Source organism: Actinia tenebrosa, unplaced genomic scaffold (assembly GCF_029948245.1).
Source record: "Actinia tenebrosa isolate PJP-AT-01 unplaced genomic scaffold, QUT_ActTen_1.0 PGA_scaffold3__52_contigs__length_22856419, whole genome shotgun sequence".
Taxonomy (NCBI): domain Eukaryota; kingdom Metazoa; phylum Cnidaria; class Anthozoa; order Actiniaria; family Actiniidae; genus Actinia; species Actinia tenebrosa.
The window spans coordinates 6,641,030-6,897,390 of NW_028292580.1; the positions used below are offsets into that span (position 1 = coordinate 6,641,030).

The 256,361-nt window shown below is 36.7% G+C and overlaps 11 protein-coding genes and 4 long non-coding RNA genes across 27 annotated transcripts in view; 7 read left to right on the plus strand and 8 right to left on the minus strand.

The window, feature by feature from the left end:
- LOC148908338 (TNF receptor-associated factor 3-like) overlaps nt 1-13,291 on the minus strand; it is a 29,631-nt gene extending 16,340 nt beyond the window's left edge. Inside the window, exon 1 of one of the 4 annotated variants that reach the window (XM_089034968.1) lies at nt 12,870-13,291. In XM_089034968.1, the coding sequence (XP_088891094.1) occupies nt 12,870-13,051 (182 nt within the window). In that variant the 5' untranslated portion in view covers nt 13,052-13,291. Of the gene's footprint in view, nt 1-3,842; nt 4,110-9,941; nt 12,575-12,869 lie in introns of those variants that run through there. The other 3 variants (XM_089034967.1, XM_089034966.1, XM_089034969.1) reach the window with 3 other exon arrangements.
- On the plus strand, nt 10,009-13,147 carry LOC148908339 (uncharacterized). The gene is made up of 2 exons (XR_016120672.1): nt 10,009-10,114; nt 12,568-13,147. It is a non-coding gene; the product is annotated as an uncharacterized LOC148908339 (long non-coding RNA).
- An 848-nt stretch (nt 13,292-14,139) lies between the features above and the next one.
- On the minus strand, nt 14,140-18,099 carry LOC148908340 (uncharacterized). 2 transcript variants are annotated; one of them, XR_016120671.1, is made up of 3 exons: nt 17,738-18,099; nt 15,416-15,656; nt 14,140-14,448 (listed from the first exon to the last, which is right to left on the minus strand). It is a non-coding gene; the product is annotated as an uncharacterized LOC148908340 (long non-coding RNA). The 2 variants fall into 2 exon arrangements; XR_016120670.1 differs by lacking the exon at nt 14,140-14,448 and having other exon boundaries at nt 14,752-15,656.
- Nucleotides 18,100-71,970: 53,871 nt separating this feature from the next.
- Nucleotides 71,971-73,453, plus strand: LOC148908341 (uncharacterized). The gene has a single exon (XM_089035153.1). It carries the CDS (start codon nt 72,067-72,069, stop codon nt 73,342-73,344), a length of 1,278 nt encoding a protein of 425 aa, XP_088891279.1. The 5' UTR covers nt 71,971-72,066; the 3' UTR covers nt 73,345-73,453.
- Nucleotides 73,454-76,931: 3,478 nt separating this feature from the next.
- Nucleotides 76,932-91,568, minus strand: LOC148908342 (TNF receptor-associated factor 6-like). 4 transcript variants are annotated; one of them, XM_089035157.1, is made up of 3 exons: nt 91,170-91,286; nt 84,729-85,209; nt 76,932-77,463 (listed from the first exon to the last, which is right to left on the minus strand). In XM_089035157.1, exons 2-3 carry the CDS (start codon nt 84,875-84,877, stop codon nt 77,292-77,294), a joined length of 321 nt encoding a protein of 106 aa, XP_088891283.1. In that variant the 5' UTR covers nt 84,878-85,209; nt 91,170-91,286; the 3' UTR covers nt 76,932-77,291. The 4 variants fall into 4 exon arrangements, with proteins under 4 accessions (XP_088891283.1, XP_088891282.1, XP_088891280.1 ...); XM_089035156.1 differs by lacking the exon at nt 84,729-85,209 and having other exon boundaries at nt 91,170-91,568; XM_089035154.1 differs by lacking the exons at nt 84,729-85,209; nt 91,170-91,286 and adding an exon at nt 88,447-89,979.
- Nucleotides 91,569-105,790: 14,222 nt separating this feature from the next.
- LOC148908343 (uncharacterized) lies at nt 105,791-106,381 on the plus strand. The gene is made up of 2 exons (XR_016120796.1): nt 105,791-106,087; nt 106,220-106,381. It is a non-coding gene; the product is annotated as an uncharacterized LOC148908343 (long non-coding RNA).
- Nucleotides 106,382-108,372: 1,991 nt separating this feature from the next.
- On the plus strand, nt 108,373-111,447 carry LOC148908344 (uncharacterized). The gene is made up of 2 exons (XM_089035410.1): nt 108,373-108,900; nt 109,311-111,447. The coding sequence occupies exon 2, from the start codon at nt 109,365-109,367 to the stop codon at nt 110,493-110,495; it is 1,131 nt and encodes a 376-aa protein (XP_088891536.1). The 5' UTR covers nt 108,373-108,900; nt 109,311-109,364; the 3' UTR covers nt 110,496-111,447.
- On the minus strand, nt 111,225-113,663 carry LOC148908345 (uncharacterized). The gene is made up of 2 exons (XM_089035411.1): nt 113,214-113,663; nt 111,225-112,890 (listed from the first exon to the last, which is right to left on the minus strand). The coding sequence occupies exons 1-2, from the start codon at nt 113,426-113,428 to the stop codon at nt 112,473-112,475; spliced, it is 633 nt and encodes a 210-aa protein (XP_088891537.1). The 5' UTR covers nt 113,429-113,663; the 3' UTR covers nt 111,225-112,472.
- Nucleotides 113,664-114,583: 920 nt separating this feature from the next.
- LOC116300688 (TNF receptor-associated factor 3-like) lies at nt 114,584-142,660 on the plus strand. The gene is made up of 9 exons (XM_089034830.1): nt 114,584-114,832; nt 129,498-129,654; nt 131,235-131,393; nt 132,482-132,634; nt 132,884-133,171; nt 134,582-134,950; nt 135,553-135,921; nt 137,892-137,936; nt 142,030-142,660. Exons 1-9 carry the CDS (start codon nt 114,651-114,653, stop codon nt 142,285-142,287), a joined length of 1,980 nt encoding a protein of 659 aa, XP_088890956.1. The 5' UTR covers nt 114,584-114,650; the 3' UTR covers nt 142,288-142,660.
- Nucleotides 142,661-149,166: 6,506 nt separating this feature from the next.
- LOC116300686 (uncharacterized) lies at nt 149,167-166,079 on the minus strand. Its single transcript, XM_031709597.2, has 3 exons — nt 165,616-166,079; nt 150,593-150,721; nt 149,167-149,702 (listed from the first exon to the last, which is right to left on the minus strand). Exons 1-3 carry the CDS (start codon nt 165,863-165,865, stop codon nt 149,365-149,367), a joined length of 717 nt encoding a protein of 238 aa, XP_031565457.1. The 5' UTR covers nt 165,866-166,079; the 3' UTR covers nt 149,167-149,364.
- Nucleotides 166,080-169,715: 3,636 nt separating this feature from the next.
- On the minus strand, nt 169,716-221,765 carry LOC116300690 (neuromedin-K receptor). Of its 4 annotated transcripts, none has more exons than XM_031709602.2 (4): nt 221,669-221,765; nt 196,352-196,527; nt 185,761-185,864; nt 169,716-173,395 (listed from the first exon to the last, which is right to left on the minus strand). In XM_031709602.2, exon 4 carries the CDS (start codon nt 173,384-173,386, stop codon nt 172,295-172,297), a length of 1,092 nt encoding a protein of 363 aa, XP_031565462.2. In that variant the 5' UTR covers nt 173,387-173,395; nt 185,761-185,864; nt 196,352-196,527; nt 221,669-221,765; the 3' UTR covers nt 169,716-172,294. The 4 variants fall into 4 exon arrangements, with proteins under 4 accessions (XP_031565462.2, XP_031565463.2, XP_031565461.2 ...); XM_031709603.2 differs by lacking the exon at nt 221,669-221,765 and adding an exon at nt 211,949-212,035; XM_031709601.2 differs by lacking the exon at nt 221,669-221,765 and adding an exon at nt 204,416-204,489.
- Nucleotides 221,766-226,870: 5,105 nt separating this feature from the next.
- Nucleotides 226,871-233,696, plus strand: LOC116300685 (uncharacterized). The gene is made up of 6 exons (XM_031709596.1): nt 226,871-227,013; nt 228,183-228,284; nt 229,221-229,307; nt 229,727-229,967; nt 230,040-230,356; nt 231,490-233,696. The coding sequence occupies exons 2-6, from the start codon at nt 228,206-228,208 to the stop codon at nt 232,458-232,460; spliced, it is 1,695 nt and encodes a 564-aa protein (XP_031565456.1). The 5' UTR covers nt 226,871-227,013; nt 228,183-228,205; the 3' UTR covers nt 232,461-233,696.
- Nucleotides 233,697-236,160: 2,464 nt separating this feature from the next.
- On the minus strand, nt 236,161-243,000 carry LOC116300687 (uncharacterized). Its single transcript, XM_031709598.2, has 6 exons — nt 242,733-243,000; nt 241,053-241,212; nt 240,408-240,485; nt 239,578-239,815; nt 238,272-238,606; nt 236,161-237,649 (listed from the first exon to the last, which is right to left on the minus strand). The coding sequence occupies exons 2-6, from the start codon at nt 241,138-241,140 to the stop codon at nt 236,607-236,609; spliced, it is 1,782 nt and encodes a 593-aa protein (XP_031565458.2). The 5' UTR covers nt 241,141-241,212; nt 242,733-243,000; the 3' UTR covers nt 236,161-236,606.
- Nucleotides 243,001-247,014: 4,014 nt separating this feature from the next.
- Nucleotides 247,015-251,834, minus strand: LOC148908346 (uncharacterized). Of its 3 annotated transcripts, XR_016120726.1 has the most exons (6): nt 251,690-251,831; nt 251,055-251,114; nt 250,217-250,322; nt 249,084-249,257; nt 248,822-249,022; nt 247,015-247,862 (listed from the first exon to the last, which is right to left on the minus strand). XR_016120726.1 is itself a non-coding variant. In XM_089035353.1 (4 exons), the coding sequence occupies exons 2-4, from the start codon at nt 250,258-250,260 to the stop codon at nt 247,784-247,786; spliced, it is 297 nt and encodes a 98-aa protein (XP_088891479.1). In that variant the 5' UTR covers nt 250,261-250,322; nt 251,690-251,832; the 3' UTR covers nt 247,015-247,783. The 3 variants fall into 3 exon arrangements, 1 of the variants encoding a protein (XP_088891479.1); XR_016120725.1 differs by lacking the exon at nt 251,055-251,114 and having other exon boundaries at nt 251,690-251,834; XM_089035353.1 differs by lacking the exons at nt 248,822-249,022; nt 251,055-251,114 and having other exon boundaries at nt 251,690-251,832.
- LOC148908347 (uncharacterized) lies at nt 247,861-249,910 on the plus strand. The gene is made up of 2 exons (XR_016120727.1): nt 247,861-248,591; nt 248,769-249,910. It is a non-coding gene; the product is annotated as an uncharacterized LOC148908347 (long non-coding RNA).
- Nucleotides 251,835-256,361: the final 4,527 nt, after the last annotated feature.

Consider the following 256,361-nt stretch of genomic DNA (forward strand, 5'->3'; position numbering starts at 1 on the left):
TGTCCAAGGTGTTAAAAAAAGGTCTACCATTGCAAGTTCACCACTGTTCTCACTTCAATGCAAAGGTATATGGTTACCTTTCAAGATGGCACAGGGAAATGTGAGGGTGATTAGCTAACAGAAACAGGAAGGATTTTGTATATTTGTTGGTATTCCACTTTTTCTTGACCCATCAGTCATTGCAACTAGTAGCCTAAGTGGATTTTTAATGGTGCAGAATAAAATAGTTTTACAATGCTTTCTCATGGCACTGTATAAAATATCCCACTTGTCTCTTGTGTGTGTATACCAAAAAATACATTAGTGACTTTTATGCCACTCAAAACCATTGTGTATTTTACTGTAAAAGGTACAGATACATAAAGATAAAAGTTTAATAAAAAAGGCAAAAATACTAGTGCTGTTTAAACAATAAAAATAAATAATAAAAAGTGATACAAGACACAGATTTTCTTAAGCAGGAATATTTTATATATATATATATATATACTTAATACTTTATGCAAATCCAAGGTAAAAATATTTTATAGATAAAACGTACAAAGCAGTATCCACAAAAGAAGATTTTAGGTCTTTATTTATTTGAATAATTATTACATTACATGTATATTTTGTTACAAGTGCATTTACAAAAGAAAAAAATTCTAAACACGTACATGATGTTTACGTCTTTCTATTCACTTACATTTTGAATATTTGTGCATGTGGCTTGTGGGTGACTGTATGAACTAATTTGTTTTACATTCACTTTCTTTAACACACATGTGTACGTATATCAATATCCAGTGGAAAACATATATACAATGTATTACTACCACACCACCTCAGTAGATAAACCAATGCCAGGATATTTTGAATTTCCACCAATATAAATGTGAAGCTAGATATATTGTCATTTCATGAATATCTGGCAACCCAGACGAGGTTAAGGAAGGTCAACTTAACATATTCTAGATCTGTCTCTTTTTCGAGACTATTTAGACATTCACCAATATTAATCTTTAGCTTGAGAAGCGCATATAGTTTAGTTACTGTATTTGGCCAAAAAAAAATGCATGTTAACTGTTGAATGCAAATGGAGTGGGGGATATGCTGTTCAACTTTACAAACTTCTTTTAGCTGAAAATAAATTTCCACTATGCTTTTCCCAATTCTAATTTTCAATTTATTCTCTCAAAAATTTGATAAAAAAAAGACTGAAGTCAGGTAAAATATAAACTTTATGTATCTTGCTGACCATCAAAATACTCTTATTTATTATATAGTTAGGATAGAGCATGCACGATGATTGGTCTATGGAATGGAATATGTAATTTGCTCAATTATTAACATTATTAATTGTCTGATCAACCTGATTGAGAACCCTGGAAAAACAAAGTTCTTGTCTCAAAGAGTTTTAAATAAAACTTCTTATCTAATGTGAACTATATATTTATGATTTAAAAGTCTACTCACAACATTGGATTTAATTGATAACCATACTAGAGAGTAACAGAGCCTCATAGGAGGTTCTACTGTACTTGCAAGGTAAAATATTGGATAGATTATCTGAATCACATATACAGTGTGTTCATAAATTTGTTGATTGTAACTACCTACATGTATTTGTCAAATGTCAATCTAGTACTTTAATGAAACTAATGCAAGTTATTGATAAGAAGAGATAACTAGCTAAAAACTAGAGTGAGCTGTGTTGGTGTTTCTAATAAAACAGTAATGATAAACAGGTAAATTTTGCATTGTGAAAAGATGGAAAAACTTACTGACGTTATTAATAAAGCAGTTTTGATGTTTACACAATGTTGTTTATTTTCTACAACATTTCTTTACACAATGAAATCTCTTTTGAATCTTAAATGTCTAATGTAATCCCTGGTAGTAGAAGTGTCGCCTGATTCAACATCTGAAATCACATTTCAATATACACTGCAAAGTAGTTCTATTATTTTTGATTACCCCCCAATAAAATGGTTCATAGTTTACATTACTTGAACAGTTAGGAACTGATGTACTATGATAAAATGACTGTTTGAAACGGTATTTTCAATTGTATAAAGATGTTTTGTTGCATTTGTGTTAGAATGTTGCTTTGTCAGGCTTTTTTATAGAAAATATATGGGAAATAAGGCAAATGAAGGCCTAAACCTCATTTTTGAATAAACTTTTTGCTTTGGGTTAACACTTTGATTCTACTTTCATTGGTCATCCATCTCCACTTCAAACAAGTTTCTAAATAACAAGATTTTAGCCTTAATTGTACAACAGCCTTTCTTCAAGAAAATAGTTTTTGGCAATCACTACTTGAATACAAAAAGAATTCTCTCTGAATATAAAAGTGCAAATAATTTACTATAAATCAATCAACGTACATGTATTCCTCACTATTCTTAGAACAGCATTTGGGTGCCCTCTACTAGAGTAGACTAGATCTATACCAGATTACCCTCAGCTGGGTTATGAAGTATCACATATTAGTTCGTTGTTCCCCATTTTTCTCAGGGGATTTTAGGCTATTTAGAAGCACAATTATCCATGAACCATTCATGCTTTACCACAAAGAACGATTACAATAACTGAATAAAAAGTCCGCCTAAATTCGAACTGTTGAATCAGCCAATCAGAGCAAGCAAGGATATTCAAATATGGCAATCCGTATCCAAATATGGTCAAAACTCTACAACAGTCCGGCTCGGTTAGTCATGCCAGCATGGCGTCGAGTATCAATGTAAATCTCGTTCTTTCATCGATATGATTTATTGAAAGGTATAATTTAGGATGTTTAGAGAAGTATTAAAAACATGTTGGAGATGTAGTATAAATGTATTCATCAATTCCTCAAGGTTAGATGTGTAGTCTTTTAAAGTGTCTTATCAAATCAGCAGATGTATATTATCTTACCTTGAGGAATCGATGCATTTCTCAAGGTTAGATAATATACATTTGTTTTAAGAATATGGTAGTGCTAGATATTTTTACATACAATAACCCACTTTTGATAATGACAAAAAGGAAGAATAACATTCTATTTACCACTTTAAGGTAAGAATTTTGTAATAATTGTATGGAACAGCTAGTTATAAAATGTCAACATATATTAAAAGTTTCATACGGTTTTCATGATTACATGGCTTTGAAATTTTCTTTGTATTTCACATACATGTGAAAAAAAAAAGATTCAAAATTTCACATGTCAGATTTCACATTTTTCAAAATTTCACATGTTTCAAGTTTTCACTCATGAAATTTCACATGTTCTGTTTCACATGTTCCCAAATTTCACATGTCCCCAAATTTCACATGTCAGATTTCACATGCATTAAAAATTTCACATGTTTCAAGTTTTCACTCATGAAATTTCACATGTTCCGTTTCACATGTTCCCAAATTTCACAGGTGTTTCACGGCCATTTCACATGTTCTGCTCCAACAGTGATGGAAGCAAAATCAAAAGTCTAAATAAATCAAGTTCATTTAAAAACTTTACGCTGAAACTCAAAGGTCATTCAGGGTCCGGATACGAAAGCAGACACTGATGTCTAAACTGTCAATCAATTGAATAACTATGATTGGCTGAACTCAAAATGTCATGTCCAATCATTTGAATTCAGTTGAAAAAAGGCGGTAATTTCAAACCAACCGTTGGAGAAAGTGTAAAATTGGATTACAAAAACGCCATAATAAAGCCTTGAGTCAGTACCTTTTTTTGGCGGATCAAGCAACGGTTGCAAAAGTTCTTTTTCACAACTTATACCTTCAAATTCTTATACTTACAAGCAGTGCAATACTTTTTATTAACTTATCTATCAAAAATAACTGAATTCTTGTGATAGAAAGGCTCTTACCTTAGAACAGGATTTATGCAAGTACTGCAGAATCTATGGCCACATTGAGTTTGAACTGGTTCTCTTAAAGCCTTCTTACACGACGGGCAAACGTACTTCTTGTCTAAGGTTTTATCAAAAGCGACATCATAACCGCCTTTTATTGACATATTGCTTTAATTTCATATCTTATACGAGAATTCAGCCAAAAATCGTGTTCTTTTACACAATCTTATTCTTTACAAAATGGCGTCCTTCCTTGAGTTGGCGTCACTTAATCTGAGCATGCGTACCGATTACATTTAAGCAATAGAAAACTTTTTCCGTGTTTACATAGCCTGATAGCAACACGAGGGGAGGTTGGGAGAATTCGAGACGGTTATACAAACCCGAGACGTAGTCGAGGGTTTGCATAACTGTCGAGAATTCTCCCAACCCCCCGAGTGTTGCTATCAGGCTATGTAAACACAGAGAAAAAAGTTTTCTATTGCTTTTATAAAATAAATACTAACGGAAAACATTACCACTTGCAAGAAAATAAATCTTTATTTGAATTTGATTCTCATTTCAAAATACAAATTCTCCATACATCACGAACTTCGATCGTTAGCCAATCAAATTTTGTGTAATAAACGACGAGGAGGCAAATGTGAAGCGAGAAAGAATCGCTAGCTATTTTAAACATTTATCATTCTAAAACTTTAAAACAAATACAAAGAAATGTCCAAAGATCGAATAGAAATCTTAATAAAAGATTTCAGAATTGATTATCTTTACGAAAGTGATCAAAAGTGGATAACAAGTGTCACTGTGAATGGAATTCTCGGTTGAAAGAAACGTGGTTTTGCTCAATTTGACAGCGAGAAAACATGGCAGCGAAGTTGATTGTTTCGTCTTGCCTCGAGAAGATATTTTGTGGAGCTGAAGAGCTATCGCTGGAAAACGTTTGAAGCTGCTGACTGTTTCCTTGAAATACTTGTATTCTTTATCGGGCGGTGCATTTAAATCATGAGAAAGCACGTCGCTGAACAACCGAAGCTGTCCTGACGGAGGACGTGTGTTGTAGCTCCTGAGGGAATTCTCTTTGCGGTGACCAACGAGAGATTGTCATGATATTACGATCAGAAAGACCTGCATGAGACCATAGGGTTATGCCTGTGGCCCTGACACAAGTCAAAATTTGGAACTTCGTCTTCAAAATACATTTTTGGGGGCGTTTTTTTCCTCGAAAGAAACTGTAAATTTTTAATTTTTGAACTTGTACCGGGAAAACACGAAAGTTGTGACGTCACAACTGTGTTTACATACCCTCATGCAAACATGGCTATCAACCAATCACAGCGTGCGTACTATTTAATTTATTTTATAATAGCATATCTAATTGCTTATCTAATTGGGGGAATCCCCTAAAATGTCTTATTTTCAAAGTTCCTCACCTCAAATATATCTAAGAAATGCATCGATCAAAGTGGTTTAATCGTCCTAGATTATTTTCTAGATCTGGTTGAATAAGAATTTTGCCGTTCACGAACGATCAAATGTGCTGTGCATAGGAAAGAGAATACTCATATTCTCTTGGCATAGATAGGATAACTCGTCCGAATGGTTGACCGACTCATCCGTGAAAAAAAATTTTTTCACGTCCGACTTTTATTTATTATAAATATTTGAACTGGAGGGTCTACAGTTGGAATTTTTGGTTGGCAACAATCAATACAATAAAATTTCAAACGATATATGAACTAAAATTTTGCCTTTAACCCGTTCTGGTCATGATGTTGTGCTGTAAAGCAGCTGGTTAAAACTCAGATTCGTCTGTTAAGCAATACGGGTCAGATCCAGATCTTGCTGAAAAAATAATTCATATTAGTAACACACTGAAAATATAGGAACCCTGAAGCTGCTTAGAATCTTGATAAGTATTGCGTTACACTTGCATTTGTGTGGCCGCCCCTTTCTAAGTCTTTCTAGCCACTGGCAGCCCAATCTCGGTTTTTTGTCTGTATCATATTGCGAAAAAAGGCTTGATTTCAAGGTTTTTCTTTTTCGTACAATTAATAACTAAAATAGACACAAAAATTTTAATACAAGTCTATTGAACGATTTTATTATCGATAGAAAATGATTCAAAAATATTGAATTTACGCAATATACCGACAGACAATTACCGAGATTGGGATGCCTGTGTTTCTAGCAGGTTCTGGCTGGTTTGTCTGACATTCAATGCAACCCACTTTTGGACCTTGCTTGCAGAGCAAGTCGAACACCTGGTATATTTTGATAGTGAAAAAGATTAAAAAATATATATTTATAAATTATTCAACAGTTAAAGTTATAAGCAGCCGTAGACAACTTTGTAGCCTGTCTGAACTTGGCGTACGTAACGAATGCCGATGAGGAAGATTTAAATGTAGGACTATCTTGACCGGCTCTATTAGCGTATCGGCAAGCTACAGAGCTGTTTCGACGTCATTGTGTCTCATCAGTACGGCGTAGCTGATCAGAGATAGGTCATTCGCATCGCTAACGTAACTGAGTCATCCGACCTTCACTCGTCATGACCAGAAAGCAATTTGTTTCAAGGAGAAAATTAATACTCCGAAACAATTATTCTAAATTAAATGTAAAGGTAAAACGATGCAAACGGCCTATCATGAGAGTATTATCGATGATGCATTTATACTAAACCAGTATATTATGAAGAACTTATCTGAATATCCGTTCTAAAGCCTTTTGGTCTTGGACATCACCAGGTCTATGAAGAAAATAATCATTTAGTTGTTTTTTTTCCTCAATAATATACGAATAAAATTTGCAATGCAAATATTGAATTAAATATGATATAAAGTACAAAAAGCCATCCTGCCGGTTGAAATTATACCTGCAGTACTATTCGGATGTTCTTGCATCTTTTTCTAGCGACATCAGAGAGTCAACATTGTTTCATGTACTTTTTCAAACCCGAACAAGAGGATATTTCTGAGCTACTCCATCAGTATGAATCTGTACTTACGTCTACACTTGACCATCATACGCCTGTCAAAGAACGTGTAAAGAATCTATCTACACGGCCATCTATTGGCCATCTGCACCTTGGTATACTGAGAACATCAAGGCTGACAAAATACAACGCAGGCGTCTTGAAAGAATTGAAAGTGGAGAAAAACTCTGGTAAGAGTGGATAATGACATTTTGAGGGCTATTGATGAGCAACGATTTGTCATCCTTGTACTATTAGATCTCTCAGCGGCTTTTGACACGGTCAATCATGACATTTTGTTACATAGAATGAATACCAGATTTGGTGACAGGGGTGCAGCTCTTAACTGGTTCAAATCTTAGAGTATATAACAGACGTTTCAATGTGAGTGTTAATGGTGGTCTTTCATCTAGTAGAGTGTCACATTACGGTGTGCCTCAAGGCTCTGTATTAGGACCAATTCTGTTTCTAATGTATACTTCTCCTATCGGAGACATCCTTCGTAGCAGCGGCATAGATTTCCATCTTTATGCCGATGACGCTGAGCTGTATATTTCATTTGAAACTTCATCTTTGCCTGAAATGAACGCTGCCGACATATGATTGAGTCCTGTGTTGGTTAAAACTTAATGAAGATAAGACTGAAATTCTTCTACTGTCAAATCCTTATCAGCCTCGACCATCTATTTGCAGTCGCAATTTCTCTGGACATGATATTCATCCTTCCACAAATGTTCGTAATATTGGAGTTAGTCTTTGATAGAAATGTCTTTAAAGAACCAGATAACTTCTACCTGTAAAGCATGCTTTTTTCATATTAGAAACATATGGAAGATTCGAAACCATATTTCTCAGTCTTTCGTATCCTGTCAGACTCTGGTACATGCTTTAATAACTTCTAGACCTGACTTTTGTAATAGCGCAGCGCACTTATTCTAAAAATAGCTTTAAGATTCGGACAAATATTGCATTCTGTTTAACCGCTACGAGGATTATACGAACCGATTTTATTATTTTTACTTAAAGGTACAATAATAACCCATGTAAACTAAGATCAACTGCGATCGGCTGTGAAAATTATCTGCTGAAAGTAAACTTGTAAGTTTGTTTGTCCGAATTTCGCCTTTGTCTTCGTTTTTATGACGTCACGGTTGCGCTGCGTTATTCTTTGTGATATTGTTTGCCCAAGTCTTTGTCCTCTGCTGCCAGACTAGTTTCTGGAAGTCACAAGTATGATCATATCAGTCCGATACTCTATCGATTCTGCATTGGTTGCCAGTTGAACAGCATATCTTTTGAGTTTAAGGTTCTTCTGTTTACTTTCAAGGCTTTAAGCTATGCTGCTCCGTCTTACATTTCAGACATGACCACTTGCACCATACAAACCAGCCAGTTCTTTGCGATCGATCTGCTTCATTGAATCTACTGAATAAGAGATCATATCGACTAAAAAACTTGGGAAAGAGAGCTTTGAGCTGTAGCACCTGAACTATGGAACTGTCTACCTGATGATATTAAATCTGCTTTTTCCGTTCCCATTAAAAAAAAAAAAAACTTAAAGCGTGCCAGACATTATTATTATTATTATTATTATTATTATTATTATTATTATTATCATCATTATTATTATTATTATTATTATTACTATTTAGTAAAAATACTTCTACGTAAGACCTGGTTTCAATCACAGCATTTTAGTTTTTTTTATTGCGCATGCCAATTGTCTCATAAAGATCCAAACAAAACTATAGAAAAGAAATAAAGCCAGAAATTTACAAAAAAAAAAAAATCTAAATAAAAAAAAAAAAATAAATAAAAAAAAAATGAAAGCGTGGAAGGGTGGAAGGAAGGGCCACTACTAATACATTGTCAAAAACATGTTTTATTACCTGAAAAAATTATTTATTCATCCCTTCATCCCCGAAACTCTATTTCACTCACATACGGACACGCGAGTTTTATAATATTATAATATAATATTACAGGGCGTGGCCTAGTAATGGCATCATTATAGTGTGAATCAAAAAACAGTGGGCATTTAGAAATATTCCAGAAGTTTTCTGTTGTCCTTTGGCCAATTAGAATTGACTTCGTAACCACAAGATAACGGAAAGATAACAATAATGAGTATTGTGAGTGAGATCACACATCGTCGGTAGACCTTATACGGAGGTATCTACTTATCCGCATAAACATACTGTCAGTATTTGAGATAGAAATTATGTTTCGTAAGCTAACTTTCCTCGAAAAAAAATAATCCGAGTTTCATTGGGATTCGAACCTGTGACATTCAGTTGTCTTTTACTTTTTTTATTCGTGTTCTTGTTCTTTTTGACTGGTTCTTCATGCATGTTTTTGATTTTCTTTCTTCTTGTTCTGCTTATACTTCCAATGGATCTTGTTAGATTGTTCTTTTGTTTCCTGCACTCATTTTAGTCTGATTCAGTCTTTTCGGTTTTTCTTCTGTTTTTTTTTTTCCCTCGCTTCATTTATTTTCTTTCTTATCTATCCGAATTTCTTTTTTTTTTTATTCCACTTCCTTTTGTCACAGTTGTTTTTTTTCTAAATTTAAAATTCTGTTGTTAATTATATTTCAGTCATTATCTAAGTTATTTCGGGTACCCCCCTTCAACAGTTTAAAAAATCCTCCCATCCTCCCAATCCCTGTTCTTTTGACCTTTCAAGGCCCCTCATGTTCCACTAAAACAATTCCTCCCCCTCCCCCTCCCCCTCCCCCTCCCTCTCCCTCTCCCTCTCCCTCTCCCTCTCCCTCTCCCTCTCCCTCTCCCTCTCCCTCTCCCTCTCCCCCGACTTAAATAATGACTGGTCCCTAAGTCACAAACACAAATGACCTTGACATCAATAAATTGGAATGTGCAACTAAGCACTTCAAAAAAGTGCAACGAAGCACATTACAAACTGCTTGGGAAGCACATTCTTATAAGCTAATAACTCGTGGTCATCCGGTAGATTTATTTAAAAAAACCGAGTTAGGAGAATTGAAATTTGATCAGCTTTTTTCGCAGGCCCCAGTATTCTCTACTTTCACATCTCCATAATACTTTGCGTCTTTGGGGGGTAACCAGAGGGTAAAAACCCACTTATTTTGCTGAAGTCTGATCAGACAATGTTGACAATACCTTGAATACCTCAATATTTGTTGAAGACATTCACTACACATTCGATGCCCACATCCAGTCTGTACAGGTTCTTTCAGAGGGTTTCTACACACTGGACATCTGAATCTTGAATCAAGTTCTGTCTCAAAGTTTACTGATGCGAAGTCTAGTAATATGGTCGTGTTCCACGTCTTGTATCCTTTTGATAAAGCCATACTAGATACCAACCAAGATAAACGGTGAAGTAGTTGATTTCTATCTCTTTAGAATTCATGTTTTCCCATGTTTTCGGATTTAAAAAAACTTAAAGTTTTACTTAAAGTCCGGCAACCTCTACGCAGCAACGGTTCGCATATACTAAAAATATTTCATTACAGGTGTATGTTATTGTAGACCAAATTCAAAACTCGCACCGATGTGAGGCTTAAGTTGTGAACAAAGGGATCTGACGTGACTCAAAGTGATCTGGCGTGATTCAAAAGTCACGAATCATCGTTTGTCGGGGAATCCCCAGATGTTATTCCTAGGAATGTTTAAGATCATTGCGTTTTCTATATCTCTTTTCTTACGAAAGCGAATAATATTTAGTAATATCAAATTAAAGCTTATGATCACTCTCCCAGTTCGTGTTTTTCCCCTGTTAAAAATATGGCTTTGTAGGCTGATAGCATATTGCTTAAACTACAATTTGCATTTACACATGACAACCATGGCCATAACCCTACTTGTCTACTCACTCACATATAAAGGTCGAGCTATTAGTCTTGTTGCTCGGGGCTTCAAAGGAAAAGAGAGCCTGCTGCCACTGCAAAAATTAAGTGGTCATATCCATCTTGTTTGCGTCTGTTCTCGCCTTTACCAGGCTTAAAAACAATGCCAAGAACATGACCGAAGCACACATAACTGGTCTTGTAGTCATGAAGTCAATGATTGTTCGCTAAGCTTCGGAGGTTGCATTTTCTCCTACAGCATCTTAGAGGGATTTTCACTGAGGAAACCACGATATTCTTGCACCATGTTTATCAGGATATATTTTGCATTGAATATATATGTTTTCTCTTCTGTATATCCATGCATGATTATGTCACCAGACTTTCTCGTATATTATCGGCCCAGATCAGGCACGCAGCATAGCCATCATAACCATCAAATCCACGGATAGATCGTTGATACACTGAGTGATATATGTAGTTCTCAGGTAATCCAGCATGATTATTTTGCCATTACAATTGCTAATATTCTCATATACAGCTCAATTGTTTATTGAGGCATTTTAGCTGTTTAATCCCCAGGGCGCTCCTTGATAACAGCTGTTTGCTGACGAGCTTACCCTGGTAAAACATGTAATTATTATTATTATTATTATTATTATTATCAAACAAGGAGAGCATCGGATGCTTGTACTGCAAAATGTTGAATAGAATTAAAGGTTGTTTTCTTTTTTTGATGGCATCATATCGATCAAGGTTGGTTGAAGTCCAAAACCAGGAGAGCATCACATGATGATTGCATGTCTCATAGTAAAATGCAGCTTGTCCAATGTTTACATTTCTTATAGTAAAATGCTTTTTGTCCAATGACTGTTGCATGTCTCATAGTAAAATGCAGCTTCTCCTCTGATTGCATGTCTTATAGTAAACTGCAGCTTGTCCAATGACTGTTGCATGTCTTATAGTAAAATGCAACTTGTCCAGTGATTGCATGTCTCATAGTAAAAAAATACAACTTGTCCACTAATTGCATTAGTCTTCAGTAAAAATCTCTGAGTTTTTCCATTTCATGATTTTCGGCAAAACATCCAATCATCTTTTAGCAATCCATTTAATTTACTGACATTCGTGAATCGCGCCGGAACAACACGCTATGCATGTATGTTTATACTTGTATCCTTTCTTTGAGATTTGCGATTGATTTTTTCATTTCATTTTCAGTTTATATCCTTGATCATTTAACTGTACGTAGCTGCCACATTGACCGACTGTATTGGACCTCCAAACTAACTGATGATATGTGCCACATTTTTCTTATAGTCAGTAAAGTGGAGGTAATCAAATACAAATTATCTTCCACTGTGAATGATGATGGTAACGATTCAGTATCATGATATCCACTAGTCAAGGAATCTTTGACAATTTGTTTTTATGAATGGTTTTTCTTCTTAAGTCTTCTCTAGCAATACATTATGCCAGGTGACACCCTCGTGCATTTGATATGAATTGTTCAACGGTTCTCTTGAACCTCCGAATTTTTTCCAGAGCGATAATGGTACCACTGGCATATCGTGTCAGTTCCACTCAGTTCAAAGTTTTTGCCCAGTCATTCTATAGGATCATAGTCTCCTCAATTAACCATGATAGGATGTATGCATGGACGTATGTATCGCCACGTGCTGTTCTTTTAAATGCTTAGGTTTTATGCATTTCATCGATTAGCTTTTGATAGGGTCAAGACCTTGAAGACAGTACTGGTTCTGCATCACAACAAGCATTGGTTCTCTCACTTGATTTATTCTTCTAGTAGCAAAAGTCTCTTCATCAACTGTTAATGACTCTTTTATGCTATTTTTGATTTTGGTTTCTTTCCCTTCAGTTTGTATAAGCAATTTTACGTATACAGCTTTCTGTATAAACCCTTGACATTAGAAAAGAACAGGCTATCCGTCTAGACTGGTTTGAACGATCAAACATGAAACCCAAAGGAAAATAGCGTCGTTGCAGCTTTATTGGACTAAAATCACATTATGGCTCTAGTTACTTATGCAACGAGAGCGGAGTGCAACGCTGAAGAAGCAAAGCTAAGTCACACCAACTAAACACCAACTAACGCTAAAGCGCTAGTGCTTTTGTGCCAAATGAAAATTGCGCCTGTGATGTCACATTTGCCAACAACGTATCCCTTGCACTTGAAGGCCTATGGAAGAATTTCGCTATTAATCATTCACAAACCTACCTCAAGGTTTCTCGAAGACATTCATTACACATTCGATGCCCACATCCAGTCTGTACAGGTTCTTTCAGAGGGTTTTCACATACTGGACATCTGAATCTTGAATCGAGTTCTGACTCGAACCTTACTTCAGAGTAGTCGATCAAAGCGGCAGACGAAATCTGGTTTCGTTTTGGTACGTCCATGGGAAAAGTATCGAATTTGGAACTCGAATATTTAGAGCTTTAAAAGAGATTATATACATAACAAATAAAAACACCTAAAGTTTTGGTATTGATTAATGAGAGTAAGAGCACTTATTATTATGTCCATTTCAGTCCATCGATCAGAGAAAAAGAGAGAAACCTTTCCAAATAAGTCCGGCCGAGTGACTGACAGGCCAGAAGCCAAGACGTACCTTATAAAAAATCAATCTCGTACCCAGAGCCTTTATTTCTTACTGCGCATACTAAAATTGTCCTTGCCGCATATACTAATGTACCGTTTCGAAACGACGATTTTTCGCGATTTTTAATACATGTTACGGCATGTAGATGGCATGTTACACGGCATCTATTTTTCGCGCAACGGCGCTTCGCGAAAAATTGTCGTTCCGAATCGTCCAGTGTAACATCAGCTTTAGAAATTTTCTACTACAAAACCTTTTTGAAGAAGCAAAATATATTTTGATAAATTAAATGAACCTTGACCCTAGGTGGAATCGAATTCAAATGGTTTTACCTCTTTAATTAGTTGAAGCTCATAATTCAAGGCCGAAGCCACCACTTGGATAGTGGCCCAGTATTTAAAAAAGATCCTCGTACAGGACGGTCCTGTACTTTTATTCATTTGTGTAATAAATATTTTTTACTAGGGGGTAAATTGTTTCTGAAGGTAAAAAGTGGTTAGGGTACTAGTGGCTACGGCCCTGTAACTGAATGGCAGTAAACAGAATTGCGGAGAAAACATGAAATGCTAGCTAGTCGGCGAAGACATCGAGGCATCAAACTTCGCGGGACGCACTTCAACGATAATGGTAGTAAGAAGCAATATTCATCGGAATAATAATTACATCCTTTGGCACTATTCTTTACTCTAGCTTCGGTAATAAGCCATATAGCTTATTAGTTATTATAATTTTTTGCCTAGCTAGACTCTGGTCACTGACCGAACTTTAACTCTCACCGAAGCTTATTATAGGAGTAGGGGAAAAATGTTTCGTAAAACAAGTGGAATCTCTCGAAAAGCAGAAATAAGTTCAATAGTACAACTATACTATACTATATCACAATAGTCCATTTTCTCATACTTTTAATAATATTTAGCCTGAAAATGAGTCTGTGGTCTTCAAACAGCAGCATGCTTCGAATGCGGAACTGGTGTATTCATTCAACTCTCAGCAGGCGCTAATATTAATGTTCGGGGAATCCCCGGGAATAAAAGCAATCACACCTGTCATGATCAGTCTAACTGATGTTGGGAGAAACGAGACTTGGAGAGTCAGAACCGTTCAATAAGCTGCTTTCATTTGGATAATATTAGTTGGTTAAAATATTGGATTAAGTATTTTTATTATTCTTGAATTGGTTGTATTGTCAAAAACCTGCGATAAAGGACAAACAAATACGATAAACAAACAGAACAGCAGCAAGACGTCACGCAACACTCGCAACTTACACGCGGTCCTGCTATTAACTATGCTCTGGGTCAATAATTTTTCTTTCGACAGAAAATTATTAAGCTTCAGTATAATTTTAGACTTGAATATAGAGTTTTGCACGCTGTGATTAGTTGAGCGGTCAGTGATTACTATAGATGTTATTACGCTGCTGGTCGTGTATTACAGCCACAAAAATGAAAAAAATTTTTTTTTGCTAATACGTACTTGATTACAGTGAGACATTAATAAATTAATTTTCCATTTTTAATTCAATGGGGGCGGAAATTTTTTTTATTTTTTGGTGACAAAACTGACGCATAATATCACCATGATATACGCTGAAACCACTTTTACACATGAATAACCTACATATTTAAATCGTGGTGACACTACTGACGCATAATATCACCATGATACAAATGCGCTGAATAAGCACTTTTATATGTGAAGAACCTACATATTTAAATAGTGGTGACACCAGTAACGTATAATATCACAATGATAAAAAATACGCTGAATAAGCACTTTTACATGTGAAGAACCTACATATTTAAATCGTGGTGACAATACTGACGCATGATATCACCATGATAAAAATACGCTGAATAGCACTTTTACTTGTGCCTAACCTACATATTTAAATCGTGGTGACAATACTGACGCATGATATCACCATGATAAAAATACGCTGAATAGCACTTTTGGATGTGAATAACCACATATTTAAATCGTGGTGACACCAGTTACGTATAATATCTCAATGTAAAGCCTGTAACTGAAACATGCTTTTTTCATATTAGAAACATAGAAAATTCGAAAACATATTTCTTTTGAATCCTGTCAGACCCAGTTGTACATGTTTGTAATTCTTTGTGATATGGTTTGCCCAAGTCTTTGCTTCAAAACTTACAGAATGTCCAAAACTCTGCTGCCAGACTTGTTTCTAGAACTCACAAGTATGATCATATCAGTCCGATACTCTATCGATTCTGCATTGGTTGCCAGTTGAACAGCTTATCTTTTGAGTTTAAGGTTCTTCTGTTTACTTTCAAGGCTTTAAACAATGCTGCTCCGTCTTACATTTCAGACATTAGCACTTGCACCATACAAACCAGCCAGTTCTTTGCGATCGATCTGCTTCATTGAATCTACTGAATAAGAGATCATATCGACTTAAAAAACTTGGGAAAGAGAGCTTTGAGCCGTAGCACCTGAACTATGGAACTGTCTACCTAATGATATTAAACTGCTTCTTCCGTCCCCAATTAAAAGATAAATCAATCAATCAATCAATCAATCAATCAATCAATCAATCAATCAATCAATAAAACGTGGCTTTTTGAAAAAGTTTATAATTCACAATAACTTTCTTTATCCATTCTTAATTGATAGCTTTTAAAATAATCATAAGTTCTAAAACATTTTTAAGACCTTTTCTTAGATTTCACAATTTTATAGTGGAAATGGTTGTTGAAAGTTACTGATATCGACGCCATAAAAAACATGTTTTATTACCTGGAAAAATTATTTATTCATCCCTTTGGAACTCTATTTTACTCACATACGGACACGCGAGTTTTTAGAATATAATATTACAGGGCGTGGCCTAGTAATGGCATTATAGTAGTGTGAATCAAAAAAGCGTGGGCACTTGATCTTGCAATGCATAAGCTTTCTTTATCTATATGGGTATGAAATTCCAACGATTTTCCTTGTTCCTTGGAAATAATGTTGCTAATTTCCTCCAGGGCAGAGGGCGCACGTAATGTAATAAAAGTCAAAAACACTTCTCCCACTTCTTATCTTTGCCAATACCTGAATCAGGGGTTTAACAGTGACAGGCATCGATCGGCAGTAACACTCCGACACTCCCCTGCTCTTTCTACTTACTTTAATATGGAATTCGTAAAAATGATTCGTGTAACCCACTCTTTTCAGTTTCTTATAATTGATACATGACTAAATTGTTTCCGCGCGTTTAGGTTTCGCACCCAGCGTCCACGACAAGGCTAGCGATCGTGAAAAACAACAAAAAAAAAAAACAAAAAACAAAAAAACAACAAAAAAACAAACTGAAATGGAAAGATAATATTGATGACGGATTCGAAAAAGGGGTATTTTCCCCAAACAACAACTGAAAACCCTTAATTCTCATCATGCAAAAATATATATGCAAAAATGTCTATATTTCATTAAAGAATTGTATACGTATATGTTTCGTAAGCTAACTTTTCTAGAAAAAAACTGAATAATCCGAGTTTCATTGGGATTCGAACCTTTGACATTCAGTTGTCTTTTACTTTTTTTTATTCGTGTTCTTGTTCATTTTGACTGATTCTTCATGCATGTTCTTTTATTTGGATTTCTTTCTTCTTGTTCCGCTTACACTTCCAATGGATCTTGTTAGATTGTTCTTCTGTTTCCTGCACTCATCTTAGTCTGATTCAGTCTTCTCGGTTTTTCTTCTGCTTTTCCCCCCTCACTTCATTTATTTTCTTTCTTATCTTGTTTATCCGAAATTGATTTTCCTATTCCTCTTCTTTTAGAACAGTTATTTTTTTAAATTTAAAATTCTGTTGTTAATAATATATATATGCTCTATGTTTAATTAGATTTCTCACTTACATTATATATCTTTTTATATTTATACATTTTTTCTTTATTCACGTATTTTTGTTATTAATCATGATGTAAATTAGGTATGAAGATCCCATATTGGGAACCTAATAAAGTTTATCGTATTAGTGTATTGTATGCTCTACACAAATGAGTGAACTTGACATTATTCATGTCACGCTTTGGAATGTGCAACGAAGCACATTTGAAAACTGCAACGAAGCACATTTGAAAATTGCAACGAAGCAACTTTCGATCGGAAATAAAAACTGCTTGGGAAGCACATTCTTAGCTATAACCCTTGTCAACCGCTAGGTGATTTATTTTAAAATACAGGGTTAGGAGAATTGAATTTAGCTCTTTTCAATCTACTGGGCCCTGATATCTCCGGTTTTGTAGTTTCATTGGATGCTATCGGAGAAAGACTAAAGACTCATTTGTATTAATTAAAAGCAAATCATTTGCAAAAGTCAATTGTAATGTAAAGAATCAGAGAAAGTTCAGTAATACCTAAAACAGTGGTATACATTGAATGTAAGATTAGTGTATTATTTTTTTGCCTCAATATTCTTTGAGGACATTCACTACACATTCGATACCCACATCCAGTCTGTACCTGTAGGTTCTTTCAGAGGGTTTTTACACACTGGACATCTGAATCTTGAATCAAGTTCTGTCTCAAAGTTTACTGATGCAAAGTCTAGTAATGTGGAAGTGTTCCACGTCTTGCATCCTTTTGATATAGCCATACTAGGTACCAACCAAGATAAACGGTGAAGTAATTAATTTCTATCTTTTTAAAATTCATCGGTTTTCCCATGTTTTCGCATGCTTTTCGAATTAAAAAAAACTTGAAAATTTTACTTAAAGTCCAGCTAGCAACACTCACATAGCAACGGTTTGCATATACTAAAATATTTAATTAAAGGTGTTATTATTAGTTCAGTGTGCCCGCAACGCGAGTCTAGGCATGCCGCAAAAATGCATTATTTACCAGGGGATCCCCACCTGGTAGATGTTATTCAAATTCCTTGGAATGTTCAAGATCAAACTCTTTTTTCTTAGGAAAGCGAATAATATTTAGTCAATATCAAATTAAAGCTTATGATCACTGTCCCAGTTCGTGATTTTTCTCGGTTAAAAATATGGCTTTTTAGGCTGATAGCATATTGCTGAACTACAATTTGCATTTACATATGACAACCATGGCCATAACCCAACTCGTCTACTCACTCACATATAAAGGTCGAGCTATCCTTTGTGCTCGGCGGGGCTTCAAGGAAAAGAAAATGAGAGCCTGCTGCCACTGCAAAAATTAAGTGGTCATATCCATCTTGTTTGGCGTTGTCCTTTACCAGGTTTAAGAACAAGGCCAAGAACAAGACCAACAAAGTTAAGCACACATAACTGGTCTTGTAGTCATGAAGTCAATGATTGTTCGCTAAGCTTCGGAGGTTGCATTTTCTCCTACAGAATCTTAGAGGGATTTTCACTGAAGAAACCACGATATTCTTGCACCATGTTTATCATGATATATTTTGCATAAAATCATGATGGTTTGAAAAATTCCCTTGAATTTTTGGTCGATGGTATTGTGGCCCAAGGGACTTTTTTCGAACCATATTTCGTTACAGTACAGCTATGTGAGCCCATACAAATTATGTCTCAAAAACACGGTTTTTGGATCTTTTCTCAAAATAATGACTATCTAGGCAAAAAACAGAAGTGGATTCAGTTAATTCAACTATTCACGGACTGTATTATATGGTTTAGATCGAATTCTATTGAAAAAAACCACAGTACTTTTTGAGTTGAATGTACGCTATTGGATGTATTTTACAAGAGAAAATGCATGACTAGAAAATCGTCTCTCCTTGAAATAAAACAGAACCTGTCAAAAAAAAAAAAAGAAAAGAAAAAAATAAGAAAATAAAAATAAAACAGAAGTGGATTTGAAAACCCCGGGCTTTCCTAAACATTTTGGTATATAATTCATAGGAATTTGTTAAAATCTAGAACCGTATTTGTGCTGATTTTATAAGCTCATACTATCTGTTGGCTATTAGCCTGTTAACGAGGCTCTCCGGGGAGGGGGCCTCTTCCCTTCTCTCCCTCCCCCCCCCCCCCTCCCCGAGAGCCTTGTTCACAGGCTAGTTGGCTATACATTCGCCTCTTATGGTTTCTTAGGTTTCGTAGCCTCGAAAACACGCTCACTACGGTAGTTAATTAATTAATTAGCGAAAGAACAGATAATTTACGGGTCATTTAGGATGTTTTGTAACGCAGTTTACTTGTGCTATATAACTTAACTTTTAAGAACAACCTTTTGCTTTGGAAAGAGAGGAAAAAGACCGAAAACAGGAAATATTCCAAATGTATTGGCAATTTTTTCCAATGATTCTTTCTTGGTCGCAAATAGAAAGCAGGCACCGGAACAGTCGGTGGGCTGTAAACATGAACAGAAATTGTCAAGAAATCTTTTGCCCTTAAGTACGGCTTTATGTAACTATTAATCATCAAAAAACATGCTCACCATTTGCTGATGTAGAAGTTATAGATGAAAGTAAAGGACCTCTCATTTGTGGGTTCCTCTATGGCTTATGAACAAACTTGTGGAATTCAATAAGTCAAAAGTTCAAAAACTTTAAGCTTGAAAGAAAATTTAGCATTTACTGTTGGATTCAGTTGTTTACCAGTAAAAAGAAGAGGTTTTAAGATAGCTGAAAACAGTCAAGCTGCTCGGAATAGAAGAATTAAACGTAAAGACACAAAAACGCAGAACTGAGAGCATCTGGCGGAAAAAAATCGCAAGTAAAATGCCCCTCAATCAGGTAAAAATACTGATCTCTTTTATTAGTTTGAATCCTCAAATACTAAGTTTGTTTCGCTTTTTTTATTTGGCCGATATTGTGATAGTATGGATAGTAGGACTTTAGAAGTTGAAAAGTTATGAAAAAATACCTGAACATTGAGGCAGAGCGAAAATTCAAGGTGCAAAATATGAAAGAAATTTCTAGTTTTAATATCCCAACTTTTTAATTAATTCACCTTTTCTCAATGGACAATGTCTTGGAAAAAGTGACATACCGTATTTTGGCAAGCTAAACATATTAAATAATTGTGAAAAATCATTTCAATGCCCTTTGTAGTTTTTTCCTCTGTGATAACAGTAATTTTTCTTCAGTACATTTCATATAGTTTGTTCTGATGCGTGTGTGAAACAAAATACTCGTCTTGTTCATCATCTTCTTAATCACTTGAACTTAAACTCTATTTACTATCGAAAACGCTACGATAAATGCATTTTTCGCTGTCTTCACTGTAGCTTCTTTGCTATTTTTATCGCATTTTTTATCGCTGTTTCCTTCCCTGGCGTCTTCGCTGTTTTTAGCTTGTTCGTATACTGAAAACCATCCTGATTTGATCTTTTTCAATGTTCTTTTACATCAATTGTTAAGTTTAATGTTCAATTCGTCTATGAAGAATAATGATAGTTTAATTTCAATTTTTTACTGACTCTGAAGACATTTCTCTCGTCGGAAACTAAACATTTTTCTCAGCTCTCACATTGAAGTCACTACAACTCTGAGCGATCAGGAATCGCATGCTAAAAATAGCTCAGGCTTGCGCGCGGAGTTAAAAATAGATTTTCAAAAAACTTTCATGTTACAGACCCATGTTTGGGAGATTTGCTCTCTTACTTAATATTCTTTTGTCGATGTTATTTTTGTTAGTGCTGGAATTGAGGGAAATTCTTGATTTTCTGGCATAAAGTCTTTGAATTCTTTCTGTCTAGCTTCTACCCACTGTTCGTAAGCATTGCTACACCAAGTAGTATGACTCTTAGTGTTATCTGCAGGAACAGTATTATTCCTTGTATATTCGACTTCTGCGTCAGTTACAAAAGCGTATCTACTTTCCGCCATTGCTCATGAAAGTACAACTAACTTACTTACTCAGTAATCAATGTATACTCTTTCGTAACTTGAAAGCACTTTAATATATTCATTTGCGCTCTGTTGTCAATCAAACCTTTATTTTGGTGCTATAGCTCTAATAATAGAATTTTTCCCCGAGTCGTAATGCACCATTGACTTTCACCTTTTTGCTAATAGTATTCAAGGTTTACAGTTCTGTCTACAAACTTCGTTTATTTCCTCGGAGATCATGATATTTCAAACTGGCCATGGCATCTTCGGGATATTAGGGATTAAATGCCCTCTCAGCCTCGGGAGGTTTAGTAAAAGTCCCTCGGCCTCGGGACTTCTACTAAACTTCCCTCGGCTTCGGGGACATTTAATCCCTAATATCCCGAAGATGCCATGGTATTACTTATAATTATACTAATATTACTATTAATATCCTAAAAAAAATCTACAAAGCTTTTCGCTGTTGTATCACAGCGTGGGACAATCACAACAGAGCTAGGCTCCAAACTAAGTGAAAGCCCAGAGATCGAATTAGAATTTAGAAGTTGATTTTTGAGGAGGGAGGACAACCGCAGGACCCGGAGGAAAACCCTCGAAGCACAGGAGAGAACCAACAAACAACTCTACCCACATACGACACCGAGATCGGCAGGACTCGGACTCGGGCCGCATTGATGAGAGGCGGCGCATTAGCAGCGCACGCCACCAGTGCTTCCCAGCACTGGTTAACCCGAGAGGCTTAAGGCCTTATCATAGGGCAGTTCATAGCCGTAGATGATCTTTTCTTTTCTGTATCCCTTTCAAAGGAGTTACTTATATAGGTAGTGTGGTAAACTGTGATGAAACACTTGACATACGTGCACAAGGAAATTCTCTGTTCCTTGCATTTCTTTGGATGAATCAGAAATTTATTCTGAGTGGACCATGTGGAGATCTCATTCACAGAGGCCTGTACAGCACTTGGAGACTTTCTGTAGACAATCTCATAAATGGTTGTGTCATCTATGTATTTTACAACACCGCTGGCTGATGGTACTTGCAAGTCATCGATCATCACTATGAAAAGCCACGGTCCAAGTTTAGTACCCTGGGGAACTCCTGCTGGTACTGTTCCACTCTGATTGGCAATCATGTGCTAGTTTAACTCTCTGGTACCTATACCTATATGTTTGCAATAAATGTGCAGCTTACTTTCTTTAATGCAGTGATTTCTTTTTGTTCTTGTAGTTATTTTGATATATAGCATATTTTATCAGAAACAAAGTAGGATGTTCCGAGTTCTATTATGGTAAAAAATCAGTAAAATCTATTAAAATATGATAGGAAAGGTGAAGCACAAACTGCTATTACCGAATTTATAGAGAAAATTTTAAACGAAGCTGGAATTCGAGGGGTAATTATTAACTGTCGCGGTCAAAACCGCCAGAGGAGGACTAGGGCGGAGATCCACACACGCGTCCTATAGTTTTATGTTACAGAGCCGTGTAGCTTTAGCAGAAGAACAAAATTGTAAGTTTTTTGCATTTCATCTCTTCATATCACGGAATATCGCCAATTAATATGTTTCTTTTCTATTTCTAGTTGTGAACCGTCGCTAATCATCTCATTTTACGGTTTATTCATGCTAGAACTGCTAAAGAATAATTTCAATCGCTGCGCGTTAAGATCGGAGAGTTCAATCAGTTAAACGAAGTGTAATCAATGTGTATTTTGGGAAATAAAGGCGAGTGTCACAAGTTTCTGCAGCTACATTAACAGCGGTATAGTCAACTATAGAGAACTAAGAAAACAGTATGTTATTGATAAAACAAAAACATTTCCCAATGGATTCAATATGGAAAAGTTCAAACATATGGCTGCATATGAAAATTTTATTAAACAGCTAGGAATCTCTTTTGAATAGCGAGTAGAGCCACTAACTACCAAAAAGCTAGAGTACCGAGATGTAACTGGACCTGAAAAGCTACGTGTTTTCCAGCATATCAATTTCCACTCTCTACTACCAAACTACAACGATGCCGGTTGACAAAATATTGAAATCATTGGTGATTTAAAACTTGATTTCCTTACACATGAATCAATTAAGCAACTTCAAGAAAAAATACAATGGTTCAAATAACTCCTTTACCTTTACCAAGCAAAAGACGTAACACCATACATGCATGCATCTTATCATCATGTGGCAGAATTTTTAAAACTGTATCAAAACGTTGCATATTTCAATCAACATGGCATGGAAAAGTACAATGACATTGCTTCAAAGGACTAATTTCGCTCTTCAAACCACAGAGGACTTTCTGCTATAAAACAGCTATTTTTAAAGGAAAATAGAGTTCAATTCTTGGAGTCAGCTGGCTGTGAAAGAGCAAAAAATTCTGGAAGATGTTCCAACTGTCAAGATCATGTGCATAATATTAAGACCTGCACAAAGCAATGTAAACTATGTGTATGCTTTGGACACCTTGTGAAGGTAGACAATAAGTGGATACAGAAATGCACATTATAAACAAGTTCAGTTACAAACAATGTATATCAGCGTTTTGAGTTTGAGTGTTCCTCATAATAGAGCGATGGTACTTAATCCGTGAAATAAAAACAAAATAGTTATTAACTAATAGTCGCAATTTAGTGCCTATTTAGTCGATATCACTCAAGTGAATCAATCTATATATGAATACACAGGAGACATCAAATACACAAGAAACATGTTAGTCATTGATAGTCATAGCATTGATGAACAAATGACTAAGGCATGTTTGAACAAAGGTTTGAACAAAGGTCAATTGCCGTGAAGGACAAACCCCTGTTTGTCAGTGTTTGTTTGTACTTTTGTTTTATGTAGATTTTGCCTGTAAGGATTTCAGGAGACAAATTACAAATGATAAAGTCTTCAAAAGTGAGAAGCACTCCCGGGTGGGAGGGTTACTCCCCTATATTTGCTATACAGGTACGTGCCGCCAAACAGGTTATGGTTTTCAGCGATTCTACTCTGTAACAGGGTATATGAAATCGCGTTCTCTCTTCTCTGGAACAGGGTATCTATTTTCGCAATACCGGAACAGGGTATGGTTTTTCAGCGATCTTGCTCTGGAACAGGGTCAGAGTTCAGTGGGCTCAGCGGTACATCCCTACCCTAAACGGGCAAGAGTATCCCCTCCCCCCCAGGGAAGCACTTTGCTTCTGAAGATAATTAAAGTAATATTTCAAAAACGAGTGCGAGTGTTTCATTAGGGTTTCCAAACACGAGAAAACATTTATTGTTTTCAAGTTTTCGGAAACCCTAATGAAACACGAAGCACGAGTTTTTGGAATTACTTCTCTAATGAGTTAATAATTTATTGTGCAGGATAAGATGTTTGCTTGTTTTTATTGTATTATTAATTTAATATACGTAAAACAGTTGTATGGGAAAAACAATAACAAAATATAGATCCAACCCAATTTTGTCAGCAAATTCCTCGTTGGCGTAGTTGTTAGATCACTAGACTATCAGGTTCGAGACATGGTAAGTCCAAGGTAAAAAGAAAAAGAAAAAGGTAATTACGTAAGGAGATAGAAGTATAAAAAGCAAGTGATGAGGAGGAAGGGGAGAGAGGTTGAGAGAAATAAAGCAAATGGGTGGAAATTGGTTGAGAAATTCTTCCAGCTATTTTGAGACACCCACGACAAATATGAAGATTAAGAAATATTTTCATCACTAGTGCTGAAATAAACACTAGTGATGAAAATGGTTTTTCATTACGTTTCAAAACCCATCCACGTGGCCTGAAAAGTGCCCATCCATTGGTTACTGAGTTTATGAATTATTAATGAGTTTGAGAAATATGTTTATGCCGTGTTGTAGTGTTTAATAGAAACTTAAGTAATAATAAAAGTGGAATCCTTCTTTTTTCCCTTCTGATTGATATATTGATGCTGTATTTATTACAGTTCAATCAGCAAAAATAGGGAATGTCAGAAGTTCATAACTAGAAGTGTCCATCTTCCTATATATAAAACGTCAGGCGATGTGTTTTACGTCTGAGCTATTTTTAGTAAAATTGACGTCAGCACCAAGTGACCAAGCAAGCAGGCAAAACGAACAAAATGGCGGACTCGGGGTTCCCCGGGAGGGAAAAGCTTTTCCGCCACTTGAATGTGCTTGAAGCAATAACTAAAAAAGCCACAAATAAGATAGAAATCGACAGAAATAACCAAGACGAAAGAGAGAAGGTCGAAAGTATAAGGGAAAAATTGGAAAACAACTCTGAATGGTCGGATAAAGTTCACAGCCATCCAAACAACGAATCAGCGCAGCGCAAGTTATTTCGATGAAACTGATTGGTCGAGCGTCTCTGCATGGTCACTTCCGGTGCTGACGTCAATTTTACTAAAAATAGCTCAGACGTAAAACACTCGGACGCCACCCCAATACCTGATGGACACTTCTAGTTATGAACTTCTGGGAAAGTATGTTTTAGTAAAGAGAAAGGTACGGTTTGGCGCCATCCCAATGCCAAATAACTTACAGTCCTTTGACTGAACGTTGTCGTTGATCGGATCATCCCTGCGCGCCTAGACCGAAAAGGATAACGGGTAAATTAACATAAATAAATAATTGTTCTCTATCAGTCAGTGACAATCGCACAATGGAAAGCCAAATAATGCACATTTGCCTTCGCGTTTTACGCAGGGAAAACAAGAGCCGTTTCACATCATATTCCATCAAGGATGTCCCAAAAGATTTCCTAAAAGATTATCTGCTTGAACGCTGTTCAGACGAGTTATCGCCGGCTGCAGATGGTAGCTTCGAAATAGGTTACTTTTGGGATAAGAGCCAAAAATTTAGTATTTCCAGTCCAGTACAACTTGCTCAAGACGTGTTAGATAACATATGCGGCAGCTAGAAATTGTGAATTAGATATCCCCATGGTCCTTTTGGGTCTAGCGTAGGGATGAAGCCGATAAAAACGACAACGTTTGGTCAAATGACTGTATACATTTACAAAAAAACGTTTCCTAATCACTTCCCGATTTTTTTTGAAGTCCTTTGATGACGCAAAATTCTTCTGGTTCTTACACATATCTTTTTCATAAGCTTTTATGCATAGCTTCCAAGCTTATAGTTTCGTTATAGATCAAGTTATTTGAAAATTTAAATATCAGTGTAACTCGTATATCAGTGAACTCTTTTTAGTATCTACGAATAAGGGAAACAAACACACCCATATATAACCCAATACGTCTGTTTTAACGACCTTGAGCTGACACGCTGTATACGTGTAGAGCCGAGTAGACACATTTCTTTCAAAGAAACTCGCTACTTCAATCAGTGAGCGTCTTGTCTGTTATATCTATCTTCGGTGCGGACACTAAAGGCAGGGGCGGATGCAAGATTTTTTCAAAGGGGGTGGGGTTTGTAGGGTTTATTGAGGTACTTGTTTGGCGGTAAAGTAGCACAGGGTTCCCAAACGGAAGTAGGTCTTATGATAACGATAAAAAAGCGAGCGAAATGTGTTTAAAAATAAAAATAAAAATAAAAAATCACGATGGCTCTCATAGGGGGGTTACAACTCCCAAAACCCACCACTAGATCCGCCACTGTAAAAGACTTGCGTGCTGTCACACAATACCCCATTTTATGCGAATAGGCCATTTCACGGATCCCGTTTCTCAACATCAGCCTCGTCAGCGTGTAATTATTCTTTCTTTAATTGCTTCTCTTTTCTGTTCCTTTTACTTCTATAATGATAATAATATTAATAATAGTAATAATAATAATAATAATAATAATAATAATGATAATAATAATAATGATAATAATAATAATAGTAGTAATAATAATAATAATAATAACAATATTAATAATGATGATGATAATAATAATAATAATAGTAATAATAATAATAATAATAATGATAGTAATAATAATAATAGTAATAATAATAATAATAATAATAGTAATAATAATAATAATAATAATAATAGTAATAATAATAATAATAATAATAATAGTAATAATAATAATAATAATAATAATAGTAATAATAATAATAATAATAATGATAATAATAATAATAATAATAATGATGATGATGATGATGATGATAATAATAATAATAATAATAATAGTAATAATAATAATAATAATAACAATAACAATAATAATAGTAATAATAATAATAATAATAATAATTTTATGTTGTATTGCGCAAATTCTACATAAATACTCAAATACGTATCACAAACAACTGATAAACTAAATCATTATAAATTCAAATACATACATAATTAGAAAAAGAAATCAATAAAAATATACATGTGCTCACTCATATTTAGGCAAGAATCAAACAACACGCCAAGATTTCTAACACTGGAAGTTAGAGATATCTCAACACAACCAATGTTGATACCTCCAAGACATACCTTAGCCAACTGTTGCTTCGTACCAACTAAAAGCAATTCAGTCTTATCGTTGAGTTTAAGTTTATCCTCAGACATTCACGACCTAATTGCAGCTATGCAATTTTCAACAGCAGAAAGAGCATCCCTTTGTTCATCAACATCATTTGGAGAGAAAAGAGAGGTAAAGCTGAGTATCATCAGCATAGACATGGACATTAGAGAGATAACGATCAGTAATTTCAAAAAGTTTACTAGCATATAAAACCAAAAGCAGCGGACCTAAACAAGAACCTTGACGTACACCCCATTCCAGATCAAAAGTGTCAGACAAGACATCATTTACAAGTACTTTAAATGATCTTCCAGATAAATAAGATTTAAACCAAGAAAGTACAGATCCATCAAGTCCAAACTTATATTGCAGTCTTGATATCAAAATACTATGATAAATAATATCAAAAGCCGAGCTAAGGTCAAGAAGCACTAATAAAGTGACGTGACCCTTATCCATATTCATCAAAAGATCACTTTGCACCTTAAGAAGGGCTGTCTTAGTACTGTGATATACTCTGTAGGCAGACTGAAAAATGGGATACAGATTATTGGACCTCAAATACTCATGCAGTTGATTGAATACAGATCTTTCCACTAATTTCGAAACAAATTGAAGATTACTGACTGGACGACTTATTCAAAAGAGGAAGTACTAGAGCCATCTTCTATTCTTTAGGAAAATGACCAGAAGTAAGAGACGGATCAATCACCTTGGTAATAGCGGGAAGAAGAACATCAATAATGCCACTAACTAAAGACGCAGGTAATGGATCTAAACACAGGATTTCAAATTAGAGGAATTGATCATAGGAGACACTTCAGATTCATCAAGACTGACAAATTCAGAGAAACAGCTACCTAGGCATGCTTCACGTTCCATACAGCTAGTCTCTGGACAGTATAAATTAGGTAAATTAGACCTAATATGTACTATCTTCTGTCGAAAAAAGTTGCCGAAGTCATTAGGCAGCTTTAGATTATCAGAGTAAGGTGGAAACTAATTATCATCTTTAAGATTAAGGAGGTGCTTACTGGCACAACTTTCTCTCATCAGAACTATTATTCTCAATAAAAGTACTATAGTATTCAGAACGAGCCTTTTTCATGAGGTAAGCACTAATGGGTAGGGTCTTGGAAAGAGAAGGGGCCGAAAACTCAAACTCATTGTCAGATTATTAGCAATTTTTCGACTCGAAAAAGAAGAAAAAAGTAAGATTTAGTTTTAAGATAGAATTTTTACCTAGTTAAGAAAGAAAACTGTTCAAAACTGTGTTAGTTCCATGCTTTTACCCCTATACGCAGAAAAATGCGCAGTGCAAAATAAGGGAACTACAATAATACTTTGAGTTTTTCCCAATTTTACCGATATTTCCGTGGAAAAAAGACAATTCATACTTACTTTGGAAGATTCTTCGATTGAATAATGGATAAAGTTCTCTTGCTTCTGAAATGTAAAAACAGTTTTGAATTTACTAATAAACTTAAAGATATGGAAGGGTTGAGAAATGGGAGAAGTACGCAAGTCAGTATTTATCTATTTTTTTGATAATATTATACTTTTTTGGCTTGGGCGTAACATTTTCACATTTCAGGCCCTTGGGTATCATTTCTCCTTTTTTTATTTTTTGGCCAGGAGCACGAGTATAAAAAATGCAGCCCGTATTTTTTTGTTTTTTGTTGGTTCCACGACGGGTATTTGCAAATGAGAGGGACTAGGCCGAGGACTGGGACCTAGGATCGAAAGATCACGAGGTACAAGGCTCGAATCGGTCTGTAAACTAGAAGAACGTCAAGATGTATGGCGAAGGTATTGATTATGTAAACAGCTACCTAGGCATGCTTCACGTTCCATGCAACTAGTCTCTGGACAGTATAAATTAGGTAACTTAGACCTAATATTTACTATCTTCTGTCGAAAAAAGTTGCCGAAGTAATTAGGCAGCTTTAGATCATCACAGGAAGGTGGAAACTGATTCATTAAACAACTTTCTCTGATCAAAACTCTTATCTTCAATAAAAGTACTATAGTATTCAGGACGAGCCTTTTTCATAAGGAAAGTACAGTAAGCTCTCTTTCTTTTAAACCTGCAGCATCTATCTTATAAATAGTATGTGCAGACCTTTCATTTGTTTTCATTTCATCTTCTTTGCTTTCTGTTTTTTTGAATTTCTTGCAGGTTTAATTTTCCTCTTGATCCTTTTTTATTATTATTTTGTCTTTCTTTCCTTTCCTTATCATGAGATATTAGTCACAATTATTATATGCGTAACATTGATCGCTGCAATTCAAACCACGAAATAGAGTCAACTAGTTTACTGTTTTCTTGTAAATTATTGTAATAACTTTCTTACTGCGATTCCCAGTCACACGCGACCAAGTGAGACCAAAATCTCAAACGAAAAATTGAGTTTTGGTGGACGTCAATCAAAAGGGTTTCTTAAACATGTCTAAAGGATTCTGACTCCGAATTTCAAACGTTTAACTGCAAACTATCAGTATTGACTTATCCTATCTTAAAGAAACTCAAATCATAGCCATAGCGATAGCTTTGCAATCAAGCGTTAAGATTCGGAGCCGGAATCCTGTGACATTTTTGAGAAAATATATCCAGAGTGAGAAATTCACAGCGACAAGAAGCATGAGATAAGGACAACGATTTTTGCACATTTGCACGTGTTCACGTGAGTATTCACATCAGTCCTGGTGTAGAAACCAATAGAAACGATAGAAACCCTTTTGATTGACGGCCACCCAAATTCAATTTTTCATTTGTGATGAAGGTCTAGTTGGTCGCGTGTGACTGGGAATCGCAGTAATGGTTTTAAATATTATTAAATATAAGATTATAAGATTTTAGTAAAAATGCGCAGGTGATTATAGAAAATCTCGCGCGCTGATTGGTCAAGAAACTCACACTATCACACGATAATCACTCGAGCGAAAATCCAAAATGGCGGCCAGCCGCTTTGTTGATGTTACCGGAAAAAAATCTTTCATCTTCTTTTTTTTTCTTCTTCCGAAAGAATCACCTGTGTATTTATACTAAAAAAGTATTTGCCTCAGACTCAATGATTATTGGGGAATATTTACCTTGCCGCACGAACACTCGCTCTCGGTAAATATTCCCCGATAATCACTTAGTCGGCGAATAATTGTTAAATAATAAATTTTTATAATATTCAATACTGAATGTTATGAAGTTGACTAAAGCATAAGAAAATGTCATTGCCAAATTTTAAACTGCATTTTTTTTTCTCAAATTGATAAAATATTCCTTTTTATTAATAAAATATAAACGAAGTGCCTAGTTAATACTTGCATTGATAATAAGATAGCTGAGTGATTAGCAATACGAGTGGGTTGAAAGGCAAAAAAAAAAAAAAAAAAAAAGAAAAAAAAAAAACAAACAAAAAACAAAAAACAAAAAAAAAAAGAAAGAAAAAAAGGCATTAGAAAGATTATTGAGCCAGCATTTTATAGTCAGCGTTCCTGCAGATAGATCATGAGCTTTGACGACCTGGTCGCAAAATTTGTCTTCCCGTCAGTTTCAAAGAGCCTACAATTTGGCTAATGGGTAGGGTCATGGAAAGAGAAGGGGCCGAAAACTCAAAATTTTCATAAGAAAGACTGGATCGAGTTTAACAAAACATCAGAAAAAATCTGTTAACATTTGGCCAGCTACGATTTCAGGCTCACACCCCCTCATGTAAGCCCTCATTATGTCTCAAAAACACGGTTTTTGGATCTTTTCTCAAAATAATGACTATCTAGGCAAAATACGGAAGTGGATTCAGTTAATTCAACTATTCACGGACTGTATGATATGGTTTAGATTGAATTCTGTTGAAAAAAACCACCGTACTTTTTGAGTTGAATGTACGCTATTGGATGTATTTTACAAGAGAAAATGCATGACATAACCGGGGTCAAGCTAGAAAATCGTCTCTCCTTGAAATAAAACAGAACCTTTCAAAAAAAAAAAAAAAAAACAGAAGTGGATTTGAAAAACCCGGGCTTTCCTGAACATTTTGGTATATAATTCATAGGAATTTGTTAAAATTTAGAACCGTATTTTTGATGATTTTATAAGCTCGTACTATCTATGGGCCTATACATTCGCCTCTTATGGTTTCTTAGGTTTTGTAGCCTCGAAAACACGCAAAAGTACAGTAAGTACAGTAGTTCGCGAAAAACAGAAGATTTACAGGGTCATTTAGGATGTTTTGTCACGCAGTTTACTTGTGTTATATAACTTTACTTTTAAGAACAACCTTTTGCTTTGGAAACTAGAGAAGAACAAGAGCGAAAAGAGCAAATATTCCAAATGTATGGGCAATTTTTCCAATGTAGCAATTTTTCGACTCGAAAAAGAAAAAGAAAAAAAGTAAAATTTAGTTTTAAGAAAAAACTGTGTTAGTTTCATGCTTTTACCCCTATAGGCAGAAAAATGCGCAGTGCAAAATAAGGGAACTACATTAATACTTTGAGTCTTTCCCAATTTTATCGATATTTCCGTGGAAAAAAGACAATTCATACTTACTTTGGAAGATTCTTCGATGGAAAAATGGATAAAGTTCTCTTGCTTCTGTAATGTAAAAACATAGTTTTGAATTTACTAATAAACTTAAAGATATGGGAGGGGTAGGAAATGGGAGAAGTACGCAAGTCAGTATTTATTATTTTTTGATGATATACATATGTTATTTACCGGCCAGGAGGTCAGGATAGGGAAAAACTGTGCCCGAGGTCTTGAATATACGGACCGAGGGCACAGCTTTTTCCTATCCGGACCGACTATAGGACGGTAAGTAGCTTTTAGGGGAATAAACTTTTAGGGTAAATACATTCCCCCCCCCCCCCCCTATTTTTTTTGCTTATTTTTGAAATCGTTTTTATGTTGTCGTTTAGCGGCAAAGGATACCGGACCGCGCGCGCGGGCAGATATTGACAAAATACCGCCAGCTCAGACAGCCAATCAGAACACACGATTTTTTAGGATACCGGACCGGAAAAAAATAATATACCTTTTAAGCTTCGGCGTAACCTTTTCACATTTCAGGCCCTAGGGTATCATTTCTCTTTTTTTTTTATTTGAATTACTCATGCCCCAGGTTTTTGGCCGGGAGCACGAGTATAAAAAATGCATCCCGTATTTTCTAGTTTTTTGTTTGTTCCACGAAGGGTATTTGCAAATGAGAGGGACTGGGACGATGACTGGGACCTAATATCGAAATGCCCCGAGGTACAAGGCTCGAATCGGTCTGTAAACTATAAGAACGTCAAGATGGCGAAGGTATTGATTGTGTACAGTATTTGTGTCCTTTATACGCTACAAATGCTTACAAATGCACACACTTTTCGCGGTAGATTTACAGTAAAAGACGACGAGGGGTTTTCGGAATGGATCGTTCCGCGAAAGATACAAACAATCAATATGTTTATATTAATGAGAGCCTTAAAATACAAACATTAAGTCAAACTGTTGCATATACTGTATGTATTCTATCTACATGGACTACAAACCTGAAGACGATAATCCAAAAGTTCGTATACAAGTTTGTATCTTATATTCCAATGTATTGGACTTTACTTCAGTCAGTCTTATGCTTGGTCAATGGTCAAGCAATGGTCAATGCTTAGCGTGCGTAATCCTATTTATGGTGCACGCGGATATACTCTATTTTTAAAACTTTTTCCGAAAAATTCATGCAAGGGAAGCAGTTCCTAAATGTATTCTTAAACGTTTTCATTCACAAGAAAGTTTTTGAAAAAGTTAATTTGACTGATGAGAAGTGGATGTAGCGATCTTCGTTGGCACTTGGCTGCATCACAAATTATCTGAACATTTTGAACCGTAATTTTTTCGAAAACTGAGTCGAAAGAATGCATCAGTGCCTTTACTTGGAATCCAGTAACCATCCTGGTGTTTTGCTGGACTACTGTGGTGACCTGTACGGCGTATTGAGCAAGAATAACTGAACTAATATTGACTTCTCAACTGCAAGACTTCTTGATTTCGCTGTAATATTAAAGGTGGCCGGTAGTGCTTTTATCAAAATACCTTGCATGTAATCATTCTTGATGCATAGAAGAAACAGCACTACTTATATAACTGGGGTTTATCAAAAGTAGCGCCGAAGACCTTCGAATCCCTAGCAAGACTGTGACCTCGGAGACTGAAGTTGTGATAAATATATGCCACAAATACGGTATTTTACTCAATTGTCCTGAATTCTGCAGCCGGCTTTTTTACAATGTTTCTAATTTGAACTTACTGGTTTAGACAAGACTTATTCTTTAAAACTTTGCTATCTTTAGTGTTCTTTGGATTCCATTTTGGAACTCCTTAAAAATAGCGATTTACTGACTGGCCAACCATTCGTTGTCATTAAGGACCGACTGAAATCCTGCGAAACCACTTTAAGGATTTGGGGATCTCTCAAGGTTTCCAGCTCTAGTATTTTTCTCGAACTTCTTGGGAAAACCACATTCATGGCAAATTGTTCAACAAGAAAATTGACCACTTAGCTTAAACGTTTATTTAGATTGTCGTAAGGTTTATTTCAATTCTTTATTTCGAGTCTCCGAAGCCGACTGAAAACCATTGTTTTGACCTATAACGCATGCAGTCGCCTACCACATTAATGCTTACTGCATTGTTTATTATAACGGATAAAGACGGTGACAAACTTTGTTCCAAGACCTCAAGAATCAAATTTAGTCTGGTTTCCATATGAGCTTTTTGTGCTTTTTCTTGTTTTTAAGTCTGACTTAATCAAAAACTGAAAACATCATAGTAAAACTTGGCACTGTGAAATAAAATAAAGGCACAAATAGCTAGTGAAAAAATCGAATGGAAAAGTTTAAAAACATTTTGAAAACCAAGAAAAAGTAGCTTTGCCTCAAAAAAAAAAAAAAGAAAAAAAAGAAAAGAAAGAAAAAGAAAAAAAAGAAAAAAAAGAAAAAAAAAAGAAAACGTGGAAAGAAGAGTAGTGGATCCACAACAGTTTCAAGGGGAGTGATTGTTACCTAAAAAAGGGTCACAATGCATGCGTTCTTCTTGGGTCTTTCCTTATCTTTCATTCATATTATTTTTCAACTCCATGGGCGGTGACTAGTCAAGCAATTCACCCCCTGGACCCAGCATTGGCAGTAAAAGACTGTTAAAGCAATTGATAGGCAAAAAAGACTAAGAAAAACGAACGAACAGAAAGGTGTAGGAATTGAAGATGAAAAATATAAATGGAAAGAAAAACCTAAGACTCTACAATAAAAACACTGTAAAAGAAATCAAACGTAGAAAAAACAAACACTGCCAAAAAGAAAGTTAACGTGTACAAAGAAACAAGATAAGGAAGAAAAACTAGTTTTCGTTCAACACAAGAAAAACTAGTTTTCATTCAACATACGATATGCCAGAAAAGGTAGTTTTTCTCAACACGGAAAAGTAAGAAAAAGCTATAAGGAAACCAAACTTTATTTCAGGTCCATAGTGAGGAGTTTTCATCTTATTAATCAGACCTAGACTGTAGCGTACGAGACAATCTTTAGCGCTCCTTCTACTAGCCAATCTGATCGTATGACATCAGTATTCTCAACATGTCCCATGGTTCTAAGAATGAAGTCTATACGTACAGAGAAGCGGTTATCTACAAAACATTATCCAAAAAACAAGATTCCTGGATTAGCTTACCTCTGTGCGTTCTTTGATCTGTGCAATAGCAGATTTGTTATCTGCAACACCTTTCTCAGCTTTAATAAGTCTAGCCTGGTAAGATCTCAAGTTCTGTGCGTTTGCAGCCAACGATTCTCGGTGCTCAGATAATTCTTTTTCCAGTCTTTCAGCCTTCTCTTTAGCTTTATCCACTTTTTGACTCAATTCCTCTTGCTGTTTCTTTGACGAGTCCATGGATTGAACTGTCAGTTTGAGATGCTCGTCCTTCTGGGAATCGTAGTGCTCATTAAGGTCTTCTAATTTACCCTAAATGACGTTTAAACATCCATTTTGTTAACATGTATTACAAATGGGTAAAAAATCCTCCTCACGGGGTTTTCGTAGTTCTAAAACATCCCCATGCATGCCTCGTTCCAAATTCTACACGCCATGATTAAACGTATCGGGGAATTTCAAAAATTATGCTGTCGGTTGTAGCCCAGGCAATTGTCACGTTCTCAAAAGGGATAGATCTTCTACGATAGTTGGTGCATTTCATTCTTGTGTGGTCATACCTTGAAGAGACACCCAACATCTTTGAATTTGCAGGGTTTTTCTGCTGCTTCACAGTGCTTTTCGATATGATCGTTTTGAAGCTCACGCAAACCACTCATTCCACAATACTGACAGGGAATAGGGACCTTTTCACATTTAAGCAGATGAGCCTAAAAGATGGGAGAACACAGGGTTAGTGTATCATAGGGTATCCCTGCTTCCACGATTTCGATGTTCAGCTACAGTAGACTTATTTTTCGTCACTCATGCACTTGACTGTGCTCTGAAGATGACTACCCATCGTCTAACACTCAGGTTGTCGGGTCAGTGGTCGTTCAGTCAGCACCAAACACACGTCCTCATACTTGTTACGTACTGTTCACTCTTTATATGCATATAAATAAAACAAAAGTTCAAGTTGACAGTAACGTCGAACAAAGAGCGCAAACATTTCTCATCACATTCTGAATGCTAGCATTTCTCTCCATCTTACTCCTAATCGACATATTAATCATAGCCATCGCTTTGGGAGAATGATCTAGCTATCACTTTTTGTGATCAGTGTTCTCTCGTCTGAGAAAGTTACGTCTTGCAAGGATCATTTGGAAAGAAAACAAACTATAAGAAGAAGAAAAATGGCACTTCTGACCTCCATTTGGACTTCAGGTACACGTTCCCCACAGTGTTGACATGACGATGGTTTAAAAAGACAAGATTCTTTCACGTGATGATCAAGTTTTTTCATTGGAATCATTTCTTTGCATCCTTGATTCGGGCAAGGAACTTCTCGATATTCGCAATGACGTAAGTGATCCTGGAAATAAGATAATAAAACACAAGAAAACAGAATGATTTAGCAATCGGTATGTAATTGATCAAAAACTCGTGCTTCGTGTTTGATCAGGGCATCCAAACGAGGCCGTTAGGCCGAGTGCTTTTATTGTTTCTCGGTGTTTGGATGCCCTTATCAAACACGAAGCACGAGTTTTTGAACTTACTTATCAGTCTCATTCATTTGTTCTTGAATCTCGTGAAAATAAAAAAAGTGATCAGTGTTTTGATCAGTGTTTTGATCAGTGTTTTAATCAGTGTTTTGATCAGTGTTTAGATCCGTTTTAGATCAAGTATCAAGGTGCGTGCGGGAGACTACAGTGAAAATGCGCCATTGGTCACCGACCTCATGAATTATTAATAATAATAATAAATTATGATTTATATAGCGCTAATATCCCCATGGTTCAACGGCGCTTTACAAAAAGATCTGATAAAAAATATAACTATATGGTATTTAGTGTGGTTAAGAGGTGTACATTAAAATCTTTAAACAATAATAATTACAAACAACTTTATAAATACTACTTATTAAACTCATTAATAATTCATAAGCTTATGGTTCAATTGGAGCCACCATACACGTCACGTGCATGAACCTTTATACCCGATAAAGTCCTCTTCATTAGTATTCAAGTGATTTTATATAAAGACACATGTGTCTTTATATAAAGACTCATGTGATCTTTATATAAAGACCACTCGAATACTATGAGGATGACTTCATCAGGGATGAAGTATGCATTCAAGTTTAGATGAAGACATAGAGCTTCATCAAGGTCATAGTCAACCCTAAAGATCTTTGACTAACGTGCCTGTCTTTGCCTTGGCACGCAATATCCAACGTGTGGGAGCTTCTATTGAATCTGGTTGCGCATGCCCCAAATCTCTATCGAAGTAAAAAAAATCCATGTTCGTGACGTGTATGGTGGCTCCAGTTGAACCAAAATCTTATAAATTGTTCATGAGTGTTTTAAGCAGTTCAAAAAACTCGTAGATCGTGTTTTATCAGGTATAAAAACACTCCTACTCGTTTTTTAAACAATACATACACATTTGATAGACTTTTTTACATAAAATTATGAATCAATGATTGAAATAACTTTCAACATTAATTGGCTATTATACATAATAATAATCATTATTAAAGTTTGTTGAAAAGTAAAAACATAGATTTCTGAATAAAAATACTGATAAAATGCTTGCTGAAAAAGCCAGGTTTTTAAAAATCCTTTGCTTGAACTGTGATATTGAAACAGAGGATCTAATGTTCTGTGGTAGATTGTTCCATAATTCAGGAGCCTCATTAGAGAAGACTCTTCTACCATACTGTTTCAGGTTGTAAGATTGCCTTACTAAAAGATTCTGAGACATTGATCGTAAGGAACGTGATGGAACATCAACAAGTCACATAAGTAGGAAGGAGTCTGATTATGTAAGACCTTGAAAGTGAGTAGAAGAATCTTAAAGACAATACGCTGTTCTACAGGTAGGCAGTAGAGTTCGTCAAGAGATACAATGGGTGGTAGAGGACGACAAGGGTTTGATAAAACAAGAATTTCAGTTTTGTCCTTATTAAGTTTCAACTTGTTGCAAGTCATCCATCTATCAATTTCTGAAACACAGGTCTCAATTGCTCTTTCGCTGTATTGAGCTCAATTGAGGAAAATGTAGAAAATGCGAAATAGATTTGTGTCATTAAGAACTCTCAAAAGTGCTGTTTCAACACTGTGGAATTTCTTGTAAGCTGATTGAAATTTTTCATGAAGAGGGTTTTCCTCTAAATGCTCTACTAGTTGAGTGGCAACCACCTTTTCTACGACTTTAGAGAGAAATTTCAAGTTGGATATTGGTTTGAAGCTGGAAAATTCATCTGGAGGCATCTGATGTTTTTTAAGAACTGGTCTTACTAATGCTTCCTTTAGATGACTTGTCATTGTTGCAGTGCTTAAAGATAAGTTGACAATCTTTGTAATGGATGGAAAGAGTAATTCGATACTACCTTTGAGAATAACCCCACGGAGAGGATCTAGATCACAGGATTTGCTGAGAAGTGGAAGTATCAGCTTAGACAGATCATCGCATGAAATAGCAGAGAATGAATTCAGATGTCTAGACACTGGTAAAGGTAGATGGTTGTCTACGTAGGTTGGATGTAGAACAAAATCATCTTGAATAACATTTATTTTACCAACAAAAAAGTCAGAAAAAGAGTTAGCATTAGGTTTAGCAGTAGGAGCGGCAGGAAAAGATTGCTCAGGATTTTTGTTTAGCCATTTGTCAAAAGTAGAAAACAAAACTTTCTGATTGGACTTATTATCATTAATGATACTGGAAAAATATTCATTCTTAAATTTCTGAATAAGACGCTTTACAACCCAACATTGCTTAACATATAGATCACGATCAATTGTTAGACGTGAACTTCGCCAGGTTCTCTCAAGTTTACGGCGTTTAATCTTTCCAGATTTTATCACTGCCGTGTACCAAGGGGCTAATGGCCTCATAATTATAATACGCTCTTCGTGACGAGCATGCGAGTCAAGTATTGACAACAGTTCAGAGTGATATTGTAAAGTAAGCCTGTTGATATCATCTGCTGGTGAGGTTACTAAACAGGACCGAGCAATATCACTATTAAATGTGTCAATATCAATTGACTTGATCTTTCGGCATTTTGAAACAATTCTTTCAAAAGGTGGTTTTTTAGTAAGCAGTTCACAAGACACAGCCGGATGGTCTGATATAGCGGGATCAGAGATAGAAACTTTATCAATTAATTTGCTTTATGAGTTTGAGAAGAATCTATAGAAATGCAGCCTTTGTTTAAATCAGTGTGCCGAAGACTCTTGATTCTCTTAAGAGAGGAGCACCACACTTAAGAAAAAATGGTAAACCAACGAGTTGATTTTTCATGGCTTGGCTGACGTCACTTTTGTCCGTACGCCCGTACTTCTGTAAGTCCGTACGTCCGTACGTCCTTCCGCGTACACAACACAGGGATCCCGCTTGATGTGAAAGCAGAACTACTCACAAATGTGGCAATGATAGCACAGAAAAAATCGCTTTAGGACTATAAACCAAAAACAAATTATAAAAAACTTTCATGTTCACACCTTCAAGAATTAAGGTGTGTGTTTTTTTAGCAAACAATCGTATATATGTTTAGTAAAAATACGCAGACGATTATCGAAAATCTCGCGTGCGGATAGGTCAAGAAACTCACATTATCACACGATAATCACCTCGAGCGAAAATCCAAAATGGCGGCCAGCCGCTTTGTTGCTGTTACCGGAAAAAAATGCCTTTTATCTTCTTTTTTTTTTCATCTTTTTTTGAAAGAATCACCTGTGTATTTATACTAAAACAGAAGACTCGCGTCTCGGTAAATATTCCCTAACAAAGTTCGTATACAGTTCAGGACTTACTATATTCTATTTTATAAGCTTGTATCTTACATTCCAGTGTATTGGACTTTACTTCACTTTCTTATGCTTATGTTTATACTTCTGTTAAAGTATGAACCAACCTCTACTCACTTAAAATAAACACAGAAAACCTTCAAAATAAGGAATCCCTATTGTTATTATAATACATATAAATACACTGTTCTTATTAGTAACCTTGTACGAATGACTGCAATTCGACGATACGTTTTTAATTTACTTTCATTGATAGAGTACTGAAAACAAATAGTACTAAATACTGTGAAATTGTGCTAATTCTATAGTCGTTTTCTATTATGTAATTAGTGCTATTTAGTCCTAAATAGTGCAAAGTATTGCACGCTTTTTATGGTTGTACTCTATGCAGTATGCACGACTCTAATAATATGTTTACAAGGATGTTAATACATTTGCATGTTCTTTATAACAATAATGTTAAACAAGACGCTCTAAGAGCGTATACTGGGTTGCCTGGTTATGACGTCATTCCAATGTTTTGATAAGCAAAATGTCATAAAATTTAACGTCTGTAATCTCCGTGCATGTATAAACGAAGTCTTCCACCCTCATTTTTTATTTCATTTTTTGAAAATACTTCGCAACACCTGATTTTAGAGGAAAAAGTTTAAAAATCTGACTATGGGATCAAATGGAAACAAGACAAAATTGACTCAGCACTTACACTCAGAAAAATTTTATTTATTATAAGTAATTACATGACTTGAGGGATATTAGTCATTAAATGTCCCCGAAGCCGAGGGGACATTTAATGATTAATATCCCAAAAAGGTCATGTAATTACTTTGTAATAACATGATTTCCGAGGAATAAAACTAGAAATATAGAAAAATGTGTTAGATATAGTTAAATGCATAAATTACAGAGTATTACAAAGCTGCTGGTTTAACCAATGCCGCTTGGGAATTTGCCTCTTTTTAAATGACACAAAGCAATTGCACACACATTCATAATTCGAAATTCATTCAGTCGTTTGCATATGCACTGCATGATATTCATTCGAGTTTAAGCTCGCAAAGATGGCTCAAAGGCGTTTTTCTTTCGTATCCCAAGAAAAAGTGGAGGAAGCAAGGGAGAAGACAGTCCCCATAAGTACCAAAAGGCACACACTTTGGAGTACCAATGTCTATAAGCATTGGGCCAAAGAGAGAAACATAGCGTTCGAAGATTTTGAGCCAGAAAACGTAAGATTTCCGAGTGTGCCGATGCTAGAAAACATCACAATCGAGGAAATGGACTACTGGTTCAGTAGATTTGTGGTTGAAGTAAAAAAGAAGGACGGCAGTAATTATCGACACGAAGTTCTATACAGTTTATTTTGTGGTTTGAGTCGTGTAATCAAAGAAGTTCATCCAGTAATTTCAATTTTTCATTCAACTCAATTAAAGAAATTTCAGCAAACTCTCGACGGTCGCCTAAAAGAGCTACAGGCTTCACAACAACCATTTAAAAAGCAATCGGATGCCATCACAGTCAACGATGAAAATGAAATGTGGAGCAAAGGAGTGTTAGGAACACATTCTCCCGATGTTGTTATCAATACCCTTATGTTTCTTTCCGGGAAATTGTTCGTTCTTCGTGGAGGGAAAGAACTACGCGAGTTGAGCCATGAGCAGATTGAGTTTGAAGAAAAGCATGATGGTTCCATGCTTGTTACGTATAAAGAGAAAGTCTCCAAAACGAATCAAGGGGGGTTGAAGAGAAGAAAGATTGAGAGAAAGATAGTTCAGCACCATGAAGATCCTTCAGATGAGAAGTCTTTCACTTTTAATTACTTCTTCTACATCAACAAATGGTAAGCAGAATGTGTAAAACTTTGAAATCACCTACGCAAAATATTTTTCCAAACTCATACTACCATTTGACATTTATTTCGATAGTCCTGAAAATGTTCCTGTCCCAGCATTTTACCTCAGGCCCAGAAAAAAATGGAAGTATGGAGATAAAATATGGTTTGATAAAAGTCCTATTGGCCATAATATGCTACAAAACCGATTTAAACAGATGTGCAAAGATGCTGACCTAGATGGTAATTTCACGAACCACTCTGGCCGTTCTACTGCAATAACACGTATGTATGAAGCCGGAGTTCCTGAGAAAGCCATCATGAAGAGGAGTGGCCATCGGTCAATAGAGGGCGTAAGAGCATACCACAGAGAGAATCCCAAAGAGAAAACCGTTGTATCCAACGTTCTCTCAAGCTCAAGCAATGTAGTAGGCGGCTTAGATAGTTTGAAAACCTCTAATAGTACTAACTCGACCAGTACTACATCAAGTGTCAATTGCGGTGAAGATGATTTGTTGTTATGCAAAGCTTGTGAAGAGTATGAAGCAAGTGAAACAAATATAGATGTAGGAGGAATTCTACACGGGGCAACACTACACAATGTAACAGTCAATATCAATGTTATGAATAAATAAAGAAATAAAACAATGTTAAAACAACAACATTAAAAATACATGAGCTAATAAATGAAATTTCTGTGAATAAAATTCTGTGAGCAAAATTTAACACTCAAATCAGGAATACCGAAACCTCATTACATTAAAATAATAAAATAACCTTAAATGTTATTAAATAATATGTAAATTGCAGATTGATGTTTGTGTGCTGCTTCTTTTTCCTTTTCTTAAGTTAAGCTTTGCGCACATGCGCAATCAACATGAGAAATGTCTGCTTATGCTAAAATGGAAAAATATGTATATTGCACTCCTTTTTTAGTCAAATTTCTACTGTTTGCAATTATAGATCTTAGCAAATGTATACGCAAAAGTATTCCTAGCCTTTAGACTCTGACTCAAGTACCTCTTTCTCTATCCCACATTGCATATAGCACGTATCAGGATGGCATACATGGTCATCCACCATGCATCTGATTCGAACCGGGTCTTTTCAGAGTCGGTGTTCCGATGATTGCGTTATGAGGGACAACATCTCATGAATAACATGAGGGATATTTAGTTTCTAAATATCCCTCATTCATATGGATGAGGGACAATTAGTAAGTAATCGTCCCTCATTCATATGGATGAGGGATATTTAGTTTCTAAGTTTCCCTCGTGTCATTCATGAAGGAGGGATGTTAGTCCTTAAACATCCCTCCAAAGACAATGAACTCCGAGGTAATCATGTTATTACTCTCCGAAATAAGACTTTTCTACAAATTCCTTTACTTATTTTATTCTGGACGTCAAAGCTCCGAGTTTAGCTTCTGGTTTGACCGATTTGATATCGTGGAGTGCAAATAAACAGTGTTGCGTTATGCATGTCACACTACTTAATTTTACCCTTAGCTTGCCACGACCCGACAATATGAAATTGCCCAAACTTGCCCAAGGTAAATGAACCCGATGGAAGAATTTATGTCAGTATTTCGCTCATAAAACATTCATTTGCTCACTCAAATAAGCCAACCTTTTCTAGGAACGCACGCAACCGCGTGAAATTGAAGGTCGCCAACTTTACTTAACAATGGACTTTGTTCATGTCCCGATAAAAAGCTAAAGATATAAAATTTTGGCCACATATATCCTCAAAGAACATGCACGATTCGATTCCACAATAGTCCGCATGTCGACTGCATGTGAACTCGCACATGAAGTTATCGACACGTCACCCAATCCATATATGTTTTTCCCATTTTCCCAATTTTCCCATTTTGTCGAGGAAGAAAAAAAAAACCAGACGTATTTTAAGACTGGTTTGCCACAGGCAACCCGGTAATAAAGTTGTTCTTTTAGCTTTCTCTTTGAAGTAGAGTAAGCTATTTTCCAATGTTTAGTGATCTTCAAACATTTTATTTCCATTCCCTTCCACTCTCCTAAAATGTGAAACCCCTAATATTCAATCTGTAATAGTCAAGTAGACTCGAAGAAAAGAATACAATAGTGTTTATCTACTGCTTACACATGTTAGTGATCTAGTGCCTTCACTCTATATTCATTTCCTAAAACTTCAATTCCATGTTTCATCACTCGTTTCATATTTGAGTGATTTTTCTCTCAAACACGTCTACAGCCCCCAGCACAAACCACGCCCACAGGACACGAGTGTATCCTTGGAACATGGGTCTAGTTGTATATCAAAGACCTAGACTTTCACTTTAAGAAGCCAAAAAATATTCAAAAACTTTTAAATCAATGCAATTTCAAATATACTGACAAAGAAATTCGTCATTTTGTAATTTGCATTGCATTTTGCACATCGCACAGAATAGGCGAACATATCCGGGTCTTTTCTATTGTTTTGGCGCGAAGTTCAAACCATGTTCAATGGGCTGTGACTCGTTAAAAGAGCAAAATTACAAGAGAATTGGGTTAAATTAGCTCATGTTGGCTATGAAAAACAGTATTTTAGTAGGTTCTTCGTATTTTTAGCTCGTGGCCAGAGGGTGGAAATGAAAGTAGAGATATCATTTTAACGATAGGAGAAAACAAAAAATGTAAACGAAGAAATTTTTCTTCATCATTTTTGCCAAGAAAAGCAAGGATTTTTAAACCATTTTAGTATGGTACACATCGACGTCACACGTACTGATCTTAAAATATTTTGTTTTTAAATAAGCAAGTTGGTGGCCAGAAGATGGAAATCAATCTTCAAACATTAAAGAACATTTTCCACCCTTTAGATAGACATTCCGGAGAATTTTTTCTTCATCATTTGAAGTTGAAAAATATGTGGTCACTCGGGTTGTCTCTTGCGGGATACTCGAAGTTTTGAGAGTCGTCTGCGGGACATCTCGGTTACAACAAAGAAAAAGCTCTATTGTTTAATGGATCAAGTAATTTTCTATTTTGTCTCAGTCGGTTCTTGTCAAGTTTAACTAAATGTAAACTCCGTTTTTGGAACACTTTTGTAGTTTGTGATTTCCGTATCTTTCTCACACATGAAAACAGATGAAAACTGGTAAAATGGAATGTCAAAATCTAGTAAGCTAAAGTTTTCAAGCTTCTCGAAAAGCAGTTAATTTAGATGATGACTCATTTGGTTCAGGGCCTTATTTCTCAAGTTTAGTTAGTCAATGATCTACAGCTGGCAATTTTCTCTCGGTTGTTGCTACCAAAGCATTTATTTTTATATTTTCATAGCGGTAAAAATACATTTCATATAAAAACATAAAAATTCCTGTGGAAAACCAAACATCGTTCTGTAAAAGACGCAATTAAGTAAGCTTATTTTCGAATTCTGCTCACCTAAATAGTTTTCAAGTCTGTTTTTTAGTCTTGATTTGTCCTAAATCTCCAGATTTTCGATTTCAATGCAAGACATCCGAGGTAAATTTTACAAAACCTGATATTGCATTGGATTATCTGTAGTTATCTTTCGTTTTTTTTAGCAAAAGAGATTCAAAGCCTACTAAAATAGTTGAAGATTTTTTCCCGATCTAATTTTTACCTTTCAGTTTCATTCAAATTGGGCTCCCTGTGACTTCCGTATTGGGAGCTCCGCTTTTAGGCAGTGATTAAATATATTATTTTAAGAGTGAACCTGAGGGTTGGTCCAGAAAAGTATGTGATTCTGCAGACAGTCTAAGCAATGAAACTCAACATCTTAGACGCATGTTTCATAAGAACAATTACAATGATAAGTTTATTGATAGCAACCCTAATAAACCTAGTAGACCTAAAATAACCAAAAGCCTTCATTTCACTGCCATACATCAGAGGTACGTCAGAGATCATATCACGCATTTTACAACCACATAACATCCGCGTGGCTCATTGTATACTATACTCACCGGCCTTACCCCGCACCTATTAAGGAATGGGCGTCCTGCCAAACGCGCCCCTAGGATGCGACACGGAAACATAAAAAACAATATAGGGCAGGGGGGGAGGGGGGGAGGGGGGGGGAGGGGGGAGGAGGGAAAAAGCATCCTAGTTGTGAACGCGATGAAGGAAGACCGATAATGTATGTAAGGAGGAATAAAGCGGTATCCCATGAAGGGCTACGAAGCCCGCTGTCTTAACAAACTGAGGTCGAAGGCATTTCTGTCGAGTCCTATATAGGCGCATGGGTAAGACCGCTGAGTATAGTATACTATACTCACCGGTCTCACCCCGCACCTATTATATTGAGGAATGGGCGTCCTACCTACTCGCGGAGGACGACACACTGAGCCTAAAATTCCCAAATGGGTTAGCGGATAAAACCCCCAGAAATCACCTAAACCTAATATATATATATTTAGCCACTGCCCAATCTCGTACCCAGAGCCCCTATTTCTTACTGCGCATGCTCGACGAAATAATTGGGCTCTGGAAAACTCCAAACCGGAAGACCCAGATTCTGGATTTCTCGCACATGCGCATTATGACAACATTAGGTAAATTCAAAATGGTGGACGATGTTCAACGAGCAAGTGAATTTTCGCTTGGAAAATTAGGTTTTGAAGATGGTTTTCAGTTAACTTAACTCCGATAATATCTATTGGATGGACATCGATACAATTTTCATTTCAAAACCGGCAAAACTTTGAAAAATCCGGCCCTACAGGCTTTTTTTTAAAATTTTCCCTAGTACTGTAATTTATACTTCCGGTATATTCCTTTGTTCTCGAGAACCAATCACAGCACAGGAAATATTGGAGTTTTCCAGAGCCCAATTATTTCGTCGAGCATGCGCAGTAAGAGATAAGGGCTCTGGGTACGAGATTGCGCACTGCTTAAAAGCGAAACTCCCGATACGAAAGTCACAGTTAGCCCAATTTGAATGAATCAGATAGGTAAAAATAAGATCGGGAAAAATTGTCAATTATTTTATATTCGAGATGAAGATAGTATCTCCCATAATACAAATCATGCAGTGAAATCGAATCGAAATGCACAACGTTGTTTTCTTTGCGCGAGTATACTCTCCCACTAAGGAATTTTGTACACAACTCACCACCACCCCCAGGGGCTAGTTTCGTTCTTGGAAGATTCTTAGACAAAGTTTTCCATGGCCGACATTTTTAAGCTTTGAATTCCTGGTTTATTTTACTTTAAAATACGAAAGATAACTACAGACAATCTAACACAATATCAGGTTTACTGAAATTTACCTTGGATATCTTTCATCGAAATCGAAATTTCGGAGATTTCCTAACTTTTTTTATGGACAAATGAACAAGGCATATAAAGACAGACTAGAAAACTGCTTAAGAAAAGGTGAGCAAAACATAAGCTCAGTACTTTTTACTTCTTTTACATGAGAATGTTAGGTTATCCATATGAAGAGTTTAGGTTTTTATAAGAGCCTATTTTTACCGCAATGAAGCTAAAAGAAAATAAATGCTTTGGTAGCATCAGAGAGGAAATTTGCTGGAGATCATAACTGTCACCAAATGTGTCATCAGTTAAAAAATAGTTTTCTAATCCTAATTCTTCATTAAAATATTTTTATTCCTTTCGTATAAGCCTTACCGCTTTTCGATAAGCTTGAAAACTTAAGAGCGACTTTCTGTAAGAGTCGACCAAACATCGGCACAAGTCAAAAAATCGAATTCGCTCATATTTTGTTTTTAGATAGCCCTTAGTGTAAAATAAATCGAGGTGTTGTTAGTTTTGAAAAAAGGTCAAGGAATTTAGTACAAAAATAAGCGCATCCTACAGCTAAACTACTTAACAATTTTTTCGGTTGGTACTTTTTACCGAAGGAATAGGTATTCCTCTTGCTTTTCGTTGTATTTATTCTAGAATATTTGAAGATTTATAGATATTATGCGCATACATAAACATACGTATAAACTCGTAAAGTGCACGCACTAAAACCGTGAACATTAAATAGTACTAATTAGTACTATTTCATACAGAATCCTTTGTTTTCTATTGTTTAATTATCACAATTTAGTGCTAAAAATTAGTATCTGTTTCACGGATTTAGTGTGAGCACTCAAATTTATTTGGAACTAAGTTGATGTGCAACTATGCACAAAACGCCAAATAAAATATGTTTGTCTGCCTATAAAAAGTTTATGCACTTATTTCAAGAACGTTAGTCACCCGAAAAGCTATAAAGCTGAGGCCGAAAAGGATTATGGGTAGATTCATTTTACACGTTCAACCGCTTGATAACTGTTCATGGACTTGCGAATCTTTTACCGGTTATAGTCTCACCTCTTCTGAGCATCATCGAGCTGCAGTTTGTATTTAAAAAGCTTTGTATATATATGCTTCCTTGATATGAAAAGTTTCCCATGATGCTCATATCAGTGATCTCAGCTTTCTAGGTTTTTGGTGACTAACTTTATTGAAATAAGTGTATACATTTATATCTGAAACGATAATTAATATAGATCTTAGACTTGCTCCAGTACTTCTCGGTCGAAGTTACCGGAAAGTACTCCAGCGAGAGAGATGGATGCCTGTGGGTTCACTTGGTGTGAAAGATTACTTTAATTATTCAACACGATGACACAACAAGGAAAAAGATTTAAAAAATAATAATCAATGTCAAACCCTCCTTTGGGGTATTGGTATTTGCTATTGAATATAGGATACTTTTATCAAGTTAGCGTTATTTACCAAATGTCAAAAGTAGTACGTAGGAGGACTATTAGTCCTCCTACGTACTACTTTTGACATTTGGTAAACTACCACAATGTGCGTATTTTCGTCAGAATGCAATTTTCATATATCTTCTTCACTAGAAGCCGAGAAGCAATTTCATCTATACCAGCTTTATCTCAAGAGCAGGAACAGGACTTGCCTAGTTGTTCGAGCTTGTCTGATATAGCTTCTTGCGTTTGACGGGTAACGACTCGACTGACTTATTTCTGTGTCTTCGATCATAGCTACACGGACCTCCAACTATAGAACTATTAAAACGAACAAACCACTTCCATGTTTATACAGTGCTTGCTGAACTTTCCCATTGGAAAGATGGCACGTGATTTTAATCATTGCGGCAGTCAACTCAATGTTAGTTTCATGCATTATCAAAACAATGTTTATTGAAGGAAATTGCTATTATTAAATGCTACTGGATTAGTAAAACCATATTTTGAAAATCCAATGAAAGAGCTGCTAAATAAAATAAAGTTAGTTCACTGATATATTTAGTTGAAAGTTATTGTTGTTCGATTTTCATCTGCGTGTTCCGTTCACTGACAAAGCATGCTTTGTGGCACGCAATAGAATGAGTTAAAAAAGTATGTGATAAAATATGTCAATATATCGCAATTGAAATGTGTTAGATATTACTATGATGTCTTTTTCTTGGTTTGATCCCCTAGTTTTAGCAAAATTCAGCGATGGAATGATTGCAATTAAAATCATAGTCACGTCGGTGGAGGTAACGCAACAAGCTGTTTACGGTTGAAATATCGCGAAATAGAGGTCGTAAAAAGACCTCAACGGAAAGCTAAAAATGATTTGCCCAGAGATTTTTCTTTTGAATCTGATAGAAATACATTAGATAATTCTCTGGGTGTAGGTTTTGAATAATTTGGTATCTCCGCACATAGTTTTTATAAGCAGTATTTTAAGGCCTTAATTTGCGTTTTTAAACTTTGGAAAAAGTGTACACGGTAGAAAAATTATTTCGAATCTTAAATCTTCAAATATTCTAGAATAAATACAACGAAAAGCAAGAGGAATACCTATTCCTTTGGTAAAAAGTACCAACCGAAAAAATTGTTAAGTAGTTTAGCTGTAGGATGCGCTTATTTTTGTACTAAATTCCTTGACCTCGTCGGTCATTTTCCCCCTGCATTTGGGCGAAATCTATTTTCGTAAATTTCATGGGGAAAAATTTTTTTTTTCAAAACTAACAACACCTCGATTTATTTTACACTAAGGGCTATCTAAAAACAAAATATGAGCGAATTCGATCTTTTGACTTGTGCCATGAAAATTCGATTTTGGTCGATCCTTACAGACAGTCGCTCTTAAGCTTATAGATTTTGAGATTCGATTTGAATTCGATTTTTTTCCATCTGTTTTCAATGCGCGAGAAAAATACGGACACGAACGACCGAAATAGAGTTTTCGAGAAACAAAGCTTACATTCAGTTAAACTTGTTAAAAAACGACTGAGACAAAATAGAAAATAATGCAAAATGCAATGCAAAATACAAAATGACTAATTTCTTTGTCAGTAAATTGGCATTTGTAAATGTTTTTGAATATTTTTTATTTTATTTTTTATATAAGGTCTTTATATAATAACATCTCTCAACACTAACAACACAAATTTATTAGCTCATTTGTATAATCATACTAGCTCGAACAGCTTAATAAACAGTTGAATATCTGGTGTAATTTTATATTTCATTCAATTAAATAAATTATCTGTAGAAAGATATAAAGTTATTGAATGAAAGTTTTCTTCGTTTTGCCGATGGGACCCCCGATAGGAGGCAAACAAAGCTGCAATTTTCTTGAACGAAAAACATACGATAGTTGGTTAAAACAACCGAATTGTTAAAGATTTACTAAGTTAAATAAAGGACGAATATTTGTTGTAATATGCTGTTCCTGTTATATTTCATCCAGCATTAAAATAAATAAAGCTTATCTATAGAAATATTAAAAGTTTTGAGAGAAAGTCTCTGATTTTTTGATTCATCGAGAAAAATACAAAATGACGCCGAAATTCTTTGTCAGTAAATTGGTGTTTTTGAATATTTTTAGCACAAATCTAAAGCTCATTTGTATAATCATACTAGCTCGAACTGCTTAATAAATAGTTGAATATTTAGTGTAATTTTATATTTCATTCAATTAAATAAATTATCTGTAGAAAGATATGAAATTATTGAATGAAAGTCTTCTTTGGTTTGCCGATGGGACACCGCGATAGTAGGCGAACAAAGCTGCATTTTTCTTGAACGAAAAACATGCGATAGTTGTTAAAACAACCGAATTGTTTAAGATTTGCTAACTTAAATAAAGGAGGAGTATTTGTTATATTTCCTCCAGCATTAAACAAAATTAAGCTTCTCTATAGAATATTGAAAGTTTTGAGAGAAAGTCTTTGATTTGTCGAAAAAAATGCTTGTCAAAAACAATAATAATATGCGATTGTTTGCTTAAAAAACACTCACCTGAATTCTTGAAGAACACTTCTTGACCCATCTTTGACTACATGGAAGCTTTTTTGTTCGTTGTTGGTCTATACCTTGTCCTAAAGCGATTTTTTCTGTGCATTTGAGAGCCACATTTGCGATCTGTTTTGCTTTGATATCAAGCGGGATCCCTGGGCTGTGTACACGGACGTACGTACGTACGTAAGGACGGAAGTAGTATAGGGAATGGGGGTTCCAGCGCAATCTCAACACGGGCAAGACCCGTGTCAAAAATCCACCTACGGAAACAACCCCACTCAAGTGTGGTTGGGGGCAACAGCGCAAATATGTTAGTCTATATATGGAGTGCGAAGATTGTAAAGAGTTTGTTTATGATTTCTGTGTAAAGTGCTTGAAACCCAAGTTTGTACCTACTAAACCAAATAAGTATATTTGTTGTGACAAGAAAATGCAAATAGAAGACGACACGTCAGCACAGTGTTACGAGTGTGGTAAGAATATTCGTAATGCCGTACCAAATGCTACCAAAGAGCAATATTACGCCAATGGAGGTCGTAAGAAGACCCCATACAAGAGAATAAAATACTTTAGGGACTGGATGAGTCATATCCAAGGTTATCGGCCGATATATTTAAGCGATGAAGTAAGGAAGAAAATCATAGACCATTTAGAAGAGCCAACCCCACAAAGTCTACGGAAAACGTTGAAAAAATTAAAGCTAGGGAAATATTACAAAGCTATTCCCTATCTTTTGTCTGAAATTACCGGTAAGTCTATTCCCGAGGTTTCTGATATGAGCAGAGCCGAGTGGATGTTTTGTCGGCTGGATAAGGATATTCCTTATTACCCTGACGTAATTTACGAAATATTTTACGAAATAGACCCCAACCACCCCCTGTTAGGATGGATTCCGAGGCGACAATAACATATTACACGTAATTCATACGATGAATTTATATTACGCGTAATAATTTGCCAAATAAGGTCATGCAAATAATTTATATTACGCGTAATAATTCGCCAAATAATTCATATTACGCGTAATAATTCACTGAATTTATATTACGCGTAATAATTCACCAAATAATTTATATTACGCATAATTTCCAGACTGTCGTTCAATATGCAAATGAAATCCTGTCTCGCTTTTTTCAAAGCAGATGTTTACTGAGCAAGCTTTCTTTGAAGCTCTTCTTTTGCCTCCTGGTAGATCTTTTTGCGAGATTCCTCGGAAAGATCTTTTACGACTGTTTTTTTATTCCTTATGTCCGACTTTAATTTCTCGTACTTTTCCTCTTCAGCTAAGATAAGCGAGAATTCTACGTCGTCTATCTTTCTGTCACGCAAAGCCTTTGAGACAAGATCGGTAATTGTATTTACTTTAGCCCTTGATAGAGCTATTGTCGTGTCGTGTTTTGATATTTTGCTTGACAACTGTTTCATAATGCCCGTAGCAACAGCCGAAATAATACCACAGGCTGCCCCAACGCTGGCCAAAGGAACGCCAACGACTATTCCGGGTCCAGTAAGCGAAGTAGCAACGCCGGAGCCCGTTAACACAACAGATATGGACCCTGAAGTTATCGAAATCTTATGTAGCGTACTCCGGGCTCTGACGTACTTTTTTCTAACTTTTTCATAGTGTTTTGTCTGCCCTTCCAAGTAAGCCAGGATTAAGTTCGCTTTATTCAGACGAAAGTTTTCAGCGTTTAATTCGTTAGGTTCCTTAGGAAGTTCAGGATAAAGTGGAGGCGCTGATGGTATAACATCCATTATATATACTAATGTACGACGCTTTTGGGAATGATATTGAGGAGCAGCCACATCACGACAACCGGGATTACTGGAATTGGAGAGCATTTAGGAAGATGTTTCCACGTGCAGACCCCAGTAAGTTCGAAAGAAGACCCGATGGTATTTACTATAACGGCTCTAGGATGTACAGCAACGAGGATTTGAAGCCTACGCTGGTTAATCAAATAGACGATCAACTGAAGCATTCGCCAATGCATAAGCCAACGCCAGCGCCAACGCATGTTGAACCCAGTTGGTCAAAGGAATTATTGCTTGGTACCAGTACTTATCCGATACCCGCAGTTTCATTTGATAAACACCCAAGCTTGGACCTAACGCTGAACATGCGGATTTCTAACAAGCATTCCTTTCCGTTAAAGGTGCGGGATATCTTCAAAAACGTGCCCATTATTCATACCACGGCGAAAGAAGCCCACGAATGGTTAAGCGCTCCTAATATGCGTTATTGGCCGCAGCAGTTGAACTTTGCGGTTTGGTGTGCCACCGGCGGTTGTGGGGTAAGCGCAAACTTGATGAAGAATTCAATATTTATGTTTCATTTTCACTTCACGGTTAGGAGAATACTGCATGAGATGGGCGTTACTGCATTACCGGGAGATGCTGCGTTTTATCCTAGAGATAACAAATACGACGTTCCAGCCTATAACAGGCTTTGTAAGGAGTTTGACGTTGTAGGGAAGGATTTCCGATGCACTGCCGGCGCTAACAATGGTCTGGGGCATATTTGGGCTTATTGGGGGATTGGTGGACACGAGCTAAGTGATAAGGAAGTTCATGCGTTGAATCTACGATGGAACACTGGGTATCACAAAGAAACTCACGACAGTAGCACCTTCTTTGAACCAAACGCTAAGACCACTAAGGAAGTCAGAGACGGGCCTCTGTTTAAAGACGAGGGCGGTAAGTATGGTGGGGCTAACCCGCTGATCATCAAGATTACCAACGACGAGCAAACGAAGCAATACTTTAATTTCATACCCCCAGAAGGTAAAGGACTAACCAAAGCCGGCCTTGCCCGTTTGAACCGCAGCATAGAAGCTTACGTGTATTCCATTTTGGGAGCTCAGGTAAACACCCGATCCAGCATAGTGGGAAATACTGGCGCCGCAGAAGAAACGCGAGCCGAAGCCTTGATCTTATTTGAAAGTTCAATCTTGGAGGGCGACATTAGCAAGGGCGTACAGCGTTACCAACTAGCCATACAAAATTCTAAGGCGAGGTTGGACTATGCAGTAGCCCCGGGTTGTTGGTTAATGCCTAGTAATTTATCTATAAATACTGGTTCTGTAGTAGGATACAACAACAAACTTCAACGAGCTACTAAGGATATGAAGTTTGGGGTGAACGACGTGAACTCTGACACTCTTAGGAACATTCCTCACTTCGTAGAGAAGCCAAAAAAGGAACACGCAGAAAAACCCGAACCAAAGAAGAAGCCCCAAAAGAAGGTCCTGCCTACGATACCCGAGGAATATGACCATAACTTACTAAAGGCCGGCGTAGCAGCTGCAAGCGTTGGTCTAAGCTATTATATATGGCGATGAACAACCCCTACGTAACTGGAGTAGATTGTGTTTATACGACTTACACAGGCGAGAAAAAATACACCCAGGCATCTTGGGTTGATGTCACGGGCATGTCCGTGAATTTGAATTACTCAGGAAAGAAATTGATATTATGCAGCATTTCTTTGGGGGCCGTTAGCAGTGCGAATGTAGGATTTCGTTTCTGTGACGACAATGGAGTATTGCAACCCATGCGCGCGAAGACGAACAACAGAGAGCCCACGCATTTCTCAGTAGAGCCGCCAACGAATAGCGCCGAGAATCTTTCCGTTTGGACTTTCCACATGGTTGCTGATTGCCACGGAAAGGTAAAGCTGCAGATAAGAGTAGATGACACCGGGAGTGTTTGCATAAATAGCATAGAAAATCAAAGGAATACTGTCTATAACCACATGACCATCAGCACTTTGACGGTAATGAGCCTCTAGAAGGGAACTTGTTCCCTGTAATATATGAATCCATACGTGAGGGAAACGCGTTATACCCACCGCTTAGATGAAGAGGGATATGACAACGGCGCTTGGCATGACGTTGGACTGTGGGTTGAGGTTGGGGGCACTGCATTGGTCATTTGCACTATTAGCATTAATGCAAATACGCATGCGAATGTGGGGTTTAGGCTTATCGATGAGAATAATAAGCCCCTGCTTCCTTATCGAACTTCAACGAACACCAGGAAAGTTACCCATTTTTCGATGGAGCCCTACACTAGGTCCACTGAAGACCTAACGCCAGTAACTTTTCATATGCTAGCCAATTGTAAATATGCTAAGTTGCAAGTCACTTCTGATGACGGCAAGTTTGGGATAAATCGCATAGGTCGCAGGCCCGCTAATGCAGCCTGGAGTCATAAGCCCATTTCTACCATGAGTGTGTTGCCGTTGGTTCCAAATTACCAGGGCGGTGCTAATACCGTCTTTTATTATCCTCAAAGCAGGACACCGTCCGATGAGAAGGATAAGATCAAGCCTTCATCTTCTTCAGGAGGACCACCCCAATAGCTACGACTAATATCCAGATGTTATTCCCTACAAACTTCAACAGTTCGCCGCCGGCCCTAAGTGCCAAGGAAACAACTGAACCCAGCAGCCCAGGAAGACCGGCTGCCATCTTTTTTCCCAAGTCCGTTAGTCCATTGCCTAATTTCTTTACGCCTGCACCTGTAGCCTTAAGCGCGGATAGGATAACTCCTACTACGCTTGAAATAGCGACCGCAAACGCCAGCGGAACGCCATACTTCAAAAGGGCTCTTTTTACCTTTTCCTTGGTGGTAAGCCCCAATTCTCTTTCCAGGTTGTCCTTTTGCGCTTGTAATTCCGCGACTCTTTCCTGAAGGGCTTCTAATTCCCTTTGTGCTGCCTCCCTTTCCTCTTCGGGACGAGTTTGGTCATTAATTATTTCCTGCTGCCGCTCTATTTGCCCCTCCAGGTCTTCGATGGCCTGATCTCTTTGCCGGATTTGCTCCTCTTTAGTGTTGATTTCGGTAATCAACTGCCGCCGTTCCTCCAAAGAACCAGCTATGGTGGTTCGTAAGTTCTTAGCTTCCTCCTTGCTTATATCCAGGTCTTGCAGGGCGAGATTGAATGCCCTTTGGACGCTGTCTTTTTCGCGAAGAGAAATGTCTCTTTGTTCTCTAAGTTCTAATATGCGTTGATTCTTGTCGTCAAGTTCTCTCTTTTGAGCATCAAGGAGTAGTCGGTTTTGCCGCATGTAATCTGCTTCCCTTTCCTCCATCGCTTGCTTTAGCTCTTCTACTTCCCTTATCGCCTCAAGACCTTTTTGTTGCCGCTGCATTATGGTCTTGAACTTTTCAAAGGCTTCGCTGGTGTTTTCATCGTTTTCTCTTAGTCTTTCCACCAAATTAGGTCTTCCTAATGCGTCTTTGATTTCTTTTGGGAGATTACTGGTGAGCCTGTCGGAGTCTCTCCTTTGGTAGAGATTATACCACTTATCCCTTCCTTGATACTGGATTTGAATTTGCCCCTTATCTCCGGTTTGGAAATTAAGGCGGGTCAAGTCCACATTTGGAAATTTCTCCCTTACGTCGTCTAAAAGCCCCCTTAGCATTTCAGTTCTTAGGTCCGTGGAATCCAAGTTTTGCAATTCTAAATATTCTGGAATAGATCTCCCTGGGTTCCTTGATTGCCACTTATCCTCTAAGGAACGCCAGGCCTCGCGGGCCCTACTTCCGAACCTATTTCGAAGCCTATCCCAAATATACTCGCGGGACACGTTGTCATTTGGGATTAACGTATCGTATTCTTCGTCGTTAATATCGACTTGGCCTTCTTCGGTGGTGGGGTCAAAATCCGTTCCTTCTACTTCCATTATATATGATAAGCTCAAAGTTAAACCCCAACGTATTACCTAAGCAGGTTGGCGGACTGAAAGCAGAACGCACCTTTCACCGGGTCACCTTTACCCCCAGCAGCGCTAAGCCAGGGGAAACCCTGTACGTAGGCGTGCCCCGCCTAACGGATAACCTAGTGTTGGTTCCTGGCACCCTGGCGCTAAGGTTTGACCTAGCAATACAACCAAACACTGCGGACGTGCGTTACGTCGTCAATAACGTGGGTAGAAACCTCGTTTCCAAAATACGCGTAAAGTTCGCCGGGGAATCCTTGCTGGACTTGAACAGGTATGATTTGTATACCACGTACAAAGACTTATGGTTGACTGCATTTGACCGCGCGCAAAGGATAGAGCAGGGAATCGCCAGTGATGCCATACGCAAGGTAAGAAGCGCAACCTCTGGCGCCTCAGGAGAAGACGAAATAAAGACGGCTTATGGTACTAAGCATGTAGTTCCATTAGATTTCGAAGTTATCACGAACCACGGTGCATACTACCCAAGGCAGCTAAGCGAGCTGCAGTTCGAAGTAACCCTAGCAGACACTACGAACATCCTGCAGGGAAAGGACGTAAGTTCAGCAGCCGTCCACCCATACTCCGTTACTAACTTAGAGCTGCAGTATGAAACGGTATACAGCGAAGACTTAGCACGTAGCGCCGGTATGGAATACAGCTCCGGGAAGGCTTTCCTTTACGATCACGTCGTGATGTACAAGACGTTCAGCTTTACAAATAACGTCGAAGAGGTCATCAACCAAAGCATTAACCTTCCCAGGCGCAGCCTTACAGGGATAATGTTGCTGTTCGCAAAGACATACACGGCAGGATTGCGTGACTCCGAGGCATTCTTTAATCCTAACATCACTAACGTAGGCGTTAGCATTAACGGAGTGCCTAATAAGGTTTACTCACAAGGGATAAAGCCCGCGGATATGTACCGGGAAGTCGCACGTAAGTTTGGCGACCAAATTGACCCAAAGAAATTCTTTAAGGATAAGTACGCGCTGTGGATCGACATGCGCACGACGAACGACGAAGACCTACATGGACAGGGATTGCGGCTGGTAAATACCCAGGACGGCATTACGTTGGAGATCAAGCGCACCAAAGACGCCAGCGACGCTACTAAGATCAACGCATATATCTTCGTAGTCTCAGACGCGCAACTGAGTGTAGAAATGAATCAGCTAAAAAGCGTTGCCTACTAGGCTCGCGTTCCTTGAGCCAAGGATAAAAAATATTCCTTACGTATAATATGCTCCGCGTATTCGAAAACAACGAAACTAAACTGCAATGCATAGTGCAAGGCGATAAGCTGTACTTTAAAGCAAAGGAGGTAGCAAAGGCATTAGGTTATGCAGACACCAAAGATGCTATTAAAGCTCACGTGCGGAACAAGCATAAGAAGAGACTTAACGAATTGGAGGTGAATCGCCTCCCTTCTGGTTCGCACCCGCAATCCCTGTATGTGACGGAGGCTGGTTTGTATCAATTGATATTCAGCTCCAAACTGCCAACGGCAGAGTCGTTCCAAGATTGGGTCTTCGAAGACGTCCTACCTACGTTAAGGAAGAAGGGGAAATACTCGTTGGATGGCCCAAATAAGTTGGTCATCAAGATCGAGGATGAGTTCGGCTTACATAAGAAGGTCATCGATAAGATACGCAGGTTTTACCCTACGCTGATATTAGCACCTGGACTCGGGGAGTTGCAAGATACCAGCAGTAAAAGGATAAAGTGCTGGCAAAAGGGCTACCAGGCAGGTCAACCCGACATCCTAATCCTTAACTCCCATAAGAAATACAATGGGTTCTGTCTGGAACTGAAGACGCCAAAGGGTAACGGCGTATTGTCCGACAAACAAAAAGCGGTATTGGCGCAATATAAAATGAATGGATACTTAACGATGGTAAGCAACGATTACGATCTGATCTGCATGGAAATCGACCGTTACGTCGACGGCATTCGCATACCTTGCCCTTGGTGTGTTAAGGCTTTCAAATCGCATGAGACCTTACGAACGCACAAAAAGATATTTCATAGATATAATGATTCTTGAACAAACTCACTGGCGCGACTTGCTACATGGCATTTCATACGAAATAAAAAATTACGTCGTCTTCGAGGACATTAACCGTTTAAGGTTGGTCCTCTTAGACGGCAGCAAAGAGTACAGTCTTTGGGCACCTGACTGTGTAAGGTACGTACTGCAAGGTGAAGAATATACACACCTGCGTACCTATGGTAAGGTTAACGGCCGATGGAAGTTTGACATCGAACGTCGCCCGGAAGCTAATCCTCTGTGTGATTAGAAGTCATCCTCGTGGGCGGTTAAGTATTGGTCTGCTACGGCGGACCTCATTTTTTCTGTTATCTGGTAAGCGGATACGGTAATCAAGGCTCCCCCTATGAATGCTGCGATTTGAGAAATCATATATCTTTCTCATTTTTCCAAGCCTTTCGTACCGCCAGGTAATGGTCTAAAGGACGTGGTCCGTCGTACAGGCAGCACCAAATATGTTGACCGCTGCGTTGACAGCCACATTTATCGCAGATGCCGTCCCAGTGTTCTCGGTTCTCCCATTTTACTCCTTCGTAGTCGTCAAAGCATACGAAATCTTGGTCTATTTCCTTCTTACGTCGCGTGAGCGCCCGGCCGGTTTCAAGGGGGCAACATCGCTCTGCTAAATCGCCGTGGGTCTCGCAGACCACATCTGTGAGGTCATAGCGACGGCAGCGGTACTTATGCCAGTTTTCTTCGAAGAGGGGTTCATCGCATCGGCGGCAATGACCTTTAAGGCAGACTCTATGCTCGCGGTGATATCGTAGGGCCTGTACTGTGGACAGTTCCTTACCGCAGTCACCGCAAACAGTGCTGATGGTCTTCTGACAGACTTTCTTGGAAAGATGGTATTGCAGTCGCTGCTTGCTACTAAAAGCTCTATCACATTGCACGCACTTCATTATATATACCTTATTTTTTATTGTTAAATTGTTAAACCCTGTAAGAGGGTTTTAGGATAGGGTCTATTATTTCTTGTTATTTTGTTAAGCCCCCATTAAAAGATGAGGTATCATTCTTTCTCATTGTTGAAGCCAGCAAAAAGATAATCATGTTAACCATTCTTCGATTACGATGATTTAACAAAATAACAATAAAAAATAGGTCCTTACTTGAGACCTCTTTGCAGCATTTAACAAAATAACAATAAAAAAGAAAGACCTATGCTAATTCCTCTTGCTGGGGCTTAGTAAGATCTTCTTTGCGACCTCTTACTCTTCTCGAACGTCGTCTAAAGTCCTTTGTGTTTTAGTATCCGCGGGACACCAATGTCCAACGAAGTCTTCTTCAGAGAATACCTTATTACAGTGACAGCAGCTGTGTTTCTTACGAGGCGTCGGAGGGGTAACGATGATGCAGTCAGCAGGTAGTTCGCACGTAATGCAGTCCATATATCTATGGGGGATATCGAATGAAGTCCTTAATGGACTCCTTAGCCCAGCCCGCCATTGTCAAAAGCGCGCCAAACCGTTCTGCACGCTTCAGACCACACATTTCATCGTACAATTCCTGTACGCGCTCTTTTAACCGGCCTATCTCTTCCCTTTGCATTTCTATGGTGTCTCTTTTATCCTTTGCGTCGGCGGTAATCCTTCTTACTGCTTCCACTGGTTCCATCTATATATGAACCCAGATCACATGCCTTGTAACGCTCTGATAGTAGGACCCACCGGCTGCGGAAAGACCCAGTTCATCGTGGAGCAGCTATTAGGATCCTTTAGATACCGCTTTGACTACATCGTGCTATTATGCCCCACCTACGTGAACAACCGCACCTGGGAAGGCATAGGAGTGAAAGATGACGACTTCTTCGTAGATATCTTAGACCCTAACGAGTTATCCAGCCATTTGAAGTTCTGGCATAAGCAATTCCCTAAAGATACGCAGACTTTACTCATACTGGATGACATTGCCTGTGGGGACGACGTAAAAAAGCGCACCTCCGAATTAGTGAAGCTCGCTTTCAGCGGCAGACATGACAACATTAGCGTTTGGTTGCTTTCCCAGCAGCTTACCAGCGTCTCTAAGCCCTTTAGGGAAAACATAGGCTCTCTCGTAGTATTTTATACTCCGAGCAAGTCTGACCTGGAAACCATCTTAAGCGACTACGGCGGTGAGATATCCAAGGAACAGCTGCACGAATACATGCGGCATTTAAAGACGCACCAACATTCCAAGATGATCTTCTCTTTGAGGTTTCCCTACACGGTTGGAATCTATGATTCCTAATGTATATGGAGATTGAGCAGCTGATAGATGAAGTCCCCACACAGTTAGACGAAAGTAACCTTAAGGAACAACTTAACATCCTTGTTTCCTCGGGGAAGTGTAAGGAAATGATAGGCAAGGAACTTACCCATGAGCAGGTTAATAAGCTGTCGGAAGAGGAAGTCAAGAAGTTCCATAAGAGGTATGAGGCTGCCCTTGCAAGTAAGACCACGGACGCCGTAGCATACTCAGCCATTAAGTTCGCGACTAAATTGCTTGGACTTGCGCTGCCCATAGACGACGTGGAGCAACTACAGAAGGACATAAGAGATGACTATGTCATATCCCAAGAACTTAAGATAACCTGTGGGTGGTTGTCTTTGAAGTGCGGTAAGTTAATGGCAGTCGCCTCTGCGGCTTTGCACGTAGCTCAGCATGTCGACTTGAAGGAGGTACTAGGTTCCTTCGGAACATCTTGGAAGGACTTCAAGAAGGATAGAGAAGTCGAAAAGGTCTTCCAGGCGGCACTTGCTGAGGTACCTGATCAAGTCGCCTCAAGTACCTAGTCAAGTACTTAGTCAAGTCGTTGTCAAGTCACCTCAAGTACTTAGTCAAGTCGTTGTCAAGTCACCTCAAGTACTTAGTCAAGTCGTCCTTAAGTCATTCTCAAGTACTTAGTCAAGTCGTTGTCAAGTCATTGCCAAGTCATTGTCAAGTCGTCATCAAGTTACTTGTCAAGTCCTTCAAGTCCCTTAATATAAGATGAGTGACACCGAAGAACAACCACCCGTAGAAGATACCAAGATTACCAAGGCTAAATCTCCAGGCAGAGTCGCTGCCGGAAAGAAGCTCGCGGAGATGAATAAAAAGAACAAGGCAAAAAAGGAGGAAAAGGTGGAGGAAGAGGAATCCTTTATCAATCCTGGGTACGTCATTGGCGCGTTAGGAGTCGCTATAGCAGCAGGCAGCCTTTACTTACAATGGCGGGCTACGAAGCCAAAAGTAAAGTGGGAGGCCGCAACATATCACGCACCTGTAGAGACGAAAAAGAGTAAGATCCCTGAAATGGAATAATCTCATCACCACGTACCGTGGTGACCTAGATTTTCCTTCTCGCTTTGTAATATAATGTCGACCGCGTTGTTGAAAACTGTTGAAGAAGCAGCTATCATTACTTCCATCGTTGCGGGTATTGGTTGGGTAGGTAAGAAAGTGCTCAAAGAAGACTTTACTGAAGACCCAAGCAAGAGCTTCGCTAATTTTGCTAAGATGACCGCTGCCGTAGGCGGGGCTATCATGGTAAAGGATTACCTACGGAAGGAAAAGTACCTGCCTAATATATAATGGTTAGCTTAGTCGCAGGTGGAGTTATTGCAGCTTTAGCATTTACAGGGGCTAATTATGGTGGTAGATATCTGGATAAATTAGTTAGCGGTGATAAAAGCGGTGCCGCCGAAAGAAAGAGACACGACTTAGCGCTGGAGAAATATCAGCGGGACGTGGCAGCTTGGAATGAAAAAAGACAAGCTTACAGGGATTGGTTGGATAAGAACTACCAAGACAAAATGCAGGCAGACAAGAACTTCGAAAATACAGACTACGCCTTTAAGCTCTATGCGCAAGCACACCCCGACTTTAGAATGAGAAAGCCTCAGTTCAAGAATTACTACCAGCCTTCTAAGAAACAAAAAGACAATGAATTGGTCTTTGTAGGAGTCGCAGGGCTGGCGGGAGGCGTAGCTTTGGCGTATCTGCTCTGAGCTGCGCTCAGATCACTAGAAGGGGACTTGTCCCCTGTAATATATGATCGTCTTTTTGGAAAGCGACAAGAATGACTTTACCACGTATTTGAATCCTCCCATCAAAGCCTGTAAGGTTCGGTTGGTTAGTTGCTCTTTGTACAATTCTTGGTATAATTTAATTAATGGCTTTGTCGTCGTGACTTCCGGCACCAAACCAAAAATACCAGATTCCCATTACACCCCCATAACACTGGCTAAGGAGCTAGCAAAGCATGGATATACTCTTACCACAGGATTGCCCCATGAAATGACATTCAAGAAAAATAATGGGAGCGCCAATCTAAAGGACAGTTCATTGGTAGAACTCCTGGGCCTTACTAGTACCACGATAAATAGCGGCAGTACATATGATGTGAAATGGAAAGTCGCATCCTCTTACGAAGTCTATTGCGACTTGGTTCATAGTTACAACAATGGAGAAAAGTCTTCTCTTATGTCCAAGTTTCTGCCCCAAGGTAATCCATTTGACCCAGTAGAATACACTCCCATTTCTTTGAGCTATGACTTGTCTAATTTGGTAGAAAGCATAAACATCACCATTAAGGTGGACGGAGAGACGGTGGATTTCAACGGGCGAAAGATCAATCTTGTCTTATCCTTCGCTTGAATCAAGCGAAGCGCGATTCTATTCATATAATGGGTCGCGTAGAGGACAAACTCAAGAGGATTTACTATGGGCCTGAAGGCTATTGGAAAGGAGCGTCGGCCATCAAGAAACTCGCGACCGCGGCCAGGGTATCAGAAGAAACGGCTAAGAACTGGTTGAAAAAACAAACCCTCTGGCAGGTTTATCTTCCCGTGCCCAAGTACATTCCCAGGCCCAGCTTCACCGTAAATGCCCCCAACGAAGTTCATCAGGCGGATTTGCTTTTCTTACCGCACGACAAGGTGAGAAGAAAGACCTATAGGTACGCTTTGACCGTAGTTGATATCGCAAGCAGATACAAGGACGCCGAACCCATAACCAGCAAGGATTCTGGGGAAGTCGCAGAAGCCCTAGGTAGGATTTATAAGCGCGTCTTGAAATGGCCTAAGCTGCTGCAAGTGGATGCGGGGACGGAGTTTATGGGCGTGGTTACCAAGACCCTGAAAGACCACGACACTAAAATTAGAAGAGCTAAAGCAGAGTACCACAGGGGTCAAAGCATTGTCGAAAGATTCAATAAGACCCTGGCCGAGCGTCTCTTTGGATACCAGTATTGGAAAGAGCTGGAAGATCCCTCCAAACGCAACAGGGAATGGACTCAGAGGCTCCCCCAGGTCGTCGCGGCTTTGAACAACGAGGCGGCCAGGGCTACGGGAATGAAACCCAAGGATGCTATAAAAAAGAAACACGTGGAACATAAGTCCTTCGTCAGAAGTTCGAGGGCAGTCTTCCCCCAGGAAAAGAAATTAGGTAATGTCACGGTTCGATATCTCTATGAGCCGGGTGAATTAGAAGGAGGATCCAAAAGAGCTACGGATCCTAATTGGTCTTTGGAAACTTACCAGATCCGAAGTGCGATAGCTAAGAAGGGTCAGCCCATCTTGTATTATCTTCATGATGGTCCCACGCGTGGGTTCGTCAAAGAAGAACTGCTTATCGTGTGATGTCCGAATGCTATCGTATGCACTCCGTCATCACACATCCATCGCTTACCGTCAAATGCAGACAGTGACACCTTCTCCTGCGTGACGTTATGTATCTGATGACCATAGCTGCGCAGGCTGTTCATCTTATGCCGCTGTTCCTTGCGTGTTCGTAATACGTTGAGGTAGGACTCGTGCGTAATGTCCTTCTTAACCACGTACTTTTTTACGCCTTTAGCTTTCTTTTCTACGCCGTCTAACTTTAGCACGCTGTACATCTTTGGTTTCAGACCCACGTATTCCACGATGGGTTTTCCTAACATTTCGTCTTTCATCTTCCCAATTACCTTCTTATTCTTCGCAGAGTAAAGGAAGTGCTCCTTCGGGTAACCGCTGGTGTCGTACTCATCTATGTCGGGGAGGCAGTCTTTGTAAACGTCTTCCGTTTGCACTTCTAGAATTAGGGAGTCGGTGTCTGTGTACAGGAGGCGACAGCGGTCTCCGTACTTTGGCTTAAGCTTATCGTAGTAGAACTCGTACATAAGCAGCTTCGATAGATCCAGCACCGTAAAGCCTGTGTAAACGGGCTTGTTTAGTAAGAGGTTTGCCTTTTTCATGTGAATCACGTAGAAGTTCAGCATTTCTACGTATCTAACGAAGCCTGGCTGTGACACGTATGCTTCTGCTTCCTCTTTGGTGCTGACTATTTTTACGCTTACGCGCTTGCGGATGTTCTCCATTGTCTTTCCGAACACGCTGTTGTTCATCAGTTTGAAGAGATTTTTCTCGAAGTCATTTTTCGCTGCGGTACGCTTTTGCGTGTTAAAGTCAATGTAGGGGCGCATCCAGGGCTCCTGCGTGAATTTTAGGACTCTGTGGATCTTCTCTACGCGCATTCCGTGTCGCACGTAGAACTGCAGGTTGCGGTAATGTACCACATACTTCTTCTTATCCATCAGGTTCATAGTTAGTTTCCTGTACGGTTTGTAACCAGGGCACATTTGCTTTTGCAGCGGACTTAGCTGCTTAAATGGTATCTCTATCGCTTCTGGTGCTAAGGGGAACTCATTGTGTTCGTCGTGCAGGTGCTCTGGGTACTCCAGATCCACTTCTAAGACGTAACCCTTGTCTTCCTCCTTTCCTACCTGCATGTAGAAGTCTATCGGCTTCACTGGATCCCATTCGAAGTCTCTCACAGGTAGGTACTGTGACATTGCCCAACCATAAAGGTTATTCGCATCCAGGTAGTAAATGTATGTGGTTGGTTTCTCTGGGTCGTGCTCTACTAAGGGGTTGTTTGCGCGGGCGTAACGTCGGCTGGGTCCGCATACGCCGCCACGAATACCGTCTTCCATAAACCGATACATGTCGTACTCCGTTAGGAGATCCAACTGCGCATTTGTCTTCTTTAACAAAGCACTCCAGCTGAGCCCAGGAGCCGTGTAGAAATTAGCGGGATCCAATCCGTAATATTCCATAGCCATCTTTCTGAAGCTTTGGAAAACATCTGCGAGCAGCACTACGTCAGACCTTAGGTAGATGTCGTGGTAGTCACCCATGTTCTCACAGGAGTACTTTTCCCACACGTCTAACGCATGCTGGTACTCCTCATCCTTTATACCAGACTCGTTTAGGGTGCTGTAGAAGCGATCTTTGGGTGGTAGGGGTTCTTTGAATCGATCCCAGGAGTCCATGTATTCGTATGGGTAGACTCCTTTCCTTTCCGCGCCGTATTGACTGGAAATGGGAAAGTTGGTGTTATACTTTACGAGGTTTGCTAAGGAGTCCGCCATAAACTGCTGCGAATCTAAGAACTTTAGCTTACCCACAGTTACGGACATGTAGCGCTCTTTGTTGTTGGGTATGCATTTGACGTCGGAGCCGTCTGTTCCTTGTAGTAGCAAATGGGAGTCGTAACCGCGGAGGTTGTGAAAGAACACCGGAATCTCCATGTCTGGATTTACTTTGAAGTTTATATTGCATTTCCAATGAGCCGCTCCTCTGTATTTACCCGTGATGTGGCAGTGATCCCTAACCTTATCCACATAGAAATCCTCAACAAATGCTTTGTGACAGTGAATGCAGTGCGTGGAGGGCTTTCCCGGCTTCTCACCTTTCTTAGCATACTTCCCGCATTTAAAATGAGCTTCTCCTAGATACTTTCCATCTTCATCCCACGCTTTCTTGGCTCGTCTTCCAAACTGAAGAAGCGTATGTTGGCAAATGTAGCATTTTTTTGCCTTGTTAAAAGCCTCCTGGTTCTCTTTGGTAAATTCCATCTTCTTTGGACATCTTAATTGTTCTCTAATCTCTCCCTCCTCTTCTCGCAATGCTTCTAGAAACTCATTAGCTGCGTTCTTACCTCGGTAAATCACAGGAGGGTTTGCTTTACCGTCTGATCTGACTACTATGTAACCAAAGGAGCAGATCTCGTGTAATCCCACCTTATTCGTGGCACCACTTTTCTGCTCTTCCTTAGTTATCAACGCTTCGAAGTCTGCATATATCACGTAAGGTACTTGCATCTGCTTTTGATGGTCTGCGTATGAAAGCTCTTTGTTGGTGGGCATCTGGATCCGTTGCGCCACTTCTTCGACTCCGCGGCAGATCTCATCGTGTTTCTTTAGGGTATTTAAGGATGTAAATGACAGCAAGCAGCAGTCACAGAAGTACTTTTTGCCTTTGTGCTTAGTATGTCTGTAGAATAGTCTGCTAATGTGTTTAACCCATGAGTAGTGTCCGCCGTGGTAGAATAAATGTACGCGCTCTCCTTTACTTTTTGACAGAACTAACGGTACTATCGTCTGCTCTCTGACTCCGTAAACGTTAATTGCTAGATCGTTTATTTCCTCAAATATGGGGATGTCTATCAACTGCATGGGAAATTCCACACCATCCCACTCTAAATCATCTGTGGGATACTTACTTGTCCTACAGGGATCCTTCTCTGCTGGATACAGTGCAGACCTGATTGCCCACATAAAGCATCGATTGTCTTCATTCTTTACGTTTACAATAGCCTTCTTCCTTTCTACCCACGTTGGTAGCGGTACGTAACTCCCCCCTCGTATGGGTACGTACCTGGCTATACTTATCTCTATTCCTTCAACCTCCTCTACTGTCCAACCCGATCCTTCTTTCGTGTAGTTAGACAGCGACTCCATTATTGCTTCTAAGGCTTCACTGAGTGACCTATCCAGATTCGTGGATTCTAATATCACTAACGACTTTGATCGCAACATTGCTGTCGTCATTACCTCGTCTTTTGACAAACTTACTTCTACCATTATGCTCGCTTTCAGGGCTCCTAATTCTTCTATACCTTTTCGGAGAGTCCTTTTAACCTTCCTTTCTGACTGACGCCAAAACTGTCTAACGTCAATCTCACCGTTACCGGGTATTGACACCGTGCTGAAGTTGCTTTGGGATTCCATCTATATAATAGGAAATATTTTATACCTAATACCAAGCACTTTTTAGGTCGTCGTAGTCGTACTCACAGTCCTGACAATGCCAAAACAATTTAACCTTAGTCTCAAACTTCTTACCACATCCACAATCATAACTGCTCATACACTTCGTCTTCATTTTCAAATGCTTTTTCAAATCCGCTTCTTTCTTAAAAGTTCTCTTACATTCTTCGCACTCCATATATAGACTAACATATTTGCGCTGTTGCCCCCAACCACACTTGGAGTGGGGATTGTCCGTAGGTGGATTTTTGACGCGGGTCTTGCCCGTGTTGAGATTGCGCTGGAACCCCCATTCCCTATACTACTGACGGAAGTGACGTCAGCCAAGCCATATAGACTAAAGGGGAACTCCCGTCGAAGTGTGCACAACGTATAGAAAGGGACCACGACGAACTTTGCTCAAAATAAGCAAGTACGGGAAAGTGACTCAAGTGGTGACAGCTATATGCCTCAGTAATCCGAGAGGGACATAAGGATCCCTTATAAAGCTGCCAACCTAGGGCGGGAGGGGGAAGGGGTACCCTAAAAGCTAAAATATAACAAATTACAAATCAATAAGACTGCGTGGTATACACTAAGGACAAAATATTTTACGCTTCAACATGCCTAGGCAATTTAGCCACCTAATGAAATACTAGCCCGAAAGAGTGGTACATAAATAAAGCAAAAACCAAACGTACGAATTGAGTAATAACATAGCGCCATGAGAATGAAAAAAACCTTTTTAACATGAGTAATAAACAAAGCAGGTACATTTTTCAGCAAAACATTTTAACATGAGTAGTAAAAAAGCCAATCAACTACTCATGATACAAATAGCAAATAACAATACAAACGTCATGAGAAACAAAATACGCCAATTGTCGCATGAACAAAGCGGGTATACTTTTCCGCGAAACATTTTGCTACGGATTTCATTGAAGTGTGGCACGCATTAAAAAATTCGTCTGCAAATTTGCCTACGAGACGCTGTGACTCCGCCCACTTGGAGATGTAATTTTGTCTGCATTCCTTTTTCGTGAAATGCACAATGGACATCAGCGAACTTGGTCGTGTTTACAGTAGGGGAAGAGCATAAGTAGTGATTTGAGATCTCTCGTCATAGATGAGATTGTTGAAACTGGTGGGGATATCATACTATGATTCTTTCCTGGAAAATTTTCAGAATTTTTTTCGAAAACTTCCCCCGCCTCCATACTCAACTTTGAACTCGAACCTTCTACTCGCCGCCATAATTTCGAATTGAACGTTGCACGGGAATAGCCGAGAAAGGAATGCAGACAAAATCGCAAGTGGGCGGAGTCACAGCGTCTCGTAGGCAAATTCGCAGACGATTTTTTTAATGCGTGCCACACTTCAATGAAATCCGTAGTAGCATGAGTAGTAAACAAGGCAATCAACTCATGATATAAATAACCAATAACATAAAACGAAAGAAACATAATGAGAAAGAAAACATGCCGATTGTCTTATGAACAAAGCGGCTACATTTTTTCGCAAAGCAATTAAAACACGAGTAGCAGGAAAGTAATAAACTCATGATATAGATAGCAAAACATAAAACAAAAGAAACCTCATGAATGTATACCAAAAATCCTAATGAGCAAAGCGGGTCCATTGCGCTGCCAAACGTAGGTTTGTTTGCCAGCATAGAAGAGAATTTTAAGAAACATAACATAGCAAAACGTAATGAGAACTGAGAAAAAACCTGCCATGAAAATGTAAGACCGAGTGAAAAACATTGTAGGTGTTAAGTTTTATTTATTAAGATGCATGGCGTCCTCCCGAACCCCGAGGTTCCCGGATGTAACACAGGAAACCCATATACATAACATCTCCCTTTCCAGCAACAATTAAAGACTAAACAAAAGTAAACACAAACTATAATGATTATATTGATTCAGAGTTCAGAGTCAATAAATGTTTTCAATGTTCCCATCACTGAAGCAATGTTTCTGTTCTATTACTCTGTATCTGATTGGTGGTCTGATGACTCTACCGCTGACCTTACTGATTACAGGTGGCTCATCACTTACATCTGGCTTGGTCGTATAAGCTGTACTGTATAATCCTCTACCTTTGCTTGGCTTGGCATCAGTTCATTCATTCCTGATTCCATGTCTCCTCTTTCTATGTGTGGTTTCTCTGCTGTCTTTAGAATGTCCTTTCTGTTTCTTCTATACAATCTGTTGGCCTTTATCACATATGATCTTGGCTTTTGTCCTTTTGATTCTCCAACCAGTACTGCAGGCTCCCATTTGTTATCCTATCTTAGTCTAACAGTATCTCCTTCTTGTAATGGTGGAAGCTGATGACTTCCTCTGTCAAAATACCTTTTCTGTACATGCTGTTTGTTTTTTAGGGCCCTTGTACCTTCATGCAGTCGTATCCACTTGGTTTCAGTAGTGAGCTTTTGCTTGGAATCATGGTTTTAGCTCGTCGACCCATCAAGAGCTGCATTGGGGATAGACCCATTCCAGGTAATGGAGTATTTCTTAACTCGAGTATGGCTAGGTAGGGATCTTGGTGGTCTTCATAGGCTTTCTGCAGAAGTTTCATGGCTGTTTGAGCAGTCCTCTCTACCATGCCATTACTTTGTGGGTATCTGGGTGAAGATGTCTTGTGCTGGAATTGATATGCCGTTACAAATTGACTGAACTCATAGCTGGCAAACTCTGGCCCATTATCAGTGAATAGCTCCTCTGGTATACCATATCTAGACATGTGTTGTTTTAAACAGTTGACTACTGTGCTACTGGTACTGTCCTTTAAATGTGACAGTTCAAAATGCTTAGAATAGTAATCAACAAGTACAAGATATTTATGTTGATTAACCAGTCTGCTGCCAGTTTTTTTGGCCTCTCAGGTACCTCATGCTGTATCAATGGCTCTTTGGTTTGATTGTTTCTATGTCTGTTACAGTCAGGACATGTCGAAAATTTATCCTGTATGTGCTTACTCATCCCAGGCCAAAACAGACCTTCCTTTGCTCTATCTAAACATTTCTCTATTCCCAGGTGACTACTATGTATCCTGTTGAGCATCTCTGGCTCTAGCTTACGGGTGTTATCAGGCGATCACCCTTCATCAGCAATCCGTCACAAATCACTAATTCATCTCGATAATTCCAATATTCGTGTAATTCAGGGACCAGTTCAGACTTCTTCTCTGGCCATCCTGTTAGAATCTGTTCTCTTAATTTGCACATGGTTGCATCCTTTTTAGTGGCTTTAGTTGAAACTCTTTAATTTTACTGTCAGAAATGTTAACTAGCAAATGTACTTCAAACTCCTCCTTAACTTCTGGGGTGTTTTTTTGGCTAGCACGACTAAGGGTGTCAGCAATATGCATCTCCTTACCAGGTGTATACTTAATCTTAAGGTCATATGGTTGTACTTTCAGCATCATTCTTTGGACTCGCTGAGGTGCCTTGGACAATGGTTTCTTGAACAGACTTTCCAATGGCTTATGGTCAGTTTCTATCGTAGTGGGCTTGCTGTATATGCACTGGTGAAACTTGGTACATCCATATACAATAGCAAGCATTTCTTTTTCAATTTGGGCATAATTTCTTACAGCTTGATTAAGTGGTATTGAGGCATAAGCCACCAGTTGCTCCCCTTGTAGCAAAACTACTCCTAACCCTTCTGAAGATGCATCAACCGAGATTGTGACTTCATCATGAACATCAAAATACTTTAGCACAGGTGTCTCGGTGACCAGTCGTATTAGTTATTCATAGGCTTGCTGTTGTCTTTCCATCCAGTCACACTCAACTGACTCTTCTAATAACTCTCTGAGAGGCTGGTTCACGGTTGCTAAATTTGGAATAAACTTGCCTAAGTAATTAACCATTCCCATAAATCTAGGCTCTTTTTGTCATGCGGTATTGGGAGTTCTGTTATGGCTTGTACCCTGTCTGGACTTGGCTTTAGTCCACTTTGGTTGAATACATAATAATAATAATAATAATAATAATAATAATAATAATAATAATAATAATAGTCAACAGTCAACATCTTACGAGGTAAAATAGAAATAAATGAAGAAAGTGTAAAAATATCTGACAATGAAGAGCTCAAAGTGCTAGACACTAACGATCATTACAAATTTCTCGGTAAATATGAGAACTCGACGCAACTAGAGGAACAAGTCTATAATGAAGCAAGTAAGGAATACCTGAAACGCTTATCCGTAATATGGTCAAGTAACATATCCATGCCAAGAAAAGTACACGCGACCAAGACCTTTGCCCTACCTGGTCTTCAGTACCACATGTGGACAAGCGACTGGAAAATAAACCAACTGAAGGACATAGACCGACGCACAAGAGAGATAGTCAGAAAAGAAGGAGGAATGCACCATCACGAATCCATCAAACTACTCTACCTACCAGAAGAACTAAGAGGAAGCGGTATGAAAAGCGTTGAGGACACTTTCAAATTAACAACAATCAAAATGCTTGAAATGAATAGAATCGCGCAAGGTAGAAGATCAATTTTCAAACAGGCCACCAAGTACGCAGCGGAATATAACATTACGTGCAACTTTGATGATACAGGCACTAAAATACCTACAAGTAAAGACCCTACACCTGCCAACGAGATCAAAACGATAACCTCACCTTCACCAAAATCAATAAAAGAGCTGCTGCGATCAAAGATCACGGAGAAGTATATAAAAGAAACAAAACAGCAGACATGGCTTGGAGCCTACACCAACCAACAACTCCAAGACAAACAGATTTCACCAACAGCCAACCAGATCCTGAAGAAGTGGAAAAACATTCCCGATATTGTCTACAGCGTAAACAAGAACATACGCCAACAACTACTACCAACAAAGACATACCAACAAAGCAAAGCACAGATGACCATCACAGACACCAAATGCAGAATGTGCCATATGGCTACAGAATCAACAACACATGTACTGAGTGGCTGCTCAAAGATCGCCCAAAGCCTTTACACAGCCAGACACGACAGAATGCTGAGACCGATATACCACTGTTTGCTGGAAAAGTACAACTTTCAAGAAAGCGACAATGGAAAGCCATGGTACCAACAAAGTCTACCTTCAGCAGTACTTCAAAATGAAAAGGCAAAAATATACTGGAATGTACCCTTTCAACTTGAGAAAGCTCCAGAAAACAGTGCCAATAAACCCGACATAGTTGTAGAAGATAAAGAAACTAATGCTTGGACACTATTTGAAGGCACAGTTTGTCAAGTTGGTAAGATTGCGGAGAGAACTGTTGAAAAACAAGAAAAATACACGGAACTACGTGCAGGCATCAAAAGAGAGTGCAAAAGCTCAAGTGTAAATCAGATTAACATAGTGTTTGACTTTCTCGCAGGACATCACGAACAGCTAAGAAAAGACCTAAGAACAATTACAAATACAGACAGGGAAGTGAACTTTCTTATAGAACGATGTCAGAAATGGATTTTAAGCCAGAACGTTAATATAGTCAACAAGTTCTATGAATATGCATAAGCTGAAGAAAGGATTGAAAAAAAAATGATGAACTTAACCAGCCTAGACTTAGTCCGCTGGTCAATGTAAACACGATATATACAGACAAATAAAACTTGCCATAATAATCTTTATTCTTCAAAAGATAAAACACATATCTTAAGTTACAAGAAATTAAAGAGAAAAATAAGATAAAAAACTAATTATGGATCTAAGTTTGAACAATGCCAAAGTCTTTTCTATCCGAGATGCAACCTCAGGGTTTTATCAAATCAAACATAACCATGGTCAACATAAGTAACCTCATATTGATGGAACTTCAGTTTTGTTTGGTAAATCTCAGGTCTGTTTCCTCTGCTCTCTGTAGAACTTTTTCTAACCTTTGATTGTGTTCTTCTGTATTCCCACCCCATACTAGCAAATCATCAACTATTACTTAGACCAGTGTTCCCTTGAGGTCTCTTCTACTTCATATGTGATTCTGTTTGGCGATTAACTGGTATAAGTTATGAAAAAATATACTTTGTTTATTTACTTGATAGTTACGCGTGACAGTTACAGATCATGTACATCGATGTAATTTGGGCTTCCTGTGTTATGCCGATATTCATTTTGTGCAACTGTTGCGTGACTGAAACAAAATGGCGGTCATATTTTGAGGAACGTTTTCCTCGTTTTCTCGAAGAAAAAGCCACAATATTCTTCCAGACTTAGACCAGTTTTATCTTGAGGTCTCTTTTACTTCATATGTGATCATGAGTACATGTGTCTACTGCTGATAGATACACAGCAACATTTTTGAATCATGTATTTAGATCTTATTAACCGAGCGGGAGGTCTGTATGGGATAATCTTGACCGAGGTCGGAATGTACAGACCGAGGTCAAGATTATCCCGTACAGACCGACCAAGTTCGTTTGATAAGAGTTTTATTATATGACCACTTTTCATTGAAAAGGACAAAATGTTTTCGCCCTAAGCCTGATTAATATGCGATCGGACTGATTAATTCCCGAGAATCTAGACCATGCGATCTATCCAATCAGATCGCTCGATTTGCTAGTGTCCAGGCTCTAAGATTCACGGCCATATAATAAATAGCTCTTATTAACCGAGTGCGAGGTCCGTACCGTAAGTTATGGACCGGGTTTTTCCCACTGACTTATGGCCCAAGCGCGTAGCGCGCGGGCCATAAAAAAGTGGAAAAAAAGAGGATCCATAACTTACGATACGGGCCAAGCAAACGAGTTTGATAAGATATTTATTATATGGTAAGGCATTGAGATTAAAAAGAGGCGAAGCAAAAAAACGTAAAGTTGACAGCGCATGTCAAACGAGAACTGCATTGGGAGGGCTTCCTGTACGTGCCAAAAGTCATGTAGTGTTTGAGGCGCTCAAAAAGAGAAGTTTTAGTTTACTCTTTTGAAAGAATTAAGCTATAGTTTAAGGTTTTCTGAAATACCAGTTAACAAAAGTGAGGAAAAAACATGGAAATGCAAAGCAAAAAAGGCATCAAAAGACCTCAAGAACTCAACTGATGAGATTGAAAAGAAAACTGTCATACTTCAAACTTCAAGATCTTCACAACCAAGATGAAAAATATTACAGCCTTCCGTTTGTTTTCCTGCCTTTTATTGGGAAAAAATCTCAAAAAAATCTCTCCACAAATGAATGAGAAGGTTTGGAAAATTACGGCTCGCTAAACATGGATTATTTTCGTCAATTTTCAACGTTTTGACTGTTTGAAGCGGGCCGCCATATGCACAATGGCTGAAGTCATGAAGACGGCATACTTTCGACTCAATTAAAAAAGGTACTGCCAACTCTCCTGTCCAAAAATGCATTCAAATTCAAGTTTGGATGAAATATTACTGAAATATGGAAATACCTCAAGAGCGGATGAGGCTAGAAAACTGATTAAAACGTTAACGAAAGAAACCACTGGCTTTTTCACCCGATCGATTCAGATAAGTTCAAACTTGACGTTGTAAGCTTACTGAAATAACAAATTTACGTCATTCCTACTTGTAAACCTATCTTTATTTCATTTACTGAATTAGCCGCTATTCACCACCCTTTAGTTCGTAGTTTGAAATAGTTTTAGTTTTAGCATAGTAAGTTATTTTAGTTTTTCCTAGTCGTACAAAATCGCTCAACTAGTGCCGTGTAGAGCCTTGATCGAAAGAGTTGTCGCTTGTATGAAAGTTTGCAGTTATCTTAATTGTTTATTGAAGGTTTCCCGACAATTTTCATCCAGAAATATATTTTTCAATGAAGATTTGAATGTTTTAAAAGATCATATGTACGTACACTCAGTGAACCATTTCATTTTTCGGTCCGTACCGTAAGTTATGGACCGCAAATTGACCAATCATAGCGCGTGAAATTACCTTGCCATATAATAAATGTAGAATATTCACTTGCAAGTATTCATGGCTTAACATTCTGCTTACGGAGCTCAGTTATCCCTTCAGAGGGCTCAAATATTGTCACTGTAACAATCTGAGTCAGTTTCACATCGCATCGGTTCTTTAAAAATCGTTCATGAAGCGACATTGCTGACATGCTTCATGTAGCACAAACACGCCAATTCAGTGGTCATTTTTTGCGATAAATTATTTCTAGATATTGCAAATACCTGAAAGCACTTTAATTAAACAACACTTGACACATTCCACAAAGCCTGTGTGCCTTTAGCTTGTTCCAAAAAAAAAAAAAAAAGATAAAATTCAATACAAAAATGGCTGCGATTACCCTGTAGAAATCACTGAATCCTACCGAATCGTGGTTTGATACGTTGGTCAAACGTTTCCCAGTCGATAAAAAGTCGTAAGCAGTCGCAAACATCCTCGCCATGCGCCGCTAGCTGTGCACGTGGGATCCGAAATTAATCCGAAGTTTTACAACCCTTAAAACTACGTCTAGCGAGTAGGTTTCCCTCATTAAAGATTATCAACACATTTAGTCTTGTTTTGCCGACTTCATGACCTCAAAACAAAGACTTCTTGTCGAAAAAATTCAAGTATTTTTCTACTTCAATCTTGAAAAATGCATTTTTCTTGCAAGAAATATACTTTTAATAGATACCTTTTATTACTTAAAAGTAGATTTTTGCTATTCATTCGCCAGGAAGAGGAAAAATATGGTATGTTTTGAGGTCATGTAGCCGGCGAAACAAGATTAAACACTTCGTAGGTCTTCGCAGCGTAGTGCAAAAAATACCATCATATGTTTTCTCTTCTTGGCAGATTAATAGCAAAAATCTACTTTAGACATCTACTAAGAATATATTTCTTGCAAGAAAAGGGGATTTTTATCATAATTTAGTACGCTAACTTGTCTTTTATCACCAAAAAAACCCGAATCCGCCATCTTTTTTTACATTCTCGCATAGCTAAAATCCTATAGAATGCCAGCCACAATGGCCGATTTTATCACGTGACCTCTTAGTGCAAGTCGCCTATTTAACTTACCGGTTCCGTATAATAGGCTTATTAGAAACAATAACTCCGCCCACAACACCGAAACAGCGACTCGCACTCAATAGACCGATTCCGCCAATTACGCAAATCCAGGTTATTAGGCTATTGTTATCGTGGCAGTATAAATATGACCAATCTGACTTTATTCTTCACTTGACTCTGAAGATGACTTCCGCTCAGGTCGAAACGTCAGTCACATCAAACAGTCCTTCTCAGGACTACATACACCCGGATGATCATAATACTTTGATTAACATTCATTCTCCTGGGTTCAGACTGTTCTATGCAATACATATATACATATGATGTACATTATTTTTCAGTGACATATTTTCTATATAGTATCTTGATTTGCCAATCATTTTAATAAAAGGTTTTGTCACTTTGCTTTTGTCAAATCTTTGTCATTGTACACACACCTATTCTTTTGAAATTTATGTCAAATGCCAAAACCTACTAATATTACCATATATTACCAGAAATTAGCTAGATTCTTACTTCTAAGTACTTTACTTCCTTTTTCCATTCACATCCATGCATGTGATTTATGCATAAACAAATGAGCTCAAGAACCTCACGCTTGCAGCAGACATCATTGAATATTACTTCTCTTTTAGAAAGTGGCTCTTTATCCAGAGGACAATGAGGATTTGGATCTCTAGAAGATACAAAAAAAAAAAAATCGTGCAAAAATTGAAATATGGCCCGACAATTTCTGGGGTTCTAAATAACTTTTATCATAAAATTTGTTGAAATATCCCACATCATTGACAATATACTGCCCCAAAAGTCCATTTCACAGCTCCCTGTGCCATCTTGAAAGATGGCCATGCCTATGCATTGAAGCGAGAATGGCATTGACCTTGAATGATAGACATGTTTGTCCAAGGTGTTTTAAAAAAAAATTGTCTATCATTGCATGGTCACCACTGTTCTCACTTCATTGCAAAGATATATGGTTATCTTTCAAGATGGCACAGGGAAATGTGAGGGTGATTAGCTAACAGAAACAGGAAGGATTTTGTATATTTGTTGGTATTCCACTTTTTCTTGAGCCATCAGTCATTGCAACTAGTAGCCTAAGTGGATTTTTAATGGTGCAGAATAAAATAGTTTTACAATGCTTTCTCATGGCATTGTATAAAATATCCCACTTGTCTCTTATGTGTGTATACCAAAAGATGCATCCGTGACTTTTATGCCACTCAAAACCATTGTGTATTTTACTGTAAAAGGTACAGATACATAAAGATGAAAGTTTAATAAAAAAGGCAGGAATACTAGTGCTGTTTAAACAATAAAAATAAATAATAAAAAGTGATACAAGACAAAGATTTTCTTAAGCAGGAATATTCGACATATATATATATATAGTAAAGATTGGATTAAAGACGAGACATGTTCACTGTAACTCTATTCAATGAAACTATTCAATGAAAAATATTCCTATACCTCCAAGAAACAACTATCTAAAGAAACTCATCGAAAAAACCGAAAACGTCATCAAACGCATGAGATGGAAAGCCTTCTTTCTTGATAGAAATAACGAAGACGACCCCCATACCGACGACCGCAGCGATACATTCGGATTTAAATCAAGAAAATGCCCACCACAAAACGAAGATCTAAATAACTTTGAAGCTGACTTACTAGGTATGATCAAAAACATCCAATTCAGGAACATATGCGACGAATTCCAAGACCAACTACGTAATGATATAAAGAAGATCAACAACTCCACGAAAGCATTCATCCCAGCCGACAAAACAACCAACTACTACGAACTCGACAAGAATATACACGATAAACTTCTCACAAACAGCATAACATCGACTTACAAGAAAGCGAACGAAAACACTATTCACACCATCAACTACGAAGCACAGAATATTGCAACCGAACTCAACATTCAAGACAGAACAGAAAGCATGGCAGAACGACAGGCATTCATAACCTTAAAAGACCACAAAGACAACTTCCAGAACAATCCCACCTGCAGACTTATCAACCCAGCAAAAAGTGAAATTGGCCGTATAAGCAAACAGATCCTCGACAACATTAACACAACTATAAGAAATAAAACTACGTTAAACCAATGGAAAAACTCTTCGTCCGTAATCAACTGGTTCTCCAACATACCCAACAAGCACCAACATACATTCGCTATCTTCGACATTGAAAACTTCTACCCTTCCATCACAGAGAAACTTCTAACAGACGCATTGTCCTTCGCCAAGAAATACTGCACAATCACGGCCAGAGACATTGACATTATTATGCACGCCCGCAAATCACTACTATTCAACAACGGCACTCCCTGGATCAAGAAGAAAGGCAATATGTTCGATGTTACCATGGGGAGCTACGATGGCGCGGAAATCTGTGAGCTAGTCGGTCTATTCATCCTCAACAAACTATGCGCTAAATACGGGAAGGACTACATAGGACTATACAGAGACGATGGACTTGCTGTTTTCAAGAATACATCAGGACCACAAGCAGACAGAATCAGAAAGGACATAACGAAACTATTCAAGCACCACGGCCTTAACATCACCATACAGACGAACCTGAAAATAGTTAACTTCCTTGACGTAACCTTTGACCTGGCAAACGAAACGTACTGCCCCTACAGAAAGCCTAACGACCAGCCATTATACATCAACACAAAGTCGAATCATCCGCCCAACATAATCAAACAACTACCAGACGCCATCAACCGTAGAATATCCAACATATCCTGCAACAAGACCGAATTCGACAAAGCCAAACCCATCTATGAACACGCCCTGAAATCCAGCGGATATACCAAAACCCTGAACTACAACAACCATAAACCATCTACACATTCAAAAACAAACAGACAACGGAACATCATCTGGTACAACCCTCCATACAGCAAGAATGTACAAACCAACGTCGGAAGCATCTTCCTGAAGCTCATACACAAACACTTTCCCAAGCACCACAGATTTCACCGGATCTTCAATAAGAATAATATCAAAGTGAGCTACAGCTGCATGGAAAACATGAAAACCACCATTACCAAACACAACAAGAAAATCTTCAACACCGATACCGATCCCGCCACCACCTCTGAGAAAACATGCAGCTGCCGTAAAAAAGATCAATGCCCTCTAAACAACAACTGCCTCTCCTCCAGCATCATCTACAACGCTCATGTCACAACAAACGAGGACACTACTGGGAAAAACTACATTGGCCTGACAGAAGGAACATTCAAACAACGATACACTCAGCACAAACTATCTCTGCGAAATAGAAAATACGCTAACAGCACCGAACTTTCTAAACACATCTGGGACCTTAAAGATAACAAAAAAGACTACAACATAGAATGGACAATCATCACTTCAGCCAGACCATACAGCAACATTTCTAAGAGGTGTGACCTGTGCTTAACAGAAAAGCTACTTATCATCAAAACAAACAGCGACACTCTTTTAAACAAGCGATCCGAATTGATCTCCAAATGCCGACATGAAAACAAGTTCTATCTGATGAACAATAGAAATCCAGGCCTAGCTAATTAACTCCTTTCCGAACAATACTTCTTTTGTAAATAATCATTACACCTCTTGTATATAAATATCACAGTAATAGGAATATGTTTCATTAAAGTCTGTCTGATGAGTGCGTAAGCACGAAACTCGGAGTTACAGTGAACATGTCTCGTCTTTAATCCAATCTTTACTATATATCTATTGCTCTGCATCCCTACGCATCGAGCACTGTTTCAACAGTATAGACCACATTACATACTTTGTTATATATATATATATATATACTTAACACTTTATGCAAATCCAAGGTAAAAATATTTCATAGATAAAAAGTACAAAGCAGTATCCACAAAAGAAGATTTTAGGTCTTTATTTATTTGAATAATTATTACATTACATGTATATTTTGTTACAAGTGCATTTACAAAAGAAAAAAATTCTAAACACGTACATGATGTTTACGTCTTTCTGTTCACTTACATTTTGAATATTTGTGCATGTGGCTTGTGGGTGACTGTATGAACTAATTTGTTTTACATTCACTTTCTTTAACACACATGTGTACGTATATCAATATCCAGTGGAAAACATATATACAATATATTACTACCACACCACATCAGTAGATAAACCAATGCCAGGATATTTTGAATTTCCACAAATATAAATGTGAAGCTAGTTATATTGTCATTTTATGAATATCTGGCAATCCAGACGAGGTTAAGGAAGGTCAACTTAACATATTCTAGATCTGTCTCTTTTTCGAGACTATTTAGACATTCACCAATATTAATCTTTAGCTTGAGAAGTGCATATAGTTTAGTTACTGTAATTGGCCAAAAAAAATGCATGTTAACTGTTGAATGCAAATGGAGTTGGGGATATGCTGTTCAACTTTACAAACTTCTTTTAGCTGAAAATATATTTCCACTATGCTTTTCCCAATTCTAATTTTCAATTTATTCTCTCAAAAATTTGATAAAAAAAGACTGAAGTCAGGTAAAATATAAACTTTATGTATCTTGCTGACCATCAAAATACTCTTATTTATTATGTAGTTAGGATAGAGCATGCACGATGATTGGTCTATGGAATGGAATATGTAATTTGCTCAATTATTAACATTATTAATTGTCTGATCAACCTGACTGACAACCCTGGAAAAACAAAGTGCTTGTCTCAAAGAGTTTTAAATAAAACTTCTTATCTAATGTGAGCTATATATTTATGATTTTAAAGTCTACTAACAACACTGGAATAATTGATAACCATACCAGTAACAGAGCCTCATAGGAGGTTCTACTGTACTTGCAAGGTAAAATATTGGATACATTATCTGAATCACATATACAGTGTGTTCATAAATTTGTTGATTGTAACTACCTACACGTATTTGTCAAATGACAATCTAGTACTTTAATGAAAATAATGCAAGTTATTGATAAGAAGAGATAACTAGCTAAAAACTAGTGTGAGCTGTGTTGGTGTTTCTAATGAAACAGTAATGTTAAAAGGGTAAATTTTACACTGTGAAAAGATGAAAAAACTTACTGACGTTATTGATAAAGCAGTTTTGATGTTTACGCAATGTTGTTTATTTTCTACAACATTTCTTTACGCAATGAAATCTCTTTTGAATCTTAAATGTCTAATGTAATCCCTGGTAGTAGAAGTGTCGCCTGATTCAACATCTGAAATCACATTTCAATATACGCTGCAAAGTAGTTCTATTATTTTTGATTACCCCCCAATAAAATGATTCATAATTTACATTACTTGAACAGTTAGGAACTATGATAAAATGACTGTTTGAAACGGTATTTTCAATTGTATAAAGATGTTTTGTTGCATTTGTGTTAGAATGTTGCTTTGTCAGGCTTTTTTATAGAAAATATATGGGAAATAAGGCAAATGAAGGCCTAAACCTCATTTTTGAATAAACTTTTTGCTTTGGGTTAACACTTTGATTCCACTTTCATTGGTCATCTCCACTTCAAACAAGTTTCTAAATAACAAGATTTTAGCCTTAATTGTACAACAGCCTTTCTTCAAGAAAATAGTTTTTGGCAATCACTACTTGAATACTTGAATATTCTCTCTGAATATAAAAGTGCAAATAATTTACTATAAATCAATCAATGTACATGTATTCCTCACTATTCTTAGAACAGCATTTGGGTGCCCTCTACTAGGGTAGACTAGGCTACTTTACAAGTTTTTTAAAAGGTTCTAGTCGAAATGCCAATGATTAGGCAGTTAAAAGAACAATAATAGAGGCTTTGCACCATGATGTAGTGGTGACCATGATAGGAGGCATGAACCAGGAACACTTGAATATAGTGTAATTTGATTTATATGAGAAAGAATTCAGTTTTCCAAGGAAAAATGACCCTATTTTTGTGCCTCCTGTCATGGCTGCAAAGCCTCAATATTGATTAGAGATACAGGTGATATGTCAAAATACATGAACACAAAAAAATTTTGTTAAAAAAGTAATGATAAATAGGATCATCAATTTCCCTGACACTTGTATTGTTGAATGACTTTTTAATCAAACAAGGACTAACATCTGAAACATCAATGCAGTTGCAAAGTTTTTACACCATGTTTATGTTGAATCCTTGTTATTCAACACTCCCACACAGTCCTGAATAGTGACCATTAGTTATTAAATAATAATAATAATTAATAATTAGCTTGATTTATCAACCTTAAAGTGTATATGACACGAAAATATTCCATCATTTAAAATGTATAGTTTGTTAGTAATAATGAATATATCGTAACAAAATTTGTTTCAAAAGCTTATTTCTTGAGATATTTGCGAAAGTTAATCCCAATTTGTGACGTCATTTTGTTGACACGTACTCTAGATTCAGTAGTAATGTACTAAATATAAATTGTAATTCATATAAATTAACAACAAAAGACATATTTTAGTCAGCTTCATTTGATAGCTTACGTAGTACTCTTCCAATGTTGGGAAATTGAAAAGTGTACTACTTGAAATTAGGATTCTATATTCAAACATATTTCGTGTATTTGCAACTAAATCTGGAGACTTGTAAACAAAATGACGTCACAACTCGTGCTAAAATTTTTTGAATTTCTAGAGAAATACGTTTTTGAAACAAATTTAAGCGTGATATTCTTATTAATGCCAATAAACTACACATTCTTAACATTAAAATTTTTTCGTGTCATATACACTTTAAATACAATATACGGTGGATTTACATGGTTAGAATTATTGATATATACAATATTTATATCTAAAAATTGTGTACTTATGAGCCTGGTGGCCCTAGGTATGAATGAGTTCATATGTCTATTTTTCCTTGATGTTGGAATCCTAACTGCAGACTGAACATTTGATCTGAGGTTATGTGTTTTATTTACATTTGTGTGTACATGAATATCTGATTTGGGTGATTGGCGGTATTTATTGTTCTTTCGATCTCAATTTTTGTACTGTCTTCGCGCCGTTCTTTTAATGTTGGCAGGGTACTTCTCTCGACACCAATTATGTCCAGACATCTGTTTTGAAACTTTTGTAGTTCATCAGGTAGATATTTTGGAATTCCTCCCCAGATAGGTGATGCATACTCCAAACGTGGATGTATTTTAGTGCAGTAGATTGTAATGCTAACTCCTGTTGGCATTCCTGCTTTCCTAACTTCCTATGAATAATACAGCCAGCCTTTTGTTTGCTTTTTTGACAGTTCCCTCAATGTGATAGTTCCGACGTAAGTTGTTCTGATGCCAAACTCCAAGGAGTTTAAACTTTTCTACTCTTTTCAAACATGAGTATATCAGTTTATTGTCAAATTAATCCACTATTATTTTGTTTTTTTTTAAACTGATTTTTTACTCATTTTTTACTCGTATTTGAAAATGAAATAATTTTAGTCATGAAAGAACATAAAACGTTTTAAATAAAGTGTGACCTGTTATTGGAAGCAAAATCAAAAGTCTAAATCAAGTTCATTTGAAAACTTTACCCTGAAACTCTAAAGTTCATTTGATAACGTCTGCAAGGAGGCTAGGGTCAACCCGGATGCGGAAGCAGATACTGATGCCTAACTGTCAATCAAAACATTTGAATAACTAGGACTAAAAGGATTGGCTGAACTCAAAATGATGTCCAATCATTTGAGTTCAGTTGAAAAAAAGCGGTAATTTCAAACCAACCGTTAGAGTTGTGCAAAGATTGTTTACAAAAACTACATGCTTATAACCTTTACATAAATTGAGTTTCTTGGCGGAACAAATAACGAATTAACGGCTTTTTTCAAAACTTATGCCTTCAAATTCTTATACTTACATACATGCAGTGCAATACTTGTTATTAGCTTATCTATCAAAAATATCTGAATTCTTGTGATAGAAAGGCTCTTACCTTAGAACAGGATTTATGCAAGTACTGCAGAATCTATGGCCACATTGAGTTTGAACTGGTTCTCTTAAAGCCTTCTTACACGACGGGCAAACGTACTTCTTGTCTAAGGTTTTATCAAAAGCGACATCATAACCGCCTTTTATTGACATATTGCTTTAATTTCATAGCTTATACGAGAATTCAGCCAAAAATCGTGTTCTTTTACACAATCTTATTCCTTACAAAATGGCGTCCTTCCTTGAGTTGGCGTCACTTAATCTGAGCATGCGTACCGATTACATTAGCATATCTAATTGCTTATCTAATTAGGGGAATCCCCTAAAATGTCTTATTTTCAAAGTTCCTCACCTCAAATATATCTAAGAAATGCATCGATCAAAGTGGTTTAATCTATATATTTAATTTATACTAAACCAGTATATTATGAAGAACTTATCTGAATATCCGTTCTAAAGCCTTTTGGTCTTGGACATCACCAGGTCTATGAAGAAAATAATCATTTAGTTGTTTTTTTTCCTCAAGTAATATACGAATAAAATTTGCAATGCAAATATTGAATTAAATATAATATAAAGTATGCCTTAAATATTAATTTTACAAAAAGCCATCCTGCCGGTTGAAATTATACCTGCAGTACTATTCGGATGTTCTTGCATCTTTTTCTAGCGACATCAGAGAGTCAACATTGTTTCATGTACTTTTTCAAACCCGAACAAGAGGATATTTCTGAGCTACTCCATCAGTATGAATCTGTACTTACGTCTACACTTGACCATCATACGCCTGTCAAAGAACGTGTAAAGAATCTATCTACACGGCCATCTATTGGCCATCTGCACCTTGGTATACTGAGAACATCAAGGCTGACAAAATACAACGCAGGCGTCTTGAAAGAATTGAAAGTGGAGAAAAACTCTGGTAAGAGTGGATAATGACATTTTGAGGGCTATTGATGAGCAACGATTTGTCATCCTTGTACTATTAGATCTCTCAGCGGCTTTTGACACGGTCAATCATGACATTTTGTTACATAGAATGAATACCAGATTTGGTGACAGGGGTGCAGCTCTTAACTGGTTCAAATCTTAGAGTATATAACAGACGTTTCAATGTGAGTGTTAATGGTGGTCTTTCATCTAGTAGAGTGTCACATTACGGTGTGCCTCAAGGCTCTGTATTAGGACCAATTCTGTTTCTAATGTATACTTCTCCTATCGGAGACATCCTTCGTAGCAGCGGCATAGATTTCCATCTTTATGCCGATGATGCTGAGCTGTATATTTCATTTGAAACTTCATCTTTGCCTGAAATGAACGCTGCCGACATATGATTGAGTCCTGTGTTGGTGACATTGATGTCTGAATGACAAGAAACAGGTTAAAACTTAATGAAGATAAGACTGAAATTCTTCTACTGTCAAATCCTTATCAGCCTCGACCATCTATTTGCAGTCGCAATTTCTCTGGACATGATATTCATCCTTCCACAAATGTTCGTAATATTGGAGTTAGTCTTTGATAGAAATGTCTTTAAAGAACCAGATAACTTCTACCTGTAAAGCATGCTTTTTTCATATTAGAAACATATGGAAGATTCGAAACCATATTTCTCAGTCTTTCGTATCCTGTCAGACTCTTGTACATGCTTTAATAACTTCTAGACCTGACTTTTGTAATAGCGCAGCGCACTTATTCTAAAAATAGCTTTAAGATTCGGACAAACATTGCATTCTGTTTAACCGCTACGAGGATTATACGAACCGATTTTATTATTTTTACTTAAAGGTACAATAATAACCCATGTAAACTAAGATCAACTGCGATCGGCTGTGAAAATTATCTGCTGAAAGTAAACTTGTAAGTTTGTTTGTCCGAATTTCGCCTTTGTCTTCGTTTTTATGACGTCACGGTTGCGCTGCGTTATTCTTTGTGATATTGTTTGCCCAAGTCTTTGTCCTCTGCTGCCAGACTAGTTTCTGGAAGTCACAAGTATGATCATATCAGTCCGATACTCTATCGATTCTGCATTGGTTGCCAGTTGAACAGCATATCTTTTGAGTTTAAGGTTCTTCTGTTTACTTTCAAGGCTTTAAGCTATGCTGCTCCGTCTTACATTTCAGACATGACCACTTGCACCATACAAACCAGCCAGTTCTTTGCGAATTGCTTCATTGAATCTACTGAATAAGAGATCATATCGACTAAAAAACTTGGGAAAGAGAGCTTTGAGCTGTAGCACCTGAACTATGGAACTGTCTACCTGATGATATTAAATCTGCTTTTTCCGTTCCCATTTAAAAAAAACAAACTTAAAGCGTGCCAGACATTATTATTACTATTATTATTATTATTATTATTATTATTATTACTATTATTATTATTATTATTATTATTATTATTATTACTATTTAGTAAAAATACTTCTACGTAAGACCTGGTTTCAATCACAGTATTTTAGTTTTTTTTAGTGCGCATGCCAATTGTCTCATAAAGATCCAAACAAAACTATAGAAAAGAAATAAAGCCAGAAATTTAAAAAAAAAAAAAATCTAAATTAGAAAAAAATAAAAAATAAAAAATAAAAAAATAAAAAATAAAAAATGAAAGCGTGGAAGGGTGGAAGGAAGGGCCACTACTAATACATTGTCAAAAACATGTTTTATTACCTGAAAAAATTATTTATTCATCCCTTCATCCCCGAAACTCTATTTCACTCACATACGGACACGCGAGTTTTATAATATTATAATATAATATTACAGGGCGTGGCCTAGTAATGGCATCATTATAGTGTGAATCAAAAAACAGTGGGCATTTAGAAATATTCCAGAAGTTTTCTGTTGTCCTTTGGCCAATTAGAATTGACTTTGTAACCACAAGATAACGGAAAGATAACAATAATGAGTATTGTGAGTGAGATCACACATCGTCGGTAGACCTTATACGGAGGTATCTACTTATCCGCATAAACATACTGTCAGTATTTGAGATAGAAATTATGTTTCGTAAGCTAACTTTCCTCGAAAAAAAATAATCCGAGTTTCATTGGGATTCGAACCTGTGACATTCAGTTGTCTTTTACTTTTTTTATTCGTGTTCTTGTTCTTTTTGACTGGTTCTTCATGCATGTTTTTGATTTTCTTTCTTCTTGTTCTGCTTATACTTCCAATGGATATTGTTAGATTGTTCTTTTGTTTCCTGCACTCATTTTAGTCTGATTCAGTCTTTTCGGTTTTTCTTCTGTTTTTTTCCCCTCGCTTCATTTATTTTCTTTCTTATCTATCCGAATTTCCTATTTTATTTATTCCACTTCCTTTTGTCACAGTTGTTTTTTTTCTAAATTTAAAATTCTGTTGTTAATTATATTTCAGTCATTATCTAAGTTATTTCGGGTACCCCCCTTCAACCGTTTAAAAAATCCTCCCATCCTCCCAATCCCTGTTCTTTTGACCTTTCAAGGCCCCTAATGTTCCACTAAAACAATTCCTCCCCCTCCCCCTCCCCCTCCCCCACATTCTTATAAGCTAATAACTCGTGGTCATCCGGTAGATTTATTTAAAAAAACCGAGTTAGGAGAATTGAAATTTGATCAGCTTTTTTCGCAGGCCCCAGTATTCTCTACTTTCACATCTCCATAATACTTTGCGTCTTTGGGGGGTAACCAGAGGGTAAAAACCCACTTATTTTGCTGAAGTCTGATCAGACAATGTTGACAATACCTTGAATACCTCAATATTTGTTGAAGACATTCACTACACATTCGATGCCCACATCCAGTCTGTACAGGATCTTTCAGAGGGTTTCTACACACTGGACATCTGAATCTTGAATCAAGTTCTGTCTCAAAGTTTACTGATGCGAAGTCTAGTAATATGGTCGTGTTCCACGTCTTGTATCCTTTTGATAAAGCCATACTAGATACCAACCAAGATAAACGGTGAAGTAGTTGATTTCTATCTCTTTAGAATTCATGTTTTCCCATGTTTTCGGATTTAAAAAAACTTAAAGTTTTACTTAAAGTCCGGCAACCTCTACGCAGCAACGGTTCGCATATACTAAAAATATTTCATTACAGGTGTATGTTATTGTAGACCAAATTCAAAACTCGCACCGATGTGAGGCTTAAGTTGTGAACAAAGGGATCTGACGTGACTCAAAGTGATCTGGCGTGATTCAAAAGTCACGAACCACGCCAGATTCCTTTGTTCATCGGTGCGAGTTTTGAATTTGGTCTATTAGTTTTGTGCCGCAACGCGAGTCTAGGCATGCCGCAAAAAAATCATCGTTTGTCGGGGAATCCCCAGATGTTATTCCTAGGAATGTTTAAGATCATTGCGTTTTCTATATCTCTTTTCTTACGAAAGCGAATAATATTTAGTAATATCAAATTAAAGCTTATGATCACTCTCCCAGTTCGTGTTTTTCCCCTGTTAAAAATATGGCTTTGTAGGCTGATAGCATATTGCTTAAACTACAATTTGCATCTACACATGACAACCATGGCCATAATCCTACTCGTCTACTCACTCACATATAAAGGTCGAGCTATTAGTCTTGTTGCTCGGGGCTTCAAAGGAAAAGAGAGCCTGCTGCCACTGCAAAAATTAAGTGGTCATATCCATCTTGTTTGCGTCTGTTCTCGCCTTTACCAGGCTTAAAAACAATGCCAAGAACATGACCGAAGCACACATAACTGGTCTTGTAGTCATGAAGTCAATGATTGTTCGCTAAGCTTCGGAGGTTGCATTTTCTCCTACAGCATCTTAGAGGGATTTTCACTGAGGAAACCACGATATTCTTGCACCATGTTTATCAGGATATATTTTGCATTGAATATATATGTTTTCTCTTCTGTATATCCATGCATGATTATGTCACCAGACTTTCTCGTATAGTATCGGTCCAGATCAGGCACACAGCATAGCTATCATAACCATCAAATCCACGGATAGATCGTTGATACACTGAGTGATATATGTAGTTCTCAGGTAAACCAACATGATTATTTTGCCTGTACAATTGCTAATATTCTCATATATAGCTTGTCCAATGACTGTTGCATGTATCATAGTAAAATGCAACTTCTCCTCTGATTGCATGTCTTATAGTAAACTGCAGCTTGTCCAATGACTGTTGCATGTCTTATAGTAAAATGCAACTTGTCCAGTGATTGCATGTCTCATAGTAAAAAAATACAACTTGTCCACTAATTGCATCAGTCTTCAGTAAAAAGCTCTGAGTTTTTCCATTTCATGATTTTCGGCAAAACATCCAATCATCTTTTAGCAATCCATTTAATTTACTGACATTCGTGAATCGCGCCGGAACAACACGCTATATATTCTGTTACATTCCCATGCATGTATGTTTATACTTGTATCCTTTCTTTGAGATTTGCGATTGACTTTTTCATTTCATTTTCAGTTTATATCCTTGATCATTTAACTGTACGTAGTTGCCACATTGACCGACTGTATTGGACCTCCAAACTAACTGATGATATGTGCCACATTTTTCTTATAGTCAGTAAAGTGGAGGTAATCAAATACAAATTATCTTCCACTGTGAATGATGATGGTAACGATTCAGTATCATGATATCCACTAGTCAAGGAATCTTTGACAATTTGTTTTTATGAATGGTTTTTCTTCTTAAGTCTTTTCTAGCAATACATTATGCCAGGTGACACCCTCGTGCATTTGATATGAATTGTTCAACGGTTCTCTTGAACCTCCGAATTTTTTCCAGAGCGATAATGGTACCACTGGCATATCGTGTCAGTTCCACTCAGTTCAAAGTTTTTGCCCAGTCATTCTATAGGATCATAGTCTCCTCAATTAACTATGATAGGATGTATGCATGGATGTATGTATCGCCACGTGCTGTTCTTTTAAATGCTTAGGTTTTATGCATTTCATCGATTAGCTTTTGATAGGGTCAAGACCTTGAAGACAGTACTGGTTCTGCATCACAACAAGCATTGGTTCTCTCACTTGATTTATTCTTCTAGTAGCAAAAGTCTCTTCATCAACTGTTAATGACTCTTTTATGCTATTTTTGATTTTGGTTTCTTTCCCTTCAGTTTGTATAAGCAATTTTACGTATACAGCTTTCTGTATAAACCCTTGACATTAGAAAAGAACAGGCTATCCGTCTAGACTGGTTTGAACGATCAAACATGAAACCCAAAGGAAAATAGCGTCGTTGCAGCTTTATTGGACTAAAATCACATTATGGCTCTAGTTACTTATGCAACGAGAGCGGAGTGAAACGCTGAAGAAGCAAAGCTAAGTCACACCAACTATACACCAACTAACGCTAAAGCGCTAGCGCTTTTGTGCCAAATGAAAATTGCGCCTGTGATGTCACATTTGCCAACAACGTATCCCTTGCACTTGAAGGCCTATGGAAGAATTTCGCTATTAATCATTCACAAACCTACCTCAATGTTTCTCGAAGACATTCATTACACATTCGATGCCCACATCCAGTCTGTACAGGTTCTTTCAGAGGGTTTTCACACACTGGACATCTGAATCTTGAATCGAGTTCTGACTCGAACCTTACTTCAGAGTAGTCGATCAAAGCGGCAGACGAAATCTGGTTTCGTTTTGGTACGTCCATGGGAAAAGTATCGAATTTGGAACTCGAATATTTAGAGCTTTAAAAGAGATTATATACATAACAAATAAAAACACCTAAAGTTTTGGTATTGATTAATGAGAGTAAGAGCACTTATTATTATGTCCATTTCAGTCCATCGATCCTAGAAAAAGAGAGAAACCTTTCCAAATAAGTCCGGCCGAGTGACTGACAGGCCAGAAGCCAAGACGTACCTTATAAAAAATCAATTTCGTACCCAGAGCCTTTATTTCTTACTGCGCATACTAAAATTGTCCTTGCCGCATATACTAATGTACCGTTTCGAAACGACGATTTTTCGCGATTTTTAATACATGTTACGAGAGTTGACTTTTCGTTCAACTTTCGTTCGAAAATGAACATGTTACACGGGACGACTTTTGACGATTTCAAAGCCTCCATCTAGTTTGTTGACATTTCCTCGCTTCTATGAGAGTATTGAACTGTATTTGGGTATGCGTTGCGTGAAAAATCGTTAATGAAGCGCTTACACGAATCAACTTGTAAAAAATTCGCAATTCTGCGTTGCAGGTTTTTGAAGCTGAATCAACTTGCAACGTGTTGCCGAATCCAAAAATCGTTGTAGATGGCATGTTACACGGCATCTATTTTTCGCGCAACGGCGCATCGCGAAAAATTGTCGTTCCGAATCGTCCAGTGTAACATCAGCTTTAGAAATTTTCTACTACAAAACCTTTTTGAAGAAGCAAAATATATTTTGATAAATTAAATGAACCTTGACCCTAGGTGGAATCGAATTCAAATGGTTTTACCTCTTTAATTAGTTGAAGCTCATAATTCAAGGCCGAAGCCACCACTTGGATAGTGGCCCAGTATTTAAAAAAGATCCTCGTACAGGACGGTCCTGTACTTTTATTCATTTGTGTAATAAATATTTTTTACTAGGGGGTAAATTGTTTCTGAAGGTAAAAAGTGGTTAGGGTACTGGTGGCTACGGCCCTGTAACTGAATGGCAGTAAACAGAATTGCGGAGAAAACATGAAATGCTAGCTAGTCGGCGAAGACATCGAGGCATCAAACTTCGCGAGACGCACTTCAACGATAATGGTAGTAAGAAGCAATATTCATCGGAATAATAATTACATCCTTTGGCACTATTCTTTACTCTAGCTTCGGTAATAAGCCATATTTAAGCAATAGAAAACTTTTTCCGTGTTTACATAGCCTGATAGCAACACGAGGGGAGGTTGGGAGAATTCGAGACAGTTATACAAACCCGAGACGTAGTCGAGGGTTTGCATAACTGTCGAGAATTCTCCCAACCCCCCGAGTGTTGCTATCAGGCTATGTAAACACAGAGAAAAAAAGTTTTCTATTGCTTTTATAAAATAAATACTAAGGGAAAACATTACCACTTGCAAGAAAATAAATCTTTATTTGAATTTGATTATCATATCAAAATACAAATTCTCCATACATCACGAACTTCGATCGTTAGCCAATCAAATTTTGTGTAATAAACTTCAAGGAGGCAAATGTGAAGCGAGAAAGAATCGCTAGCTATTTTAAACATTTATCATTCTAAAACTTTAAAACAAATACAAAGAAATGTCCAAAGATTGAATAGAAATATTAATAAAAGATTTCAGAATTGATTATCTTTACGAAAGTGATCAAAAGTGGATAACAAGTGTCACTGTGAATGGAATTCTCGGTTGAAAGAAACGTGGTTTTGCTCAATTTGACAGCGAGAAAACATGGCAGCGAAGTTGATTGTTTCGTCTTGCCTCGAGAAGATATTTTGTGGAGCTGAAGAGCTATCGCTGGAAAAATTTGAAGCTGCTGACTGTTTCCTTGAAATGCTTGTAGTCTTTATCGAGCGGTGCATTTAAATCATGTGAAAGCACGTCGCTGAACAACCGCAGCTGTCCTGACGGAGGACGTGTGTTGTAGCTCCTGAGGGAATTCTCTTTGCGGTGACCAACGAGAGATTGTCATGATATTACGATCAGAAAGACCTGCATGAGACCATAGGGTTATGCCTGTGGCCCTGACCCAAGTCAAAATTTGGAACTTCGTCTTCAAAATACTTTTTTGGGGGCGTTTTGTTTCCTCGAAAGAAACTGTAAATTTTTAACTTTTGAACTTGTACCGGGAAAACAAGAAAGTTGTGACGTCACAACTGTGTTTACATACCCTCATGCAAACATGGCTATCAACCAATCACAGCGTGCGTACTATTTAATTTATTTTATAAAGCTTATTAGTTATTATTTTTTGCCTAGCTAGACTCTGGTCACTGACTGAACTTTAACTCTCACCGAAGCTTATTATAGGAGTAGGGGAAAAATGTTTCGTAAAACAAGTGGAATCTCTCGAAAAGCAGAAATAAGTTCAATAGTACAACTATACTATACTATATCACAATAGTCCATTTTCTCATACTTTTAATAATATTTAGCTTGAAAATGAGTCTGTGGTCTTCAAACAGCAGCATGCTTCGAATGCGGAACTGGTGTATTCATTCAACTCTCAGCAGGCGCTAATATTAATGTTCGGGGAATCCCCGGGAATAAAAGCAATCACACCTGTCATGATCAGTCTAACTGATGTTGGGAGAAACGAGACTTGGAGAGTCAGAACCGTTCAATAAGCTGCTTTCATTTGGATAATATTAGTTGGTTAAAATATTGGATTAAGTATTTTTATTATTCTTGAATTGGTTGTATTGTCAAAAACCTGCGATAAAGGACAAACAAATACGATAAACAAACAGAACAGCAGCAAGACGTCACGCAACACTCGCAACTTACACGCGGTCCTGCTATTAACTATGCTCTGGGTCAATAATTTTTCTTTCGACAGAAAATTATTAAGCTTCAGTATAATTTTAGACTTGAATATAGAGTTTTGCACGCTGTGATTAGTTGAGCGGTCAGTGATTACTATAGATGTTATTACGCTGCTGGTCGTGTATTACAGCCACAAAAATGAAAAAAATTTTTTTTTGCTAATACGTACTTGATTACAGTGAGACATTAATAAATTAATTTTCCATTTTTAATTCAATGGGGGCGGAAATTTTTTTTATTTTTTGGTGACAAAACTGACGCATAATATCACCATGATATACGCTGAAACCACTTTTACACATGAATAACCTACATATTTAAATCGTGGTGACACTACTGACGCATAATATCACCATGATACAAATGCGCTGAATAAGCACTTTTATATGTGAAGAACCTACATATTTAAATAGTGGTGACACCAGTAACGTATAATATCACAATGATAAAAAATACGCTGAATAAGCACTTTTACATGTGAAGAACCTACATATTTAAATCGTGGTGACAATACTGACGCATGATATCACCATGATAAAAATACGCTGAATAGCACTTTTACTTGTGCCTAACCTACATATTTAAATCGTGGTGACAATACTGACGCATGATAACACCATGATAAAAATACGCTGAATAGCACTTTTGGATGTGAATAACCACATATTTAAATCGTGGTGACACCAGTTACGTATAATATCTCAATGTAAAGCCTGTAACTGAAACATGCTTTTTTCATATTAGAAACATAGAAAATTCGAAAACATATTTCTTTTGAATCCTGTCAGACCCAGTTGTACATGTTTGTAATTCTTTGTGATATGGTTTGCCCAAGTCTTTGCTTCAAAACTTACAGAATGTCCAAAACTCTGCTGCCAGACTTGTTTCTAGAACTCACAAGTATGATCATATCAGTCCGATACTCTATCGATTGCATTGGTTGCCAGTTGAACAGCTTATCTTTTGAGTTTAAGGTTCTTCTGTTTACTTTCAAGGCTTTAAACAATGCTGCTCCGTCTTACATTTCAGACATTAGCACTTGCACCATACAAACCAGCCAGTTCTTTGCGATCTGCTTCATTGAATCTACTGAATTAGAGATCATATCGACTTAAAAAACTTGGGAAAGAGAGCTTTGAGCTGTAGCACCTGAACTATGGAACTGTCTACCTAATGATATAAAATCTGCTTCTTCCGTCCCCAATTAAAAGATAAATAAATAAATAAATAAATAAATGAATGAATGAATGAATGAATGAATGAATGAATGAATGAATGAATGAATGAATGAATGGATGAATGAATGAATGAATGAATGAATGAATGAATGAATGAATGAATGAATGAATGGATGAATGAATGAATGAATGAATGAATAAATAAATAAATAAAACGTGGCTTTTTGAAAAAGTTTATAATTCACAATAAATGTCTTTATCCATTCTTAATTGATAGCTTTTAAAATAATCATAAGTTCTAAAACATTTTTAAGACCTTTTCTTAGATTTCACAATTTTATAGTGGAAATGGTTGTTGAAAGTTACTGATATCGACGCCATAAAAAACATGTTTTATTACCTAGAAAAATTATTTATTCATCCCTTTGGAACTCTATTTTACTCACATACGGACACGCGAGTTTTTAGAATATAATATTACAGGGCGTGGCCTAGTAATGGCATTATTATAGTGTGAATCAAAAAACCGTGGACACTTGATCTTGCAATGCATAAGCTTTCTTTATCTATATGGGTATGAAATTCCAACGATTTTCCTTGTTCCTTGGAAATAATGTTGTTAATTTCCTCAAGGGCAGAGGGCGCACGTAATGGAATAAAAGTCAAAAACACTTCTCCCACTTCTTATCTTTGCCAATACCTGAATCAGGGGTTCTTCAGTGACTGGCATCGATCAGCAGTAACACTCCGACACTCCCCTGCTCTTTCTACTTACTTTAATATGGAATTCGTAAAAATGATTCGTGTAACCCCCTTTTTTAGTAATATTATAATTGATACATGACTAAATTTTTTCCGCGCGTTTAGGTTTCGCACCCAGCGTCCACGACAAGGCTAGCGATCGTGAAAAAAACAACAAACAAAAAACAAAAAAAAAACAAAACCAAAACTGAAATGGAAAGATAATATCGATGACGGATTCGAAAAAGGGGTATTTTCCCCCAAACAACAACTGAAAACCCTTAATTCTCATCATGCAAAAATATATATGTAAAAATGTCTATATTTTATTGAAGAATTGTATACGTATATGTTTCGTAAGCTAACTTTTCTAGAAGAAAAAATTAAAAAAAAAAAAAAAAAAAAAATCAGAATTTCATTGGGATTCGAACCTGTGACATACAGTTGTCTTTTACTTTTCTTTATTCGTGTTCTTGTTCATTTTGACTGATTCTTCATGCATGTTCTTTTATTTGGATTTCTTTCTTCTTGTTCCGCTTACGCTTCCAATGGATCTTGTTAGATTGTTCTTCTGTTTCCTGCACTCATCTTAGTCTGATTCAGTCTTCTCGGTTTTTCTTCAGTTTTTTTCCCCTCACTTCATTTATTTTCTTTCTTATCTTCTATATCCGAAATTGATTTTCCTATTCCTCTTCTTTTAGCACAGTTATTATTTTAAATTTGAAATTCTGTTGTTGATAATATATATATGCTCTATGTTTAATTAGATTTCTCACTTTCATTATATATCTTTTTATATTTATATATTTTTTTCTTTGATTCACTTAATTTTGTTATTAATTATGATGTAAATTAGGTATGAAGATCCCATATTGGGAACCTAATAAAGTTTATTGTATTAGTATATTGTATGCTCTACACAAATGAGTAAACTTGACATTATTCATGTCACGCTTTGGAATATGCAACGAAGCACATTTTAAAACTGCAACGAAGCACATTTGAAAATTGCAACGAAGCAACTTTCGATCGGAAATAAAAACTGCTTGGGAAGCACATTCTTAGCTATAACCCTTGTCAACCGCTAGGTGATTTATTTTAAAATACAGGGTTAGGAGAATTGAATTTAGCTCTTTTCAATCTACTGGGCCCTGATATCTCCGGTTTTGTAGTTTCATTGGATGCTATCGGAGAAAGACTAAAGACTCATTTGTATTAATTAAAAGCAAATCATTTGCAAAAGTCAATTGTAATGTAAAGAATCAGAGAAAGTTCAGTAATACCTAAAACAGTGGTATACATTGAATGTAAGATTAGTGTATTATTTTTTTGCCTCAATATTCTTTGAGGACATTCACTACACATTCGATACCCACATCCAGTCTGTACCTGTAGGTTCTTTCAGAGGGTTTCTACACACTGGAAATCTGAATCTTGAATCAAGTTCTGTCTCAAAGTTTACTGATGCAAAGTCTAGTAATGTGGAAGTGTTCCACGTCTTGCATCCTTTTGATAAAGCCATACTCGGTACCAACCAAGATAAACGGTGAAGTAATTAATTTCTATCTTTTTAAAATTCATCGGTTTTCCCATGTTTTCGCATGCTTTTCGAATTAAAAAAAACTTGAAAATTTTACTTAAAGTCCAGCTAGCAACACTCACATAGCAACGGTTTGCATATACTAAAATATTTAATTAAAGGTGTTATTATTAGTTCAGTGTGCCCGCAACGCGAGTCTAGGCATGCCGCAAAAATGCATTATTTACCAGGGGATCCCCACCTGGTAGATGTTATTCAAATTCCTTGGAATGTTCAAGATCAAACTCTTTTTTCTTAGGAAAGCGAATAATATTTAGTCAATATCAAATTAAAGCTTATGATCACTGTCCCAGTTCGTGATTTTTCTCGGTTAAAAATATGGCTTTTTAGGCTGATAGCATATTGCTGAACTACAATTTGCATTTACATATGACAACCATGGCCATAACCCAACTCGTCTACTCACTCACATATAAAAGTCGAGCTATCCTTGGTGCTCGGCGGGGCTTCAAGGAAAAGAAAATGAGAGCCTGCTGCCACTGCAAAAATTAAGTGGTCATATCCATCTTGTTTGGCGTTGTCCTTTACCAGGTTTAAGAACAATGCCAAGAACAAGACCAACAAAGTTAAGCACACATAACTGGTCTTGTAGTCATGAAGTCAATGATTGTTCGCTAAGCTTCGGAGGTTGCATTTTCTCCTACAGAATCTTAGAGGGATTTTCACTGAAGAAACCACGATATTCTTACACCATGTTTATCATGATATATTTTGCATAAAATCATGATGGTTTGAAAAATTCCCTTGAATCTTTGGTCGATGGTATTGTGGCCCAAGGGACTTTTTTCGAACCATATTTCGTTACAGTACAGCTATGTGAGCCCATACAAATTATGTCTCAAAAACACGGTTTTTGGATCTTTTCTCAAAATAATGACTATCTAGGCAAAAAACAGAAGTGGATTCAGTTAATTCAACTATTCACAGACTGTATTATATGGTTTAGATCGAATTCTATTGAAAAAAACCACAGTACTTTTTGAGTTGAATGTACGCTATTGGATGTATTTTACAAGAGAAAATGCATGACTAGAAAATCGTCTCTCCTTGAAATAAAACAGAACCTGTCAAAAAAAAAAAAAGAAAAAGAAAAGAAAAAAGAAAAAAGAAAAAAAAAAAAACAGAAGTGGATTTGAAAACCCCGGGCTTTCCTAAACATTTTGGTATAAAATTCATAGGAATTTGTTAAAATCTAGAACCGTATTTGTGCTGATTTTATAAGCTCATACTATCTGTTGGCTATTAGCCTGTTAACGAGGCTCTCCGGGGAGGGGGCCTCTTCCCTTCTCTCCCTCCCCCCCCCCCCCCCCCCCTCCCCGAGAGCCTTGTTCACAGGCTAGTTGGCTATACATTCGCCTCTTATGGTTTCTTAGGTTTCGTAGCCTCGAAAACACGCTCAATACGGTAGTTAATTAAGTAATTAGCATAAGAACAGATAATTTACGGGTCATTTAGGATGTTTTGTAACGCAGTTTACTTGTGCTATATAACTTAACTTTTAAGAACAACCTTTTGCTTTGGAAAGAGAGGAAAAAGACCGAAAACAGGAAATATTCCAAATGTATTGGCAATTTTTTCCAATGATTCTTTCTTGGTCGCAAATAGAAAGCAGGCACCGGAACAGTCGGTGGGCTGTAAACATGAACAGAAATTGTCAAGAAATCTTTTGCCCTTAAGTACGGCTTTATGTAACTATTAATCATCAAAAAACATGCTCACCATTTGCTGATGTAGAAGTTATAGATGAAAGTAAAGGACCTCTCATTTGTGGGATCCTCTATGTGACGAACCTCCTTTCTTTGGACTTTTCGTCTTTTGAGACCACGTTGATAAGTCTTTGACACCTTTTTCTTTGAATATTACATGCATCAAATTTTTTTCTGGATTTTCTTCAAATACGAACTGTTCATGCGACAGTTCTCTTTGCTCTTTCCCCCCCTCTAAGCACAAATAACTTCCCAGTAAGAAACATCAAGGCATTTATAACGGCTTCTGGGTTGTGGGTGCCCAACACTCCTGGTATTACTTATAATTATACTAATATTACTATTAATATCCTAAAAAAAATCTGAAAAAAAATCTACAAAGCTTTTCGATGTCGTATCACAGCGTGGGACAATCACAACAGAGCTAGGCTTCAAACTAAGTGAAAGCCCAGAGATCGAATAATTAGAATTTAGAAGTTGATTTTTGAGGAGGGAGGAAAACCCTCGAAGCACAGGAGAGAACCAACAAACAACTCCACCCACATACGACACCGAGATCGGCAGGACTCGGACTCGGGCCGCATTGATGAGAGGCGGCGCATTAGCAGCGCACGCCACCAGTGCTTCCCAGCACTGGTTAACCCGAGAGGCTTAAGGCCTTATCATAGGGCAGTTCATAGCCGTAGATGATCTTAAGCGCTCTTTTCTGTATCTACGGAGCCCGATTAGTGCCATGCAAATTTCGTGATTGTTTTTACTTTTCACGACTTTTTCTCGACTTTTTTCTCGACTTTTTTCTCGACTTTTTTCTCGACTTTTTTCTCGACTTTTTTCTCGACTTTTTTCTCGACTTTTTTCTCGACTTTTTTCTCGACTTTTTTCTCGACTTTTTTCTCGACTTTTTTCTCGACTTTTTTCTCGACTTTTTTCTCGACTTTTTTCTCGACTTTTTTCTCGACTTTTTTTGACAGCTGAACAACAGTAGAGCAGGCTCATTCTATGCTGAGAGCATGGACAATATGGCGAGCTGCAAATGCAAGTTCTGTATGGGGTAAAATACAGGTCAAAAATACGTGTAGTATACATGTATTATACAATATTTACATTATTTACAATATAAGTTAAATTTAGGATAGATTTTAAAGTTATCTTATTTACTTTTAAAGCAATTTATGGGCTTGCCCCAAGATATATATGTGAACTGGTTAGCATTAAGGATAACAATTCTTATAATCTTAGGTCTTCTAAAGGTTTGCTTTTGCAGCCGCCAAGCTTTTTGACCAAAAAGACACTAGGAGACCGTGCTTTTTCGGCGGCTGCTCCGAAGTTATGGAACAATTTACCTCAAGAGATACGTAACGAGAGACATTTTAATAGATTCAAGACGTTGTTAAAGACCCACCTTTTTAGACTAGCTCTTGATTAGATTTCCTTTTACTTAATATTTACAAATTAGTTTCCCATTTGTTTTAACGTGTTGGGCACGGTTTGGACGTGGAATTTCGCGCGTGTCGGGTCTAGTGCAGATGGACAAACTAATGTTTGGTTTGTCTGCATTGGATTCGGCGCGTGCGGGATTCGACGTCTAAACTGGACCTTAGTTATTAAATCTTTTATATACTCTTTTTGTAGTTTTTTAGAGATTTTATGCCTTGTATTTTAGTGTACCTATATGTAATGCGCAGTTGATCATATTAACATGTTAAATTGCGCAATACAAATAATAAACTATTATTATTATTATTATATTTACATTATTTATTATTAGGTATTAAAAACCCAACTACACTAAGTTTGACACCGGTATTCGGACTCAAGCACGGGAGATGGTGGTGGTGGTGGGGGGGGGGAGGGGGGGGGGGTACGTATGTGAAAAGTGATTGATTTTAAGAAAAATGATGAAAAAGAAAAGAAAAATAAATAGCATAAAATGAATAAATAAATATTAAGGCAGTGGGTGATTGGAACGAGTTGAGCGTACGAGACTTATATGAGTATACTCATGGATATGTATCGTAGAAAGGTAGGTAGCAATGGTACAGTAAACGATGAAGTACGTCGTACAATGAATATTGAGTTAAGAATAAAAGTGTTTCGGTTGAAGGCAACGTTACGAAACATGAGTCATGTTTGTATTCCTTAAACAACGGAGCCTGCAATACCAGCTAGTAAGCGGTCAAAAAGGTCGAGAAAAAAGTCGAGAAAAAAGTCGAGAAAAAAGTCGAGAAAAAAGTCGAGAAAAAAGTCGAGAAAAAAGTCGAGAAAAAAGTCGAGAAAAAAGTCGAGAAAAAAGTCGAGAAAAAAGTCGGGAAAAAAGTCTAGAAAAAAGTCGAGAAAAAAGTCGTGAAAAAAGTCGAGAAAAGTAAAAACAATCACGAAATTTGCATGGCACTAATCGGGCTCCGTATGTATCCCTTTCAAGGGAGTTACTTATATAGGCAGTCTGGTAAACTGTGATGAAACACTTGACATGCGTACACAAGTGTGGATCGAATGCATGCAGTGTAAAACTTGACCAGATTAGCTGCATCAACTTTTGCAGGTTTCAACTGAGAAAGGAAGTAGAGCCTTTTTTATAGCAGCTTTGTTGACAACCTCAAATACATGAGAGTTCCATTTTAAGTCATTCTGAAAGTGACACCAAGGATTTTAACAGATTCAACAGGGTTTATAACGTTACCATCAATGGTAACGTTGTCCCTTTCCGTCGGTTTACGGGAAAAGGAAATTCTCTGTTCCTTGCATTTCTTTGGATGAATCAGAAATTTATTCTTAGTGGACCATGTGGAGATCTCATTCACAGAGTCCTGAGCAGCACTTGGAGACTTTCTGTAGACAATCTCATAAATAGTTGTGTCATCTATGTATTTTACAACACCGCTGGCTGATGGTACTTGCAAGTCATCGATCATCACTATGAAAAGCCACGGTCCAAGTTTAGTACCCTAGGGAACTCCTGCTGGTACTGTTCCACTCTGATTGACAACCATGAGCTAGTTTAACTCTCTGGTACCTATACCTATATGTTTGCAATAAATGTGCAGCTTACTTTCTTTAATGCAGTGATTTCTTTTTGTTCTTGTAGTTATTTTGATATATAGCATATTTTATCAGAAACAAAGTAGGATGTTCCGAGTTCTATTATGGTAAAAAATCAGTAAAATCTATTAAAATATGATAGGAAAGGTGAAGCACAAACTGCTATTGCCGAATTTATAGAGAAAATTTTAAACGAAGCTGGAATTCGAGGGGTAATTATTAACTGTCGCTGCCAAAACCGCCAGAGGAGGACTAGGGCGGAGATCCACACACGCGTCCTATAGTTTTATGTTACAGAGCCGTGTAGCTTTAGCAGAAGAACAAAATTGTAAGTTTTTTGCATTTCATTTCTTCATATCACGGAATATCGCCAATTAATATGTTTCTTTTCTATTTCTAGTTGTGAACCGTCGCTAATCATCTCATTTTACGGTTTATTCATGCTAGAACTGCTAAAGAATAATTTCAATCGCTGCGTTAAGATCGGAGAGTTCAATCAGTTAAACGAAGTGTAATCAATGTGTATTTTGGGAAATAAAGGCGAGTGTCACAAGTTTCTGCAGCTACATTAACAGCCGTATAGTCAACTATAGAGAACTAAGAAAACAGTATGTTATTGATAAAACAAAAACATTTCCCAATGGATTCAATATGGAAAAGTTCAAACATATGGCTGCATATGAAAATTTTATTAAACAGCTAGGAATCTCTTTTGAATAGCGAGTAGAGCCACTAACTACCAAAAAGCTAGAGTACCGAGATGTAACTGGACCTGAAAAGCTACGTGTTTTCCAGCATATCAATTTCCACTCTCTTCTACCAAACTACAACGATGCCGGTTGACAAAATAAAGAAACTCTGGATGATTTTATTAAACCATTGGTGATTTAAAACTTGATTTCCTTACACATGAAGCAATTAAGCAACTTCAAGAAAAAATACAATCATGGTTCAAACAATTCCTTTACCTTTACCAAGCAAAACACGTAACACCATACATGCATGCATTTTATCATCATGTGCCAGAATTTTTAAAACTGTAACAAAACATTGTATATTTCAATCAACATGGCATGGAAAAGTACAATGACATTGCTTCGAAGGACTAATTTCGCTCTTCAAACCACAGAGGACTTTCTGCTATAAAACAGCTATTTTTAAAGGAAAATAGAGTTCAATTCTTCAATTCTTCAATTCCTAACATTTTATTGTCATGACTTTATCATAACTCCCATACATTCCCTTATAAACTATACACAGGAACCTTGTTTGGGCTGCCTGTGCATGAATCAAGAATTTGGTGCCATCAACTCTTTGTCGGGGTGGGAAAGTTTTAGATTTAGATTAGATTAGATTTTTCTTTCATACATTGTTGGTACTACAGTGTACACGCAAACTAGGAACTTAAGTAATAATAAAACGGAATCCTACTTTTTCCCCTCTGATTGATATATTGATGCTGTATTTATTACAGTTCAATCAGCAAAAATGGGGAAAGAAGTAAAGAAAAAGGTACGGTTTGGCGACATCCCAATGCCAAATAACATATACATTTTTAATAAAACGTTTCCTAATCACTTCCCAATTTTTTTTGAAGTCCTTTGATGACGCAAAATTCTTCTGGTTCTTACACATATCTTTTTCATAAGCTTTTACACATACACCTACTTTCAAGAAGGTTGTCATACAAGAATAGAACATTTGTAATTTAGTAATTTAGTGATTTAGTAAATTTACCGATTAGGAATACTTTATCACTAACGTCAGACTAACTACTAACATATTAGAAACGCAGGTAGCGCTAGAATTCGTAGTTTTAGTTACCTTAGTTTTCCCAGTCTAAAGGTAAATTCTCTTAGGCCCAGGGCAAACGTCGGAAAAACGTCGCACCGAACCTATTTCATATCGGTGGAAGGTCGACTTAGGGCCTACGTGGCGGCAAACGTCGAACCAATGTTGATCTTAATACTCTTTTTTACAGTTCCATTCAGTGACCACGAATAATAGTTCCTAGCCGAGTCTGGAGTTTCCGCGCATAGCAAAACTACAGTTTATCATGCGCGGTAACAATGCACGGGGGAACTCTCGGATATTTGTTTGTCTTTTCCGGATTATTGCATATCCTTGTAATGGCGAAATATAGCGCTCGACCACAATTAAAATCTGTTTTTCATTCTTTTTTCCCCCTCTCTTGCAGCATTCACAATAAGCAACATTTTTGCCCGCCGTCCAGCCCGGCTCATCTTCGTTGCTCTCGGATACACCACATTTATTGCAGGTCGGCAACTCACAAACCAGGCAAACAAATTTCGTTTGGTCAAAACAAAAACTACAAGACTCAAGAGTCTCGTCTCGTGGCAAGGATTTTCTAAACGCGGACATGTTCAGTTTGAGTAGTTTTGAATATATTTTCGTATGCAGAGCTCCTCGGTCTCGTTCATCACTCATCTTTGTATAGCGCATGCTCACCAGAGGGGGAATGAGTGTTTGGGAGGTGGGGGAGTGGTTGTTTTCACGGCTTTGGTGTAACTCATGCGACTTGCATGATTTATTTACTATTTTGCATAATTTATGAATTCAGTTCGGCACGTGTTTAAAACGGCGTTTGCCGCAAAATCGCTCCAGAGTCGTAATGTCCAACTTGGCTTGTATTGAACTTATGCTGGACTCGAACCTATTTAATAGGGTCGTTCTAAATTGCAGCAAACGTCGTACTAGGCATGAACCTATTTCAAATGTAATAGATTCGACTAAATTCAGCTCATGGTTAGTTCGACGTTTGCCCTGGGCCTTAGTATTGTTATTATGTCAACCTATTTATTAACTGCATGATAGCCACAATGTTACACGAGCAGAAACGTACAAAAACAAACACTGATCTTATTTTTTATTTATTTAACTTTGGCATCTTCATCTGCATGCCGGTTACATCTTGTCGTCCAAAACTATCTTTTTCTTACTGATGAATTAAAGTCTGACGTCAGCGATGATTTATTCCTAATCGGTAAATTTACTAAATCGCTAATTTACTAAATTACAAACGTTCTATTCTCGTATGACAACCTTCTTGCAAGTAGGTGTATCTTCCAAGTTATAGTTTCGTGAAAGATCAAGTTATTTGAAAATTTAAATATCAGTGTAACTCGTATATCAGTGAACTCTTTTTAGTATCTACGAATAAGTGAAACAAACACACCCATATGTAACGCAATCCGTCTGTCCTAGCGCCCTTGAGCTGGCACGCTGATACGCGTGATGGCCGTTCTTCCAATCAACTGGTGCCACAAAACCGGGGATTCCCCCGCCGTGATAAAAATACACTTTCGATCAGACTGGAGCGACACGGCTAAAAAACCGCTGCGCATGCGCCAAAATTCCTGAAAACAAGATGGCGGACGCGTGAGTGCTTCCCGTGTTCAAAATGCTAATATTTCCAACGACTCCCAGCGTTTCAGTTTGACTTTGATTGGAGATCGAGAGCAAGCAGATAAATCTGTAGACCCTATTGAATATGTCCATGGTCTTTGAAAGAATATTGACTCATTGATCATCATGGTAAAAGATGCTGTTTTGGGGCAACAATATTGATAGTCATTGCAAAAATCGTTGCAAACCACCTTTGTATTTTGAGCTGACTTAAGGTTAGAACAACATACTTAAGCTCAAGACTGTGATATTTTGTTCGCTATTTGTCATTCTACAACATATCAAATGAGCTCCTGAATCCAAGGATGAGCACCGAAACAATTTGCATTTTTTCCTTTCTTGTGCAGGAAGCCTTCAACGAGATACCTGGGGCATTCGAGGGAAAATTCTTCGTACGATCAATAGTCCATCATTTCCATTCTAACCTTTCAAATATGACAAGATTTGCTATACTTTAAATCAGATTTATGATACAAATGGAATTATTTCAATAAAGATGTTTCCAAGTAGTAAGTTGTAATCTTATTGCCTCCGAATATTTTCCGCCATAATTTCCTTACTTAAGCTAATTATAGATCAACAAACTTAAACTTCTAGCTTTGTGAAAATGTTTGTTATTGTTTCTTCTACTAAATATCGAAACTGACAATTGCTTTTTGTTGAGATAACTTTTTTATTTTTAAGTTTCGAGTGTTTTAATTTTTCATATATAAAATAATAGTAAACACAGCTAGGTTTCACTTCAGAAGGTAAATAAACAAAAGATGTCTTGGTGCTTCCAAAATGACCTATTCAATAAATATATATTTTCGAGTTTACTTATTTTCATAACATGAATACAAAACAAGTCGATCACTTAATTAGTTTAGCCTTTTTTTATATAAAATTATCTTAAATATTAATCATGCCACAAAGGTGGTTACTGGACATTTCTGCTATTAGCATTAATCTATTCTGCATTATTGGTAAGACAGAAGATGATGCTATGGAATCAGAACAAGCATAAAATTAAAGTTTGTCAATAATTTATACACATCAAATGGGATAAACCTCTAAATTCCTTTTTATATTTTAAAAATATTTCAAAAAAAATTTCAGTTAGTACAAAGAGGACTCATGCTCACACTCTTATCACTCATTAGGAGCATTTCAGATTTAGGTCTAGGACTAGTCAAAGCTTTATTTTATTTTATTTTTTTTGTTTTGTTTTGAAAGTAAACCTTTTCTAAAAAAAGAAAGTCTCCTTTTTTAGCCTCTTGTAAACTGTAATGCTTTATGCAATCAAGACTGATTAATGCATTGTGAAAGGTGACTGTAACTCTTTTTTCTATTTATTCCAAATGATATCATCATTCTGACAAATATAATAAATGAAACACAATTATATCTCACTTCTGTAGTTAACCAATGATCTATTCCAAAAGAGCTTAATATATACTCAATATATGAGCTGTTTCAAGAAATAAAACCTGGAACTGAAAAGAAATAACATTGACTTAGAGTCACACAAAATGTATACTTCCATTTTAAAGTTTTAAATTTTTTAAGTTTTAAATTTTAAATTTGACTAGGATATAACCACACTCCCAAGAAACATCTAATCTACTGATCTTATGTACCAAAACAATGGAATTTTAAGATTAGTACATAAGGTATACTTATGAAGCATTGTAAAGAATAAATATCTAGCTGCTACCATGAATATATATAATTGATTTTTTGCAAGTGAACATTTTCATGAAAAACCTCAGAATTGCCCAACTGAGTTCAGGAATTTTTCTATATTTTTTTTTTCTATTTTCTATATGGTCTTCTCAACAGTATACCTTTTAAACTATATATATATACATTTGTAAATGCATGGTAGATGGAAAATCTATCTTCTTTGGTTCTTTACTTTTGTAAAATAAACACTGAGGACAATTCACATGGCATTTACACATAATGACTTAACACAAAAATTTCAGAAAGACTTTTCTATTTTCAATGCTGCAAAGTGCTTATATAGAGAAATACATTACTATGTAAATAGCAGGTTTGGGATACAACTGAAAAAACCTTGAAAAGCTAGAAATTGAGAAAAAAGTCATTTTTTGACATTGTTTAACATTGTTTGACATTGTTTTGGTTTTGGTATTCACCTGTATAAAGATTTTTAAAGAAAACAATACCTGAACCAAACTATACAACAGCTCACAGTTATACACAACCTTACTCCCACTTTACAGCTATAGTACTAAACAAAATATTTTCCCTTTTTAATCAAAGGAGTTTACATCCACACTAGACATAATCAGTATATTATAATATTATGTGGTTTTTTTCTTCTTTTCATTTATAATATATGAACTTATTGAGCTGAAATGAAAGTAATATGACGGGAGAGATCCTATTATAGACTCTAATTTGCATTTAATTCCTTTTAAAGGACAACTGACCCCAAAAATTGCCGTTTTTCATATAAAACTACAACGTACATAGATCACATAAATTCAACTTTGAACTCTGATACAGCTTCTATGTCGCCGAAAAGAAATAATCAATTCGCGAAAAATAGCAATAGAAGAGCGCCATATTTGAGCCCGCAATAAATTACCGCATTAATGCCGTGACGTCACAACGTGAAGCTTGCATTCCAAACTTGTTGAGTTTGTATATTTCGAGTGCTAGTCGATCTTTTAATAGTCTAAGTTAGAGTAAGTTTCTTAATCCAGATGGTCCATTGTTGTGTGCCAGAATGCACCAACCATTCTTCCAAAACTGAGTCTGTTAGCTACCACAAAATTCCTAACAAAATAGCTCTTCAGAAGGCATGGATAGCGCGGATAAAGAGAGAGAACCTGCCGCCTTTGAAGAACTGCTACGTTTGCAGCGATCACTTCGAGGATTCATGCTTTGAAGTGGATCTGATGGAGCAGTTAACCGGAGATTAAAGAGCGATGCTGTTCCGTCAGTATTCAATTTTTGCAAGCCAGCTAAAAGAAGAGCTACATCAGAGAACCGGCTCAAACGCAAACAAAACGAAGAGGTGAGATAACATGTCATTTATACATAACATAGTTTACATTGTTTTTCGAAATAATCACTCATGAAAAAGACTTATTAATGCATACCGAAGCGAGTCATCAATCATTAGCTATTTATGCTTTCATAGATGAAATGTTGCTTAAAATCATAAGTATAGCTAGTAATATTTGATCGATACTTGAAATTTTCAAAATGGTTATTTGCACGTGTTTAGTTTACATTTGATATTTATTCGTAAACCATAACAATGTTGCCGTAATATTCCAAATTTGCTTGGATAAATGACCACGGAAGAATAATTTATAGCATTGTTGGTTAATATGTTTATTTTGTATTATTTAAGGTAAAGTAGGCCTCGAAGAATGGTTTATAGTATTGTTGAAAACATTGTTTATTTTTGTATTTTCAAAGAATGTGGAGCAGCTATGTGCCACAATAAATCCCTCGTGTGAAGATCCACCAAGTATGGAAACACCAGAGTTCTCTCCTGAACCACTTTGTAAGGAGATTGGTGTTCAGTGTTGCCTTGGTTGTAGATATGTTGTAACATCCACTGCATCAACTCAGACAGAGCCTGGATACTATAAAGATGCCGACACAACAACAGTTTACAATCCCTCCCCTTCACCAAACATCAGTAGAGATGAAATACTCAGTGTGAGCTTCCACGACCACAGCTACAGTACTAGCTATCACCCCTCACCAGTAAAGTCAATGCCAACAGTGTCTCCACAAAAGTCAGAAAAGTCTTTGTTTTCAGAGGAAGAGGGACTCCCACTAAGTGACGATGATGATGGTTTCATTGTTTCATCGCAAGAGACAGTTTCAACAACGGACAGTGAATTAGAGCCAGAAAACAAAGACTGCAATAAAACTCTTGAAAACCATATCAAAGAACCTAAATATTTGGTATTTAACTCTTGTTTGCAGCAGTTATTCAAGTTTTGTAGAAGCTGTGGAGCACCTGTCGCTGATGTCAACTTTGTATGTCAAGGCAGCCTACTTATTGTGACAACTACATGTATGAAACATCATGCTTTGACATGGTACTCACAGCCAATGTTAAATCGCTTAGCTATTGGGAACTTGTTGATTTCCTCATCAATATTATTTACTGGTAATACTTTTACCAGACTTCAAAACTTTGCATCCTGTCTTGGCCTAAAATTTCTGAGTGAGAGGGTCTTTTACAGACATCAGGAACGTTACCTATTTCCTGTTGTTAATGATGCTTGGAAGAGAGAGGAGGCTGCTGTAATTGAAGAGCTGTCAAATAAGGACATAGTAAATCTCAATGGTGATGGCCGAAGTGACAGTCCTGGCCATAGTGCTAAATGTGGCACATATACTATGATGGAGACAAGCACAGGGAAAATTGCCACCTTCAGCATTGTTCAAGTCTCTGAAGTAACCAGCTCCAATGCTATGGAGAAAGAGGGGTTTCTAAGGTGTTTGAACACTTTAGAAGACACGGTCAGTATAAAATGTATCACAACTGACAGACACACATCCATCACCAGCACTATGGCAAAAGATTTTAGCCACATCAAACACCAGTATGATGTGTGGCATCTTTCCAAGTCAATTGTAAAATAGCTGAACAAGAAAGCAAAATTGAAGAAAAACCAAGAGCTGGCACCCTGGATACAATCCATTTCAAACCATCTTTGGTGGTGTGCTGCTACATGTAATGGGGATGTACAACTTTTGAGAGAGAAGTGGAAATCTGTTGCTCACCATTGCGTGAACAAGCATTCCTGGAAGGATGCAGAGGTATTCAAAAAGTGTGCCCATCCTCCCCTAACCTGCAGACAAGTGCGCACCACACACTGGATCAAGCCGGGGTCACCAGCTCATGTGGCCCTAGAAGAGGTTGTCCTTCAACCAAAGTTACTTAATGACTTGGCAAGATTGACCGACTTTTGTCACACAGGAGGGCTTGAAGTTTATCATTCGATGATGCTGAAGTATTGCTCAAAAAGAGAGCACTTCTCTTACAAGGGAATGGTTGCTCGTACTCAACTTGCTGCCATTGACAACAATTTCAATACAGCTAGAATTCAAGCAATTGTTCAAAAAGGCCCAAGGAGTGGAGAAGCTCGTTATCGCAAGTGCTTCCCTAAGATGCACAAGCGCTGGGTTGTTAAGCCAGTCTTACAAAGAAAAAGCTATGCTTTCCTCCCTGAGCTACAACTGAAAGTACTTGAAATTTGTGAGGGTGGCATGGAGGCTGCAGGGGTTGACCCAATTGAAGAGGTTGAATTACCAAGAAACATTGCTAGTGTTCCTGCCCCAGACAAACAGGAATTGATTGAACGACACTGGTCAAGATTTTCTAGGTAATTAATTTAAATGGAATGTAGTAGAGACTACAAACACTAAAATGTGTAGTGTTAAGTGATGCTAATTCTAACCATTTCCTATTTTTAATTAACACTATTTAGTAGAAAATAATGCAAAGCATCATTGGCACTCTTTTAGTGATTGTACTCTAGTGAATAGCTGTTTTGAAAGAACTGTCAAGTAAGCCTGTCGTCCCAATCCCCCTCATCTTTGAACAGTTGTGTTCATTACTGGTAATAATTACAATGCTTCTACAAATGGGAAGGTACATGACAGACCCAAGTAAAACTGCTATAAACAAAATATGTAATTAATGTGAAGGGGACCTGATTAAAGTGGTAGATAAGTTTGCAGTTTTTAGATGTTCAGATGAAAATTGTATTAAAATATCATTACCACTTAGGAAACGATTGACTTTTAAATGAAATCTTAAAAGAGGTCTTTTCTTTAACTATCTACGCTCCATTATATATGGGGTCTCTCCCAGTATGAATGTAGTATAGAAAAAATTCCAGCTGAATAGTGACTTTCGCTTTCACTCATGGGAATCAAGATGTTCATTCATTTGCTCTCAGTGAATTAATCAGCACATGATTACTGAGCTGCAAAGGGCCTATTTGCCTGGAAAAAAAATATATGAGCCATAAATGGCTGACAAGCCTGGATGCCAAGATTTCCTAGTGCCAATTTGTCTGACAATGAGACTAGTCAGTACCGAGATTCTAAGATGGGGTGGGATTCTATCACCAAGAGAATATTTTTTTCATTTAGCACAATTTTTGAATCCATTATAGCATGCTACTTCAAGGCAAATTCTTTATAAACAATACTGACTAGCCTTGTTTTCAGACAAATTGGTGCCCAGGAAATATTGGTTATCCATGTCTAGTATAACTGCAAAATTTGCTTGGTTAGCTCATGATTTTGTCCACTAGTGCTTTGTACACTAGGTTCTCTATTCAGCTGGATATTTTGTCTAGGTGTAGTTGTTTTTAAATAATAAAATATGCAAAACCTACAAAACATTTATATAAACAACTTTCTATATGTACTTCATCTAAAAATAAATTCATGACTACTCTTATACATTTTGGTCTCAGCCTTTCCATGTTTTCCTTTTCAATTTATCAATTCAGAAATCCTGATAGAAAAAAATCCACTCTGTGTATATGAAATGAAGTAAGGAATAAATAAAATGTATATAATAACTCCATGTAACTTTAGGCCAAGCTAATCATCTGCATAGTGAAAACCTTCAAATTCAAAGTCCTCCTCTAGTCCAGGGGGAGGGAAGTGTGCTCTGATGCACATGACAGCACAAGAGGGCAGAACAACCCGAACTTCCTTTCCAAGAACTCCCCAGCACCATCTTGCTAGTTGCCTATATGCAATGTGTCTGTACTGCTTGTGCTCTGGGCCTTCATACGCATTACTGTACTGCTGTTTGTACTGAGCCCATGCGGTTCGAAGAACATACTTATTGGCACAAACAGGTAAGAATCCAGGATGTTGAGTAATGCATGGTGGTGGTTCATCAGCATCTCCATCTTCAACAACAGACTGGCATGTTGCAACCACTTTTTCGATTTCTTGGCAACAAATGCATTCAGATATTGAATCCATAATTTGGCAGCTACCACAGGTACACCTATTTAACAGAAATAAAACAATTCTTAGTATCTTTGAACATTATCAACGATTGTCCCAAGTGAGAATATACATACACAACTTGTGACACAACTATATCCCTGTATCTATATCCTGCAGTATATAACTTATTGACTATCAAGCGATGTTTTTAAACATGTTTTTAATTAAAATTGTGAAAGTTGGTATTGCTTTTGGTCGCAAACTGGATTCATGCATACCAATATCTAAAGAACAGATTGCAAGAACACGAGTGGCAAGATACGATTTTATATAAAATGGATATGTAGTTCAGTTTTGTGATAAGACAGAGGTACGACTTACCAATCTGAATTTGTAAGTCGATTGTTCTCTTGTTCATCGTCTTCAATAATGTCACTGTCAGATCCTTCTCTGAACTCTTCATCTGAGGAGATTTCTATTTCTGGTTCAAACTGATATGGCCGTAAACCAAATTCGTCGTCCATTCCGAAAAATTCTTGAGCGAAATCGTCTCCCGAGCCGTCCGAGCCTTCGGAAGAAGAATTAGATTCTGACATGCCTTTAATTTGATGACCAAGTTGTATTTTTTCGCAAAATATTGAGTAAAAAGTATAAGAAACTGAGGAAGAAGTCAGGCAAACAACTGGAAGCTTGAACTCTTGTGACGTTGTGACGTCATTACGCTATTTTTCTGAGCCCGCGATAAAAGCGCAAGATGGCGGCCACCAGAGCGATATATGCGATGTTTTCAAAAAATTGTTTTAGAAAAATGGATGCTCTATCCCCTTTAAAAACTGGATTTTTGGACTTCTCAAATGATGTAGTTCCTCTTAAAAATGGGTCATTTTGGAGGGTCAGTTGTCCTTTAATAGTGATAAAAATATTTAATTGTAAACCAGGAGGTGATTAAACTAGCCTTTTAACAGCAACTTCAGTCTGTATTCAAAATCGTCTTGAAACTTATGAAACTGTTTGAATAATTTATTGTTATTGTTGTTGTTGCTTTTTTTTTGCTTTTCGTTGTGCTTTTTGTTGGGAAATCCCCAAGCGAAGGCATATCTATGATTTTACCTCACGTTATTGAAATTTGTCGAAAATTTGCGAGTACCAGAATTTATAAGTAAGGTATTTTACATCATAATCGGGGTAAAAGCATGTTCACCTATAACTTTTATTACGAATTTCAAAATCTACAGTATCCATGACTATATTTACTTGATTATCTTGACAATCGATGAGCTTTTCAAGTTCAGAATCTTGAAATAGACTTGGAACAAGAAAACAATAATTGTATTCCTTCTTTTTATCCAAGTAAGCTTACTCGATGACTTGTTTTTGTCCGAATCAGACTGAAAACTTGACAATTTACCATCTACTGGGCATCGTGTTACTCGTCTGTATCGTTTTCTTGATAAACTACGGCATATGATCAAGGTGTTCGAGGTAAAAACTGCGATTTTCGGAAGGAAAAATACTCGACAGGAATCCTTTCCCCGTCCGCCATTTTGTCAGGGCGCCTGCGATAAATTCAGCGGTAAACCATATTGCGCACTCTCAGTTGAAATTTAAATTAGCCAATCAGCGGTTTTTTAGCCGTGTCGACTGGAGCTCAAGTGGAAAATTCATAGTTTCCTTTTCTGGTGTACTACTATGAAGTGAGCTTTCTCGCTTTCATTCAATCACCACAATCTTAGATTTTCTTATTTTTGTTTGTTTGTTATGTATATAAATTCTTTGAAAGCGCCAAATTCTCTAGACCAAATTTGATACTTTTTCCATATGGACGTGCCAAAACGAAACGAGATTCCGTTTACCACTTTGATCGACTACTCTGAAGTAAGGTTCGAGCCAGAATTCGATTCAAGATTCAGATGTCCAGTGTGTAAAAACCCTCTGAAAGAACCTGTACAAACTGGATGCGGACATCGAATGTGTAATGAATGTCTTCAAAAAATATTGAGGTAAACATGCATTAGCTTTAACGTTTACGGTCAAGTAGACGAGCTGATCAAATTTTAATTCTCCTTACCCTGTACTTCGTAAAACAGCGGGTAACATTTCCGTAATAAAGAAAGTGCTTTTCAGCGGTTTTTATTTCTAAGAAAGTGCTTCGTTGCCGTTTTGTGTGATTAAAAAAGTGCTTAACTGCACATTCCTAAATAGCTCAGCTCAACATGCACTGGAAACATCTATCGATTTGAGATGTTGGAAATATGTTGGAAATAAGTTGGAAATATGTTGGAAGTGTGACTTCCAACCTTTTGGACAAATCCAGGGTATGGAAATTTGTTGAAAATATCAGGTTGGGAATATCATGGAAATATGTTGGAAGTTAATTAGTTAGTGATGATGCGTGCATGTTGGAAATTTGTTAGACCTTTGTTGAAAGTGAATGTTGGAAATATGTTGGAAGTGATTCGGGTACAAATCAAACATAAGGCCTTTAAAGTGCTACTTGGAAGAAAATCGCTCCAAAATTAAAACTCTTTCATTTGAGCTGAAACTTTGCTGAAATAATCTTTGATACATTAATAATCACTCACTGAAATATCTTTCTGATATTCGAAAGAAAAGTGCCGAAATTTCATGGTTGATTTTCGTCCGCCATTACTTTGTTTGTCTCACGGCCAAAGAGTCATTATGTACAGCGGTTTCTCTCTGTGACGTCATACATGCAACCCATCCAAGTTAGCGTCGCTTTCACCATACATTTCTTATTCGATTACCTGAAGTTTATTTGATGTTTTATACACGTTATCGTCAAAACAATGAATTCAGTAAACTTATTTTAAAGCTTTGATACCTTTCCAAATGGTGGAAAGTCCTTTGGACGCTCTCTTTGTCAATCCTGAAGAGTTAAAACCAGTTGCTACCCACGAAGAAGTTATCGTGTATAAGAGAGAAGATGAAGCCGAACTAGAAGAAGAAGCAATGCTTGCGTAATGGTTTTCATAAGAATTCCTTACTTTCATTCCATGATTTGTATTTGCTAGATACTGTCCATGATATAAAGATTTAAATTTGAGGTTTCAATATAATCTAACAGCTATTGATGTTATGAAAAAATCTGATTGCCTTTTGAATTCTGCGTTGTGATATAAAGATTTGTGATAATTATTTAGATCTATGTGCCGAATAATTTAGAATGTGAGCTCGTAATTGAACGTTTATTATTTGCTCCAAAATGTTTATTCTGCATTTAATAGGTAAAAACATACGATTATCTAATATTATCTTTGTAAAAAAACGTCAAAGGTTTCTTATTTATTACCCGCCCGACAGCGGCGTCTGTCACTCAGCCCCGCGTAGATTTTAATTTTGTGTCGGATGCCTCGCGGACCCAAATTGTGAGGTTGCTCTTTGTGCTTGTATGTAAATATATCTTGAAAAGTTGTTATCCGCTTAGGGTTATCCTTAGAATGATTCGAATAAATCCCGAACCTCCCTGACACTTTGCGCGATAGAGCCTCTAGAATCTCTCCCCTTGCGTCCTGAACTTTGATGTGATTCTTGGCGTGCCGAGATGTATTGAAATTTCCCAATTATGATCGTCAATATTATTGAAACTGAAAAAAAATTCAGCGCCTAGACATTGTTTGGTCATATAGTAGTTAAGGAATCGAATGAAACATTATATATTTTCTGAATAAACCAAATAAACCGAGTTTTACGAACATGATCCATATATTAGCCACCAAGACACGGCTTAAGGTGACTGCCTACTTTTGGAAATTGATTTAAGCTTTCTTTAAAACTTCCAAATCTGGAAAGAAAAATAGGGTGTCCCGAACTCGTTTTCGAGATAATCAGCATTTAATGGAAGCCTACGCACGAGCTTTTGGAGTAAAAATTGCGCCACCGGAAGTGATTAGAAAAAAATTAAGATGAATAAGATAATAGTTATTTGTAGACTATATGATTGCATGAATGAAGGCTTGTCAATCATTCTACAATAATACATGGATATTTTCGACAAAAAGACAGAGAGATACATTGATTTGTCATATTTTGTAGTTTCGGTGCTCTTAAAAAATCTCATAAAATCGAACAAAAATCCCTACAAAAATCTATTTTTTCACGTGTTCCTGATTTAAACTTTTCCTAAAATGTTGATATAACCTAGATTTTTAGGAGTTTTTTCGAATGAGCTATCAAAAAATATAGAGTCCCGTGCAAAAATTTGAGGGTTTTGCCCTGTTGAAGCAAGGGAGCACGGCAGACATAAATTTGTTGATTGGTCTTCCTGTGGTAGTGACGTATGCTGACGAATACGGTTATCCGCGAAAAATAGCGTGGGCTCAAGTAAATATCAAAGATGGCGGCATATATAATATTGACGGGGAATGCAACTTTTTCAAACTTTTCGACAATGCTACGTCAGGTTGCCAGGGCCACTTGGGTTGCCAGGGCCAGTTAATGAGCTAAATTATTGCTAATGTATGCGTCCAGGTCGACTCGGTCAATGGGTATTTCATCTATTTTCTCTTTGGTTTTACGAAACTTCAACAGTTTGTTCGCCGCAAGTTCACATCTTGGTGAATTTTGGGACTTCAAAGTGAAATTGATTAGCGATCTTTCAGGCTGATAATACTGTAGCTTCAAAAACTCTTCAAATCCACAATTTCGAAAACGAATTCATCACACAGCAGAAGGATAAGTTACTCTGATAACTCTGTAAGTTCTAGATACAATTTTCAAAAAGTATTTAGTGTAAATATGCAATTCCAGTAAATATTTGAATCCTTGAAAACGAAATAATTTAAATTGTTGATTGATCGACCTCGTACTTTTAGTGCTTCATTGTTTTTTTGTTTTGTTTTGTTTTGTTTTGTTTTGTTTTGCTTTTTTGTATTTACATCCTGTTCTTTGCCTTTATAGCTTTATACTAAGGCTGTTAATAATTGCCAGACGAATATCGTTTATACATGTATTAAAATCTATTTTTATAATTGTAATTAAAGTAATTTTTATTCGCCAAAAGACAAAGGCTTGCTGTTGCCTTTTACGCTAGAATAAAATCAAGTTTTTACGACTGACGAGACGATTACAATTCTATCATTAGTAACCAACACACGGAAATCCTTTTTACGGCCTCTTTATTTGCTTTGAAGGCAATAATTATTCCGTGTTTGGATTTTTTCGGTAGCAATGCCAAAAAATGAATGTAATTTGACTTCCTTTCTTTCTCTCCTCTTTTATAATTTCCTTCAATAAAAAAGTTTTGAAGGCCTGCATTTCATATGATATAAAACACACAAAATCCAATACTAACTGAAGAAAAAGCCTTTGTTTGACTGACCCGGACAAAACATCATTAAAAGAAAAAAAAGCAACAAAATTAAGAAAACAAATTGAAGACATTTTGGTTTCTGGTATGCAAATTTTTAAAATAAATTATCTTCCAGGCTGTTTTAATTGCTAACTTATGCTAATGCTAGGCTTTCACGATAAACAGCTGGCCAAAAACACCGTGATGAGTATGCTACAAAGTACGTTGGTAATTTCCTGATGCTGATTGACCGATACCCGGTCACATGATCATAGTTTCACTCCCCGTCATTTATATTTATCATCCGCCATATTGTTTACGTATGAGCCCGTGCTCCCTTGGTTGAAGCTCAAAACGCGTATGGTTCTTCAATAAAATCTTGTAGATTTTTCAGCGGTTTTTGAGCGCGCGCTCATCGTGGGCTCAATTCGAACGTTCAGAAGTAGGCAGCCACCTTAAAAACGCGTGATTGGTTCAAGGGAGCACGGCAGACATAAATTTGTTGATTGGTCTTCCTGTGGTAGTGACGTATGCTGACGAATACGGTTATCCACGAAAAATAGCGTGGGCTCAAGTAAATATCAAAGATGGCGGCATATATAATATTGTTTACGTATGAGCCCGCGCGACTTTTAAGTAACCGCATGCGCATCTATACCACAGGAGGACCAATCAACAAATTTATGTCTGCCGTGCTCCCTTGATTGGTTAATCCAATATATTAACTGAGGATGCGCAGTGTGGTTTTCCGCTGAATTTAGCGCATGCGGTCAGTTCAAAATGGCGGAAGAGAAAGAATTCTTGTCGAGCGCTATTTTTTCCCAAAATCGAAGTTTTTTACTAACATATCTGGATTAAATGCCGTAATTGATCAAGAAAACAAGTCAGATGAGTATCTTGATCTTATGTGAATGGTTAATTGAATTGTTTTTAGTCTTATTCGGCCAAAAACAAGTCATCGAAGTGTATGTATTTGAATAAAAAGACAGCGAAGAAATGCAATTATTGCGCCGTTATTCTAAGTCTTTTCCAAAGTTCTGACCTATAAATGCTGCTCGATTGTCAAGATAATAATGTAAATATAGTCGTGAGTGCTTTAAATTTGAAAATATGTAATCAAAACTATAGATGAGCATGCTTTACTCCGATTATTATGTTAAATCTGTTCAACTGGGTTGCTGTAATTTCGATATCCTGTGTTAGATTCCTAGATAATTCTTCCTTTTAGGTTTTTCTTGGCGAAAAAACAACAACGTACAATGGGAATATAATACTTATCATTCAACTAGTATGAAAGCAGACGCGAACCTTCCGTTGATAAAAGCATTTTTTCCTCAGAAAAAGTATAACTTTTTTCAGGAAAAGGGTTTTCATTATTCTCAATATTAGCAATTAATCAAATGCCACTTCATTTGTGCTTGCATGGCAATCTTACTTTTTTCATTTAATTTTGATATTTCTACAATATCAATTAAGAAGTTTTTAATATTTATGTTAAGTAGATATGGGAGAATCTCTATTGTAAAGTACTCAGTTTGATCTTCCTCATATCTTCAGCCAGTTTAGCTAGGATGTTTTTTCCTTTGACTTTAAACATTTGAGTCATACACAGGAGAATATTAAAACAACTACAAACAAAAAAGTTAGCTTTTAAAACTGTTTCCACTTAATGTTAGTGCTGCATTTATAGTCAAGCAGAAGTTGTCAAGGTTCTGAGTTTTATCAAAAACCTGTTATAATCAGGTACTCCTCTAGATAAGTATTGGTGAAACAACATTAAGAATGTTTGGCTTTATCACATCTGTGTTTAGTTTAGATATAATGAAATTCTTCATCAATTGTAATACTGACTAGAAAGCTCTTTCCATTTGGCATAATTTGCACTTGCTTTATTTTGGGTTCCTCCAAAATGCTAATTCCCTCCCAGTGGAGTAATGTTTCATGTATACATCATATTACTTGTTTTTGTTAGTGGATTCAATCACATGTTGTTGATTGTAAAGGTAAGTGATGTCAGCATTATATTTGCTTTGTGTATTGCATTAGTCAACTTTTATAGCAATCTAGATAGTTTTAATCATTAGTTTTGCCCTGTTTTTACCCACCCATATGGTGCACAAGGAGGTTCTAGTACACCTATAGTGGCCTGTTTTGTTTGTTATAGATCAAAAAAATTAGAATACATTTTCTCCTTTCTGAGAATTGAGAATTATGATATTACCAAAGTTAAAAACCAAAGTAGATAGATTTTCCATCTACCAAGATACAACTTTTTTGAATAGAGTAAAGGAATATACCATAAGTACCCTTATGATACACAATTGCAAATTTTAATTAAAAGGCCTTGGAAAAATTCCTGAATACAATGTTGGGGTTTTTCATGTTCTTTTTTTGCTAGCAGTTATTTTCTCCTCACATTGCTTCATAAATATATACCCCATCTTTCAATTTTCAACTGTTTTGATACACTAAAGTGTATTTATTAAAATTAATGATGACCACTTTCAGCATATAATTTTTCTATATACATTTATTGAAACAATTCCTTCTGTCTAACACCCTCAAGATGCAGAGAGCTAGGTTAAAGCTATAGTAGAATAACCCAGCACCCACTTGTGAAAAGATGATACAAAAAGGGCTGAAATAGTTTCATATTGAAAAGCTTGTGCCAGTGAAAAGTTTTATTATGAAAATTGGTAAACCTAAACCTAGTTTTTGAATCAACAAGATTGGCAGAACCAGGAAAAAATGTCAAAATGTTTTCTGACATTTCAGATCTAGTATGTCACTCAAAAATGATTCAATGAAACAAACTTTAGATTTAAAAAAAAAACAGAACAAAAAAGTCAGTTTTGAAATTTTGCAGAAAAATATGAAGCCTATTCAGTACAAACTAAAAGACAATCTTCCAATATCTTTGCCGAGTTTGTGGTAAATACCCTTTAACTAAAGACTTGAACTTGGGTAGGTCGAGGATCAGACATAAAAATGATTTCCAAAGTAAAAGAAGATATTTATCCTTCGTATCACAACATTTCATCATTGACTAAAGCTTTTATCCTTGGTCTCAGCGTTCCTCTAAACAAGCTCTTCGAAACAGGTGTCTCCTTGTCCACGAGTGCGTTTTATCACCAAGAACTTTATTTTTCAAGTACTAATAAAAGTTCTACATCTGAAGAATTCCAATGAAATAAATTATGTTAAAATCCAATATAGATTACAATTGTCCCAGTTGAGCAAGAAATAGTTGATTGTACTATTAATATGTCTAACTTCGAATATTTTATTACTTTGAAAGGGAAAATCTAGTACGGCCGAACTTCAAATACAATGGCCATTTGCATTTACTTACAACAGATATTAATGAGTAAAAATATCAAAATTTTAAGCTTATCTCTGTTGATCTGACCTTATTTTTGACTAAAACGTAAACATGACCTACATCAATTTGTTTCACAATTGTCGACTTTTGTACCAAAAAGTAATTTAGCGCATCTCGATAACCATCAGGTTGACCTCATTCTAAACATCACTGCCACCTTCTAAGTACTTTTTAAATTACACTATGACTGATCAATTAGATATTTTGGTTGCCAGTAAGCTGTAAAAATTTTTCAAAGTGGCTGCTTTTTGAAGCACGAATACTGCTATAGCGTCCGCCAATTTGTTTTTGGGATTTTCGCGCATGCGCACGCGTTTTTAAGCCGTGTCAGCCACCAATGTTTTGGTTTGGGTTGAATGTATGACGTCATACGTTACTCGTGCCAGTCTTCTTGAGCCGAATTCTTGTAGATTTGTCGACCTGAAACGGGATTGACTCAATTATTTTAAGGCGTTTTAAATATTCGAAAAATGTCTTTCTTTCTCGCGAATAAAGAACATTTTTTTGGGAAAACATAAATTCTAAGGAGCTTGATGTCAACAAGAGAATATGAAGTAAGAGAGCATATCCCTGTGACCCATGAAAGTTTCTTGAAAATCTAGTCTGAGCTATTTTAGCATGCGAATCTTGATTGGTTAGAGTTGTAGTGATGTCATAGACAGAAGAGATCGGCAGTGACAAAGCAAGCTTCACGCAGTTGACAAACCAAACTTTATTTAATTTGACGAGAAAATGTGTTTAGAGGAATTCCTTGAGAAATTCTGAAAGGTTTTTGAAAGAATCCATAAACAGCATATGTAAAAAATAATCAGCTGAGACAACATCATTCAAGTTATAGATGAGACTGTAAGTTATTCCACAATTCTCCACCTAAACTGAAATACAGTTAATATTGCTGCATCCCAAGAACACGTACTTCTGACCTGAACTTCAGTGTTTTCAAAATGACAAGTTATCTAATGGACATCTAAAATGAAGGTAGATTGGACTCGTTTACGAAAGAGCCGGATTTTCGATGAACAAACTTGTTGAATTCACTGAGTCAAGAGTTTAAAAAACTTTAAACTTGAGAGAAAATTTAGCATTTACTGTTGGAATCAGTTGTTTACCAGTAAAAAGAAGAGATTTTAAGATAGCTGAAAACAGTCAAGCTGCTCGATAGAAGGATTAAACATAAAGGCACAAATACGCCGAACTGAGAGCATCTGGCAGAAAAATCGCAAGTACAATGCCCTTCAATCAAGTAAAAATAATCTCTTTTTTATTAGTTTGAATCCTAAAATACTAAGTTTGATTCACTTTTTGTACTTCGCCGATATTGTGATTGTATTTCTATTGTCTGTTTGGGACTTTAGAAGATGAAAAGTTATGAAAAAAATACCTGAACATTGAGGCGGAGCGAAAATTCATGGTGCAAAATTAAAAGAAAGTTCTAGTTTTAATAGTCAAATTTTTTCATTAATTCGCCTTTACCCAATGGGCAATGTCTTTTGCATAAACTGACACACCGTATTTTGGCAAGCTAAACATATTTAATAATTGTGAAAAATCACTTCAGTGCCTCTTGTAGTTTTTTCCTCTGTGAAAACAGAAAATTTTCTTCGGCACATTTCGGTGCAAATAGTTTTTCTGATTCGTGTGTGAAACAAAATACTGGCCTTGTTCATCGTCTTCTTAATTAACATTGAGCAGCAATAAGGGATCGCATGTTAAAAATAGCTCAGGCTTGCGCGCGAAGCTAAAAATAGATTTTCAAGAAACTTTCATGGTTACAGACCCATGTATGGGAGATGTGCTCTCTTACTTAATATTCTCTTGATGTCAATTATTTCACCGCTCATCTTGGTTGGTACCGAGTATGGCTTTATCAAAGGGATACAAGACGCGGAAGACATCCGTATTACCAGACTTCGCATCAGTAAATTTTGCTTCAAAACTTCGTTCAAGATTCAGATGTCCAGTGTGTAAAAACCCTCGGAAAGAACCTGTACAGACTGAATGTGGGCATCGAATGTGTAGTGAATGTCTTCAACAAATATTGAGGTAAACATGCATTAGCTTTAACGTTTACGGCCAAGTAGACGAGCTGATCAAATTTTAATTCTCCTTACCCTGTACTTCGTAAATATGCGGGTGACATTTCCGTAATAAAGAAAGTGCTTTACAGCGGTTTTTATTTCTAAGAAAGTGCTTCGTTGCCGTTTTGTGTGATTAAAAAAGTGCTTAACTGCACATTCCTAAATGGCTCAGTTCAACATGCACTGGAAACATCTATCGATTTGAGATGTTGGAAATATGTTGGAAATAAGTTGGAAGTGTGACTTCCAACCTTTTGGACAGATCCATGGTATGGAAATTTGTTGAAAATATCAGGTTGGGAATATCATGGAAATATGTTGGAAGTTAATTAGTTAGTGATGATGCGTGCATGTTGGAAATTTGTTGGAACTTTGTTGGAAGTGAATGTTGGAAATATGTTGGAAGTGATTCGGGTACAAATCAAACATAACTCCTTTAAATTCTTCACAAACACTGAGTTGCTCGTGTGGTTGGCGATCCTAGTTACGCGTCTCAAGCTAAAGGTTTGGCCATAAACAAAGACAAAACAGAACGGCCAAAACCATTTGCTCAAGACAAAAATAGAAACTCAGTGAAGATATCGGATTCAAGATATTTCGATCTGAAACGGCCTGGACGGCAGACATCCTTCATTGAACGCATACTTTCAGTCACGTCTTTATCAGAATATTTATGAGTTTTAAGTCTATGTCCTTCAAGTTGAGGATTAAAAACTGCATTAAAGATCCATGCTGGCATGGCATAAGAGTATGTAGAACTCAATTTATACATAGTTCGTTAACGACCACTATGCGCGCAAACTTAAATAACGCGCTTGCTTTATAGTATAACACAAACAAAGTATACATTTTCTGAAAGCTGAGTAAACATAGTTTATGAAGACATCTTCAAAATATGATTTTTTCAATTGTTGTTCACATTATTGTCCTCCAAGCGAAATTTGACCATGCCTCAGTGAAAACGTTAACGGACACGTACATTTTAAGCTATGTTTGCGAAAAATGTCTTAATATTCTCAGGAGAAAATAAGCTCCAAAAGACTGTCCCAGATTTTTGATATCTGTTTTATGTCTCTCGTTATTTTTGATCAAAGTTTGGCGATTGCTTTTGGAGTGTTGTTTAGAGTAAAAAGCGTCATAACTTTGGAAAGAAATTAAATTTCAAAAATCGGAGATAATATTTTTTGGATCATGAGTTACTTTTTAAACTCTCCAAATTTTAGAAAAATCGAATGAAATCCAAGGGCCTTTTAGCTTTTTGAAGTTGAGGTTTTAGCGACAAAAATAAAATAAAATTAAATTAAATTAAAAAAAAGAAAAAAGAAAAAGAAAAAAATGCATTTCTTTGTTTGGAGCCGGAAGCTGCAGGAGCCACGATGGTGTTGGTCAAAACACCTTAAGCCTTCCATTTTTTCATCACTTGTCAAATTGCACAAAAAGCACAAAGGAACATTTGGACTCAACGTTATTGCAAGCGATTTCCGGTCTTGATAAAGTCACGATTTCGATTCGTCTCAAAATTTTGTTTTTTTCAATCAAAAATTGCAAGAAGTTTCACAAACATATGAAAGACAAAAATTTAAAGTTACGAAATTTCAAACAAAACATTTTCGAGCAAATCGTCATTTTTCGTATCCTAATACCTTAATGCAAGTGCTAATGTCTAAAGGCAGTGCTAGTTTGTTAGTAAACAAGAAGGAAGGGCTTTAATGTTCGTGAATACTTTGATAATTATAGCGCACATAGACTTTGACTGGGATAATCTGTATGCTGTACGTCTGTTGTGAATTGTAGTATAATAGCACTATCAGATTGAAGCCAGTTACAAGTTTTACTGAGACCATAACACAAGGTGCAGAGAATTGCCACTTTCCGTTGTTTGTTTGTCTGTACGCTGTTCTGAATCTCGTTCGACTGTCATTGCGCAGTCAATATTGTGTCAACACCAGCAGAAATACATTATATATTCCTATTAATATTCTGAACAGTCATGTATGACAGTGTGACGTCACATAGCAACCAAATCTTGGCGCGACGCTTCTACCAAAATGTCACAATACAATTGTAATTTTTAAAGGCGGGAATCTTGAAACGAAAAGCGGTCAAAACAAAGATTTAAAAGTTTATTCATAAGCGTAGTAAGCATAATAATTACTCATTAACTTATCAAGTCAAGAGAATATTAAGTATATCAATACTTTTTTTTATCATATCAACGATCTAAAACTCTGAAAAGATAAATAATACTGGCCTTTCGTTTTCTCGCCATTTTTTTTTCCCGGCAAGAAAAGTTGTCGCGTAGTTAGAAAAATCTTTTCTCTTCTTTCCCTTCATTTTATAAACCCAAACAAGGACGTTTCACTACTAAGCTGTTGAGCTTTTAACTAAGCTAAAGTACTTTTTCCCTTGCTTTTCCATTGTGCTCATCAATCCTTTTAAGTGTCAAAATTTACTCAGTAACTCGTTTATCGTATTAGAGAATTGTGAGGAGATGCTTGTCAAAAACGTTGAAAATGGCTTCTAGAATAATGATTTTTACTTCCAAAAAGGTACCAACTATCTATGAGTGCTAAGTGACAGAAGGGAGATAATAATCCTAAATTTCGACTGTCATTTTGGCTTTCTTTTTTACATTTCATTTTTTTTACGAAGAAACCACCGAACCCCCTGGGATATAATAAACGATCGGTCCCTTATGAAAAGCTGTATACAGTATGTTCATGTAAAATGTTGTCTTTTCCCCATGTCCTTTTATTTGCTTGACTTCTTATCCAGGTAAATGTAGTAATAGTTTATGGTTGAATCATCTATTTTAGTAATATTTGTGAATCATCTATTTTGTATGAATGATGTTTGTCTTTGTTGCTCAGTTGTTTTCATCTCTGAGTGGGAGCCCTGACATAACACTCTGGTCCTAATATAACGACTTGTGCAGCAATCCTAGAGATTATAAAAACATTATGCATCACAGGAAAATTTCAGTGACATTGATACTTAGAAATCACTCGAATTATGAAAAACAACCACAACAACTTTCGAATATACTTTCCTTTCCTATTTATTAAACTTCATATATTTAATCGCGAAACATATCAGTTTAACATTTGAGTTCTAAAAAGAACCAAAATCAAATATGAGCTTGCCCAACCTGGAATATAAGATCATATTTCATGGATTAAAATCATTTTAGGATAGGAATAGGAAAGTACAATGGGGATAATACAATTTTACTGTACTACTTTTGTTTGATTAGAATAAGGTGGCAAAATATTATCTAACGATACTCTTTGGTAGTTTATGTTATTTATATAAAAAGTTAATTTTAAGTTTGATGAGTTTCGATTTTTTGATTCACTCTTATCAAGTTAATTATTCACATACAGTCGTTTGCAACTAAGTAGAACACCAGACACTAATGAAACATGTTCTAACTGGCGGCCGAAACGTTGAAGTTATAGTCGACCGGAACGTACGAGGTTTGGCGCCAAAGTGCCAGCCTGATGGCAACGTTTGTTCAAATACGTGTGTACGTTGATCTGTTGGCGTTGGTCATGGATTCCTTCGAAAGAGTAGACATAAGGGAGTTTCTAGAAGAGATCGATCCTGATCTCCTTCAGTATTCTTCACATTTTCGAAAAAAAAAGGCTTTACTTCAAACAAAAGCATGAAGTACTGGAGAGAAAACCATTTTGATTCTTTCGAGATTGAAGTACCCTGAGAAAAAAACAAAAAAACAAAACAAAAAAACAAAAAAAACAAAACAAAAACAAAAAAAGCAACTTGTCATCGCTTATCACCACCGCAAGCACAGCAGTGGCGCAGCTCAACGGGGTCGAACTGAAAGCATGTGAAGGCGCCTCTGGCAGCCACTATACAGTCCATGTATGACCCCGGAGCACAGCTCTAAACAGTTTGAATTAGTTAGGTTGATTTGAGAGGATGGAGGAAAAACCGGTGGACCGGAAAAACCCTCGAAGTAAGAAAGAGAACCAACCAACCCAGCTCGCATGGGGTGACTAGGATTCGAACCCCGGATCTCAGAGGTGAGAGGCGAGCGTTTTACCACCACGCATTACCCTGAAGGAATTTGCGCGCCCAACCGTCCAACGAATCATTACGAAACATACACGTTCCGGTTGACTATATTCAACGTTTCGGCCGCCAGTTAGAACATCTTTTAGTGTCTGGTGTTCACGCTTAGTTGCAAACGACTGTATTTACCTTTTGCAAGTCTTCCTTGTTGACTTATGATTTGTGCAAAACATGGTGTCAAACCCAAAGAAACGTTTTTCAAACTTCAAACAGATTGATGAGCAGTTGAGCAAAAGGTATCTTCACGAAACTCAGCAAATACAAAGATGAATATCTAGGTTCCTTAACCTCCTTTTTTAAAGCCATAGATCAAATCTTTAAATCATCAAGGTCTTAAAAAATTCTTGTGTGTCGTATTTTTTCGAGTGGCTCTTGGAAAGGTACTTCGCAAAGAATAATTCAATAACTAAATATCTTTTTCGTTAAAAGCATCAAAGTAAGTGAAAAAACATTTTCGAAGGACTCCTTTACCCATATGACTGGTTCATAGAGAAATATCTTTGAGATTTTTGGGGGAAAACGGGAAGATAACCACGAGCGTTTACTCTTCCCTCTTGGCCGCCATTGTGAAATCGCTGAACCGCGGCGTGACGTCATACTGTCATACTTGACTCATTCATTGTTTACCTTGGAGACGTCTCCTCCCTCCTGCATCAAATGAAATAAAAGTTCATTCTTACGTTGAGATAGCTGTTTTATCTCATCTTCTATTTCTTCTAATAGTCCTTGGATTAGCATGAAGTGTTCTGTATATATACATATATATAATGTGAAATATAATGTGTATCTTATATGGCTTTATTTAGTTTTATTGTTTAAACAGCACTAGTATTCCTGCCTTTTTCATTATACTTTCATCTTTTTGTATCTGTACCTTTTACAGTAAAATAAACAATGGTTTCGAGTGGCATGCCATGAAATAATATCATAAAAGTCACTTGTATTTTTTTAGTTTGCACACGCAAGAGACCAGTGGGATATATTTTTTACAGTGCCATGAAAAAGCATTGTAAAACTATTTTATCCTGCGACATTGAAAATCCACTTAGGCTAACTGCAATGGCTGATTTGAAGAAACAGAGGAATACCATTAAACATACAACATCCTTCCTGTATTCTGATATCTTATAGTCCCCTTCACATTTCCCAGTGCCATCTTGGAAGGTAACCATATACCTTTGCATTGAAGTGAGAACAGTGGTGGCCTTGCAATAATAGACCTTTTTTTAACACCTTGGAAAATTATTTACATGTCTTTATCATGCAAGGTCACTGCCATTCTAACTTCAATGCATAGGTATGGCCATCAAGATGGCATAGGGAGACTATTGGGGCTGTATTTTCAATGATCTGGGATATTTCAACAAATTTTATGATGATCGTTTGGTTTCGCGATAAACCTTGAGATCAATTTTTCCCTTTAACACTTTATTTTCTTCGCACTTGGTGTCGAACGTACAATTCACGATGAACTCTGAACACACACTTACACACACCTAGCCTTGGTAAACTACTGCAACTTCTTATATAGTCTTTTACAATCTTTCTAGAATGTTCTACATTACATCATATAATTTTCCAGAAATTACTATAAACAATCTATATATATAATATAAATAGACATTTTGTAATCACTTCTAACTTACTAGAATTTTCTATAACAAAGACTAATCAAGAATGTCCTGGAAAATCTAGAATATTCTATAAAACGTGCTTATTGTCATTTCTTCTGTCCATCGTTATTTAGAACCCCAGAAACTGTCAGTTTAAATTTTTCATTTTTCACGTTTTTTTGTATCCTCTAGAAATCCAAATCCTCATTGTCCTTTAGATAAACAGCCACTCTCTGAAAGACAAGTATTCAATGATGTCTGCTGCAAGCGTGAGGTTCTTGGGCTCATTTGTTTCTGCATGAATCACAAGCATGGATGTGGATGGAAAAAGGAACTGATGCACTTAGAAGTAAGAATCTAGCTAATTTCTGGTAATATATGGTAACATGAGTAGGTTTTGGCCTTTGACAGAAAAAGACACAGTAAAAAGCATACATGTCAAAGACTTGACCAGTGCACAAAAGCTAATACTATCACTTGGGTTTTGGAGCTCTGACATTTACATTACACATGGATGTGAATAACTGTGGACCAAGTAATACTGTGAAAAGGAGTATCACTGAAAAATAATGTACATTATATATATATACATGTGTTGATATCAAAGACAGTATTGTCAAGCAACGCCAAATCATCATTGGGAAACATCAGTGTTCATATGACAGCTAACCGGCCAACATCATAAACTGTAGTGGTTGGTAGTTGTAAAAATGAAACTCTTAAAAGTAAGATTAACAGGAAAAATCCACGGGTAAGGGCCTGAAAATTAAGAACCTGTTAGCCTCAAATTTGTCATTTATACCCCCTTTAAACAAGAACCTATTTAGCCTAGAAAATAAAGAACAGGTTTTTATTTTCAAAAAATCATCATTGAGTGATGCAGAGCTGGGTAAGAATCCTGTTTGGAAAAACAGGTTCTTGCCATTGCTGTGCAGATAAATCAATTAATGTAATGAAAATATAAAGTGAAGGAAGGTTGATATTAATTGTATTGCATTATGTCAGCAATAAGTCAGCATGTGAAATATAATGTACAGTAATCTACAGTGTGAGTACATGAGTACATTTATTTGTTTTTACACAGAAATAAGAACCTATTTAAGAACCTAGATAGCCTAAAATTGTGTTAACTACCATTTAAACAAGAACCTGTTGAGGCTAACTCTAAAAAATGTAGGTTCTTACTCGCGGGTTTTTACTGTATTTGCATCCCAAAACAGTCAGAATACGTTTCTGGATCAACACTCAGGGTCACTCTATAATATTATTACCTGGTTATTATGTTTTAATGTTATACGGATAAGGACTTTGATGACATGGCCTTGTCTCATGCCTCTTACTTTATCTGAGATACATAAAGAGGCATGCTTTAGTTACAGAACCTGCTGGACTGTGGTAGATCCTATTGGATTAAGGAAGAGTTTTTGGGGTTATCCTGGTCCCGCCTCCAATTATAATAATGTTAATGTGCTACCCTTCCCTTGAGAATAATAGTGTAAAAAATGTTGGCCGCCATGTTGGATGATATGGCATAAGAAACCAAAATTAAATCTATGCCATCCAAGGGCGGATCCAGGGGGAGGGTCGGGGGTGGTCGCGACCCCCCTGTCATTCCTGAGGTCAAATGGGCTTCCTGTGGTAAAAATGCGACTGGGATTCCTTTTCGCACAAAATTTACCCCTAAGACCCCCCCTTCAAAAAGCCCTGGATCCGCCCTTGCCATCGGCTTTGACTTGTCATACACCTCAAAAGCTGGGCTGAACTAAGTCAGGCCACGGCCAGTCGATTTTGTTTTAGCTCGTTAGATTTTGCGAAGAGAAAGACAAGAGAATCAAGAGCACACTGATTTAAGCAAAGGCTGCATTTCTATAGGTTCATACCAACTGCTAAATTATTATGTTTTCTTGTGTTTTATTATCTTATTTCCAGGAGCACTTACGTCATTGCGAATATCGAGAAGTTCCTTGCCCGAATCAAGGATGCAAAGAAATGATTCCAATGAAAAAACTTGATCATCACGTGGAAGAATCTTGTCTTTATAAACCATGTCAACACTGTGGGGAACATGTACCTGAAGTCCAGATGGAGGTCAGAGTGCGATTTTTTTTCTTATAGTTTGTTTTCTTTCTAACTGATCCTTGAAAGACGTAACTTTCTCAGACGAGAGAACACTGATCACAAAAAGTGATAGCTAGATCAGTCTCCCAAAGCGATGGCTATGATTAATATGTCGACTAGTAGTAAGATGGATATAAATGCTAGTATTCCGAACTAATGTGATGAAAAATGTTTGCGCTCTTTGTTCGTGTTACTGTAAACTTGAACTCTTGTTTTATTTATATGCATATATAGAGAGTGAACAGTACAGTAAGGGATATAAATAACAAAAGAGAAAGGATGTTTAAGTTTGTGTGACTGTTAAAGTAGTAAGCACCGTTTCGAGTCGAACTTCAGGTCAAACGCACTGACATATATTTTGATGTGCATATAAACTACTAAATACTAACAGCTGTGCAAATGGTTTGACCACAGGTAGCCCAAGCTTGGTTTCTGTGGTGTCCTGTTATAAGGAAATGTATGGAGATACATCAAAAATTTCAATAAAATCTTTGAAACGTGTAACAAAGCCTCGAAATTTTACCCGATCATTGCGAAATAGCACTTCTTTCGCTCTGCGTGGTTATTTTTTGAATGTAGCCCATTTTAAGGATTTTTTTCCTTACTGGTGGGGGAAAAAATCTTAAAACGGGCTAAATTCAAAAAATAACCACGCAGAGCGAAAGAAGTGCTATTTCGCAATGATCGGGTAAAATTTCGAGGCTTTATTTCACGTTTAGATGATTTTATTGAAATTTTTGATGAATCCCCATACATTTCCTTATAACAGGAAACCACAGAAACCAAGCTTGGGCTACCTGTGGTTTGACTCGAAGATGTTATATTTGAACTGTAACAACTGTAATTGGCTGAGTGCATGGTGTTGGTGTGAGGACGTGTGTTTGTTCTGTCTGAACGACGACCGGTCCGACAACCTGAATGGTAGACGACGGGTAGTCATCTTCAGAGTACAGTCAAGTGCATGAGTGACGAAAAATAAGTCTACTGTAGCTGAACATCGAAATCGTGAAGCAGGGATACCCTATGATACACTAACCCTGTGTTCTCCCATCTTTTAGGCTCATCTGCGTAAATGTGAAAAGGTCCCTATTACTTGTCAGTATTGTGGAATGAGTGGTATTTTGCGTGAGCTTCAAAACGATCATATCGAAAACCACTGTGAAGCAGCAGAAAAACCCTGCAAATTCAAAGATGTTGGGTGTCTCTTCAAGGTATGACCACACAAGAGTCAAATGCACAGACTATTGTAGAAGATCAATCTGTTACTCAATGAGAACGTGACAATTGCCAAAATAACCGACATCATATTTTTTAATTTATTGCATACGTTTAATCATGGCGTGTAGAATTTGGAACGAGGCATGCATGGGGATGTTTTAGAACTACGAAAACCCCGTGCGGAGGATTTTTTACCCATTTGTAATACATGTTAACAAAATGGATGTTTAAACGTCATTTAGGGTAAATTAGAAGACCTTAATGAGCACTACGATTGCCAGAAGGACGAGCATCTCAAACTGACAGTTCAATCTATGTACTCATCAAAGAAACTGCAAGAGGAATTGAGCCAAAAAGTGGATAAAGCTAAAGAGAAGACTGAAAAACTGGAAAAAGAATTGTCTGAGCACCGAGAATCGTTGGCTGCAAACGCACAGAACTTGAGATCTTACCAGGCTAGACTGAGTAAAGCTGAGAATGGTGTTTCTGAAAACAAATCTGCTATTGCACAGATCAGAGAACGCATAGAGGTAGGCTGATCCAATAGACCTCAAGCATAATGTATCATACCTACACTTCCCGAATCCTTTTCGGTAGCTTTCTTGTGTTGCTGACTTTCATTGTTGTGTTGGTCTTATCAAAGAAGTTTTTACATTTGAATACGAAAAAAATATTTTGAAAAGGATTGTGGTAGTATAAAACATCATTTGGGTTAGGGTCTTTTCTCCTAGTTTATAAATAACCCGTTTATGAATCCAACTTGCTATAGATTTTAGACCCGCAGCCGGAATGGTCCGCGAGTCCCCAGTAGCCCAAAAGACCGAAGGTCGAATAGACATCTTTAGCTATCGCGTAATTTTTCCCCATTTCAGACCACGTGTCATTCTCTTGAGAATAAGATTCTTTGTTTGAGTTGTATCCATATTCATGTGTCTTCTCATGCAAAACCGTTAAGCAAAGAACTGATACTCTAGAAAAGGGAAAACAAGCTAAAGGGGTCTATGGGCTATTGACTATTAACTAAGATATTGAGGGCGAGGGCAGTCATGTCTTATACTGTCGAATTCATACGGATCGTCAGTGTGACTCACAATCCGTGCGATTAGTGAAAGTCATTGATCATTTATTATTACTGATCATACATAAGTCTGAATTATTAATACTCCTAATAAAGCGCACTTTCTTCACATCAAAATAGTCGAAGTGTGCTTTCATGGGGTACACACTTTCCGTACGATCCGTTCGATTTGTACGATTCCTAAAACGTTCGTGAAACTATAAGTATGGTATTCACGGTGTTGGAAAACCCTTCATATATCTGGAAAATAGACGAGTTCAGTCGAAGAAACCTCGGGGGGATCATAGGAAATACATCATCCATATATAGCCCCCCACTCTATGTTGGTCCCTATCAATACAAGGTCAAAATCATCGATTAAATATCTATTTTTCGCTATTGTTTAAAATATAGATTATTTCAAGGGGAAGGCGTGCGTACGGTATATGCGCACGAGTTGGTGACGTATAGGAAATCGAACGAGTGAGCATAGCAAGAACGAGTAAGATTTCAGATACCGACCAAAAAGTGCGAAAATGCCATACAAGTCCCCCATACAAGTCATGTCATGTCATGTCATGTCATGTCATGTCATGTCATGTCATGTCATGTCATTTCATGTCATTTCATTTCGTTTCGTTTCGTTTCGTTTCGATTTCATTTCAATTCAATTCATTTCATTTGATAAATAAATAAGTAATTACTTAAATAATCAATTAAATAAATAATTCAATAAATAATTAAATAATGATAATATATAAGCTATATGAGTTAAAACGACTGCTTTTAAGAAATTATCAATTGATATCGTCAAAAGCAAAGGTAAGAAATGATTACAAATGAATAAATATTTGACAGTATGCTTTCCACTTCCTTGCTACAGGATGCAGCTTCATCCAAAGGCGGTAAAACATGCGAGGTTTCCCTGCTGTTAGAGGAATTTCGCTCTGCTTTGGCAGATCAAGAAGAAAAACTGCGTTCGTTTGAACGCGAGTTGTCACGTGGCGTAGGGGGAGGAGGACTCCGATCCTTTAGCAGCAGCTCCCTGACTCTTGACAGGAGGTTGGACAGAAATGAACACCAGTTGGCTTTACATGACATTCAGCTAGCCGAACACGACCTTAAGATCCAGATGCTCGAGGCTGCTTCATACGATGGTACATACATTTGGAAAATAGACGAGTTCAGTCGCAGGAACCTCCATCCTTCCATATATGTTCCGCCCCTCTATAATGGTCGCTATCAATACGAGGTCATTACATATAAAATCATCGATTAAATATCTATTTTTCGCTATTGTTAAAAATATAGACTACTTCATGGGGAAGGCGTTTTTACGGTATATTCACACGAGTTGGTGACGTATAGGAAATCGAACGAGTGAGCATAGCAAGAACGAGTAAGATTTCAGATACCAACCAAAAAGTGCGAAAATGCCGTACAAGTCCCCCGCCCCCTCCTCTCCCCAATTATGAAGTTTTTTGAATATTTCATACATGCTGAGATTTTCTCGTGTTTTGTTTCGTTTTGTTTCATTTCATTTCATTTCATTTCGTTTCGTTTCGTTTCGTTTCGTTTCGTTTCGTTTCGTTTCGTTTCGTTTCGTTTCGTTTCGTTTCGTTTCGTTTCGTTTCGTTTCGTTTCGTTTCGTTTCGTTTCGTTTCGTTTCGTTTCGTTTCGTTTCGTTTCGTTTGATAAATAAATAAATAATTCAATAATGATAATATATAAGCTATATGATTTTAAAACGACTGCTTTTAAGAAATTATCAATTGATATCGTCAAAAGCAAAGGTAAGAAATGATTACAAATGAATAAATATTTGACAGTATGCTTTCCACTTCCTTGCTACAGGATGCAGCTTCATCCAAAGGCGGTAAAACATGCGAGGTTTCCCTGCTGTTAGAGGAATTTCGCTCTGCTTTGGCAGATCAAGAAGAAAAACTGCGTTCGTTTGAACGCGAGTTGTCACGTGGCGTAGGGGGAGGAGGACTCCGATCCTTTAGCAGCAGCTCCCTGACTCTTGACAGGAGGTCGGACAGAAATGAACACCAGTTGGCTTTACATGACATTCAGCTAGCCGAACACGACCTTAAGATCCAGATGCTCGAGGCTGCTTCATACGATGGTACATACATTTGGAAAATAGACGAGTTCAGTCGCAGGAACCTCCATCCTTCCATATATGTTCCGCCCCTCTATAATGGTCGCTATCAATACGAGGTCATTACATATAAAATCATCGATTAAATATCTATTTTTCGCTATTGTTAAAAATATAGACTACTTCATGGGGAAGGCGTTTTTACGGTATATTCACACGAGTTGGTGACGTATAGGAAATCGAACGAGTGAGCATAAGAACGAGCTCGGCTCGGCTCGGCTCGGCTCGGCTCGGCTCGGCTCGGCTCGGCTCGGCTCGGCTCGGCTCGGCTCGGCTTGGTTTGGTTTGGTTTGGTTTGGTTCGGTTTGGTTCGATTCGATTTTATTCATGATCAGCACCTTCAATTTAGCTCAATAAGCCTGAAGCGAGATGACGTTTTATCCCCGACTCTATACCATAATAGTTTTTTAAATTCTTTCATATTAAAATTTTTGATTCCTTAGAGAATACAGGAACAATAGTCATAATTGAAGAACAAAAGCAGTGTGAAAAGGATTATGGTCTAGAGACGGGGGTAAAACGTCATCTTTCTTCAGGCTTATTGCGTACAGTAGAAATTTAAAAGCAACTTAATCTTGCTATTAACATTTTTAACGGTTGGCTCGAAGGCGTTTTCTGGGCGCTGCATTTCCATTTGAAATCGCAACGTTGAAAAATTGAAAGCGATATACCAGGAGTTCAAAGCAAAAAAACATTTTTTGAAATCATCAATAATTGTTGAGTTATAGAAGAAGAAAAACCTTGGGACAACATTCTTTTCTTAAGGATGGTGCCTACTATTGTCAGCGCGCACACTTACTGCGCTTCTGCATCGACAGATTCCCGCGGGTTTCCAAAGCAAAACACTCAAAGGTACCTAAAACGTCGGTCTTTGAAAAAATAAAGACCAAGAACAACAGCAATAACTATTATTTATGTAGTCAAAGATGGATCACGGAGTAATCTTCAAGAATTCAGGTGTTTTGTGGCGAAAAATCATATGTTTTTACTTTCTAGAAAAAGCAGTTTCGATGGCCTCGGATCGGTGAATAATAAAATAACTTTTTCAATATTTCCATACAGATAAGCTTGGTTTGTTTTAAAGTTAAAAATTGAAAAGAAATCACACATTACACCAAATATCAGCCATTCATTTAGCTTTTCCTGCGAGTACAAACACGTCGAAAACAGAGCTAGTCACGCTGTTTCGTAACGCCGCGTCACGCTTGTCACGCTTTTAGCACCCGATTTATCCTCAAAATTTTTTTTCAAAAAATCATAACTCATCATAAATCGTAATGGGTAACCCCCATTTTTTTTTTTTGTCCAAAATGTAACAGAAATAGCTATATATTTTTTTTATAATAGAATTTTTAAAATAAAAATGGTTTTGGATGCAAATGTAAGCAAAAATGTAGTACCCTTTAGAACCATATTTTACACTTTTGAAGGCAAAATTTGGTTAAAGAAATAGTTTCTTATATGATACATAAAAGTTTATATATTTGATATATAGATAGCACAAATAGTCGTTTATTTGAAACAAGTTTCAGTTAAAATCGATCAAAACAACTTCGTGATATGATTTTTTCCCCTTGCGTAAAAAAAGTGCTTACGTCATCGGTGTTTAACGTCTTAGATGCGTGGGTACCCACAATTTTTTTCCAATCAGCGCGCGCGTACTATCCTAACTAGATAATTGATGAGGATATTGATTGCTATTTGTCATTATGAAGCCATTTGATGAATGGTATGACGGAATTCAAAGAAGTAAAAAACTTACAAATTATTACTCCTTCCAATTTAATGTTTTCCACAATCGGTTTTCGGCATTTATCCCTTTTTATTGTCGATCACGATGTCTACCCACACCATAAGTTTGGTCCAAAAGCACATTTTATACGTAGTTTGAGGATCATTCATACACAAAATATCTAATATTTAATCAAAAAATAGATAAAATCTAACTTGCGCGCGTACTTCTCCAATTTCCTACCCCTGCCCTATCGTTAAGGTTATTTGTTAATTCAAAAATGTTTTTTTATTACAGAAGCATGATGAAATGTGCCATTATTCATTTGAAGAATCTCTCGGAGTAAGTATCTATATACCTAGTTACCATTATAAACCATGTAATGTTTACATGATGTTCTCTGAAGAAATGTTTCTATGTTTTCATATCCATATGAATGAAACAAAGCTGCCCAAACAATGTATCTCTGCTATCCTATGCGGAAAAAATCGTAAAATTTAAAAAATTAGAAAATTAAAAACTTTAAAAAATTTTAGTTTAAAAATTGTTATTAGAGTTTTTAATTTCTTCTTGAGTAGTTTTTAGTTGCTTTTAGCCGTTTTTTCCTTTTCTCCCAGTTTATCTCTTTTCTCGAGAAAAGGAGAAAAATCGGCTAAAGACAGCTAAAAAACTATTCAAGAAGAAGTTAAAAACCTCTGAGAGCAATTTAAGAGGTAGGGAAGGGAGAGAATGAGAATAAATGGCGAACTCATGGATTTACACTCCTATGAACCCTACATGGCATTATCCTTGAGTGATCCAGTTGTTTTAAATTTGGCGCGCTTAGGGGGAGAGAGAGGCTCACCAATACTTTTATATGGATTTCGGTACTCATAATAAGGTAAAAACATAAATGTAAAGGGTGCAAAATGTTAAGCACACTAGTATCTTTGGTTTGCACCATTTGCACATCTAAAAACTTCGAACATAATCCTAAAAAACAGCCGTGAATATTACAGTACATACATTCTTAACCCCAAATTCAGCTATGTTTGGGTTTAATTTCGGGTGTTAAAACCAAAATTAAATTTCATTTTAAAGGGTGCCAATGAAAGACAATTTACTTATCTTTCGGATGCACCATGTGCACAAGGAAAAATAATAAACTCTTTAACAGTGAAATTTTAGCTTTTTTTTTTTTTTTTGTTGAGGTTGGCGGATTTCACTCGATTTTCTTTGTAATTGCCTCATTAGTGCGCTACACCTGGATGAGCAGCAGTTTGAATTTGGCACTTTGACAATGAAAAAGTCCCGTATGTGACCGGCCATTCCGTGCCATGACTTGCACTCTTGAGATATTGGGTTCCTTGTGCTCCTCCAGTACGTTCCTCGGACGAGAACGTCGCGTTATGCGTATTAAATTACTCCTTACATCTTGACCTTATCGTGTCGTCTTTTACATGATGCAATAAGCGGGGGGAAAATAAGCGGATATTCTATAAAGATTTGTTAAGAAATGTTATTAAACCTGTCTTCATTCACGTCTGTATGATAAGACAGACAAATCCTAAGAATTATCTTGAATACCTTAAAAAACATTTTTAGTTCGTTCTCATTATAGAAATTTAAACATACCTTTTTATGCTTCTTTTGTTCATTAATAGTATTCTTCTCTAGTTAAGGAGTCTCTTTTTTATTTTATTTTATTTGATACAACATGCATCGATCTTTCTTTAATTCTTTTGATATAAAAAACCTGGTGCTAGACATCCCACATCGACCAATGGAATTCCAGCTCTTCATATAAATAGTGTTTAAAGTACACCTAACCCCTGATACAATACTTTCAGTATTGATTCTACATAAAGTAAATAGTTGAATGGTGAAATATTTCTTTATTTGAGTCTTTAAGTTATGAAAGGTTTATACTTTCAATTGCTGGCTTTCACTCAGCTGAATAAAGTTTTTGAATCTCATTATCTGCTCCGATGGTGGTCAAACACTGACCACCATGTGCTGTAAACCATAAAGAATCCTGTTGAAAACTTGCGATTCGGCTCACGAAGATTCAGAACGAGACAGAGAAAATGAAGTTTTGTGAAAGCCAGCAATATGTTACTGAGCGTGACGTCACCCCAGGCTTCATTAAATATACAAATTTTGACTGGTTCAAACAAACAGATTTTAAAAAGAATCATTATTATACTCAAGGTTTCCACAATGTTTATTGTAAATCTGATGTCTTATAAAGGCTAGCGTTAGGTATTAAAAATTAAAACAAATACACTCACGGGGTGACGTCACAGCCATCAATGTAATGGAAGTGAAACCTTCATAACTTAAAGACGCAACATTCAAATGAAGAAATATTTCACCATTCAACTATTCACTTTATGTACAATCAATACTGAAAGTATTGCATCGGGGTTAAGATAACTTAATTGCATGGAGCCCAATAGCAAATTTTATGTAACGTTCGTAAGCAGATGACGTAGGACGATTGACAAACGTTTGATTATCGATCTGCTAGCGTCTTAGAGTAATTTGTGTGTGTATGTGTGTAAGTGTGAGTGAGTGAGTGAGTGAGTTATTGGCACATTTGCATGATTCAGACCCCTCACAATAACTACTCTTCAGCCTATCCACGAATTAACAAGACCCTGGTGGCAAGGCAGCCCGGGATACCTGGTTTCAGAGACTCTAAGAATCCAAAGGAGAGGTGGAAATAGTTGCAAGGCTTCGAAAAACAGTGATAGAGCTACTAATGTACAATGAAAGCCAAATTGGGCAAAAAGTTTATGCCATAATTTCATAATAATTGGAAAAAATATCCAGTTTTAATTCCAGCAGTCCTAGCCGTCAACTCGAAATTCGGGTTTTCGCATACGTAATTATGTCTGTATGTCTGTAGACAGTCTGTCTCCACGCACGCAGGTTAGGATTGAATTACGATTTGCTTTTAGCTCGGCTAAGTCGCACAACAACACTCGAATTTGTAGACCCTGTTTATGACAAAAGATATAATTTATTGCACTGAGTTTCTGTTTCAATTATCATGTCATCTCGCGTATCGTTTTTTTACGACCATGATAACCAGTTCGGTCAAACCCTGAATATGACAGGAAGCTCAAGAAGAACTTGGAACTTGAGTGAAATTGCATACCCTGTTTATGACAAGAAGCTCGAAAAACCATACCCTGTTCAGCGGATCATCCCCGTATAGTCCATATATGGGAGTACCCCCCCCGGAATCTTTGCTCAGGATTTCTCTCAGAATTGCTGGACTGTTCAAAGTTTATCTTGGTTAATCTATGTTTTGAAATTAATAAACATTTTCTAAAAGAAAAATTTCATCATACGAGTGAGTTGAAATACGATCGATATCAAGGGAAGGTCAAAAATGCACGCGCTTTAGAAAGATATTTTTATCATTTTATTAGTCTTAATAACAAAATCAAAACTCAAATAAACTTATACCTGGTATTTATTCATAGTAGCTTTCAGAACCAAAATACCTTTAAAAAATAGCATCAAGCGATCAGAATCGGGTCAGCTTGCAAAATAATTTAAAAGTCGAAGCCATTGATCAGGCGCGTAGTTCTTTAACACGACTAGTTTATCCCTTAGAACTGATCTTCGATTAAAGAAAATACTGCTTTGAAAAGCATCGATAGTTAACCAATATTATCTAGTGCCTATGAAGTTTGAAGATTCTTAGAAAACATCGCTTAGAAGTCATTAACATCTTGCTTAAAGATCCTCGTTTACGATGATGATGGTTAATTAGTATTTCTAGTTCGCCTGTCTTGAATTACAGCAGTCAACAAAATAGAGCATGCGTAGACAAATTTTCTGTAACGTGATCTGTTAGCTCCGTACTTTCATAATCACTTGGCAACATAGTGACATTGATTGACAGCTGGTACAAGCTAATTGATCGGACTGTAGACTGGAACTTTATAGCGGAAGCGCGCAAAGGTCTCTTGGGTGAGGCCCTGAAGACCTCTGTGTACTATTGCATTCGTCTATAAGATAGACAAATTTGTATTAAAGATCACTTCGCGCGCGCGTGTGTGTGTATGGATATGTATATGTGTATATATACAGTGATGGATGTAGTAAATAAACTAAGGCATATAGGATTTTACTACAGCGCTGTTTCAAGAGAGCCACAAGGCTCTCTCTCCTCAGGTGAAGTGATCTTTAATATAAACTCGTCTCTGTCTTATAGACGAATACATTTCAAAAGATTTCAAATTTTCTCAAATTTCAAAAGATGTTTTGAGGAATGCCGGCATCCGGCTGCCAATTTGTTACGCTTGTTGTATGAATATATAAACAGCCAAAAACTTTGAGCCTTTTGTAGACAATACGATTATCGGTTATCAGTGCACATGCCCTAAAAATAATCTTTCTTTTAGTTAACCCCGAGTTAAATTGTTTGTTATTTCTAAAGGATTCGAAACGAGACGTCGAAGAACAAAGCGACCAGAACAGGGAATATTTTAAAAACCTGCAGGAAAGAAAAGGACGTGAAATCATGAAACTAGAATATGAGAAAGAATATCTTGAAGCAAAAATGAAGAAAAGCAAAGAAGCAAATACCAAACAAGATCTGCAGACTAAGATAGGGATCATAGAGGAGTATGTTATGAAGCAAAAAGAAGAATTGGACAAACTAATATCAAGAAATTGTATGCATAATATGGGATAAAGCATTAGAGTGCTTTAACTGGTAGAGTGCAAACAAGTATTGATTGCACTTAACAGATCAAAAACAGTTTTCCGTGTTTGATACTCCGTGTTTCCAGCTTCTCGAGTGTTCTCCTAACATCCCAAGTGTTTTGATCAGAGTATCAAACACAGAAAACTGTTTTTGATTTGTTTTATAAAATAACGAACGCGCGAAAAGATCGAAAAAAAGCAAAGTCTAAGTAAATTCTCCCTACGTGCCGTCTTATTCAAACTGACCAATGAGCGCGCGCGATAGATTAAAAATGACGATAGCGTGTTTTGATACTCTCATCAAACATGGTTTTCGACCAATCATAGCGCGCGTAGTATCCCAATTATTTTATAAAGTACTAATGGATGTAACGATGACCTAGTCGTTTTATTGGTTTTTGTACACAAAACCGGTTCCAAAGTATTTTGGGATTTTCCATTTTAGAAAATTTGCAGCGATTTTGTTATCATTATCGCAGGTTTATGTTAACCATGGCAATCGAATTGATTTTTTTGGTTGATTTTTCAGTACAAATGTTTTTGCACTTCATTTTGAAACAAAAACTTTAGGTATTACCTCCATCATGTCATTTGAAATTTCATTTGAGTAGTTTTTATTGAAAACAAATGGAGCATTCTGGTGGAAGGTATGCTTCTTGTCATCCGTTCAGTCCACGGCAATGCTCAAAAATTTTGAGCACTCTGATGGAAGGTCATGCTTGTCATTCTGTCCACGGCAATGCTCAAAAATTTTGAGCACTCTGATGGAAGGTCGTGCTTCTTGTCATTCTGTCCATGGCAATGCTCAAACATTTTGAGCACTCTGGTGGAAAAGAATGACCAAGCATTTTAAAATAAAAGGTTTAGAAAGTAAACTTTTATATGGATAAACTATTATTTGATGTGACAAATAGACCCTTCCACGGCTTTTTCAATTTTTCCACGACTTTTTCAACTTTTACATGGACTGGTTAAGATTCCACCGGAAAATGCTGGAAAAACAACCTCAATTATCAATTTACTGGTTTTACTAGCTTAAAATATTAAAACATGCACTACAATGATATGAAAAGGTGAACATTTATTGAGTAAAACACAAAAAGCAGGAGTAAATTGAAAAGCGCAATATAAAACACTCAAATGCTAAGGTAAATCTCCAGGTTAAATAGTAAGCTAAGCGATAGTTAAGCTAAATTAAACTAAAAAACGTTTCTCACAAGAACTGGTAGATTTCCGAAGTACAGCACTACTGCACAACTAAATTCTTTTATTCAAAAAAGGATATCTTTAAAACAATTCCGTCTTATTTAACTATTTTTGCGAGAAAAACACACCTTTGTTTTCATTATTATGCATGCATGGTGAACGAAGATCTTCCTTTTCAAATGATTATATTTCACTGGTATTCCATTCAATTTGCTTGATAAGGCCTTCTTTTGCTTCTGGTAAATGTCACGAATTCAATTTTACGATTAAAGTAGCTTTCAAGTATTGAAAAACGTGCATTTTGCAGCTGATTTTCAACGATTTAGTCACCACTTACTTTGCAGATGATGCAAGGTCGATCAGAGGTCGATCACGAATTCAAGGAAAACCAGTTTTACTAGATTTTGTCTGTTAGCCAATCAAAAGCAGCGGCAGGCTCACGAATCAATAGTGATAGAATTTTTGGGTGGAACTTATTTGAAATCAACAAATGATAAAGAGTGAGCTAGTCTCCTTTGCACCGTTCTTAGTGTCGGTCAATCCCCTTTATACCAACAATAACAATGGCTGCAAAGGAGACTAAGAGTGAGCAAACTCCACCAAGTTGCAAAACGGTCGGTTAATAGAATTAATTTGCTTGTTAGAGTGTAGAAATGATTGGTAGAATAGAAGGGTAATTGTATACTTATATTTTTTTATGTCATAAGCAGAATGAATGAATAAAATGAGTTTTATTGTATAGAACGGTCTGAACCCAGGTGAATGAATGTTAATCGAACTAATATGATCATCCGGGTGGATGTAGTCCTGAGAAGGACTGTTTGATGTGACTGACGTTTCGACAACCTGAACGGAAGTCATCTTCAGAGTAAACTGAAGAATAAAGTCAGATTGGTCATATTTATACTGCCACGATAACAAAAGCCTAATTACATGAAGAAGCGTAATTGGCGGCATCGCTCTAATGAGTGCGAGTCACTGTTTCGGTGTTGAGGTTGGTTTTATTGTTTCTAATAAGCCTATTATACGGAGCCGGTAAATTAATTGAGCGGTTTAGTGGATGATGCTCAAACTTGTCGTTGCTGCCTATTGTTACAAAAAGAAAGGCATTCACTGGATTCCCAGTCTATCGTATGACCAGTCTTGGTATGATGCCTGGCAAAAGTTGATCAAACGCTTTCTACTGTAATTAAAAACCTTACTATACTAATTTGCCACAGCTATTACCAAAATATATAGGAATTAGACATCAGATATGAGATTTAAAAAGTCTAAGATAACCAAAGTAAACGTCACTCACAATCTCATTAATGCCTTTCTCTGCGAAGTAAGTGAGTTAACCCTTTTAAATAATGATTTAAAGTCTCTCCACGTTCCTTTTTGGTGTGGCTGGGACATTTTGCTGAAATCTCCAGTGTTATTTTGCCCGTTTTTAGGAGAATATATACTTTTTAAACCACAAAATGTAAGAAATTCAGCTTGTTTGTAATCAAGGTGGCTGGCAAACACAGACGTGTGCGTCAGAGACCCGAGGCTGATGTATGCCCCAGGCGTTCCTAACTGGCGTTAAGTGCGCATGTCTGCTTTTCGTAGACGAACATGGAAAATACGACGAAGAACGGGTGATTTATGACTCAGGCCTTCCTTCGGAAAGAAGCCCGAGTAATTAGCACTAACAGAAGTTCATAAGTAGTTATGAACTTCTGGCACTAATTTGTACTATTTAGTAATTAGTGTTTCACAGATTAATTGTTTGCACTCTTGAATAACCGAGAGTAGTTTTTAATGCTGAATTGTGGTATAGGTCTCGAATTAGGGGGTGTTTTTGTAACGCAAAACCAGATATCAACATGAAATCGAGGCTGATCACTTAATCAGCTTTGCTTTCTCTTTTTAATTGCAAAAATTGTTCAAAATAAGAAATAAAGCGAACCAACGATGAAATGCAGCCATGAAAGACACTTTTGGTGGTAGGGAATGTCCGGTCCGTGTATATTCCGTCCATTTGATTTTCATAAAAACAAGATAATTGAAAATTAGATTTCTGTTTTTCAATTTTCGATTTTTGTTCAGAAATGAAAGACGAAAATTCACCTTTTTTCGTTTTTGCTTATACAGGATATTTAGAATTGAAGTGTTAATTTCTTATTTTTGTTTTTTATAACACATAAAAATCAAAATGCGACTCGAGATTTTCGATTTTCGTACGAGAACGATTCTTAGTAGCCTGCGTCACATCCGGAATTTTCTTCAATTCCGGATGCGACGCATGTTAGACTCTTAGGTAATCAAATAAATTGAAAATTGAGCAAAAATTTCCAAACGGGGAGAGGGTGCTTGCGAAGGCCTGATCTCGAAGCAGCCAAGATGGCTGCCATCGTCTCAGTCGTCTGCATCTCTGCACGATGTTATTTTTAAAAAGCAAAGGCTACCAAATTTTTAAAGGTTCGTTTAAAGAACGAGATTATTTTAAGCAGAAATATAACAAAAGGATTATTACACGACTATTTTTTGCCTTCACGTGGCGAATGTCCTTTGCCTCTTCTGTCCAGTCATTCGAGTCAAGAAGAGGTCTATAAGGTAAGTGCAGCACATAGTTTTCCCCTTGTGTGTTGTCTGACCTGTCTGACAGCGTTTGATTTAGTTTCATAAATACTATGGGGCTTAGGACCATACTAGATGATCAAGCGCAGCTTCTTCCCACCCTATGGCCCACCGTTTTAGAATCTAGACAGTAAAGATACTACCTAAAGATCAATAAGACTGTATAAATTCTACGGGATAAAAAAGTGTGTCTAAGATCAACAGCTATCCAAAGCCAACATGCCATCATGCCAAGTTACTGATCTCCTCAGTACTTTTCTTCTATGCAGTTGGTGACTTCTTTCACTGTAAGATCTTCTTGTCTCTTACAAACAAGAAATGACAAAGTGTAAGTAGTGCTTAATGTGAACTTCAACTGACTTCATGCAGCCTTCAGTTTGAATGAAATATCTGAATCATTCAGCCAAAAACCGAAAACAAAAGTATTTTCCAAATCCAGTTGCAAGACATACATTGCCGTTCTGAAATAATTTCCATCTTATCTTATCTGATTTTATGGATTGATTCCATGAGACAATCAAAATGGCGGGGGAAAAAACCGACCAAACTCTTGAACAGGAAGTGATTTTGCTCAATAGGACGCCTTCTGTGATTGGCTAAAAAGTTTCGGAATATGTAACGAGCGACGTGAATGGAGATCGCCGTATAGTGGCGACGCCGATCAAAATGGACCAAGTAATGTGTGTCGGTGTGTGAGCGATATCCAGAATCGACAAAAGAGCGAAAACACCAACTTATGGAATTAGTCTATTATTTTAAAAATCATAAAAGAAAAACGGTAAAAAGGAGCAAACGCTTGAGTAGGTATAATGTTTAGGTCACCCATCCAAGTGCTAACCCTCCTCAGACGAGCTTGACTTCAGTATCTTGACCGACAAAGATTTATCCACTGGACCACGGTTCCATGAAGGTGAATCGGCATGAATAGCCGTGAAAGCAATGTACCGAATAGACTAGACTTTTTAACATTTTATACACATTTCTCAAAAATGGCCGCCACACTCGGTTGGGACTAGGGACAATTGAATGGAAGCGAGGTCAGTAAGGCCTCATTAGAAAACAAAGTCTAATCAGTACGATATTTTGTGTATGTCAAAGTCATTTATCTCACCAATCCGAGTTCTCCTAAGCGTCTTTTGAAGTACCACTGATGGGTCCGTTGAGAAGGCATCTTCGTCGCTTTCATTTTCCGCTCTCTTTATCTTCCGTCTTTTCTTCCTCAATATTCCTCCATACATTTCTTTGTAGTTTATGATCAAAATATCGGTAGTAAAGGGAGAAAGGAATACCCAAACACCCCAAAATATGACTTATAGTCACAAGTAATGTGAAATAAGCACATTAGCCACCCTTTGGGCTTCATAGGAATGAAATAAATTAAGGATTTATATACAAAGAAATGTATGTAGCGATGTTCGATGTTGAGTGTATGACGTCACAGACTCCAAAAAAAAATAATCCTAAAAATATCATACCTTCGTCCTGAATATCGAGAAAACATTTCATACAGTGATTATTGGACCTTTAAAGAGTATTTTTAGGAAGTTTCAGCTGAATCCAAGTTTGAGCGAATTTCGTCAGAGTAGCACTTTAAATAAATCTTCTATCTCCATCATCTTAAATTTTTTTTAAAAAAAACAGGTTTCCGCAAATTAAAGTATATTTCAGAATTGTATCTAGCGCTAAAATGGTTTTGTTATTGTTGTAACGTGTCTGTTTCCCATTAGGTTGCGCACGTAACGTCACGGTGTATCCAATCCAGTCCTTTTATCATCCATGGCCGTGAAAGATAGAATTGCAAATAAACGATGCCGTTTATAATAATCGATAGTTGACATCTTAGATACCACGCGGTATTTCAGCATGCAATAATATATACTTTTGACATTTAACACCACGATTTAAATATGTAGGTTCTTCACATATAAAAGTGCTTATTCAGCGTATTTTTTATCATTGATGATATTATACTTTAGTATTGTCACCACGATTTAAATATGTAGGTTCTTCACATGTAAAAGTGCTTATTCAGCGTATTTTTTATCATTGTAATATTATTTATTTATTTATTTATTACATGATTCGCCCAAGGGCAGGCGATAATACAATAGGACCCTAGGTCCCCTATATGATATTAACACCCAAACCCAACCCCGATGAAGAAAAGAAAAAAAAAAAAAAATTTAGTCCCATCCCAACATACACATTAAAAGAAATTTAGATATAGGAAAAGGAAAATGTAACGACAATTAATAACTACAGATACTCAAACGATTAATTCTACGACTTTTAAGACAAATCATACGTTAGTATTGTCACCACGATTTAAATATGTGGTTATTCATGTTAAAAGTGCTTATTCAGCGTATTTTTTTAATGGTAAGAAAATATATACGATCCATGCATCCACCAACCAGACAGGCGGCCAGCCATAATATTCGGCATCCATTATTTTTAATCAATAAAGAATCTTCTTGTATCCTTTCCTTATGAACCACCAAGATACCGTACTAGTTATCAATGGTTAAAATCGTCAAGGGCAATAGACCCCCTTGCACTAATTCCCTATCTGGTGGTCAAAACAATGAATTTTTCTTCTCTTGATTTGAAACATTTCTCATGCAATTTTTTTCACTGTTTTGTCGCCCAGGGTTGACGTCACACGCATACTATATACTATATACGATACTCAAACTGCATGATTTGATTAATTTAATAGTTTTTGCCGTATAAAGTCAGGGTGTAATAATTTGTAATTTATGTCTAGAAAATTCGTATATATTTATGTATTTAGTAAAACGGAAATTTTTGATTTATCTATACACCCCTGAAGGTTTAATTCAATAAAGATGATAATGATGACTGTAGTTTTGTGCAGAACTCAAACTTCAGTTTGACGCAAGTGGCAACTGAAAGATTGAAAGAACTCTTCGTTTTTGGAAGAAACAACAGAAGACTGGAAACAAGATTGAGTCTTAACTTTAGAATATCAGGTTCACTCCATCAACAGAGCTTATTAGTTATTATTTAATATTATTGATTATTTAATAAATTCATTGTACATGTTTATTAAATATGTTGTATACAAGCATCGAATTTTATATTATTTTTGTATAATATTTCTATATTTGTTCTCTTTATCATCTTTCGCGAGGAAAGAATAGTAACAATAGAATAAAATAAACATCCGAAGTTAAATAATACATAGACATCTGAATGCATGCAAATAGTCAATTATGATAATTGAATCCTAGTGTCAATTTGTACTTTCCTCTCCCCCCTCAGTATTGGTACTCGTCACAGACTCTCTTGCGTCTTGCCTCCATTTCATTCGTCGATTTTGAAACCAAACTTTAACTTGGTTGTCTGAGAGTCCTAACATAGAAGCTAGCTGGTGTCTGTCTGCTTTGGTCAAGTATTTTTGAACCTCGAACCTTTTTTCGAGTCCTTTTCGTTGGAGACTAGAAAATACCGCTCGAGTCCAGGGCCTGCGCGGTCTGCGAGCTGTTTTATTTGAGTTTGAGGGGCTCTGGTAATACTGTTGTGAAGCTGTTGGTTGCGAAAGGGAGTATTGGAGGTACACCTCTTGATTTGCTGGGAATTATAAGGGAAAGATATCATGATGATGATTCTTAAGGGACTGGTCAAATAAATGTTATTAAGGTACGTCATTTAAGAGCTGACATTAATTATCAGTCAAATGTCTCCCGGCCTATTGGACTCTATCACCATGTGTTACATATCTATCAACTTATTTAGTACTTCCCATGTGCACTTGAATGGATTGTTACATAACTGATAACTTAGTATCTATGTACGATGTGCCTTTGAATGGGTGGTTACCGTACCTGGTATTTTAGTGTTCCCATGTACGATATGCATTTGAATGCTTATAGGTACATACCTGATAACTTAGTAGTGGCCATGTACTGTATGCACTTGAATAGGTTGTACTGCACATGTACTGTATGCACTTGAATAGGTTGTACTACGCATGTACGATATGCACTTGAATGGGTTTTACTACCCATGTGAGATATGCACTTGAATGGGTTTTACTACACATGTTCTATATGCACTTGAATAGGTTGTACTACACATGTACTATATGCACTTGAATAGGTTGTACTACACATGTACTATATGCACTTGAATAGGTTGTACTACGCATGTACGATATGCACTTGAATGGGTTTTGCTACCCATGTGAGATATGCACTTGAATGGGTTTTACTACACATTTACTATATGCACTTGAATAGGTTGTACTACACATGTACCATATGCACTTGAATAGGCTGTACTACACATGTACTATATGCACTTGAATAGGTTGCACTACACATGTACTATATGCACTTGAATAGGTTGTACTACACATGTACTATATACACTTGAATAGGTTGTACTACGCATTTGCGATATGCACTTGAATGGGTTTTACTACCCATGTGAGATATGCACTTGAATGGGTGGATACATACCTGATATCTTAGTACTGGGCATGTAGGATGCACTCGAATTGTTGTAGCATGTATTACACGAGTGTCCTCCTGTGTAGCACGTGTACGGAGGGCTCCAGTATCCTCCTGGTATTACTTGATAGAAAGATTCTGTTGACCAAGATAGATATAATAGAGTTGGACTGAGTTAGATTTCAGTTTCCATAGGCCAACCAATGGATTCTATATACACAAAGAGAAGTGAAATAAACTTTGTCTGCACTTAGTGTTGAGACTGATAAAATGTATTCAACGAAACCACTTCCTTGTCGGAGTGACCTATCGCCTATCGCCTTTGGCGATGACGACGTTTTAATTTTCAGTTTAGACTGTCTCTCAACTCGTTTAACCCCATGCAATGGATTGGCTGCATGTTAATTGTCATAGGTATCTTTATTTCTTTTATGTTTTTATTATCATTAGCAATTATAGATGAAGCTGGCTGGAGCCATGCTTGAACCAGTGGAGAGAAGAGAAAATTAGTCGCTAGAAACACGTTATATTATCCCCATCAATGTCATAGTCCTTTGCCTGCAAGCCTGTCGGCCATTTACAGCTCATGATAACATGGCTATTCGTCAGGCTACATTAAAATTACTTTATATTAAAGGCTACAGTGATTGGTCTCTTATCAATTAGACAACAGAAAGTCGCGCGCCCATGCCGTTATAGACGCACGAGAGAAAATATAAAGAACTCTTAACAAGCTAGAGTGCACTCGGCTACGCCTCACGACACTCTTAACGCATGTTAATCGTCTTTATATTTTCTCTCGTGCGTCTATAACGCAATGGGCGAGCGACTTTCTGTTGTCTAATTGATTTATAATATAGCTACATTCAAGAAAAGATGAACCGTGCAGCCCATGGGGAAATAGTTCATAGGTTTTCAACCAATCAGAGCGCTCGTTATATCACTCATCTCGCTCGTGCGCGCGCTATTGACGCCACTATCGGATTTGAAAATTAAGAGAAAAAAGGAGAGCGTCCGTTGAGATCAGCGTGCGCGAGCGTGCAGCCCATGGGGAAATAGTTCATTGGTTTTTGGCGAATCAGAGCGCGCGAAATAATCTAGTTTTATTATAATTTAGTTTGGCTGATCCAAAAGCGCTCTAGACATTTCGATTTTAAACCTGAGTTGTAAACATTTTGCTTCATAAATAACCTAAGTTGCACAAATTCTGATATCTCATAATAAATGTTTTTAGGATGTTGCACTCGCATATTATCAACAATAAGATAGAGAATTGAAGAAATCGTGTCACTAATGGCAGTTACCCAACAATGTGGCTTCTTTTTTAACTGACTCTCTTTCATTTATTCGACATCAGTTTCTATTAAGTTAACTGCTAACTGGGGGTGACCATCCACGATTCTTATGCCATGTTATTAAGGTCTCTAGGCAGCTCTTTGGCAGGCACGGGAAGTAAGTAACAGAAAGAAGATGTAAAATTATGTAAAATGTTAAGTGCGTGTACCTGTTTCCGCGAATCAAAAACAACGATGTAGCACTTAAAACCAAACTAAAACAAAGGTTTACTGATCGAACAACAGAACTCGTTTGGTCCCTGTGCAACAACAATGCTAGCGCTAAGCTAAACAAAGGTTTTTCTTCTATATACAATTTTTTTCATCGAAAAGAAAATTATAAGAAATTGAGGTACTCGGCCTACTTAAGATAATCACGACTGAGAATACAGACAGTTGCAGGATCGAAAAGATTTGAGAATGATTTGAATCTTTTTCTATGAGATTTAACCCACAGACAACTAAAGCTGTTCAGAAATAGAATAAATGACACCTTTAAAAAAAGTGGTTGCTCTTTTCTTTTTTCAATAACAGTTTCCTAAAATAATATTCAATTTTCGACAACTCTGTCAAACATTTGAGGTGATTACACTTTAATGGTTTTCGAACACTTTGTTGGCTTTTAGAACATCAGCAACGACAATGAAAACTCGAGAAGTTTGACGTTGGTATACCCCGAGTTCGTTTTATTACACCTATTAAATCTTCAAAGTACAACAGCCACATGGTGTCCTGTTTACCTTGGTCAAACACTTCTTGACAAATAGATGATTATCGTCAATGAAAGTGACGAGTTTTTGACAAGCACTGAATAGGATTCCTTTACCTTGGCTTTGAACTCACATTAATAGTTTGTCGTGTCTATTGACAGGCATGGGGACCTGATTCACAGCCTTTATAAAGTTTCAACTGGGTTTCAATTTGATTTCAAGGCGCTTAGCATCTGTGGGGCCGGTTGCTATAGAGTGAAGAATTTAGCGAGCAAAATGTTGGTCCAGGTTTTTGTTTGATGATAGATTTGGCATCACTATTTGTTTAATTTAGATGTTGAAAATAAAGTGTGGAGAAGAATTAATCTATTGCTGAAGTGCTTATCAATCAAATCGCAGGAACTGATAAATTAAGAAAATCAAAGAAATAAATAAAAGGAAAGGAAGGATAGAAGGGAATTAAAAAAACGTTAAAAATGATTCCATAACTGGTTTTCACTATTTTTCCTTTAAATAAAGTCAATCCTCAAAGCGGATTTACGCCCCTTTTTAAAACGGTTACTGTGTATTAAAAATTGACTGTGAAAATTGGTCATTGGTTCTAATCAGTATTAATGGAAGTTTTATGCGTGCCTTTATATATATATAAAATACTATATATTATATAACATACTCTTTTTTTTTTTTTTTTTTTTTGACTAGAATAATATATATAGTCAAAAAAAGAGTATCGCACGTAATATCATTTGTCATAAATGTCTGAAGGGATGCAAATATTTATTTCATTTATTTTTAACGACTTAAAGATATATAAGTGAGTATGCATGGATCGCGTAGTTACGAATTATTCTCGAAAACGTACAGAAATCAGATGGTGCCTAGCTAATAGCCTACCGTGGGAGCTGCGTTTTTAGGCTGGAATACACCTACTGCGTGCGCAGGATTTGATGACTTTGTTCTATATAGTTATAGCCGTCACATGCCCGGCTTAACTAACCGGCTATAGAGGCTTTGCACCATCACGTGATGGCGGCTAAGGAAACTGAATTCTTTCTTGTGTAAACCAGATTACACCAGATTCAATAAGACTGATGCGAGATGACGTTTTACCCCCGTCTCTAGACCATAATCCTTTTCACACTGCTTTTGTTCTTTAATTATGACTATTGTTCCTGTATTCTTTAAGGAGTCAAAAAAATTTTAATATGAAAGAATTTTAAAAATTATTATGGTATAGAGTCGGGGGTAAAACGTCATCTCGCTTCAGGCTTATTGTTGCTGCAAAGCGGCTACGGACCTTATTGGTGGTGTGACAATATTTTCCCAATTCAGCGTGACAAACCTCCAGAGGATTCATTTTCTTTTGCTTTTACTCTTCGAAAAAATCATGAGTATCCCAAAGGATATCCCGACGAGTCTCAAAACAACAGCTGTTCATTCACGTTTGCTTTGGTAAAACATTTTCACACCACGAATGAGGTTCAGTATAGGAGGTGTGTAATGGACGCACTTTATAATTCGGTAAACAGCGAAATCCTACTTACTTTAAACCATCAAAATGAACTAAAGAAAGACTCAGAAAGGATTAATAAAACAATACTGATTGGAGCAAAGAACAGTGAGATTAAGCTGATGTAAGCTCGCCAAACTTTCTCAAAGTTATGAGACGGGACCGCTATTTTAAGTGGTTGTTTGTGGGGTCAGTCATTATAGCAACGAATTCTCAGTAACAAACTAGAACCTTTAACATAGAGTCTACCAAACCAAATTCAACAAAAATTCAAAAATGATCCCAACATTTTTATCGTTAAACTACTACTTTGAAAAGGTTTTAATTTTTCCGCAATAAAAGCATTCTTATTCTTGGACAAATCTTTTTTGTTAGTTCTCTAAAAATAATTCTTTTTATAAAAATTTAAGATACCGTTTCTCAAAAAATATAACGGTATTTATCAAACTCTCTCGCTACTTTATGTTGTATTGTTCCACTTTATGCCTCCAACTGTACAAACATCTTATTTGAAAACCGAAAAATCAAAAGTAAACAGCACTCAGACTTGCAAAGCCCCGAGACTTTGAAAGTCGCTAAGTCCTAATAGTATCATGTCTAGTGTTGTTCAATGTACATAACACAAGGACTTGAGTTTCATAATTGCTTTTTAAATTACAGTTTTCTCAGGTGGTCAGTGTTATTTGTTCAGATGCCCGGCGCCGTTGACCATTACTGGACTGGGTGCTGATGTTCGTTCAACCTAAAATGGTATCCGTACAGCGAGGTCGAAACACTACAATAACTTTAGAAGACCCTCTTGCAGATTTGTAATTCAAATCCACTGAAGAGACTGAACAAAGACTGACAATTTTACATATTGTAGTCGTTTCAGTGAAAAGAAAAAAATAGCTGTCAAAATCAATTCTCAAGGGGGTTTTCATGGGTGGATTTAGGGTTGGGCCAAAGAGTCCGGGACCCCATTTTTATTTTGGTTAGTCATAGAAGCTCCTCTAGATCTAATGCCAAATTTTTCTGCACACTCCCCACCCTTTCTCGGATTCATAGAAGTTTCTCTAATATAACGCAGCCAAAGTTTCCTGGCATCCTTCCTCCGATTCCTGGGTCCGCACCCGGTGCTATTGGCGGACCTGGTTGCGCTTAAGGGAGGGGAACATGCCCTTCTTTCAAAGCCCTAGATCCACTACCATACTTGGTTTCGTACATTGTAGATTTTGTACATTTTTGGGAATTACCACCACCGTCACCACTATATTGGGACCTTAAGATGCAGCCGTGGGCGACAACGTCGGCGAAATATATTAAGGCGCTTCAACATTCTATTTTATTATTATTTCATGTTTGTCTACTCTTACTCAATAAGCTCCCCAGTTTTAGAGTAATATGACGTCTTTTGGAATCGCTTTACTTAAAACGAAAATCAGCAAAGATGAGCTTTTGTCCTAGCCGTTCTATTTAGTATATAAAACTAGGACATTTCACGTCTTACTTTCAGCATAAGACAGCAATGATGCAAAGTGTTTCGTACATTCCAACGAGTGTCTATTATATAGCGCAATTACTGCTATTGTATGCTTGCCGTCGTCGTCGTCGTCGTCGTTGCCAACCAGTAGCTTAAGGTCCCTATTACCACATTGGTCCTGCGCGCGTTGTTAACACTGAATCGTAGTCGATTTCCGATTTTTTGCAATCTAAAGTTTCAATCTACGTACATGACCACGACTACCAAATGATAGTGCCAATCTTTCAAGTTAAAAACTCGTTCGCGTACTCGTCGGTCTATGTTGCTACTACAAGAAAAGAAAACTCCCAATTAGTTCTTTCAAAAGCACATCTCTCAGCTACTCTTCTAAGTAGGCTCTCTTCAGACTTGAATAGAATAAAACTAAAACTGGCTAAGTTTGTCCAAGCACTCCCTTCTGCTTACATAGCTGAATTAGATGTTGACAGTACACTGTTGGTCAGCTAGCAACATTTTGCCATTAGATTGACCCAAACAGTTCTCTGTTCAAAAGGCTCTAATTGTTCGTTCATTATATCTTAGGTATCTATTGAACTATTAATTTGTATCTCTACAGAAAGTGTCAAACTGAATGAATCAGGCTGCATTGACGACCTTTAAGGCTATCATTAATTTAACATTCAGGGGATTCAATGTAATGTTTATCTTTGTGAAATCCAGGTGGAGGGCAACTATACGCCAAAATAAGTCTATTAATTACTGCTTTTTTCAAGAACGTCGCTTCAAATGATTGATTTGCTGCTGTTAGCTCATCAATATTGAAAGAAAGCTGCTTCCTTTGCTGTTTTTCAAAGAGTTTTGTATCTTAGGATTAATTGTGTCGCTTATCAGTTAGAACTGAAGTTTTCCTTCAGTTAAGTGGCTTTTCATTTTGCCGTCCTCTCGCCTGGCTAGCCGGCTTTTAAACTCAAACTTCTCACTTTTTTAGTGATTTTAAAATCTTGAATGTTTTTGTCGAATCTTGCTTCGAATGAATTCAAATTAACAGACCTGACTTCAATGTAAAAATTGCAGTTTGAATGCTATTATAATCACCTACGATGAAGTAAGGTTTGCTTTTTTAAAGTCGTTACATTCAACTTTTAATATCCCATTTTCTCGGTCTCCTTATTTCTTTGGTTAATCAGTTCAGTTGTTTGAATTATTTATATTACTTCATAACAATTTTATGCTGGCTCATAAAAGAATTAACTCATCTCCTCCTATCTATATTGTTTAGCAACACGGATTTCTCTCAAAAAAGCTGATAAATTCCTTAAAACTTTTGCGATGAAAAGATGAAAAGTTTAGGGTTTTCCCCAGTTACAAAATCTGAACGTGTTCCTTTGGAAGTCGTGTTCATGTTCATGAACCAATCATATCAATGCCTGGTCACGTGGCATAATGACATGAAAAATATTCGCTGATATTTTTTTGTTGTTGTCTCAAGTCGTCTTTTTCTGAAGTACATGTATGTTCATTAACTTTATCACTACTAAAACTTGTCTTTTTCTATAATTTCTTTTTTTATGTTCTTGTGCATGAAGACAAGGGAAATTATTTAGAATTATTTTAAATTATTTTAAAAAGAATCTCGTGAAGAAAGTCTGAACCGATAAACTTTATCATATAATTAGCTATCCCACTTTTGCGCACATTGTAAAGTTTAGTTCCTAAAACTCATCATGAATAATGGAAGTCAACGATATTCCCGCGGTGCCAAAAAATCAGTTTTAGTTCGACTTTTCTCATGCACTATAGTACTAGTGCAGGAAAGTCTTACACAGTACTAGAGGGCGAAAAGATAATCAAACTGAGTTATCGTTAGTAATAGTGAAACGGAAAGTTATTTACTATTTATGATAAATATTTTGCAAATTACAACACAATCGGCGCAAAAAGAAAAATACGTTCTTCTTCAGTTTTCAAATACAGACCATAAAAAAACTACAGACCATGTTATTTTTGCAAGTTTTTACGTAGTCGTTGCATGTTACTTATAAGTACCGTGCATGCTTACTAACAAGAGCTTGCTTGCTTGCTTTTAGAGCTGCTTTTCTTGTTTTCAATATATATAAATAAATAAATATATATATATACTATATATATTACCCAAGGCTTTTCAAAGCTTTTCGTATAGTTTTTTTTTTAAATCTATGCCTTTTGTTTTATATATTTATCTCAAAAACCAGAAAAGAAGCGGCAAAAGTACGTCCGTTAAAACGCTCAAGCAAAACGTAAATGGAAAACAGTTACTGCTGCACAGGGCGGGAGAATGCATTGAAAAGCACATGTATCTCAATTGCAAGAGTCACTCTTTCCGGCTAAATTATTATTATCAAACGGCTGCTTATCACTTGCAGATAAAGTTAAAAAGATTATAAATTGATGGTTTTATTCCGAGATTATTCTCAGTCCTTCATAACGGAGAACAACCCTAAAAAAACAAAAACGATTAATCAAGTTTAAGAAAAGACTGAGAATCGTTCGAAAAGACTTAAATATCATTGCTATAATTTGTATTAAACTTAAACTTTTTCACGTATGTAGTAATGATATAGAATTCGGACTATTCTCGAGACTGTTCAGCTTATTAATATTGTGACATCGGTGTTTGCCAGTTTATTGATTGTAAAATGATTGTTTCAACTTGTGAGATAATTGAATTCAGTCGGTGGTAAGCTTAAGTTATTTGACTTTAAGTAAATCGGCCTCACATTAGCTTTTTTTAGCGGAATATATATCACAAAAGTACATCTGTACACAAGACTTCTTGTCTTGAGTTCAATCTTTCCCTTCAATAATCATCTCCGATACTGTTTGATCTTTTTTCCAGCAGTGACTACTATTGTTCAATAAAGTGTCGAGTAGAGAGATAGCGAGTTTCGGCTGCTATTTCGACATTTGATAACTGAAATAATCCAAGTAATCATAAATAGTAACATACGGCAAATCTCGATTCTAGACTATGATAACTTGAATTAATATTACCGACAGTAATGCAAAACACGTCCAAATCGAATTGAGGACTTGTTTTAACGACAACTTCATGATATCTGGAAGTAGAAAAAACAACACGAACTGATCGTATTTTCACTCTAAGTCTCTTAACAACATGTAATAAACAGAACTCCTCTCCGGCGATACACGGCGATAAACTTGCTTTGATACTATCTTTTAAAGGCCAATTTTTAGCCATAATATAAATCAATGAAGTGTTTTAATTAGAAAATGATTTGATCTTACACACACACACGTGTTTTTAAGGCTTCGACTAATGATTCTATACTGAGTAGCCACCGAGTAATTTACTGTTTTCAATTTAAATAGAGTTCAATTTACTGATTATCGATGTTAGAAAGCGTGTTTTTCAAGATATGAAACAGCTAAAAAAATCCTCCAGCTTTGGTATCATTTGCTTCTATACGAGAACAGTCGTTTTGGATGAGCGAGAAAAGTTCATATGAAAGCGTTCAAGATTCGTGTTCTGTGTGAACCTACAAACCTTGTCTGAGAGAGACCTTGAAAACTTTCCGTTTTGAACTTAAGTTTTTTTCTATCCTTAGTGTCTGGCTTAATTTGCCGCTTTTCTCATATTTTTCATAATAAAAAACCCTATTAGGGCCTGTGCCCTGTAGGGGTAGTTATGGTACCGATTAAGAACACGTAAATGGTACGATATGCTGTTACACTGAAATGGCTTCCTCATTATTTTAATCTAACTAAAAATGCATAGTTATGACTACAGTGTTAGGGTATACAATTTTTTCCCATTTTTAACTTCGTCATTCAAAATCTGTTCTATGGTGTTTCTAGTTATGTATGCCATGTAATAGTTATTTAATGAATGGAATTAACTCGGATCTCCAGAGCCCAGTTGTACGAAGCCTGGATAGCGCTATCCAACGGATAAATCTTATACAGTGGATAAAATTATTGGATAACAGCATCGACTTATCTACTGGATAAGGATTTATCCACCGGATAGCGCTATCCAGGCTTCGTACAACCGGGCCCAGAGGTTGTAAGTTCGATAAAAGCAATGTAACGCACATCCCCGCGCCCCAAAAACAGAACATAAATAAAGGCCTTAGAATACTCTCATAGCTAAAGCGATCAAGCGAAGTCTTCGCAAAAACTGATCAGGGTTTTTCCAACAAGAAACTACAATGAATCTAATCAATAATAAGGGGCTCTCGTTTAGTTTTGGCAAAATTATAAATATTGCGATTTATTTCTTTTTCTATCTACGAATCCCAACAATGGATTGAAATTTAATATATGTTTTATGGGGGGAAAATGAATGCGAATAACAATTAATAATATAATGAATACTAATTAGATATATGATTTTTTATAACGACGGATAAATAGCTATGTTATAATACTGAGCAAGAAAGTAAAAGAGTATTTGTCTATGTAGCTAAATAATTTATTTTTAAAATTTTATGAATAGCAACGCTTAGAATTTCAAGATTTATCTTGACCTATCTGAGTTTTTGAATTCAACTTTCTAAGTGTTAACTTAAATAGCATTCTGACTAAGCAAGTTGTGTTCTTTTTGTTTAAGTATCGCGAAGAGTAAGCAAATTTTGGTCGATTCACAACATTAATGACATTATTAGTCGAACACACACAGTCCTTCTTTCTATTGACATCACATTCGCGTTTGTAGATTCACCTGAGGAACAGTTGGACTTCGGTAGGATTGAAAACTGTAAAATGAATAAAGAGCTCTTGGGTTTTCATTGTCATTTGTGTTTTATTGAATAAACATTTGAAAAAATATATTAATCAGCTAATATAATGGAAGCCATGAAAAGAAACTAAGGAATTGATAGGTAATGCAACAAAAAAATCGGAAAAATAAGCAAAAGTATGGAAATATAAAAAATGTAATTTGAAGGGAAAAAAGAAATCAAGAAAAGAACGAAAAATAAGAAGAAAGGAAGAAAAAGAGAAGGAAAAAAATTATAAGGAGAAACCTTTACACCTATTCAGTAGGACATGGTCTAAGATAACGTATTTTTCTTAGCAGATGCTTCTTAGGATGATTCACTATACCCAGTGTGAACTGATGGTGTTGGAGAAAGTGTTAAAACATTGTTTGGAATTTATTCAGCATTCAGTGTTTGGAACGATCGTTTTGTCTGCTTGAGAAGAGAAGAGAATGCTTTCTTGGGTCAACTGAACAAACTGAGGTGTAAATACCATGAAGTGTGAACTGAGAAAAATCGATTGAAATTTTAACGAAATATTGCTCACAAAAAAAAAAAAAAAAAGAAAAAAAAAAGCTAAATGAGTTTGAAGGAATTTTCCCCCTCGATTCCACAAATAAAAGTTACTTTGTAGCCACATCAAAAGGAAAGATTGAAACACTTGTTTCTTTAGAAAAACGTACGCTTAAGGAGTTCGAAATCATACCATCCTCTTTCCAAATGTGTAGTTTTAGTTCACGATCGTTTGCATCTTTTTCTTGTCAATCTACATTAGTTACACCTTATCGCGGACAACGAAACCGTTTATAGATAGCTCAAAATACTTCATCGTGAATAAATGAAAACATGGAAACAAGACACTTGTCATCTTGTCCTTCTGGACCATTATATCCATCAGTTACGTTGACGTCGGGGCTTAAAAAAACTTCAACCAAATCATAACTTTTCCTAAAGATAAAATCCAAGAAAGATGAAACAAACGATTTTCTAGTAAGAGATTGACTAAACTAATTTACTGTAAGAAAGAGAAAATTTTCTAACGGTATCGTCTTTATATATATATATATTTCGTCGTATTTTGTTTCTGAGAATAAAACAACAATTTGAGCGCTTAAGCGCGTATTTCAACTGCCATTCCTTTAGTTTTCGAAGTGAATTATTAGCTTTTATTTCATCTAAACATGGATATGAAAGAGCGGGAAATTTTCTCTCAATTTCAACAGGGTTTGACTTTCAAATCTTCTGAATTCCAAAACGCTAAGAATTCACAGTTAACGGTTGTAATACTATCCATTTCTTTAGACTATTGAACCGGAAGGAATCTTTAGAGTAAGATATTTTAAATTCATCACTGTCGGAAAAATTATGGCTATTGTATGTCCGAAACGCATTTTATATGTTTTCAAAGAATTTGAACAAAAAGTCCAAATATTACAAGCATCTACACCAAGAAAATGCCACATGTAAAAGTTGTTGTTCTTTTGAGGTGATTGAAGAGGCTTTTAGTCTCGCTAAACCTTGAAGAAACACCACTAAACTAAACAAAGACATTCGTAAAGCAAAAACAACTTCTTTGACGTGCAGAACAAGACAAAAACAACATTGCTTAATCCCTTGGTGGACACAGCTCTGTATAACACATCTAACACCATTTACTCCCATTGTCTCTCTCGTCAAAGAACAAAAAAAAAGAGAAAAAATTACACAGAAACGGTATTAGATTTAACAGCAGAATGAATGCTTCTTTAACACTACAATGGAAAGCTTTTTAGAGCTGATTTAGGTGCAATTTTTTTTTGCGTATTTAAATATAATGGTGTCTGTATAAACTGCGAGGAGACAGCCAACGAATAGTTTAATGTTTGGGGCGGGGTTTTCTGACCTCAAAGTTGACTGTAGAAACTTGACACTGTTAGTTGTGGTGTAATGCGAAAAAAAATAAAAAAATAAAAAAGGCGAATTGTTAGAGCGGGGTTAAAGGTATTGCTGCATTCCTGAGAACCCCGGGTAACTGTACGCCGTAGAACTGTGAAATATTCGATCCTAAGTGTGAAATCCATGTCGTTTATGTTACGTCCTTTAATATCAAAACCATGACAAATTTTGTATTTTGAATAAAGGAAAAAAATTGGTTCGCAATGTGTTTTTTTACCATCACAGAAAACCTAATTTCTTTGCTTCAATATGAATTATTTACTTCTTTATCTCGTGCAAAGGACTCTGCAGCCCGAAAAGCGACGACAACTGTACAAAGTTTTTGTGCTAAATAATTAAAGACGGAAGAATAATAAAAGAAGAGGAGAATATTCATTTCTAAGTTAGACTAGTGCAATATATGATTACGTACTATGAAATGCATCGAAGTATGCGAATTATAATATTTCAAAACTTGCCAGTAGCGAAGTCGTTGTGTCCGGCCATTTGAGAAGTGAAAATCAAGCAAAAAAAAAAAACATGTGAAGAGTGATTTTAACCTAGAATTCGTGTCGAAACACCCTAAAAATAACTGGATACTAAAGTGAATGTACTAAAGAAGAGAGAAGAGGCCAGAGGAAGAAGGAAGGAAATGAAGAAGTAGAAGAAGAAAAATGATGATAATAAAAAGAAGAGCCGGCGAAGAAGAAGAAGAAAAAAAGAAGAAGACTAAAGAACAGTGAAAAAGAAGAAGAACAAGAATTGATCTTGAACTACAAGAAGACAAGAAGAAAATAGTTTGAGATATTTTGCAAGAGAAAAACTAATTAATTAAGAGAATCGTTATGCATACATTTGTGCTTTTTTGAGCGACAAATTCGTAGGAAAAGGACAAGAGAATTTTTTTGACGTGAAATATGGAAAATCTTTTATTCCTTTCAAAAAATACATATCATTCAAAGAAAGAGTGTCAAGTTCCCAGTGATGAGAGAAATCTTTCATTCAAGGCAATGAAATTTTAACTGTATTTTATACAGAAAAACCTGGAAAAGTTGACAGCCAAAAACTAGAAAAAGAATTTGGTAATGAAGTCAAAAGACAGAAAATAATAGCCATCATTAATAAACACTAGAAGATTACACTTTAGCACAGGTGAAAATGAACTTTGCTAAAAGGATGTCCATGTTTCCTTTGATTTACTTAATGTTATACATCGAAGATACATATACAACAACATGTTGCATCTGAGATAGTCAAATTATAGTCATTCCTATCAACCATCCTTCCAAAAATTGATATTTTAAGTAAAATATATTGATTTTAGGGAGAAATGAAGCAGGGTTGTGAGTAATCTTCGGCTGTTTGGGTCCCTTTAGTCGAAGGAATTAAAACAAGGAAGAAAGGAGACCTTAATGAGATTCAATGAATGGGATCAACCCAAAGAAAGGATTGAAATCTGATCCCTATCCAAAGTGTGCCCAACTGCTCGAAGGAAAACAACTTGGACAAAGAATTCAAATGACCGATGGCGTAAAAGTCTTCTAAGTTCTTGTCTCTACACAGCTTTGTTAAGTTAACATTTCTATTTTAAAGAGAGAGCGTTATTGTTTCTTCTTTTACCCCTTTCTTTTATGATAAATGCAGGCCTGCCAAATGATTAGGTGATCGAATTGAAAGCAGTGCGTCGCTTTGTCCTTAATGTATGGTTTATATTAGAGTAGAAAAGGTTAGCTCACGCTTGTAAGGTCGGAAGAAAAGAGACCCAAAGAAGCCGGATAATTGTGGTGTTGTAATGGTGCCTTTGCACACATTATTAATTAGTAGCATGGTTGTCTGTAGCAAGTGGGCAATTCTCATGGTTGTATCTCAAAATCGCTATTGTACCGAATAGTTTGATTGAATTGACATTTACTATTCAATTGAACGGCTGTGCAATACGTTTGCTCATTAGGACACAACCATTGATCTTTGCTGTTTGGCGAGACCAACAAACGAACTAGAACTGTATCCTCTCTTAAAAAATAACACCATGAAATAAATCGAGGATGGCATCAAAAGTGAAAGCTAAAATGTCGAGCAAACTACCTCTAATGATTTTCTTGCGATTAGGTACGGACTTTGACCGCCCGTCTTGCGTTTTTCGTTTTTAAAATCTAGCGGGCAATCTCGAAAGATTTTCTGTTCCAAATCCTAAAATCAACCTAGTTTTGGCCGCGGCAAAGTTAAAAGTTCTTTCAAAGAGTAAAACGATACCAATTTCAGGTTTGACGAGAATTAAAAGTGTGTTCAGTTTTGCGGGCAGATTTGTTTGCCCTACGGATGGTCTTGTTTGTATTTTTAATGGACAACTGTAATTTCATCCGTGATGTCGAAGAAAACCTTTCATGTATCATAAAACAAAGCCGTTGAAGCAACATTGATAGTACAGCCTTAATCCCCTATATACACCAACAAACGACTTCTAATCCGAAAGTTCAACGCCACTCGTCCCGCGATATCGATCCATCCAGCCTTAGATCAACACCGGCAAAACACGTTGATTTTTAAGTTTGTAACCAGGTGAAGAAGACAATGAGTCTCGAGCAAAAAACTCACACTTGTATGTTAGAACAAGAACACACACGAATACACAGATCGCCTCTTAGAGTTTGCTTTCAGTTCTTTCATCTCGACACTTGTAGTTTTCTAGCAAAGTGGGAATTTCCGCCGTAAGCTTAATATTACAATATGACTGTACACTGTATTGTCTGTTGTACTCGGAAAGCCAACCTCTAGTGCGGCGCAATGCCCTGAATGATTCCTCTCACGTTTTCTTTGCTGACAGCATCCCGAAACGCGCTCCTTGGCGCTGACATCGCGTAAGATCTTAAAAGATAGATAAAATGCCTAAACAAGGAGGTCGAGTATTTAGACTCGAAAATAAAACGTAGCAAAAAAAGCGCTAGGATTTAGGTGAATGTATCGGGAAAGAGTCTCGTAGATAATAAGAAAGGATGTCTTGACACGAAGGATAGGCCGCTCAGTATGTACTGCAAGCATGTGGATTTCTATATACACCGTATACTTAATTATATTAAACAACATCAAAAGAAACAATATCTTTTTAAGGTGTACGATTCCGGCATTAATGATATCAATACCGCAAGAAAGGTACGTGAATGGGAATGCCTTCACGCGTAGACTTTCAAGAACTGATTAAAAAGAGCAGTATTTTTATTATTACGACTACATCGAGGTAGAAAAATTAAGAAGTTAAATTTTCAGAGGTTTTGATTAAAATTAATTAATAAAGTATAAGTATAGTTACTGCTAAGTTCTTTTTACAGTTTAATATTAAAGGCTTACCATATCTATTCGGGGACATATCTGTGCTGTTTCTTGAGAGTAACGAATCCACGCCAAAGTTGAGGGGGAGAACACACGGTGTTCGAATAGAAGAAGAGGTTACAGAACTAGACGCGCCATCGCTACTGCTACTAATAGTATTAGTAGGGATTGTACTTGTACTCGTTGGTGCTTTGCTCTCTGTGGACGCTAAAATATCATCGATACGAAATGACCTAGGTCTGGGACGTTCTTCTGGGCTATCGCTCATGTTCAGTAGCGTAGATGAAGAGTACGATATGTGGGGTTCAGTGTTATGATAGTCAAGAGGTCTCCAGATCTTAACTGATCTTGCCTTTTTGCTGGAGTTTGCTTGCTGCAAGCTACTCAACCTACGCTACATTAGCATTCTATTGTTGACAGTCTTAGCGCTGTCCATTAGGCCTGATTTGTTGATTTTTATCGTTTAACTCTAACTCACACCTTTTATCACTAATAATTGCCATACAATAGGACTCTTGATTCAAGCCCAGGCCACAAACTGTTCTGGTTTTAATTTGAATACAAATATAAACTGACAGAGTATTGTTTTGTTCCGTTCTCCTAATTCCTTCAAGGATTGTGAACTAAGAAAATACTTTATAATTTAGTTAATATATTTTTCTCGAAAAAAAGCTGCTGTGATACGACTCTGAGAGGATTTTTATCCAATTCGTTTTCGTCTCGACAAACTTGCTAAAAATTCTCGTTTGTTGCTGTGACGAACCGATGTCTAAAGAACGCCCTGGTGACCTCACCCGGCATCAGGGCAGGAGAATCTCAACCCAGCATCTCAATCGCATACTACACGTGTACAGACACCTTATCAATCGTCCCCGTAGCTCTCTCATTAATATAGTATAAGTTTACAAATATAGATCGCTCCATCTAACAAGAGTCAATTAGAGATATCTAGTGTATTTATTGTATTTAGTATACATATTTAATGCACCTCTTAATATATCCTTAGATCAGACCGCGGGGAGAAATATACGCCCAGATTAAACACCAAAGCGGTCGATAATAGCAAAGAGGCGGGACAGAACTAGCGTCCAATGGCTTGACCCAAAAACGTATTAATTTTACATTTGCCTTTCATAAGCGGAAATTTCGAGTCAAATAAATGTTATTCTTAGAATGCTGTTGTCTTTTCACAGTAAACGGTCGTGACAGTAGCATTGAGCATGACAAAGGTTGCTGACAAGCAACACATCAGTCAAAACTACTTGGTAAACACATTAGGACGAATAAAGGATTTCCTTCTAGTGTAGACTTCTCTTGATGAAATAGGCAAATATATTCCATCTAGGAATCCGGACTTGAAAAACATGTGCCTTTGAGGTGCTACAAATAAAAGCTGCTTATAACATAACACCTAGGCATTAAATATCTTGATCTAAACACATCTTTCAACTACAAATTGATCAGACAAAGAGGTTTTAAAAGACTTTCACAGACTTGTGTCAGGATTGGTATTTCAACAATCTGGACTGTGGACAGCGACGTGTGCGTGTTCTGTCAAAGTCATATTAAAAGAAGAGTTTTGACGGATGGACAGTAAGCCATACATTGTTGAATAGAAACGGTTGTTAATGCATTGGATACTTCATTGTGTCGCTCTAGACACTACCTAATTCAAACATTAATCACTTTGGGTTCTGAAGTGAAGGACAATCAAGTCTTTCCTAATCGTTTTAAACTCTTTCTTTGTGATTCATCAAACCCACTAAAAAAGCTTATTAAACGTAATTCAAGTGGTCGTAGACATCTGATAACTCACGTAAACAAGTTCATATAGTCATGAAAAGTTTTCATTAATTATGCAAAGTCTTAACATATTAATAAATCAATCTATTTGTTAGTGAAGATTCCAAATATGACTGGAAAAACCTTCAATTTACAAGATTTTCGATTTAGTATTGTAAAAATCGAGCATGTTGACATTCCTCCTCGACTTTAAGCTATTTCTAAGGCAATCTAAATAAACTGTCTTTAAATTTGGTCGACTTATGACTTGAGCTCCACTTTATTGCCAAACATGCATGTGTTTCAAGATTGTTACCGAGTGTACAAAACGACCTATTCTTTCTGTATTCAACTTTGGTTTTACTTAAAACAAATATATACAATGTCAATACAAATATTGCCTTGAATTGTACGAAAACTAATAATTCATAAAAGTGGAATACTGCGATGAAACTTCAGAACCAGAACATAGCCTAATTTACTCTTATGATTCGTGTAGCATTGCAGGGCAGTAGTAACTTTCCCGCCATAACTCATGTTATGTTCGGGTAGAAAATTGATCTTTAGATTGAAATCAGTGAATCATGTTTACCATAATGATCAATAAATTACTTCGAACCAGGATGTTATAAATAAGCTTTAGGAATTTTAATAGTCCTTTCGTGACTGCTCTTGATCTTTATTTTATCTCTGTTTTAAATTAGGCGTGATAAAACACTTGGCAAGTACAAACTTGTGAAGTACCGATAGTCATTTAGCATGAGGTGACTTTAACATATGTGCTGATCGGAATTCGATTATCAGGTCGTAAAACCGTTTAACCCATGATGAATTCTCTCTGTTCTTTTCACTTATAGTTATAAAGGAACTTTAATTTCCGATTATGGCTTTGATTAAAATAGTCTTTAACCAGTTCGATCAACACGCCATAGATGAATTCTTCCCGAATCTTTTTCACATTAGCTTGGCAGGCTTCACTGCTGATGGCTTCGGTTTCGTAGGTTTGTCAATCGATCAGTTTAACTTTATTTACACGAACAGTGTCGCTGAATATCTTCAATCTTAAATTTGTTTGAACTTTTAAGGACCATTTTAAGATACAATCCATGCTAAATCTAAATGTATGCCGTGTAAAGTCACTTTGTTATGATGCTCATGCAGAATTTCAACACATATCACGGAAGTCTAGCTTCACGAGACTCGATTTCGCATCAATGCGCATGACTGCGATCAAATAGAGCCTCTTGGAAAACTAGACATAATTGTACAAGGCATTCAAGTAGATCTTTATTGCATTTTCATGTTATCACGCTGCGAATGAAACCATATTGAAACTTGCCTTGATTTGTGGTTTTATTGGTAGTCACAATTTATCACTGAGGTAAAACAAATCTTCGCTTATATGCGTACGCATCTTTGTCTTCTGATGAACTTTGCGATCATCTGTGCCGGTTTACCACAATCCCACTTGTTTTATTTTTAGGTAAGAAGTGATTGATTTGAAGAGCTGTTTTCATTCATGATGATGAATTAGAAATCTTGGCAAGTTTTGATAGAATTCCCTCAATGCATTTTACTATACTAATCGATCAGTCAGAGGTTAGCATCTCTTCAACTGTAACCCAGTGCATCGAGGTGATTCAGATAAGCGATCCAGTGAAAAAAGAAAAAAAAAATGATCGGTCATTGATCATCAAAGGTATTAATCTGTAAATGACAAGGCAAAACCGGTACCTTAGCCACCACTTGGACAGTGGTCCGATTCTTATTCATTTGTTTGAAAAATAATTTTGTACAGGGGGGGGGGGATGATTCTGAAGGTAAAAAGTGGTGCGGTTAAGACCAGACCAACCGTAACGTGGCTACGACCCTGTAAAAGATTTCTCTCTTGATTTGAGGGTTTTTCGATTGTTTTGGGCTCTGTTTCCCCCCGGTTTTTCTGTGTAGTGCAGCCACGTGCACTCATCACTTACCTTGAGGTCTCTGGTTCGATTTCTGGACTCGGCAACACATGCGGTTTGTTAGGAAGTGTTACTAGGTCTCGCCCTTAATTCAAAAAGTTTCTCCGGTTTTCTTCCAAAATCCTCGTCCTCTATTTCACATGACATTATATCTCTCTTATTCAGAATGTTCATCAGCTGAAACCAGCACGAGTTCTCACGATTCCTTATTCTGGTTGATAGCACATGATTTTCAGTTTTCAACCATCATTTGGAGTAGACAATAAGATTTCCGGACTTTTTTCAGCTGATTATAAGACCAAGCACTTCGCTCCGATCCCGAGTCTTTAGTAAACAGTGGAGCAAAATAGAAATACTATATATATTCACCATAGCTGAAGGTTTAATTTTTTTATTCAATTAATTATGATAACATGATATTTATACCTATTTCTACATTTTCTTAGTAATGAAATAAAGAAAATCAGAAATTATGGGATGTAATAGTTTATTTTGTACACCCTCATTGGTAGACGTGCTGCTGTGTGAAACTATCAACCAACCTATTCCATAAGCCTTCTTTGCCAGTTTCTCTATTTTGGACTTTTTAGGGATTGGGACATTGATCACCAACCATGTGGAACGATTCACGGCCCATCTGGATTACGACAAACCTAAACAATCATAAAACAATCTCAAATCTAGTAGGCCCTCAGGAAGGGGACTACTAGAGTTTAGTATCCCATAATTTATGATTTCCATATTGAAATTCACTGAATATTTGGTTATATGAATTTGATTGTGAACTCAAATAAAGTTCATCTGCTACACTAATAAATATATAGCTTTAGTCAAATAAAGCAACGAATGAAATATAACAACAGTCCTCGATTCTGATTAGCTACTCCTCTTCAAATCTTTATCAGTGATTGGTTATGTCACTGTAGTACTGAGATAGATGAGGCAGTACTGTGTGCGAAGGGCTCTTTTATCAAATAAGAACATGCGTAATAGGTAAATTACGATCCTTAGCTGAAAAGACTGAAGAAGAGGGCCAATGGACCTTTCACAACTTCAAGTCGCGAAAAAATGAGCCAGCTCATCTAGAAACCGTGGACAGCTGTAGTATGTCACTGTAGGTTTATGCCGCAGTCATGCCAGAGGAACTCGAACATCGACTAAACAAGCGCCATTTGCCACACGGTTTTTTGTGAAGATTTTCCAGCGAGCTTATCAATACCATGAATATAGGGAAATATTTACCGAGGCCAGAATAATTGTTTTAGCATTTTCAACACAAGTGAAATTAATAAATAACACAGAGAGAGTTTTTATGTTTACATTTTATTTATCTCTGCAAGCAGCACAAATCGACAAACGAGTGTGCGCCTTCGCGTTTGCGTTATATTCAGCTGTAGGTGAATATACGACATCATAAGACGTAAAATGTAACCAATGAGCGAGCGTGCCTGATTTATTATATTCACTTGTGTAAAAATGGCTATCAGTATACCCATTGGGCTGTACTTTATCAGCCCCAAGGTACTTTATCAGTTTCTTGTACCCTGTTTATGCAAAGGGCTCTAAATGTTAAGACGAATGTTACATATGTACAAAGTATAGTATTGATGTTTTTTAAAGCTACCATTTTATAATTTAACAAAAAATTTATCCGTCTCTTTTGTTATGTTAACCAACAAGGCGACCTTTTCTTTGATTTCATTTTTAAAATCCATTAGTATTATAAATTGATTTTTAATTAGTATGATAACCACCATCTTTAATAATTTTAAATACCAATTTGTCAAGTTAAAAATAGGGAACCTTGTGTCTTGGATTCGTTACTCTTACATTTTAATTGTTGTGTTGACTGTGTTGAATTTTTTTCATTAGTCCTTTTTATCATATCAACGATCAACATGGCGGCCATTCCAGCTGATCTGAAATAGTGACGTAGAAATGACGTCAAGTACTGTAAGTACTGAGGTGTCATGAAGCTGCCAAAAATTGACCAGCGAAAAATAAAGACATGACCGTCATTGCTATAAAAAAAATCGTGAATTGTTGTGTCACTGTTATTAAGCGCGTATAAGCAACGTTTTTTTTTTCATTTGGTATCCTGGAAATCTTTCAAAACATTTTTTAAATTTAAAGGATTCCATCTATATTTTGATTCGTTAGCTGTTCTTATTATTGATCGAGCTATTGTCATTGTATTATTAATTAAATCTTATAACTTAGGAAAGTGTAATGTATATAGCAATATAATATATTCGTAGAATGCCGCCTTGGGTATCCTGTGGTGAGCCGGCATAATTTAATCCAGCTAACCAAAAATGAGCCAAACTAAATCAAAACATTTCCTTTCTATCTTTGGCTTTTAGCGAGATTTCTGTAAAAATAATTAAGGTCGTTACCAAATTCTTCACTGCCGGCTGGAATGATTCATATCAGATATAGGGTGTTTTCTGCGATCACTTGCCAGCGGCCATGTTAGATAGCAGAACAATAGAATATCTTAGTACTCTGAAGAGATTGAATTCTTGTGAAATGAAATGTGAAATGGTCGTTCCTGCCATCCGACACGGCTACCGTGACTACACTCATGCTAAAGTATAATTTTGTTCTTGCACTAAGCAATATGGCAGCCTACAATACTTAGCTTCTATATCTAGACGTCTAAGAGTGTTACCAAATATTCTAGGTATGCGAACAGACCTACCCATATGCTGAAATCAAAATCAGCAAAATGCTATTATTATTTTTTGCTTGAACTAAGAAATATCTAAGATAAACTAAGATAGATCTATACTGAACACTTCCAGTCCGTTCTCCCTGCCTGCGCGTCCAGCTCCCTACACCTAGTCATTCTCTCTCTTTCCTTACAACATCAGACAACAGAAGAAGAGCAGAAGATAGCTCACAACGTCTTGTAACGTTTTAATTCAACAAATAAAGCAACGTATTTAAAAGTTTTAGAGCAGTGTAGTTTCATTGTCTTTCTTACCGCTTGATCTGTTGTACTTTGTAGCGATATTTCGGCTGAATGAATTAAAGCGAAAAGATCTGGTGCCGACGCTAAAGTTGACTTTATCGCTACGGGGGAATCTTCTCCTGAAGATCGCCACAAGTCCACTACGGTACTTCTCACTGAGAACCAAAAACAAGCAGGGCGAAATGGCGCTGTTGGCATGACAGATCCAAAATGCTAGACCTTTAAGAATCAATGGGAGGGCTGCGTATCTTTCAGAGTCGAAGAAAATGAGCACATGCATGGAATGTGTTGGAATCCATGACAACGCGAACACAACTACTACTATTATTAGCATCTTCACCACCTTCTTTTTGGCAATTTCAGCAGCTCGTTTGGTATTGCGAATGGCGTTTCCCGGTATCTTCCGCTTCCACAGCTTGAGACCAATCATTAAGTACAGAGTGGACATAATAGCAAGAGGAACAAAATATAATGCAACAAAGAGTATCGAGAAGTAGATCTTGGGTGATTCGATAGGGTCCAAGGGAGTCCAATCAGGGACACAGAAGTGAAGACCGTCTCCTTCAAGAACTTTGAATGACCATAAATATGGAGAGATGAAACAAAACGACAGAATCCAGATCATAGCAGTACTTGCCTTCGCGTTCCGAATGAAGTGAAGTTGGCTGAATGGATAAATTACAGCGAAATAACGATCAACCGAGGAAAGAAGTAGAGCAAATATGGAGGCAGCTATGGGCAAGGCGTAGGCGAAGTGAACAAATTTACAAGTGAAGCTCCCGAATCCTCCACCAAACCAGCGGCTCTCGACAAAGAGAAAGGACACAGAGTATGGCATAACGACGCAAGCTACCAAAAGGTTCCCAACGAACATATTCACCAGAAGAAGGTTGGTAACAGATCGCATGTATCTTTTACTTATTACGATGTAAATCGCTAGAAGATTCCCGAACAGGGCCACAGGAAAGATAATGGCATACGCTGATGTGACGACAACTTTATCGCCGACTTCTTGATCACTTACAGCAGCAGTAGAAGTAAATGACGAAGTATTAGACCCGTTGTTTTCCATGGTGGAACTCTGAAAAAGAAGAAGAACGATTAACGAATTAGCTAGCTACTGGGCCTTTTATATATCTATTGTCTAGATTTGAAGGCCTGATATAAAGAGCTTTTTGCTATAGATTATTTATTTTAGATCAATCCTTTTAGCTATTAAGTAATGAAGAGGCCAATCACAATTGATCAAAGTATCAATAGCACAGCAGCTGATGAGGAAGACGGGTTCATTCAATATAGTAGAACTGTTGGAACCGGAGGTTTCCTAGTTGCTCCTTCCGAATGGTATGAAATACTAAGTGTGTTGTATTGAAAACACATGCTAAAGAGACTCTTTGCCATTAGCTTGGTCAATAGTAGGTCTAGTGGTCTTATGTGTTGTGTAAATTACGTACGATGCAAGGGGGAGCTAAATAAAGCCGAAACAAAAGCAAAACAACAAAACAATCGAGGACTGGAGATAATACAAGAAGACAAACAACTTCATAAATAGTAACCAAATGAACATGAGTTAGCTATCTAGAGAAACAGAGTACATGATAAATATGGAAGCGAAGAAGGTAGGAATAAACGCAGAAAGAAAATATAAGAAAATAAAGCTGAAAAAGGATAGAAAACAGGAATAAAAGCTAAAAAAAAACCCAAAACAAAAAAGATACAGCAGCCTACATTAGACTATACTTAGTTCAAATCATGCAAACTAAACATCAAAACCAAATAAAGTAAATCCGTAACGACAAGGAAAAATAAAACAGAATAACTAGCAAATAACCAGGTGAGAATCTTTCTTGAATGGTATTTATTGAAATTTATCAATATCTTTTGGCCGATTTAAGCCTCATATTCATTAATTTGACAACAACTACTCCGCTCCTACATGTGAAGGAAATCTCTAATCTTTTCTTCATGGAATCGGGAAAAGATGTCTAGAGTCTATTTTAACGGTTGCAAGTCTATTAACGTTCGTGAAAGCATATCGTCACAAACGATTTTAAGAACCTTAGTTTTTGTTTTTGTTTTTTGTTTCGTTTTGGTGACATGGCAGAGCTAACAGCAGGAAACCAAAATACGCGGTTTAGTTGGAAGCATTTTCGTCAGTCGGCGTCGAAATGATTTATTTTTTAGGTTAGGCACAGCTGAACACGAAGCATGCAGTCTAAACTGTATAACTATTGAAAATATTTTTTAAATTTTTTTCACTTTCGTTAGTAAAATCACCAGTATAAATGTGGCTAAAGCCTATGGCTTGTTATAATGGAAAAAAACAAAAACAAAAAAAACAAAAAAACAAAAAACAAAAAAACACACACACAAAATACAGATGTGGACGATTTTTGTTCATTAAAAACCTTTAACACAGGTTATGTAATTCTAGGGATAATGAAAGAATTCTAATTCATCTAGTATCCTAGCTATTTGTTCAACTAAAATAGGGTAAAATCTGGTAATTAGATGTGGATGAAAAAACGATTCCACTATATAAGGTGTCAAGAATGAGCGAAATCCAATTCAGTATAAAAGACATCTTTATCAAGAAAGATGTTTTCGTGATAACATCATGAACCGGCTTTCCACCCTGTCAAAAAAATATTTCAATAGGAGATTCATTCAAGTGGTTCTGTTATCGCGGGCTTGTAGCTTTTTCGACTGAGATTTTCCCCAAAACAATTTCTATAGCCGCGATATTTTGCTATTTTTGTCCTCACATCCACATCGAATTATAACATCATCTGTCCACTTGCTTGGTTTTCATAGGGAAACTACAAGCAAAGCGATCCAAGTCGTCTTTCGAAGCTTTTCAACTGACTCCTTGCTCAAACAATCAAATTATTACAAGATAAAACACTCAACTCAAAATAAAGAAGAACAAAACGTAGAGACTAAAAGGAAAATAGAAGGACGATTGCCCAACTTACCAGTTAGATTGAGCATTTAAATCAGAATTTACTATTCGACCCGTCAACACTAAGCAATCTCTGAAAAGTGCAAGTAGTATCCACTTAATGAGTTCGACATAGGACACGTTTGATTTCATATCCTGTTATCTGTTATCTACTAACTAGCAAAGTCATTGGTTCTCCATTAAGTCATTTGCACGTAGATAGAGGCAATACATCATTCTAGCTCGTACCTAGAGCCCTGGGTTTTATTCCTTCGCCTTAGAGCTAATGGCAAGTAAACCCAATTTAGGTCGTTGTCTTTGTTGCGCATGCTCCGCAATCACCTAGAAACGGTTTTATTATTTATTTTCGAGCGATTTTTACATGAAGCATTTTTATCAAAATGTTAACGTAGAATATAAACAGGTATTTCAGGTTAATCCCGTTTGAAAACAGGCTTTCATCGTCGACAACTGTAGAAGGTGGTTGGTGGATCAAAAAAATCCACCAGATTCTCACGCGATATAATGAAGAAAATGAACATCCTCAAGAAATGAAGTAACTAATGCCGCGGCAAAACCTTGACTCCAATTTAACTTTTATTTGTCAATTTGAAAATTAAATTTCTTAATTAGTATTGTTTGATAGAGGCATAATGTTGGCGTTGAGCGGTTGCTTTAATGCTTAAATTACGTACTATTGATTGGCTTTAGGGTTTAATTGATAAATCTCCAAGGTTCGAAAGGAATACTCTTAAAACGAACTAATCTTATTATATATCCCTCTTATGAACAATTTTCTTTGAAGCATGCATTTTGATGGTGTAATGATAAGAGATGTGCTCAACTACATCAGCCTTAACTTCCGGCTTCTTCGATCGTGATAGCAGAGTTAGCGAGATGATATTTGAAAACAATGCTTTTAGTGTTTCTGTTGTCAAAAGTAATCTAAAAGTAATGTATTTTGATAAATAAATGTATTTTTTTTAGTTATTATCGATATCATTTCATTTATTTTATTTCTTCCAAGGTCAATTCATGCAATAATGAGTTTGCTTCGTGACCTTAGCCTCGTAAATCGTTAAACTAAACTAAACTAAACTAAATGTTTACTAGCGTCCGAAACGTCAGTAAGTTTTTTCATCTTTTCACGGTGTATAATTTACCTTTTCATCATTACTGTTTCATTAGAAACACCGACGCAGCTCACACTAGTTTTTAGCTAGTTATATCTTTTTAAACTAAACTAAAGCCAAATTAACAATAATTTTTTAAAAAATAATGATTTATTCTTGAATGTTTGGCAGAAGAACAATCGTGAAATACATCAGTGTGAAAAGCACAAATGCATGCATAATTATATCTTTGGGATTGTAAACAATCGACAGCGAAATGTCAAAACCAACAGAGTACAAGAGACGGCAAGAGAGAAGCTGTGCTTGAAAATTATTTCACCATGTTAAAAATCTTCAATTGCTTTAAAAGTTTGATATGTTATAAAGTGCATATCGTTAATTTTAGATAGCGGAAGTTAGAAAAAATGTAAGGAGCAGTTTTCAAGCAACGGCCTTCGAAGTGAAAAGTAAGGAATTCTGCATTTTAAGCGCAAAATTACTACTTTACTAAAACTTGTCTTGCTTACAATCTAATAACTCGACAATCTTGAATTTCATACTAAATAAAGAACGAGATTTCTTCTTTATTTCTATATAAAACGATATGAGTTTTATCTTGGTAACAAATGACGATTTACAACTTTTATAAGGTCAAATAAATACTTCGTTTTTTCTCAAAATCGGCTTCCTTGAATTTTTTTCGAACTCTTGTATGTTATGCCCACATATTTGGTTTAGAAGACACAATATTTAATTTATGTAGGTAATGTCCAGATTTTGAAAAAAATTTTGCGACAACTAAAGAGGGCACCATATCAAAATAAAATCAATGAAAAGTCCGATCTTGATAAAACTTATATCAAAATGAATTGTCAATTATTAACTATGTCTCTGGGAAAAAATAATTATTGCAGTCCTTCTACAACGCGAGATACAGCGGATTTATTTCAGGTGGTCGTGAGTTTTGGAAACTGGAATGAGCGCCTTTAATCGCCTCGATTCGCCTCGAGTACAGGAGAATTTTGCTTGTTTTGTTGTTTTAATTCGAGCTTTTATTTTCCGACCTCAGAAGCTAGGCTAAACCCGCATGATTTGAGTTGTAAGAGTCACAGCCAATAAGTAAAATTATATCAAAGCTTGCGCGTCTTCCAACGAGTTAATATAGTTCCTAAAAAGCATAGCATACGATTTGAAAACTCTTAACTGCAATAATATTGGTCTCATTTAATTATTCAAGTCAGTTTTTAAGAATAACTTTGATGAACTTTCTTTAACAGAAAAATATCCTAATCTAGAGTCAGCAAGACACCAACATTGTTTAGTCTAAGGCCTTGGCTAAGCAAGGAAACATGTTTCCAGAAACATGTTTACCGCGCGCATGTTTCCTCCATGTTTCCCAGTTTAGCCACATGCGAAACATTGCTGTGTGCAACAAATTTTGCTTCCAAGAAACAAAAAATGTTTTTGCTGTGCGGTAGAAACATTTCATGTTTCCAAGACACATGGAAACATTGTTTCCCGATGTTTTCTGACAGTTTTGCCACCTTAGGAAACATTTAGGGAAACATGTTTCTGGAAACATTGTTTCCTCGTTTAGCCAGGGCCCAACGAATAACCAGAAAACTGGCTTTTCTGCAATAGTAATGGCTTGGGAAGCTCGGGTGGCGTAGCCTGACCGCTCGCTTCTCATCACTGCGACCCGAACTCGATTCCCGAACTCGGTGTTGTATGTGAGTAGAGTAGTTATAATAATAATAAACTTTATTTATACACGGAATCACATCATCTATCTATAGCATTGAAGTAGTGATGTAAGAGTCGTTTTGGAGTGCTTTAAGCTATTCTGTTTTTATAAGCTATTGGAGTGCTGTAAGCCAGTTTGTTTTTGTAAACCAATGGAGAGCTGTAAGCAATTTTGTTTTTGTAAGCCATTGGAGTGCTGAAAGCCATTTGTTTTTGTAAGCCATTATAGTGCATTAGCCATTTTCTTTTTGTAAGCCCGCATTGTAGTGCTGTAAGGCATTTTGGTGTCGTAAGCTATTGTAGTGCTAAGCCATCTTAGTGTCATCGTTATAGCGGTGCAAGCGGTGTAAATAAGCCATTATAGTGTTGTAAGCCATTGTAATGGTGCGAACTATCAGTAATCATTATGTCAATGAGTCGATGTTAAATAATTTAATAAGTTGCGACCACGAAGCATACATTTTTGTGATCTTTTGTGATCTGAAATTATCAAAAGTTGAAAGAAAAACCAACTGATAAATATCTAAAGGCTATCCTTTTAGCTCAACTCTAACAACAAAATTATTGATGCTTTGCCTTTTTATTTGAAATAATTTAAGTAAATCACATATGGAGGTACCTGCAGCTATCATAAATATTCTATCACGTCTGCAAAACTGAAATGCTTTAATGGACGAATATGGTTAAACAGTTGATTAGGAGCTTCAAAGGTCTTCCAGTTTCACTGGATGTGAACTAAGCGCGAGAGCATGGTCGTGAGGAATCTACTTTTTCACACCCAATGATGGTCATAGCGCACTATAACCAACATAAGATTCAGTCATTTTGAGCTAATTCTCACGAGATATTCTCTATTTGATTTCTTACAAGAATCCTGGGTTGACGTCATCATTTCGTTATTTCTATATTGAATATCTCGGAAACCAAACGAGATTTCAAAAAGAAAGCAAAGGCCATTCTTTCTTTTTTTAAGAGCTATGAAATCAGGAAGAGACCTTGTGGGCTTGATAGGCAATTTAGATAGACTGAGTTCCAATTGATAGTGTTTTTCCTTTCTCGCCTGGAACAGAATACGAGCGAATTCAAATTGATTTGAATTATTGTTTTTTCCTAGAGAAACCTTAAGCAATTCTCCAAAGATTAAAAGATATTTTTTCTTGATAGATTAAGAAAATTCAGGCTGAAAAGCCTTTTTGAGTAGGCCAAATGTTTAGGCAACCCATCCAAATACTAACCCTCCTTAGACGGGCTTGACTCAGTATCTTTGATGCCGAAGTTTTTCCCACTGGTCCACTGGTCATACGAAATCAGCATGACAATAGCCGTGAAAACAATGCATCAGATAGACTAGACTTTTTGACATTCAATTTTTAACCGATTCCGTGCGTGGCAGAGATGCAAGGGATTAGCCGATTTGGTCTGGGGGCCAGCTGGTCTCTCCCCTGATGCTTCGGCTAGAACATTTTCTTGCGTAATTCGTACACCCAAGGGCAGAAGGATTTAATTGCCGTCAGGTCCGAAGTCCATACGCCGCCTCAGCTCTACGGATGTCTCGGGGGTATGGCACATTGGAATCGATTTTTTTTTGGTGGACTTAGGATCACGTCCCCCCTTTTTAAAAAAAGAAAAAAATTAAACTTTTTTTCGCCGCATTAAATTGTAGAGAACATTTTTTTTCGTTTGTCCAATGCGTTTCAGATACATTCTAATACGTTGATACAATCCGATTTTAGGTACATCTTAATTTCAACACGCTCACCCAATACCAGCGGAAGTACCAGTTCATTTTTTTTCCAATCTGCATAGTTTGTGCCAGCGTTTTGGTTCCAAAAGTCCAATAACGTTTTCCAGGGTTACTCGAAATAGATATAGCAAACCATTGTGTAGTCTCCTCCTCAGCCGTCATTAGTTTTGGTCCCAGATCCCCGCGGCCCTCCCCAGTGTAGAGGGCTGAGTTCTAGTGAAGACGATAACGACATTTTTATTAATCCTCAGGGTTGGGTTTTACTATCCAAGTCAAGAAATACCCGACTTTGGAAACTGATGACGGTTGCGAAGGAAACTAGCCCTTGCCTGTGGGATCGACTTGTGGACAAACTTTGTAAACAAAGGCTTCGGTTACAAGTATAAAAAGGATTATCCAAGGAATATCATCTCTGATTTAGGAGTATGCTTAACCTGATATAAGAGAATCCCGTCTTACAATCAATTTAAAAGAAAATGAAATGGAGAGATTCAATAACTTTACAGCTTCAATTACCGTCTAGACGTTGTTCATGAGAAACATGAGTTCCAGTACTTGGTTCAGTTAGTTAGAGCAAGTCACGGGTTCAAATCCCGCCTGGAGCTTGGATTAATTTTACAAGAATATTGACAAAAACACTATTCACATATTTTATAGCATAACTGCCTTGTTAAGTAATATGTAGAGGTTTTGCACCATCACGTGCCGGCGCCATAATCCAGCTTGGGCTGCCTGTGGTTAGATGGCAGAACAATAAAATCCCTTTGCTCTCGGGAATTGAATTATTTCTCATGTAAAACGATCGCATTGTCCCTGCCATCTAACATGGCTGCCGTCACGTGATGGTGCAAAACCTCCACATATTACCATAAACTTTAATTTTTTTAATTTTTTTTTTGCGCGAGTATACTCTCCCACTTAGGAATTTTGTACACATTTCACCACCACCCTCGGGGGCTAGTTATGTTCTTGGAAGATTCTTCGACAAAGTTTTCCAAGGCCGAAAGTTTTAGGCTTTGAATCTCTTTTACTTAAAAAAAACGAAAGAAAAATACAGATAATCCAATACAATATCAATTTTAGTGAAATTTACCTCGGATGTCTTTCATCGAAATCGAAAATCTGGAGATTTAGGACAAATCAAGACCAAAAAACAGACTGAGGTGAGCAAAAAATATGCTTACTTAATTACGTCTTTTGAAGAACGAGACGAAGTTTACATTTAGTTAAACTTGACAAGAACAACTGAGACAAAATACAAAAGTGATGAATTTCTTGTCAGTAAATTGGCGTTTGTAAATGTTTCTGAATATTTAGCTTTTTAAAGTGAAAGTCTAGGTCTATGACAATAACATCTCTCAACAACACAGTTTTAAGTTCATTTTTATAATCATACTTGCTTGAACAGCTTAATAAACAGTTGAATATTTGGTGTAAATTTATATTTCATTCAATAATTGAAAAAATTATCTGTAGAAAGATATAAAATTATTGAATGAATGTCTTCTTTGTTTTGCCGATGGGACCCCGTGATAGGAGGCGAACAAAGCTGCTTTTTTCTTGAACGAAAAACATAGACATAGACATAGATTTATTTTTGGTACCTGAATGTTTACATTGATCAAAGGTTGTTTTTTTTCAAATTGTTCAGATCTGAGGTACAAGCTATCTAAAATAACTAAAAAGTTAATAGTTGGTAAAAAACAACCGAATTGTTAAAGGTTTATAAAGCTAAATAAAGGACGAATATTTTTTGTAATATGCTCTTCGTGTTATATTTCATCCAGCATTAAAATAATTTAAGCTTATCTATAGAATATTAAAAGATTTGAGAGAAAGTTTTTGATTTGTCGATTCGTCGAGAAAAATACTTGTCAGAAAAAATATATATATACACGATTGTTTGCAAAAAAACACAAACCTGAATTCTTGAAGAACACTTCTTGATCCATCTTTGACTGCATGAAAGTTTTTATTAATTGTTTTGGTCTATAACTTGTCCTAAAGCGATTTTTTTCTGTGCATTTTAGAGCCGCATTTGTGAGTAGTTTTGCTTTGACATCAATCAGGATTCCTGTGTTGTGTACACGGACGGACGGAAGTGACGAAAAATCAACTCGATGGTTTACCATTTTTTCTTAAGTACGGTGCTCCGCTCGCGCGGGCCCGCGCGGGAGCTCCGCTATTACTTCAAATCAGAAGGCGAGGGCTTAAGTCCGAGCCCGTGAGTTTGAACCGGTTTAAAAACCACTCACGCCTCAATTCTATTGTTTTTATGACAGATGTTTTGAAGTTATAAGCACAATGATGAGCATTACCCCATGGGATCGGAAAAGCGTTTGTTAACATTTGTATGAAACTGCAAAAGTGTGAAGATAAAGAAATATTATTGCATTCACGGATTGTACTGGCGGTTTTGAATAAAAAGTATGTAGCTATTGTACTCAGATCGTTGTAGCCGTCGGAGGGAAATGATGAGTCCTTTTTTATTAATCCTCAATGTGGGTCTTAATATCCGAGTCAAAAATTACCCGACTTTGGGAAGGATATTGAGAAATTGTTTGACTTATAAAGTATACAAGAGAACCCAGGAGAAAATGTGTTAAGATTAATATTACCTTTTTCTGATGAGATTGCAGGGTTTAAAAATTAAGGCCCCCTCCACACTAATGCGTTTTCGTTTGAAAACGGAGACTTTTCGATGCGCTTTGGCCTTCCGTTTACACTAAAACGCTCTCGAAAGTGGAAACATTTGAAAACGGAGACCTATCGTTTTAGTGTGGACAGTCGAAAACGGACAAACATGGTGGATGTAAACAAACTTCTGCTTTGGCTACTGGCGAATTTAATCGCGTGTTTGGAGCTTAAGGACGGTGCCTACTAATTGAGAATCAATTATTTTTTTAAATGACTATGTGAATTATTTTAACCTATCAAAGGGTTGTCAAATTCTGGTTAGAAAAGTAGGGGTCACCATGCATTTAAAAGAAATAATAAGGCTTAAAAATCGTTAAAAAGTGATGACGTCATGATTTTACTAACACCAGGGGAAAAAATTTTTTCAAAAGATTTTGAGAAATTTCTAATTTAAATCGTCCTAAATGACTGACACTTTGTTTCTTTACTAAAATATACCCAATTCTACCATTACTTTAATAGTTGGCTATAATATATATAATTTTTTAGCTTCGTGCTCCCTATTTTCGATCAGTAGGTACATAAAGATTGTGTCCATATTCTTTTCAAAACCAATTATTCTTTATAAATTTCATTTCACGAGGCTAATTTAGCATTTACTCTATCATTTAAACGAAGAAAAAATAGAGGTATCCAGGCGTTTTTAAGAGATACGAATTTTTAAAGAACATTATTAGGGATAAATCTTATGCCGAATGCGTGACAAGCGTTACACAGCATAAAAAACGGCGTGACAAACTCTGTTTTCGGCGCGTTTGCACGTCAAGCTAAACATGCTGCTTCCTGCCATGCAAGCAAAAAACACAGAGAAAAACTCGATATTTATAAGCTTTATTGTTCCAGGAAGACTATTGGGTTTGAAGTGAAGTTACTATTGACTTTTTACTTAACAGCAGAAAGGAATTTCTGAAATATTTGGTACGTAATAAGATGATTTTTTAGATTGAGAACTCCAAAGTAAAAGAATTTCATGATAAAGGTGTTTAGCGACCAAAAAAAGATTTTCAAAACTATAATTACACACCTAGATATTAATAAATGGTAAATTTTCAATTTCATATGTATTTCTTGTTTGTTTTTATTCAAGTTTTATAGGATTAAATCTAAACAAACGGTAAAAAGCTTTATTATTGAAAGGATTTGTTTTTTTAGAACTATGAGTCTGTCATTTTTTCACTGAAACTTGCCCAAAAAACCTTATGATTCTTTGTCAATAATACTTAACCCTTAGCAAATTATCTCTTTAACAAGCCTGGGTTATTTAAGATCGTTTTCTGTTTAACTTTTATTGAAAATAAATGTTTTGTTTCGTGTAATTCGAGTAATAAATTTTGAAATTCCTCGAATGTAGATGCGCAGTACGTGTGCGCGTGGACAATAGTAGGCACCGTCCTTAACCTAGCTTTATTTAACCTTCTTTTGACTTCCTATAAAAGAAGGGCTGCTGTTCTAAGGACTTTAGTCCTTTCAAGTTCTTCTCATCGTAAAACTCGGGCAAAAACGCATTATCAAAGGCCAAGAAGATTTTGGACTCGATCAGGTCGAACGAGCGCATGGTGAGACAATTTTGTTTCTGAAGTGATGGAAAGAGAACTTCGGAATGTCTTGATCTTCCTTAATAAAGCTATTTCAAACGTGTTGTCGTTTTGTTTAAAATTATGAAAACCGCGCTGGCGGGAAATGCCACAAAGATTGCAGACGCGCCTCTTTCAAGCATGCGCAGATTGATGCGCTACGTCACAACGAGTTGTGTATGCGTTTTCAAGCGTTTTAGTGTGGACGGTCAAAAACGCTATGAAAACGCTAGTGTGGAGGCGAAGCAATCGATGCGTTTTCGGTAAGACAAAAACGGAGCCTTTCGAGAATGCATTAGTGTGGACGGGGCCTAAGAAACCACGATTTGTCAATGATGTTAATATGCCCGATTATTTTTTTGTTCAATTCATATATATTACTAAAATGTTTTTCTGATGAGATTGCAAGACATGAAAATTATGAATTAACATTAACCTTAACTAAATCTTCAATTGCATTTTTTTCCTTTGTACTTCAGTTTCGCGATAACTGAATTCAAAACCCGGGACAGGTTTTCAATTTCAAATCTAGTTGAATTCAACCCCGCTCTCCCCTGCTGATAATCAAAAGCCGCCTCCACTGAGCTTTAAGAATGTTGGTCTTACTATAATTTAGCTTCTTCCAAAAAGAAGAAATGGAAATGAATAAGGAAAAAAATACTTCTTGGTTTAAATCTTTAGCAATACATCGATCGAAGATTCACGATTCCTTATATAGTTCAAAAGCATGCTTTAGGACTCCAAGTTGTGTGAGTTATATAAGCGATTATTTAGTTTTTATTGATTAATTTTACTATACTTACTTTATATGTATTTTAAACTATAATAATGTTTATTATTGTGAACGTTAACGTCTGTTTGAGGTTCAAAGACCATTTAGGATTGTTATTATTACTATAAAAACGATTGATATAGTATTGAAACGATATGATCCATCCTCTTAAAGGAAAATACTAGTTTAAAAGACAGTATACATTGTAGATCTGCACAGGCAATTAAATAAAGTCAAAGTGGCTAGGTTTTCTAATAGCTCATCATAATGGGCCTTTATTGTTTGCATTGGTTATTTGAAAGTTCTCGCGTTTTTCTTTATATAACTCAAGGCATTATCGGCTAATAAAGTTGACATATATTCTTGTGCGATTTAGGGCCATCAGAGAGTTCGATAGTAATTATATATTTAAAAAGAATAAATTTAAAATGTATATGTTTTTTGTGAAATAAAAATTTATAAATGTCGATGTAATTTAAGAAGTATCATTCGGGTATAGGAAAAACTTATGATTTCAGATGTAAAGCTAGAACTCAACACGTGCACCTCTAAAATGTTGCAAATTTACAATAAATATCTTTTGTTACATTGAGATATAACGATATACAATGAGAAAACTGAGCGGCTTTCAAGATATCACTGAACTGATATTTTTACATAGTATTAGTACATTCGTATTTTCTCAGTAAACAGTTTGTCATCTATCTGTTCTTGCTAATGTTGGATGACATGCACTTCAAGGGAAAATGAACTAAGAACGAATCGAAGGACCATTAAAAGGTAAAATCTCTATGCATTTATATGACCATAACAATTAAATATAATAATTGCTCAAAGACTGAGAAAAAGAGATCAGTACTTACTATTTTAACCCGCAGTAAATTTGATCCGAAGACAAGGGATATCAGTGCTAAGACTGATTGCCTCTAAACAGCAGCTCACCGCTTCTTACACGATTGATTTAAGTCTGAAGAGGAAAAACATTGATCAGCAAATAAGTAGAGAAGCTAAGCTAATAGAAGTACGTCACAGTTAAGTATGAACGTATCATAATGTCGTAAGTATTGAGTATTGTCTGTTGAATCAATTAAGTGCCTCAGCATTTCTAATAACGCTTACTTATCTTTAAGTTATCGTAGAGATTGTATTCAACATAATTCAAGACCTAGTTAATGGCTTATTTGGATCTAGTAGCCTCAGATACGTGTACTCTCGTCACAATACAATGCGCGGCATGGCCTGCAATCATGATCAATATATACGTGCTACGGTATGCACGACACCAGGGTATACTACCAGGGGATGCACGACACCAGGGTCTAAGGTTTTATTCCCTTAGCAAAACCTAACGAGATAAATTCCAAATCAAACTGTGAGTTAGCGGTGCCCTGACTTTGATCAGCCTAGAGGCTGTTCAAGGGGTCCATCTGTGAGTTGGACGTGCCTTGACTTTGATCAGCCCAGAGGTGGCTTCAGAATATTGATAAAAGTTGCAAGGGATGTGCGGCAATTTCGCATATTTTACTGTTAGATTCACACCCAAAATCGTGTTTTAAAACAAGGCGTATTAAAAGGTTCTTTAGAGTGAAATCATTTAACCCGCGAAATAGATATTAGACTAATACACTTTAGTAGACCCTAATTCCATTGTTTTCTTTTGTGTCTATTTGACTATTACACGTTGACTAATAATTTTTATTTCACGGGTTAAAATGCCTTCACTCTATACCACCTGGGGGTCTCACTGTGTAGTTTACCCCTCCATCATTATAGGGCGGATTAATTGAAACTGGCCTTCCTGGCTAAATATAATGCTATCAATTTGCTTTATGCCTTTAGAAAAGCAGACCTCTTGGATCTGTAATTGGTTTAACAGCAACAATAAGTTAGTGAGACCAAATGGCACAAAAAATAGAACCCTTCAATTTACGCTGCGATATGTTATGCTCATCGATAGAGTCGTGTGTTTGGATGCAGACCATGCCATATATAGTCGGATGTCGCATCTCTTTATGCTATCTTTTTATAGGCATCAGATATGAATTCTGTATATCCAGTACATCACCCAGGGTTAGTAAGTAAGAAGCCAATAACTATTATCTACTGTTGTCCATTTTCTACCAGATTCCAACAGATATAGAATATCTCATCTCTCTGATTTTTCAAGTCAACAAGACTTACCCAACCTAATCTATCTTAGACATTCTGCCGACTTGGTTTGGCCGAGTTCTTTGATTGATGCGTGATGGTTTAAGCAATTAGAGTTTAGTAATTTTACATTCAGTTGTATCTGCTCGTTATATCTGGAGCGGCCTTGAAAATGTCAATAAAAAGAAGAAAAACGAAAGAAAACAAAAAGAGGGATGACACATAGCACGCAACGTTTCGTGCCATATGTCATCCCTCGTTTTTTTTCCTTTTTTCTTTAATGAAAATATAAAAAAGGATATCCAAAAGGTTCTAGTTTCTACATTAGTGGGTTCATACTTGATGACTTAATTAGGGGGGTTCGTATTTTTGTCATGTATATTAGGGAGCCGTACGGACGATCCGAACCCTGAACTGCCAACAAAAAATATAATTAGTAAGATGTGGCCATGAAAAAACTATGAATGAGAAATGTCAGTCAAAATCGTACAGAAGGAAGGACAAAGACCGAGAAGAAGCAAGGGCAAACTTATCCAGACACTAACTATTTATGTACAAAAAATACCACGAAAAATTAAGAATTAGAAGGACAGAAGGGCACTAAAAAAAATAACAAAGAAAATGAAGGTCAGAAAAATCATATAAATTTCAACAAACAATAAGGAATATAAAAGCAAAGCTTCAGTTCGTAAATGAGGCACCAGCTGCTCATAGCTCGTAAAAGCAATTTTTCCCAAGGATATTTTTGTTAAAGACGACACTAATGATGATATGGCAGACGATGAAGAGGCGCTAAGGGCCAAACATGTACAACATCACGTTTCACTATGGCGGGTTAATATTCTTTCGTGTCATCAAAGAATTGAGAAATAGTTTTAGCACGGAAGGTTGGCAAGCAAATTCAAGTCTTACAAAGACATAAGAAACTAATTAATACTGATGCCAAAGTCAAATTATATAATGCCTATTTTTTACCTCATTTAGATTATTGTTCTATTGTATGGCATCATTGCGGGAGAGGTAATTCAACCAAATTAGAAAAACTTAATGAACGCGCTTTGCGTTTTATTTATAATGATCATAAAAGCACATATGAGGAATTATTGTTGCGTATTAATCATCCTACTTTGTATAATAGGAGAATGCACAATATTTTAATATTAGTATTTAAGGCTCTGCACGGACTGGTTCCTGAATATATTTCTAAGTTATTTACACTACGTAATTGTAGCATTAATTTACGGGGTGATAACATTCTTATAGTACCTAGAGTAAACACCACTAGTTATGGTCTTCATTCCTTGGCTTATCAGGGTAGTAAGTTATGGAATTCTCTTCCAAACAACATGAGATTGTTGCACGAATTAAGTAAATTTAAATCGGAAATTTCCAAAGTCAAATTTGATATTGACTGTTGTACCTTTTGTAGAGGATAATTCTATTTTAATTTTATTTTACATATATACATATATTTATTTCATTGTTTACATCCATATTTTTATATTAGCATCATGTAATTTTAATTTTTAGTTTAGGTTATTTATAACTTGGAGATATTAGCATGTACTTGCTATCTTGTAATTCAAGTATAAATAAAGTTATTGTATTGTATTTGTTGTATCAAGGAGCTAGAGTCCTGAAAGAAAACAATGCCTAATAGAGAAATTGTGTCTAATATATTTTTGCTTAGAAAAATGGAATTCGAATTGTTTCGAAATTTATATCATTTTATTAGGAGGAGATGACGCCATAACGCAGGTTGAGAAATGGTTATACATCACCTGTATGTACTTGAAAAGAACTTATTTTCTGGAAAAATGATCCTAAAAGATTATTTACGTCGACCAAATAGTCTATCCGGATCTTCAAATGATCTTACCTAATTATTGAATAAAAACATTGTTTGCTTGTTATTACAAACTATAAACTTTTGATGCCTAAGCTTACTATATTTTGGCATACATTTATTTAAAAAGTATCTATCTCCAACGTCACTGGTAAACGGCGTATATAAGAGGAAAAAATGGTATTGGAAAATTTTAATTATTCATTTAAAACACACCTTGTACACAAAATATACGAAGAGGGTTTTTTCTCCGGGTTTTCTGGTTTTCCTCTCCGTTTCCCTCGTGTCTTCGAAACTTGACTTCTGTAATTCTTTACTTTATGGTCTTCCCAATACTTCTCTCCAAAAATCGCAACATGTACAAAACGCAGCTGCTTAACTTATTATCTTTTCAAGAAAACGAGATCATATTACACCCATCTTATATGACCTGCACTGGCTACCTGTAGAACAGCGTATTGTCTTTAAGATTCTACTACTCACTTTCAAGGTCTTACATAATCAAACTCCTTCCTACTTATGTGACTTGCTGGTTCCTTATGTTCCATCACGTTTCTTACGATCAATGTCTCAGAATCTTTTAGTAAGGGAATCTTACGACCTGAAACAGTATGGTAGAATAGCCTTCTCTAATGCGGCTCCTGAATTATGGAACAATCTACCACAGAACATTAGATCCTCTGTTTCAATATCACAGTTCAAGCAAAGGGTTAAAACCTGGCTTTTTCAGCAAGCATTTTTTTAGTAATTTTATTCAGAAATCTATGTTTTTACTTTTCACAAACTTTGATAATGATTGTTATTATGTATAATAGCCAATTAATGTTGAACGTTATTTCAATCACTGATTCATAATTTTATGCAAAAAAAGTCTATCAAATATGTATGTATTTATAAAGTTGTTTGTAATTATTGTTGTTTAAAGATTTTAATGTACAACACTAAACCACAACTAAATACCATATAGTTATATTTTTATATGTTTTATCAGATCTTTTTGTAAAGCGCCGTTGAACCACGGGGATATTAGCGCTATATAAATCATAATTTATTATTATTTTATTATAAAAAATCAATTTTTAAATTCCAATTCGATCTTGGAACGAAGGCCACAAGTTTGCTAGCCAAGTGCTACCCTCGTAAACTGAAGCGGACAAGTTAATTGAAAGACGGAGAAATAATAATAATAATAATAATAATAATGATGATGATGATGATGATGATGATGATGATGATGATGATGATGATGATGAAAGGAAAAAATTTGAAAAAATCAAAGGAAAATTAATTCTATTGATGTCTAATGCAAGAAAGCCCTAGTAAATAAATGTGCCTTAAGTTTCTTCTTAAATGAAACAAAATGAAAGGTCAGTATTCCTGGGGTCTAAAGGAAGTGCATTCCAAAGCTTGGGCGCGGCCAGCAAACAAAAAAGCGCAATGACGACGACAGGACCAATTACTTCGACAGAAGAATAAACCATTGAAAACAGACTCCTGTTCCTGTCTTTACACGGCAAACTAGACAAAGAAAAATGGCGCCGTGTGTCATTAGAACTGCCCATGTTCTGAATGGTTCAATATTTCACCGTCCAATATCGTCTCATTAACGTTCCTCAAGGCTGCTATTATCATGCGCGCGATTGGAGTTTTTCCCCCCAAAATCCCAATCGTCCTATTTCAGCAGTATAACGTCACGTGATCGAACTTCTATTTGAACGCTAAGAATCGTGGTCGTGGTAGGGGGACAAAAGAGCAACCACGCAAAGAAAACTGACTAAAAATTGTATTTTTGTAGAACTTAGAAAAGCAATAATAGCCACCAAATATCGTATGTATTGCAAGATAAACGCAGGTTTATAAAATGTTTGAAAACCAGACATATCAAAGCTATTAATTCAGCTGCAGACAGTAACTGCGATTTTCATAAACATGCGAACTCTGTACTGCGCGCTGCAAGCTGAAATTTGGTCGCTGCCCAACCTCGTTCCCAGGGCCCTCTTACGCAGAGGAGAGAAGACCCTGGCGTTGGCTGGTCAAATAAAGATTTTGATTGGTTTACTTGATCTTGAATTTTGATTGGTTGTTGCTTTTTTACGATTTCATTTCCACACGACGAAGCACAGTTAAAAACTATGCTTATTCAATGTGCCCGCAATACTCAAGTTTTTTTTTTCAGCGTTATTTTCAAAAAACCCGAATATGCTGGGAGTCGGATTTGTCACGTGACCAGCCAACGCCAGAGTCTTATCTCCTCTGCGTGAGAGGGCCCTGGGAACGAGGTTGGTCGCTGCCGTCAATCAAACCTAATCAGTCTTCTAATTCTTATTTTTGACAGGCGATAGCAAAACAAAAAACAAAACAAAAAAACAACAACAACAACAAACAAAACAAACAAAAACAAACAAACAAATTTCAGCGTGCAGCTCGCAAAACTAACAGAGCTCGCCATGTTTGTGGAAATTGCAGTAACTCTCTGCAGCTGAATTGATAACGCTGATATGTATGGTTTTCAAACATTTTATAAACCACAAGTTGCGAAATAGAAAAAACATCCACCCTAAAAGCTTAACTACTTGAGTGCTAAATTAGTGTCAAGTAACTTGTAAATAGGTGTTAAACACCCGCAAACGATTACTTATCGACAAATGCGTACAAATAAACGGATGTTTTCAGGAATTGTCGTCTTTTTGTCAGAGAAAAAGATTAAGGTGATAAAACGTCAGTAAGCTAAAGTGTCTCTTTTCATCTTCTAAGTGTTTAGCATTCATCGTACTGATTTCCACACATATCGCAGACATTGACGCATTAATCCTTCCTGGACACTTGTAATTCTATTAACTACTTTTATATTATGTTTCAAGTGTGCTCAAGTTCCGAGGGTAAGGAAGGCGAATAACGACGTCATATAATATTGCTTTTAATTTGTAGATCCTCTGATCTCTTTCTTTCTAATACTAAAAATGACCTCAATTTCGTTCGGCTCAAATATTTGTATCCAAGTCTCCTCGAAAATCTTGGGTCTACAGTTTAGTTGTTCGGATATGAAAAAATATCCCATTTATCAAATCATTGCTGGCATGCAATAAAAAAACTTTACTCTTTCTCACTACCGCCGCAGGGCGGATCAATATTTGTTGAGGACCCTCTGTCTTTTTTTACCGTCAAAAGTTAATCTAATCTAATCTCAAGTATTATCTTATTTTGTGACAGAAACTACTTCAACCATAAAAAAGACATTTTTTAGAACCCTGAATCGATCTCTTGGTTGATCTAAGTCAGGGGAGGGCTAACTCACAGTTCAAACCCTGAAACAACCTCTGGGCTGATCTAAGTCAGGGCACAGCTAACTCACAGATCATACTTTGAAACAACCTTTTGGCTGATCTAAGTCAGGGCACGGCTAACTCACAGATCAAACCCTGAAACAACCTCTGGGCTGATCTAAGTCAGGGCACGGCTAACTCACAGATCAAACCCTGAAACAACCTCTGGACTGATCTAAGTCAGGGCACGGCTAACTCACAGATTGAACCCTGAAACAACCTCTGGACTGATCTAAGTCAGGGCACGGCTAACTCACAGATCAAACCCTGAAACAACCTCTGGACTGATCTAAGTCAGGGCACGGCTAACTCACAGATCAAACCCTGAAACAACCTCTGGACTGATCTAAGTCAGGGCACGGCTAACTCACAGATTGAACCCTGAAACAACCTCTGGACTGATCTAAGTCAGGGCACGGCTAACTCACAGATCAAACCCTGAAACAACCTCTGGACTGATCTAAGTCAGGGCACGGCTAACTCACTGATCAAACCCTGAAACAAACTCTGGGCTGGTCTAAGCATGGATGGCATGGCTACCTTAAGGATTGAATCATGAAACAATCTCTGGGCTGATCTAAGTCAGGGCATGGCTAACTTACATGTAGTTTGTATAAAACATCTGTGCTTGTCTTAAAAATTTCAGAACGATTTCCAGGGTCGCAGTTACTAAAGCTACGGACACATGATGCAGCATTGCGCTTAATGTTGCATGCACGCAATCGATGTTGCGAGCCATGGTACACGACGCAATTTGTTGCACGCAACGTTGCTGAAGTAGAAAACTATCCTACTTCAGCAACATTGCCTGCAATGCTGCACTCTGTGTCTGCGCTTATTAAGGCCTTGGCCACATAGAGCTCTTACCTATAGCATTTAACTAGCTTTATTCTTATCATTTTTCATTTAGCCACTTAATCTCGCATAAAATATTCGTCTTTTCCGCCTTATTTTCCGGGGCTTTGATAAAGTGCTTCTTTTACTACCCATAAATAGCTTACAAGTGTCAGTAACTGCGGGCAGTTTTAGCCGCAAGGGTCATTGATCATCCCTTTTTCGTGATTATCGTGTTTGTGATATTTCATTAGTTGTGTCGATTTCTTCCTGTTTTTACTTGTTTACCCAGATATTTTATCTAGTTCGACTGCCTTCTTTTATCGAAACAATTGAAATACGAAGATACAATATTAATATATGATATGGACCACAGAATGGCCGAGATATGTTAGAGGGAAGTGGATATGCAAACACTGTGTGGTATTTTGTAACTTATGAAGATCAAATTATTAATCAGGTCTAGAAATCGAGCCTATTCTAGTTTCAAATTAAAAGATGAATATGGAACGATCCCATTTACTAGATCTAAATAAACTTGAGGTCTCTATCACCAGTACCCGGTTGCACGAAGGAAGAATAGCGCTATATCCAACATAACGGATAAATCTTTATCCAGCACGCAGTGGACAAGTCGAAGCTGTTATCCAATTAATTTATCCACTGAATTAGATGTATCCGTCGGATAGCGCCATCAAACCTTCGTACAACTGGGCCCTGTATGGCCGCGCGTATCAAAGGGGCTTCAAAGAATTCGAAGTTCTTCCATCAAGTGTACACCTTCTAAGGAGATTTGAACGCCGATAAAGATGATATGCGTCTGCATGAAGCTTGTTTTAGTCATTTTATACTTATATTAACTTTGCAGCCCTTGATGGCGCTTTAGACTTACATCTTATCAGATAGCTGGGGTGAATACAGACAGACCTGTCGTAATAGACCGATCCCGGCTATTCTTGAGTGTCCACTCAAACAATAGGTAGTTTTCCCGATGGAATACAGAATGTCCGAACAACAAACTCGATTTTTTATCTAATAGTTAGTTATCATGTAATTTACTATTCTTAGCAATCGGTGTCTGTTCCAAGCTGTACATCAAAAACACATCTTAGCTTGTCCGAGTAACTAGGAAAGTAGAACGATGAATCAGTGCGGGAACGGTCCATTGCAATCTCTACTCAGTTTTAAATGCGTTTCTCCGGCACAGAAAGCTTAGAACTGCTAAATGCGAAGAAGACACTTTTCAATTATTGGCTAACACACACAAATACAGAGCATGTAAACACAACTATTTTTTGAGATCAAGGCTCGTTATTTCGAAGATAGAATCGTAAACAGTATTGCAAGGTCAGAAAAAAGACAAAATATTGCTCAGTTGGTGAGTATATATGTGCAGCCAGCAAAACGAGAAAGTTTGTTATTTGATTCAGTTACATCACACATTTCTGCTTAGCTTTGTCTCTCATGATGGCTGTAGCCGCTTAGCTTTATGAAAAAACCCTTGAAAGCATTTTATTCGATATATGGACTAAAAGGGGGTTTATCGAGTGAAGTTCGCAATGTTGGTTTCCATCGATAGCAACTGAATTTCACCTGGAGGAACTATCTAAATACATACTGACCATAGTTTACGACATGTCAAAGCAATTTAAAAGATTAAAGAGTTATGTTATGGAGGCACATCCGTTCGCCAATGACGAATTAGCTGTCAATAAAAAAACTTTCTTTCAAAAATGCATATATGTTATCGGCTTTAAAAAAAATCATTCTGACGAACAAAAATTATGCTTTTCACGTCTACAAAACACCTGTTTTGTTCTCAGTCCCCGAGCAACTAATGCCTCAATTTTCACAGAGTCACCTTATCACGTGGTTATTATTGAGCATGAGAAGCAAGATGGCGTGAAGGCTCTTATCGTGACCCAATAATCCAGTTTCGAGTTATCTTTTTGCTCAGATTCCTCAAATATTAGACCAATTCATTCAATTGCAAGGCATCGGAATTATAAATCAACTTGTATTGTTACGTAGTACGTACATTCATTGTACATTACAATGCCGGTACCTTAATAAAAGAAAGGAACAAATGTGCACACCATCGAGGTAAAAGCTGAACAAAGGCGTACTCGAAATGGGAGTATAGATGCAAGAAGATTCAGAAAAACTGTGAGATGTTGGTCAATCTGGGCACCCCTACTTTACCCTTCCCTTCTACACACCAACGTTTCTGATATTTAGCAACATATATATACATCGCGTGATAATGATGAATTCTGGCGATCCAAAGCTGCCTTTTATTACATATACCTCAGGGTATAGACTTATAGATGGAACGTTTGCTTTATGCGATTTCATGTAGTGCATCAGTAATGAGCTTATTTTAAAAGCTTCGAGCGCCGGAGAGATCGACGAAAGATTTAAATAAACCCTCAAGCAGCTCAAGTGGCTTTATTTAGTTAAATATTTTGCCTCTTGGCGACATAACATGTCATTCAAAATTTACAAGGAAATGAACCAGCTTTACCTAAGTGAAAATGATCGGTATTGTCAGTTAGTGCGTTCCATATTGGTGATGTCAATGTACATCCGTATTGAGCTAGTGCACGCAAACCAAACGCAAAGTAAAGCAATCCCAAACCCCACAAATTAAAAAATGAAGCGTGCTGTATTGTGTCGCACAAACACTCACAACACACGCCGCGCATAACTTGGATTAATATCAAAAACCGATACACGAAAATTGATCAGTGTATCTAAACGCTTTAGAACTGAAGATAATAATCTTTAAGCCGGATTAGACATTGATTGTATTTGAAAATGGCTCGTAGATTATCGCAGCAATTTCCGATAAAATGGGTATGAAACTGCGAGACGTGCTCGGCGTTAGTTGTAGTCTCTAAATTCAAAGATAATCCGAAATAATGTTAGCGATAGCATAAGCCGGTTTTTATGATGGCGGCATGTAGTATTAGATGACTGTGTAAAGGATACAGTCAAGCTTTGAAACTCCGGAAATTGTGCGGAGTAGACAGCTCATTTTCGTACGGCTTTTGAAAGAGAATTTACTGAGCTGATTGCGCGCGTAAACAATGAATTAAGATAACATCACTATATAGTAGGATTTATCGAAGTTTTTACTCGAATGTGAAAAAATCGCTTTAAAAAGTAGGCATTGTTTGTGTGTCAGTGTGTTGTGTTGGCATATATTATACTCCGGTCAGTAAAACATTTCTTTATTTGTGGTGTCCAACAGAACTAAAAGAGCTACCATTCAATGCGCGGTGCGATAAATCATTGACTTACCTCACAGACGAAAGTTTTTTCGACTTGACCCTGTCTTGAATAAAGCTCGAGCTAAGGGTGAAAATAGTTCGACAGAGTTTTCCAGCTATTATTTAACTCAGCGAGAACGATAATATACAGCAGTCGTCACGTATGAATCTCTAAGGTACTAACTTCCTCTTGCTAATAGCTGTAGTCTGCAAATGAAAAAAGAACCGTTTGTCAGCTTACTTTAGCTAGCGGCTCATCAATCAATTTTAGTTGATGCCATTTTCAATTTTTTTGTGACGTACAAAGGAGAAAAAAAGTCTTTCAACTGGCAATGATTTAAGTGGTTGAAGTAGCTGTCTGCTACACCTTTTATGTGATAGTTACAAACCAAAAATGGAGGCTGTTTGTATTAAAGCAATATATATCCCAAGGGCTGCAGGCCCGAGGGTAATTAGATCATATTAGACATTTTAGGATGGAATACAGGTGGATACTTTTTCGAGTCTGCTGTATGTTGTCGAGCGCTACCGGGCGTGACAAGAGGTCCACTTGTATATTCCACCCTAAAATTTCTAAAACTGTCTAAAACTTAACATAAGAACAAAAGAAGGTTTAAACAAAAGAAGGTGAGAAATTCGGGATAAAATAACATGCGTACTGGAAAATATTATTAAACTAAAAACTGGCTTATTGAAGCACGAGTTTTTGATCTGGCTTCTCAAACAAATCAATGATGAACGACTTCAAAGAGATAACATTAGTTTTGAACTTTTTCACAAATAATTAATGATCAAACTATGAGGAGAACATCAATAAAATATGAAATCAACCCAAAACTGTCAACGAATTGTTACGCACGAGTTGCAAGGAAACACTTAAGACCCAGTGAATTGTCGTCAAATGTGTTTTAATAACACCAAAACTAAGGTTAGATACAAAAATACAACTAAACTAGACAAAATCTAACCTAGTCTAAACTAAGTTGACTTAATTATTACAAACAGTTCGAAAGCTTGCCTCCAGAGCTCTTAGTTCTTGTTCTTTGTTTATGTTTTTGTTCTTGTTCTTCCTCTTCTTCTTCTTCTGTGTATTACTCTGTTGACCAGCTATTAGAACGGTAGACAACTGATGACTTATACATGAAGGCTTGTACAATTACCAAGGCTAAACTCACAGCTCTGGTTGTTCTCCTTATATACCTAGCTTTTTTCTAAATATAATTATTAAATCATTCCAGAATGTTCTTTGTAAATGTACTAAATCGCAATGACTAAGCATTGAAGCTTCGAATTCTAGAGGATTCTAGACATTTTCTTTAACATAACTCAAGTAGAAGGTTACAGAATGTTCTCGAATGTTCTACTCAGTTCTAATTAACAGCTAAACAACATAATCTATTATTAGCTTAGTTGGTAATGCACTAGAATTTCACGCCAAAGGTTCCCAGTTCGAGTCTCGAGTTTGGTTAATCGGCCCGATAGGAGAAATATATATATATGAAATATATATATATAAAGGGGTTTTTCTAGTGCTGCTTGATCTTTCGGCACCATTTGACACGGTTAATCATACGATTTTGCAGGATAGGATGTTCTCTAGAGTTGGTATAATGGGAAGTGCCCTGAAATGGTTTCACTCTTATTTGACTGACAGGTGTTTTTGTGTCGCTGTTGAGGGTAGCGTTTCGTCCACCCACTCTTTGCATTGCGGTGTTCCGCAAGGGTCTATCCTAGGTCCCATCTTGTTCTTGCTATAGGTGATATTATTAGAGAACATGATATTGACTTTCCATTTGTATGCGGATGACACCCAGTTATACATTTCATTTGAAGCGTCATCTGAAGAAATAAAATCTGTGAAACTCAGAATTGAGTCTTGTGTTAGTGAAATTGATTTGTGGATGACTTCTAATAAGTTAAAACTAAACACTGATAAGACTGAGGTTGTTTTGCTGTCATCGCCCCAGACCACCCATTGTTTCTCTTACGTGTAGTGAACATAACATCTGCTTCTCGGAATCAGTTCGGGATATAGGAATTATCGTTGATAATGAATTCTCCTTAGAGGACCAGATCACTTCCATTTGCAAGTCATGTTTCTTCCACATCAGAAATATTTGAAAAATTGGAAGATTTATTTCTCTTGAAGCTTGTGAAACTCTAGTACATGCTCATTTCTTCACGACTTGACTTTTGCAATTCTTTGTATGGAATACCTAAATACTTAGTGCAAAAACTTCAGCGAGTTCAAAATTCAGCAGCATGTTTAGTGTCCTGTTGTCGTAAACATGATCATATTACTCCTGTTCTCTATAGCTTACACTGGTTGCCTGTGGAATACCGAATCAACTACAAGATACTTCTTCTTACTTTCAAGTCTTTAAATGGTTATGCGCCCTCTTATTTAAAGGAACTTGTAAAACCATATGTCCCAGCTCGTCAGCTTAGATTTCAATTTTCCAATTTTTTTGTCACTCAAGATATTACTTTCAAATCTTCATACCTTCAAATTTTACCCAACCCTGAAACAACCTCTGGGTTGATCTAAGTCAGAGCACGACTAACTCACACAGATCGAACTTTGAAACAACTTCTGGGCGAATCTAATTAAGTCAGGGCACGGCTAACTCACAGGATCGAACTCTGAAACAACCTCTTTACTGATCTAAGCCAGTGCACGGTTAACTCACAGATCGAACCTTGAAAAAACCTCTAGGCCGATCTAAGACGTCAGGGGATGGCTAACAGATCGAATTGAAATTTAGCTGTTTTGGTTTTGAGGAGGCTGAAGGAAAACCGAAAATTAAATTAGAACCGGAAGAAAAACCCTTGGAGGAAAAAAAACACCTTGAAGTAATCAGAGACCCTATGAACTCTACTAACAAATGTGATAAGAGAATATACTGTTTTGGTTTCTAGTATTTGTCTTTTTATAGTTTGAACTGAGTTCGATTTTTCTTGTCGTATAGTTGAACTCTAAGTTCAATTAAGTTTATAGCACACGCGTTGCGTCTCGTCAGTGGTTTCGTGTAGCCTAAGGCATCTGTGGGGATATGCATGTATTAAAATGCTTTTCTACGTTTGAATATGACTATATAGAGAAGGATGTTGAATGACATCCGATGCGAGTGAAAACCGTCTGCGCATGCTCAAAGTCGGTAATCAAATTAGGCCAAGGCGATTTGCCGTCAGCAAGGTTACACTGTTTGGAACCTGTTTTCTTTAACTTATTTAAGTGTTCAAGTGTGGATCCATCTAGTAGTTTGGTGGTTAGTCTCTCCTTGGAGTTGATAAAATTCTAAAGACGACGTTAATTAATGGCTCTAGCTAACATATACCTCCATGAAATCATTCTGGTCGACCCACCATCTTTTTATATTTTTATTTCTATATATTTTCATTTAGTTCAGGTGGGGGATAACCTGACAAGGACAAAATAAAAACGGGCCACTATGTTCCGCTATATTGATTCATATAAAATCCAAAACCGAGCCGAGGCTACCTCCTAGAGCTTCCGTATCATTAGAATTCACTGAGGATCAATATTGAAACTTCCTATAATAGTACTATGCTTTTTATGGTAGCATGTTTTGCTTATCCATCTCCCCTTGTCCTGACTGCATCCAGTTACATTTAGGTCATATACGAAAGTTTGAAACATGGATTATTAGTCATGTACCCTGGGATCCAGAGGTCAGTCAGTCGCTTCTTAAAACGAGCAAACGCTAAACGAGCGACTTCTCGGCTTTTTCATATAGTTCAGCTTCAACTTCCTATTCATAGACGTCCTTTATGTAAAAAGTCCCCATTATGCTTTAAGTGCTGAGTATCGATCTAGGGCCAAACAAGCTAACTATATCATGATATAAAGGAAGCTTTAAAAGGGACAGAAAAGACTTCTTAGGTTTTGCCTAATACTAAGACCTGTTAATGAAAGACTTTAGTTCATTAACTCGAGGGGAAAATAACGGGGGAAAACAGTACATAACAAAACCATAAAAATGCAAGAATCAAGTAAACAGTTCCGCCATAGACCAACAAACGCACAAAAAATACTATTAACTAATTGCCAATTAAATCTTAAATCATGTCTTGAAAAGAATTATGACGGATCCTAGCCTGACCTAGCTATATCATCGCACAGAATTGCCCATCAACTCTGGTCATTTCCAAATGAGGGATATTATGTGAAGAATGGGGAAGCATTTTTTAAAGCAAATTCGCGGGCATTATCTCCAAATTAGGTACCAGTCTCCACTCGTACAGCTTCTCGAACTCGTAACAAAATATATGCCGAGTTCGTGAGCAAATATGTCCGTTTTAAAGCGAGATCTGGAGACGAAATTATGGATATTGAGCAATATAGAGGCCAGGTTTCTATAACTATACAAATGGCGGTAGAAGGACGAATTCTTATATCAAAAAAAGCACTGGAAAGTCGTCATTTTGGACTGTTTTGCTTTGTTGGGTCAAAGTTAAAACTCCTGAAAAATCGCTACTTGCTTTCAGCTTCAAAGAGAGCGGAATTTTGGAAGCAATTAAGCAATGGTTGGGCAACCAATTTAAGTTGTTACTTTGAATGATTTTCTTCACGACGAACAGCAGGACCCGAACGAAGTGCTGGAATGATAAATTTCCATACATATAAACACTACGAAACCTGAAATTATCCCACAAAAAATCGCATGTTGGCAAATTGAATCACCAAAATAAATGGCAGGATTATATTGTGTGGTTGTCATTCTTTAATATTCCTAAGTTACTTTTCTTACAATAGAGAGTTTTAGATTGACATTTTTTTCTCCCCGCAAACGGCAAACGTGACAACGTTTTCATAGTTTTCCTGTATTTTACTTTACCTTTTGCAAACCTTCTCACCAAGCGCAAAAACTCTTTTGTTTTTCTACTACTTGGACTTTTTTGCGATTCTTTTTCAGTAATTTAAAATGATTTTTTTACTGGTCAACTGACGTTTCACGTTTGCCGTGAACGTAAATCTAAAACTCTCTATTAACTTTCGATTTTCTTCACGAAGCGCTTAAACTTTCAATATTATGACTTTGCCTTATAAATATAAATGGCCGTGAGAGGAAAATTGATATTCGGAAACTGGAATCTAGTAATTTATTCTCTAATTTCCCGGATTTGTCACTCAATTCTGTGCGATGTCATAGGTTTATTTCTTCTAAAACGGTTTCGTGTTACATGTTTTAATACTCGAGGAAACAACTGCCAATCAAAGACCACGTAACCTAACCGTATTGTTTTATGAAGGAAGGATGTCAATCGTACCTTGACTTTCCTTTCATCAACCCAAACGTTTTTCAGGGTTCGATATTAATATTGGATGTTCCTCCTCACGTACTCAAAATAATATTCTATTCCAGTTTAAAAGAAAATTCGGCGTCAAAATATTATGACCTAAATCGCAGTGTACAAAAGGTTTGATGAACTGCTAATTAAAGCAAAATTATTATAATTAGTCACGCGCAGAAATAAATTATGCACGTTTTTTAATACAGTAGTCAACCATGCAGCTGTTTCCACAGTTCCCGTATATTTCAAACGTTCAACAGCTTTGAATGACTGAGAAAGTGCATTATAACCATTGATATGATGCGTCGATAAAATCAAGCTGTAAAACCTTGGATATTTCGGTTACTGCATCTTATAGTACACTCAACAAAATTACTCGACTCTGATTGGTCGATAGGAGTACAATTATAGCGTTAATTGTACTCTGTAGGAGTACCGAATTAAGTCGCTATGGCAACACGGCCAAAACAATGTCAAAACAATTATTTTCTATTATATTGTACTTAGAAAACATAAATAAAATTTTAAAGCTGTAAGAACTAATCTTTTTTATGCATTTCAGTTGCGTGATGGACTGAAAATCGGCCGCTAAATAGACAAACATGAACGGCGTCGCTTCGCATTTTTTACTGAAATTTTGTTGAGTGAACTATAAACAAAAAATCGCACGATCTTCTCGTACAATTTGGAAATTAATAGACACTCGTTATGTTTTGAAAGTTCTTTAATTGCACTCGCCTAAAGGCTCGTGCAATTACAAGAACTTTCAAAACATTACTCGTGTCTATTAATGTCCAAATTGTACTCGAGATCGTGCGATTTCCTATACTAACACCTAACAATCCATTCACAATTTCTTTATTACCCCTCCCTTCCATTCCCCCCCTCTTATCCTAGTTCCTGGAGCTCGATGTTCCGTGCGCGGCGACTCAATAGTTCTGTCAGCAATATACAGCTAAAAGCTTTCCGTTTCACAGCTTACGGTCATTCCATATCAGTGCCGTAGTTTACTTGGCCAACTTGCACATTTCGATAAAACTAAGACTAGAATATTTTAATTTCTTTTCTTTTCTCAAAGAGCCGCTTGTACGTGTTACACAACACTTAAATCAATGTAAAACTCATTTTAAAAATTGCATGAAGAAAAAAAAAAAACGTTCATTTACAGCAATAGTCATGATATTGAAGCTGACTGCAATTATAAAGATAGCGTACCAACATCATACTTTATATCGTGTTGCTTGCACCGAAGCTAGACCATTATTATTTTTCCAGAAATGCTCAATCAGTGGAAAGGTAAAAAAAATCGTGACGACAGAGTTTAGACCTGAGATAAGACTGAGAATTCCAGAACCGGTTTTTGAAAGTTCCTCTTTCGAATATAAGCAGTGTTAAGTTTCTTCCTATTAGACGCACTATAAACGAGTATATCAAGTAATATTCAATATTTAGCATAAACCTACTACCATACTATCACGAATCCTGCAATGTGATTGGCTAACGTACTCACTATCTAACCTGTGATTATAGTAGCGAAAAATAAACAAGTGCATCGGTCAAGTTTCGTCGAAATCTCTGCTTGTTCTCTAAAAAATCTTTTGTAGAAAAGACAAGACTGTATCAAGGAAAGGAATGGAGGTTTTGAACGGTACAGATAAGTAAAAACTTATGGCAATGGCAATTTTAATACGAAAAAGCGGCCGTCAGATTTCACTGAGATTTTCATGTGCAAACTTACGAGGGACGAACAACTGACTATCTATTGGACTCATAGAAAATTAAACTCGACCTTGTAGTCTAATGGTTTAATAGAACACGGTGAAGAGCTAGAACAAACAGACGATGACAATCAATAATAAAAAATTAAGAATTTGGTATACACTTCACGACAACATCTCGGATATGCACATTAAGATTTTCTAGTTAATCGAAATCCAAATTGTTCACAATTTGACAGCAGATGTTCGACTTGGTAGAAGTGGGCAATTATGCCTTTTAAAGAATGTCATGATTAACTGTCAAACTGAATCTATGAGAAGTATATTAAATAATTAACTGATCTTAAATAGTGTTAGAGTGGAGGAGAAACTTCTGGATAAATTGGTTCTAAGTCTCTTATGCAAATAAAAAGTTTAGTTCTTTGAATGTCACCTGCTTGACCAAAATTCTCACATTTAAGGACAATCGATTCCTCGATTGGCGCTTACCCGTCGTTGTGCTTTTTGTTTCTCTTTCAGTGTAGCACGTTTATTGCATAACATATTTTTCTACTAACAATAAATCCTATATCATTCGAATTCCCATGTGCAGCCATAATAAATATACAATATTATTAAAATATTTTGAAGAATAAAACGATATGTAATGTAAGTCTTTCTAAAACTAACAAATGAACGTTAATTCGGTTAGCAATACATGTGCATGCAATATGACACTGACTTTCCGATCGACATGGATGAAATATGAAACGAAATATGGGAAAAGAGTTCTCTTAGTGTGACGCTCAACTCGAGCGGAATGGTTTTGTGTCTTTGCCCGCCGTTTGATATCTCGGGGGTTTTTGTTTTCTTTTAGGATATCTGCTTAAGCTTTTCTCCATCGAAGACTATGCTTTGATGTGTAACAGAGTTAACAGTTTCAGTTCACCTCGGTGATGACCTTACTTATGATAAATAAATCCCTATCAAATATCATTTCGTTTACTCAAAAAAAAAAAAAATCATAACCAAATGATCTCTACTTATACTTATAGTTCATATTCCTTAAACTTGCTACAAACCTGAGCAATGGATGATGAAAAGTCAGTGGAACAAGTTCAACAGGAACGAGAACTGACTGAACACAGTGAAGGAGGAGCGCGAATAGGAATTAAGTATAAAGTGATCATGAAAAGTTGGTTCAACTAAGTGTCATTAAGGTCGAGTCTGCGCATTAGGGCGAACAGATGGCCTGGAACCCTTGATGTAGGCTGGTGAGTGGTCACATAAGATATCATGGACCAAGAACAACTTTAACCATTAAGATATTGCACTTAATGAGAACATGTATTTGCTTTGGAAACTACTCATTATAATATAGCTTGTACTCTCATCGTATCTATATGATTTAATTATTTTGATCAACTAGTTATGATAATCCGTTTGATCGACAGAGCAGAAAAACGACAAGGCTGCTACTTTCGCAGTTTTTTTCTTTATCTCTCATTCATGCTAAAAAACGTTTAGTGTTTCATTCGTGTCTCTTGTGCTCTAAACTTTTCACACAATTCTGTTAAATTTTTTGTGCTGATCAAAATATCATCTCTCCCAACGTTCAGGGCGTTATATCTCAAATATATTAAATCTAAAATTTTCCCAAATTTTGGTATTTTGTTAATCAGCCCCAAAAGAGCCTGTTTATGAAATATAAAGCTTATTAACGGATAAACGTCGAAAGTAGAACCCGTTTTTCTGCCCTGTCCACTTGATCAGTTAAATCGAATACTATATATATTACATAACCTAGGTGGCTGTTGACTCGAAAGTTTAAACTTCTTCAACAGCCATACACACCTCATGTTATTTTCCTACTACATGTATTCTCTGTATCTTCGTATACTTTATATCTTTATCCTACAATTCTTTAAAAAATTTATACTTTTTGTTTATTTGTGTGTAAATAAATTTGAACTTAAACTTGAACTCAGGTTCCAGTTGGCGTCCAAAACAAGATTAATCAAAGTAAAAAACACATATAAAGATAAGTGCCACTAAAATGACTAATAGTTATTTGTGGGAAGATATGGATATGATAGCAAAACATTGTATGAACAGTGAGACAAGCAAAGGTAAACAGAGTCGAAATTCACGCTCGGCGGTGTCAATAAATGGACTGTAGTAAAGAGTGATAGATAAAGAGGAAAGTAAAAAATAAAATTACCAAAAACGAAAGAAAAGAAGCAAAACCTGAAAGATAAGAACGAGAGAAAGGATGCAGAAAAAAATAAATCTAAATCACATGGGTAAAAAAGATCTTAAAAACCGAACTGAAAATTAAAACCGTAAAAGAAAACAGTCTGATATGTTTGTATGGTGTACAAATGTTTACAAATATGAAAGTCAAAGAATATTCAGTACAAAAGAAAGCACGAAAATAGCCAAGATCATCCCGTAAAGCATGTACTTCTAAATATTAATGCATGAAATGATCAGATAAGGCGGACTAATAGGAAGCATACTACATTGGTCTCATTTAGCAAATCATGGCAATCAGACTTAATTTATATATGAGCAAAATTATGTCTTTATATTAACGACCATGGCTAGAAAATTAAAAATCAACATTAAGTGCCTTATCAGTGGCAGCCAAGAGACATAAATATATGCCCCCTTGAATACAGTTGAAGTCGGTTGTACATTAAATGGTTTGTTATTGCACGTACAATGTTAATTATTTTTTCTGGTAAAAATTCCTGAGTAATCCGACTTAGAGGCTCGTTATTACAATACTTATCACTCCTGATTAACTGACGGGCTAAGGACACACAAATTAAGAGAAGTTATAGCAAGTTTTAAGAGAAAATTCTTTTCGTATTCAAGCAGTGAACGCCAAAAACTATTTTCTTGAAGAAAGGCTGTTGTACAAGGCTAAAATCTTGTTATTTAGGAAGTTTAACTTGTTTGGAAGTGGAGATGAAAGTGGAATCAAAGTGTTAACTCAGAGCAAATATTTGAATCGAAAATGAGGTTTAGGCCTTCATTTGCTTATCAAAACATCTTGGTGCAATTGAAAATACCGCTTCAAACAGGCATTTTATCATAGTACATCAGTTTCTAACTGAAGTCGAGTTTTGAAGTGAAGCAGAAACTCTAGGAGAAGATGAGACTCCATCGACGAATGTGCAATGACACTGCAGAGACAAATAGTTTTGGCGTGTTAAATTATAGGAACAAATAATAAAGACTGAAAAAATAATAGGATGGTAATTCGGAGTTTAAGATTCTCTTTTACGATGGCAAACGTGAAACTTCAGTTTGCCAGTAAAAGATGCTTTAAAACTCTAGTGAAAAGGAATCGCAAAATTCCCCAAGTGGTAGATAAATTAAAGAATTTTGCTTTTGGTGAGAAGGCTTGCAAAAAAAAAAAAAAAAAAAGGAAAACGATGATAAAAGTGGTCATGTCTTCCGTTTGCTTTGAAAGGACGAAGAACTAGAAAGTCTGTCTAACATGAATGATAAAACGGGAGACAAAGTAGATGTGAAGATATAAGTAGTGCACACATTAATTTGCACTATTTGCACTCTTTAGTATTATTTAGTTTTAATAAGTATTGTTTTTTTTTATTAACACTAATAACAAAAAACTGATTTCAATCTTTTTTGACATGATTACTTTAATTTTGAGGATTTTATACACAAACCTACTAAAAACCTATCGCCTGTTATAAACCCTTAGCCAAAATAGTTACTGCAAATTCAAATGAGTGAAAAGCATTATGATCTAGTTTTTTTCAAATGTCCGAAAAAAGCACACAAAAATATAAAAAAACTTTTGACAAAGTTTGAAAAGTCGATTTTAAATACGCCGGTAAGTATACCTCATAAGCACTTGTTTTAGAAGAAGAAAAAATGTGCGGAGCGAGCGTAGGATGAATAAATGATCTAATTTGCCAATTTCCCCTCGAAAATGACCTCGTACAGACATCGTTTTTCGTTTTGGAATCGAAACCAGAATTAATTTGGGCGGTCAAGACATTACAGGCAACTCCACACCTGCACCATGAAAAAAAAAAATGCTGTTTTTAAAAGATACGTGGTGTATCCTTCCAAGGAATAGTTTTGTTTTCTTTGATGTTGAGTAAAACTTTTTCTTATGAGCCGAAAACGTGGAACTAGGAAATATTGAGCTACTAACAAAATGTTCGCTGATTGGCTGATTCGATCGGGCTGAAAGAAGCGAAACTACCCTGGCTGTGACGGTGATTCAAAGAATTGTTTTTTCAATTTGTTCCTTATTAGTCGGCAGTCACGTTTTAAAAGTTCATTTAAAATTAATATAGCTTTAATTTTTTTTAATAAAAAAATAAAGAACAGAGAAGAGTGAAGTCATTAAGCCCGTTCAAAAGATTTTAGACTAATACACTTTAGATAGACCCTGATTTCATTGGTTTCTTTTGTGTCTATTTGACTATTACACGTTGACTAGTATTTTTTATTTCACAGGGTTTTTTTTCCTTAGTTTTTTTTTTTAGGTTTCTTTTTTAAGTTTAAAAATACCCTCACTCTATTAGAGGTAATAGCAGCATGATACGCAATGTTAATTTGTTCATCAGACATTCATACGTGTTAGTCTCCGCAACAACCAATTCGTTGATTTTATATCTCATCGACCCTTTCTCTGTATGTCCCTTACAGGTAAGGGCATGAATATGAGTATTGTATCAAAATGTTGGATATTATATTCATCCAAGTATTCTAGACAAGGTGGTAAATAAATTCGGCAAAGACTTTTATCTCTGTTTGCGTACGCAAAGTTTTAAAAATATAGCCTCTTCGAGGAAAATTGAGACTTAACCCAATCCAAACAAGGTGTGGTAAATAAATTCGACAATGACTTTTATCTTTGTTTGCATACGTAAATTAAAAAATATATAGCCTCTTCGAGGAAAACTGAGACTTAAAACAGAAAAAAAACTCTTTGAATTAAGGGAGAGACCTAACGAACTATACTCACATGTAATCGAGAACAGGTCCCTGATACCAGAGGTGGCAGAGAGGCCAGTGCAGTACCGCTACTCAATCCTTGATTTTTTCAAGAGAATATCTACTGGGAAGGAGCCCCCGTGAATGTTAATGAAACTATTTTTAACAACATTCAGATTCCCGATTTTATAACATCAATGCTTTGGAGTTTTTTTAATTCTGATTTTCACTCTCAAAAGCATGCATGGCAAATCGTAGCTGAAGTCAGAATACAGGACTAGCGCAACATTATGGGTCATTTGTAAAGAAATGACGTGGCAAAAACTATTGTCGGAAAGTCGCACAACCTTGTAAGTACTTTTTTCCCCCAGGAAAGTTGAATCTTGTATTGAGTGTCTTTTCATTTCTAGGGTACTTATGTATCAGATACTGGAATGATAAAAGGGTAAATAATACACCGTGAAAAGATGAAAAAACTTACTGACGTTTCGGACGCTAGTGTAGACTTTTCGCTGCTCTCGCAAACGTTGTTATACTTGTCCTCAAATAGCCTCTCACACTTCTGTTGTCGGTCCTAAATCTCACTGTTAAAATGACTGACCACTTTGTTTGTACCACTTCTAATGTTGTATATTGTATAAAATGCACCCGCTGTAATCTTTTGTATGTGGGCGAGACTGGCCGCCGTCTTGGTGATCGCATTTGCAATCATCTTTATGATATCCACAACAACAATCCCACCAAACCAGTTTCCCGCCATTTTAATCTAGCTAACCATTCTCTTTCTGACTTCATTGCTTTCGGTCTTTCTTTGATTATCGGCAACAATGATTGTCGCAAGACCAAAGAAATGCGGCTTATTCACCTATTGGGCACTCTTAGTCCCAACACGTGGATGCGTACAAATAAATTGTCAATTAATATTTAAAAAACCCTATTATATCGTATTTAGGTCTAGACAAAAACAGATGAATCAAAATATAAAAATTTAATATAACGGTCAACAATTAGACTGTAAAAAGTCATTGAAATTTCTTGGCGTATATATTGATCAGTATTTGGCATGGAAATGTCGTATTGATCACATATGCACAAAAATCTCTAGATCTGTTGGTGTCTTATAAAACTCGGTTTATCTTAACTTTTAAAGCCAAGTTATCTTTATATTGTTCTCTTATTTATCCATACTTGTATTATTGCAACATAATCTGGTCTAGCACCTATACACATCAACTCTGAATAGGGTTCTGTTACTCCAAAAACGAGTAGTACGTATAATAGCAAATGCAGAATATTGTAGTCATACTAAACCCTTATTGCATCATTATGAAATTTTAGATATATTTGATTTGAATAGAGTACAAACACTATAACTGTGTAACATAAATACCACTAAACACTGCTAAATTATGCTAATCCTATTGTTTTCTATTGTTTAATTAGCACTATTTACTACTAAATAGTGCAAAATGTTGCACACTTTTAGTGTTAGTACTCTACCTTTTGCATTGCCAACTTTATGGTATTTGTATCACAACAATCTTCTCCCTTCTTGTTTCATTAACCTATTTTCCACCAGTTCACAATTTCACCATTACAATACCAGAATATCTAAGAACTATAGATCACACCCATGTCGAACAAATATAAAAACATTCGCAGTCTTATATATATATAAGACGGTATAACGTACCAAAAATATGGAATAATCTTCCTCCTTGCATTACTGATAGTAAAAAAAACAAATGACTTTAAAGAAAAACTCTTTCTTCATATATTACAAAATTTGTAATAAAACAATAAAATTAATATAAATAATGATATTGTACCGCTTTCATAAGTGAAAGATGTAATTTGTAATTGATATTTTTGTTAGACATTTAATAGAGTAATAGAGTAGTGCAGGGACGGATCCAGGAATTTGTTCATGGAGGGGTGCAGCGCACATAGTTAACCCACGGAGGGGTACACCCCTTAGAATCAAAGGGAAAAAATATTATTTTGTATTGGTTAAATCTTTGAAATAGGGGCAAAAAGTCGAGCCAGGGAGGGGTGCACACCCCTTGCACCCCTCCCCTGGATCCTCAACTGTAGTGAATAGTTAACAATAATGTTGTAAATTTCGCCTCCAAGCCTTTCTTAGAAATTGTAATTAGTTAGGTTACTAGCCAATTCTTTTGTCTTTTGATTTTTTTTTTTTTTTTTTTCTTTTTTCGTTTCCTTGCCCACCTTGTTCTCATCTTTTGTTTTATTGTCATTATATAAACACTCCTTTCTACAACCTCTTTCTCTTTTACTCCGACGAAGGACTAGCGCCCGAAACGTCAGTGAAGTTTTTTCATCTTTTCACAGTGTAAAATTTACCCTTTTATCATTACTGTTTCATTAGAAACACCGACGCAGCTCACTCTAGTTTTTAGCTAGTTATCTCTTCCTATCGGATACTGGGTGGTTTCCTCGTAGTCTTATACATCATTATACTAGTACTTTTCTTATGATATCACAAAGAAACTCCTAACATCAAAATGATATTAAAGGGGACAATGGTAGTCTTAGTGAGTTTGAAGTAAGAACACTAGCCTTCGCACGTATACCAGAGGTGTATTCAATCTGTTAAGAGGTCTGTCTGAGATCGATAGGTTCGATAGACGCACCGCAAACATATCTAAAAGATTGTTTCCAATCTCAGACATGATTTAGCTCTTCATTAGAGAAAGGATACATTATAAGAAAAGACGCGTGGCTTAAAAATAGGAAATCATAAAGACCAAATGGACTTTTGGGTTTATAAAATAAAGCTTATAAGTTTTTCCGTGCTCTATTCAGCGCGCGCCGGAAGTATCAGAAGCAAGATAAATATATAGTCACCAGTAAAAGCTTAAATCCGGGAGAGCTTTTACTTCTTAAGAATCTAAGTAGTGCTTTTGGCTCTTCGTATGTATTTACTGAGCAAAGCGAAGCTACAAAGACAAAAATATATACACCTACTTGCAAAAACGTTGTCAAACGATATTAGAACATTAGTACTTTAGCGAGAAAGGAATCAATTAAAGACAAAAGAAAAAGTTCAGCTTCAGTGATCTTCTTTTGTTTTTTTTTAATGTAATTCCTATCCCACTAAATCACTAATGTTATATTTTCGTATGTCAACGTTCTTGCAAGTAGGTGTATCTGTATTTCTAAAAGCTTATTTTATTGTATATTACTATCACGAATCATGATTGCGCAAATAAATGATACGCTATGATGTTGCGGTGAAATGAAAGAACTTGATCTACAAAAAGGAGAAAAGGAGATAGACCTATTGCCACAATGACGGCCGTAAATTCAAGTGCATTAGAACTTTACTATTTTACAATTTTTTCAAAGCAATTTCAGTTTATTTGCATGAGCTCAGCCATGCAAACGATTGTAAATTTGTCAATTTTCAACTTAAACGTTTGTTTTTCACAAGAAATCATATGTTAATTCGATTGATCTTAAACTACTGTACACTTGTAATTTCTTTATCACTTGATAATGGAGTCATGATGACATCGAAACGTCGTGAAGTAAAAACTATATATTTCCTATGTCCTTTTTACACTATATATGCTTGTAAATTTGCCAATGAGTTATATAACTAATTTTACCTTCAAATGCAGTATATAAAGGTTCTTTTCCTGTTTCTCGCAGTCGGCCTCTCTGTTGCTTTGTTGGTTGTGCACCAGAAAGTCTAATTCAGTTACTAACTCTTATTGAAGTGCACGTTAACACTTTGACGTCTTCACATGGAGTTCCGGCCCTCAGTTAGATTGAAATGTTTGATTGGTTTACGTGACTCCGTCATTGAATAAACCACATTTAAATTTCTTCTTCAAGTAATGAGCCCCCATCCCCATTCCCCCTTTTATTATGTTTTTCCTCATCTCCACAGTATTTCTAGACCCCCTGAGAACTATTAAGGCGATGGAGATGAATAGCTGGTTAATACGGTATAAAATAAAACCGGTTTAAGCCATCATGTCCTACTTATTCGTGTCCTCATCAAGTAAAAACCAATTTAAAAGAGCAACCGAGGCAAGCGCATGCGCACTCTGATCATCACCCACCAAACGATGCATCGAGTACACCTATTTCAAAAAACGTTGGTTGTCGGCCGAAGATCTGAAATGTGAAATTTGAGACCGAGCAAAAAGCTGTAAAAATGTAATACGCTCACAGTCGAACTACCGTAGTTTGCTTTTAGATTGGAATATGAAGAATGACCTTTCGTATTTTGGCCAGAAAGCGTACTAAAATCCCGTTTAGTTTCAGATCGCCCATTTGAGATCTCCCGACCGACAATGGTTTTGGAAATTTTGTAACTGTTTTACTGAACAGGAAAAGTTAAAAATCAACCAATAAAACTCAAAACGCCAGACTAAAAAAGGGTCAGCTCCAAATGGCTACTCAAAAAGCCCAAGGCCCCTATATCACTATGGAAGTCAGTTCTTAACTTCTAGTTTCTTCCACCAACGCAGAAAGAAACCACTTAATTTTTCTTGAGAGCACGTCAAAGCGACGTCGCACGTATAGGATTTTCGGCCCCGTCCTACTGAATGCAGACTATACGCATCATCGTTCTATGAGTGTATAATAGTGGGACGTGTCATAAGAAGTTATTCTAAAAAAACACATCCTTTTAGACTTGAGTTCAATGATTTCTAAAGCGAAAAGCTGATAAGCCAAATGCATCATAACAGGTATTTTAAACGAAGGCTGGATTACACGAACCATTCGACTGAGCTCATTCATAAAAGGAAAATATTTATAAGAAAATCTCAGAGATACTTAATTTTAGAATAAAGCTCGACCCTTGTCTATACGTATATATACTTATAGGATCGTGTTTGTTTTTGCTTTTCTCAAGTGAGCTATAAATGTAAAAGTGAAAATAAAAGGTGATACTACATTTTAGAATAAAGCTCGGTCCTTGTCTGCATGTATATACTTATCGGATCGTGTTTGTTTTTGCTTTTCTCAAGTGAACTATAAATGTAAAAGTGAAAATAAAAGGAATTTATTGAACTTGAAACTTAGCAGCCCGGAAAAATGGGACGTGCGACACTAAAACCGCCTGGTGTAGAGTTCACTACTTGTGTGCAAAGCGTTCGAAGGTGCGTCCTTTACCACCTCCTTATAACGGATATTTAGAGATAAGTCTACACAGACTAATAGAGAAAAGTCTATTTTTGTTTGATTTACATTTTAATCACCACAGAACATCGCAATCGTAAATTATCTGGGGTTTTTTTGTCTTGACCATGTAAAGATCCTGTCTTGAATTGATATTTGGAGTTTTTAAGAAACTACCAAATATTTGCTTGTACTCTTATTAACTTGTTTTAATTGTCGTCTTGCTCTTGTCTTTCTAAGGTATTGTACTACCTACGCCCCACCCGCGTCGTTTTTTTTTTTTTTTTTTTTTTTTTCCTTGCTTCGAGGGCAATGAAAAATATATTGTTTTGACACTAAAAACAATAGATGGTAATCGAAAAACTTGATTCCTTTTCGCCTAGTTTTTCGTTCATTTTTGTGTACCTCAAAAAAGCTCTTAATATTTCTTTATGCTATTCACCACTTTCCAGACATCGGTTCACTGGTCAAACACAAAGCACTACATAGAGGCTTCAAGGTATTTTCAAAAGATTATTTTAATTATATTTGAACCTTGCAGTTTTGGCTGAATGCCTTGTGCTTGACCAGTAAGGGAAGTTGAAGGGAAGGGAAAGGAAGTTGTATCAGTTCTAAATTGAAACAATAAAGCTATGAGTATTACCATTATTTGTTGAATCATGTTCAACAACACCAAAAAGTTATAGCAATAGCATCAATTTCTTAAGCTTGCAAATCACCATAACAACTGAGTTCAAGACTTTAAAATTAAGAGACTGTGGGACAAAAAAATAGAAAATCTAGAACATGTCAAAAAAAAGATTGATACATACTCACGTTTACAGAGAGTCTTCTTAATTAGTGGAGATAGATTGAAGCCCTCAGCTTTGACGTTATTAAACTTGAACAGTTTTGAGGTGCTCTCAGACTTCAAGGCACCACACATTAAGAAAAGTTTATGAAGAATGGACATGTTATTCAGAGCTAAAGATTAAGTTTGAAAGCTAGCTAATTGATACGGTTTACATTTGAATAATGGAAAAGAATACTGAAAAGTGCCCTGGGGATTCATGCAGAGAAAAGATGAAGCCATTAACGTAGTTAATTGACAGGTGTAAATAAAAGGAGGAATAAGTTCGTTAAGAAGCTAGTTTAGTCAGTACTTCTGTAAATTGATTTAGTTGAAAAAATAATCTGCAATCATGAAGTGGCTCTGATTAGTTCTGATTGATATGGTAGCGCTATTTTGTCATCAATACTTTTGTAATTTACTGATTTTGAATAGAACTCTAGAATAGCAATAAATTATTATTCAATTGCACCGCGTTATATCATCGCGGCCATGTATTGGTGCACTATTTAACTAAATATTGTAACTTCTCATTGGCATCCCAAGCTGATCTGACAAAATATGTTAGCCAAACAGAATCGAAAAAATTTGTAAGACTGAGGTGTCACTTTTCCTCTTAAAATCACGCTTTTTCAGGACAACGAATGAAAAAAATAATGTTGATAACAATGACACAATAATACACCCTCGGTTTCGGGCGCGTGAGGCGTATCTATCTATTTTGGATTAATTTACTCATAAAAAGACTACATGACTTCCGATTTCGATATGGCTTCCGATTTCAATATGGCTTCCGATTTCAATATGGCTTCCGATTTCAATATGGCTTCCGATTTCAATATGGCTTCCGATTTCAATATGGCTTCCGATTTCGAATCAATTTGATCATAAGACTACATCCGAACAATGCGTTTTCTAAGTATAGAAATCCGCTAGATCATTCCGACCTTTATATTGACAGCGCTTCTCCATCACACACGTGACATCGTACAATTTTCCATCGTGACGAAGTAGGTTTTGGTAGACGTCAATCAATGCGTTTCCATGATATTCCATAGGCTACGTGCCCTTAAAAAGCTTTGTGCTTTCCGACAATGCTGAGAAACACTTTGACTGGCTCAACTAAAACTGATTTAATAGGTCTGTGAGAGCAAGTGGATAATATCCTGCAGTGAATGATTTGATATTATATTAGTGAATGAGCAGAGCTTTGTTTCAATCAGCCGGGAGTAATTTCTAAGATAAAATAAGCAATGAATGAAGAAAAAAAATTATTGGGAAGAAGAGCGGAAAGGAGTATGAAAGGGAAAAAATAAATACAAATGAACTTGAAATTGAATCATATTTTTTTCAAAAATACGATTCCAAGCTTAAATCATTATCCTAAGAATATCTATATCCATATCCAAGAATATGCCGAATTATTTAATATATTTTTTGTCTTGATCAATATTTTAGTTTCGGTCAATTGACGTAATTCTTCCCAGCGACATGTTTTCCCATTTCAGCCCACATGTCCTTTCTCTTGTTGAGAATAAGATTCTTTGTTTGAGTTGTGTCCATATTCATGTACCTTCTCATGTGCAACCGTTAAACAAAGAAATGTTACTGAAGGGAATGTCAAGTGGTCTGAATGAGGAAAATAGAATCAACGCCACGAATATTCAAACAGCGCTTTAAAAACATACTTAGATTATGTACTCTTTATCGGCGAATAACTGTGACATCGATAATTAACAGAATGAGGATGAATCTCATTAAGCTTACCCAATAGTTTGGTTTAACGATAGTGTCTAGATAAGAAAAACGAAACGAAAGAAAAATCACAGAAGTATAACTAAAGATCGGTTCAAAACCGTCTGAAATTATATATCTAACTATTTGAAATTTCAAAAAATATAATATTCTTAAAATCTTTAACATCTATTCAACATCTCTTGCAATTCTTTCATTTAACTTACTTTAATATTTCAAAGAAAGAAAGGAAAAACAAAAAATTACAAACGACTAAATTAGAAATAGCAAGTTGAAATCTTATATATTATGAACTTGCCTTCTAAAAACGTTTTTTCTTTTTTTTATTTCAAAAATATATTCGACATTTTTTGCAATTCCTTAGGGTAAATATACGGCTAAATTAGAACAATAAGTTAAAATATTATGAACTTGCCTTCTAAAAACGTTCTTTTCTTTTCTTTTTTTTTTTTTTTTTTTTTTTTTTTTTTTTTTTTTTTTTTTTTTTTTTTTTTTTTTTTTTTTTTAATATTTTTAATTTTTTTTAATCTTAAAAATATATTCAACATGTTTTGCAATTCTTTAAAATACTATACGAATAAATTAGAATAATGAGTTGAAATCCCATGTATTATGAACTTGACTTCTTAAAAACCTTTTGTTTTTTTTCATATATATATATATTTCAAAAATATTTTCGACATTTTTTGCAATTCCTTAGGGTAACTTATTTTAATATTTCAAAACAAAGACAAAAAACTATACGGCTAAGTTAGAACAACAAGTTAAAATGATTTTGCGTTCTAAAAACGTTTTTTTAACAAATTATTTCTTAAAATCTTAAACATCTATTCGACATTTTTGCAATTCTTTAAAGTAACTTAATAATATTTTAAAAAACTATACGGCCAAATTAGAATAACACGTTGAAACCTATAGTATAATTAACTTGCCTTCTAAAAACATTTTTTTAAACATATTTAAGTCTGTAAAATATAATCAAATATTCTGGGGTTCCTTAAGGTATAACTTATTTAAAATAGGTTCAAATTAGAATAATGAATTGAAATTCCAAGTAATTTGAACTTGCCTTCTAAAGAACTTCGGCGCCGCTTCGTTTTTCATCCGCTGTTTTGGGCCTCGATGTAGAGCATTAACTTCTTGGAGCGGTTAAATTTATCAGACTTTGCTTCTATTCACATCGATGAGTGAATAGTTCAGACTTATGGTCTATATGCGTGCTGTGTATCCACTTTTATAAGCTCAGTGATTGTATCGGAAGCTTGTCCGGTAGATATATCAACATTTCGATGAGTATTTTAACAAGGTAGAAAAGGAAACAATAATAGTACTTGCGACTAGTATCATCCTCAACCGAAATAGCTGGGCCAGGAGAAAAAATGAATGAATTTGAAAAAATTAGGAAAACAATGGCACACCTACTCTAAGAGAAAAACTCTTCAAGAAATCATTCTATTTATTCCAAATTAAATGTAATGAGATTGAGATACACGAGCAGTGATAAGGAACGTTATATAATTGGACGAAGAATTTTGGAGCCAAAAAGGACACGCTCTATAGCTAGACGTAAACACTTGCTTATGCACTCTTCTTATCTTGAAAATGAAATATTAAAGACTTTGGATGTTCAATATTGCCCGTTTGAGAAAATAAAATAAATTAAAGTTAGAAAGGGAAAAAAAAAGTGTTTTTATTCATCGAAAAATTAGAGCTACAGAAAGAAAATATTTTTGTTGGTGTTTTTGTTTCGAAAGATAAGGAAATGTTGGCTGGTGTTATCTAACCGACAGATTGCTATTAGTGGACCTTGGATGTAAGGCTTTCCCATTTAAGACCCATAGTCACACTCCTTGAGCATAAGTTTTTTTGTATAAGCTGTATTCATATTTATGTCTCTTGTCATGCGCATCCGTTAAACAAAGAAATCATACTTAGGAAATGACATATGGCATGAAATCGGAAATGACGCCCGGCCAAGGTAAAGAGGTTCTTAAGAATAATTACAAAATTATGTTATCAAAATCTGAACCTGAAATAATATATATCAGCAGTTATAATTTCTTATCGTTAAACTTACGGGATTTTGACAAGCCGTAGAACTATTATTGTAAAGCTTTCATGCTAAAAGCAGAGAAGCGAAAGGAGTGGTCATGATCAGATATCAGAGCTGGCAAATCAGTAAAAATATACGCATTTCAAAAATGATATTTCACTTAGTCTTATTATCATGTTGTAACCAGCTTATCCCCATGCATTGAGCATGCTGTCAACCAGCTCTCAAAGGACCTATTGTTACCTATGGATAACTATTTGCTTTCAGCTTAAAATCATCGACAACCAAGATGTATCAATAATTTCAGTGTTTTCCCATCACAGGACAAATCGCCTCGTTTTTATTTTTATGCATACTTGATGAAATTTAAACTAGAAATCTTTATCTCATGGTATTTGAAATGGGAGAACATTATTTCCTCGCAAAAAGAGATAATTTTGAGGAGTGTTTTTCTGCCAAATGGGTAAAGAGAGATCTCAAGACATCAGCACGATGTTGAGCTGGAGCCAAAGTGTCATTGATCATTGGAAGTTGTATTCCAATCCAAATGTTTTGTCTATTGATATGGGTGTATTTTAAAAGAGAAGAATAATTGCTTTTACTGATACCTTCAATGAAAGGTCTGTAACGATGTTTGCAAAACCTTAGTTATTATTATTGTTGTATGTCTTTGCTGATTTCCTCGAACGAACGAACAAGCCTTGAGTCAATTTGTCTTCTTTTAAAAGATGTCAATTCCTTTTCATTGACCGCTTTGTATCATTTTTTAAAAATCCGTTTTGTTTTGGACTTTTTTTGATAGTCGCCGGGGGATAACTAAATTTCGTGCTAAGACCAATGACAGAAGTAACTGCAATGTAGTAATAAGAGTTAGACATGAACTGGAATACGTGCGATGTTGCGCATGATTTCAGTTCCTCATGATTAGCTCTATAAAAAAAAGCCCATGGTCATTTCCTGCCTTGGTTTGCTGTAGGCCTAAAAGCTTCCCACAACTGATCTAAACGAAGTCAGCACTAATTGATGTTTCTATTTATGTCGACAAGAGTGTCTTTTAACTCCTACATTGAAATTGGATTCGTTAAAAAGTGATTGAAAATCTCAAAAAGGCGATGTGATTATGAACTACATTCCGAACTATTTCTTGATTTTTTAACTGGTTGAACTATAAGAAAACGTCTAAACAATCTACACCCGATTTGCCTTTAAAGTAGAACCGCCGACTCCAAATGATATTATGGTCTGTGTTTTCTTCATAGAAATAGCCAAAGTCAAGTTATAATCAATGAACAGCTGTGAAGTTTTCCAACTGTTTTGCACGAGTTTGCGTATTTTTTTGAATATCAAGACGGCTTTGCTTTTAATTTCTTTTTGGTTTATTTCAGAAAATCTTTACTTTTCAAAATATCATCAGAAATACTGTAAATGTTCTTAAACTTGAAAGAATTCTTGAAGTTCTGTAGAGCCCTGGAGCTCTGGAGCTCTGTAAATTTACGACAGTCAGGAGAAAAATATCGTAGTTTGCGAACCCGTGTCGCACACCACCTGATTAATAGGGGGTATTCGCGTGAAATGTCATCACGATTTTTTTAAATTTTCGTGACCTGTGATGAGGAAAAGTTATTTCCCGGGATTCGTGATTCTATCCTGCAATAACTAATTGCGATTTTGAGACGGCAATAGCACAGAATATTGACGGCTAGTCAGTGGACGGAGCCCAATAAATAGGGAAAATATTTTCTTCCAACGCCGTCAATCATTTTGTGGTACTGCTGTCTCAAAATCGCAATTAGTTTTGTACCGCGATTCTACTATTTTTTAATTCAAAAAATAAAGGAAAAAGCAAGGAAGTTATCCTAATTTGCTTCAGATTCTCACTACCTAACAGTCGTCTCCCTAGCAACAGTTTCTGAAAATGTTCGGCGTTTTTGAAAACTTTGTTTTCATCAAAATTCCACTTTCATTACGGGGATACCTGTGATAAGATTTTCCCCTGTCTTCTCCACGACGAAATGGCAAAGTTGCGCAATAGTACCCAGGGGTTTTCAGAAACTTACCCAAGAGACCTTTGCGGGCATCTGCTGTGGGGTTCACATACATAGTCCAATCAATTGTCATGTACCAGATGTCAATCAATGTCACTATGTTGTCAAGTGATAATGAGAGAGCGGAGCTAGCAGATCACGTGGCAGAGGTTTATGTCTACACATGCTCTATAGGCCTATTCCGTTGACTGCTGTAATTCAAGGCAACCGAACTAGAACTACATATTAATTTATCAATTTCGTAAACAAGGATTTCAAGCCGAGAAGATAGCGATGATTCCGAAGCGATTATTTCTAAGAATTTTCAATGAACTTCATGAGCAATAGCTTGTCTTGGTTAACTCTTCATGACTCATCTGCTCGAGCAGTGATTTTCTGCACGAACGAACGAAGATCGATAAGGAGAACAGGGTTTCAAAAGTCACTCGTTATTCTCTTGAACTTGACAATATAGATGTTCTTATAGCCTACATTTATGTATTTATATTAACTGTTTTGGCTTCAAAGTCTACTCCCAAAGGAAGTTTACTTAGTAAGTTTTTTCATCTTTTCACGGTGTATAATTTACCTTTTCATCATTACTGTCCCAAAGGAACATGAGGTACATAGCAATATTCATTTTAAGATTCTATTTGATTTAAAAGAAAAATAAATAATTTGCTACGCACATTCCAGGGTTTGATCTTTGCCGTTCGTTTAATTAAGTTGGGTAAGTGACCGCGGTATATCAAAGATAATCGAGTTACCTATGAACTAATCTCCTTTAATTTTTCTTCAAAAAAATGGCGATTCATTGAAAAATATCGATAAATCATAAAATTATAAAATGTAAAGCAATTACGAAAGAGGTCTTGAGCAAATATTAGCCTGTATTAACGTTTTAAATGAAGTATTTTGATTTTAAATCGAGCTAAACAATGCCCGTGCAAATGTGCACGTTTATGAAACATGCTCGAACAAGAACCTAATTACGTATGCCAAAATCAGGATCGGAACTGGAATTGGAGTTCCAGATTAAGTTATTTATCAGTACTACTTTATCAGTATTTTTGGAAGCTCAACACCAACTAAATACTCCATGTATGTTGAAACCAGGTCCTCCACTCCCCTCTTCCAGTTATCACAGTCAACGCTGCCTACAGCGTCTAGTTATAATAAATTCAGATGAAGTTTAAGATAATTTTATTGCTTGGACTGTTTACAGATATGTTTTTCTTTTTATACTTCAATCTTTCCATCCTATTGCTTTGGAAATTTGCTCGTCAAGTGTTTGCTCAAGCAAAACCGAAGTAAACTTATTTGAAAAAAGACTGAGGTTATTATGATTGTTTTGGAACGGTTCTGCGCTAAGAGTTATCATGTTAATTTGAAACACAAATCGTCAATAGAAGAATAACTGATTCTACGATTTCGTTTTCAGTCAAACGACTTGTAAGTTCTAACGAATCCAATTTTCTTCGAAGCGTAATTTTGAAAGAAAACGTACTAATTTCGTACGATATTTTTCACTCACCTGTAGCGAAGTGCCAGATATATAGCTTGTAATTTCCCTTATCCTTGTACCACATTTTCTTTCAGAGAACCATTGCATCCAAAAAACAGAAGTCGATACCTAAAAAGTGCTATTTTGGCCTTCAATCGAACGCTATGAGCCAATCGCGCGCGACAATTCTGAGACGAAGATAACCGATAGTAGAATCGCGATACCACCCAAGGTAAAGAGGTCTATTCAATATTTATTCTGTTTTGACTGAGGTCAGTCTGATCATGACAGTTACCACTGACACTATCTTACTGGCTACCGAACGGAATAGATATCACTGCTGGGGTAGCGAATGATTTTGAAATCATTAAACCTTGAAAAAAAAATTGTCAAATCACTAGTTAAAAGCAATAGAACATGTACAGATCTCGCCCCCATGGTCTACGTTACAGATAATATCCTGGGGGTTTGAATTACTCTATTATTTTACGAGTTTAAATAAAAAATAAAGACCCAAAATAACAAGGTGGTTTTCACACAATTTATGGCAATTAAAAAAAGACAGTTCACCAAAATTAATACTTAAGCGTTCACAATTCATCAGATATATTTTTTACTATTTTGTAACTTACTCATGCTATAAATAAATCCTGTAATTGTACCATCACTCTATAATCCCATATAAGCAACTATTGCATTATTTTCAAATTCTCTTTCCTGTCCAAATTAAAGATTAATCTGGATCGTTTCCATTTGCATTCTTTAGAGGGAGAACTATGACTTATGGAATCAGTCTAGCATACTTTGGGATAATATAATTAATCTGCAATAGGACTACAGGTCTGCCTATCGGCCTCTGCCAATTTTGTCAGTCCTCGGAATTTTTTTCATCCAATTACATTTCCAAATTGGACAGCATGTAGTCCTATTATCTATTCTAGTCTATGCACCGAATCGAAATATGGGTACCGATTTGAATAGCCATTGTTCTGGACTGACTGTAGCGACTAACTAGACTCTCATTCATTTGAAAACGCCTTTAAATTTCCACGTGAACACGAGGCTAGTTATCAGTCGCTAATCAGTGCAGAACAATTGTTATTCATATTGGTCGCCATATTTCGATTCGGTGTATATCGTAGTAAAAATTATTTGACACTGTGAGACATCAAATGCATAGAATACGTTTTTCCTACCAAATGGCTGCAATATATTACCACCCAAATTGAACTTTAATACAAAAACTATAACTTAGAATGTATGATATATAATGTACTGGAAATTACATTTCAGCTTATCCAATTTATCCACCCCCTCCGGGTACGGGGCCTGATGGGAGGTCTTGCCAGGGTCGCCATGACATTTCAGACATGCACATGAGAAGGAACGGAAAACTACTGGATGGAATCATCAAGGAATAAGGATTTTAACGTATATTTACTTGTCGAATCTTACAGGTCGGAGGGCCACTTCCATTTAGACATTTATCTGAAGTGAGCTTCTTGCTTCTTATGCTTTATTTCCTAAAGAAATAATCCCTTACCACTTTATTATCTGTCATCACTTTGTTCCTTTTTGTTTCTTTAAGCAACGGTCTGCGTATTTCAGTAAAACAATATGGGCGTCACATCAGGTACATTTCTCAATGCTCAAGCAACGGTATGCGTATTTTAAAACATTATGGGCGTCACATCGTGTACAGTTCTAATTCTCAAACAATAGACCTTATTCGTGGTGTGACAATGTTTTCCCAATTCAGCGTGACAAACCTCTGGGGGAATAAAGAGCTATTGCTTTGAAACTCGTCGGGATATCATCGTTATTCCTTTCGTATCCTTTGGGATACTCATGAATTTTTCGAAGAGTAAAAACAAAAGAAAATGAATCCCCTGGAGGTTCGTCACGCTGAATTGGGAAAACATTGTCACACCACGAATAAGGTCTATTGTCTGCGCATTATAAAACATTATGGGTATCACATCACGGGTACAGTTCTCAATGCTCAAGCAATGGTCTGTGTATTTTAAAACATGGACGTCACATCAGGTACAGTTCTCAATGCTCAAGCAATGGTCTGTGTATTTTAAAACATTATTGGCGTCACATCAGGTACAGTTCTCATTCTCAAGCAATGGTCTGCGTATTTTTAAAACATTATGGGCGTCACATCAGGTACAGTTCTAATTCTCAAGCAATGGTCTGTGTATTTTAAAACATTATGGGGCTTCACATCGTGTACAGTTTCTAATTCTCAAGACAATGGTGTGTTGTATTTTAAAACCTTATTGGCGTCACATCAGTACAGTTCTAATGCTCAAGCAATGGTCTGTGTATTTTAAAACATTATGGCCCGTCACATCGGTACAGTTTCTCAATGCTCAAGCAATGGTCTGTGTATTTTTAAAACATTATGTGCGTCACATAGTGTACAGTTCTTTTTAATTCTCAAGCAGCATGTTCGTTTTATTTTAAAACATTATTGGCGTCACATCAGGTTACAGTTCTAATGCTCAAGCAATGGTGGTGGTGTATTTTTAACAACCATTATGGGCGTCCAATTCAGGTCACAGTTTCTCAATTGCTCAAGCAATGGTTTCTGTGTATTTAAAACCATTATGGGCGTCACATCGTAGTTACAGTTCTAATTCTCAAGCAATGGTCTGTGTATTTTAAAACATTATGGGCGTCACATCAGGTACAGTTCTAATGCTCAAGCCATGGTCTGTGTATTTTAAAACATTATTGGCGTCACATCAGGTACAGTTCTAATGCTCAAGCAATGGTCTGTGTATTTTAAAACATTATGGGCGTCACATCAGGTACAGTTCTACTGCTAACTGAAGCAATGGTCTGTGTATTTTAAAACATTATGGGCGTCACATCGTGTACAGTTCTAATTCTCAAGCAATGGTGTGTGTATTTTAAAACATTATTGGCGTCACATCAGGTACAGTTCTAATGCTCAAGCAATGGTCTGTGTATTTTAAAACATTATGGGCGTCACATCAGGTACAGTTCTCAATGCTCAAGCAATGGTCTGTGTATTTTAAAACATTATGGGCGTCACATCGTGTACAGTTCTAATTCTCAAGCAATGGTCTGTGTATTTTAAAACATTATTGGCGTCACATCAGGTACAGTTCTAATGCTCAAGCAATGGTCTGTGTATTTTAAAACATTATGGGCGTCACATCAGGTACAGTTCTCAATGCTCAAGCAATGGTCTGTGTATTTTAAAACATTATGGGCGTCACATCGTGTACAGTTCTAATTCTCAAGCAATGGTCTGTGTATTTTAAAACATTATGGGCGTCACATCAGGTACAGTTCTAATGCTCAAGCAATGGTCTGTGTATTTTAAAACATTATTGGCGTCACATCAGGTACAGTTCTAATGCTCAAGCAATGGTCTGTGTATTTTAAAACATTATGGGCGTCACATCAGGTACAGTTCTCAATGCTCAAGCAATGGTCTGTGTATTTTAAAACATTATGGGCGTCACATCGTGTACAGTTCTAATTCTCAAGCAATGGTCTGTGTATTTTAAAACATTATGGGCGTCACATCAGGTACAGTTCTAATGCTCAAGCAATGGTCTGTGTATTTTAAAACATTATGGGCGTCACATCGTGTACAGTTCTAATTCTCAAGCAATGGTCTGTGTATTTTAAAACATGGACGTCACATCAGGTACAATTCTACTGTTTATTATTGCTTGCATTCTGGTTTTTTTTTATGATATCGTAAATTTTCAATACCGATTTAAGTCGCCTCAACCAACCTACAACTACAGCAGATAACACTACAGCATATAACACTGTCTTGGTCTTGATAATTCTCGATTAGTCTTCATGTTCCACCTCATCCAATATAATAATTGTTTATTAAAACGCTGACGTCATAGATTCGATTGCCTAGTCACATTGATAGCTATAGATTTGTCACGCGCGACATCTGACTATTGAAATGCGTTAAGATCACCACGTAAGAGCAAGTTTAAACCTAGTATGCCCCATTTTTTGTAATTTTATATATTTGACTTCACGCGTAATTTTACCTCACCCTGTGTTGATAAAGTTCAGTTCGATAAACGTTTTAATTTTTAGAGGAGAGGGGTATCAAGTGTAGTAGGATATTGGTTTGTTTGTTTGTTTGTTTGTTTTGCCTGTTTGTTTGTTATTGTTTTGTTTTGTTTTGTTTTGCATTTTTTAAGGGGGACGTGCGTCAACTTTGAGACTGATTAGTAAAACATTTTCCCGTTTAATCTTTACCATGCAGAGGGGTGTTAAAACTTTTTATGTCGCGTGGCACGCATGCATAATGAGGGGGACTAGGGTGATAAGAACTTTGGTCAACACAAAACATATCACAAAACAGTGAAGATAAGAACAAGTCGAAAACATTGAGCAAAAATCCGCCAGTTTTGACAACATTTCCAGCTTTAACAGACCATTTCACAGATCCCGTTACTCAACCTCAGCCTCGTCAGCGTGTAACATATTCTTTAGAAATTGCCTACAACCTGTGAAATTTTTAAGTGTTTCAATTGTTCGTTGATGTGTAAATTCCTTTCATTACTGCGGACTGTAGTCAAATTCTAAAGAATAAGTACACGCTGACGAGGCTGAGGTTGAGTAACGGGATCCGTTGAAATGCCCTAAAGTGAAATCTTTCGTTAAGCAATTACCCAAACCATGGAGACAAACAAGCAGAATTCTATTGAACTTATAACTACAGCGCGTTGCTAAGCTAAGAAGAAAATGATTTGCATTCATGTTCCTAGCCCAATAACACTGCCTTTTATAGACCTCTTCGGCTTGGGGTAATGTTTTCCCATTTCAGACCACGTGTCATTCCCTTGAGAATAAGATTCTTTGTTTTAGCCGTATCCATATTCATGTATCTTCTCATGTTCAACCGAGCGCAAACCTTAAACATAGAAATAATACTCTAGGGAATGACATGTGGTCTGAAATGGGAAAACATTACGTCAGAGCCGAGGAGGACTATTTTGATGTAACTTTGACACAGCCAAGGTCATTAAGTTCAATTGATTCAACTTGAGTTTTTTCAAAACTAACCTCATTTTATGAAATTTACATTTTTTTGTTTTTTGTTTTTGTTTTTGGGTTTTGTTTTTTGTCTTTTTTACATCAATAGTTTAGAAATATTTGTGGTTCGGTATCAAAATTGTCTCATCATTACCAAGTCATTAATAGATAATTTATTGGTAGCCATTGGTCCACTTTGGGTTCCCAAAGTCACGGCCGGTTTTGTATCCTAGTTTCACTAATAGTAGCTGTGTAGGCAACTGTAAGGAAGGATCTTTGAAGATCTGCTGCTGAAAAGGCAGTGAACTTAAACTGATGATAAGGTGAGTGTTGTATTATAATCATTTATATTCAGTTTTCTGATCGACAACAAAAAGTTTAAGAAAAAGTTTAAAAAGAAAAAATCCTTATTAAGTTGACCAGGTAGAATGAGCTGGCCATGGTGAAAATATTAATCCATTACTTCTGGGGGAGTAAAAGAAAAGAACATTTATAATCCCGCACAATTAGAAAAATTCCTTTTTCATCTTACCGTTCTTACTAATTTTTAAGTTAACCAGGTGAGATAGAATAAGTGAAAATATTAATTCAATTTACCTTTTGGATACTAGCAACAAAAAAATATAAACAGACAAAATTTACGCAAAATTATTTTTGCCTTTCATCCTTGCACAGATTTCGTTGAAAGATTTCAGTATTCAATTTTTTGTATTCAAAGTAAGTCACTTATTCAATCTCTGAGATATATTATTGATGAAAAAAAAAAATCCATGGTCAAATCATGGACTGCTTAATAACTTTTACTAGTCAGCACCCTCATTCTATCATTCTCAAATTCACGTTAGGGAAATATTTTCCGAACACTCTAAACTTAACACACAACAAAGACGTACGTCTCAGTAGGATAAAAACTACTTTTTTGACTTAATCTTTTTTAAGACGCTAAGACCACAGCGATAAAGACAAAAAATATCAATATTTCGGTCAAGAGTTTCTCTTTTACATGTTATCATTTCTTTTATATTTGTTTACTAAAAACATTCTTAACTTCAAAATAGCTATCGGAAAAAAATTTCTTTCTAGTGTTTTCCATTCTTTTCTTTTCTCTTTCTTTTCCTTTACTTTTTTTGACTTAGCGACACTAACCGTATAAATAACCATGGCAACTACTTTAAATTGTTCAATTCACATTTCCTAACTCCCCCCGTGTAAGTTTTTATATATTCAACATTATTTTCTTCATTAAAATAAGAAAAAGAAAAGGTAAAGAAAAAAAGAAAAAAAAGAAAAAAGAAAAGAAAAAAAGAAAAAATTGAAACTCACTCGAATCAAGAAAAAAAATTAAAAACTTGCTCCTTGAAATTAAATCCATGATTAATGATGCAATTATATTGAAGTTTACTCGTGTTTATTACGACAACCAAACATTAAACTTTGAACCTGATTGGATAAAAACAAGGTCTAATATTCAATTTATTGTAATCCTTCACAGTGTTGTCTAATGTAATAATCATCATGAGAGAATGCTCCTTGGTATTGTTATTGATCGTGACTTTGTTCACGACTGCGGATTCAGTTGCTGCTCAGTCGAAAAGTAAGAACTACAGTAAATGGATATAATTTTTTCTCGTATTTTTTGCTGGGGAAGGGAGGGGAAGTTGGGGTTAAGGGGGAAGGCTAAGGATGTCTGTCTGTCGTTGGTTTTCCTCAATTCAAGTGGAATGTTTTTTACTACCTTAACCATCGCCTTCGATATTTATCGTAATGGTCTTTATTCTACAGGGCACATGAAAGTTTTTTTTAATATTTTCTTTTTTAAAAACGACAAAAAATAGTCATTGCTTCCTTTTTCATATATCTATATACGACTTCCTCCCCTTGATTCCCTCCCCTTTGAATCCTCAGTCTTCCTAAATAGCTTTTGAGGTAAAAAAACAAAACAAAACAAAACAAAACAAAACAAAACAAAGCAAAACAAAACAAAACAAAACAAAACAAAACAAAACAAAGCAAAGCAAAACGAAACAAAACAAAGCAAAACAAAACAAAATAAAATAAAACAAAACAAAACAAAACAAAACAAAACAAAACAAAACAAAACAAAAAAAGGAAATTGAAGGTAATCCGTGGGAGCAAGCATTTACAAGCTACTAGCTGATCGTTAGCTTTTCCTATGTCAGTCCAAGACGTTACTTTAATCCCTCTGGATCTCAGGAAAAAACGCTTGTGGATAAACAAAAATAATATTATATTTTCATTAATAAAGGTCACTGGTGACTCAAACAAATAGAACTGTTTTAATAATTCCGCCCTGTACCATTCTCAAAATTGTCTTGAAATTCGAGGCTAACAATGAAAATACTAAAGAAGTCACACTTTTTCTCGATTAAATCTGTGGCATTTCATTTGGTTTCTTTCCATGTTAGCCTCGCATCATTTTTGACAATTTTAAGAAGTGTAAATATCGGAGGCTTGTTGTCCAGAAGTATTGACTGCTGTTTTTTTTTTTTTTTTAATCTTATTAACGAAGCGACAGACAACTATGACGTTTCATCTGCGAAGGTTGTTGCTAACTCCCTCATTGAAGGGCTGCTTTCTTATTCTAAAAGGAAAAATGGTAAGTATAATTGAGATATTTTCTGACTTGTTTTCTATGCAAAACCCCATGCTATTTGTTAAATATCATGGGGAAACATAAATATTAATGTTTTTTTTACAAGAGGAATCACAAAAAATTACATGTAAAGACTTTACATTCCTATACATAGCTTTATCTTTTTTGTTGAGTCCAGGAATTGAACCAGGTTTATTCGCATTGGTGAGAGAATGCGCTATAGCAACGCACACCGCCATTTTGATTACCGCGAGATATTATAAAATAGGAGACTTGGTATAAGGAAGTATTGGATTAGACAAAAAATCTTTTGCGCTCTTCGAGGCGAGATCACCTGGAAACGCACAAGTGCCAAGAGTACAAAAGGGATCTTACTTTAGTTATGTACACATTAATTAATCGTTCATTTTGGTTGTTTCCAGGCTCCCCTCTGCCACCTCGTTTAGACCTTGTATTCATCTTGGACACCCCATCTTCAGAATGCAGTTCTAAACAGTTCGGGATTTTGAAAGTATTTCTTCAAAATCTCGTGAAGGAGTTTAGTATATCTCCGTCCACAACAAGGATTGGTCTTATTCGATGTTCTGCCAACGCAAGCCTACAGTTTGGACTGGACCATTTTATGAACCGAGAGTGCGCACTGAAAGCACTCAAGAATTTAAGGTATTTCTTTTTTTTTTATGGAATACGGGGAGGGAGAAAAGCAGGAGTTGAGCCTTTATTTTTGAATTCCAGGTACCATCCAAGTTCGCGCTGTTCGTTGAACAGTGCATTTGACTTGGCAAGACGTATTGTATTCAAGAAAAACGATCTTCACGCTAAGAAGCTGGTCTTCCTTTTATCAGCTGAAAAACAGCGCCATGACAAAAAAACCGTCGTATCTGCAGCCAATCTACGAAGGAACGGTGTTGAATTGTTTGAATTATGTGTACGCAGTCATCATAGGGCACGTGAAGATAAGAGAATAGCAAGCAAACCAATGAGAACACATAGACTTCATGTTGATGATTATGATGCTCTAGTAGAAGTTGCCGATCAAATCAAAGGCGAAGGTAAAAAGTACTCCTTTTGATTCTAAATGATGCAATAAGAAATGGCTATGGAAATATCATAATCATCTCATTCTGTATTATTTGTGCAAGTTAGCCGCTCCCTCCTTAGCAGAGAGGTTGTTTGAGGGTTCGATAAAAAGTACAGGATGATCCCTTAGTATCCCAAGTGCCCTTTCACGCATGTTATTGCTTTATTTGGCCTTAACCGTTTTATGTGAATATTTTGTAATGATACTTCTACCACTAATATTATTACTAATACTAAGGTCTTGCTTCAGCATCTGATGAAGACATGTTCGACTAATTTGTCTGTTTATGTGAATATTTTTGTAATGTAACTTCTAACAACAATATTATTACTAATACTAAGGTCTTGCTTTAGCATCTGATGAAGACATGTTCGACTAATTTGTCTGTCTATTAATCTTTAGCTGTTGGATCACAGCATGGGACAATCACAACAGAACTAGGCTCCAACTATGTGAAAGTCCAAAGATCGAATTAGAATTTAGTAGTTGATTGCTGTAGCGGATCCTGCCACTTAACAACTTGTCAAATAAAAGTAGGCAGTCCTTAGGATCTGTACTAATACTGAAACCTGATTAGGATTTCAAATTACTGCATGATACTCGTGCAAATAACCCCCGTGCGGATCCTAACACTTACAGTGCGGACACTAACCATGAACACTTCGAGGTTTTTTTGACATTTTTTCAACATTTTTAAAACTATCCAATCAGCGATCTCCTTCTTCAAAGGAATGAAACAACTCTTAGGCATCATCCAATCAGAACACACGATATAATTGATGTGATTTAGTTTTTCAGTAGTTCCCATGAGAAAGCTAAAAATAGAACTCCTAACGATTGTCGTGATTGGATAACGCATTAAGTAAAGTTTGAAAAATGTTGAAAAAATGTCAAAAAAACCTCGAAGTGTTCATGGTTAGAGTATCCGCACAGTAACAGCTTCATTTACTTATATTTAAAATCATGTACTTTACCTTGGTCGATTTATGATCGTCGAGCTTGAGGAGCTCCATTAAAAGACACGAAAATATTCATTATTTGCCAGTAGGGTGTATACCAAGATTTAAACTTATCACTTGCTAAATATTGATCTGTTGTCCATAGGTCTCGGCCAATCCTGTTCTACCACAGGTACAGTATATGACGAGTGCAGACGTCGATGCCGTTGTTCTAACGGCCAAATGATCGACTGTTATCGTGTACGAAAAGAGTTCACTTCCATGACATTAGAAGAACGTCGTTTGTACATCCACGCCCTCAAGACCGTCTCTTCATTGCAGCCTTACAAACGGATGTACGATACATTGACAACCTACCATCCTTTATGGTTCAAAGGAGTTCACCGTCTCAAGTATTTCTTTCCATGGCATCGATGGTATATCTTGATTTTTGAGAACTTTTTACGTCAAGTAGATTGTCGTGTTACGGTACCGTACTGGGACTGGAGCCGAGCTGTGAGCAAAGGCGCCTTATTTCGAGCTTCTTACATCCGGGATGTTTGGCATCCGGGACCTCATGCACTTGGTGGTGATGGCACGAAGTATGACCTTTGTGTTCAAAATGGGCCATTCCGTAAGGATTCGTGGTTTGTCTATCTTATACTAAAGAATAAAAGCAAGCCTACCTGCTTGACTAGGGAGTTTAACACCTGCTACTCTCAATATTTGTTTAATGCCCAAAACGTTAGCAAACTCTTCCAGCTACCGTTACATAAATTCCGAGTCTTCGAAAAAAAAGTGAGACGAGCGATGCATGATCAGTTTCATAATGCTATCGGTGGGGTCATGTCACTAGAGGAGTCTGCAAATGCCCCGGAGTTTTGGTTTCATCACGGATACCTCGACAAACTGTGGGCTGACTGGCAGAAGCGGGGGCCAAAGTTCAAGCACCAGTACTATCACGGAGTCACGACGAATTTCCCTGGAACGAAAATCCGTGGATCATGGTTCATTGACTTATCGAGGCAACCTTTCTGTGTTAAAGTAGTTCACGATCAACCAATCGACATGGAAGAGAGAGAAGAAGACTTTGATTCAAGTATAAATGAACCAGTGCCTATATATTGGTGTCGTTAGGGAGGCGAGGACTAGTTCTATAGAATATAATGGTTATCTTTTTATTTTGAATCTCCTTAAAGTTGTTTTCAGTCGTCGTAAAACCAAATCGTAGGCAACTGATGTCCACTTATATTGACCAAGAGAAGCTACCAAATAAATTTACGCTGGAGGCATTTTTAAGCTCGTTTTCCATGAATTTGAATCCCCTTCTGGTATTGCTGATTTTCAAATATATAGCCTACATAGTTGTTAATTGCAAACCAACTATTGTTTAAAGTGAATTCTTCTTTTGTGGCCGGCCGCCATGTTAATTGACAAGAACAAAACATCTTTAGTCAAAGTGAACCAAAATGGATGCTTAATTTAATATATCACACGAAGTATCAGATGCATTAGTTGTGTGAAGATGGTGCAAATGTGGTGCAAATGTGGTGAATACCACATTTGCACCACATAGGGTGCGCCTAGTGTGGTATTCACCACATTTGCACCATATTCACATTCGCACCATATTCACCTAGTGATTCAAGAATTCACTTTCATCAGTTGCCTACTGGCGGTTTCTCATGGGTTCGTCGGTACATAAGGCTCAGATAATGAAAATACAACTGCATGTCTCGTGCTGATATGCTTGCCACTCGAAACAATATGCATTGTATAACAAGTATGAATCAAAAAAAAAAAAAAAAACACGAAAGAATATAGTTTGTTGGTGCCGTATATATAGCTCACAGTCTTCACAGTGGAATGAGAGGCTTCGAACGTGCTTACACTTTGTTGCCTAAGCACTTTGCTCTATCCATCATTTTCCATACATCGGTTCACTGGTGAAACACAAAGCATTTAGTCGAGGTTGCAAAGTTCAAATTTGAATCATCCTTTGCAAGTACCTTGGCGCCTCGCTTGAGCGCTTTGTGTTTGACCATTGAACCGAAGTATGGAAAACGGTGAATAGTATACTGATTTTTGCTGATTCTTAACTACCCATGCAAAAATCCAGGCACGTCCCCGGCACCAAGTGCAAACACGCTCTTTAGCTGCGGTGCCACGACGACTTGAAAATAAAAATGACTTTCTGGGAAGCTAGGATCTTAATGATATAGTAACGCTGGACGTAGTTTAAGACAAGGTGATGTAAGGGGACAGCATTATATGAAGAAAGAAATTTTAAATCAGTTAATGGAGTATTTTTAAAAGAGGTCATAATTATTTTTAAATTGAAAGTCAGATGAGAAATAAAGCTAAAGGTGTTGTTGGGTGCGAAAACTGTTCTCCTTCGTAAAATTCCTTGCTCTTGTTAGCAATAGCAAAGAATTACAACAGCAAAACGCTATAGGTTTTGCGCCATCACGTGACGTCAGCCATGTTGGATGGCAGATTTGGAACAGTACACATGAGAAAGAATTCAGTTTCCAAGAGTAAAGGGATTTTATTATTTCATTATCAAGCATGGCTGCCGGCATATAATGGAGAATAAACCTATATTAATAATTTCAACTGAGACAACTGAAAGACTTAAAACCCATTGTCTGCATTACATTATTTAATGTTATGTCGGGTTCGGATATATAGCTGAATTTTTAAAAATCAGGTAGCAAAGTCCTTGAATCTCATTATCTGCTCCAAATGTCATGGTGGTCAAACACTGACCGCTATATATACACCGTCCTCATAATGGCTGACAAGTCCACAAAAACAAGGTCACCCAGTCATCAGTTCACAATAAAAGTTGTAAAAGCACATGAAATGCGTTTATAGAAAAAAAGTATAGAAATGTGAACTTTTGTTTTGACCGGAATTCGCTCTATCCACCTTTATTTTGAATGAGCAGCCTTGCTCAGCCTTGCAAGATGAATGGGTGGGATCATTTTCGTGCGCTCGGCAGCCATTATGAGAACGGTGTACACTGTCAGACAGAAAGAATTCTATCAAAAAATTGAATCCTTGCGACTTTCTGGTTTATAAACTGACGGTTGATAAGGGGTACGGTCCACTGAATATAAGAGGTTCGTGTTATTGCAACTATATAAAAAGAAAATTTATTGTTTTTGATATTTCAGGCATAAGGTGGAATCTGAAGCTTGCTCCAAAATAACCTATGAAAGCCTGTTGACACGGTCTTTTGCGTTTCGGCTTCATCTTTATTGAATTTTAGGCTTATTTTTATCTATTTATTTAACTTGATTTAACTAGGACCATACTTCCAGACATCAAATGCTGAACCGTCGTATGGCAGCGCGAAGCATTTACGGCTATGCTGGAGATTTCGGCTCCAACACCGCTATCCGGGAATTACAGACTGATCAGGAAGCTCGGCCGAAGCCTAAGGGAAAGGTTAGTCGGCCCCTAGACCGTAGATGATTAACCCCTTGCTATGACCAGCAGACCAACTTATCTCTTCTGTGGATAATGACTAGGAGTCCAACAGCAGTATTTTACATGTGGGATTCATCTGCATGATAAACTAGCTGCAAAGTATATAAGACGCGACGACACGAGTGAAAAACGTCTGCGCATGCTCCGAATTCGTATGAAAATTAGTCAAAACATAAGTAGGATCTTAGAAAACGTGCTGAAATGCACGCATGCGCAAACGTTTTTCTCTAGTGTCAGGCACGACATCATATCAGCAAAAAAAGTATAATCGTTTGGTTAGATTCGTTTCATCAACCCTTAAATAATTACTTATTCTTACGAGCTTTCGACCTATGCGGTCACCTTCAGGGTAGCATATAGTAGCAAAGAGTTTTATATAATAACAACTTTATTTAATGAGGGTGGCACTAAATAGTGTACTACACTATTAAACTTGTGCCCTTCAATATAAAACTACTAATATTTACAAATTTACAAATATAAAATATATGTAATAACCATAATAATAACAATGTAATATGTTATCCTGAAGATGACTGCGTAGGTTGAAAGCTCGTATTGTGCAAGAATAAGTAATTATTTTAAAGTTGATGTAACAAATCTAATCAAAGAAAGTTAAAGCAAACCTAAAAACATCTGTCTGATTTGAAAACCTACATTATCTGACTTTTCATGATAGGTCAATCGTAGGGGTAAGGTCAACTGAACAATACGCGATAGTTAAAAATAAGGCCCCGATTTTCAGCATTAGTTAGTGGGGCATTCGAAAACCTTTTAAAACTCCTGAATAATTAATGAGCATTTGAACCAATTGGAGCGACCATACACGTCTCGTGTATATATAAAGAATACTAATGAAGATGAGACTTTATTTAAAGTCTTTATTTAAAGTCTCATCCTTATTAGTATTCTTTATATAAAGAATACTAATGTGGACAACCTTATCAGAATAAAGTTTTATCCAAGTTTAGATGAAGACTTAGAGCCTCACCAAGGTCAGTCTCACTTCCTATCATCGACGACCCAAAAATTATCGTCGTCTAGTGCCCCTGTCTTTAGTTCGGCATGTTGTCTTCAACTTGTGGGAGCCTTTTTTGCAGTTACTGCGCATGGCAGTGACGTACAAACCTCACTGCGCATGACATTGCTGTACAAACGACTATCAAAGTATAAAAGTTGGCCAGGAATGTCAAGATTAGGGCAGATTTTGCTTTTTGGGTAAAAACAGCCCGTGGGGAGTGGCGAGGAATGATAAGGCGACTTTTTAGGTAAAAATAAAAAAGATTAGGGGGGGTTAGGTGAGGTTGCATAAAACAAAAAAACCTATGCAATTAAAAACATATTTCAAAATATATTGATTTTATTTTAGTGGAATTTCTTTTATATCACATACCATGGGCTATTAAGTTTAAAAACTCCGCCTTCTTACTAATATTCATGGTATTCCCTTCATTGTTGGTGTTTATTTTTGACACATCTCCTCGTTTTAAGGAAGTAGAATCACGTGACCTGCAAGTTTAAGGGCCTCGTAAAACCCTGGCATGCAGTGACCACCGTCGTGTCTGGCCTTTACTAATCATGTAAAGGGTTGATTGTGAGATGGCTATGGGTATTTTACGGGGTTGGAAATTGGTGCAATGTAACTGTAAGGGGACCCTAAGTCCTATCGTACAGCACCAGCCTGCTGGCAAAATCTGAAATAAATCTATTCTGGAGTCGTGGGACATTATTTTGGGGTCTCTGTAAATATATACATTTGATACAGGAAGGCATCAGGTGCTAACGACCTCAATTACCATTATTGTACTGAATATTTTCGTTGTTATCATTATCGTAATTAATCTCATCGTCCTTGGATTCTTCGTCGTCGTCGCCGCAGTTAAATATTGATTTTGCAGCTTTTACTGTTGGGTCGGGTTTATTGTCAGGAAAATCAGAGTCTATGACTGGATCATATTGTACCCTCACACACAATGGCTGTTTCGATAAGTCAATAAAATCAGTACCTTTGACGCGAGTACCAGGTAAGTTTGATTTGATGCTTGGAAAATATTGATATGTAAACTTGCGCCCGCGGTCCTGCCAGTCAGACCAAGTTTTGTCGAGGAACGCGTGATGAAACCAGAACTCTGGAGCATTGGCAGACTCGTCCCATGACATTATCCCCCCAACAGCGTTGTGAAAATTATCATGCATAACTTCACGAACATTTGCTTCGAAATATTGGAATTCATCGTATGGCAATTCCAGATATTTGTCCGTATCTGTGCGGTTTGGTAGATCGATGGCATAACAGTCATTGAACTCTCGTGTCAGACAAGACTGATTCAAAAATGCCGAGGGTGTCCATGCACCTTCACGAAACGGACCATTCTCAACGCACAGGCTCTTCCCTTGGCCGTTTCCTCCAATGCCGTGAGGACCTGGGTACCAAATATCATAAAGATATTTATTCCTCCATAGACGTCCATCGCTTACCGCGCGGCTCCAGTCCCAGTACGGTACCGTAACACGACAATCTACTTGACGTAAAAAGTTCTCAAATATAAAGATATACCATCGATGCCATGGAAAGAAATAATTGAGACGATGAACCTTTACGAACCATTGGGGATGGTAGGTTGTCAATGTATCGTACATCCGTTTGTAAGGCTGCACTGAAGAGACGGTCTTGAGGGCGTGGATGTACAAACGACGTTCTTCTAATGTCATGGAAGTGAACTCTTTTCGTACACGATAACAGTCGATCATTTGGCCGTTAGAACAACGGCATCGACGTCTGCACTCGTCATATACTGTACCTGTGGTATTACAGGTTTGTGGGTTCAGCCCTGTGAAGAAAACACAGCATCAAAAAATAGCTCTTATGTTAAAGCCGCGAATGTTCCAACGACAACGGTGCACTTAGACTGGTAAGGATTTTGATCAAGAATAAAAATTATGTTTGCTATTTCACAAAAGTCTATATGTGGAATTTTTTTAAATTTGGATTACGCTTGCGCCAAAATCGGAATCGAAGTGGTAAGCTACATATGACGCAAAGAAATTCAGTGTAAGAATTGGAAGATTTTCATTTCCTGTCTCTGATAACAATTGTTATGATGTTGAAAAATGCATTTTCGAGACAACAAAGGGAAGCAGAAGCGCACAACCAATCTGGTCTCAGTGCCCTCTCCAAGCCTTCCAAAACAATTTACAATGACACCTAGACTTGCCCCAAGTTGATCTCTCGTGTTTGCCGCGAGAGTTTTGATTAAACTGAAGAGAGAGTTCTCGAGGGCACCCAGCGTGCGACGGAGTCTAGCCGTAGGAAATTCTAAATTAAACTTTACGCAAGCATTTCTAATGCTTTACATTTAGTGTGCATACAGGAAATAGAATAAAAGAGAATACGAAAAACATTTAAACAAAATTTGAATGTAGAAACATTAAACAAAGTGTTTATGCTTATACCTCTAAGTCTGCTCTTCACGAATTCCGTCAAGTGATTTTTCATCTCTGATGGAGATTTCATCGCTAGATAGTGAAGCGGAATAGGGAAAATTGATTTATATTTGTCTTTAGGTACAGGTTTACCAAGCCATAGAAAAAACATCTCGGTTTTAAAATCCCTTAGCTTTTTAAAAGCTAACAGTGCTCTAGAATTGTTAACATGTGGGCTAGCGCTCAAAATGACGACAATTGGCTTTGGCCGGTAACGTAATGACGTCGTTCCCCTTGCCTTGGACAATATCTGATGAGCCATATGTAAGGAAGAACCAAGATTACATTGGTGACCACCAAGGAATCTGTTAATGGGAGAAAATATTTCCAGGTGAGAGAGAAGAGGTATTTCTTCTAAGCGTTAAAAAAAGAAGAAGAAGGGAAAAAAAGGGGAATAAACAAACAAATGAAAGAACGATCGAAAATCGATCATTTGTTCAAAGCAAGGGCTTGGCATATTATGAAATAGAGGGCATTTGCATAATGACGTCATTTTACTACCACTGCTATCGCCTTGAGAATTTTCTTTCTTAATCAATCTTAAAATTCCTCATGAGAATAGTAAGGCAATTGGTGCTAATTAGCTGAACAAAACTGCCCACGGGATTCTGGTAGTTTTAGTTAATGACACCATACTGTAAATGTCCCATTACTGCAAAAACAGCTCTGTTCTTGAGGTACCTGTGACGATATATAGTCGTCACCTTGGACTTCCCTCACAGAAGATTAGGTCTTACGTATACTGGTTTAATCGAATTCCACCACAAGTTGGAATCAGAAGCTTGCTCCGAAATATAAAAGCCAGTTGACACGCCCTTGCGCGTTTCGGATTTCTAGGATTATTTTTGTTTATTGATTTAACCAGGACCATACTTCCAGACATCGATTGCTGAACCGTCGTATGGCAGCGCGAAGCATTTACGGCTATGCTGGAGATTTCGGCCCCAACACCGCTATCCGGGATTTACAGACTGATCAGGAAGCTCGGCCGAAGCCTAAGGGAGAGGTTAGTCGGCCCCTAGACCATAGATGATTAACCCCTTGCTATGACCAGCAGACCGAATTTATCACTTGCGTCGCAGACGGGTTATTAACCGTCGTCACTCCTTCCATGTGGGATGCGTTTGACAACTAGTCGCACCGTGCATAACGTAAAATAGCTTTCATGAAATGTTAAAAAACAGACAATGTAGTTTTAATTATCTGTTCTTTCCTTCTGTATGAAATATTAAAGCATGGATACCGCGCTCGCGCGCATGCCGATTGTAGCACTCACCTTGCTTTTTTCATCGATTTCACTGTACATTCCTTATTCACAAAATAGTTTATAGAAAATTCGAGAGAAGGTTTCTCGGAGCACAGAATAAGACCAATCCTTGTAGTGGATGGTGACACGCTGAACTCACTCACAAGACTTTGAATAAATGCTTTCAAAGACCTGAACTGTTTAATGCCAACTAAAGATGAGCTGTCCACGATGAACACGAGGTCTAAACGAGGTGGTAGAGGGGAGCCTGAAACGATGGAAGATATGACAGTATATATTACCATGGCAACCCACTCAACTTTTACATGTAAGCCAACCAGAAATGAGATAAAATATGTTTTGACGGAACCAATCGAAGAAGAAAGTAAAAATCATCAGAGTCGCTGTAAGTGTAAGGAAATGGATTGATTTCTGATTGACTAAACATGTAAAATAGGGTTATTTGAGTGTCCATATTTGAAATACTTGAAACAACTTCTAAACTTAATCGGTGATATTGATTTTTTCTCCTGATTTTATAAATGACGTAAATACGAAATTTGAGGTATAACTAAAATAACACTGATTTGATTGACAAAAATACTTGCACGACCAGCGCTATGATATTGAAAGTACACGTCCATTTGCAACAAGAGAATCACTGCTTGTTTCAATCATATTACCATGGGCACTCGGCAGAGGAATACATAGGCATGATCAAGACCGGGGGAAACCAATATGCACCGGCTTCAAATATTAGAAAGTCTGCACATCTTTCATAACTTTGCGCATGTATTTCCTCTTTTCCATACTTGATATCTCATATCTCCATACTGTACCAGACAGTACACTATACTTACCTCGATAATGCTTTGAGTTTTCAAAAAATCTCTCGAAAAATTCTTGAAAGTTTTTGTTGGGTTCGATGTTCTCTAAACCTAAAAAAATAAAGGAGCTCTGTGCTTAGGCCGTAGGAGAAGTGATATACAGCACTTATAGGACATGAAGGTTCATTTGTGCAAGCAAGATGAAGAAAATGTACATTGATATTGGCGCTTATTATTATTAAGATATGGAGAAATGAAAGTGAAAGATCTGGATCTTTTTGGAGTCAATCAACAACAGGCACAAAAGATGATGATGAACAAAAGGAACCTCGAGTGCCGATTGAAACATCGTTTTTGTATGCCGGCACATCCCCCAAGGCCACGCCCCAAAGCCAATCATGTGTCACGTGGGAAGAAATGATGATGATGTACTCTAGAAAACTATACAAGCTTTACGTGGGATATTCGATAGCATTACGAGATATATATAATGAAGAAATATAAAACGCGCGTGCGTACTTGCTGTGTGCACTTATAAAGCACGCGGGGATTGACAAAACACGGAAGAAGTGTTGAGAAGCACGACGCTGCTTGGATAGATTTAGGGAATAAGACACACAACCTATAAACATGAAATATTCAGTAATTAAAAACGTGATCGAGGAAGTAAGTAATTACCTCTTTTAGCTGCAGTAAAGATCTCTTCTGTGGTGGTATCGTGAGCACAAAGCCACAAGATAAACACCAAGAAACACAGCAGTTTCATGCTTCTTTCTTGTCTCTGGCTTCCAAATTTTAATTTCAATTTAAGTCCAATAAGAAGACTGGATCAGTAGAGCTTGATTTGAAAGAATGAAAAGAAAATGGTTTGAGTAGATGTGTCAATAGGACAATAAAATGACTTTTGGAGGGGATATTGCTTACTGAGGGTTGGCTGCCATTCCCAAGAGGTTCAAATGACAAACACATGACGAGTATAGACAAAGGCAGCTAATGAGATGTCTAAAATACATCCAACATGGCCGTGATGACGTAACGAAGCCTTGGTAGTTCACTAGGGTTTCATTTGTTTACGAGAGCAGCGTGCAGGCCGGTTGCAAAAGGTAGTACCAAATGGAGCTCATGGCTTGGGTTTTGTGTCAGTATTATACAGTAGATGTGTGTAGTTAACAATAAATTTATTTTTTGAAGATTCTTTTTGTGGTAAACACAACTGTCAACAGAGTTAGGAGAGGTTCAGGATGGCATTGGAGAAGGAAAATATCTAAGAAATTGTCAAATGGATGCATTAGACGATACTCTCAGATTCCTCCAAGATAACTGAAAGAGAAGAGAAAGCTAAGGGTATCCAATTAGATACTAATTAGTTAGGCCCTAAGCCCGAATGGTTTACGAGTCAATGCAACAACCCATGAGTCCTAGTGCCGTAGGCAATAAGAGCGAGAGATTTCTAATTGTTTTAGTTTAAACCTACTAATCGGTCGAACAAATGGATACAAAATACTTTCAAATTAGGTTGAAAACGCGAGAGTTGGCAGCCAATGTTTTACCTTTATTTTTTTCAAAACGGACAATTGGTCAATGAGGACTATGGTGCCTGTGAGCTTCTGTTTGTTCAATAGACGAATATTTAATATAATAAGTGTTTAGTATCTTTACTGAGTCATGTTTGTTCGGCTGCCACAGTCATATTTCCCCAACCACCGTGTCAGAAATTAGAATTCCAATATTTATAGAGTAGGAATAACATTCAATGATATTTTGGACACCGACTGCCGAATCAAATAAAAGAAATTAAAATTTCTAGAACATGAATTTTTTCAGTAAATATTCAATTATTGTATTATCCGGCAACTTGTTTGTAGAGCTATGCATTCTTTAGCTAAGAAAATATTTCTTAGTCGAAAAGAGATTGAAGAAGGAAACTTAAACTAATTTTAAAGAATTTTTTTATACTTTGGCCGTGGGATGTACGATCGCCTTCTTTGAATTACACTGATTATTCAACTTTGAGCCAGACTTTAGTTATGAGATTATTTTAATTAGTAAAAGAGAAGCAAAGCGATGTTAAACGAGAGGAATGCAATATGTTTCTATTCCGTCCGTTGGAAGCAAAAAACAACAGGAAAAATCCATATTCTTTAAAGGAAGAGTTTGTAAAAAAATACTTGAAAATGAGGTACAATAGAGATCGCAAACATATTCACCTACATGACAACACATGAATGCACAACAACGAATGGTCCTTTTCCTTGACTACCGATGTTATATCTACAATTTCCACAGCATTTTAAAAATTGGTCTCCGCTTTAACTACCCATGCCCGGAAAGAAAAAGCTATACTCGACATTTACTCACCTAGGCCTTAACTCCGCTTTGCTAAGACTGCCTCGTAGACTATCTTCTACAGAGCAGACTGCCGTTTCTAGAGTCGGGTTGCTCACTGATTAATACCAATTTGAAGTTTATATTCACGCAGATATATTGTTTCTTTTAAAAAATAACAAATAGTCTGGTCCATTTCCTTATTATAAATGAATTTCCTGCTTGTATAAGTTACCACGTGTCAATTTTCTAGCTGAAAGAAGAGGTTTTGTGGGAATTTCATCACGCTGCTTTTATCATCTTCAGCCATTTGACAAAGGTTATGCCAACAAATTGGTCAATTGCAAACAAATGACGCTAACTTGAATTGCATTAGGGTTGATACATCTTAATGACTGATTTAAATATATACAATATCAGCGGCCGATTTATCCTGTATGGAGCTCAGTCAAATGATGAGCTCAGTGTACTTGTCATGCACATCGGATGCGAATATTCAGTATATTGCTTATCAAATATCATGTTGTATATTGTCATGTTCTGCTGAAACACTTGAGATTGGAGTGAGTTTGACCGAAAAAAATCCATCGTTTAAAAAGGTGAATGTAAATGAGGGCGATTCTGTATCAAGTACAGACCTCTCCTGGGAAAATGATTTTTATTGTGATTTTCCTTATTATTTTTCTTATTTTTTACATTTGGGGAGTAATATTATTTAGATTGAAGTAAACAACATACTTTTTGCAGAAACAAAAACGTTGAGAATCTTAATCCAGTGAAATTTTAATTTCATATTTAAAAATATGAAAGAAAAGAAAACCCAACAAAATGCTAGTATAAATGTATAGTTCAATTTCCAGCCATTTGTTCGCGACGTCTTCAAAATGAACACCTCAAGAGACTGATAATGATTCTTTTTCATAAATTTTTGGATTTCACAAAACATTCATATGTTTTCTGGCCTTATTTGGAAAACCATGAAAGACATGAAAGCTTGACAGGCTTTGTTTTGCTCGAAGATGTTTTATGGTTTAGTGTCTGCACACCATGTTGTTTCTTGAGCATGCGTAGTCCTTTTGTAATAGTATAGCTGAGACCCTTATGGTCCCACATGGGTTATCGCATGCAAGAATCGTAGCTAGTAGTTCATCTAGTGTTTCTGTAGAATAAAACTTGCTCTGGCACATGTGCTAATTTAATATGTAGGGAGAATATGTATGTATAGTATGCAAGGGGATTATGAAAGGGTTTTTGACTTGAAAAGAAGTCAAATTGAAACTGAACAAAACCTCTTTCTTAATATAGCCTCTGCACCATCCCCCCCCCCCCCCCTCCTTCCCGTGGAGGAGGGGGAGAAAATTTACGGTGTGAACCTAAAAAATATTTTAATTATTAAGTGAAGAATGATTGAAGGAACATCAACGTCGTTTTAGAATAACATTCTTAAACTGATCAAACATTGTTGTGGAAAAAATAACAGGTGTTCTATAACCATCACCTCCGAGCTAAAATACGTCACATCATATCCGAAAAATACATTTATGAAAAACAAATATTAACTTTTTCTGCGCGTTTTATAATAATTTTCAGAATTAAATACTTCAGAGTTGTCTCCTCTCATGCGGGTTTAATGCCTTGGATATAGAGGATATTACATGGGCGCGCGGAGATATGAATTCTATCTTCAAGTGTTGAAAAGATCTCTCACGAGTGAGCGTAGCGAACGAGTGTGAGATTTTCAACACGAGAAGTTAAAATTCGTATCTCCAAGCGGCCATGTAATATTCTGTTTATTATATAATCATCAATGAAAGTATGTTTTGGCTTTTTCAGGCAATTCTCTCCGTGTATTTTTGAATAGCCATCGCAATCGTGTTATTTTCACACGTGAAAATAACATGTTATTTTCACGTGTGAAGATATCAATTGTTCGAAATAGAGAAAAATAGATATTTTATTGGCAATTATATAATAAATCAATTTTATTGATGCCATGAAAAAACCTCTGCGGCTGATCTAAGTCAGGGCATGGCTAACTCACAGATGGAACCCTGAAACAACCTCTGGGCTGATCTAAGTCAGGACATGGCTAACTCACAGATCAAATCCTGAAACAACCTCTGGGCTGATCTAAGTCAGGACATGGCTAACTCACAGATGGAACCCTGAAACAACCTCTGGGCCGATCTAAGTCAGGGCACGGCTAACTCACAGATCAAATCCTGAAACAACCTCTGGGCTGATCTAAGTCAGGGCATGGCTAACTCACAGATCGAACCCTGAAACAACCTCTGGGCTGATCTAAGTCAGGGCATGGCTAACTCACAGATGGTACCCTGAAACAACCTCTGGGCTGATCTAAGTCAGGACATGGCTAACTCACAGATGGAACCCTGAAACAACCTCTGGGCTGATCTAAGTCAGGGCATGGCTAACTCACAGATGGAACCCTGAAACAACCTCTGGGCTGATCAAATTAACAGTACGGCTAACTCACAGATGGAACCCTGAAACAACCACTGGGCTGATCAAATTAACAGTACGGCTAACTCACAGATGGAACCCTGAAACAACCTCTGGGCCGATCTAAGTCAGGGCATGGCTAACTCACAGATGGAACCCTGAAACAACCTCTGGGCTGATCAAATTAACAGTACGGCTAACTCACAGATGGAACCCTGAAACAACCTCTGGGCTGATCTAAGTCAGGACATGGCTAACTCACAGATGGAACCCTGAAACAACCTCTGGGCTGATCAAAGTCTCAGTACGGCTAACTCACAGATTGAACCCTGAAACAACCTCTGGGCCGATCTAAGTCAGGGCATGGCTAACTCACAGATGGAACCCTGAAACAACCTCTGGGCTGATCAAATTCACAGTACGGCTAACTCACAGATGGAACCCTGAAACAACCTCTGGGCTGATCTAAGTCAGGACATGGCTAACTCACAGATGGAACCCTGAAACAACCTCTGGGCCGATCTAAGTCAGGGCACAGAGAACTCTGTTCGAAATAGAATATAGGGTGTTGGGTTTTGTTGACGGATAAAAACCGGATAGCCGAAAGAAAAAGCCTTCATTCAAGGGTTTGCAATTTTATGTCTATTTTTCGTTACCATCCTTCTCTTTCTTGCCCATCTCCCCCTAGTCTAGCTTGTTAGTAGATATAGTTTTAAATAGTATAGCTAGGCCAATGTTTTATAGCCTAAGAGAAAGGAGGGGGATCGAAGGGGGTGGAGACAGATGGTATTATTTCTTAACCCTAACCCTAACCCTAACCCGCCCGCCCCCAACCCGGCGACAAGTCGATGAATGAAAATGTGGTTTTACGTCTTCAGTAAGTATCAATTCTTTACTAGATATTTCTTGGCTGAAAAACCTTGATCGACAAATATAACAAAAATGACGTGACGAAAAGTCGTGACGAATTACATTTTGCTTAAACAATTCATGTTTGGCGGAATGAATAAATGAATGGATAAATGAATGAATGAATGAATGAATGAATGAATGAATGAATGAATGAATGGATGGATGGATGAATGAATGAATGAATGAATGGGTGGGTGGGTGGGTGGGTGGGTGGGTGGATGGATGGATGGATGGATGGATGGATGGATAAATGGATGAATGAATGAATGAATGAACGAACAAAAAATTGAATGAATGGATGGACCCACATAACAATCTGGGGACCTCAATGTGTATGCACACCAACAATCTGGGGATGGTTCACAAAGTGGGGACTTGAATCAGGTCCCCACTTTGAAAAAGTCAGGAAACGGATTATCTTAGCTAGAAAACACTTTTCCAAAGAAATTTAAGCAAGTCCTCAGATTGCAATTTTTGGTGTGCAAACTAGTAGGTCCCCACTTTTCATGTTAATAAGTGCAAAAACAAAAATCAGTTTTTTAACTTTACAGTACACAATATGACTTTTATCAATGTAAACATCTTCAATCAAGCAATGCAAATTATTGACTCTATTTTTAACTGGAAAAGCACACTTTCTAAAGTTCAGGTCCCCAAATTGTCGAGTGAATAAGTGTGAAAAAATTGTTTTCAAAGAAAATGTCGTTTTGATTCCAAAAAGCTCTTAAAACATCTATTCAAAAGGTGCAGTGACCGGAAAACATTTTTTTGAGCTTTTTTTAAAAATTTGGGTCTCCATTTTGCCCCACACTGCCAATAGTCCCCAGTTTGTAGTGTGCAAACCAGATTTTCTTTTAACTGTTTGATGACTTGCAAATAGAGTCCCAATATTGACAAACGGACGCAGTGTGATATTTTTGGACGATTACAAAGCAGTGAGTTGAGACTGAACTCTAATATTTATTTATTAACAAGAAATAACAGTGTAATACTCAAAAAATGATCATGGAGTACTATTTTTATAAGTTAGTGATCCTGCTCTAATAGAATGAGAGAAACTGCTTAAGGCCCCGTTACACATTGAAACTTTTAGCTGAAACTTGTGAGCAACAGCGTTGCAAGACAAGTTTCAGAAGCAATTGTACCGTGCAACACCCAAGCTGTGTGAAACTTTTGTTGGGAGAAAGTTTTTGCAACCGAAACTTATGTCGCAAACAAGTTTCAGGATGGAATTACCCCTGAGAAACTTGTCTCGCAATTCCGTCGCATACAAGTTGCAGCTCAAAGTTTCAACGTGTAACAGGGCCTTTAAACTCAGAGTCCCAGGTGGTGGCTCTTTCACATACATATATTTCAAAAATCGTGGTCACAGCCGAAGCACAGTCCACACTCCTAAGACTGCAAAATATATTGGGAATTTTTCGCATAGTAAATTTATTCACAGCATATTTTTGTTGCGTATTGTGGACTAGTAGCATGTATACCAGTAATATACCAGTAGGTGTATATAGGATTTGGATACTCATAGCAAATTACCCCTAAAAGGTACCAGAGCCTCATCCAAATGGGCACAACATCTTATAATTTTACCCCCAAAACCAGGTTTTAAACTAGCATAAGGGATGACAATAAGATGATGATATCAATCTTTTGATATATAAAGCGGAATATGTTCAAAGTGGAATGTGTTCAAATTTTAGATTGTGTTGTTAAGTTCTTTCGAATGACACTGTCATTTTGGTCATAGGATAAACTTGGGTTTGGTGCCAAACTTGTGACATCATTTTCCTGAAAAAGATATAAAAATCAGAACAAGGGCACTAGGTCAAACATTGTTTTTTTTTAGCCATTAAACTTCGTCATATAGGTGGTTTTAGCTGTTAGAAACTGTTTAAACTGTTGCTTATCTGTTCTGTTCTGTGCTGCGTGATTTGCTCAGTTTCCTTGTCTATATACACTAAAAATACTCAAAATACTGCTGTGACCAACGGTTCAATCGTACGTAAGGAACCACTGCATCCTCACACAAGCGTCCGTTAATAAGTTAATCCAAATCCTCTAAATAACCAAGAATGAACCTGTTCACTCTTGGTTATTTAGGGGATTTGGATTAACTTATTAACCGACACTTGTGTAAGCGGTCACGAGGCAGATATAGGATGCGGTAGTGTGTATAGATGAGGAAACTTAGCGAATCAAGCCAGCCGATAACAGAACAGATACGCAACAGTTTAAACAATTTCTAACAGCTAAAAAACACCAATATAACGAAGTTTAATGGCTTAAAGAACACCAATATTTGCCCTAGTGCGCTTGATGAGAAATAATAAAAAGAACAAGTTAGTAAGAACAAGGACCTCTATATCATGGCTAAGTTTCGAGAACCTAGGGATAGAAATGGAAAAGTAACCCAAATGTGTCGATTTCAGGTGTCGTTTTGAGCAGCGTGTTGCCAATCAAAACAGCACATTACTTCATGTCACACAACACTTGCCAAGAGGTCATTTATTTCTATATGTATGTTATTGTATTTTTATATTTTATAACTCCATAGTTGTAGATGTCACTGTCAGAAGTATAAAATTTAAAAATAGTCTAATAATAAATTATGTACTTCTAATGCGCTTTTTAATATGTAATGATTCAAGTCACAGTACAATATAAATAATATCCTATTTACTATTGAATCATTAGAATGAAGGTGGGTATTGAAATGAAGAAATGAAAAATGAAAATGGGATGGAAACCTTTATTTGGTGATCACCAAACGAGAAGACGGTGCAAGCACCCTTGTCACCAGCCTTAATTCCTCAACATTCTCTTGACAACTTCTCTCCAATCCAAGAACGTGTACATGTAGTTCTTAGTGATCTGGATCTGGAAAAGCTACTGGTCCGACACAAAGGCTGTGCCCCTTGTAGCATTGAAACCATGTAATATGGAATCGACTATTCTAGGCAACCTAAAGTTGATACTCATCCCCCACATCTAGGGAGGATTTGATCATACCTTGGATGGTGTTTGTTGGTTCCTGCTGCCAATACTTTAACGAACTCACTGATCCAGATGATCTGGGCTTCTGTTTTTGGCGGCTTCTCGTCTTTAGGTGCATCTGTGTCATCTTCCTCTTCTTCAAATGAATCATCCTTAGATGAACACTTCTTTTTTTCGTCAGGAGATTTCCTGGACAAAGAACAAAAGACACCAATGAAGACACTCAAGGCTCATGAAACAACATAACAGGACCAATCAGCACGAATGGAACTGTTAATTCGGCCACCGAAGGGACATTCAAAAGTGGCAGTATTTAGTGGGCTGTCAAAAACGTGTTTTATTGATTAGTACGAAACTAAACAAATTAAGTGAAATATTGCATATTGAACTTTTAAATAATGTTTCTAAAACTTCTGATGCTATTGGAGCTCAGTTACTGTATAACCCACATTCAACTTCTAAGAAGAACTGAGTCAACAAAACAAGAAAGCTGTAAACCTAAAAAGCCAAGAAAGTCAAAACAAAAAAGCGATGAGCATTTGAACATCTAATCCAGTTTATGTAAAATGACAAAACAAGTTTGCTTGTTATATACAATGGCAATGAGACAATAATATGACAGATGATAATGCATTTGTACTAACAAGCATGAAGACTCTACATGTTCAAAAATGTTTTTTATATTGTAACGCTATAAAACAAATGCGAACATACTTAAATAGCGCATCGCGCTGTACGTGTTTCTCTGTTAGAAGTTGTTGTGTTGATTCTACAAAAAGTATTATTGTACTGTCGGAATGTAAAACGAATGAATAAAAGAATCACATATTTTGCAGTAATAACTTTATAGTATTTACTTAAGATCTAAACTAACCGATTTGTCCTGGCCGTAATACGGGGTTAAAAAGTATGGTAGCCTGCGTGGCGGCTCTGGGGGAGGGGGATTGGGGACAAGGGCGGAGGGGGGAGGGGAAGAAGGAGAGCCTGCCGGCCTGTGGTCTGTTGGATCAAGGGGAACACCTAACAAACTGAGGTCAGGAACAGGAATCCTATTCACATGTGCCGAACCTAAGAATCAAACCTGAGACACCAGTAAAATAAACTGTGGTCAACTCACAGTATCTATACTGTATAATGAGGATACGTACCTGGTTGGATTCTTGAGATGCATCGGACAGATATTGTTTTCCATCCATGAAGAGACTATTGGTTCAAAACCAGGTAAATCATGGTTCCATGTTAATCATGCCTCATCTGAGGAAACAAGGAAAAGTATGTCAATGATGGCAGAATAGTAAAAGTACTGAAGTAGGGTAATCCATGCATAAAATAAGTATAATATAGAACCTGGAAGGGAGTCTGATGTGAATTTTGAAGGAAGATGAAGATCAAAAAAGGAATGAAAAGGAGGACAAAAAGAGCTAGGGTAAAGGACCAAGAAGGGACAAGGATGCTGGCGGGGGGGACGGGGGACTCCCTTATAAAAGGGGGTGGGGGGGTCCTCGTCCCTTTTAGGGTGATAACGACAGGAATGTGCACCAACTGAAATTTGTGGTCCCTTTTAGGATATGAGATCACTATAAATTACAAAAAGGCAAGCGATTTGTTATGACGACGTCTACATAAACTCGTCAGAGCAAACGGCGTTTAATGCAAATAAAATCGAGAAACCAAACAAAAATGCGTTATGCGTTTGACAAAAAGACAAGGACCTGACAAAGTGAAAAGGTGAGAAGTCGGTAGGAAGAATTGAGGAGGAATAGAGGGAGAATAAAAGGGACAGTAACCTTTTTATGGTCATGGGCAGTAATCACATTTTCTAATAATAAAGCATCGACGGGGACATTGAATGCAATTCATTTACAATCCACTGTCGTAGTAGACGTGCTTTCTGAATGTATTGGCAAGAACATTTTATAATGAATAAAAAACCCAAGAATTAATGAATGATTATATTAACCTGTCGCAGAATAAAGTGTAACCTACCATCTGACCATTATTTTGTGAGACACTGGGTCAAATCTTGGTGATAATGCGTTAAACAAACTGGGGACAATGAGTAGAAAGCATGGATTGTAGTGTGCTACAGGCATCCCAGCCACTTTTTAGACAAATGTGATTGGAAATATAGACTGTGCAAGTTTTAAATATAGGAAAATATAGAATATATGCACTTTATAGGAGCTAAAATAGCTTTTCAGTACTATCTACAGTATAAAAGCCATAAAAAAACTGAACCGAAAAAAGGCATACCATTTTATTACCCTTCGCCAAATGTGCTAAACAGAGTAAATAGAAATGTATCACTCAGCAGTCGTCCTATTTATAGGAAATATAGGAAGTTTTCTTTAAATATAGGCTCTTTATAGGATCCTATACAAATTATAGGAAATATAGGAGGTCTGGGATGCCTGCCTTTAGGGAAAGGAATGGAATGCATTGGACCTGACGACTGAAATTGACTAGATTTGATTTGATGTCACTGAAAATGATTGGATATGTTGGTGTAGCTGGAAGTGTTTGGATATAATTAAGATGGACTGGATGGCAATGAGATGGATTGGATTGGACTGGAAGGGGTGAAATGTGACTGGATTTGGAATCAAGGTTCGCTTACTTACCGGTACTTTGTCTGAGAACTCATTGCTTCCCAATTCTGGTCAAAGACCTTCCACGCTGAAGTCTTGTCCCCAGGGGATTCCCCATGATCATGAATCCATGTCATTCAAGCATCATCTCGTAGATCTTGTGAAAATGATGGAAGTATTGGTAAGTGTGGGAAAGAGAGTAGAGAGTATAAAGAGCTCCTACATTGCTCAAAAAGGATGTGCAAGAAAATTGGTGTGGATATGTGAGCAACTTTAGTCTGCAACTTGCAACGCAACCATGCACGTTGCACACAAGTTGCATGATTTGTTGCTGTTTACTACCCTGGTTTATATCATAGTCTTTGCAATCCTCACCTGGATAACTTTCAATAAACCACGGCAAAAATTTAATGATCCAAGGGCTACTACAACAGCTTCTTTCAGTATACCACGCTCTGGTTTTGGCAGCGTGACGCCTGGGGGGACAGGTCTGATATGATACCAATCAAACAGAGTGCTAAATGATGCCAAACATTTTACCAAAAATATTTAATAAAAAGTCCAGAGATGGTTCCAGAAACATGTTTCTTAAATGTTTCCAACTGTGGCAAAACTGTCAGGAAACATTGGGGAACTTGTTTAATCAAATCAGTTACATATGCGCATTTTCAACGAGAGAGCTAGAGTTGCTAACTCAGGACAACCGAACAATTTTAACAAATAGAAAACTTTAATTTTCGTGGCCCTCAACCAGAAAACATTGTCTCTCCCTGTGTTGCCCCACAGCACAAACACTTTTGCCCTTTGCGAGCAAAAACCATTGTTAACACAAGCAAGGTTTGCTCATGCTGCGCTAAACTTCCGAAAAACATAACGGGAACATGACACACAGAGAAACTGTGTCTGTTTAGCCAAGACGAGGCAACTGAACTGAGCAGAGCGCCACCGGTAGTAAACAATAAAACATTGGGCGGGAGGTCCACACAACTAAATGTAATAAGGCAGCCAGAATGCTTGTGTGTCGCAAGCCTGTGCTTAGAAAGGTTTTATCATTTGCTTTTAATCCCTCTGTAGAACTAACACTCCAATTTCAATTTTTTTATATTCAAAATATTGGGTGTTTGTATATAAAATTATGTAATTCAAAATAAGAACAAACTTGGGTAGGTTGCCTTCCATGATAGATAGCAGCATTAGATTAGTTCTTCATCAGAAAATTTAGCTAAGGTTGGTGTTGGGAGGAGAGCGGTGGCGGCTAAAATATTTCCAAGACATAAGTATTAAGTATTGGATATATGAATTTCAAGTATTTAATTTTTAAACATCATGCAACATGAATGTCATGATCATAACCATACATAATCCATAAATTTTAAAGACACTCAGACTAGAATAGTCTAGGCATATCATGCACATTTCTCCAGCCGTCTTACCATTGTCTGGTATTTATCCCTGGTGTAAAGAGCGGATGTCGGCTTAAGTTTTTAGGCCCACTTGATGGTAGATGCAATGGGCACATATGCAACAGAACTCCAGAGACGCGCACATGGAGGTAAAGAAGTTCTTGGTCATTTTGTAACTTGTACGCATAACTACGGGAAGAGAGAACCTAAATTACAAAAAGTAAATATTGGTGTTCACCGACCATAATTCTTTATAGTAAGCATGACTGACAGTGAATAGTGGTGCAGCAATCCGGCACAGTGAAAAAGGTAGACTAAAGTGTAGGCCAATGGTCTGACCAAGAAAGCTTCTACTAGGCAAATGGCTTAACTAAACAAATTGGGAATAGTTTATATAGCAATGGTAGCTCTTCACAGCTCTATAATCTTTACCATGGACGACTACTTGGAAATCCAATGTGTCATCAAAGGAGGAAAGATTGGAGGGATGATTGATAGACTCACATTAATCTACAGGTAACACATCACAGGCAGACCCTCCAGAGCACTACAGACCGAGTCCCTGTGGAGTGATGAGAAAAATTGAGTTTCAATCACTGCTGCCCCCTAATATAGATTTTTTCAAATTTCAGATTGGGACTATTATAAATTACCTCTGTTCTAATTTCTACAAAAATTGCCTCACCCCAATAAAGCTTGGAAATCCCAGACAGCAATTAGACGTAGTCATGAGTAAAGAGCAAGGATTTAGAGTATGCTATACTGACTGAAGTAGAATTAAGTAGATATCTTGCATATGGATAACGAGAATCATGTTTATAAGTAACTTATATTTTAATACAGATGTATATATACTATATCATTAGCTAGCTTATATAATAATTATATAGCTTCTATATTTGTACCCCCAAAGTGGCGACAATAGTTTTGCCCAAAGGAGCTAGCTGCGTTGTTTATCAGATAGTTCGCTTGAGCAGCCCCACAAACGCCAGTCAGTCTGCGAGTTCAGCATAAATAAATAATCACATTGGATAGAGCGCTCGTGGCTCACATTTCATCACGTTGAGAGGCAAACGTATTCTGTTTTTCGATCATATGTTAAAGGCAATGCAGGCTTCTCAGATTCCTTCAAGTTAAGCTATATAGTTAGGTGATATCCATAGTGATATTCATATCAAAAAATTCTTTAACAAGCATGATGAAGGGACAGGATATCATTAGAGGAGACTGACATCCAGATTGCACTGAGGGAATACTCGGATGAATCATATATTCCTATCCCAAACAGAGTGCATCTATAATAGTATTTATCAATAATCCTTAAATAAGCATGAATGAAACGGGAGCGAAAGGATACATGACCCCAAACATATTTGTCCCCATTGCACTGTGAATACTTATTGCACTCTTGGCAATGAATGGAGATGGTGATATTTGGGAGATCTTAGAACACAGCATCAGCAAATACACTGACAACAGAGACCTGCAATTGCTATGTAGTAACAAGCGTTAGTTACCAGTCACAGGACAACCACCTGGCACAGTGAATCAGTGGGAAAAGAGAAGAGGAATTAGATAAATAAATTTTAATGCTTGATGCCGGCCGCCGAGCGAAAGTGCTAGTTAGGGAAAAAAATATTTATATACGTTGTTAAGTGACTTTTTTTATTTAGGTTGAGGTGTAACACTATTGGGGACACCAAAATAAAATAAATAGGATTGCAAACTCTACTGAAAAGAACCAGCCAATAAGTCAGGATAAAATTTCAAACAAGGAAGACAACAATAGAAGGATAAAAGATTAATTGTATGAAAATTAAAGGAAAAATGAGAAAAGTAAGTAAGAAAGGTAAAATGAAATATTATGGCAAATACTTACACTTTTAAAAAAGTTCTTCTAAAAGTCACCGATGTAAGTTCAAGTCATTTGGGAGTCAGCTTTTAGTTTTACACTGGCGACTTTTTGATCTTTGGAATTGCACGATGTATTTTTCTTCTGCTGTATTGTGTATTATCCTGACCTGTATTTTTCCTTGCTGCTGTATTTTCCAGCATCAAAGAGGTGTTCCTAAAAAGACAACAAACAGAGGGACCCCACATTACGATGAGGTGTAGCATCTGCGTCGTACTTGCAAGACATTAGCGAATATTTCATATATTTTGAAGACACTGACATAAATAATTATAATTTAAGTAAGAGAAGGAAAGAAATAAGAAATCACCAACGGAATTATTGAATGTATTCGTGGATTTTTACACGCAGGAGAGACTGGCCGAAGCGTACTCTTGTCTACGCAAAAGGAAATCGGATTCTACATATTTGCTGAATCGCTCAATTCATATGAATGAATATCTAAGCAATAGAAGAGGTATTGTGCTTGTATGACTCTACTGGGTACACAGAAAGAGGAAATAAAATCAAGAGCAGGTAGGTGAGTGATTTAAAAAACTTTTTCGAGTGAGTGATTCTCCAACAGGGTAGCAAGCGCCTCCTATTTGCGGTTATGCCGCGTAAAATAGCGTCAGAAGCATACTTACTATGCTTTATGATATAGCTAAAGATATTCAATGCTGGAAGAAAGGCATCTTATTTGCATGATCAAAACTTGCAATTCTCCAAAAACTATGGCAATTTAAAAATCACATTCCGTAATAGTATTACCCTTCACGGCAAAGACGGTGTCACCAGCAAGATCTTTTCACACATATATTTCGATAGGATGTCATAGGAAATACATGAATATTACATCAAAAGCTTACAATTTTCTTTTAAGAAATAAGACTCAAATGCTCTAAAGGAGTCAAGCTGATGATTCAGTCACAGTTAGTGCTCAAGATCTGAATGTTATGTGCACATTTTCATTCGCTGAAAGCTGCTGATGACGAACAGGTTAGAGACTTGATATTTTATGTTGAGCCAAAGCTGGATATTTAAGTCTCAAAGAATTTGTTTTACAATAATGGACAATTCTCGCGCCTTATTGTTAGTTACTTTTATCATCAATAAGAGGACCCAGACAGAGATAAAGCTGCACCGTCAACGAGCGCGCGCGCTCTTTCCATTAGTGTGTTATTGATCAGTAAAAATGAGAAGTTTTTATGGTTTCGTTATGGTAAAAACAAATTGAAAGCAGATTTTTATGTGTCTGATCCGGTCTTATTGACAATAAATTTCGCCATAACATTGGCAAAGTAGTATGCGGATCCACTCGGCTACGCCTTGTGGATCCACACTACTTTGCGCCATGTGATTGCCGCAATTTTTGTCCTCACACCGAGAACGGAGGCCGGCCCCTCCCATT

Bases quoted from the DNA above. Each gene is read 5' to 3' on its own strand.
- LOC148908344 (XM_089035410.1), top strand. From the start codon at position 109,365: ATGGAAACACCAGAGTTCTCTCCTGAACCACTTTGTAAGGAGATTGGT.
- LOC116300685 (XM_031709596.1), top strand. From the start codon at position 228,206: ATGAGAGAATGCTCCTTGGTATTGTTATTGATCGTGACTTTGTTCACG. The intron at 228,285-229,220 runs GTAAGAACTACA...TTATTAACGAAG, and splicing joins AGTTGCTGCTCAGTCGAAAA to CGACAGACAACTATGACGTT. The intron at 230,357-231,489 runs GTAAAAAGTACT...TGTTGTCCATAG, and splicing joins CGATCAAATCAAAGGCGAAG to GTCTCGGCCAATCCTGTTCT.
- LOC148908346 (XM_089035353.1), bottom strand. From the start codon at position 250,260: ATGGAAAACAATATCTGTCCGATGCATCTCAAGAATCCAACCAG. The intron at 249,258-250,216 runs GTACGTATCCTC...TTCTTTGTCCAG, and splicing joins CATCTCAAGAATCCAACCAG to GAAATCTCCTGACGAAAAAA. The intron at 247,863-249,083 runs GTATGATCAAAT...TATCTTTTTCAG, and splicing joins ACCAACAAACACCATCCAAG to GAAAATGATGTCACAAGTTT.
- LOC116300688 (XM_089034830.1), top strand. From the start codon at position 114,651: ATGGACGTGCCAAAACGAAACGAGATTCCGTTTACCACTTTGATCGAC. The intron at 129,655-131,234 runs GTAAGAATCTAG...TCTTATTTCCAG, and splicing joins AGGAACTGATGCACTTAGAA to GAGCACTTACGTCATTGCGA. The intron at 135,922-137,891 runs GTCATTACATAT...TTTTTATTACAG, and splicing joins ATGGTCGCTATCAATACGAG to AAGCATGATGAAATGTGCCA.
- LOC116300687 (XM_031709598.2), bottom strand. From the start codon at position 241,140: ATGAAACTGCTGTGTTTCTTGGTGTTTATCTTGTGGCTTTGTGCTCAC. The intron at 240,486-241,052 runs GTAATTACTTAC...TTATTTTTTTAG, and splicing joins CTTTACTGCAGCTAAAAGAG to GTTTAGAGAACATCGAACCC. The intron at 239,816-240,407 runs GTAAGTATAGTG...CCATCGTTTCAG, and splicing joins AAACTCAAAGCATTATCGAG to GCTCCCCTCTACCACCTCGT.
- LOC116300686 (XM_031709597.2), bottom strand. From the start codon at position 165,865: ATGAGCGATAGCCCAGAAGAACGTCCCAGACCTAGGTCATTTCGTATC. The intron at 150,722-165,615 runs GTAAGCCTTTAA...CTTGGTCAACAG, and splicing joins TATGTCCCCGAATAGATATG to AATCTTTCTATCAAGTAATA. The intron at 149,703-150,592 runs GTATGTATCCAC...TATAATTCCCAG, and splicing joins GCCCAGTACTAAGATATCAG to CAAATCAAGAGGTGTACCTC.
- LOC148908345 (XM_089035411.1), bottom strand. From the start codon at position 113,428: ATGTCAGAATCTAATTCTTCTTCCGAAGGCTCGGACGGCTCGGGAGAC. The intron at 112,891-113,213 runs GTAAGTCGTACC...TCTGTTAAATAG, and splicing joins CGACTTACAAATTCAGATTG to GTGTACCTGTGGTAGCTGCC.
- LOC148908341 (XM_089035153.1), top strand. From the start codon at position 72,067: ATGCCAAGAAAAGTACACGCGACCAAGACCTTTGCCCTACCTGGTCTT.
- LOC116300690 (XM_031709602.2), bottom strand. From the start codon at position 173,386: ATGGAAAACAACGGGTCTAATACTTCGTCATTTACTTCTACTGCTGCT.
- LOC148908342 (XM_089035154.1), bottom strand. From the start codon at position 88,640: ATGGCTTTATCAAAAGGATACAAGACGTGGAACACGACCATATTACTA. The intron at 77,464-88,446 runs GTATTGTCAACA...TGTATCTTCTAG, and splicing joins CAAATATTGAGGTATTCAAG to AGATCCAAATCCTCATTGTC.